Source organism: Ictalurus furcatus, chromosome 26 (assembly GCF_023375685.1).
Source record: "Ictalurus furcatus strain D&B chromosome 26, Billie_1.0, whole genome shotgun sequence".
NCBI classification, from domain to species: Eukaryota; Metazoa; Chordata; class Actinopteri; order Siluriformes; family Ictaluridae; genus Ictalurus; species Ictalurus furcatus.
The window spans coordinates 2,928,347-3,216,704 of NC_071280.1; the positions used below are offsets into that span (position 1 = coordinate 2,928,347).

The 288,358-nt window shown below is 39.8% G+C and overlaps 15 protein-coding genes, 4 long non-coding RNA genes and 3 pseudogenes across 35 annotated transcripts in view; 10 read left to right on the top strand and 12 right to left on the bottom strand.

Moving 5' to 3' along the window:
* The window catches only part of efnb2b (ephrin-B2b), a 14,394-nt gene extending 5,549 nt beyond the window's left edge, over positions 1-8,845 (bottom strand). Inside the window, exons 1-2 of the mRNA XM_053615637.1 lie at positions 7,453-8,845; positions 3,038-3,327 (exon numbers count right to left, since the gene is read on the bottom strand). Coding sequence (XP_053471612.1) covers positions 3,038-3,327; positions 7,453-7,562 — 400 coding nt within the window. The 5' untranslated portion in view covers positions 7,563-8,845. The remainder of the gene's footprint in view (positions 1-3,037; positions 3,328-7,452) is intronic.
* A 4,888-nt stretch (positions 8,846-13,733) lies between these two features.
* cpo (carboxypeptidase O) lies at positions 13,734-25,629 on the bottom strand. 2 transcript variants are annotated; one of them, XM_053615994.1, is made up of 10 exons: positions 25,561-25,629; positions 18,434-18,518; positions 18,180-18,240; positions 17,449-17,550; positions 17,124-17,228; positions 16,899-17,015; positions 15,995-16,088; positions 15,338-15,540; positions 15,130-15,214; positions 13,734-14,576 (listed from the first exon to the last, which is right to left on the bottom strand). In XM_053615994.1, exons 2-10 carry the CDS (start codon positions 18,487-18,489, stop codon positions 14,311-14,313), a joined length of 1,089 nt encoding a protein of 362 aa, XP_053471969.1. In that variant the 5' UTR covers positions 18,490-18,518; positions 25,561-25,629; the 3' UTR covers positions 13,734-14,310. The 2 variants fall into 2 exon arrangements, with proteins under 2 accessions (XP_053471969.1, XP_053471970.1); XM_053615995.1 differs by lacking the exon at positions 25,561-25,629 and having other exon boundaries at positions 18,434-18,548.
* A 20,585-nt stretch (positions 25,630-46,214) lies between these two features.
* On the top strand, positions 46,215-82,062 carry fn1b (fibronectin 1b). Of its 5 annotated transcripts, none has more exons than XM_053615133.1 (48): positions 46,215-46,511; positions 49,086-49,211; positions 49,747-49,884; positions 50,267-50,398; positions 51,315-51,452; positions 52,197-52,367; positions 53,288-53,485; positions 53,877-54,059; positions 55,518-55,694; positions 56,292-56,444; positions 57,748-57,876; positions 58,182-58,322; positions 60,909-61,021; positions 61,979-62,147; positions 62,990-63,166; positions 63,465-63,593; positions 63,943-64,032; positions 64,120-64,314; positions 67,046-67,327; positions 67,411-67,677; positions 67,871-67,965; positions 68,229-68,397; positions 68,492-68,578; positions 69,058-69,249; positions 69,961-70,239; positions 71,453-71,641; positions 71,847-71,936; positions 72,027-72,293; positions 72,462-72,578; positions 72,661-72,834; positions 73,635-73,790; positions 73,894-74,013; positions 74,808-74,963; positions 75,067-75,186; positions 75,415-75,684; positions 75,979-76,166; positions 76,329-76,419; positions 77,132-77,311; positions 77,410-77,499; positions 77,708-77,896; positions 78,086-78,175; positions 78,903-79,348; positions 79,553-79,691; positions 79,835-79,996; positions 80,274-80,399; positions 80,759-80,865; positions 81,012-81,104; positions 81,251-82,062. In XM_053615133.1, exons 1-48 carry the CDS (start codon positions 46,376-46,378, stop codon positions 81,326-81,328), a joined length of 7,704 nt encoding a protein of 2,567 aa, XP_053471108.1. In that variant the 5' UTR covers positions 46,215-46,375; the 3' UTR covers positions 81,329-82,062. The 5 variants fall into 5 exon arrangements, with proteins under 5 accessions (XP_053471108.1, XP_053471112.1, XP_053471109.1 ...); XM_053615137.1 differs by having other exon boundaries at positions 79,221-79,348; XM_053615134.1 differs by having other exon boundaries at positions 52,197-52,352.
* A 7,091-nt stretch (positions 82,063-89,153) lies between these two features.
* Positions 89,154-92,429, top strand: LOC128602264 (tripartite motif-containing protein 16-like; annotated as a pseudogene).
* Positions 92,430-101,210: 8,781 nt separating this feature from the next.
* On the top strand, positions 101,211-104,035 carry LOC128601727 (tripartite motif-containing protein 16). Of its 2 annotated transcripts, none has more exons than XM_053615054.1 (6): positions 101,211-101,866; positions 102,232-102,327; positions 102,464-102,697; positions 102,887-103,046; positions 103,210-103,305; positions 103,412-104,035. In XM_053615054.1, the coding sequence occupies exons 1-6, from the start codon at positions 101,270-101,272 to the stop codon at positions 103,933-103,935; spliced, it is 1,707 nt and encodes a 568-aa protein (XP_053471029.1). In that variant the 5' UTR covers positions 101,211-101,269; the 3' UTR covers positions 103,936-104,035. The 2 variants fall into 2 exon arrangements, with proteins under 2 accessions (XP_053471029.1, XP_053471030.1); XM_053615055.1 differs by having other exon boundaries at positions 101,212-101,866; positions 103,255-103,305.
* A 3,814-nt stretch (positions 104,036-107,849) lies between these two features.
* Positions 107,850-117,392, bottom strand: atic (5-aminoimidazole-4-carboxamide ribonucleotide formyltransferase/IMP cyclohydrolase). Its single transcript, XM_053615056.1, has 15 exons — positions 117,231-117,392; positions 115,295-115,421; positions 115,035-115,178; positions 114,596-114,684; positions 114,371-114,522; positions 112,375-112,531; positions 112,102-112,227; positions 111,624-111,731; positions 111,308-111,393; positions 111,025-111,114; positions 110,515-110,640; positions 110,344-110,436; positions 109,776-109,958; positions 108,816-108,971; positions 107,850-108,362 (listed from the first exon to the last, which is right to left on the bottom strand). Exons 1-15 carry the CDS (start codon positions 117,244-117,246, stop codon positions 108,243-108,245), a joined length of 1,773 nt encoding a protein of 590 aa, XP_053471031.1. The 5' UTR covers positions 117,247-117,392; the 3' UTR covers positions 107,850-108,242.
* Positions 117,393-129,080: 11,688 nt separating this feature from the next.
* mnx2b (motor neuron and pancreas homeobox 2b) lies at positions 129,081-133,022 on the top strand. Its single transcript, XM_053615073.1, has 3 exons — positions 129,081-129,680; positions 131,875-132,035; positions 132,125-133,022. The coding sequence occupies exons 1-3, from the start codon at positions 129,422-129,424 to the stop codon at positions 132,422-132,424; spliced, it is 720 nt and encodes a 239-aa protein (XP_053471048.1). The 5' UTR covers positions 129,081-129,421; the 3' UTR covers positions 132,425-133,022.
* Positions 133,023-140,059: 7,037 nt separating this feature from the next.
* Positions 140,060-150,467, bottom strand: stk16 (serine/threonine kinase 16). 3 transcript variants are annotated; one of them, XM_053615070.1, is made up of 9 exons: positions 149,360-150,467; positions 147,685-147,736; positions 147,299-147,418; positions 146,381-146,600; positions 145,467-145,600; positions 144,464-144,584; positions 144,272-144,367; positions 143,627-143,748; positions 140,060-142,043 (listed from the first exon to the last, which is right to left on the bottom strand). In XM_053615070.1, exons 3-9 carry the CDS (start codon positions 147,403-147,405, stop codon positions 141,902-141,904), a joined length of 942 nt encoding a protein of 313 aa, XP_053471045.1. In that variant the 5' UTR covers positions 147,406-147,418; positions 147,685-147,736; positions 149,360-150,467; the 3' UTR covers positions 140,060-141,901. The 3 variants fall into 3 exon arrangements, with proteins under 3 accessions (XP_053471045.1, XP_053471046.1, XP_053471047.1); XM_053615071.1 differs by lacking the exon at positions 147,685-147,736 and having other exon boundaries at positions 149,360-150,466; XM_053615072.1 differs by lacking the exon at positions 149,360-150,467 and having other exon boundaries at positions 147,299-149,178.
* A 491-nt stretch (positions 150,468-150,958) lies between these two features.
* On the bottom strand, positions 150,959-159,378 carry tuba8l2 (tubulin, alpha 8 like 2). Its single transcript, XM_053615066.1, has 4 exons — positions 159,227-159,378; positions 152,898-153,120; positions 152,459-152,607; positions 150,959-152,118 (listed from the first exon to the last, which is right to left on the bottom strand). The coding sequence occupies exons 1-4, from the start codon at positions 159,227-159,229 to the stop codon at positions 151,144-151,146; spliced, it is 1,350 nt and encodes a 449-aa protein (XP_053471041.1). The 5' UTR covers positions 159,230-159,378; the 3' UTR covers positions 150,959-151,143.
* A 2,732-nt stretch (positions 159,379-162,110) lies between these two features.
* On the bottom strand, positions 162,111-164,564 carry LOC128601744 (uncharacterized). Its single transcript, XR_008384750.1, has 2 exons — positions 162,832-164,564; positions 162,111-162,481 (listed from the first exon to the last, which is right to left on the bottom strand). It is a non-coding gene; the product is annotated as an uncharacterized LOC128601744 (long non-coding RNA).
* Positions 164,565-165,742: 1,178 nt separating this feature from the next.
* LOC128601743 (uncharacterized) lies at positions 165,743-171,898 on the bottom strand. The gene is made up of 3 exons (XR_008384749.1): positions 171,554-171,898; positions 170,530-170,698; positions 165,743-167,707 (listed from the first exon to the last, which is right to left on the bottom strand). It is a non-coding gene; the product is annotated as an uncharacterized LOC128601743 (long non-coding RNA).
* Positions 171,899-171,950: 52 nt separating this feature from the next.
* LOC128601731 (E3 ubiquitin/ISG15 ligase TRIM25) lies at positions 171,951-174,810 on the top strand. 3 transcript variants are annotated; one of them, XR_008384748.1, is made up of 6 exons: positions 171,951-172,600; positions 172,946-173,041; positions 173,152-173,385; positions 173,581-173,740; positions 173,904-174,008; positions 174,126-174,152. XR_008384748.1 is itself a non-coding variant. In XM_053615063.1 (6 exons), exons 1-6 carry the CDS (start codon positions 172,004-172,006, stop codon positions 174,650-174,652), a joined length of 1,674 nt encoding a protein of 557 aa, XP_053471038.1. In that variant the 5' UTR covers positions 171,954-172,003; the 3' UTR covers positions 174,653-174,810. The 3 variants fall into 3 exon arrangements, 2 of the variants coding, with proteins under 2 accessions (XP_053471038.1, XP_053471039.1); XM_053615063.1 differs by having other exon boundaries at positions 171,954-172,600; positions 173,949-174,008; positions 174,126-174,810; XM_053615064.1 differs by having other exon boundaries at positions 171,954-172,600; positions 173,590-173,740; positions 173,949-174,008; positions 174,126-174,810.
* A 20,543-nt stretch (positions 174,811-195,353) lies between these two features.
* LOC128601729 (tripartite motif-containing protein 16-like) lies at positions 195,354-200,907 on the top strand. Of its 4 annotated transcripts, none has more exons than XM_053615057.1 (6): positions 195,354-196,017; positions 196,383-196,478; positions 196,605-196,838; positions 197,028-197,187; positions 197,351-197,455; positions 197,532-200,907. In XM_053615057.1, exons 1-6 carry the CDS (start codon positions 195,421-195,423, stop codon positions 198,080-198,082), a joined length of 1,743 nt encoding a protein of 580 aa, XP_053471032.1. In that variant the 5' UTR covers positions 195,354-195,420; the 3' UTR covers positions 198,083-200,907. The 4 variants fall into 4 exon arrangements, with proteins under 4 accessions (XP_053471032.1, XP_053471034.1, XP_053471035.1 ...); XM_053615059.1 differs by having other exon boundaries at positions 195,355-196,017; positions 197,556-200,907; XM_053615060.1 differs by having other exon boundaries at positions 195,355-196,017; positions 197,396-197,455.
* A 6,803-nt stretch (positions 200,908-207,710) lies between these two features.
* LOC128601732 (tripartite motif-containing protein 16-like protein) lies at positions 207,711-212,338 on the top strand. The gene is made up of 6 exons (XM_053615065.1): positions 207,711-208,412; positions 209,168-209,263; positions 209,410-209,643; positions 209,912-210,071; positions 210,308-210,367; positions 210,916-212,338. The coding sequence occupies exons 1-6, from the start codon at positions 207,825-207,827 to the stop codon at positions 211,446-211,448; spliced, it is 1,671 nt and encodes a 556-aa protein (XP_053471040.1). The 5' UTR covers positions 207,711-207,824; the 3' UTR covers positions 211,449-212,338.
* Positions 212,339-213,659: 1,321 nt separating this feature from the next.
* Positions 213,660-222,655, bottom strand: LOC128601736 (leucine-rich repeat flightless-interacting protein 2-like). 2 transcript variants are annotated; one of them, XM_053615068.1, is made up of 12 exons: positions 222,397-222,655; positions 221,979-222,088; positions 221,770-221,862; positions 221,129-221,299; positions 220,812-220,904; positions 220,494-220,664; positions 220,212-220,286; positions 219,673-219,756; positions 219,110-219,280; positions 217,791-217,874; positions 217,369-217,471; positions 213,660-214,383 (listed from the first exon to the last, which is right to left on the bottom strand). In XM_053615068.1, the coding sequence occupies exons 1-11, from the start codon at positions 222,554-222,556 to the stop codon at positions 217,382-217,384; spliced, it is 1,302 nt and encodes a 433-aa protein (XP_053471043.1). In that variant the 5' UTR covers positions 222,557-222,655; the 3' UTR covers positions 213,660-214,383; positions 217,369-217,381. The 2 variants fall into 2 exon arrangements, with proteins under 2 accessions (XP_053471043.1, XP_053471042.1); XM_053615067.1 differs by lacking the exon at positions 213,660-214,383 and adding an exon at positions 215,450-217,197.
* Positions 222,656-223,090: 435 nt separating this feature from the next.
* Positions 223,091-248,941, bottom strand: LOC128601733 (tripartite motif-containing protein 16-like; annotated as a pseudogene).
* On the top strand, positions 230,140-237,126 carry LOC128601730 (E3 ubiquitin/ISG15 ligase TRIM25-like). The gene is made up of 6 exons (XM_053615062.1): positions 230,140-230,826; positions 231,192-231,287; positions 231,432-231,665; positions 231,967-232,138; positions 232,373-232,432; positions 235,712-237,126. Exons 1-6 carry the CDS (start codon positions 230,227-230,229, stop codon positions 236,236-236,238), a joined length of 1,689 nt encoding a protein of 562 aa, XP_053471037.1. The 5' UTR covers positions 230,140-230,226; the 3' UTR covers positions 236,239-237,126.
* Positions 239,657-244,280, bottom strand: LOC128601739 (tripartite motif-containing protein 16-like). The gene is made up of 6 exons (XM_053615074.1): positions 243,681-244,280; positions 243,461-243,556; positions 243,081-243,314; positions 241,052-241,211; positions 240,761-240,820; positions 239,657-240,638 (listed from the first exon to the last, which is right to left on the bottom strand). Exons 1-6 carry the CDS (start codon positions 244,278-244,280, stop codon positions 240,109-240,111), a joined length of 1,680 nt encoding a protein of 559 aa, XP_053471049.1. The 3' UTR covers positions 239,657-240,108.
* A 1,014-nt stretch (positions 248,942-249,955) lies between the features above and the next one.
* On the top strand, positions 249,956-255,424 carry LOC128601741 (E3 ubiquitin-protein ligase TRIM16-like). The gene is made up of 6 exons (XM_053615075.1): positions 249,956-250,898; positions 253,139-253,234; positions 253,405-253,650; positions 253,959-254,109; positions 254,355-254,405; positions 254,840-255,424. The coding sequence occupies exons 1-6, from the start codon at positions 250,113-250,115 to the stop codon at positions 255,379-255,381; spliced, it is 1,872 nt and encodes a 623-aa protein (XP_053471050.1). The 5' UTR covers positions 249,956-250,112; the 3' UTR covers positions 255,382-255,424.
* Positions 255,425-257,409: 1,985 nt separating this feature from the next.
* LOC128601740 (E3 ubiquitin/ISG15 ligase TRIM25-like) lies at positions 257,410-261,715 on the top strand (annotated as a pseudogene).
* Positions 261,716-276,447: 14,732 nt separating this feature from the next.
* On the bottom strand, positions 276,448-279,210 carry LOC128602017 (uncharacterized). Its single transcript, XR_008384789.1, has 4 exons — positions 279,120-279,210; positions 278,374-278,470; positions 278,190-278,288; positions 276,448-277,897 (listed from the first exon to the last, which is right to left on the bottom strand). It is a non-coding gene; the product is annotated as an uncharacterized LOC128602017 (long non-coding RNA).
* Positions 279,211-285,398: 6,188 nt separating this feature from the next.
* The window catches only part of LOC128601721 (uncharacterized), an 11,452-nt gene continuing 8,492 nt past the window's right edge, over positions 285,399-288,358 (bottom strand). For all 3 annotated transcript variants that reach the window (XR_008384742.1, XR_008384740.1, XR_008384741.1), the window contains exons 4-7: positions 288,357-288,358; positions 287,796-287,913; positions 286,438-286,551; positions 285,399-286,243 (exon numbers count right to left, since the gene is read on the bottom strand). The exon at positions 288,357-288,358 is cut by the window's right edge. This is a non-coding gene — a long non-coding RNA (uncharacterized LOC128601721). The remainder of the gene's footprint in view (positions 286,244-286,437; positions 286,552-287,795; positions 287,914-288,356) is intronic.

The following is a 288,358-nucleotide window of genomic DNA, read 5'->3' on the forward strand; positions in this document are numbered from 1 at the left end:
ACGGCAAACGTCGAATACCTACTAACGTAAATGTTAGCTTACGCCGAATCGAACTGAGATGAACTGAATTAAAAGGTGGTAAAATTGTTAGCATGCTTAGAGAAGACATACAAACCTTGCACATGTGCTAACGTAAATATTAGCGTGCTTGTCAACGGCTTTCCTTATACAGGAGTAGAAAGTAAGCCTGGGATTAATTTAAGTGCACTCAAAGCAAGAAACAGGATGAAGCCATTCTCAGATAAGTCTACAGGAAAAGAGCGGTGGCGTGTTATGATCTTGAAGACGCTCCTCAACCCGGTTGTTTATCAGTTGAGAACTGACACTCAAGTCAACAACTTACTACTACTGCAATTCAAGCTGAAACAGACCTACAGCAGTCTTGTATTTTGGCTCACAGACACAAGTGTAAGTTTGTAATCTACAGATTTGGGCAAATTAAATTTAAGCCTTTTTTTTGATACCCAGTTAATACAACTTGTAATGTAATTTAAGGCCATTAAGTAAGCAATCATTGCCTGGTGCTAATGTTGTTGCCTGTGAAAAAACCATGCTGTAATGCAGGGGATAATGGTGCACAAATGTTGTAATCACAGAATACTGGTGAAAATCTAAGAGTAAGCAATGGCAAGATAAGAACTGGGGTTTATATATATATATATATATATATATATATATATATATATATATATATATATATATGACAACAAATAAACATGGGGAGAAGATCTAACAAAGTGAATAAAGCTGAAGCTGAGGTAAAATATCTAACAAGGTGAGTAATGCTGAGGTAAAATACCTAACAAGGTGTGTAATGCTGAGGTAAAACATCTAACAAGGTGAGTAAAGCTGAGGTAAAAATCTAACAACGTGAATACAGCTGAGGTAAAACATCTAACAATGTGAGTAAAGCTGAGGTAAAACATCTAACAAACTAAGTAAAGCTGGGGTAAAACATCTAACAAACTATGTAAAGCTGGGGTAAAACATCTAACAAGGTGAGTAAAGCTGAGGTAAATCATCTAACAAACTAAGTAAAGCTGGGGTAAAACATTTAACACGGTGAGTAAAGCTGAGGTAAAACATCTAACAAGGTGAGTAAAGCTGGGGTAAAACATCTAACAAGGTGAGTAAAGCTGAGGTAAAACATCTAACAAGGTGAGTAAAGCTGAGGTAAAACATCTAACAAGGTGAGTAAAGCTGAGGTAAATAATCTAACAAACTAAGTAAAGCTGAGGTAAAACATCTAACAAGGTGAGTAAAGCTGGGGTAAAACATCTAACAAGGTGAGTAAAGCTGAGGTAAAACATCGAACAAGGTGAGTAAAGCTGAGGTAAAACATCTAACAAGGTGAGTAAAGCTGAGGTAAAACATCGAACAAGGTGAGTAAAGCTGAGGTAAAACATCTAACAAGGTGAGTAAAGCTGAGGTAAATAATCTAACAAACTAAGTAAAGCTGAGGTAAAACATCTAACAAGGTGAGTAAAGCTGAGGTAAAACATCTAACAAGGTGAGTAAAGCTGAGGTAAAAAAAAAAATCTAAGCTAAATATCTTAGCAGATAAAGCTAATAAAATTTAAGAAAAAAAAAAGGTTAAGAAAAAAACAAAAAAAAAACGTGAGGTGAAAATGTAACAAAGCAAGTAAAATTGATGATTAAAAATAAATAAATAAATAAATAAATAAAGGCATAATTAAATCAATCTAGAGAAGTGGGCATAGCTGAAAAGACCAATCCCAGAAAAACAGGCAAAGCTGAGGTGAAATAAGTGGGCAGGTGGACAAAACTGAGTTTTTTTTTTTAATTCCTCAACAAAAATTTATTTTTTTTGCATGTATGGTAACCTCTTCTCCAGGTGACATACAGGCATCACTATTTTTGTCAGTGAAACAATGTAAATGAATACCTCCGATACACACAGTATTACAGGGCTAACATATTTAAAACCTCAGGGTAGAAAACAAAAATGTAAGACTTTCTGGGGCCTTAAATTAATTCAATTAAATGTAAGACTTGTGTAAGAAGCCGTACATACCCTGTAATCAGATGCGTTTGGCTTGCTATGCACAGATGATGTGATAGTCTACGCCTTGTAGGAACTTGAGGCCCCACAGGGCTGAACAAAAATACCAGACTGAGCTGTGGATTATTTTGCTAAGTGTGCACAGAGCCAGAAACGCAGGATGAAGCCATCCTTCGAGAAAGAAACAGTCAAGACATCTAGTGAATCAACGTGACTTGTGTTATAACCTTGAAGATGCTTCTCCACTCATCCGAGGAGTTTCTGATGAACCTATGAATATCTGATGAATAGCAGATGGCCAGTGAAAGGTCTCCAAGATTAAAGAACACATCCAATCGTTTTGCCGTGTTGCTACTAGACATTTAAAATGACCCGGATGACTAAAAACCTGGTCATACAAAAGAAACGCTGATCGTAAATCAGCAGATTTGTTAGACGTAGGTCTAATCAGCCACGTTTGGCTCGCTACACACAGATGATGTGGTGGTCTTTGGCTTGGAGGAAATCAAGGCCCCACAGGTTGGGGCTCAACAGAATACCAGACTGAGCCTTGGATTATTTTGCTAAGTGTACTCAGAGCCAGAACCACAGGATGAAGCCATCTGGAGCATCATGCCCATTCAAACTGAAGGGGCACACACATGGTAGGCCCCCGTGAACAAGCTAACTCTGAGCTATCATTGTAATAAATAGACGTATAGCTTGCTCAGTTTTATCATAATAAACAGGCACAGATAATTTATCAATATTTGTTAAAACCATCATTTTCAATTGGTGCAAATTAGCATGTTAAACACTGAGCTAACCTGTATTCATTTAAGATACTGGGCTGCCTTTGTCAACCTCTACTTATAACAGCGCCTATATGGGAAAAAAAACATTGAATCCCTGATGTTTATGGAGTTTTAGGGGACAAAATACAATGTTTTGCCAATTAGCAGTCAACACCTTAAACTGGAATTGATGTTTTAGGCTAATCAGCAGATTTGATGATATATTTGGTACGGTACTTACAGATGATGTAGTAGTCTTTGCCTTTGAAGAACTCGAGGCCCCACAGGTTGGGGCTGAACTCCTGGAACTTGAAGGTGAACTTGACGTCTTGGTCGGGCTTGTCGCAGTTCAGCAGCGCCCCACTGCCCTTCGCCACCCTGCAGCTCTCGAGCTGTTCCTGTGTGACCTGGTACACACGGAAATATTCGATACGGGTGCTCGCGCTCTGGCCCGGCCTGAGTCGGGGGCACACAATGTCCATTTTGTCCCCAATCTGAGGGTACAGGGTGATGCCTTTCCCGGGCACGAACCTGGAAAATTACAATAATGTTGAATATTATATGTGTCATATGTAAATATGCAGTTGGTCATTGTTTCTAGAAGTGTTTCCACTCATGGTTAAAGTGTCTGAAGTTAACGCCCACCACCTGGTTAAACTGTTGGGTGAAATCATCAAGCAGTGCTTTCTGATGGCTATCTGAAAAGTGCAAGCGAAAAGCCCACTGGGGCAACAGTCACTTGTCTGGAACCTTCACTCTCTCTGGAATCGAAATTTAGTATCGGTCAATTAGCACTCCATTTTTTATTCAGACATCCCCACCATGTGTCAAGTTTCTCCTCCAAGGGCTAAACATCTGCCAGGGAAAAACCAAGACGACGACCTACAAGTGACGTTAGCTTGCGTATAATTTGTGTCAGCGCTAGCCACAATGTGTGTGGCGTTTTCCTGGACGGGAACTCCTAGAAACTAGACAAGATGATGTAGATATGGAGGCAATTTCCAAGAAGACTGGTGTAACTAAGGCAAAACTGATGCACATTGGACCAAAATGATGCAATGAGTGTCTGTTTACAATTTCATATGGAGGTATAAAAAAAAGTGTGGTGACCGAAGAAAAAAAAAGGTTTTTCTCCTTTCCATTTGCTTCTAATCCACCAAAGCCCTTGAGCTGAATCAGTTGTGTAGGACCAGCTGTAGGACTAAATGCAAGTTCTAGATAAACAAGAATACAGAAGTGAGTTCTAGAGTTGATTCTGACATGTGGCTTAAGAGATCTGAGTGTCTTCGTTAAATTTATTATCGGACGGCTGAAACACTCCGGAGAAATCCGACTCCAATTAGAATAGCCACGATCAATCAGATCAGTTAAGCAGGAATGTGAGCAAGTCTGAATTATGTAGTCCTGTCCAAACACAGGGCTTTAAAGAGGAGCTTTGGTACACGCTGATTAAAATGCTTAACCCAGATCCACTCAAGGCGCTGACCCTCGAGACTGTTACGAGCTAGTGGTTTCAAACAAAGCAAGACAGCTTTTGTTTTACACCAGCAGGAAGTCTTGTGCTGTAAACCAGCCGGCGAATGACGCCATGCAATTTCCCTCCTCTGATTCAGACTTTTTGTCCCAAACCGAATTAGAAAGTGGTCGTATAGCAAATTATAGGAGAGCTTCAGAAACCGGGTGATTTGCAATCCTATAAATCCTCCTTCGCTTTCTCGCGTTTTCTTATTAAAAAGCGTGCAAACCATTAACATTCCTTTCCTCTCGGATTCACAGGTGTGGATTGCACCCTAAACGTTTCCATGTAGCGAACGTGACACGAGAGTGCACCCATACGCCATACAGACATCTGTTTCCTTTTTGATGGCGTTTCCTAGACTAACGAGACCGATTAGCTGCGAGCTTAATTCAGCCAGGGCGATTCAGGCTCTTACTGCTAACACGATACGTTCAAACCAAACGGCCTGGTTTTGATTTCACGCAATTGGGTCACAAGATCTACTTCACTTGAGTGTGTTTGCTAATACAGTTCTGTGTTTTTTTTAACAAATTAGGTTGTTCTCTATACTCAACACATGGCCATAATAAATTATTGAATGCCTCATAATCAACACAATATTGTTTGCATGGGCATGTGAAAAATATTGACACCCACCTTGTGTTCATTTTAGGGGTAGTTTAAATTTAGAACCTTAAAGATTTTTTTTTAGTTTGTCCTCCTGGGGAACTCTAAATGTTTTGTCTAGAACCCTACAATCGAGTGTTTCAAATCAGAAAGCGTGCCAAACAGAACCCTCTTATAAAGCTAACTATTCAACGAACTCTTGAGGAACACTTCAGGAAAGACTTTTAGGTAGCATTTGTGCGATAATATAGTATCCATTTGGACAAAATGGATGGCACATGAGACGTGTCCAATCCCATAATTCCATCCATCAACAAAAAAGTTTAGAGTCCATTGATAAGACAATCCAATGATGGACTGAATTCTTTGAAATTTGGTAAAATACAAAAATATGAATTGAAATAATATAATTATTTTTTAATACTGGCTAGGAGTGAGAGATATGACAGAAATGTTCACATTATACTTAAATGCATTTTCTTAATACATGATATGTATAAAAATATTTCGTTTTGTTGAGATTTTCTAACAAAGAGTTAATAAAATAATGGCACCGTGTATAATATTGGAAAAAAAAATAATAATGGAAAAATAGCGTTTTGATTCTATTGGTACAAAACTGGTATTAACTAGTATAGTATTAGACTTAGACATAAAATCACTTGTGTCTATTACTGAGAAAAGTGTATTATGATGTCATTATATCGCAATATTGATGTTGTAACCTATCACCCGTGCCGGATGTATAGTTCTGTCCAGCTGTGTGTACTGTTTTGTCTTGTGTGTTGCACTGTATAACATGTGGTCGATATTTTAACCCACTGTACACGTGTAGAACAGATTCTGAACCTGTCGCAAGCAATTTTTTGCCCATTTTAAGAGCCCATAAAACAAACAAGCTGACAGGCTTCCACTTTTTAAGGCCCATGTGCATCATCGTAAAACCATCAGGAGCTGGAAACACACACAGACAGACACACACACACACACAAAAAAAAAAGCCTGGCTGGTTTTGCTCTCCTGAGGGTCCCTGGGAAGTCAGGAAGCGTTCGCGCCCCTCCTTCACCCCCCTGCGGCTTTAACTCTAACTGCGCTATACAGACCTGACCGTGTGGAGAAACGGGGGATGGAGGAGGGAAGTTGGTGGTGGAAGGATTGATCTCTGAACCTTGAGAGCCTTTTGTCTCCAAAGCCCCGTGACAAAAGAGTTCCTGGAGCTCATGAAAACAGAATGCAGGGATTTTCAGGGGGTTTGCTTTAATAACAAAAACTTATCCCGATCTTAAGCCGGGTTAGTCCTAAACCTTTCGTCCTCACTTTATTTGACAGCCTAATTACCGGAAAATAAATTAATCCAAAAAATCTACGCAGTAGGATCTCTCCGGCTAATAAAAAACGCTTATTTTAATCCTCAGATTTTAATGTCAGTCAAATCTAAATATGGATTTGGTTTAGGGGTCCAAATGGGCGGCTTGAAGCCACCTCCGAGGGTTTTATGGTGTGACCAAACTGTGCCAGAAGAATGGAGAAAGTAACCACTGAAGCCTTTATTTGGCCTCATAATAACGTGTCATAAAAGTGTCGTAAAATCGAAACAGTCCCCATATTTTTCTTCACTCGACACCTAGGGATATTTCACTTGATGGAGCAAACAGATGGTCAGAATTATTGGCCCGCCTTCTCCAACGAAGGACACATGCCATGCTACCTTCAGATTTGCCCAAAATAAGGAACCTGAGCAGACAGCTGTCCTTATGCGGCCTTCCGAATTCGACACTGCCGAATGGAAAGCATGGGGTGTCAATATTATGAAGTGGCCATCATAGGAATATCATATAACCAATTACTTTCCAACCCACTAAGTATTTAATTTTGCTCTTAAAGTCATTTATAATGTGTACGATTGATCAGTAATCAGTACTAAGCAATTTCACATACCAATTTTTGGATATTACATTGGCGTAAGTGAAAAAATAAATCCCAGAACATTTCATAAATTATTTGTACCATATATCTCACCTCATATGGGCTTCTGTCCAAAGAAATATTGCTAACTGTTGTCTATCAACTTGTTAGACACATTTGGGGGAGAAAAAATTCAAATACATTTTCAAACATCCATCACAACAATATCTTGCATGTTGTATATCAAAACTAATTATTGGCCTTCATACTAAGTGGCATTTTATTATATATATATATATATATATATATATATATATATATATATATATATATATGATTGATCTTAAGATATCTTAAATCCTTCATAATGCATGTACATTGGTACAAATATTGATATTGTGTTAAAGTTTGCATTTTATTTGTCTAAGAGCGGAAGAAAGTTCATCCAGGTGGATAAATGCATCTGATTTTGGCCATGCACTGAATTATTTATAATCTTTTCTTCTTCCTTTTTTTTTTTTTTTAAGAATAATCATATGTACAGACGGTATATTGGATGATATATGGTATACAGACGGTTGGATGATATTCCTATCAATAGCAATGGAAAACGGATCGAGACTCACTTTGTATTTGACGTGTTCCAGTAAATGGACTCCAAAATCGTGGACATGGAGAGTTTCAGTCTGCACGCGATGAGAAACAGCGCGAGCAGAGTTTTCCACATCGGATCCATGACGGTATGAAATGGGATTACAAGAGTCAATCCCGGGATTATCAAACCTGGCAAATCAATAAATAACGGGAATCTCCAGATCAGGAGCTGAAGTCGGATTATTTCAGATATTCGATATACAAAAAATAAATAAATACAAAAACAAATAACAAACTCCGCCCAATTCCGTCCTTGCTTCTTTATCCAGATTGCGTGCTCTTTATAAACAACTCTGTAAATAATCCAGGTCCGACTTTCTTTTCAGAGCATCGTTCTGATGCGTTAACAATAATTAAATAACTGTTTTTTTCTTCCTCGAACGCTGATATGATCCAAAAACAAATCACTGCAAATCAGTGACTGTGTCGGAAATGTAGGTTTCTTGGTAAAACAGAACACACTGCTGTAGTCGGGATCAGACCGCCGCCGGTGCGGTAACGCTTTTAACTCAACCGGAGTCTAATGTGCGCTGAGACCTGGGAATAACCACGCCCACTGGGTTGGCATAGGGAACAATGGGCGGGGCTTAGTCAGTTCTTACTTGTATATGACATGTAATATGATGTGATATCTATCTATCTATCTATCTATCTATCTATCCCGTCTTTATTTTGGTTCTGTCTTATTTTCTCTTTCTTTCTTACTTTGGTTTCATCTGTCTCCTTTGACTATCTATCTATCTATCTATCTATCTATCTATTTTCTTCCTTAATTCCTTGCTTCCTTGTCCTTTTTTCTTGTTTTCTCTTTCTTTCTTTCTCCTTTGACTATCTATCTATCTATCTATCTATCTATTTTCTTCCTTAATTCCTTGCTTCCTTGTCCTTTTTTCTTGTTTTCTCTTTCTTTCTTTCTCCTTTGACTATCTATCTATCTATCTATCTATCCTATTCTATTCTATTTATTTTCTTCCTTGCTTCATTTTCTTTCCTTTATTCTTGATTTCTCTTTCTTTCTTTCTTTCTTTCTTCCTTTCTTTCTTTCTCCTTTGACTATCTATCTATCTATCTATCTATCTATTTTCTTCCTTAATTTCTTGCTTCCTTCTCTGTCCTTTTTTCTTGTTTTCTCTTTCTTTCTTTCTTTCTTTCTTTCTTTCTTCTATTATGTATCTTTCTTCTATATCTATCCATTACTTATTTATTCATTCATTCATTCCCATAGCTGTAAATAGTCTTTTTCTATCTGTTCTTTCATAATTCCTTTTTTTCTCTTCTCTCTTCATTTCCTCCTTCTCTCTGTTTTGTTTTGTTTCTCCTTTCTTTTGTATTCCTTTCTTTTCTATTATTTCTTTCTTCCTTTGTTTATTTCTTTTTTTTCTGCTCAGTGTGTGCTCCATTTCTTCTATTTCTTTTATTTTTAGTTCAGTTCCTTGTCTTAATTTCATTTTTCTATCTTTCTTAGTTAATTTCTTTCTTTTGTTCTTATTTTTCCTTAACTTTTACTAATGTATGTACATATGTATGTATGTCCACTCAATGAGCACATTATTAGGAACGCTATACTAATACGGGTTAGGGCCTCCCTTTGCTCTCAAAATAATGTCAGTTCTTTGTGGCATGGATTCCACAAGAGGTTGGAAAAATCCCTTGACATGATTGCATCACATAATTCCTGCATATTTTTCAGGTGCACTTTCATGCTGTGAATCTCTCATTCTACCCAGGTGTAACATTGGATTCAGATCCGGTGACCGAGAAGGCCACTGAAGAGCACTGACCTCATTGCCATTTGCATGAATCCAGTTTGAGACAACTTTTGCTTTGTGACGTGGTGCATTATCATGCAGGAAGTAGCCATTAGAAGATGGGTAAATTGTGGCCTTGAAGTGATACACATGGTCAGCAGCAACACTCATATGGGCTGTGACATTCAAACCGTGATGGATTGGTATTAACAGGTCCAAAGTGTGCCAAGAAAACATTCCCCATGCCATTTCACCACCTCCATCAGCCTGGACTGGTGGCACAAGGCAGGTTTGGTCCATGGATTCATGCTGTTGGTGCCATATTCTGACCCTACCATCTGTGTGCCTCAGCAGAAATCAAGATTCTTCAGACCAGGCTACGTTTTTCCAGTTTTGGTGAGCCTGTGCCCACTGCAGCCTCAGCTTTCTGGTCTTGCCTGACAGAAGTCGAACCTGATGTTCGACGTGTTGTGCATTCTGAGATATTTTTCTGCTCACCACAATTGTACAGAGTGCTTATCTCAGTTACTGTAGCCTTTCCATCAGCTTGAACAAGTCTAGCCATTCTCAAGGTGTTTCCGTCCACATAACTGCCTCTCTCTTTTTTTCTTTATTGCACCGTTCTGAGTAAACTCTAGAGACTTTTGTGCAATAAATCCCAGGAAATCAGCATTTATACATATTATATCATGCCACAGTCAAAATCACTGAGATCACATTTTCCCCATTCTGATGGTTGATGTGAAAATGACCAGAAGCTGCTGCATGATTTTATGCATTGTACTGCATAAATCACTCGTTCAAATTTGCTCATGGAAAAATAAACTCTCTGCCTACTACCTAGTGCCTGGGTGATAGAAAAGCAACCGACTGCTAGAATGAGAAAGACTGTAATTAATTTAGTGCCCGCTTTATTTGCTTATGTGTTTCTTTCTATCTTTCTTTCTTCAGTGTAAACCTCCATCAGAGGCTCTGAGTGTGAGCATCCTGTCTGCTTCAAGATCAAACAGCTTCACACACACACACACACACACACACACACACACGGTGCGAACAAACGGCTAATTTTGTGTATTGGCAGCGCGTGCTGCAATCCCCGAGCTCTGATTGGCTAAGATGGTGAGCGAGTGCGCGCGCCGGTCTTTACCTCAGACTGCTAACACACGCGCGCGCGCAGTCGTGTATTTAAGTAAATCAGCTCATTAGCCGGTGCTTCATTAGCGCTGTGGAGCCGGTGATGTGGATTCCCTCCTCTTCTCCACATCCTCTCACTGTTCCCACTGTGTATTGTGGATAAAAATAAAGCTCTTCTGTTCTGGAACCAAAGCGGAAATGATGTAATATTTGGAAACGTCTGAGACTGTATGAAAACAGAAAACACGTCGTGACATAATAGGCAAAATGATTTCAAATGGTTTATTATGTAATGATCTCTACTATTACTGTATTTCTGTCTATCTTTCTCTTCTTCCTCACTGTTCTCTCTCTCTCTCTCTCTCTCTCTCTCTCACACTCTCTCTCTCTCTATATCTATCTATCTATATATCTAAGATAAAACAAAGGCAATATGAAACATAAAATGCAGTTTTTAAATAATAATGTTATTTACTGAAGCAAAAAAGTTATCCAATACCAGCTGGACCTATGTGAAAATGTATTTGCTCCCAGTAGTTACAAATTCCCCAAATCTATGAAACTGCATTCATAATGGGGTTCAGCTGGACTAGACACAACCAGGCCTGATTACAGCAAACCCTGTTCAATCAAATCAACACTTAAATAGAACATTTTCAACAGTATGAAGTTGGTTAAAAGGTCTTACCAGAAATGATGAGGATGAAGGTGATTGAAATACATCAGTCTGGGAAGGGTGACAAAGCTATTTCAAAGGCTCTGGGACTCCAAAGAACCACACTGAGAGTCATTATCTCCAAATGGAAAACTCGGCACAGTAGAGAGAACCTTACCAGAAGTGGCCAACCTTCCAAAATTCCTCCAAGAGCATAGCAAGTACTCATCCAGGAAGTCACAAAAGAGCCAAGGACAACATCAAAGGACCTACAGGCCTCTCTTGTATCAATACAGGTCACTGTTCATGACTACACTATCAGAAGAAAAAAATCTGGGCAAAAATGGCATCCATGGAAGAGTGGTGAGGTGAAAGCCACTGCTAACCCAGAACATTAAGGTTCATCTGAATTTTGCCAAAACACACCTTGATGATCCTCAAAACTTTTGGCAGAATATTCTGTGGATTGATCAGCAGAAAGTGGAACTGTTTGGAAGACTGTCTGGAAGACATTTGGTGTAAACCAAACACAGAAATCCACTAAAAGAACATCATACCTATGGTCAAGCATGGTGGTGGAAGTGTGATGGTGTGGGGATGCTTTACTGCTTCAGGGCCTGGGCAACTTGCAATAATTGAGGGAAACATGATTTCTGCATGAGAATATCCTGTCTTCAGTCCGGAAGTTGAATCTCAAGTGCAAATGGATTATGCAGCACGACAATATTCCAAAGTGTAGGAGTAAATCCTAGTCCTAGAAGTAAGCGAAAGACTGATCTCCAGTTATCAGAAGCGTTTGGTTACAGTTATTGCTGCTAAAATAAAAATAAAAAACTTTATTGTGTGTTTATTCAGGTTGCCTTTGTTTTATGTTATATTTTGTCTGAAGATCTAAAATTATTTAGTATGAATACACACAAAAACTGAGAAATCAGGATGGGGCAAATACTTAGAGAATGGCACCTTTTGTATCAGAGCACCCATTTTTTACGTGAGCAAAAGTAATAGAACAGGTAGTCTTAAATTTCAGTAAATAACACTTAATATTTGGTTGCATTGCTTGCAAAAATTGCATCAAGGTGGTGACCCACTGACCCAACCAACTATTGCATTTTTCTTTTGTGTTGTTGCTCCAGGCTTGTACTGCAGCTTTTTTCCATTATTGTCAGTTTTTTGGGGTTTTTTTTGGGGGGGGGGGGGGTTCTCCCTTCACTCTCCTCTTAAGGTGGTGAAATGCATTCTCACCAAGTTCCTCCTGATTATTTGGATGCATTTCTCTGTAAATTGTCAGACAGAATGTTTTGTAGACTTCTAAATTCATTCTGCTGCTACCATTATGAGTTACACCATCAATAAAGATTAATTTGAATTTGCTCCAGAAACAGCCACGCAAGCCCAAGCCATGACACCACCTCCACCATTTTTGGACCATGAACAGATCCTGTCTTTCTCCACAGTTCCATCACTTTGCTAGATGTTCCAGAATATTTGTTGCTCATCTCTGCATTTCTTTTTGCGAATTCCAATCTGGCTTTCTGATTTTTATTGCTGATGACTAGTTTGCATCTTGTGGTATGACCTCTTTATTTCTGCTCTCTAAGTCTTCTTCAAATGGTGGATTGTAATACCTTCACTCCTGCCCTGTGGAGGCTGTTGGTGATGTCCCCAACTGTTGTTTTTATGTTTTTCTTCACAATGTTTGTCATCAAAACCTTGTTAGATACCTGGTTGTTAGCACACCAGTGGTTTGTTTCTTTTACACGACATTCCAAATAGTTGTACTGGCTATGCCCAATGCTTGTGCAATGGCTCTGATAGATTTTTCCTCTTTTCACACATAGACAACAAATGCAGTCCTCACATGTGAAATGTAGGAAACCAAGAGTAGACATTCAGAGCTATTAATTTTTTTTTTTTTTTAAACATGGGCAGTAAGAAACATCTGTCTGTTTGATCACTTGAAAAAATGGGTGGGTTCAAAAAAAATGTGCCATGTTTTAAGTTGTTTAGCACGTCTAGATAAACATCTAGATAAATCGTCTCATATTCATCTTTTGATCTCAAACCCAAATGTCTTCAATGTATGTTTTATATATTATATATTCTTTCTTTCTGTCTTCATTTCTTTCTTTAGTTTATCTGGTTTAAATTATTTGTGTTCTTCCTTTTCTGATTATTTTGTTTTCTTTGTTTGTTTTTGTAGATTACATATTATATCTATTCTTTTAGATATTCTAGAACGTCAGGTCTTTGATTTTTGTCTAAATGCTGCCCACTTGAGGACGGCATGAAGTTTCCAGGGGACAAGTTTCATGTTACAGCCTTCAGCAAACCATCTGGGTATTGTTGTGGTGTATTTGTGGTGGTTAAGTTGTTGTTGTTGTTTTTTTTCCAGGCTAACAATCAGGACTCGTAAAGCTCATGACATTTTGAAAAATAGTTAAGATGCCTCCTTTAAAAAAAATACTGCATTGCCATAATAGGACTTGGCCTACGTATCCCATTAAACATGATTTCATCAATATCTAATTGTTTTAATGGTTCGAGGATGCACTTGCTTCAGTTACACTTCCGGGATATATTTTGTTGTGTTTAATTAAGTGAATTGTTGTACCTTAGTGCAATATTGGCCTGTCTAGATACCAACACTGCCAGATTCCAGGAGTATGCTTTAAATAATTTTAAACAAGCATGAAATTAGACTAAAATCAGTCACTGGTCATTTTTATGGAAGGTATAAATCATCATTAGAGAATATTACAAAACCCTGTAATGTTTACTGTGATCATTTTAACATAGAATATTATTACAAGAGCTTTAATTACTTTGTGATTATTATGGAAAATATTTTCCAAATGAGGCTGATTGGCGTGTCTAAAGTGTTCATAGTGTATGAATGGGTGTGTGAGTGTGTATGTGATTGTGCCCTGCGATGGACTGGCACCCTGTCCAGGGTGTACCCCGCCCTGTGCCCGATGTTCCCTGGGATAGGCTCCAGGTTCCCCCGCGACCCTGAAGAAGGAGTAAGCGGTAGAAGATGGATGGATGGATGGATGGATGGATATTTTCCAAATGTCATGTGTTAATATTATTATCAGAAAAAAAAGTCAAAATTCACACAGGTCTCTAAAAATTTTAATTTTTCAGACAAAATTGCACCATCAACACTGTATGTCCAGAGTGTTGTTTATAATATCTGAGTAATGACAGCCATTTTGGAGTAACTGGGGAGATAATAATAGAATAAACCAGGTTATTTAACCTATGTGATTGATTACAGTTCAGGTACGAGGTCAGACGGTGGCGCTAGAGAGCCACACAGCCATGACAACGCTCCACAGTGTAGCTGCAATGCTCGTAGCCGCCGCACGGACGTAGGATTTATCGTGGACGTACGTGATGATGGACAATGCACCCTGATACGCCTCCTCACACGTGGGCTGGATCTGGTCCTCCGGCAGCTTGAAGCCGTGCTCTCCCTTATCACGGAGCTCAAACGTGAAGGAGAACGGTATGCCGATGAGACGTGCAAAGTCACGGGACGAGCCCGAATTGGGGTCTGAGAAATATATGGAAAATATGCTGTCAAAAAAATCATGACTTTTATTTTCCCAACTGTTTAAACTATTTAATTTTTTTTAATTAAACATAAATCATAACATTAAAAAAAAACTTGTCAGAAAATAAGATAAGAATTGAAAATAAATAAATCATTTAAAATCTAAAAAGTTAAAACTTTTTATAAAAATAAAGCTAAATAAAATAAAAATAAAATTATAGGGGAGATTAAAAAAGAACTAAATACAGGAAAATAACTAATAACTAAAGAAAAATCTTCTTTTTTAAATAAAAAAAATTAAAAAATAATTCTAAACACATGTATCTAAAATAAAATAATAAAATACATTGGGGAAATAAATAAATAAATAAATAAATAAATAGATTAGAAAATAATAACAGTATAAATAATTCTTATCCCAACCAAAGTCTCGTTAAATGTTTGTAAGAATTCTAAGGATGCAAAAATATATATATATATCTCGTTGTATTGAATCCCTGGAGTTAAATCATGTTAATGTTGTGGGGGGAAAAGGAAAAGGTGTCAAACTCACACAGCACATCAGGAGGCGTTCCCACTGTGTAGCTCATACCGTGAACAGCTTTAATGGCCTCTGCTGCAGCCAGACCCACTTTCATCTACACACACACACAATTGCAGTTTAGTTGGTAAAATGCAAGACTTTTAGCAAACTCTGAGTCTTATCAGATTTCTTTAATGCTACCATGTGATATGGTGAGAAGGAAAATGGCGGCTCTCACCAGCTCGTCTTGATTGGGGGCGGTGATGTTGGGGTGCCCGTAAGGCAGCAGGATCAGCTGGCCGTACGAATGGATGGTGAGGAAGCATAGGATGTTGTCGCGATTGGTGCTTAGGAAGTCCGTCACTGCCTGGGCCTCAGGCTCCGAAAGAGGAGACTTTCCATTATAGATCTCCGAGCAGCAGTTTCTGGAAATTCCCACCACTGTGCAAATCACAATGACATGAAGATCTGATGAAGGAGGTGTGGCCTGTGTGTCTGTTAGTCATAGTGAAGGAGGCGTGGCCTGTATGTTTGTTATAGTGAAGGAGGGGTGGCCTGTGTGTCTGTTAGTCACACTGAAGGAGGTGTGGCTTGTGTGTCTGTTAGTCACAATGAAGGAGGCATGGCCTGTGTGTCTATTATAGTGAAGGAGGTGTGGCCTGTGTGTCTGTTAGCATGAAGGAGGTGTGGCCTGTGTGTCTGTTAGCGTGAAGGAGGTGTGGCCTGTGTGTCTGTTAGTCACAGTGAAGGAGGCGTGGCCTGGGTATGTATTAGTTTTTAGCTTTATTAATAAAAATTTTTTTATTCTAATGCAACTATAAGGTGAATAAGGCACTATAATAAAAATGAATTATTAGTAGTATTAAATATTTTTTTTATTTAAATAATGACTTACTTCCCCAGTTAGCATAGAAGTTGCGGTTGAGATCCGTGCCAAAACACGTGCAGTTTTCAGACCCAGGTGACCTTGTTTTCCTCCATAATCGCGTCTGAATAACACAGCACACGCAAAATAAGAAATAAGAATTGTTGATGATAATTAGAAACTATGGCTATGGGCTATGGTAAACATTTATTCTAATAATTATCTATAACATTTACTCCCATTATATATATATATATATATATATATATATATATATATATATATATATATATATGTGTGTGTGTGTGTGTGTGTGTGTGTATATATATATATATATATATATATATATATATATATATATATATATATATAAAATTTTACTCTAATAATGCTTAGCCTTTATTAAAGCTTTTAATAATATTTATTCATTCAATTTGGTCTGTGCTTATTGATGATTATGATTATGTCTGATAAAGCTCAAATAAGGTGCAATACCCCGACAAGAATTCTTGTTCATTTGTACTTTGTCATTTGAAGATATGAGTGTTTTAGATTATATACTGTTTAGATAAAACTTTATTGCTGCCTTTGAGAAAAGTAATAACAGCAGCCTTGATTAAAATGCTTGGTAATGCATTAGCCTGATTACTGCTTACTGTTTACTGCTCCAATTTGAAGATTAAAAAAAGAAAAAGAAAATATCATAATTTTGCATTTTATGATTATTTATTAGATATGTCTTTGTTTGTTTACTGTATTAGAAAATTCACTTTAAAAAGTAAAAAATGTAAATAGTAAAAAAAAATCTAACAATTATTTGTATTTGAATATTTTCTGATATTATATATTTATATGAATGATTCCTAACACTTATATATTTGAATGGTTATTTAAGTTTATAGATGTACTGTATTCTATGCGACTGTAAATTCACCGTGTTGTCTTTCCACGAGTACAAATATCCGTCCATGTTCAGCACTGGTGTGATGTAGAAGTCCAAATTTTTCAACATCTCGCTGATCTTTGAGTCTGTTTTGTAGGAGCCCAGGATCTGTTTCAATTTTTAAAAAATGAAGAAAACAAACCACTGTAATGTAAGAAACAGTTTTAGATGGTATGGTATGAACTAATAAGTTATGAACATGTAGTCATGCCCCACCTCCTTCACAAAGTGCTGGCAGAAAGCCGGAGCGATCCATTCTCGAGCGTGAATCCCACAGTCCATCCAGATTATCTTCTTCGGCTTGGTACTGTTCAGACCAATCTGCGTCACACACAAGCACACACTCATCAGCATATCAGAAATTCAGTACAAAAACAGACTTGCGACCATTTAGCCATATGATTTTACGCCAGGAATAACGTCTTTGCAACTTATCATAAGGTGTGATCTTATAATCAGATATCACAACATACCAAACCTGTCATTTCAGATGAGACGGTTATCACAGAGTAAATTTCTCACAGCTTCACACCGAAACTACCTTCAGCAGTGTGATGTTCCTCTTTTCATACGTGGTTCCGTAGATGACGCTGGTAACCACGTCAGGATGATCCTTCTCCATCGTCCACATCCACTGCAAGATCTGTGAGCAAACAAATAGGCCATTAATTTGAATAAACGCATGAACAAATCAACCGACCAGTACGCAGAAAGAAAGAAAAAAAATTGTGTAAACATGGGTGAACGAGCAAGGTAAATAATCCATTGACCAGCAATTTAAATAATTTAATTTGCTGTTTAATGGATGAAATACCTCAAATCAATCAATATCAACTGAATACTTAACCAATTATTGAAATAAATGATAGATAGATAGATAAACAGATTACTTATAACTAGAATAATTAACTCAATAAATAACTTAAATAAATAACCACATCAAATGTTCATTAAGAAAAGGAAAATGACATTTACAAATGAATTTGAAAAAAGGAAATATATATTTTAAAAAACATTATTATTTATGTAAATATTCAAATTATATTGAAACAATAAATAAATCAACAGAAATATCTCTCTATCTATTGTATATAATTTAATATGTTTATTTTAGTACAAATAAAACCAGACGAACAAATAAATGTTAATTATGGTATGCTGAGTAGATCAATTAAATAATAAAATTAGAAATTTAATGAATGTAGAAATGTTTAAAGGAATTAATAAATGTATGTATGTATGTATATATGTATGTATGTATGTATGTATGACCTCATCCATGGTGTGGTACTTGGTGTAGTCATACGCCCGCTGCTCCAGACCCTCCACTGACCTGGAACATTAAAATATATAAAGAATTAATATGTTCTTGATGAATTATGCTTGGACCAAATGAACAAAAATAAAGTGTACGCAAGTTCCCCATTCCCACAAATGTAGTCAATCAGGCAAAGGTATATTTAGTGGATTCAGCGCTATTACACATCTGTTTATTGTATTAGACCATGATAATGTTGAAAAATTACCTGTCATGGGTTTGCAGGGTTAAAACGAGCAGTACGGAGAAAACCGACCCCAACATGTTGAACCCTAGGAATCTGCACACAGTTACTGATAGAGCTGGCTGTAATAAGTGCCTCTTTAGTTGTTTCTCATCTGATAAAGACTCTATAGTCAATGATTAAGCTGAAGACCATAAAGTTGAATCATTTGCTTATACTTGTAAAGACAACGAGGAACAAGCAATTTAATCAGGAGTACAGTATCACATGGAAAATAATTAGCTTGTACACTCCTAGTCATTCCGTCACACACTGATAAACATTTGACGTACATGCAACATGGTATTTTATTGGTACTGAATGGAATTTTATTTATTTTTATTTTTTTTATGAGTTAATTAGTAGCTAGCTGGCTAGTGCTAGTAGACTTGAATATCCTTTCAGAAGACTTGTTATCCAAGCTGGGTAGCATTAGACGTATTAGAAGATTAACATTTAGGAATATAACTTTAAAATTCCTTTCAGAAATCCTGTCAGGTTATCTTTTGTTAGCTATCTGGAAAGTGAAGATGACTAATGAATAACATTTATTAAAATCCTCTGAGAAATCTAGCCACATTAGCTTATTGTAGCTAATTGTAACTGGTAAGCACTAGCACTGAGGAGTTTGAGTATCTACCTTGCATTAGCAGTCAGGATTATAAACATTAATAAATATAAGGATTGTGTGAGAAATCCTGACAGGTTAGCGCACATTAGCTCGATTGCTAGTGTTAGGAGTAGGAAATCCTGTCAGGTTCACTAGCTAGCATTAGCAGTGACAATGATGAATTTTCCATTCAGAAATCCTGTCCGGTTTGTTAAAGGTAGCCAGAAGGCTGACAAAAATGATTGAACATGTCTGTATTTATATACCAGTACATCTGAAATAATGTTTTAAGCTCGTTATCACTGAAATTTACACCTAATGAATATTTATTTTACACAAAATGGATCCGACATTCTTGCATTTCCTTTATTAACCAGCAGGTGGAGGCATTGTTCAGTTCCAACTCCAGAACCTGAGGAAAATATTCAAACAAGAGTACAGTTATGTATCGTTCGTGAAGAGTCGGTTCTTTGAGTAGACTCATTTAGCTGATCGCTAATAGAGCCGACTCGCTTATATGTGCCGTTTTTCTTCGTTTTTTATTATTTTTATTACTTTAGTAGATGTAGGAAATATATTCCCCACGTCATCATGTATTTGGCTTGATTTCATAGTTAAAAATATTACAAGTTTTTGTCCAGTTTAGGACAATATTGCAATGAGCCGAAAGAGTTGACTCTTATTGCTGAGCTGAGTGAAATGATCCGGCTCACTGAAAAGATCCGGAACTCCCGCCACTACTCTGGACTTATTTTCCTAAAGGTGTTTACATTTTTGAGTTTACAACGAGGCACAGAGCAAAAGAAAAATACTGGAACGTTTTTAACTCTTTATTTATGCCTTTTAAAGAAATGTATTGTTATTTTTCTATGTAATGTCAAAATAATACATGGTACTATTATAACTAATAAATTATTATTTCCATGACACTAGTAAATAAATTATTCTTTTCATCACAAGTAGCAAGAAAGATAATGTTAATTTGTTCCCAATGTTCTACACATACTCTACAAAATGTGTGTGGGGGTGGGGGGGGGGGGGGGTTGGGTGTGTTTCCTCGTTGGACTCCAGGTGCCGGATGTCAAATGTTTATGTCTTCACTTGTTGCTCTGAGTCATCAGGAAAGAGAGTGAGAGAGAGAGAGGGAGAAAGAGCGAGAAAGAGAGAGAGAGAGGGGGGGGGGATCTCTGGAACTGCGCTGACCTCTGACCTTGTGGCATTCTGAGCACGTACACACACACACACACACACAGTGTAGGTACGAACCTATATTCCAAATATTTAGTAAAATACTTTCATTTAATGTGAACTTAATTTAAACTGAATTAATCAAAATAGTGTAATTGAATGTTGTAATTCAACACAACTCCATATCTTATAATAATTTTCATCCCAGTTGCACAAACAGGAAACCGCAGCTCGCTCTCTCACTTGAGATAAAGTCACTCAGTTCAGAAGAGTTTGCAAGTTTGGTCATCAAGAATAAGGCAATAAAACATGTAGTACACAGACAGACAAACAAATGAACAAACAGAAAACCAGACAAATGGATGGACAAACAGTCAAAAATACAGACAGACAGACAAAAGGACAGGCAGACAGAAAGACAAATGGGCAGACAGACAAATGGGCTGACAGACAGACAAATTGACAGACAGACAGATAAAGGGGCAGACAGATGACCAGAAAAATGGACAGACAGACAGACAGACAAATGGACAGACAGACAGGCAGACAAAAGGACAGACAGACAGACAAATGGACAAACAGACAACAAGACAGACATACAAATGGACAGAGAGAGAAGCAAACAGACAGATGGTCTAAAAGAAAGACAAGGGAGAGACAGACATGTCGATGGGCAGACAGAGAAACGGACGACAGACAAACAAATGGACCAAGAGACAAATGGGAAAACAGACAAATGGACAGATGAATAGCAGATAGACAAAATAACAAACAGACAAATGGGTGGACAGACAGACACACAAACAAACAAAGGGACAGACTGGCAGACAAACGAATGGACAGACAGACTGACATCTGGAGATACAGGCAGTTTTGCTCCTCAAGAACAAGACAATAAAACAGTATAAGAAATAATATATTATGTGTGAGATGCTTTCTCAATATTGTGTTCAATAAATAATGATTAAAAATAATGAAAGGCTGTTCCTAATAAAATTACCCTGTTTTGTTTTTCACATTTTTATTAGCTTAAAAGTTGCAAAGATACTTTTACTAAATCACACACACACACACACACACACACACACACACAAACTGAGTAAAATGTTCCTTCCACGCTCATCTGCCAAGAGAAGCACTTAAGGTAATTTTTGCTTTGAGTCCTAGCATGTAACAGGATTTAAAGCCTTGGCCTGTGAATACCGAACATGTTACTCAACGCTGTAAATGCTGTAAACAAAACACGTCAGATGTGATGTAACACCACCGTGTTATCACTCCTCACAGCAATACTCATGCAACAGCTTTTACTGCAGGAACACTGACATGGGCTGTAAAGAACTATAATTAGTAACGTATGCTGTCTGATAATCCGTCTGGGTTCTAGACAGACAGATAATTGGACAGAGAGACTGACAGACCAATGGAACAGGTAAAACTGTACGAAGAAAGTTACAGACAGAGAGACAGATGGACAAACAGTAGTATAAACAAACAGATGGACAGACAGACAGATAGAGGAATAGACAGATGAACAGATTAACAGGACGAGGAACTGACTGTCAAACAAATGGACAGCTAAGTGGAAGAGGTAAACAAGTGATAGACAGATGGTCAGACAGACAGACCGAGGAACAGACTGTTGGACAAACAGGCAGACAGACAGATGGGCAGACAGGCTGAGGAACAGATGGATGCTCAGACAGACAGAGGAACGGGCTGTTGAATAGACAGACGGACAGGTGGACAGACGGGTGGAACAGGTAATTTCATTGGTGGAATGTTACAGACTGACAGAGGAACAGACAGATGGACAGAGGTGGAAAAGGTAACAGAATGATAGACAGATGGACAGACAGACAGATGGATAGACAGATGGACGGACAGACAGATGGATAGATAGATGGACAGACAGGCAGACGAAGGAACAGGCAAGATGACAGGAAGTCAGATGAATAGATTGGTGGAACAGGTCATTTCGTAGGTGGAATCTTACAGACAGACAGATAGATGAACAAACCGACAGTGGGACAGACAAATGGACAGCCAGGTGGAACAGGCTGACAGACAGACGGATAGACAGACAGACAGATAGACATAAAGACATATAGACAGCCTTCAATCTTTTCAGAAACCCTGTGTTTTAACTTTTTAAAGGTTCCCCCAGAAATACAAACCACAGAACTCATGAGGGTACCACACAGAACTGTCCGAACCAAGATTCTCGTATTCACTTACAGCACTAATTTAAAAATGTTAAATGCATACGTTCTAGCTCAGCAGTCGAGGGTCTCCTCCTCTCCTATTGGGTGCTTGAGAAAGTTTCCAAATGATATGATTGCAAAAGTATCATTCAGAATAAAAGCGTCTGATCCAAAAAAAAACAAAAAAAAAAAAAACAAATGTAAATAGCAGATTTTTTTTCTGGTCTTTATTTATGTTACAGCTACGTCTTTTTTTTGTAGGCTGCATGGATTCATACGGGTCATTGTTCTAAGGACTTCCTGCGGTTCCAGAGAGATTTTATCAGATTGTAGATGAATACAGAAAGCCTGGCGTGTTCAAGCAATGCATCTAAAAGTGCAGACATGCTATCAGAAGTTCTCCAAGCATGATACATATCTCCACAGGAGTAAACAATGGGTTCTGAACAAACATTCCAACATGACCTTAGAAAAATGTCGCCTAGTCAAATGTCGTCTAGCCACAATAAAGCTTGCTGCTAAAGTCAATGCAGTGTCCATAAAATCAGTCACTAATCTGGCTGTATCCCAAATGTTAGTGTTTGAAAGAAGAAATTACGGCTGATGTTGACCTAATTTTTGCCTTTTTGGAATCTCATGGAATTTGGTGGGTATCATCTAAAATGTAAAAGGTTGTTGAAAGAACTTTGGCATGCCAAAGGGTACAGATGCAAGAGACCAACTGCGAGAATTGTTACGGTGTCATTAGTGTGGGGCCCAGGAGCTGTCTGGGACCAAAAAGTGGCCCTGGACTTTTTGGCCCAGAGCGGCCCAGCCCACAACATACCACATCATAACACACCAGCTCATTGATGGTTAGACCAATTTTTAATACCGCTTACTAGCATAAAAAAATATAACACAATACAGAAATATAAATGCTATTTAAACAGATTTATTTGAAGTAGCACTGAACTGATATCAAGTCATATTTGTAAAACAGGCAAACAAAAACAGAAACATTATATAATATATTTCCATAGCAGCGGGCTGGCCCACTTTGTCCATTGGCCCACTGGGAAAACTTCCGGTGTTCAAGAACGCCAGTTTGCCCCTGGTGGAGCCTTGTGAATGACAATGTTACAGTAATTTTCATTAAATTTTTACTTGACTTGGGAAAAATCAATGAAAAAAATGCCCCCTAACAATGAAAACTCAGGAAGGGTTTCTCAATTCGAAGTTCAGCATATGACATCATAACAACATGGCTGCTTACAGCTTCAACAGTCAATAAAGTATGAGTTTTCTACTTTCTACAGCAAATTTACACTGTTATACCAGCTGTACACTCACTACTTTACATTGTAGCAAAGTGTCATTTCTTCAGTGTTGTCACATGAAAAGATATAATCAAATATTTACAAAAATTTGAAGGGTGTACTCACTTTTGTGAGATACTGTAAGTGCTATGAGAGCGATTATTGTGATTTTGTTCCAAACGGCCGGAAAAAGCGTTTAGCAGCAAACAGGATAATTCGCAGATGCAATTAGCTCTCCAGGGATCAGTGATCTTTTGAAATAAACTCACCATTTTTCACCTTTTCCTCTTTTCATTTGTCTAGTCATGTAACAGGAATTTGGTTCACCAAAGCACACGAATGCACTATGTTTATTTTGTACGAAAAATTATTTTCCACTAGAAATCCAGAGTTGCCTAGTTGTACAGCTTCAACATTAAAAAACAAAGAATGAAAAGCTTAATAATCCTTTTTTTTTTTTTTTTTTTTTTTACATCCAATAAGCTTGCCAAGACGCAGCAACATTGCACATCTGTATTATCTCTGTGAGGACAGATGTTATCAATGCTTCCAGTTTTCCTGTGATGACTCAGTGTGGCCATGTTAGAATGTCTGTCTTTTGTGCAAACTTCTACCTCACCACACTACCACACCCACAACATTAGCTAACATATATAAATGTCTTCTTGCAATGGCTTCTGGGTCCATTATGCACCTAAAGAGTGCGGTCAAGGTTGCCAGACTGTAATATTATTAATCATTTTGGCATGACAATAAAGAACCTTGTGCTAATTGATATTTAGTTGCTGTAATTCAGGCATAGTTAGAGATGGTTTGTAGTCAGTTGGGATATAGTTGGTACAATCTGGCAATCCTTTTTTACTGAAAAATGTAATTAAAAAAAAGCTAGTCTAATCATGTGCAGTAGCAAAGCATATGCTAGTTTTATGAATTTTATGGCTCTTGTTGAAATGACAGGCAGAGTATTTATCTTCCTCACACTGTTTCCTGAAGATTATCTTCCCAACGTTGTGTTTCCAGTGCCGGACAATAATAAGGCTAGGCTTGTGCTAAAAGTTTTCTTCATGGTTCTTTCACAATCATGAAAGAACATGTTGCACTGATGTTCCAGTATTAGCAAGTGTTGTGGGCGAACTCCCACTGGACATGAGGAGAATTAGCAAATGGTTAGAATTAGCAAGAGTTGTAGGAGTCATATTGGATATATTTGACTGGACATTAAAATATTCCATTACGTGCATGAATGCATGTACACACAAGACCACAGTCTCTAAGGAGTTTTTTATTTCATTATTTTGTTGTTCCCTGCAACAACATTCTATTTTTTCAGCAAAATATGTTTAGCTTAGCCAAAGTGAACTCACACCCTGTAGACTTTTCTAACATTCAGTCATGGCTAAAAAATAAAAAATAAACATTAAAAAAAAAAAAAAAAAAAAAACCTACTCATGCATGCTATTAGATTATCATCAACATGTTTATTTTCTGTCCTATGCTATTTTTTGCTAATTGGCAGATATTAACAAGCAACAGTGGGTGTGAAATGCTGCCAAATTGGACATTCGTCCTCCTACAGTGAGGTTTTTTTTTTCCACAACCACAAAAACACAGCATTGTAAATCAGGCCTTGTCTTTCATCACACGTGCAGTTTATGCCAACTCACTGTGAAATTATAGCACTCATACTAGAGTGAATCAAGATTAGTAGCTAATAACCTAGCTAGCGAAGAGACCATAATCTATCAAACTTCACATCAAATACTAAAGCCAATGAGCATATAATTCTGTTGCTAACATTGTTTATTAGCTTACCTGTTGTTGATGCTTCTTAAACCTTAGTATATGCCTGTACTTTTAGAACTGAAACATGGTAAATATGTGTGTCTTCAGTGTGTGTGTGTGTGTGTGTGTGTGTGTGTGTGTGTGTGTGTGTGTGTGTGTGTGTTCAAAGGTTTTCGTGAAAGATACTGAAGTAGCCTTTAAGAAAAACAGATTTTCCCCTCAGACAAACTTCAGCTGCTGAAAGACAGCAGATCTAAACAGAGATAATCAGAGATAGAGGCAGCTGGCACAGGTAGGTACAAGTACTGTAGCTACATACACATATTATATGTCTAAATTCCCAGGGCTCTACGTTTGCTCAATATGATACATTAAAGAAACTTATGAATGGGTTCCTAAATTGAGATCATGGAGTCATCAGAGGTCATACCACAAAAGACCATTTAAAATCTGTCTTCCAAGTGCTGTAACTAATCCATAACTTCAGAGATTTATTTATTTACTTGGCTGCAGTGGACATTTATGGCCCTGGAAACTGAGGCTTGTTTAAAAAAGATAAAAATGTATATAAGGTTCTGGGAAAATAGGACCCTGGATATATAAGGTCTGGGGAAAATGGGACCCTGGATATATAAGGTATGGGAAAAAGGAGACAGTGGATATATGAGGTCAGAGGAATAAGGGACCTTGTATATGTAAGGTCCTGAGAATATGTGGCACGTTGGGTATGTAATGGGAAAATGGGACCCTGGATATATGAGGTCCTGGGAATATGAGAACATTCAAATCCATAAAATTAGAATCAGGTGTTGAAGATTGGGTGCCAGTGATTAGAACCTGCTCATGGAGTGCAGGTGGAACCTGTCTTATTTATACCCCTCTCAAATTTAGTGTCTGGTTTTCCCTTTACTATTGAGGTGTGTGGTGTCATCATGCCAAGATCTAAAGAGTTCTATAAGGCCTTCAGAAAAAGGTTGTGGATGCCTATGGGTCTGGCAAGGGATTTAAAAAGATCTCCAAATTATTTAAAATACCTCATTCCACTGTAAGGAAAATCATCTACAAGTGGCGCAGATTTCAAACGACTGCCAATTTGTCCTGGACTGGCCGTCCCAGCAAATTCAGCCCAAGAGCAGACCGTCTGATGCAAAAAAAAGTCTCCATAAACCCCAAAATTTCAACACAGGATCTGCTACTAAGTCTTGCAACTGTTGGTGTCAAAGTGCATGCTTCTACAATCAGAAAGAGATTGCACAAATTTGACCTGCATGTGAGGCGTTCCAGGAAAAAGCCTTTGCTGTCTATTGTAAAAAGAACATTAGAGCAAGACTACAGTTTGCTACTAAAAACCAGGCCTTTTGGAATAATGTGCTCTGGACAGATGAATCAAAGATAGTTGTTTGACCAAAGTAACAGCAGACATGTTGGGCACTGATCAACGACAGCTTTTCAGGAGAAACACCTCATACCAACTGTGAAGCATCGTAGTGGAAATGTTATGGTTTGGGGTTGCTTCACTGCCTCAGGGACTGGACAGCTTGTATTCATTGATCCAACTATGAATTCTGCATCATATCAAAGAGCGCTTGAAGATAATGTGAGGGCATCTGTCCTAAAGCTGAAGTTGAACTGAACGTGAACCTTTCAACAGGATAATGATCCTAAGCACACGAGCAGATCCAGTAAGGAATGACTCAAAAAGAAGAAATGGAGGGTTATGGAATGGCCTAATCAAAGCCTGGATTTGATCCAAATGAAATGTGGGAGGATTTGAAACGGGCAGTACATGCAAGAAAACCCTCAAACATCTGGCAAATGAAAGAATATTGCATGGAAGAGTGGTCAAAAATTCCAGCAAGCCGATGTCAGAGACTGGTGGACAATTATGCAAAAATGCCTACAAGAAGTTATTTCTGCTAAAGGGGGCAATACTAGCTTTTGAGGCCAAGGGTGTACTTACTTTCTCCACAGAAGAATATCAAATCTATTGTTATTTCTGTTTTGCTGTTTTTCTCCGTGGTTTTGTTCAGGTACATCAACTTTATTAATAATCACCGTTTCAAAGATTTGCATTTTATTGGGATATTTTCACTAAGACTATTGTGCAGGTCCTGAGGCAGGACGAGATGAGAACTGCTGATCTAAGCAATTTCTGAACAAACACACTTTTTATCTTTAAAGCTCGTGTTAATGCTCCTCATCCGTCATTGTGTGCACAGTTTGTCTCATGTCCTTATAAGTACCGCTACACCCACACACACACACACACACACACACACACACCATCCATCATGATTAAAATGACTCACGGGGCAGTGTGTTCTTCTACCACAGACTAGTTAGGAGACGTTGTCACTGTGACTGAGTGTGTAATGTGGTGTGTGAGTGTGTGTGTGTGTGTGTGTGTGAGAGAGAGAGAGAGAGAGAGAGAGAGAGAGAGAGAGAGAGATACATTACCTCATAGCCTTTGTCATGTAGAAAACATTTTGTTTGGGATTTCTGATCATGTGCATACACACACACACACACACACACACACACACACACACACACACACTGATTAGACAAAATCTAACAATAGCTGGCTAATTAGTTAGTGTACCTAACACTTTCTTAACCCTTTTAGCTTTCTTTCTTTGTTTTTGTTTGTTTGCTTCATTTATTCGTTTGTCATTATTATTTTTCTTTCTTTCTTTCTTTCTTTCTTTCCAAACATTCTTGAATATTTATTTTTTCCTTTTTCCTTCTTGTTTACTCTTTCCGCTCTTTCTTTCTTTTTCTTTCTTTATTCTATTCCCTTTTTCTCATTCTATCTCATAGTTTTCCTTTTTCTTTTCCCCGCTCAACTCTCTTCATTTTCTCCTTCCTGCCTGCCTTCATTTTCTTTCCTTTCCTTTTCTTTCTTTCTTTTTTTTTCCTTTTTTCTTTCCTTCTTATTGATTTTTTTCCTTCCTTCTTATTGAATTTCCTTCCTATTGATTTTTTTTCTTTTCTTCCCTTATTACTGAAAATTTCCTTCCTTTTCCTTTCTTTTGGTTTTATAACAATATTTTTTAAATGCATTTTTATTCTTTCTTTTTTCTGTTCCCCTTCCATATCTCTCTCTCTCTCTTTCTTTCTATAACCATTTTTTCTACAATACATATTCTTTCATATTTATTCTCCCACTCATTTCTCATCTTTTCACGTTCTCCTCCCTTAGTGACTTTATTTTCTTTCTTTCTTTCTTTTTTATTTTTACCTCTCCATGAGGATCTGTAGATCTGGTGGCTATGACCATCAGTTCTATCTATCAGACCATGACACAATCAATCACCGATGTAGTTTATAAGCCTGTAGTTTAAACACACTCTCATGTGTGACTCAATAAAGTGTGTCTGGGTGTGTGTGTGTGTGTGTGTAGAGTTTGTATTTCCTAAATATTTATATAAAGATAAAGAGAGGTGATAAAAGTGAGGGTAGAAAGTTTCAGCTTGACTTTTACAAGACTGCAACTGTTCCTGCTGCGTGCTTTTACTGTAAATTCACATGCGGCATCTCAGGTGGATGATGTCACCGTTTCTGGACGTGTGGTGACAGGCGCGAGTGTGAACCCAGGAAATGACCTGTTGACACGTTCCCGCATTAGAGACATGCTGTGGTTTTCTGGTTGATGTTATTCCAGTCTGGAGCTTGAGTACTGTGAACACACACACACACACACACACACACACACACACACACACACACACACACACTGCTGTAAGTGCGACCATACAAAAAGAATTTGTTCCACTGGGGTTCACTCCCACAATCCAGTACTGAATCCATTCATTTCCAGAAAACATGGACGGGTGACTGATTTGACCAACAGATGTTTTACGTAGTGAGCTAAACACGTTTACCAGTAATTACTGGAATTATTCATCATTAAATACATGGGACTGAAACACTACTGGTCTTTTCACACAGACAGCTGTAGATGGGAGAAAATTACCCAAGGTGAGAAAAAATGGCATTATTGTCTCTCCCCTGTCAATCATAACAGGGACTTTAAACAACAGCTGCGAATGGAATGGCAATGAGGACCGGAAGTAAGCTGTTACACCGCCGTAGCCGAGAATGTAAAAATCACTAAGCAACCATAAACAAGACGGCGCAATGCAGCATTCAATCATTTATTGAAATACAAAAAAAAAGTCATTTAAAAAAGCAAGAGAATGATTGTTTTTGGAATTACATAATAATCTATTGTCATAAGAGTTTTTACTCTTGAATGATGCCAATAAGTCTAAAAACCTAGATTTACCGTATAAGCAATACAGTACTTGCCTTTTAATCTTGATTACAGGGAGGAAGACGAATGTCTAAATGAATTTCGTGTCAGAAACTTAAAATTAGCTTAAGTTTAAAACAGATCAACACACATTAAATAAAACACTAAAGGTAAAATCATATACTGATGCAATTACATTCATATCATAAAACGTAACATTTTCTTGCCTAATCTGTCACATTGTAATGACTACGGCAAACCAGCTGTTCTAACGTAGTAGACTGTTACAGTAGAATGTCACGAAGTAGCATTGAAAGTCGTGCATGCGCAATACGTCAGAATGCCGCCGCGTTCCATTCGCCGCGTTCCATTCGTTCATTAAAGTCTCTAATGACGCTAGGTGAACTGTGAGCTCATGTATGTGGAAGAGGGCAGGCAGATCTTTCCACTGAGTGTCTCAGAAGAAGCACGTGTTAGCTTTCACCCTCCCCGGTTGGTAGCTGTAGTACGATAGAAGAGAGCTGGGAAGAAAATGGGAAAAACAAACAAACATACAAACAAACAAACCAGTGTGACATTAAACAGTGTTGGATGGAAATTGCTATGTGGGCGTGGCTTCGGAGAAAATACAAACAAGGAGGCTGTTTGTTGACGTAGTTGAAGTGATTAAAGTCCGTGACGTTGTCTATCTACATTTCAAAACGGCCAACTTTAGCTAGCACGCACCATTAAATGCACTTTAAAGCTAAAAGTGACGTGTTTAGCATCTCTATGCACTCTGTCAGGTTTCAAAACAATGTGCTGGGAATTCACACCCGCTGTTTCCAGGAGAAACAGACACTACAAACACAGAAGCGTGGCGAGTCTTCATTAGCTTTGCGTAAACATGTTCACCACAAGGTAGGAGACAGATATTTTGCACATTTTTACCTCGACTTTCACTAGTATTCCCGCGTCCTTATTCGACCACATCACTGATTACGTTTCCATCGTTTCTTTTGGGATTGTTAGGTTACGTCCGGTAACATCAGGACCTCTTATCGTTATCATGGAACATAGGAATTGTTATGAAATTTATGTAGGGATTTAAAAATGATCTAAATAGCTACTGTTTAGCTATGATATAACAAATATTTCTTTAAAAACGAAGTATACTAAGAAAAAAATGCACAAAAAACACCCTAGTTGATTTTACATGCCTGATATGTATGTGTCGCGATTTAAACATTGATTTAAGGTAAGCTGCGACCTTAACGTAACATGATGGAAACATCTGTAATGAACTGCAAACCCAAACAAGTCTGTGCAGATGCTCCGAACTGTATAAAAAGGTACAGCTGCTGACAAAACAACTAATTAGCCATGACTCCATGAACAGACAGTGAGTCACACAGATGATTCCACTTCGATCTAGAAATCTATCCAAGTTGGTGACCTCAGTGTTTGTTCCACCTCGCCCTTTTGAAGCCTCCATATCAATGCTGACTCGGGTGTTTTTAAACATACCTACACTGACTTCGTGCTGCTGTTTACCCTGGGGCAGAACCCTTGCCGCTAATTTTCAGTCCTTTATCATCAGTGATGTTCGCTAGATGAACCCTTGGAGAACTGAGGGATAGAGTCAACATGACTGTGGACTTCAAAACTTAACCCAGATAAGCAGAACTCACACAGGAAGGCAGTAACTGTGATGTTATTTCCTTAAAAACAGCAGCAACGACGGGCTGTTTCTATGTAAATAGAAGTTTAATCCTGAAATTATTTTGTGAACTAGCAAGATAATTATCATGCTAGGTCAATATCTTTCAGGATACATTTTTTTTTTAACTCCTACATAAGTCCAACATATACATAAATTGATGCACATTCAGAGTATAATTTTGTTAAAAGCTAGCTAACTAGCTAGTTACACTTCCCCACTGTACTAGAGTTGTGACAATCTCTCAGCAGAGATCGTCCTCAAATTTGGATCTAAGAAGAAGACGTAAACACAAACTAAAGCTCCTTAGCTACTAGAAATTCCCAAGTAAGCTCTCAGTGTTCATCCATATATTCCTAAACATTTTGTTCCCCCTTATTGAATCCTGTAAATTGCAAATATTTTGAAACGTTCTACTACAACATACCTGTCTTCATACATATTACGGTTTTATATTTTGCAAATTCGTACGGCAAGTTCAATATTAATGACTATTTTTGAAGTTACAGAGGTTTAAAAGGTATATCCACCCTCAACGTATCTGAAGTGAAAATATCTTGAATTTAAGCAAATTTATAGAATATTTCTTATTATGAAATGCTGATTATATATATATATATATATATATATATATATATATTATATATATATTAGGCATATTTCTAGGTATTGCTGCACATTTCAAGTTTGAAATCACCTTAATGTATTGTTATAGAGTTTTTGCTAGGTATTTACTTTTACAGAAGCAAAATCATATGTCAAGTTCATGTTAGTCAAAATGTTAATCTTCATGTTAGTCAAAATGTTTAGAAATATGCTTAATAGTCTTGTTTTGATATTATCACAGTCTCATAATGAGAAAATATGAAATAAATTTGCCAATATTCAAGAAAGAGTGCTACAAGCGTACTGTACCGTGGATAGTTAATAGTTCTTGGCCTTTTGGTTCTCCTACGGTTCTCATTCTCATCCCACGTTCCTCAACCGGTGGTTCTCATACTCCTTTTACAGTGTATGAACAATAACTATATCAATAATAAATAAGTTAATTTTAAAAAATCAGGTTAGCAGTTTTTAAAAAAAAAATTATTACTCCATTAAATTTTTCTAGAAACTTTGTTTTAAGGTAAGGTTAAACCTTGAGTTAGACCATTCATTTCATTTAATATGTATGAAACAGTATGAAAAAACTTGAACTTGAGGTCAATTCTGCATGCGCCATTTCATCAGTAGTGGACGTTTGACACGCAAATCGCATGATTTATCAGAATAATTGAATAATTGAAATGAATGGGGGCAAATGGGACAGTTTCGACTGGCGTGTTTGGGTTGCTAGTGTGAGAATTTCATTCAGCCATATCCAAATTGTAGCTTTTGTTGGAGAAATACCAGAGGCCACTAATGCTATGAAAAAGTTTGCTTGCAGTAGTACCTTTTTCGCCACCTTTTCAAGCCTAATAAAGGAAGTAAAGAATTCAAGCCTATGAAGCTAAATGACCCCTGCTACTCAGTGCTCATTTCTGTGCTCCCATTTCCACTAAAGTCCTGCCGTCAGCACTGTGGGAAAATCTGCTATCTAAATTATCCGAGCGCTGACCGGTGAACTGAGCCTGGCTGCGGTCTATCCAGCCTCGCTCACTCGGTCGTTAACGGAGTGTGGTATTTCTCGTGGAAAAACTGCGGCGGCCATTTAAGGAGGCCTGATAAATACTGTGAGGCAGGCTCATATCCTTTTTCTACCTCCACGCCAGCAGACTGTTTTATTATGACTACGAGAAAGAGATCATACGAGGGAACAGACGTTCTTTTGGAGGGACCTGGGCTGAGCCATGGTATGGAGGAGAGTAAATTTAGAGCTCTCGTGAAAGAACAAGATGAAAACTTGTAGCAGGAGGAGGAGGGGATGAAAACATGGAATTGTCTCCGTTGGTGAATCACGTTGTTGCGGGTTGTGTGTGTGTGTGTGTGTGTGTGTGTGTGTGTGTTGACCTAGGAAAACCTTCTCAGACCCTTTTCAAAGTGAAAAAGGACGTTCCAGAGGATTTTATTTTTGAGTGAGCCTGAATTGCATTCACATTACTATCTTGGTAGACATTTCCTCATTTATTTATTTTTTTTAAGCTCCTTTACATCTGGATGTCTGTCTGTCTAGCTGAAAGAAACGCTGGGGTTTTAGTCATGCGGGAATCTGAGATCAGCATCACCTTGTACGGTACTCAAACGCACAAATATGTGAGAGAGACGTCCAAATGTGGTCGAGTCTGATTATAAACCAGGCTTTGGTATGCAAATGGGAAGTACGCTGCCGTCGCTCGGCTGGGTTTGTGGGTTCTTAACTGAGCAAACACAAGCTCCCTGATGCTGGCACTATCTACTCAGCCATCAGCTGTGATCGTAAAGCTAACGTTAATGTGGCTAATAACAGTGTAACAGTTACCATATTCAAATATTTGCCTCAAATGAGCCTGGTACATGGTAAATCTGCATTAAATAGGATTTATTTCCCTTAAAGTCGTAGTATATTTATTTTTTTACTTACAACATGTTGGGTATTTTCCTCTAGCAAGTCGTTCATCTGAACCGCTAACTGCTAGTTGTGTTGTTTTTAGCGAAATGGCTTACTCAGCTAGCTCTTAGTAAAGATGAAATAAACACACAATAGTTTTGTTTTGTTTTGTTTTTTTAACTAATAGCACCAAAAATAGATGAACAAGCAGAAAATGAAAACAAAATGAGCTTAGCTATAGCAATTAGACAGGGACTGTCCCTGCTAGACAGGTTGCTAGAAGCTTAATGGCTAGAAAAATAAGCTAGCATCATATTGCATAAAGTAGCGCTCTACGCAGGTAACCTAAATCACTTGTAAATGAATTTTTTTAATTAAAATTACAGGATTACAGTAGATAGCCGAATCATATTTACCTTTAAAAAAAAAAAAAGTTAATGAGACCTAGCATTCCACAATTATAGTATCTATTAGCATTTATTTTGAGTGAACTGTTTCTCTTTTCAATGCTAAAACATTTCTAAATGTTTCCTTGAACCTTTTGAAATGTCATTTTACTCAAAATAAGGAGTAAGTGCTCCTTTAAAATCGCAGACGTTGACCAGCTGCTGGTCTGAACAGCTGTGATGCAAAAAACTACAGCAGGTTTATTAAGTGTCCTGCGGTTAGCAAGGATGACTCAGGACATTCTGGTATTTGGCTAATTCTCAATGAACTAACAGCACCATCTTTGTCTTTGGAAAGCATGCTTTTGGAATTAACCTGTTTGTGTGTGTGTGTGTGTGTGTGTGTGTGTGTGTGTGTGTGTTCATGCTGGCCTGAGTATAGATTGTACACTTGGCCTGATTTGAACAGTTTTCAGTTGAGTTCCAGTTAATCCATGGGAGCTTCCTCGCCCGCTAAATCAACTCCAAGTGGGCACACACAGACACACACACACATACACACACACACTCAGCATAACGGTCCGGACGTCTGGACGTAGCCAAACACAGGAAGACCACAGCCGTCTGGGGCCCGTACAAGAGAAAACAGAGAGTGTTATGTTCAAGAAAAAAAACACAATGATTTCTTTAAGAAGGCTGTGGTCAGTTAGCCAGATAACAAGTTCTTGCTGACTCATCACCACACCATTCAAGTCTATAATGATGCTAGTCATAACGTTGCGTCTTTTCAGTTGATAGCTAATAGCTGCATACAAATATGCATATCAAAGTCAACAAAGTCAACAAAAGCTAGGTTTGTGGTTGATGCTAGCTGTAGTACTGGGTAATTCCAGTCAACCAGAATCTAGGAAAATCAGGTTGTCATTTGAAGTACTAGTAGTTTGTGGCAGTGTACATAGACACAGCTTTACAACAGAAGAGAAGGTCAATTTGGGGTTAAAAAGTAGTTAGCTCACAGCCTGATAGGAATTAGTCTATTACGTGTCTTGCTCTAGGAGTTACCTTGGTTGTTCAACCACTCCTGTGGAGGGTAATAATGGTCTTTAATGTCCTCTGTCTGTCTGACTGTGGATTGGAGGAGTCCAAACGCTTTAGAGATGGTTTTGTTCCCTTTTCCAGCCTGATGAGCTTCAACAACTCTTTTTTTCTGTGGCCCTCAGAAGTTCCTTTTGTTCTTGGCACAATACACTATCACAAGCATGAGTTGTGAAGATCAGACTTAGAGGTTCACATGCTTTTGCCACTCACTGATATGTAATATAGTCTAACTAGCGGTTACTATATGAAAATAGATAGACTCAACACACATCTGCAAAGCAAGCCTCATGGCCAGAAACTGGTATATTGTGTGTTCTTCTACATTTATTGACAGAATGGCAGATCGTAAACAGACTGTCTAGCCATATATGTTGGAAAAGACTATGTACCTCCACCAGTTTCCATAGCTTTGAACTAAAACATTTGGAAAACTGAAGTTTTACAGCGGCATATACCGTAACCAGAGGTTTACTAGGCTGTATTTTTGGATGTTTTGGGTGTGATGGTGCCTGACAAGAGCGTTTAAAAAAAGGAATAGGATATAGAAAGTTGTTGATGGCCCCTAACAACATGGTAAAATGTGCAGACACCTCAACAAACAGAGTCCTCAGGACAAACCCGCTCCATTGGTGGGGGGTGGGGAGGCGGGGGAGTGAGAGAGAGAGAGAGAGTGTGTGTGTGGTGTTTGGAAGGGGGTCGGGCAGGCAGTGAAAGTTTCCAGACGCTGTTTAGACTTTCCTCAGGTGTTGCCTACAATCCCTACAAACACGTTACACAGTAAAACAGGCTAACTGTGCTTTTTCTTTACTTGAAAACGATTCCTTCTTGTCGTGTTTAACCACACACCTACACACACATAAACACGCAATTACAGTAAGGATATGTGGCTTGCTAATTGCTCGGTTAACCCCGTTTCCCCAACATTCTAAAAAGTTTGTCACCGAAGACCAGGCACGTACTGATACGTGATGTTTCATATCGCACATTTAGTCATATTTTCTATGATAAACAATATAGGATAGTTGATCTTATTAACATATTTGGTTCTTGCAAGCTAGCTTGCTGATGCTAGCTATGTAGCAGTATACAGCAAAAAGCAGTACACGTAGCTTGGGCTGTCCTTAACTAGCTAGCTTTTTTTCTGCTAATTGGTTATACCTTCAATTTTTGGAGAATTAATGGTTGGAGTTTATTCATTAGGAAGAGGGCGGAGTTTGTGCGAGGTTGCATTTACATGCATATTGCACACTGCATTTCGTCATCTAGAACATCACCCTCGTTTAGAGGCCATTTCATGGGGACTTTAAATAGGTGATTGACTCTTTTTATTGAAGGGCGGGACTTACGCAGTTTTGCTGCCATTTTGAGAGTCTCCCTCTGCCATGTTTATATTTTAACGAGTGTACCGTCTCTACTCCATATAGTCTTTGCTTACATGTAGTTGAACACTGAGTAAAAATGGTGTGCCACCTCTAGATGGCGTTATAATCATTGTTGAATAATGCCATTTGTGGCTGTTAAATTGCTTATCCTTGTAACAGGTAGGTTTGAAGGTTTTTTTGGACTTACACTGAGTTTAGACGTTAGCCTTGTAGCTTGTAGCAAAACCGAAGAAGCAAGTCGGCTAATCGTGTACATGTTTGTGAGCAAGGAAAAGCTAGGTTGCTGCTTGAGGTGTCAACAGTGGGTCCCGTCACACCTGGAGGCCGAACTCGGCGTCTAGACAGAAATGCTTGAGTAATCCTTTCACCAAAATGGGTGATGTGACTCAGAAAGTAAACCACATGTTTCTTTATTCAGTTCAGCCAGCCATTCTTTTCATTCATTTAATTCATTAAAACTCGTTCCATAACGCATTTATCTGAAGGCCTGGCACATGAGTTTTATTTACGGTCAAAGTGCACAGTTTAACTGTCAACACACACACACACAGAAAAAGGAGTTGTTAAAAAAATGGATATTGGCGTATTAATCAGTCAGATAAGAAAATACACTCGAGGTCAAAGTTGAGCTCGAGAATGCAGAGATATTCCTTCAGTTAAAGTATTTAAACACATATCATGTGTGTGTTTAGGAGGTCTTTCCCAGAATTCATTCCGTAACACTAAGGAGCAGAACTTTGGTGGGGGAAACAAAATAAAAATATTTAGAATATATTATATTATATTAAGGCACACGGTGGCTTAGTGGTTAATGGCCTCACACCTCCAGGGTCGGGGGTTCGATTCCCACCGTGGTCTTGTGTGTGCATTTTCTCCCCGTGCAGCGGGGGTTTCCTCCGGGTACTCCGGTTTCCTCCCCCAGTCCAAAGACATGCATGGTAGGCTGATTGGCGTGTCTAAAGTGTCCGTAGTGTGTGAATGTGTATGTGATTGTGCCCTGCGATGGATTGGCACCCTGTCCAGGGTGTACCCCGCCTTGTGCCTGATGCTCCCTGGGATAGGCTCCAGGTTTCCCCGTCGCCCTGAAAAGGATTAAGCAGTATAGAAGATGGATAGATGGATGGATTATATTATAATAGTACAAGTAATTTTATGCAATTTCATAATTAACTGGAGCTATAGGAGTACAAAAAAATTAAATAACTGAAAATGTCTCTTACATGTACTATGCTAAAGTAAGTGTCTGTGTAGTATGTACTACTTTAAATATATATATATATATATATATATATTTTTTAAACTTATCCTAAAGTTCTGTCAAAATTTGATTAATGGCCACTTACTGGCCTTCAGTGTGTCATGGTGTGTCATGTGCCAATAAGAAAGAAAGCTTTTGTTCCTAAAACTCCAGGACAAATATAGCTAAGAAATGCCTCAGCGCTAGCAGACACAGACGTAGCATGGTCCGAATGCACGTCCCTGACACCGTCCAGTGATCAAAACAGACGTCACCGTCTTGCCTTGACCTCGCCGACACACACTGACACACAGACACACACACCATCACCCCGTCAGTTGATCCAGTGCTAGCAGGGGCAGCTAGCGCCACTGCTTGACACCTAGTTTAGCATCTGTGCTAACAGGAAGTAGGGCTTTGTGGGAAATGTAACACCTTGCCGAAAATCTGACTGTGAAGCGTCAAAGTGCTGGTCTTTCGAAATGATTAGCAAGTAGATTCGGGGACGGGGGGATGGGGCATAGACGAAGAATAAAATAAAACGCTTCTGTCAGGGTTTAGTGTTACAGAAGTTTAGCAAGAAATATTAGTAATAAAAGAGAAAATGAAAAATGAATAAAGAAACGGATGACTTGGTTGTTAAAATAATTCACTTTCCCATTAACTTCCTTGTTGTTGTATATTTAAAAAGGGTCAGAGGTATGCCTCCCCCCCAAAAAAAATCCTATATATATTATATAATAGGAGTAACTGCAGGATATTTTAGTAATGAATGAATGTAAGTTAAAATGACCAAAAAAAAGCGTAGATATGATACTATGGCCTCCCACTTACAAATTTGTAATAATGTGTACATTTTGTATGGAAAGCTACAAAAGTTAACATTGAAAACCCTTTTTGTCAAATTCAAAGAAATCCATCCAATTGGCCTTCAATTGTTTGAATTTTCTAAGGTTCCTACGAGATTAGGTACAGAAATGGTTCATTTAATAGCTTTAATAACTTTACTGTAATCTAACTAAAACTAACTAACTAACTGAAAAAGTTCTTTAATCTTCAATAAATAAATATATTCACTTTAGTTAACTTTCCTGTAGTTGTCCAATTGCAGGTGTCTTTATATATGTTTATACCACATTTCTCTTGAATTCTGGATTCTGATTGGTCAGAAGGTGTTTTGTCTGATTTGTCTGATTGGTCAGAAGGCATTGCACATCACAGGTTTAATAATAATGTGCTCTCTCTTATAGGTTATCGTTTCTATCGTAACAGCTCGTTCACAAGTACAGCGGATGCTCCGTATAACCTAAGAATCTAACAATAAACATGTTTATAATTTTGTTTAAACTTTGCTATGGTTAAGTTTTCTGTAAGGAGTTGTTTATTTAACATTTATGGAATTATGCACGGTGGCTTAGTGGTTAGCACGTTCGCCTCACATCTCCAGGGTCGGGGTTCGAGTCCCGCCGGGGCCATGTGTGTGTGGAGTTTGCATGTTCAACCCGTGCTGCAGGGGTTTCCTCTGAGTACTCCGGTTTCCTCCCCAGTCCAAAAGACAGGCATGGTAGGCTGATTGGCGTGTCTAAAGTGTCCGTAGGGTGTGAATGTGTATGTGATTGTGCCCTACGATGGACTGGCACCCTGTCCAGGTCGTACCCTGCCTTGTGCCCTTGCGGGGATTGCCCTTGGCTCCACGTTCCCCGCGACCCTGAAAAGGAGTAAGCGGTAGAAGATGGATAGATGGAAGGAGTCTCCAGTGTCAGCGCTTTGTATGCAGAGGTAAAAAGCTGTGTTTTCTGGCCTCATAGTTTCTCGGTAACATGACAAGCATGATACCTGTACTTAACGTGTTTCATGGATGTTCCACAACATTAAATGTAACAAGAAATTGATAAAATAAAATTTAGTAATAAATGAAAAATTTGAATTACTGACAAATATAATAGGAATAAAACCCTTCAGGTGGTGGTTTTTTTTGGAAAATGATGAACTTCTGGGTGGTAACAGTAACTCCGCTTCATTACACCACTCTGTCGTTGATTATTTTCCGATAACAGCATGACACCAAGAGTTTCATTCCTTACATATCATATACGTTTTATAACTATATTTTCACCACAGTATTACAGTTATCCTGTAAAAAAAAGTGGAAAAAACAAGATAGTAGTAACAAAGAAATCCATCACTTTCCCAAATGTTCTACAAATGACATGAGACCACAAAAGCAACATGATGTTGAGAAACAATGAACAGTACTGCCATGATAAGTCTGAGAGGTGCATTGTGGATTGACTGAGGATCTCAAATAGTCTTGCCAGGTCATGGCCTTGATACACCTAGCAAGAGTCACTCTGGGTCAGCAGGCAGACAGACAGAGAGAGAGAGTGAGAGAGAGAGAGAGGTGGGGGGGGGGTGTTAAGTGATTCACTGCTCCACTTGACGGTGGTTTTAACACTCGTACGTGAATTCAGCTTGGAAATGGAAATGAGAGTACACTTTTCCAGTGGTTTCTTCTGCAGGCTGTTTAAAATCATATGTCTATAAATGTACAATTGCATATTTGTTTACAGCAGCAGGGGTGAGAGAACTGAGCGACAAATCTTCTCATGCAGTTCACAGATATGCAATAAATCATTTAGATGTGCACCATGTGTTATCTCAGCAGTATGATGTGTGTGTGTGTGTGTGTGTGTGTGTGTGTGTGTGTGTGTGTGTGTGTGGGTGGGTGGGTGGGTGTGTGACTCAACTGTTACAGAAAACCTTATAGATACACATGTAATCATATAGTCAGATGGATGGAAGGACCAATCGATAGATACATAGATGGATGAAGGGGATAAATAGATGGATGGATGGAGGAATGGAAAGACATATAACAAAGAAACAAACAAACAGTTGGTCAAAAGGTCAAACAAATTGACATATGAGTAGACAGATGGATGGATGGATGGATGGCGGGAGTGAGGGAGGCATGGATGACTGGATAGACCAACAGATAGATGGATAGATATGTATGTAGACATGAATGGAAGGAATAATTGATCAGTGGATGGATGAATGTATGGACAGTTGGATGTACATATAGATAGTCAGAGAGATGAATGGAAGGAAGGGTAGATACATACAAACAGATAGAGGGATAGACCAAAGGATGAACGAACAGGATGAATGGACAGAAAGATGCTGTGGATAGGTTGGACAGATTGCAGGACAGACAGATGGAATAGATGGCAGGAGGGATAGCCCAACAGACAGATGGAGAAATATCTAAACAGACATGGAAGAAAGGAAAACTGATGGACAAAAACTGATAGATAGATAGATGGACAAAGAGATGTATAGATGGGTGGATGGATGGACAGATGGGCAGTTGGACAGACAGATGGACAGGCAGAGAGATGAATGGAAGGAAGGGCAGATGACATACAGAGAGATAGATGGATGGACCAGAGGATGAACAGACTGGATGGATGGACAGAAAGATGCTATGCATGGTATGCATGGACAGTTGGACAGACAGATGGTTAGACAGAGGGATGAACAGAAGTAAGGACAGATGGACATGCAAAGAGAAAAATGGATAGACCAGAGGATGAACAGATGGACAGAAAGATGTTATGCATGGTATGATTGGACAGATTGGTAGACAGACAGACGGGTGGATGGATGGCTGGATGCATAGACCAGCAGATAGATTGAGAAACACGTAAACAGGCATGGATGGAAGGAAAACTGATGGCTAGACAAGGGGATGAATGTATGGATGGGAGGATGGGATTGATGAAATCATGGATAGATAGAAGTTCTATGTAGAACCCTAAAACAGAGCGTTTATCAGAAAGGGAAGGCATTTTAGGTAGCTTCCTTTACAAAAGGTCTCTGATGCTACCACCACACAGTAGATTTCAGAGTCTCCCAGGTTCTTTACTTCTCTGGAGAATCACTCAAATCTCAGCTATGGAAGCTTCTAACTCCATCAGAGCTGTCACTAGAACTCCGTTTTGACACTCATGGTTTATGAGGATGGCCTGTGCCAGGCAGATTTACACCTGAACCCGTATGTATGTATGTGTCCAAGGAATATTCATCCATCCATCCATCCATCCATCTTCTATACCGCTTATCCCTCCTTCACATTCACAGGGAACCTGGAGCCTATCCAATGGAGGATCGGGCACAAGGCGGGGTACACCCTGGACAGGGTGCCAATCAAGGAATATTCAGTGACTTGTAAATTTTTGTCTATCCATCCTCTGAATGCTACATTTGTTTGGAGTGTTCTTCATATTCATTGTGTATTTGCCAGGAAACTGATTCATCAGCAGTCGGACCTTTCAGATACAGCTGCATTGTATACCTTGACTACACAAAGGCGACCTCATTTTGACAAATTAAATGACGTCTTATAAGTGTATATAAATATGAATCATTTTGTAGAGATTTGTTTTCACTTCACAACATTAAAGAGTCATTTTCTGTGCAATGAAGGTATTGTAAATAAAAATAAAACAAATCAAATTCTGGATGTATAATAAGTAAAGCAATGTGTTCGCTAATCTTTATTGTGAATCTTTTTGAAATCATTTGAGGTTTATGAGGAATTTTTTTTTTTATTATTATTATTTTTACATCTCTGTGTACATCATCCTGCCAGTATCTGATTTCACATATGTGGTGGTTTCTCACACGTGATTAGTTGGAAATAAATCAGAGGTGCAGCTCGCAGTTTCTGTAGCACCACATCTGTGTGTTTAACAAAACCAGACTCAACAATTACAGACAAAACCATTGTTTACTCATGTCACTATGGCAACAGACAGGTAGATAGAGAGCCAGATGGATGCTTTATTAATGCAGTAAGGGAATAACAGTCTCACAGCCAAACAGCGGTAAAAAGTAAAAAACCCAGTTCTACATGTACCAAATCGTACATAACATGTACCAAATCATCAAGTCAAATAAAGCTCTACAATTACAGAGCAAAAGCAGGTAAGAATTTCACATGTCCAGTAGACTGTACATTGGGTACACAATGAAAATATTGTATTTTGAACATAATGAAGCATTTTCCATTTACCTTCACAAAAAATACAACAACCGAAAAACAAGAGCATTGCATCAGTGCATCTTTCAAGCACCATAGTAGGAAGGGGCGGGGCTTCCAGGTGGTGTCAGTAAATATCAAATATGTTGCAAATGTTGACTGGTCATCAAAAAATCTGTCATTTTTATTCTAAAAAAAAGAAGACAAATCTTTTGGCGTATTTTTTTAAATTACGCTCCAGCATACTACAAAATGCAGAACTCCTACACAAAATGCTTAAATGTTGTCACATACGGTGTACAATTTGGGATTCGTTAAACACGTGTATCCAGGTTCTACGCGCACAAGTAAGGAAATTCCGAAGCTTATAAATACCAATTGTTCATATCCATCATGTGCATGCATGTTGCATCCTATTTAAATACAGACACGTCTACAACAAACCATATATGGTGTGTAAGCATCGCTTCATATGGGACCTTTCGAAATCTTATATAGCCATCAACCTCACGAATCTTAGAATTAGTTCCCACCATGAAGTTGAGTATTTTACTATAACAACTGGTCCTGAAGTGTATTTGCCAATGATTTGCAAATTTTTAAATAAATAAATGACTACATGTGGTACTTTTGTTTCTGTTTATAGTTAATTTAATGTTAGTTTAATGTTGTGGAATGTCTGCAAAACAAGTTAGTCTCTGTTACTGCTTACGTTATAGCAGCTATAAGACAGTCTCAGATTTTTCTCCTTTCTTGAAGTTATCAAGACAAAAAAAAACCCCATGAAGGTCATAGGTTCCTGTGTAAGTTGTCGGAGAATATGAAAACTCATAAATTGAATTTCCTTTTTAGGATTAGGAAAGGCAATTGTGTGCGCTTCTCACTTCTGGATCCACTTCAGTGTACCTAATGCCTCCGCCGCTTCATTTGCTTTATTGCTGGAAAATGTGGCACACCGTTGGCAGACCCTGCTTACCCCCCCACCCTCAGCCCACCCCACGCCCCGTTGGCCAGCAGACAACATGGTTAAGCATTAAAAAAAGAAAAAAAGAAAATGTCTTTACCATTCTAAAAAGAATTAGAGCAAGGCCCATCTTAAAGCTGTGTTCCTGGAACTTATGTCCACCTACATGAGTCAGAGAGACACTGGGGAAGACAGAAAGAGAAACAGACAAGACCTTGTTCATGACTTTGATTAGTAGTAGTTATTATAATTAATGTATATCCTTTTAAAGATAATTCAACTGTAAGTATGTAAGAATAGCATCTGTCGAGTTTTAGTTACAAATGAATGTAGATTGACCAGGTAGTTATACAGATTGTCTTTCAGAGTGCCTCTTATGGGTTTTAAAACCCATGGTCAGGAATGAGAATCTGGGACACTCATGTGATGTCGGCTAATTGTTAATCACTGTTAGCCAGCATTGTGTGTTAGAGTTTTGGACATACCCGTGACATACATAAAAAGCTCTATATGAGTGCACCATTTTACATAATTAAGAAAAAGACTTTGGTTAAAATGGTTGCCTACTAACACGCAATTCTAACTGCAAACCTGTCATTGGGAGTTTTACGCTTTGCATGCATTAGCATGTGCACTGTTAGCCCTGCCCCTTTCCCACTAACAACCAGCACAAATACAGTTAACTGAATAAACACACAGAGACACCTACATAGTCGTGACAGTAAGCTTCGAGTGGCCTTTGAACCAGTAAATATACAAGTGAGCAAGTCCATCATTCTCAGAGACATGAATCAGGGGCAAACACACACACACACACACACGCACACGACAGGCAGTGACTAACACATCCCTAGACAGGTGAACTCATCAAGATGGAAATCATATAATAAGACAAATTGCTTCTAGGAAAGGCACGTGTGTATTTTAGTGGCGCACACACACACTCACACTCACACACACACACACCGGCATAAAGAGATCTGCTCATACTCATGTTTCAGGGTGTTTTCTCATTCTCTATCCTCCTCTCTCTTTTACAATCCATCTCTTTTAAACATTTCGTAACCGGTTTTTGGACGCAAGGAGGTTAATAACCAAACAAAATGTCGCGCTAAGAGCTCTGCTCTTGTATAAAAGTGAATTTGTTTAAAGTTTGATATAAAGACGGCATGACAAGATGAATCCTCCTCTCAGGACGATGAACTTTTCCCCTCAACGTCTGATGGAGTGCAGGAGTTCCTTGACAGCCGCGACCTAATCCTTTCCAAAAACGTAATGTCCTCAGTGCGTATATGAGCTATGCTAATAGGCTCAGACACATCATTTATCATTTCAGTTAAGATAACTTTGAGTTCGGATTTGCTTGACTGGGCGTATTGACATCAGTACATGTCGCTTTGCGTCATGTAGACGTGAGACGAACAACTGAAACATGATATAATAGTTTTGAAACACGTGAAACATTTCTTTTCATATTAATCAATGCTACATATAACTAATTCCAGAAGAAAATCCGATACCTTTGCAATGCTGGACAAGCTGAAGCTAGTTAACTACACTACCTCAGCGAGTCATTTTTTGTTGTTGTCGTTGTTGAATGGTTTATTTATACTGGTTTAAAAACCGGTCTGGTGAAAAATGGGCTTAAGACGAGCTCAAGGAAGGATAATGAAATGTTAATAATACTAATTTGAGGGGTTTTAATGATTAATAAATATGACATAAGTCAAGTTTGTATGCATAGAACTGCATTATAAATAATGAATTTTTGTTGAGAACATTTTCCCCACCAAGAAAGCATAAAATGATTTTATACAGACAGACAGACAGACAGACAGACAGATAGACAGACAGACAGACAGATAGATATGATGTCACAACAGTTCAAAACAATATATTTATTCAAGACTGTGTTAATTATTTTTTCCATTTGGCTACAACAGTTAGCTGAGTCATTTCTAGTCATGGCGGTTAGAGAGGATGCTCTCGCGCTCGCCGAAAAAGCAAAATTCCTACCAATCAGAGAACGTGGTCTGGTAAACTCCGCCCCAACACCAGCGCGTGCGGGTCTGTGGGGTATATAAGTCAAAGCTGAGCCGCTTCAAAGCGCACGGTGCGGCTCAGACGCATCAGTAGCACAGCCTACCCCAAGAATACACATTAACACCAGCAAAGCCTTTTTTAAAAAAAAAAAGAAGAAGTTTTTTTTTTTGACGTTAAATAATAGTTTCTGTCATAAATTCGATTTTTAAATATTTTTTTCTGTGCGCGAGTATGAGGCGCTTGGTGCTGTTGGCGCTGTGCGCGTGCAGCGCGGTGGTGTGTGTGCCGAAGTCAGGCAGGAATAAGCGACAACAACAACAGGTGCTGCCGGGCATACCGGTGGAAGAGCGGGCATACACACGGCAAGGTGAGGCACAACACACACACACACACGTACGTTATGAAAAATGTCCTAATGGAGAGACTGGAGAGTGTTTCCCAGTAAAAGCTGTGCAAGTGCAATGCAACTTACAGTCTAAAAACCTAATGCAACGTTATAAATAACTGTTATACATCATCACATCATATTTTCCCCACAATAACAGCTACATTTGTTTGTTTGTTTGTTTTTTTAAAATACGTGTTGCATTGTAAAAACTGTTCAGATATATTATGAAGAACCAAAACTTGAGCTACAACACTTACAAGTTGCTTAAAGTTGTGTTTTCTTAAATAAATGTTAATACAAAGATTTCCTCATTACCCCAAATGTACAAACTCAACCTAGACATGTTTTATGTCTATTTTTTTAAATTTACTTTAGTATTGCAACTAATGCTCAAAAGTAATAAAAGTTTATTTCACCTAAAAATAAATTGTTGTATTTACTTTAAGCAACATTGCGTAGCTACAAAATCTCATATTATTGATTATCAATTGTGAAACTTAACAGAGTCCGTATTTGCACATCAAAGTTTAGTTCACCCCAAAAAAATCAATACAGGTACTTGTTTTAAACGACATTGTATAGCTACAAAATCTCATTTTATTGATAACTTTGCTACTTGCGGCATGACACAAAGTGATGTAGTGTGTGCCGCAGCATGCTTCATAACCTAGGACAATTAATTTCTAATGAATTTCGTAGCAAACTATTCAACTATCATTTCAGTCACTGCATAAATTGTTTTCTTGTAATGAATCTTTTTTTTGTAAATGCAGATGTTGCATTCAAATGTAAAAAGAAATGTATTGATTTGTTGAGATTTTTTTTTTAAAATTACATAGGCAAGATTTCATTTAACCAAATCATACACCCACAAATCTAAACATGTTAAAATTTCTTTCACAAGTCAACGTTCCTCTCTTCTAAACATCTTTAGAACTTCACTAGTCTATTCAATGATGGAAAAGGTACTGCTACTGATAAGTCACATGTGTACAAAAAACTTCTTAAGTAACACTAAATGTGTTGCTTGCTAGAATACTACTAAAGCTACAATACAATAGTAATACTACTATTTGCTACTTTATAAATAACCACTAATCGCCATAAACTGAGCTGGTGAAAAACACTTCACAAAGTAAACGTAAGTTAAAATGACTCATGTAAAAGTTTAAAAGTATGATTATATGTACTTAAGGTAGCATTTTGTTTAAAAACAATAATAATTATGCTAATTTTCCCCTTTAATACACACATATTTGATCATCCAAGACAGGTTTGGTGTCTGATATTTGTTACTTTACTTTTTCACAGGAGTTATGACTAATGTTGCTAAAAAAAAAAAAAAAACAACAAAAAAAGTTAATTCTTATACTTACTTCAAATATTATCATTAGCTGCATAGCTACAAAATCGTATTTTATTGATAAATGACTGTAGCAAATAACAGGAAGAGTCTGTATTGGCACATTAAGGTAAGACTAATGTCACTCAAAAGTAATAAAACTTATTTCAGCCAAAAATAAATTTCTGTTCATATTTTAAAAAAACATTGTGCAGCTACAAAACCCCCATTTTATTAATAAACAATTTTACAATTGTAAAATAATCTGAAGAGTCTGTATTTACCTGTTAAGTTATAACCAACGTTGCTAGAAAGTAATGGAAGTCTAGTAATGGAGTTCACCCCAAAATAAATTCCTATAATTACTTTAAAATAACATTTGTGTAGCTACAGAACCTCATTTTACTGCTAAGCAATTGTGTTAAAAGTGGAAATATGTTATTCCCAGCATATTATTGTAAAGTTTGAAAGCAGAATTACACTGAAAAGCTGGCAGTTAGATGGATGATAAAGTTCTAACTAAATTATGTTTGAGATTAATGGAAGCTGAAATTTGCAGAATAGACACTTATCTGTTAGATTGCTAATTCCTGTGATGGGAAATTGGTGACTAAAGTAAGAAGCAGTCATGAAATTAGCAGTATGGCATGAGTATACTGGTGTACGTTCATTTTTATATTAAGATCGATGTTTCAAGGTAAACTATCTGCCCAGTAATATAAATTGAGCCCTTGTTTTATTGTGTACTTCCCTGAAGTGAAGTTCTGGACGTTTCCATTTTTGCACTAGAAGTTAATATATACCTACTTAGAAAAACAAGGACTTAATTTAAAATGTGCAGCAACCTAAATAATAAATGCATTGATTTACAAGCTGTTATGGAAAAGCTTAGACTATAGTCACATGGCATAGTTTGTACAGTGTTCTGTTTGTTGATAACCTCTAAAATCACCTATTAGATCCAAAACTAATTTTCCTAAAATTGCATAAACTGATGTCACCACTTCTATGGCTTTAATGTAAATTTATTAATCAGTATTAAAAAGTATCAGTATCAATTTCGATGAAATTCCATAGCAACAAACAAATGTTAAAACTTGATTCAACTCATCAATATTGAGAGATTATATTTGCATTCTATTGTGGAGGAACTTCCGGTTGTTTGGGTTTCAACCTGCGGTGGTTTATGGGTAATATTCTTTCTCACACAGCTGTCTGTACGGAGAATGGGCGTTTTTACCAAGTCAATGATCAATGGGAACGACCGTACATGGGCAGCACGTTACTGTGCACGTGCAAAGGATCGGCCGGCATCCAGTGTGAATCCAAACCCGCAGGTGAGAATGAAAATGATGCACAACATGAGCTTTTATGTTGTTATGAAAATACAATTATATTGGAATAATACTGAATTTGAACTTGGACTTGAATGTGTACCAATCTCTCCACTTCAATTCTAAACAGGTTGAGTAGCATATAGTTAAATCTTTGTGCTCATATTTCCAAATAAAGACTTAAACAAAATCATAGATCAGTTCATTTGAATAAAAGTTTTTATCATCCCAGGGAAGAATACAAAAGTAAAATCAACAGTAATATTCCTCAGAACACACAGTCATTCCCGACCAATCGAGCCACACCCGCTCAGCAGCATGCCAGCTACATGACAAAATTATAGCACAATTGTTAAATCAACTCCGTGTCATTGTTGGTTTCTGACCCCTTTTTCACAACGTTATTTAAAGAAACGTATGTCATGTAGCTTTTGTGGTGGCCATTTTGTATATTTACAGCACTTTATTATGCTATGCTAGTCACTTTTTTCACAGCAAATAAAAATGTAAGCGCTAAAGTGTGCTCTGTTCCATTTAGGTGAAGAGATGTGCTTTGATAAAGTCAACGCGAGGTCGTACCGCGTGGGCGAGACGTACGAGCGGCCGAAGGACGGGATGATCTGGGACTGCACCTGCATCGGCTCGGGTCGAGGCAAAATCAGCTGCACCATCGCAAGTGAGTCAAGTTTGTGATGAATAACTGACAATTTTGTATTTCAAAAAAAGTGCGTTTGAAAATTTTGCCTTGCTGTAACGTAAAACACACTTGGAAAATGTACGAAAAGATTTTTTTTTAAATGCCCAAATAGAAAAGTTCCATTAATTAAATAATAATAATAGCAGACTTTTCTACAAACTAGCCTTAGAGTAAACAGGCTAACCTGAACTAGTATTATAGCAAACAAACCAACTTACTAACTAGCATTGTAATAAACAGATTAATCCGGAAATCATTATATCTTTATCATGACAGTAATCTTGTTGATATGAAAAGCTCACAGTTACGCATGGAAGAGGTTTGTGACCTGTCACGATGTCTTGTTTTGTCTTGGTGACAGATCGCTGCCACGAAGGAGGTCGCTCGTACCGGATCGGCGAGACCTGGACAAGACCTCACGACACAGGCGACTACATGCTCGAGTGCGTGTGCCTCGGAAACGGAAAGGGCGAGTGGACCTGCAAACCCATCGGTGAGCGCTCAAGAAATGGCCTGGGTCAAAGGTCAACGTGGTCTGACTGTTTCTGATAGTGCACAGATGATAAACATGCCGTGTGCTTGAATTCTTTAGTCATCACACTTTAATTATTATTCATTGTGATAATGTTAGAAACATCACCTGCAAGCGCAATATCTCTCTCTCTCTTTTTTTTTTCCTTTTTTTTTTTTTTTAAAGTACAGACGGGTAAATCGGGGATAATGTTTAAACTCCGTGCAAATACTGACAGGACAGCGGTCAATCTGAACAGTACAACAAACACAAACAAACCCAGTAACCTTGTGGTTGTAAAATTGATGCATTATATATTTGTCATTAGACATTTTAAAATACATAAATAAAACATGCAATAAAAAATGCACAATATACGTTAAACATAATGGAGAAAATAACACTGATAATAAAAACTAAAATGTTAAATATATCAATATTATCAAAATAAATATAATAAATACACATATAACACTATTTCAAATGAAAAATATATAAATCTAAATAAAGTATTTAGACATGTTTGTTTTTAGTTTTATCTTTAATTTTCTTGTTTCAACTAGTTCTTTTATTATTATTGTTTGAATTATTTATTTGTATTCAGTAGCATTTAGGCATTTATACTGTTTTATTTATTTATCCATTTGCATTTATTATTATTTATCTATTAACATTTTTCACTTATTTTATTTATTTAATACTTGTGTTTTTTAAAATGATTTTTTAGTTCATTTTTATTTGTCAATTTTTATCGTTTTAGGCATTTTAGGGGGGTTTAAACTTGTGAGCTCAGCAATATGGTTAAACTTTAGATTGCTATATTATCTCCACCTGTGTATCACAGCATTCATTATGTAACTATTTCTCAGTGTATCGTTATTGTGTGTTTATTTCACAGCTGAGCGCTGCTACGACACATCAGTCGGCGCATCGTACGTGGTTGGGCAGACGTGGGAGAAACCTTATCAGGGCTGGATGATCGTCGACTGCACATGTTTGGGTGAAGGGAATGGGCGCATCACCTGCACCTCTAGGAGTGAGTGACGCATCACGTTGTCGTTATTTTGTCATTTACATAATTTATGTCACTATTAATAAAGTTCCCTTGAGGACCATTTTCAAGTTAGAATTGTTTGCTACATTTGTTAGATCATTTGTTAGATATTTGTTGAATATATATGCCTAGCTACACATGACTAGCTATCTATATTTCATACTTCAATGACAGATTCTTACACAGTGTAGCTAGTTTTAGCTCATTTTTTCTTAAAGATTAAAACATATAGATATATAAATAAAGACATTTTGTTCAATTACTAGAGGTGTATATATATACGATACAAGGTACAGCTAGAAAATAACTAGGAAGCCTTTTTCTGCCACGAAGAAAAATTTTTAAAAAGGTAATTGTGACTTTATATCTCAATTTTTTTCACAATTTTTTTCACTTTTTTCTCACAATTTTGAGTTAACGTCTTACAACTCAGAATTTTTTTCTCACAATTTTTACTTAACGGCTCAAAATTCTGACTTTTTCCTCACAATTTTGAGTTAACGTCTCACAATTCTGAATTTTGAGTTTTTCTTTTAATTTCACGGAACTAGTCGCATTGGTAGCTATGATGGATGAGTAAATAGCATCAGTAATAAATCTATATAATTATTCTGTCCATATATAGCAGCACATATATACTGTAGATGCGTTATATGTGTTGCAATATTCCCTTAATTAAAAACATAATAATAATATTGGTCAGTAATAATATCGTTGCTGTTTCAGACCGCTGTAACGACCAGGACATGAGGAAGTCGTACCGTATCGGCGAGACGTGGACCAAAGTGGACTCCCAAGGCCGTGCGCAGCAGTGTGTGTGTACAGGAAATGGACGTGGCGAATGGAAGTGTGAGAGTCACACGTCTGCGCAAACGGCCCTCGGTGAGTGCGATACAGGTAACGGTATGATTTATCAAAATCTTTCTATCCCAATCATTTCCTCATTAATCCCTCAGATCAAACAGTGTGCTCAATGACTTAACATACACTATATTAACTATATATGACTGACCATGTCTTTTTATTCTAGCATAAGGAGTTTTAGCAAAAGGGTCTTATCCACATTTTGCTGTTTTTACAGCCCAAGAATTGTGGTTTGTAACTGTACTTTGGAATTTAAATTAAATAAACCCATCATTTTGGCTTCTATGCAAAGTAAGTGTGTATATTTGTATTTTAACTAAATTATAGGGACAAATATGGGTCACAAACTACTAATCTTTAAGCTTTTTAAGTTAACAATTTGTTTGTTTGTTTGTTTTTAGAAAATAATCAATATTGCTTGCATTTATTTAAAGATTTTTTTAATAAATAAAAAATATTGAATGCTTCAGTTTTTCTGGGGGTTTTTTTTTTGACTGGGCATTACTTGATTTAAAAAAAATGTATTTAATTCATTTATGATTTAATAATAATTTAATACTTTATTTAAAAAAGATTTTTATTATTGTTGTTGGTAATGTAGGTATGTGATTTTATATTTGTACAATTATTTATAAAACTGTAAAATAATTGTTAATTATTATTATTATACTTAAATAATAAAAAAAAATCATTTCAAATGTACTCCAGACACAAGTCTGAAACTCTGGTGAAAAATGTCTAAGGTGACTTAAATTGGTTAAGTGAATCAAATATATGTACAATTATAATTTTCTTTTTATAATTACATATATTTTAATTCTTTAACTGCTTTGATTTCTACCTAGGCTTTTCCTTTTTTGGTTAATTTGACTTTGTTTGAATGGTGTAGCTTCCCAATGCTATGCTTACATTTTTGCTGCTGTTTGTTCTTACCCTGGTATAATTGCTGATAGGTTCAGGCTCAGGCTTGTCCACTCAGGTCAAACCCGTCACTCACCAGCTGAACATCCTGCCCGAGCTGGCTGAGATCGGTACGTGTCAGACTGGATCTGGCACCATCTACTATGACGGCATGCGCTGGGTCCAAACTCAGGGCAGCCAGCAGATGATCTGCACCTGCGTTAACGGAGGCATCGGCTGCGAGGAATGGGGTACGCCCGAATTTTATCTTCACTTTAATCATCACAACACTTATGGTCAATGGAACAACAATTTTCCAACCCTTTTTTTTTTGGGTTCAGGATCACTAACAAACAAGACCCTTAACTATTACAGAGATGATGGTTAAGTCATTTTGAAGTGAGAACCGTGAGGTGAAATAAACGTGTTTGAGATATGGTGCAGTAAACACTACAAAACCTCTTTAAACCTCATCCAGAAACTTGCGTGCTGTTTTGATGGAGTGAACCGTACTGGAGTTTTATGACTTGCTGTCATGGAGGCTTCCACATTGGCTCAAATTTTGAATTCCCTTAATTCTGTGTGTGTTTGTGTGTGTGTATCTGTGTGTGTGTGTGTGTGTGTGTGTGTGTGTGTGCGCAGATGGTCAGTCTCATGTGTATGGTGGAAACTCTAACGGCCAGCCGTGTGTGTTCCCCTTCACGTTTGGTGGAAAAACACACTACTCGTGCATCTCTGAAGGCCGAACTGACGGCCAGCTTTGGTGCAGCACCACCTCCGACTACGACACGGATCGGCAGTACTCTTTCTGTACTCAGAGGAACTGTAAGTCAAACTTTGGTCAAACATTTCAACGTCTATTAAACCAGATTTAAGCTGAATTTATAGTTGTGGGTTTGAAACCAGACTTGAGTCAAGTCTGAAGGAATGGGATTTTAGACAGTACTGTAGGTTTGGGATTTAATTAAAACTTGTTGTCTCTTGGTTTTTAACCCAAGACTCATTTGGACTTATTTAAATAGATGCATAGTTTTAGCATTGGGATTTGAATCGCTAGTAACACATCGATTAGGACTGGCCATAAAATGACTGCTTTGGTGTTTTGCCAAAATTCTTAGCTTTGTAATTGAACCAGCAAGAACCCAAGCTTTGGGCCTTAAATCACAGCTTAGGGACTAGAACTAACATTTCCCATTTGGTATCGGACCTAATATCACAACTTTGGAATTGAAACTACAGATTGAGCTTTGAGATTGGTCCTAAACTCCCAGCTTTTGGGATTGGACCTAAAGTCCCAGCTTTGGAATACTACCCAAACTCTCATCTGTGGGATTGAAACCAAGGTCTTGGTTGGGTATAATCGGTAAAAAGATCCTAGTTTTGTAATTGGAGCTAAATCTTTTGGGTTTGGAATTGAACTAGGACTGTACATTCAATCCAAACCCAAAAGATGGGAATCTCAGATGGGATATTGGGATTGGACCTTAAGTAACAGCTTTAGGATTGGACCTTAGGTCTTAGCTCTGAGATTAGACCTAAATCCCCAGCTTTAGGATTGGAACTAAAGTCTCAACTCTGGGATTGGACCTAAAGCCCCAACTTTGGGATTAGAGCTAAAGTCCTATCATTGGGATTGGACAAAAAGTCTGAGATTTGGGATTGGACCTAAAAACCCAGCTCTGGAATTGGACCCAAAGTCCCAGCTTTGGGATTGGACCTGAAGTACCAGTTTTAGGATTGGACCTGAACTCGTAGCTTTAATGCAGAGTTTGAACTTTGGAAGTTGATACAAAAATCAAACCTTTGAGATTAAATGGAAGTGCTAATTTAGTTTGCTTATTTGTTTGTTTGGGTTTTTTTTATACTAGGACCTAAATATCAAATTCCTTATCTTTGAGATTCAGCCCAAAGTCCTATTTTGAAGATTCAGCCCAAAGTCCCAGCGTTAGGATTGATCCCAAGATCCCATCTTTAGGACTGAGCCCAAAGTCCCTGATTTTAAATTGAACCCAAAGTCCCAGCGTTGGGATTGAACTCAAAATTCCAGCTTTGGGATTAAATCTTTAGGATGCCACCCCAACTGGACCCACTTACAATTAGCATTTGATTTAATATAGACCCTTAATTTTGGGAACTGACTCGAACTCTTTTTTTAAAACCCAGATTGCTAGTTTTTGGATGAAATCCCATTTAATGTAATATAATCTGTAGGATTCTGATTACTAACAGGAGAGTACTTGCTTGAAGCTGCTGCTTATAGGAAGATTTATACTTTCATTGCAGTGATGGTGACGACTCGTGGTGGAAACTCTAATGGCGCGCTGTGCCAGTTTCCCTTCCTGTACAACGGCCGTAATTACACAGACTGCACAGCCGATGGCCGACGCGATGGGATGAAGTGGTGTGGCACTACAGCGAACTATGATGATGAGCGACGCTACGGATTCTGTCCCATGGCAGGTACGCCGAGTCCACAGTGAACTACGAGCAAGTATAGGGTACACGTGGATGCTAACAGCTGGCTGTACACAGTTTACCTGCGTAAAGGCAGTATATTTGATTTAGACTGGATACTAAATACACACTCTAACAGGCATGATGGGACACAGCTGGCCAGCCAGACTCTTGCACTGAATCATCCTTTTTGTCTGAATCTCTGCCATGAGGTTTGGTTTTATAGACGCAAATAGCTTTTTCATGAAGGCAGCCACGCCGGAGTCCAGGTCGTCAAAACCCGAGTGCAGGATTTAAGGGTCATTATGTAATTATGAGAGGGAATCTTTATGAGCGCATAATAATTGGCTATAACTAGTCGCTGATTTGTAGCTGTCTTGGCCAGAGCTACATGATTTTTTTCTTTCTTTTTTTTTTTTTTAAAGAGAACACGCTGAGATTTAGATGAGAACGAGATCAGAATCTAACACATGCACACACAAACACAAAGTACATAGCTGATATAGGACTTTGGTTTTAAAAAAAATTTAATAATAAATGATGGGATTAAAAAAGCATAACATACGGTACACTAATCTCACTGAAATTCCTTGTGTTCTCCAGCTCATGAGGAAATTTGCACAGTAAATGACGTCATGTACCGCCTGGGGGATGAGTGGGACAAGCGCCATGACACCATGGGTCACATGATGCGCTGCAAGTGTGTGGGTAACGGCCGGGGCGAGTGGAGTTGCGTCGCCCACTCACAGATTCGAGGTGCAAACCCAAACCTGATTCTGTATTTAAATTGATTCTATAGCTAACAAAAACAGCTCATTTAATATTTGTTTAGCATTTGTAGCTACCTTAACACAAATGTTATACATGATTCAATTCTGTAGCTAACTAAGTACTAAGTATTTTTTGTTTACCTTAACCCAAAATTATTTGTATATTATCGTATTTATTTCTATTGCTATCATAGCTTAAACTTTGTATATTATTATGTAGCCACAAAAATCCAAACTTTGTATTTATTTCTAGTGCTATCATAGATTAAACTTCAGGTATTATTTTTTAGCTACTTTAAGCATATTTATTTCTATAGCTACCATAAAACTAATTTAGTTCTTATTCCCATAGCTACCATAGCTTAAAGTTTGTATTGTTTCATTCCTACCAAAACCCAAACTTCTACAGCTAGACTGTAGCTACTACATCCATGTACATGCATTGAAGTCTATATCTACCTTTAACTTGAACTTTGCAAATTATTTTATAGCTTATATTCGTATATTTTTCTATAGCTACTGTAACTCAAACTTTGTATAGATACTGTAATACAAAATTCATGTATTATTTTATAGCTGCATCACAAACTTTGCATTTATTTTTACAGCTAACATAGCTTAAACTTTCTGTATATAATAGTATTAATTTTTATAGTTATAGATAACATAACCCAAATATTGTATTTATTTCTATAGCAACTGTTACCCAAGCTTTGTATTTATTCTCATAAATATAGATACCATATACTCAAACTGCATATTTTTATTTCGCTAACTATAGTTACTCCGAATTTATTTCTATCACTATAGCTACCGTAACCCAAATGTTGTATATATTTATTTAACTGTAGCTACTGCAACCCAAACTTTGTATTTATTTCTAATAACTATGGCTTCCATAACCCAAACTTTGCATTTCTTTGTATAACTGAACCTACCATAACCCAAACGTAGTAATCATTTTTATCACTATACCTTATGTAACCCAAACTTTGTAATTATTTCTATAACTGTAGCTTCCATAACTTAAACCTTGTATTTATTTATATAACTGTAGCTTTCATAACCCAAACTTTGTATTTATTTATATAACTGTAGCTACTGCAACCCAAACATCATATTTATTTCTATAGCTATAGCTTCTATAATACAAATTTTTATATTTATTTCTAGAACTATAGCTACTGTAGCCTAAATTTAGTAAAACTTCAAAATAACAACGATGAAGTTCACGCCACACCATTGTTTCGAATTCAAACAAAACGTAACACAGTGTTTTTGGCCATCAGATCAGTGTATTGTAGACGGACTCACATATGAAGTGGACCAGACGTTTGACAAGCGCCACAACGAGGGCTACATGATGAACTGCACGTGCTTCGGTCAGGGCCGTGGCCGCTGGAAATGCGACGCTATCGGTAAGATACACTCACTCCTCGTGTTCTTTATCATTTCCAGCGCCTGGAGACATTTTCACGCCAACCAGAGGTTTTCTTGCGCTGAGAAGTGCCTTGTTTAATTTTTTTTTTTCTTCTTCTTGCTTTTTACTAACATTCTAGAGAATAAAAGCTTACAGCTGTGTGGACTCAGACAGGAGGAGAAGTTTGAGAGCTTCTTTTGAAAATGTGCCAGTGCAAATGTTTCCCAGCCAGTTTGACAGCTCGAGGGGAAAAAAATAAGAGCATCTGCACTTTAGTAATATAAATATTTTCCAATCCTCCAGATCAGTGCCAAGAAGCCGAGACGAAAGTGTTCTATCAGATCGGTGAGACATGGGATAAAGTGAGCCACGGCGTCCGATACCGGTGTACCTGTTACGGAAACGGCATCGGAGAACATGCCTGCGAGCCTCTCCAGTCCAGGGGTGAGTTATAATGTGTACAATAATAGCGAAAATAATAACTAAATAACAGCTAAACAAAGGAAACTGTGGGAAAAGTGTTATGTTACAGAAGTTAAAATCTAGTGAGGGTTAATAGAACATAACCAGCATTCGTTTCTTCAGTTTCTGTGTAAAATGGGTGGAGCTAATCGTAGGTCGATGGCGCTCGTCTCTCCCACCAAGCTAATAGTCTCGTACAGATGGCTGTCAATCAAGCATGCACATTAGAATATTCAGCCACCCCCATTCTATAGCTACTACTGCATTAGTACATGTCTGATTTTTTATAATTTTTTTTAAAATAAAAAATCCGATACACACATTCATACTGTAGGGATGGGCATTTTTATTTCAGTGTAATGGAGTGTATTAGGTCAAGTAGCAGCTTGCCAGTTTTACTCCTCTTGCTTGATGGATGGAACTTGGTGTCTTAAATGATTAAAAGCGAAGGCCAAAGTTTGACACTCTCGAAACAAAAGATTCAGAGTTTCCTTCAGTATTTTTCAGGAAATATGCTTCACAGGAAGCTGGATTCAGAGAGGAGAGGGAGACTGGAAAACGTTACGTAAAACACGTTTGATCTACAGTTTGGACCCTATTCAGGTGTTGACGCTGTGAGTCCATATCCAATGGTTAATCAGAGTTTGTCTCGCATATAAAGGGTCAGCTGATCAATCATCTTCCCCTTTGATCACATCTTCAGAGTTTTGTTAAGGAGAACGTTTCCTCACATCTTCGTCGACCAAGCTGTTATAAAGAACTTTTGGGATTAGTTTATTCAACAAGTTAGACCTTGTCCAGACGTACATTGAAGCACAAGGTGCTGCCAAACTGTGCTCAAACTCAAAGGTCATTTTTTTTCTCTCTGTTTTTTTTTTTTCCTTTTAAATTCGTGTTAACTTCATTACATTGCCAGAGTACTGAGAAGTAACTATTCGTGAAAGGAGGTAGAAGGAGGGATGAAAGATGGAGAAAGAAAGAATAGAAAGAGGGAAAGGCAAAAGAAGGAAAAAAGGGTTATGGGTGAAAGAAAGAAAGAATGTGGGTTTAATAATAAAGTAAGAAAGAAAGGTTTTAAAAAGGAAAGAAAGAGAGAATGAGTAAATAAGGACTGTAGTAAACATGAGAGAAAGAACGAACGAAAGAAAGAAGGAGAATGGGGTTAAAGAAAGAAAGAGAGGTTTTAAGAAGGAAAGAAAGAGAAGAAGTAAATAAGGACTGTAGTAAATATGAGAGAAAGAAAGAACGAAAGAAAGGAGAATGGGGTTAAAGAAAGAAAGAGAAAGAAAGAATGAAAGATTTTAGGAATGAGAGAAAGGGGTTGAATTAAATTTTAAGAAAGAAAGAGAATGGGGCTAAAGAAAGAATGAAGATTTTAGGAATGAGAGGAAGATTTAAAGAAAGAAATGGGTGGTATTGAATGAATTAATGTTTTTTTTTTTAAATGGATGGTCTTAATTAAAAAAGAAAGAGAAACAAAGATTAAAGAAAGATTTTAAGAAAGAATGAACATAGGGAAGAAAGGGAGAGAGAAAGAATCAAATAAGGATTGAATAGCAACTAAGAAAGGATGAATATAAAAAGAAATAAAGAAATATGGAAAAGAATTGAGGCTAAGGAAAAGAAAGAAGGTTGGCATTAAGAAAGAAAGAAAGAGTTTAAATAAGGACGAAAGAAAAGAAGAAGTGTGGTGAAATAAAAGAAAGAAAAAATATAAGAGAGAATGTAAGAAGAGCCAGAGGGGTGTGGCGTTCTCCACGGAGTCAGAGGGAGTGACGTCCTCCACAAACCCAGAGGGGGACGCGATGTTGTACACGAAGCAAGAAGGGAGCGCGATGCAGACCGCAAAGCAAGGGGGAGGAGCGGCATCCTGAGTAGAGCTGAATGACATCCTCAAAGGTGCGAGGAGGCGGAGTGATGTCCGAGGCAGAGCAGGGAGATGGAGTGACTCCCAAGGCGAAGCTGCAATCTGTAGTGGCATCTTCTGCGGGGCAGAGGGGCAGGGGAACACCCCCAGTGAAGCAAGGAGGCAGAGTGACATCCAAAGTGGAGCAAGGAGGCAGAGTGACAGCCGAAGTGAAGCCAGGTGGCGTACTGGTGTCCGAGGCAGAGCAGGGAGACGGGCTGATGCCTATGTCGAGGCTGTGGCATCTTCTGCGGGACAGAGGGGCAAAAGAATTCCCCTAACAAAGCAAGGAGGAAGAGTGACTCCCTCAGCGGAGCAACGAAACAGAGCAACGTCCTCAGTGGGGCAGGGAGACCTGGAGCCCCCCTCCAAAAAGAATTCTCAGAAGAGGTGCATGACATCGGGCCTAGCCATAAGGTGGTCTAGAAGGGCCCCAATCTGTTCTGTTTATGCTGGAGTTGCTCACTCTGGGCCCTCACGCACTGAAACATATCTGCTGCATCCATTTTAGGTCAACCTTTCTGTCACGCAAAACCCGGCTTAAGACTTTATAACCAGCTAACTACAAATCTAGCTCCAGTTTGAATCCATAATAAAGATTTATGACTAGGTTTGTTGTAACCTAATACTAAATCTACGGTTCTTTATCTTTGTCCCACTAGTTCCAGTACGCGTGACCATCACGGAGACAGGAAACCAGCCCAACTCGCACCCCATCCAGTGGAACCCACCAGCATCAGCCCACATTACTCAGTACATCCTCAAGTGGAAAGTGGTAGGTTCACACTAACGTGGTTTAGTTTGATTGACATGCCATGTAACAACCCCATGTAACCAGGTCTCTAAATCCACAGAAAGTGCGGTATTTGTAGTTACACAGTTTTATTATGGGATCCCTCAGGGTTCGGCATTTGGACCGGCATTTTTAAAAATATATATATATTTATATATTTTCCATGTAGAATATACATACTGAAGCCTGATTTTTAAATCTGTACTATTGCTCAAATTGGACAGGGAAAATTTCGCTTCTGTACACAAACATGTGAAAGAGATATTTGCATAGAGGTACAGGAGTACAGGACGTTACGTGTTATCATGCGCAAACAAGCACACAGTCCTTGAACTTCACACACATGAGTTAGGAGAATTAAAGGCAGTTTGGATGTAAAGAGGACTTGGAGTGTTTTGTAAAAGTTTAGGAGAGGTGCATTATTTCAGCCAGTGTTTGAAGTTTTTGTTGGACAAAACGCTTTTTCCTCTTTTAAATTCGAGTTAGCTTCATCAGCTATTTGTAAGAGATTAAAAAGAAATGAGAAATGAAAGATGAAAAAAGAAGAAAAGAAAGGATTTGAGTTTAAAGAAAATGAAATGAAAGAAATAAAGGTAGGATGGGGTTAAGAAAGGAAGAAAGACATGAAGCAGAAAGAAAGGAATTGGGATAAATACATGAAAGAAAGAAAGAAGAGAAAGGTAGGATGGGGTTAAGAAAGAAAGACAGGAATTGGAATAAATGAGAGAAAGAAAGAAAGAAAAAGTTGGGGTGAAAGAAAGAAAGACAGGATTGGGTTAAGAAAGAAGGGAATTGGAATAAAGAACGAAAGTGGAAAAAGTAAGCAGGAATAGAAGGAATGGAAGAAGAAAAGTAAGGGATTCAACAGAGGGAAGAGTGTAAAAGTGAAAGAGAGAGAAGATTGAGTTCCCAATGCACTTGTGCTGTTGTTGTGAACAGAAGAACACGCGGACTCCGTGGAGAGAGGTCATCATCCCCAGCCACATCAACTCCTACACCATCTCCGGCCTGAAACCGGGCCTCACCTACGAGGGTCAGCTGATCAGCATCCTAAACTACGGTCACAGAGAGGTGACTCGCTTCGACTTCACCACTTCCTCCGGTTCGCGTAAGTCACGCCCCTTTCCTGTCCTCCTCACAGCACTTTGCCATGTTTCCTACACTAGCACTGTAGGAAACAACTTAACATTCAAACTAGCACTGTAGCAAACAAGCTAACACTCAAACTAGCACTGTAGCAAACAAGCTAACACTCAAACTAGCACTGTAGCAAACAAGCTAACACTCAAATTACCACTGTAGCAAACAAGCTAACCCTCAAACTAGCACTGTAGCAAACAAGCTAAACCTCAAACTAGCACTGTAGCAAACAAGCTAACCCTCAAACTAGCACTGTAGCAAACAAGCTAACGCTCAAACTAGCATTATAGCAAACAAGCTAACACTCAAACTAGCATTGTAGCAAACAAGCTAGTGCTCAAACTAGCATTATAGCAAACAAGCTAACACTCAAACTATCACTGTAGCAAACAAGCTAACGCTCAAACTAGCACTGTAGCAAACAAGCTAACGCTCAAACTAGCATTATAGCAAACAAGCTAATGCTCAAACTAGTACCTTAGCAAACAAGCTAATGCTCAAACTAGCACTGTAGCAAACAAGCTAACGCTCAAACTAGTACCTTAGCAATCAAGCTAACGCTCAAACTAGCACTGTAGCAAACAAGCTAACACTCAAACTAGCATTATAGAAAACAAGCTAACGCTCAAACTAGTACCTTAGCAAACAAGCTAACGCTCAAACTAGCACTGTAGCAAACAAGCTAACACTCAAACTAGCATTATAGGAAATAAGCTAATCCCAGAAGTACTATTATAGTCAACTAGCCATTCCAGTAAACTTGTTAACATGTGACGGCATGTTTAAGCCTTTTGCATTTTTCATTTCCAGTGGTTCCTACAGAAGGTGTGACGACTCAGCCCACTCGAGTGTTGGACACGTCTGAATCCATCACCGAGATCACGTCCAGCAGTTTCGTTGTTTCCTGGACGTCGGCGTCTGAGACCATCTCCGGGTTCAGAGTGCAGTACGAACTCTCTGAGGAGGGAGCTGAGCCCACGGTGATCGGTAATGATAACGCTTCATAGCATTATAGTAAACAGGCTAACACACAAACTAGCGTTATAGTAAACAGGCTAACACACAAACTAGCGTTATAGTAAACAGGCTAACACACAAACTAGCGTTATAATAAACAGGATAACACACAAGCTAGCGTTATAGGAAACAGGATAACACACAAGCTAGCGTTATAGTAAACAGGCTAACACACAAACTAGTGTTATAGTATCAAAAACAAAAAAATGCTACTCTGACAGCAGTTTATCGGCTTGTATTTTTCACCGGGTTTTGATGGTTTTTTCAGATCTCCCACGCACGAGCACATCGGTGAACATCGACAGACTCCTGCCAGGCCGAACGTATCACGTCCAGGTTTACGAAGTCGAGCCGGAAGGAGACACAAACCTCATCCTGACCACCACTCAGACCACTGGTACGGCTCAGTTATTTAGCTGTCGTTTAGACCTCCTTCCACTAGGGGGAGGTTTCAGTTTTAGATGCCAAAGCTAGCTACTAGCTAGAGCGTTACTATGCTACTTCGAATGTCCAAACCAATCAGTTTTGTTTGTGCTAGCTGTCAGTTAGGCAGCTGAACTGAAACCGGCGAACTGTCATGTTTGAAAGGAAGATAGTCAGTTAGCTTTCTGATGTAACGTTTTGGAATCGAGTTAGCGGTCGGTTAGCTCGTGAATTACAGTAGCTATGTGCGCTATGTCTGAGGAGAGCAGCTAACGTGAGAGAGGCTAACGTGTACTGTGTGGAATCGTGTTTGTGATTGTCAGCTCCCGATACGCCGAGCGATCACCGAGTTACGGAGGTTAGAGAAACGTCCATCGTGATCTCCTGGACCAAACCACATGCGCCGATCACCGGTACGTTCTGCGCTCACTTATTACAGAAGGGTTCTGTTTATCCGTAATTGTAGACTGGAATTTTATTGTGTGTGTGTGTGTGTGTAGGTTACCGTGTGGTGTACACCCCGTCCATTGAAGGCAGCAGCACTGAGCTGAACCTGCCTGAGACGGTGACCTCGGTGACCTTGGTTGACCTCCAGCCCGGACAGTCGTATAACGTCAGTATCTTCGCTGTGGAGGGAAACCTGGAGAGTGAAGCAGTGGTGCTGCAGGTCCATACGGCCGGAGAGTCACAGCCCGGTGAGAGAGAGACACACACATACACACACGCACACATACACATTCACACACACACACATACACATACACACGCACACACACATACACATACACACACCCACACATACACACACCCACACATACATATACACACACACACACACACACACACACACACATATACACCTACATACACACACACAGACATACAAACACATATACACTAAAGATGCACCGATACTAAATTTCTCAGCCGATACCGATAACCGATTATTCAGAGTGATATCGGCCGATACAGATAACCGATAGTTATGCCTTTTATATCTTATTTTAAATTAATAATAATTTATTCCACAATTCTGAAAGAAATGCATATAAAAACTTTATTCTCTCCATTTCAACAAGTTTTTTCACAGTAACTGGTCTCTTAAACAGAAAACATATACTCTAATTACCATTAACACATTAAATAAATTCTGAAGATTAAAGTGGGGAGGTATACACACATACACACTTCCTTTTCTTTCATCTGTATTCTTTCTTCATTTTGTCACTCGTTAACACTTTCTTTCTTTCTTTCTTCTTATATCCCTTTTTTCTTTTGTAATCTTTCTTAGAAGTTTTCATTCGTTTTATTTCTTTCTTTAATTGTTTCCCTCAATTTTTCTTTTTTCTTTCTTTCTTTCTGTTATTCATTGACTTTCTTATTTCTTTCATTTTTTTACTCTCCCCCTTTCTTTTTTATTACCATCTATTTTTCTTTTTTCTTTTGTTTTTACTCTCTTCTTTCTTTTGTTCCCTCTAATTTTTCCTTTTTCTTTCATTTTTACTCTCCCTTCTTTCTTTCTTTTTTATCCTCTATTTTTCTTTCTTTCTTTGGTTCTTTCTTTTTTTTATTAATTTACTTTCTTTTTCTTTTGTTTTTGCTCTCTCCTTTCTTTCTTTCCCTCTGATTTATTTGTCTTTCTTTTTTCTTTCATTTTGCTCCCCTCCCTTTTTTCTTTTGTATTCTTTCTTAATTTTTTTCATTCATTTTCTTTTTTTTTACTTTCTTCCTTGTTTTCCTCAATTTTCCTTTAACTTTCCTTCTTATTTCTGTCATTTTTTACTTTCTCCCTTTCTTTCCCTCTAATTTTTCCTTCCTCTTTCATTTTTATTCTCCCTTCTTTTCCTTCTTTGTTTCTTTCTTTTTCATTCATTTACTTTCTTTATTTCTTTCGTTCCCTCTAATTTTTCTTTTTTCTTACCTTTTTACTCTCCCTTCTTTCTATATTTCATTTTACTCCCCTCCCTTTTTTTTCCTTTCGAATCCTTTCTTCAGTTTTTCATTCATTAACTGTCTTTCTTTCTTTTTGTTCCTTTCCTGCACTCCTTTCTGGACTGTAACACAGTTCTGCGCATGGGTTCATGCTTTAATTTTTAATATTTTTGAGGTAATTCATACAAATAGGAAATAAAATAAATTGACTTTTGCAGCTTTAAAACTGGTTTCCTTCTTAAAAGCGGCGTTGTGCACCAGGACTCTGTTCCCGTGCTGTATTAAATAACAACAAGGCCAAATCCCAAAATCCTAAAATCCTAAATCCTATCCCAGGAGCAACAGTTAAACATTTTTACACATTGGAAAGCATGATGTAAGCTCGGCATGTGCCGATTTAAATGCTTACCGCAGTAACTACTAATTTCCTATAAGGCGTAACAGCTTTTTTCCCAGCATGCACTGGGCTCACACATACTCCTCTCTTACATGCCGGTGTGCGCCAGGTTTCCATGTGATTCACAGTGTCCTGAAAAAGGAGTGCATTATAGGGCCACAACAGGACGTGTGTGTATGTGTGTGTGTGTGTGTGTGTGTGTGTGTGTGTGAAATTATCAAGAAAAGGAACCAGAAAAAAAAGAACAACACACACACACACACACACACACACACACACACACACTTGCAGAGGAAACTCCAGAAAGGAAAGCAGCCTCCTTGATTTTTTTCTCCATCACTCGTTCTTCATCTCTTTTGTTCTGTTTTGTTTTTGATGGATCTGAGAGACTCTGTTCACATGAACCTTCTACAGCAGTGATGACGCGCTTCTCTGGAGGAAACGCGTTCATGTTGAGGAAAGCTACGTTGATGAACAGGGTGTTATTTGGACAGCATACACTAGGGGGCGCTGATTAGTCTTTTTGTGAGATTCAAACTTCTTATTAGATCAGCTGAGTGAGTGCGTGATGGTGTGCTATAAAGAAAAAGTATTTATTTATTTCTTTCATATTTTCTTCCATTCATTTCATTTCTTTCTTTTGTTTTTACTCTCCCTGTCATTTCTTTCTGTCTTTTGTTTGTTTGTTTGTTTATTCATTTTGTTTCTTCTGTATTTCTTTTTCTTTTTTACCCTGATCTCTTTTGGGGTTTTATATATTTTTAATTTATATATCTTTCTTTCTTTCTTTCTTTATTTCTTTTTTTTGCTTCATCTTCGTTTTAACTTTCTTTCTTTTCTCTTTTTTCTCATTTTCTTTCTTTTTTCTTTCATTTTTGCTCTCCATCATTTTCTTTCTTTTTTCTTTCTTTCTTTTCCATTCTCTTTCTTTCTTTCTTTCTTTTTTCATTAATTTTCTTTCTTTCTTTTTCTATTCATATATAAACAATAAAGCATGACCTGTAACACGCTGAATACCAGCATCACGTTGGGATTGCCCTTTAACGTTGATGTTCATCTGAATAATTTCATGTGACTTCATATGACTCCGCCCTCAGAGGAAGTCCAGGCACCGACCGAGCTGCAGTTCTACGAGGTCACTGACGTGAAGATCACTATCACCTGGACCGGACCGCCCAGCGAGGTGTCGGGCTACCGCGTGACCTACGAACCCGTGAGTTCGGACGGCCACTCGACACAGAGGCCGCTAGCGCTCCCCACCACGCCCAACGCCTACGCTGAGATCACACACCTGCAGCCCGGCACCTTGTACCGTTTCTACGTGTACGCCGTCTACGGTGGAGCTGAGAGCCAGCCGCTGGTGGGCGAGAAGTCTACCCGTGAGTCTGCACATGTTCTCGTATGGTACTTATTCGTTATTTAGACAGTCCCGTTGTTAACCTTTGACCTCTTGTTCCTTCAGGACCTGACGCTCCTACGGACCTGCGCTTCCCAGACGTGACAGAAGACACTGTTCTGGTGGTGTGGTCCGCCCCGCAGGCCCGTGTCACCGGTTACCGCCTCTACATAACCACAGAGGACTCCACCTCTCCGACGCTGCTCAGAATCCGACCCGAAGAGACCCAGTACACCGTCCCGAACCTGCAGCCTGACACGACGTACACCGTCACACTGCACTCAGAGCACGGCAGCACACTGAGCGAGGGCGTCTCCGGAACCGTCACTACCAGTGAGTTCTCAATGAACATCCAGGGGAGGCTATGCTAGCTACCAGAGAGTCTTCCGTTTCCAAACACCTTGAGAAAAGAACATTGTTACTTTCTTTTAGCCATGAGCAGTCTCTGTGGAATTAGCATGTAAACGTTTGTGTTGCGAGTCAGTTCGTGTCATGTCTTGTGGTTTGTTTTTTTCCCATTGCTCAGCTGTGCCAATTGGTAACGCTCCCCGTTTCTCCACGGACGTCACCGACAGCTCCATCATTATCTCCTGGACTCCTGTTCCTCGCTTCAGCTACAGGGTAAATACACAACATCACGTTCGAATTTTAGTTGCAGAGTCGTTTTTTTTTTTTTTATAAAGAATTAACCAACACATCTGAGGAAAACGTTGATCTTCTCTACACATTTGTCACATGGTCTTTGCCTGTATACAAGGTCTTACCTAGCTAAATGATTAGTGTTGTTCATTAGCTAGCATATATGCATTGTTATGTGCTGTTTCCCAGTTGCCGAGCAACAGTGTTGACACAACTCGAACCATGTTTTGATTTGTTTAAATCAGATGTCGGTGAAGCCCAGTCAGGGCGGCGAGGCTCCCAGGGTCGTGACCTCCGACTCGGGAAGCATCTACATCTCAGGCCTGACCCCCGGCGTGGAGTACACCTACAGCCTGCAGCCCATCATCAACGGCCGCAAGCAGGGCAACGCTATCACGCGCAACGTCGTGACACGTAAGAAACCCAGATGAGAAGAGCGTGTAGGACAAGCGCAGGTGCGTATGGTTCGAATGTTAACGCGTGTCTTGTGTCCTTGTTTGTTCTGTAGCGTTATCTCCACCGAGCGATCTGAATCTGGTCTCCAACCCCAACACGGGCGACCTCAGCGTACGCTGGCGTGAGAGCACGACGCCCGGTAAATACACACCTGTGTGTCTGCTGTTACTGTGGATGTTTAATCTTTTTTTTGTTACGTTTAGAAATGCAGTCAGAACTTTTTTGTTTGTTTGTTTTTATTTTTAGAATTTGTCATAGAAGCACAGTAAACTTTTTTAAATTTCTTTTTTTATTTTTAAAAATATTTCATAGTAACGTTTTGGCTTAAAAACATGATCCGATTAATTTTTTCATTTCTATTTTTCGGGCAATTTGTATTATTATTATTATTATTATTATCCCTTAAAAACAGTTTTTGGCAGAATTTTTCCCCCCTTTTACATTTTTTATTCATTTTTTTTCATGTTCAATTTTCCATTTTTTCCCCCTCTGTCTCTTGCTATTCTCATTCGCATTTAAAAAAGAAATATTTAGTTCACGCTTTATTTTTATCTTATATTTTTATTTATATCTTATATTTCTTACTCGTTTTTATCCCCACCCCCTCCCCATCCTCAGACATCACGGGTTACCGGGTGACGTGTACGCCCACCTCGGGGCAGCGTGCAAATTCCCTGGAGGAGTTTGTTCGAGGCCAGCAGACCTCGTGCACGCTGGAGAACCTAAGCCCTGGTGTTGAGTACAATGTCAGCGTCTACACCGTTAAAAACCACATCGAGAGCGAACCCATCTCCTCAGTTATCACGCAAGGTAGTCACCGATCGTCGTCATGCGGAGGCTCTGGTTATGCTAGCGTTATTCCTTACAGGAAATCGTAACATAACAGTGTTGCAGAAGCACAATGTTAACTACGTTTGTATTGCTAATAATTGCGGTGAATAGATTTTACTTACAATTAGCTAGAATTTTTGTTTATAATATAAATTTCCATCAGGGGGGTTAATTCCACATTTCTTAACCATGTTTCCAAAGCGTGAAAAAAAACAAAAACAAGATGGCGGAATGTGGTCTTCTCTCTGAGACTGAACGATGGTGCTAAAATATCCGGTCTATTATTGCGAGAACTTGACAGACGTCTTTCTCTAAACCTTAACGTTTCTATCTTTACTTATTATTATTATTATTATTATTATTATTACTGTAGCTATTGATTAGCTGTCAATCACTTCTGTATGAAGTCTGTAATTCTGGCTGCCTCTATATCTTAATTCATTTTCTGCACTAAATATGATCTTAATTAATTGCATAACATTTAATTGCCGGTCATCATTCTTGTAATTGTTCACACCGTGTGTATGTCGTATCTGTAGTTATTTACAATGTAAGCACTGTTTGTTTGTTGAATTCAGTTCAAATCTCACGCATGCAGTTTTAATTTCCTCTTTCAATCAAATCTCTAATCAGCGCATGATCATGATCTGTTCTCTCCTCTGCTCACGTTTCTGAACGAACTCGGTCCAGACGTGCCGAAGGTGAGCGACCTCGGCTACGTCAACGTCACCGACACCACCATCGGGATTCAGTGGACGCTTCTAAACCACGCCGCCGTTACGGGGTACCGCGTCACGGTACTGGCCGCCGGGGAGAGTTTGCCCATCCTGGAGGATTCGCTGGATTCGGGCACCGGTTTTTATACGGTTCGGGGGCTGGAGCCCGGGGTCGACTACCACATCAGCGTCATCACGCTCACGGAGGAGAGCGAGAGCGAGCCAACAACAATCACGCAGCAAACGCAAGCTGGTGAATTTTATTTAACGTGCTAAGCGGCGGTACAGCGGGGAAACCGGGTCGTTTGGTTAAAAAAAACAACTTTTAAAAAACGCAAACTCGGTGTTGGAATTTGATTTAAATCAGTGGTTTAGCTATTTAAAACAAAAAGAAATGATCAGAAGTCTATTTTACATACAATATAAAATGTTTTACAAACATAATTTTGTTTAAAATGCAAACTTTCATTAAAACACAAATGACTTGGGAATACAAATAATTCAAATTGGAATTCAAACAAATATGAAAATGTTAAGGATTTGAAATAGAAAACAATGTTTGGAATTTCATTGAAAATTTCAAATTTGGTCTTAATTACACAATGAAATATTCGGGTTTTAAATCGAATAAATTTAAAAAAACAACTCCATCAATACAATCAAAGAGTTAAAATTTGGTTTAAATGTAAAGATTTCGATTTTTAATTTAATTTGAGGCAAGTATTAGTTTAATTCTTTTTTTTAAAAATTTATTTATTTATTTATTTATTTATTTATTTATTTAAGTTTGCTTTCACATTGAACCCAAAATGTTTTCATATTGACATCAAACACAATCAGCGATATACATTTTAAATGTTTGGAAACGCAGACAAAAGGTTTTTGACGCTGACAAAACTGGAGTAAATAGCAAACCAGGAGGTTCACTGCGATGTCAAATGTGTTTGGTTTCAACAAAAGGTAAAAATGTTTCAAATCCAGATTAAAGAGTATAGATTAATATTAGATGTAAAATGCAGGGTTTTGATCGAAATTTTTGGGATGACCTTGGACTAAAGGAAACGAGGGTTCGGTTTTAGTTTAAGTTTTTATATAAATAGATACGTAATAAAGACAAGAAAGAAACGCTGGAACTTGATTACGCATGCAATCGAATGGTGTTTTGAAACATTTGAGTTTCTACTTAGCTAAAAAAAAAAGTTAATAAGTTAAAATTTATATGAACACGTTATGTATTTACTTCCCTATTACAGTAAGTAAAAGAAATGAACGTGTACACGTAAAAGTGATGTACATGGTAATTAATACACAGTTAACTAGTACACATCAGAACGTAATTACTACGTGGCTAGTTTTACATTTTATTTATCATTTATTTTCAGTGTGCAGGTATTTCAATTTCCTGGTTTATTCCTGGAGATGAAATTCGCTGAAATAAGGTTGCACTCCTGAACACTCTTTCTCAGGTGTTCCGGCTCCCACCAACCTGAAATTCGGTGAGGTTGGTCCAGACTCGATGCGCCTCTCCTGGACCCGCCCCTCGGTCCGCCAGTCAGAGATCAGCCGCTTTGTGATTCGCTATCACCCGAGCAACGACGACGACAACATTCAAGAAGTAAACGTGGGCGGAGCAACCAGCACCTACCTCCTCCAACGTACGGCCATTTTCGTATTCTAGAACAACAGCTATTATAATAATAATAATAACATTACTAATATGTAAATAAAATGCATTTAAAAGTTAATATATGTGGGATTTTATTTAGCGTATGTCACGCTATATACACCGTATTGTGTTGGATGTCCATCACAGTGTTCCTTGTTTGTTTTGGTTTTTTTGCCCTTTCTCGCTTTGTGTAGACCTGCTTCCCGTCACTGAGTACGTGGTGAGCGTGTCGTGTGTGTATGGCCAGAGAGAGAGCACCCCGGTCACGGGCAGACAGACCACCAGTGAGTCTCGTTTCTATATCTCGAACTGATTTTTTTTTTAGTCCTAATGGAGTTAACATATTGGAGTGCTGATCTTTATGCTTCACTCAGATCTCGACTCTCCCACCGGCCTGGTCTTCTCCGATGTGTTCACACACTCATTCACGGCAAACTGGCAGGCCCCGCGCGCCCCGATCACAGGCTACCGGCTGGCGTACGAGGCGACCAGCGGAGGGCGGCGTCAAGAGGAACGTCTGCCACCGAGCCGCACGCGTTACGCCCTGAACAACCTGCAGCCCAACACACTGTACACGCTGCGCATCTACGCCGTCAGCGGCCGCCAGGAGAGCCAACCTCTCACCGGCACGCAGGCTACCAGTGAGCACAACACACACACACTCATTTATTTATTTAATTTTATTTATTATTTTTATTTTATTTTATTTTATTATTGCCATATTATATTTTGGCCACTTGAATTGAGATATTATTTTTTTAGAACTTTTTAATGTTTTTATATAAATATAACATTTATAATGTTTCTAGTCTCGGATGCTCCCACTGACCTGGAGGTGACCTCATCCACCCCGAACAGCATCACCATCTCCTGGGACGCTCCTGCTATTCCAGTGCGCTACTACAGGATCAAACATGAACAGACCGGTGTGTGTGTGTGTGTGTGCGCGAAATAGGGATTTGAATTAATAAAAAAAAAAGTATGACATTTTGACGTTTGGATCCACAGGAGAGCACGGCTCTGGCCAGGAGTTCACCGTGCCGGGTACAGAGTCGACGGCCACTATCGGTGGCCTGCAGCCGGGCACCGATTACACCGTCACCATCTACGCAGTGACTGGCAGAGGAGACAGTCCAGCATCCAGCACACCGACCATCATCACACACCGCACCGGCAGCCACGGTGACTATTACTACAGAATAACGCGAACACCAAATGATACCCATCCGGGAACCGAGTAAACAGTGAATAATACAGTCTAATACAGAATAATACAGTTGAGGACAGTAAAGACAGAATAATACTAATACAGGAATAGAATATTAACACTGAATAAGGCAGCTCTAGAAACAGAGTTCAAACAGAACATTCAAAGATTCAGGAGCAATGTAAATGTCTAGAGAATAATACTGATCCAGGAACAGCGTTAATAAGAAATAATACAGATAATATAGTTAATACAGATTAAAACTGATCCAGGAACAGCGTTAATAAGGAATAATACAGATAATATAGTTAATACAGATTAAAACTGATCCAGGAACAGCGTTAATAAAGAATAATACTAATGCAGGAAAGCGTTGCTTCAGATGAAGTAAGTGAGCCTGGAACGACATTAATAAAGAATATTGGTCATTCAGGAACGTTAATACAGAATATAATACAAATCCGGGATAAAACAGAATTATTATTAAATAACATGGCTCCAGGAACAGAATAATGTTGAATAATACTGATCCAGAAACAGCTAATAAGCTAATAAGCTAAAAAGTTAATACAGCTTAATACTGATCCAAAAACGGAGATCAAACTGAGGAACAGAGTAAATACAGGATAAACAGTGGATACAGAGGTATTACTAAATAATCATGGGTTAATTCTGATCCAGAAATGGTGTTAATACAGAATAGTACTGGCTTAGCACGATGTTCTTAACTACAAGAGCCAGTTGCGATTTTGTCCACTTGTCTCTTTTCTCCCAGGCGTCCCATCTCCCTCAGATCTAGAAGTGACCGATATCCAGGACCAGGCCATCGTGGTGCGCTGGAGTCCTGCCAGAGGCCCAATCACCGGCTACAGGGTCACCGGGAGCCCCAGAAACGGAGTGGGACCCACTTTCTCCAAGGAGGTGGGACCAGGTGAGTCTCAGCGGATACAATACACACAAAAAATTACTAGTCTTCATGCTGAGTAACAGTCATCCAGGAAACTGAAAAGTACTTTCCTTCTCCACGTTGTCAGATCAGACAGAGTTGAGAATAACGGGTCTGGTGCCGACGGTGGAGTACGTAATCAGCGTGTATGCCATCAGCCGTGATGGAGAGAGCACACCGGTGGTGGAGAAAGCAACTACCATCAAGCGTGAGTAGACAAACCTGACCTTATTTGGACGAGAAGCGTCGTATTTGTGGGGTCAGATAAAGGAAGCCCGTAATTCTGGTCAATGGCCAATGGATTCAGAGTTTAAAAGAGAAGTATGGTGGACAGGGCTACGTTACTATAAATACGCTACATTAAATATGCCAAGTAAAAAAAAAAAGACAGATTAAAACTGATCCAGGAACAGCGTTAATAAGAAATAATACAGATAATATAGTTAATACAGATTAAAACTGATCCAGGAACAGTGTTAATAAGAAATAATACAGATAATATAGTTAATACAGATTAAAACTGATCCAGGAACAGCGTTAATAAGGAATAATACAGATAATATAGTTAATACAGATTAAAACTGATCCAGGAACAGCGTTAATAAAGAATAATACTAATGCAGGAAAGCGTTGCTTCAGATGAAGTAAGTGAGCCTGGAACGACATTAATAAAGAATATTGGTCATTCAGGAATGTTAATACAGAATATAATACAAATCCGGGATAAAACAGAATTATTATTAAATAACATGGCTCCAGGAACAGAATAATGTTGAATAATACTGATCCAGAAACAAAGTTAATACAGCTTAATACTGATCCAAAAACGGAGATCAAACTGAGGAACAGAGTAAATACAGGATAAACAGTGGATACAGAGGTATTACTAAATAATCATGGGTTAATTCTGATCCAGAAATGGTGTTAATACAGAATAGTACTGGCTTAGCACGACGTTCTAAGTGATTTTGTGATTTTGTCCTCTTGTCTCTTTTCTCCCAGGCGTCCCATCTCCCTCAGATCTAGACGTGACTGAAATCCAGGACCAGGCCATCGTGGTGCGCTGGAGTCCTGCCAGAGGCCCAATCACTGGCTACAGGGTCACTGGGAGCCCCAAAAATGGAGTGGGACCCACTTTCTCCAAGGAGGTGGGACCAGGTGAGTCTCAGCGGATACAACACACACAAAAAATTACTAGTCTTCATGCTGAGTAACAGTCATCCAGGAAACTGAAAAGTACTTTCCTTCTCCACGTTGTCAGATCAGACAGAGTTGAGAATAACGGGTCTGGTGCCGACGGTGGAGTACGTAATCAGCGTGTATGCCATCGGCCGTGATGGAAAGAGCACACCGGTGGTGGAGAGAGCAACTACCATCAAGCGTGAGTAGACAAACCTGACCTTATTTGGAAGAAGCGTCGTGTTTGTGGGGTCGGATAAAGGAAGCCCGTAATATTGGTCAACGGCCAATAGATTCAGAGTTTAAAAGAGAACCATGGTGGACAGGGCTACGTGACTATAAATACACTACATTAAATACGCCAAGTAAAAAAAATAAAAAACCCAGGTTTATCCCAGTTCAACACTTTTTCACCCTCTCTGATCTTTAGCAACGGACAGTCCCACAGATTTGACGTTCTCTGATGTGGACAGCTCCTCGGTGCGCGTGTCCTGGCGTCCCCCACAGGGTCGTGTCACCTCGTACCGCGTCTTCTACTCAAGCCCAGAGACCGGAGAACGCGAGTGGAGTCCAGCGCCGAGCAGGAATGACGACAACGTGCTTCTCCAACACCTGAGACCCGGAACCGAATACAGCGTCAGAGTGATCGCCACGACTGACCGGGGTGCCACCGCGGAGTTGGCGGGAACACACACCACCGGTGAGACACACCGTGTCAAAGAATATGCAAATTAGTCTCCTGGTAGTGTTGCACGGCAGGCATTTACATACTGGATCCTGATTGGCTTTTATATTTTATGACGCAGCAAACACTTACCTACAATAGTACCTCCAATAGTTTTTCTAGCAAATTATGATTCAAAACAGACATCATATAATAATTCACCAATGTGAAAAATAAAAAGTTATACACACCACTGTAAGTCTTCAACACTAGAGAAAAACAATCTGTCACTTAATAACCGTTTCTTTCTATATACTCCACCCCTCGCAGTTGTCCCCGCCCCCACCAACATCCAGTTTGGAGACGTGGGCCCCTCATCCTTTGTGGTGCTCTGGAGGGCACCAGGCATCAGGCTGAATGGATACCGTGTCCTCGTGAAGCCCAAAAACAACATCGCGCAACCGAAAGAGCTGAATGTAGCTCCCGATTCCATGCAGGTCACCGTCACTGGACTTCTGGTATGAAAAAAAATCAATAAATAATTTTTAAAAAGTGAAAGCTTTTACAATACCTGATCCAGTTGAACTCATTCGTTTGAACGCACAGACTGTTTCCAATCACGAAAGGTCGAAACTGTTTATATACGCAAGGTAGAACTGTTTACTGCTTTGTGTCTCCAGGTGTCCACGGTGTACGAGGTGTACGTGTACGCGTTGAAGGATTCGGTCAGCAGTCCACCGCTCGTTGGAGAGGTCACTACAGCCGGCGAAGGTGAAGAAGTTTATATAATAATGCTGTTCATGTCAATAACTATAATATTAGTAAACATTAATAAAATGGTAATCACCAGGGGCCAAGCACTGATTTTCAGATAGACCCCCTAATGATTTGCAGTGATTAGCTGATAAGTTCAAACATTTAACAAATGTGTTCGGTTGTTCGTTTAGAGTAGAAATAATTTGCTAATTTGATTGGCTGTTTGAAGCCAAGGTCATTTTCTGTTATTATTATTCGGTTTTTTGTTTTTTTTAGGATTTTTGGTGTAGAGAAAGCATACCAGATTGGGGAATTGTGACAGTTTTTTTTTTATTGTGTTGTAGCACCTCCTCGTGGACATAATTCACAAAATATATATTACTGACCTGTAGTAATGGAACATTTTGATAGGATCAAATCTCTGAGCGATTAATGATTTCAGTTTTTGGATTGAAATACTACACATCAGATTTCACACACAGAAACCTACATCACCGAAACACTGTGAGATGTGGACTTGAAGCATTTTACAGGGTTTGAAATGTTTGAAATGTTTTATAAGGTCTGATAAACAATATACCCGGTAATATCGGCTTCCTAACTAGCTAATACAACAGGCTTTAAGAAGGTGACAGAAGGGAAATGACTAGGGGAAGTGGACATGGGTAAACAGTGTGAAACATTTAACCTTAAGAGTCATTTAACCTGTCTCTGATTGGCTCGGCAGACATCAGCCCTCCACGGCGCCCTCGCATCAACGAAGTGAAGGACACGAGCATTACGCTCAACTGGCGCGCCAAGATCGAGCCGATAACAGGCTTCTTAATCGAGGCCACGCCTATATCAGGAAACTATCCAACCATCAGGAAGGAGATTCCAGGTGAACATCGCAGTGCCGTAATTACAGGTAAAGTTTTTTTTTCCTCATTTAAAGGGATAGTTTGCTTATGTTAATACTAAAGTAACTAAAAGTAAATAAGAACACACACACACACTGTGTTTCAGGTCTTCATCCTGGCACCGCTTACAAAATCAACATCTACACCTTGAACGGAGACAGACGCAGCGCACCCTTCACCCTCAGCACCAACACAAGTACCATACCACACACACACACACACACACACACACACAGCTTTCACATTTGATTCCTAATAAATACTCATTTGAAAAAAAATCTTAAAGCATAACTAGCTTCCTTATCAAAATTTCAAAACCAAAACATTATAAGCTTCAGTGCTAGAAATCTCATTTGGTTGTCCATGTTCTTGACTCAGCGTGTGTGTGTGTGTGTTTTCCCCAGTCGGTTCGTCCCTCCAGCCCCCCACTGACCTCAGGTTCCAGGCTCTATCTCCGACCTCCATCTCCTTTAACTGGCAGCCTCCCACCAGCCACATCACAGGATATTACATCACCTACGAGGAAGAAGGAAGCAGCCCACGTGAGCTCACGCCACGCCCACACGCCGGCACCAACTATGCCACCATCACAGGTACGTAAACTGGTTCTACATGGTTTTCCATTTCAATATATGAAACACCTAATACACGATATTATACCAATACTCTCTATATTCCCATACAGATGTGATATAGGGTGATGGAAGCAGATGTTTGGTGTAAAGTGTGTGTTGATGTTGTCTCGTGAGGATATTTAGTGCTCGGTGTCGATGTGATTGTAGGTCTGAAACCAGCTACTGTGTACATCATTAAGATCATCGCTCTGCAGAACACACTGAGAAGTCCACCACTGGTGGGCAAGGCCAGAACACGTAAGTACACACACACACACACACACACACACATTTGTAATAAAGGTGTACTCCTTTCCCTCTTTTTTGTTGCTCAGTGGTAAGAGCAGACAAAAAAAAGACGTTTTGAGCCGCTAGCACGATGACTGTTAGCCTCTGCATTACGGCCGGCTCTGTTATATTAAAGCTAGCAACAACGGCTACTGTAACGCTAACAGTTCTGTGTGTGCTACTACATGTGCGATGCTATTGATTTTTCTGCTTTAAATAAAATGTAATCTTACCTTTAAATGGAGGCAAACTGCGGTGAGCGACGCTTAAGATCCTAAAAGGAGAAACGCCTGGATCTCTGTTTCACAACTGAGAAAAATATTTTTTTTAATCTAATATATAAAATTATAACAGCCATTCACATTCTGATTTTGTCCCCATTGAAATTAATGTTCTGTAAGGTCTTAGCCACCGACTTCCTGTATGTAATTGTCATACATTGAAGATCATTTAAACTGCACTGGCCCCGCTCGCCTACACCCGAACAACCACTTTAAACACCATAGCAACCACCCTAGCAACCACCAGGAATAATTTGGTTCATATTACACTGTTTTTAACAATATATTTCCCATTATGTGGCATTTCCTGAACCATTCTTTTCTCCTCGGGTGGATCTCTGCTAACCGTTAGCCGCTGTTTTATCTCTTCATTCATCTTCCCGCTTTGCTACTAATGGCGGCTTTTCTGCTCTCAGAGGAATCGCTGCTGTTACCGCTGCCTATACCTCCGCGCCACAACACCCTCGGTCCGCTGGATGTGCCCGAGACCGACATCGTGGTGAACGTGGTGGGTCCGACTGTGCAGCCGAGACCAGGCGAGGGCGGCCAGGGCATGGAGTACACCGAATACAACAACCAACCCACTCTGCCTCACAGCGGGCACCGACCGAACCCCTACGTCCCCGGGACGGGCCAAACTCTCATCTACGTGCCCGCCCCGGGGCCGGACGGCTCGCGAGTGCCCAAGGTGGTGCAGCTGAGCGACCGAAACGCTCACGGTTTCACTTTTCCAGAAAATAAGACTGGGACGCCGCAGGAGGCTCAGACTCAGACAACCGTCAGCTGGCAACCTTTCAGGCAGAGCAAAGCCTACCTTGTGACCTGTCATCCAGTCACACAACGCAACGAGAAGATGTTCCAGGTGAGCAAGCCGATAAGAACACACTGTATCTGGACTTTTGGTTGTTTATGAGAAATACAGTTGGATGAAATGTGAGGTGCTGTTATAGAACCTCATTAGCTTTTGGGTGGTACTTCATGATGCATGCGATGGGTGAGTTTTTGGTTAAAAAAAAAAGCTACACATTATTATGAACTGTTTGTTGAACTTGCGGTTTGGTCGCAGTTGCAACTTCCCAGCACGTCCACCAGTGCCACGCTGATCGGCCTCACATCTGGTGCTTCGTACCGCGTCCTCGTAGAGGCTCTGAAGGACGCGCTCAAGTACAAAATCCTCGACGAGGTCATCACTGCCGGTAACACAGGTACAAGCTAAAACATGTCCGTTAGTAAATAGCTCGGTGTTTAAAATCCTTATCATTTTTTAGTCATTAAAATTCTTCAAATCACATTTTTCAATGTAAAAATCTCATCAGATTGTATTTCACACGTGAAATTTCTCCGTCAGATCCAGCAGGAGTTCCAGCCAGTGACGATTCATGCTACGACACCTTAACCGCTACTCATCACAACATAGGGGACGAGTGGGAGCGCATGTCCGAGACCGGCTTCAAGCTGTGGTGCAGGTGCCTAGGCCTGGGCAGCGGCCATTTCCGATGCGACTCCTCCAGTATGTACACGAATTAACTTCAAACTGAGATGAAATTACGCTACAAACAAATTCTAAATAGAAGTTCTAGATAGAGATCATCAAACATGATTGGCTCTTATATCTTACGATGCAGTAACATAATGTAAATAAAATGTGTTTTTATTAAAATGACCATAAAACCATTCCAGAAACATTAAAGATGTCCTACTGCACCCTGAACCCAGGTCCGAAACGTGAAGTGGACCCTGATAAAGTGTTCTGTGTGTTTTGCGTGATGTTGCGTTCTGTCACTCAGAGTGGTGCCATGACAACGGCCACAACTACCTCATCGGTGAGCGGTGGGAGAGACGAGCAGAAAACGGTCACATGATGAGCTGCACGTGCCTCGGCAACGGCAAGGGAGAGTTCAAGTGCGAGCCACGTGAGTGTTCCGACTTCCTCGGAAGAGAAATTACATTACGTTACTTTAAACATTTTTACGGTTTGACATTGAAACAAATCCCACCCACATTCACAAACGGATATCCTGTGGCCCTTAAAGGGTGTGCGAGTGTCTCTAAAACACAAACATGCATTTCAGACCGGGTTTTCTCAGCAACTTATTACACTTTTGCTAAGACCATTTATTGCTTATTGTGTTATTATTTAGCATGGTCTACATATCACAAATCCAGGTTATTTGTAAAGGATTTTGAAAAAAAAATTATTACTGCACCATTAATAATACAGTCACGTGAATCAAAAGAGAAGTTCAGGAACGCTTGTCCTTTGCATTTGCAGATGAGTCGACGTGTTATGATGAAGGAAAGACGTACCAGGTGGGAAACCAGTGGCAGAAGGAGTATCTCGGTGCGATCTGTACCTGCATCTGTTACGGAGGACAGCAGGTGTGAACATTCACCACTGTTTATGCATGACTATGATCATGTTTTTATGCTCTAAATAATACCAAGTGTTTGAGGCTTTTTTGGGGCAGTGTACATTAAGGTGTATGTTCTCATTAATGTCTGTGTTTGTGTGTGCTTGGCATCAGGGTTGGCGTTGTGAAAACTGCAAAAAGCCCGGGACCGAGATCAATACTCATCTGCTGAAGCCGGTTCGCTACGGAGATGGTATCGCCAAAGTGGTACGTTTTGGATTTTAAAAAATAATAAAAATTTAGCACACTGCTGTAAGCAACACCTGGAAAATAGCAGGTCATGTATATTGAAATGTTTACGCTCTGTAGTTCTGCTGCATTATATATGATGCCAGTCATCTTTTTCTTTCCAGAATATCCACTGCCCAATCGAGTGTCTCCGGCCGGATATCCTGGCCGACGCCGTGGCCAATCCCAACCCGTTAGAGTGAAGGGATTCCTGACTTTCACCTCCCCCTCCCCCTCCCCCAATCCTCCCTCCTGTTAACATGGCTCTGATCCAACACGTAACATCTGTGAGACTGTACTAACCCCCCTAGTGCCTTCAAGCCTTCCTATTGGTTACTGCAATCACCGCTACTGCTTCTCAGCCAATCAGAGAAGCCGACATTATGCCATAGTGATTTTCACTGCTTTTAATTGGTTGTGCTGTCGTTCAGGCATATGATGTGCTGTCGTTCAGGCATAAGATTGGCTTTCATCTGTTTATTTTTTTGTTTTTTTTAAATAAAGAACATAAAACATTAAGCTTTAAAACATACACAAATGTTGACAATTTCAGTACAAATGAATAAAATGAAAGAAATCTACTCTACCAGTATTATTTTTTTTAAAAACCTTAACTATAAATCTGCACAAATAATATAAGAAATAAAGCACTGATTTGTGAGAATGTTACATGAGCTTTTAGCACACTGAGCTTTTTTAATTCTTCAGTTAGTTTCTCCCATGGCACGAGTTCGCTCAGAGCCAGCACTGTTTTTAGATCGACACATGATTTTGCTGATCTGTCCTGATTTGTCGAACGTTTTGTGATTTATTTATCCGTTTGGACCCACAAGTGTTTTCATCACATGCAGTTAACAAAGTAATTGTCCTGCTGGTGCCAAAGTCTTCATTACTGTCAAATTCCTGTTTTTAAATAAAGTTTTACAAATAACGTTGATGCATTTGTGCTTTATGTCCTTGATAAATATGAGCAAAGAAGGCTATGAAAATTGTCTTTATTGTTTAAACTTTTGATCTTTTGTTAAAAAAAATGCACAACAATTCTCTGCTCTCATGGATATGAAACGATTACAAACAAAATACAGGTTTATCCCCCCAAAAAAATCTTCGTTAACTATAGGCTTGCCACAATTATTGGCACCCCTATTAATTCATATGAGAAAAATATATTTGAATTATATTCTCATTGATATTTTACATTTTTTAGTACTCCGGGGTGACGGGAACTTGCTCAACCATAACTTTCTGTTTCACAGGGGTATAAATATGAGGTAACACATAGGCCAAATTCCTTTAGTCATTCATAACAATGGGTAAGACCAAAGAATATATGAATGTAAAAATTCAATATAAATCTTAAATGTAAATATAATTGAACTTAAATGTTTAATTCATATGCTAACTGACCCCGCCCTCTCGGCATGTGCATCATGGAAAGACACTGTGTGGTAGGGTTGCCAGGTTTACACCATATTGTGCTACTCATGAAACAAAGTTTATGACATATAGCTGATTTAAAAACAGTCCCTGGATCTTGCATTAAAAAGCTAATAATGAGAATGAAATCAAATCAGTGTCCATTACTCGTGGTGGCGGGGCAATTAACATATGACCAAAACATTTCAATTCTACCTTTATATTTACACTTAAGATTTATCTTTAAGATTTAAGATTATCTTTAAGATTGACACTAAAACTTAAAAGTGTTAAATATAAATGTTAAAGCTTAAGTATAAATAATAAACATTAAATAAACCTTAAACTACATACCCAGTGTAGTTCCCTTTCAAAGAGAACTCCACGTTGTGTGAGCTCAACACTGTGGGAACCCCCTCACTAATGACCGGTATATGAAGCTTGTGTAATATCATGCCTATTTATAGGCCTGCTGTGATCAAATGATGTGGCAATTAAGTGCATTGCGCACCTGTGAACTGCACCGTCAGCCTTATTATTTTCAGCCAAACTGCATGTCGGCCGTTTGTGTAACGCCTGCAAAAAGACTTCATTTCCTCTCTATCTTTTCAACAACAAAAAAAAGAAGGAAAAATAAATCTCTTTACTTTTCTGTCCCTTTAAAAGAAAAAAGCAAAAAGGAGAAAAGTATGAGTGAGAGAGAATTCAGGAAGTGTGTTACGCCTTGCTCCCGATTCATCACGGGGGGACAGACACACTTTCTGTGTGAAGTGTCTAGGGATGGAGCATGCGACAGCAGCCCTCGAGAGGTCTGACTGTGTGCATTTTGAATGGCTTACAATTAGACTCCTTGGCCGAAGGGAGTTGGGTTTCAGAGCCTCGTGGATCTGGTCCAGTCGCTGTTGAGTCAGCCAGCTGGCTCAGGTCCTGGGGATCTTGTATGGATCTGGAAGAAGAGCCGGGGAGGAGCACGGCTCTATCTCTTGCTCTGTCTTCTGGGTCCGGCTCTCCGCTGGATGTTGTAGCTCACGTCGCAACTACTCCTTCCGCAATGGAAAGCCAAAAAAATATATAATAATTTCTCTCTTACTCCGAGGAGTCAGAAGGGTGTGCTAAAAACTGAGAGCAGCTCTCAAGCATATAAAGAGCTGCTTGAAGTGATTACTAAGGCTGGATGAACTTTTGTCTCCCCAGTGAAAATAAATCTTCCTCACACTGCAGAAAACTCCCCTTTTTTCCAGAAGTGCATGACAAAATATCATGACTTTGGGGGAAAGCCATGCATAAGCTGTATTTATAACCCATTGATTGTTTTTTTTTCGGCCGGGGGAAAGAAAGTCACGGCTATTTAGCTATGCTGAAGTTGGAGGAGGGGCTTGTGAGCTACCTCTCTCCATTGACAGCAGGTAATTTAGGGGGGCCAGCTTTGCCATCCAAGCCATGTAAGGCCACCGCGGCACTGGGTCTGCTTGTGGGTCACTGCAGACAATGGCAGTGTTGCAGGCCTACTAAGCAGACCTGCTGAGTGAGCTTGACATACAGTGCATTCAGTCAGTTCCTTCACTGTTGTGTCGAGTTCACCTGGGCCAGCGCTAATGTAAGGGAGGCACAGAAGGTGTGTGTGGCGGCCCACCTCCCACCACAGACAGTCAGGGAAACCGGGCAGCCTGAGAATGGTCATAAAGGCCAAGCAGACAAAGGAGGAGCGGTCCTGAAGGGCCGTGGAGGGATTGAGATTGTTAGGGCAGTTAGCCCCCTGTATTACTGTAGGGCGTCCCCTAGCCAAGGCTAAAGACCATCTGGCAGTGTGGAAACTATTGCCAAATGTGTCTCCATGGGTTCTGTCTACCGTAAAAAAGGGTTACCGGGTCCAGTTCAGAGCTCGACCCCCCCGGTTCAGAGGTATGCTCCCCACAGTAGTCAGCACAGGGCGGAGCCCGATGTTAGTGCAGGAAGTAAGATCCCTCTTGGACAAAGGGGCCATAGAACATGTACCCCATTCTCTGAGGGAGGGAGGTTTTTACAGCCGTTATTTCCTGATCCGCAAAAAAGATGGGAGTATGCGGCCAATTTTAGATCTGCATCATCTGATCTGTACTCTTTGGACACACAGATTCAAGATGCTGATGCCCAAACTTATCGTTTCACAGATTCAGTTTGAGGACGGGTTTGTGACAATAGATCTAAAAGATGCATATATCCATATAGAAATATTGCCCACTCACAGGAAGTTCCTGAGGTTTGTGTTTGGAGGCAACGCATACCAATATCGGGTTCTTCCCTTCGGGCTAGCTTGATCTTCTTGCACCTTCACAAAGTGCATGGATGTCATTCTGGCTCCATCGTGACTTCAGGGCATCTGTGTACTAAAGTACCTGGATGACTGGTTAATTCTAGCACGATCCAGGGAGCTGGCGATTCAACATCGAAATATTGTTCTCGTCCACATGAAGAGCTTGTGGCTCAGGTTGAACCTCAGAAAAGGGCTTATGGCAGTAGCAGCCAACATCATACTGTTGGGCCTATTGCACAGGAGACCATTTCAGTGGTGGCTGAAAAGTTGGGGAGACTAATCAATGTCACGCGGTCATGCTACGTGCTATGAGAATTTGGAGGTGTGCCTGGTTTCTAGCCTTGGGTCACACTCGAGGGGTGTCTCCTTATCGCAAGACAGTAATGACAGATACCTCCCTCATGGGCTGGGGCACAGCTCATGGTCTCTGGAGCAGCCCTCATCTGGAGTGGCATATAAATCACCTAGAAATGCGGGTCATAATTCTAGCACTGAAATTCTTTCTTCCTCAACTGAGAGGTCACCATGTGTTGTGACAGACATGAGTTGTGACAGACAACACAGCGACAGTCTCATATATTGACCACCAGGGAGGATTATGTTCATGCCTCCTGTTTAGGCAGATGCAACTAATTCTTCTCTAGGCAGAGCGAAGGTTTTTGACAGTGAGTGAAATGTACATTCTGGGCAACTGGAGTATAGGGGTAGACATCCTGTTGAGGCAGGGGCTGAGCCCCAAGGATTGGTGACTCCATCCACAAGTGGTTCTGGCATCTGAGGGGCAAGTGGGTCTGGGAAACTGTGGGTCTGGCATCTGAGGGACACCAGCTCATAGATTCTGGTCTCACAACTGAGGTTGTAGAGACCATGTTGAATGCTAGAGCACCATCCATGAGGAAATTGTATGCAACTTTTTGTCGCGTGGTGTGAGGAACATCAGCTAGACCCAGGGAACTGCACAATAGCTACAGTCCTGGAGTTCTTACAAGGACGTTTCTCAGCGGGGTTCATTCCTCCTACAATAAGGGTCTACATGGCCGCTATTTTGCCCAGCCATGCCCCTATTGATGGAGCCTCTGTGGGGCAACATCCTCTAACCTCGAAGTTAGAGGATGTTGCCCCACAGAGGCTCCAAAAATAGGGACCTTTCTGTGGTCCTGGAAAGTCAGGTGCCCCGTTTGAGCCCTTAGAATCAGCCTCTGAGAAGCTTCTGACTCTAAAGGTAGCTCTTTTGCTGGTCCTGACATCTCTCAAGCGAGTAGGAGATCTACAAGCTCTCTCTGTTGCTCCTTTCTGCCTTGACTTTACCCCTGGATTAGCCAAGGCCTTCCTGTATCCTAGGCTGGATCATATTCCTAAAGTGCCTACATCTGCTGCCCAGCCAGTAGTGTTGCAGACTTTCTGCCCTCATCCCTTCCTTACATCAGAACAAGAGAAACTGCACCTACTGTGTCCAGTAAGGGCTCTCTGTACTTACGTCCACCACTCTGGCCAGTGGCATAAGTCAGCGCAGCTGCTGATCAGCTTTGGTGGTGACAGTAGAGGTGGTGCTATGTCGAAGCAGCACATCTTTAATTGGATAGTGGAAGCAATCTCTATTGCTTATGAGACGTGTGGTCTCGCTATGCCTTTGAGCATAAGGGCTCTTTCCACTAGGGGGGTTGCCTCCTCAAAGTTTTTGTCCAAAGGGGTATCCTTACAGGATGTGTACGCTGCGGCGGGGTGGTCTATGCCGCACACATTCATTCGATATTACAGCCTGGATATACATTCAGGCCCGGGCTCAAGTGTCTTGCAGTGACCCTCGGGCTCGGATATTTTTTAACAGGCCATACCCTCAGTATGACGGAGTGGGTATTCTTGTTCCCACAGCGTTGAGCTCATGCAACGTGAAGTTTTCTTTGAAAGGGAATGTCTGGGTTACGAATGTAACCCCGTTCCCTGAGAAGGCAACGAGACATTGCATAGCTTTGTCATACTGAGGCATGCCAGTGAATTGTATCTTCGCTTCAGATAATAGAGGCTGATGGCGTGGTTCACAGGTGCCATTTATATATCAAGTGTTACGTCAGGAGACGTATTGTGTGTGCTCTCTCTCTCTCTCTCTCTCTCTCTCACTCTCTCTATCTCCCCCTGTTCCGCTCTCACAGGTCGCTCCGCCCTGATTCAATGTGCTGACGTGCTGCACAGAGATTGGACAGGAGAAGACTGTGCGTCGTTTGAAAAGGAGGAAGAACGATATGTCGGCAGGGATGTGGCTGTGTGGTGTGTCTATGAGTGCGTGAATACAATTGAGTAGCGAATGTTTTTCCTGGTGTTTGAGTGAAATCGCTTGCTTGTTATATTGTGTACGAGTGAAAGAAGTGAGTGGTAGGATATCGTGTTGTCTCATTCCCCTGTTTTGTCTTGTGTTGTGGCTAAGTGAACGCCTCTATTGTAAATATATCTTATATTGTAAATATTTCTTCTCTAATTATCACAAAAGCTGTAGGGGTTGGGTGCCGTTTATTTTTTGGTCTATCTTTTGTTCGCTGTTTTTGCCTCAGTTAGGGAGTCAGGTTAAACTCTGTATTTTCTTTTGAAATACCTTTTTTGTTAGGTTATTTAAATTGATACGGGACAAGATAGTGACTGTTCTGTTTATTATTTTGGCCTTGCCCAGCCCTGAAGAGATTTGCTTTCGGAGTGATTGTTATGGATTTTTTTTCTTTTCTTTCTTGTAATCATTAAATTTGTACGATATCAAAGATTTGAAAGACGTGTCAACTTCATTATTGTTTTTGTTTATACTTTCTTTTATGTTACACCTTGACCCTCGACCGGGGTCGTAACACAAGCGACATGCTTAATTGCCACGTCACCTGATCACGGCAAGCATATAAATAGGCATGATGTTACATAGACTTTAGATACCGGTCACGCACGAGGGTGCTTCCCACAGCGTTCAGCTAACACAACGTCTCCTTCCCTTCTCAGGGAGCAGGGTTATACGCGTAACCCAGACGTTTTCTGCTGTTGTAGCTCATACACCACAGAATTTCACATAATGTGCATTCAGCAATTTTCTGCTCACCACAGTGATAAGGAATGGTTATTTAAGTTATCATAGCCTTCCTGGTCATTTTCCTCTGACCTTTCTCTTCAACAAGGTATTTATGCCTGCTGAACTGCCTCACACTGGATGTTTTATGTTTTCTACACAATTCTGTGTGAACTCTTAAATACTGTTGTGCATGACCATACCAAGAGACTAGCAGTTTCTGAAATAGTTAATGGCCATCTGTATGTGGGTTTTAAACATACCATTCTAGAGTTAGTCTCCCCTTTGCTGTTATAATAGCCGCCATTCTTCTGGGAAAACTTTCCACTAGTTTTTAAAAGTCTGGCTGTGGGGATTTGTCCATTCAGCCACAAGACCATTAGTAAGGTCAGGCATGGATTGTTGAGCAAAAAGGCCTGGGGCACTGTTGGCATCCCAGTTCATCCCAAAGGTGTTCATTGGGGTTGAGGTCAAGATGTTGTGCAGGACACTCGAGTTCTTCCACTCTAACCCTGGCAAAAAATATCTTCATAGACCTCTCTTTGGGCACAGGGTCATTGTAAGGCTGGAACAGTTTCAGGCCTCTCAGTTCCAGTGAAGGAAACTGTACAAATTGTAATGCTACAGCATACAAACACATTCTATACATTCTTCCAACTTTGTGGCAACAGTTTGTAATAGGCCCACATATGGGTGTGGAGTATAATTTACAAGGGACTGGAAACTTTCCTTTGACATTCTGATTGATGTTGACATGACTGTTGCACATAATTGCTGCAGATCTGTCAGCTGCACACTCTTTCTACAACCTTCCTGTTCTACATACCAAAGGTGCTCGAAAGGTTTCAGATCTGTCGACACTGAGGCCATTAACGTACACTGAACTAATGGTTATGTTCATGGAACCAGTTTAAGATGGTTTGTTATTTGTGACAGGTGTTGGAATTAGACATTATAAAAATGGGTAAAACTGTGGCCATAAAGGGATTCATGTGGTCAGTAACAATACTCAAGCGGTGGCATTTAAATGATACTCAAATGTTAAGAGGTGCCAAGGAAATGTTCCCCACACCACCACCAGTCTGAAGATGACTTTATTGAAGGTGCACTTGCACAAAAAGGTATCCTCCAGGTGATTCTGACTGGCCCCTTTGCATTTATACTCATTCAAGGAAGCTACTTAAATAGTGTTCTGTAGCATTTAGGTATAATTAAATTGTAGTTGAGGATCTATATTTATCAACTCCAGGATGGCAAGTGCTTATTAAGTTACAGATCATTAGTTTCAAAAGCAATATTTCAACACTACCTACCATGATGACAGAGGATATCATTAAGCTTAAAAAGTATGATCTGAATGTAAAACATTTGGACTCCACCTTTCTATCTCCACCCCCTCTTTTACTAATTATTTTAGAGAAAAATAAACTAATCTCTGAGTGCCGCACTTTCTCTCTCAGTGTGAGGGCATGAAAATGGCAGAGGCTCGTATTTCAGTAGATCAATTTTCAGTGGATCAGTTCAGCTGTCCAGTGTGTCTGGATCTCCTGAAGGATCCGGTGGCTATCCACTGTGGTCACAGTTACTGTAAGGTGTGTATTAATGGTTTCTGGGATCAGGAGGATGAGAAGGGAGTCTACAGTTGTCCTCAGTGCAAGGACACTTTCACTCCGAGGCCTGTTCTACACAGAAACAACATGCTGGCTCAAGTGGTGGAGAAACTGAAGAAGACTGAAGTCCAAGCTGCTTCTCCTGCTCATTGTTATGCTGGACCTGGAGATGTAGAGTGTGATTTCTGCACCGGGAGAAAACACAAAGCCATCAAGTCCTGTCTGATGTGTCTGACCTCCTTTTGTGAAACTCATCTGAAACCTCATCTTGAACTTCCTACATTGAAGACGCACACCTTAATCGAAGCCTCCTCAAAACTCCAAGAGAAGATCTGCTCTCAACATGATGAAGTGCTTAGGATCTACTGTCGTACTGACAAAAGGTGTATTTGTTTTTAGTGCATGTTGGATAATCACAAAGGACACGACACTGTATCACTTTCAGCAGAGAGAACTGAGAAACAGGTGAGAACTAGAAATCTTTTCAGAACAAATTCATCTGAATTATTTTTCTTATCTAGAATCAGCTGCTTTAGAGAGTTATCAGATTTAAATTGTGATTGTAATGGTTCATTTCATCAGAATGATTTTAAAATGGTGTATTACATTTCAGTGTGTTGTGTTTACACAAGTGTTAAATGAATTTGTCCTCCTCACCCAGCGTTAGTCATAATCACATCAGAGCACTCAGTGAATTTTGGAGCAACTTAAAGAATTCCACACAAGACTGTAAACTTCAACCATTTAGCTTCCATTAAAATTCACCCACACATCATTTATAACCAGCTGAATATAAGTGATTTGTGCTCAGAGTGAGTTAAAGGAGGAGCAGATGAAATCCCAGCAGAGAATCCAGGAGAAGCAGAAGAAGGTGCAGGAGCTGAAACAGACTGTGAACACGATTAAGGTGAGCAGTGAGCAGAGACAGAGCTACTCCTAGAAACACACACAACATGAACAAACAGTCTTCCAGAGTCCCAGTAACAGAGGGAAGTGTGTGTGTGTGTGTGTGTGTGTGTGTGTGTGTGTGTGTGTGTGTGTGTGCGCGCCCTAATAGTCCCGTGCTCAGACAGCAGTGGAGGACAATGAAAGGATCTTTACTGAGATGATCAGCTCCATGGAGAAAAAGCGCTCGGAGGTGACGAAGCTGATCAGAGCTCAGGAGAAGGCTGAACTGAGTCGAGCTGAACGACTCCTGGAGCAACTGGAGCAGGAGATCACTGATCTTCAGAGGAGAGTCACTGAGCTGGAGCAGCTTTCACACACACAAGATCACATCCACTTCCTCCAGGTAACACTCGCTGTAGTGACGAATGATATTAGTCCTATAAATTAGTTGCCATTCAAAATGACTTAATGTACATCATGACAGCAATGTTTTTAAACCTTCACAACAGTTCCAGCTTTACCTCGGAGTGTAGATTATTAGTGTTAGATAATCCGGGTTTACAGTTCAGCAAACAAACGCTAACATTAAAAAACAGTATCATGTTTTAATATTACATAGTAATGCAGCTGACAATACCTTCTCCTCCTCTGTTCTGTTTTTCTCTCTGTAGAGTTTCCGGTCTCTCTGTGTCTCTTCTGGACGTGAGGATTCACCCAGCATCACCGTCCGTCAACATCTCTCATTTGATGGATTGAGGAATTCTCTCTCAGATCTTAAGAAGAGATTTGAGAAATTCTGTGAGGAGGAATTCAACAAAATCCCTCCACATGGTAAGAGGGGCTGTTCCTGCTGGAGAAACACCATGATGGACGTCTTTACTCACTCAGGAAATATTCACAAGATACACAGAAAGGACTTATACTTTTAACTAAAGACTGATTTAAAATGAATACATTCACTTTATCACTTTAAACTGTTTCCATCTTTTACAGAAGCTGATGATTAATTTTTGTCTTCATCTCTGTTTTGTCTCCAAGCTACAACAGTTTCACCATCAGAGCCAAAGAGCAGAGAAGATTTTCTGAAATGTACAAAACACACACACACACACACACACACACACACACACAAACAATATCCAGCATGCTTACATTTTTCAGCTTTTTTTCAATTTTATTTTAGGTTTCTGTTTTCTGACTCTGGATCCCAAAACAGCACATCATTACCTCTGTCTGTCTGAGCAGAACAGAGCGGTGGCAAGCAGTTGGAACCAGCAGCCGTTCTCTGATCATCCAGAGACATTCAACTTCTATAAGCAGGTGTTGTGTAAGGAGAGTGTGTGTGGACGCTGTTACTGGGAGGTGAAGTGGAGCGGTGTTGGTGTGTACATCTCAGTCTCATATAAAGACATCAGGAGGAAAGGACTGGGTAATGAGTGTGGGTTTGGACGCAACAATCAGTCCTGGAGTCTGCGGTGTTCTTCTTCTTCTCTCTCTTTCTATCACAGCAACATTAAAACTGATCTCAGAGTTCCATCATCCTCCAGAATAGGAGTGTATGTGGATCACAGTGCAGGAAGTCTGTCCTTCTACAGCATCTCTGACACGATGAAGCTCCTCCACAGAGTCCACACCACATTCACTCAGCCTTTATACGCTGGGTTTGGGGTTTATGGAGGAACTGTGAGGTTGTGTGACCCAAAATAACAGCAGATGCAATTAATTTGTCTTTGAAACTTTATGATTGAAACTTTGGTAAATTTGGTATAAACAATTTGATTCTCTAATAAACTCTAATAGAGCCTCACAAAGCTAAAATAATAACTCAGTAACTCGTGTAAATGTGGTAATAGATGAACTAGAAGGAAATATCCACGTTTTGAATAAATGTGTAAATCAGAAATGTTGAATATTTTACTAACTGCTTATTTTTGCTGAGTCAAGTAATTCAGTTCAGTTCACTGAATCAATGATTTGATTCATTACTTACTGATGAGACTCACTTTACCAAGACAACATGACACCAACTCAATGAATTATCCTAGCTAGCTCATTAGCAAGTCAATATGACAGAGTCAGCTAGTTATTACACTCATTATAATTATTATACAAAGTTATTACACTCATTACCAAGCCGTTGTGAGAATAAATCAGCTAATTATAATGTTAGGTAGTGACGGGTTTAGGATCAACCATTCCCTGGTGATTTTGAAGTTCATGACCTCTCATGCCCACTGAGTAAGCCCAAAGACCTTCGCTTCTATTGCCTCAAGTCTTTCTTCTCCAGCCCTCATGATGCAATTACACATGCCTTGCCAAACAATTTCATTGCTTCCTCCAGCCCTATGGCTTGCCCTGTCTGGGCAAATTTAGCCTTGGCTCCACCGCAGCGCCCTACCACTCCAGATCCATCTCCTGTACCCCCTCTTCCGTGTCCTTCACCACCAGCTACTTCAATGCTGGAACAGTCAGCTTACACCGGTTCCCCTTCCCTGGTTAGTCTGTCAGCAGTGTCACAAGTGCTGAGTGCCCATGCACTTTAAGGACGTTCATCTTTATTAAAGGACTTCTGTGATTAATTTGTACTGCTTAGAACACACATGGATCAGCCATAATATTAAAACCACCAGCCTACTTTTGTGTAGGTCCCCCTTGTGCCACCAAAACCGCTCTGACCTGTCGATGCATGGACTCCACAAGGTCTCTGAAGGTGAGTTGTGGTATCTGGCACCAAGACATTAGCTGCAGATCCTTTAATTCCTGCACGTTGAAAGGTGGGCCTTCTATGAATCAGACTTTTTTGTACATCCTATAGACACTCAATCAGATTGAGATCTGTGGAATTTGGAGGCCAAGTCAACAACTTGAACCCTCTATCATGTTCCTCAAAAATGTTTCAGCATGGCAGGGCGTATTATCCTGCTGAAAGATGTCACTGTCTAGGGAATACTGTTGCCATGAAGGGGTGTACTTAGTCTGCAACAATGTTTAGATAGATGTTACAGTACATATCAAATTAACCCACATAAGCCAGGATATAATTACTTACGGATTTCAGCTGGTTCCTTGCCTTCCCTTGCCTTGGAGAACTGCTTTTTCTTAGCGTGTTCAATACTTTTTTCCTGTGTCATTCCACTTAATTACTGTCATATCACAGCAAACCAGTGACTACATTTCCCATACTGCACGGCAGCCTACAAACATGGCCGCCATGGACTGCAATTCCCAGAATGCTCACACACACACACAGAACACTCATTCTAATCACACACACCTGCATCCAACCTCACACACACTCACAACTACAGTATAAAAGAGACTTTGTGAACATTTAGACTTTGCGAAGTATTACGTGTTTCATCCGTATACCAAGCCATTGATCATCGTGGTTTCTGTCCTAGTTTTGATCTTGTTCTAGTCCTTGTTTTGAATTCTTGTTTTGCCTCGTTTAGGCCCGTTTGCTGATCGCCTGATCTATTGCCTATTTATGACCACGTCTATGTTTCACGATTTGGATTTGTCTGCCTGTCTCTCATATAATAAAGCTCTTATCTGCATTTGCAGCTGTCCTCAACTCCATTACGTGACAATTGCACATAACTTTATTTCTGGACTTTAATGTTGTGAATTCTTTATATTTCCAGATTTCTTGAGTTAATACTGATATCTGGTAAAAATGTTATGTGAATAGCCTCATTGGAAATATATTTACCAGAGATGCACCGATGTATCGGCTGATAATCAGTATAGACCTATAAAGGCAATTTTATATTTTATATTTTTTATAAAGGCATGTAACTGTTTTTTTGACGTAGGCCGGGTGTAGTCCTTAACTGCCTCGATCTTCTTTGTTTGCGGTTTAGGAGGCTCTAGCCAATACAGTATCCTAGGTACTGTGCCTTGGTCAGCACCAGGTGACACTTTTTCGGGTTGGCTGTCAGCCCAGCCTTACAGAGCTCCTTCAGGACCTCCCCCAGGTGGAACAGGTGATCTGACTAAGTGGAGGAGTGTATAACCACATCGTCCAGGTAGGCGGCTGCGAATGTATGATGTGGATGTAGGATGATGTCCATCAGTCTCTGGAACGTTGCAGGCGCTCTGTGTAGGCCAAAGAGGAGAACCCGGTACTGCCAGTGGCCGTATGCAGTACTGAAGGCAGTCTTTGGTCTTGCTTCTGGGGCCAGTACTACTTGCCAGTAACCTTTTGTTAGGTCTAGTGTGGATATGAACCTGGCTCTCCCCAATCGCTCCACTTGATCATCCACTTGGGGAAGGGGATAGTTGTTAATTCTGAGACCTGGTTCAGCTTCCAGAAGGCATTGCAAAGGCGAATACTTCTGTCAGGCTTTGGCACAATCATGATGGAGCTGGACCAGTGTCTGGTGGACTCCTCTATGGTGTTGGCCTGAAGCATTCAGCCAACGTCCTGCTCAATAGCCTTGCGGCAGGCATCCGGGACCTGGTAGGGCCACTGTTTAACCACAACTCCCGGACGGGTCTTAATCTTGTAGTGGACCAGCTGAGTCACCCTGGAGTGGTTGAGAAGACATTGGCGAACTGGTCCACCAGTTCCATCAGCTCCTGTCTTTGTGTGGGGGTTAGGTCCTCTCCCTGCTGGACCAAGGCACGTTCGCTATGATCTGGGTCTAGGGTAGCAAAAGCAGACATCACTGGAGCAGGCTCAATCCATTTCTTTAACAGGTTTACATGGTATGTTTGTGTTTCTGCTCACTTACCGGGCTGCTACAGGTGGTAGTTCAAGGCGCCCACCCGCTCAAGGACTGTATATGGGCCTTGCCATCGGGGCCAGGACTTTACAGGTGGCGTTCGGCACTAGCAGGAGCACCCGATTGCCAGGCTGGAACTTCCATGTTTGTGTAATGCGGTTGTATGCTCTTTTTTGTTCCTCCTGACCAGCCTTCATGTGTGATTGTACAATCGGGGCCACTCGGTTGATCCGCTCCTGCATCTCTTGCGCGAACTTGATGATTGAGTGAAATGGTGAGGGCTGTTCCTCCCATGCTTCCCGGGCCATGTCCGGTAGTCCTCGAGGTCACCGTCCAAAAAGGAGCTTGAATGGTGTGAAGCCCGTGGATGCTTGAGGGCACTCCCGGACTGTGAAGAGGAAGTAGGGCAGGAGGAGGTCCCAGTTCCTCCCTTCCTCATCTACCACCCAGCGCAACATCCAATTCAGAGTCTGATTAAACCGTTTGACGAGCCCATCCATCTGTGGGTAGTAGATGGCCATACTCAGGTGTTTAACCTGCAACAGCCGACACAGATCAGACATCAGTTTAAATGTAAAAGGCGTACTTTGGTCTGTTAGTATGTCCTTCAGAATCCCCACATGGCTGAACAGGAGCACAAGTTCCTTATCAATGTTGCGGGAGGTGGCTTTACGTAGTGGCACTGCCTCGGGGTACCTGGTGGCATAGTCCATGATAGCCAGGATGTATTCTTGACCAAGGGTGGATTTCGGAAGTGGCCCTATGAGGTCCATGCCAATCCTCTCAAAGGGGATGCCTATAATGGGAAGGGTGATGAGGGGTGCCAGTGGGGGCTTCCTTGGGGCGGTGCATTGGCACTGGGGGCACTGGTGACAGAAGCCTCGGACCTCTGCAGCCAGATAAAGCGGTCCTTCAGTTTCTCTAGCGTGTTTCGCGCCCCCAAGTGACCCCCGAGTGAGTGGATGGGCATGGGCCAGGTGCATCAGTAACTGGGTCCTTGTCTTGGGGACCACCAGGAGGTCGCCAGTTTCTCCTCTGCAGTTGGTCCTGTAATAGAGTAGACGTCCCCTGACCAGAAAGTAGGTTGTGGGGAGTCCTTGGTTCATGGTTTTGGTCGACCGCTTCGATCTGTCACACCTGGGCCCAGCAATGTTTCAGACGGTCGTCTTCTTTCTGCCCCTGCTGGAGTACAGACAACATTGGGATAGTACATCTATGTAGCTCATCTTCTGCCATGGCATCTCCTTCGTACTCGGCCATGTAGGCCTGCCAGACCCATGAAGCCTTCCCTCGTCATGGTGCCCTCTTGGTCGTGGGAGCTGGGCTGGTCGGGAACCCTGTAGCGGCACTGGAAGTTCTGGAATGACGCCCACCAGGAGAGGCCAGGTGCCTGTTTTGCCTTGTATGTGTACCTCGGCCGCAAGGACTTCCCGTGTATGCATGTCATGGTGATGGTTCCTTTCCTGATGGTCTTTTTTGGCAGGATCATCGTTCTGGCCAGGGTCACCGTGCTACCTGAGTCAAACAAGGCTGTGACTGGGTGTCCCTCTTCCCTTACTGTCAGGGTGGGTGTTTTGGGTGGGTTAGGTGTGTGGAGGGCACACCCTGCCAGCCAGGGTTTCTGGGCTTTTTCCAGGGTTTCTGGGTCCGGCTCTGTTGGCATGGCCTCGTCCCAGGGTGTTCCATAGGCGGGGCGACTTTGGCCATTCCCTCTCTCCCTGGTGTAGTTCCAGCCCGGACGGTGAGGTGGGAACCTTCTAGGAGGGCTGAGTGCTCGTCGTGCTTCCCTGCCCAGTTCCAGGGTGGCCAAGGCTCATTCTAGGGTGGTTATCATTTCTTTGGGGTTGTTCGGAGCCTACATTCCCACGGCCTGGCGTTCTGTGGGTGTCAGAGTTCTTAGGAACTGGTCCATGGCTACCCTCTCTGCGACCTCAGTGGCGGTGTTTTGGTCTGCTAGAAGCTCTCTGGTTGCGACTTGTAATCTCTGGGCAAGCTGTTGAGTCACTGCTTGCTGTTGAATGTTCGTTTCCAACAAGTGCTGCATTATGGGATCCATTTATCTCTGGGTGGGTGGGTCTGTGCTCAAGCCCGCTTCCTCCACCAGTATAGTGAGTTTAGGCTGCGGCGGTTTGAGCACAGACACACAGGAGGCCACTTAAGTGCAAAACTTGGAGGATTTATTCAACAGAAAGTGTGTGTGGGTGAGAAAAAGGTGTGGTAGGATGTGGTGCTCGGGGGTTGGTGTCCTCCTTGGGATTGTAGAGAGCATGATGGAGTCTCACAAAGAGGTTGAGGCCTGGTTTGGAGGTCAGGGAGCTCCGGTGAGGCAGCCAGGGAGCAAAATCCTCTTCTGTGGCAATATCTTCTGTGAAAATAGAGAACAGAATGTTAACAGTATTTTGGAGATCATTCTCCCCTTTGTTAGAGGAGGAAGGCCCTTTTATATGCTCCCGCTGGATGGTGGAGAGCTGCCACACTGATCATTAGCTGCCAGCCGTGTGTCACCTTGTGGCCCTGCCTCGCAGCCACATGCTCTCCAGCTGTCCAAAACACTAGTGGTGCTGATGCGGAGCTGTCCTTTCAGCACCTGGCGGAGTTGCAGTAGGAGTGTTTTTTTTTCCTCTTTTGTGTGCTGGCTGCTGGCCTGTCGTCACAATCAAACACCTAGGCTTTTTGTTTTTAGAAAACTAGCTTTAAGGTGACCAGAGGTAAGTTTGCAGAACTTTTCTAATTAGCTAATCACTCTATTTAGCAAGACCATCTCATATTGTTTACAATAATTAGGAAATTTAAACTAACTTTCCTCAGATCAACCAAGAAAAACCAAACAAACAAACATGCAAGCACTTATATAAATGCATTTGCTTCACATCTGTGTGAAGAAGACTTTTCACAGTCTTATTGTAGCTAAGTTTTTGTTTTTTTATTGTTTTTTTGCCCAAGTGCAAAAAAAAAACATGCTAAAACTTAATAACTAGCCTAAATTGATTAATATGAGGAACATAAACCGACCTTGATAACCAGTGGTAAGATGGTAGCTTACTTTCTGCATAAAAATGCCTGTACTTTTAAAACACTCTAAGCAAAAGATATCAGCATTGGTTACCACTCTGACTAACGTGTTTGACTAACATTACCTGCTCACCTTTCCGATGGTGTTGGTGACATACTGGTCAATAGCGTTAGCAATCTCAGCATATTTAACGCTGGCACGGAATTTCATACCCAAAACCTTTCGATGACGATGCAGCCACCAGTTATCGGCCTTTTCACCTGCCAGACGAGTGCAGTGGATCCGAGACTGCTGACATGCACCAATGCCAATTGCCTGATATACACACATACACACATACATATCCACACACACACACAATATAACCAGAAAGACATGTCCATATCAGAGATGTGAAGCCTTAGAGCTGAGCAGTGGTGGTTATTTTACTATAAACGCTGCAACATGAATGTTAGCTGCACTGTCAATCAACATTCTTTTTTTTTAAACGAAAGTTGAAATATTTTATAAGCATAAAATTTAGCACTCGGATAATGCTAAAAATTCTCTCCTTGTTGAGAAAATTGTGTATCTTCACCTCAACTAAAGGGGCGTGACTGAGCAATGGCTCAACGGGGCCACAGAGTATGATGTTTTAGGTCATATTTATGCAGATATATAGAAAGGGTTTACAAACTTTCAAGTACCACTCTATGTGTGTATATACTGTGCAAAGGTCTTCGGCACCCTGTTTGCTTTTAGAATTATAGATTTTTATGTTATACCTTTATTATAGGTTTTAATGTTTTATGTAATGTTTAGATTTCCAAACATTAGTACATTAGTTTTCCAGCACAAAATTACATGTTACAGAAAAGTGTTTGTGTGCCAGTAAAGAAAGCAGCATATTATATAATAGACCGCTTAAAAAAACACGAGCAAGTGCGAAAGTCAAAGTCTCCATAAGAACAGTGGCTGGTTCTGTAAGATGCTCAGTAAAACTTACCAGCTCATTTCCTTATAAAACTGCACTAATTCTACCTGAGACTACTAATTCTCTTTTTTAAAGCAAAGGGTCGTCACACCAAATATTGACTTTGTCTTATTTATTACTGTTTACTGCTCTGTATAGTATTTTTTTTTAATGTAGAAACATTTGATTTCATTATTTTTGAAGGCACCTGTGCTGCTCTACAGCATTTCTTTATAGGTGCCTAAGAATTTTGTACAGTACTGTATATGCATATATATATATATATATATATATATATATATATATATATGAAGACTAGCCCATCTGGTCCGATCCCAATGAAGAGCTACTGTAAGACAAATAGCTATAAAAGGTCATTCTGGTTATGATAGAAAAGTGTCAGAACACAGTGCATCAAAGTTTACTGTGTACTGTATGGGGTTTTGTAGCTGCCGACCAGTCAGAGAGCCCATGCTGACCCTGTCAACCACTGAAAGCACCTACAATGGGCAGGTGAGCATCAAAACTCTACCATGGAGCAATGGAAGATGGTGGGCTGGTCTGATGTATCACATTTTCTTTTACACCATGTGGATGGCCGGGTGCGTGCGCATTACTTATCGGGGGAAGACATGGCACCAGGATGCAATATGGGGAGAAGCCAAGCCGGCTTAGGCAGCCTTATGTGCCGAGCAATGTTCTGCTAGAAAATTTTGGGTCCTGGCATTTATGTGGATGTTACTTTGACACGTAACACCTATCTAAACGTGACTTGTATGATCATAAAAGGCACTCATGTAGATAGAGGTGTACTCAGCTGGAGTGGTAGGAACCCCTGAGGGGAATGTGCTACAAGTGTCTAGGAGATTGTCCACTAGGACCCCAGGCTTCCTGACCATGGGCCAAGAAGTAAGGGCTAAAACCCATACGAGCATGGGTTGTAGTGTTGTATCCCAGTGCGACTTGAGGAAGGTGATCATCGCACTATTTACCCAACTTGAATAGGTACATAACCAATTCCTCCTTGACGGTACAATTGTGTCACTCAACTTTTGTTCAAACCACAACAAATGCCTATATAAGAGTTGGGAAAGCCTGTGTCATTAGTGGTAACAGAGATGGTGCCCACTATTTTGGAGAGGGGAGGGACTGTAACAGGAGATTCTGAAATAGCTGCACGCTGTATGGGGACTAGGTCTTGTGAAGAGAAGGGAACAGTGGTGTTGTATAACGGCAGAGAGGTACTGGGTACAGACAGGTTCACATTGTGCTGTGTAAGAAAGTCCCACCATAATTTCAGAGGGTGACTGATAGTACACACAATGTGAAGAATATGGGATAATGTTACATGAGCAATATGGATTTGGACATGTCTAGTAGTTTACCAAAGTAGGACTGGAATGTTCTTCCAACGTTCCTCAGTGATGAGGGAGAGACCAGAACCAGTGTCTAACAAGGTTTGATGTTCTGAGTTAGAGACATTGAGTCGAAGTGGGCATAGGGGGAAAGTCAGTGTCAGTATCCACAGTATCGCGGTGGACCAGCTGGGAAACTAAAGCTGATATTTGGTCTGAAATTCCAGCTTCTAGCCATTTCCCTACATTCATTACATTCTGCTGTGCTAATGCCAAACACCGCTGCCACCAGTGTAACATGCCCGTTTGGGTAACCGACAATGAGGAATATGAATTGGTCATTTGTGGCATTTGGAGGAAGGAAGAAAAAAACAAGATAAAATGAACAAAATGTGTACAGAATGTGGATTCCATCATCTGATGTGTCACCTGATATGACCGTCACTTCAGATAGGAAGCAGACCATTGACATGCTGTGTCATGAATTCCAAGACTCGTGAGGATGGACAAGAGAGTCTCATGGATGATGACAGTTTAGCTGATCTAGTAGTATGAAGCTTCTCAGTGACAGCCACAAGGGCAGCTTCTGTGGCGTGTGTGCGGCTTTCAAGCCAGACTGTTTAGGATCTTGGAGGATGTTCTGGGTGAGATAGAGAGACAGATGATGACTCTGGAGCAGGCTCTCTCTCTCTCTCTCTCTCGCTCTCTCTCTCTCTCTCTCACACACACACACAAAGCCACACCTACTGGTTTCAGGGAAAAAGAAACTTATCTCTGAATGCCTCCCTCCCTCTCTGTGTCTCTTCCTCTTTCTCTTTCGCACTCTCACTTAGCGTGTGAGTGCAGGAAAATGGCAGAATCCAGTATTTTAGATCACTTTTCAGTGGATCAGTTCAGTTGTCCAGTGTGTCTGGATCTCCTGAAGGATCCGGTGACTATCCCCTGTGGTCACAGTTACTGTAAAGTGTGTATTAATGGCTGCTGGGATCAGGAGGATCAGAAGGGAGTCTATAGCTGTCCTCAGTGCAGAGACACTTTCACTCCGAGGCCTGTTCTACGCAGAAACAACATGCTGGCTGAAGTGGTGGAGAAACTGAAGAAGACTGAAGTCCAAGCTGCTTCTCCTGCTCACTGTTACGCTGGACCTGGAGATGTGGAGTGTGATTTCTGCACCAGGAGGAAACACAAAGCCGTCAAGTCCTGTCTGATGTGTCTGGCTTCTTTTTGTGAAACTCATTTTAAACCTCATCTAGAAGTTTCTGCTTTGAAAAAGCACACCTTAATCGAAGCCTCCTCAAAGCTCCAAGAGAAGATCTGCTCTCACCATGATGAAGTGCTCAGGATCTACTGTCGTACTGACCAAAGGTGTATTTGTTCTTTGTGCATGTTGGATAATCACAAAGGACACGACGCTGTATCACTTTCAGCAGAGAGAACTGAGAAACAGGTGAGAACTAGAAATCTTTTCAGAACAAATTCATCTGAATTATTTTTCTTATCTAGAATCAGCTGCTTTAGTCAGTTATCAGATTTAAATTGTGATTGTAATGGTTCAGTTCATCGGAATGATTTTAAAATGGTGTATCACATTCCAGTGTGTTGTGTTTACACAAGTGTTAAATGAATTTGTCCTCCTCACCCAGCGTTAGTCATAATCACGTCAGAGCAGTCTGTGAACTTTGGAGAAGCTGAACATCAGTTTTACAACTTAAACAATTCCACACAACACTGTGAACTTTAACCATGTAGCTACCATTAATATTCACCCACACATCATTTATAACCAGCTGAATATAAGTGATTTGTGCTCAGAGTGAGTTAAAGGAGGAGCAGATGAAATCCCAACAGAGAATCCAGGAGAAGCAGAAGAAGGTGCAGGAGCTGAAACAGGCTGTGAACACGATTAAGGTGAGCAGTGAGCAGAGACAGAGCTGCTGCTAGAAACACACACAACATGAACAACCAGTCATCCCGAGTCCCAGTAACAGAGGGAAGTGTGTGTGTGTGTGTGTGTGTGTGTGTGTGTGTGTGTGTGTCCTAACAGTCACGTGCTCAGACAGCAGTGGAGGACAGTGAGATTATCTTTACTGAGATGATCAGTTCCATGGAGAAAAAGCGCTCTGAGGTGACGAAGCTGATCAGAGCTCAGGAGAAGGCTGAACTGAGTCGAGCTGAACGACTCCTGGAGCAACTGGAGCAGGAGATCACTGATCTTCAGAGGAGAGTCACTGAGCTGGAGCAGCTTTCACACACACACGATCACATCCAATTCCTCCAGGTAACACTCACTGTAGTGACAAGTCCTATTTACAGTTCTGCAAACAAACATATTACTTTAAATTATTTTTTAAATAGTATCTTGCTTTTGTAAGTAGCTTATTTCACCCACAGTGTGTCTTTGGTCTAATTTCTTCTGAGATCATTTGTTCCTCTCTCGTTCCTCGCCTTTCTCCTTCTCTCTCTCTAGAGTTTCCAGTCTCTCTGTGTCTCTTCTGCACGTGAGGATTCACCCAGCAGCACTGTCCATCAACATCTCTCATTTGATGGAGTGAGGAATTCTCTCTCAGATCTGAAGAAGAGACTCGAGGAATTCTGTGAGGAGGAATTCAACAAAATCTCTTCACATGGTAAGAGGAGCTGTTCCTGCTGGAGAAACACCATGATGGACGTCTTTACTCGCTCAGGAAATATTCACAAGATACACAGAAAGGACTAATACTTTTAACTAAAACACTGATTTAAAATTAATACATTCACTGTATCACTTTAAACTGTTTCCATCTTTTACAGAAGCTGATGATTCATTTTTATCTTCATCTCTGTTTTGTCTCCAAGCTACAGCAGTTTCACCATCAGAGCCAAAGAGCAGAGAAGATTTTCTGAAATGTACGTCTAAAACAGATACACACACTCACACACACACACACACAGACACACACACACTATGTCCAACATGATCACAATTTTTAGTTGTTTTTGTCTTTTATTTTAGATTTCTGTTATCTGACTCTGGATCCCAACACAGCAAATCATTTCCTCATTCTGTCTGAGAAGAACAGAGCGGTGACATTCAGTGTGAAAAATCAGCAGTACTCTTATCATCCAGAGAGATTTGACTCCTGTTGGCAGGTGTTGTGTAAGGAGAGTGTGTGTGGACGCTGTTACTGGGAGGTGAAGTGGAGCGGTGATGGTGTGTACATCTCAGTCTCATATAAAGACATCAGGAGGAAAGGATGGGGTAAACAGTGTGTGTTTGGACTCAACAATCAGTCCTGGAGTCTGTGCTGTTCTTCTTCTTCTCTCTCTTTCTATCACAGCAACATTAAAACTGATCTCAGAGTTCCATCATCCTCCAGAATAGGAGTGTATGTGGATCACAGTGCAGGAAGTCTGTCCTTCTACAGCATCTCTGACACGATGAAGCTCCTCCACAGAGTCCACACCACATTCACTCAACCTCTATACGCTGGGTTTTGGGTTTCTAAAGGAAATGTGAGGTTGTGTGACCCAAAATAACAGCAGATGCAATTAATCTGTCTTTGAAACTTTATGATTGAAACTTTGGTAAATTTGGTATAAACAATTTTATTCTCTAATAAACTCTAATAGAGCCTCACACAGCTAAAATAATAACTCAATATCTGGTGTAACTGTGTTATTTGATGAATTAGAAGTAAATATCCACATCTTTTGAATATATGTGTTAATCACTGCTTATTTTTGTCGAGTAATTCAGTTCGGTTCACTGAAATGATTTGATTCCTTACTTATTGACGAGACTCACTTTACCAAGACAACATGACACCAACCAGGACTCTCAAGTTTTATCAAAAGTTTGGAGTGAGGTTATCTGTTAGAGGAGGGGCCACTCAAATATTCACAGCAGCAGCCCCTCGGCTCCACCCAATTCTCTCAAGTTTTTGCTAGCAGTTCAATTTGACCTTTTGTTCATAACTGACCAGCACAAATAGAAATGATAACAATTGGTAAATCTGACAAAAGACAGACAAATTCATCCAAATTAAATAAATTGTTTCATGTATTTAAAAAAATACAAACGTACCAAAAATAAAATAAATTTGGCCCCAAATGAGCGAACTGAACAGCAGTGCTCAATGTACACATACAGTAGGATTACAGAACTTTCCCTGAGCATGTATGTCAAGCTGTGTGTGTGTGTGTGTGTGTGTGTGTGTGAGTACACATTTCAGCTTATGAATGCTGCTTTGTGTTGTAAGTGTTGCAGGGGTGCCATGAAGAGCTTTAAAGGGGGTATGCAAGACAGAATTTTGGTTCCCCTTCTTCCACGTGAATGTGTTTTTTCTTTTGACGTTTAATAAAAAATTTAAATAATTAATTAGTTTAACATTTATATTGTTTCAAGTAACATTTAAATATTTTATATAGTTAATTATATATTTAATATTTATATATTTAATATTATTAATCAGTGACATTGGGTGTGCTCGGTTTACTGGTGGTCTGTCCTGCTTCACTCTCACAGACAGTTGGTATAGCTTGTATATTGGTGCCATCAATGTGAAATGTTGCGGCCTTACTCTCGCTAACCCGTAGTCCTGTCTCTCTGAGGTCGTCATCGCTGGTGCTGCTGCTGACTTGAATACTGTCCTTTCATACTGTTTTGTCTCTGCAGATTGTTGCTTGTTTATTGCTAACCTGCCTGCATGTTTCACTGCTAGGGTCTGCATCGAGGCCATAACAATTAGCATCTCCAGTCTTTCCCGGTCTGTCTCTACTATCATCTCCATTATTTTGTTCATTCTGATTTGTGAGGACCCAATTCATAAGGAAAACTTTCCTCCTTTTAACGTCTTCATTCCTACTTTTTTTTTTAAAAAACGTTTTTCGCTTTTGTGCTCCTGAAACGTGCTTCTTTCCATCGTATTCTTTTGTGTGTTTAACATCATGCGCTGTGATTAGTGATGAGAGCATGCTTACTTTCACTTCTTACTTTCTATCATTTAAATTTTTTTATTTTATTTTACTACTATTAGTTGACGTGTTCATGTATGTAAGAAAAAAAAAAATCACCAAAAAAAAAAATAAAATAAAATAATTCAAAATCGTGATTTTGGAGCCCCCTAGCGTCCTGGGCCCATATACCTGGCATACTCTGCACACCCCGTAACGGCGCCCCTGGTGGTGGCTCACACTTACAGCACTGTGGCTCAAGGTCAGCTATTTTCACCGTCATGATGGATGATTGTGTTCAGTCCAGAGCCAAACTGTTCCTAGTTTTGGTTTTGTTCAAACCCACCATGGAGAACTCTCTCTGCATCTGCATTCGAGTGGGGAAGAACTAAAACCAGACTGGCAATCTTAGACAGCCTTCCATATCTGTTCAAATCGGTCACCTTAAAAAAAATAAAAAATGAACCAAGGAGGCCTAATTACTCTATTACTTTTTTATTATTATTTGTATTCATTAAGTTGATTAAGTAAATGTCAAAAGTTCTAGAATATCTCTTACCCTATTTTTCATTGATGACATAAAATAATAATTTAGCACGAATTTGTCTATATTCCCCAACATCAGTTCTCACTATCTTTGATCACAGGCAACTGATTTCGTCCAGGAATTGTGAAATAATGCTATAAAGAAAATAATAATAATAATAATAATAATAATAATGACGGGGTTACCCTACGGTGGCCGAGAAGTGCAAAACAAAACACAAATATGAAAACAAAATAACAAATTATAAACACAATGAGAAATCCGAAAACACTAACAAATCAGCCAAAATGGAAAAGCTAGGTATATTTGGCGAATGGAATACTTGCCGCTGTATGGACAACACGTCTGTCAATCAAAATATACAGGAAGTAAGAAATTGTAAACAACTTTGTTTCTTGTACATTAGTGGACTTTTGTGTTTATTTTAAACCATTTTTTGTCCATGGCGAAACTTTAAATGTTAGAAAATAAAAGTTTATATTGGAAATAAATGAGAAAATGGAATTTATTCAGCGCTACTTTGAGGAAGAACATTCACATGCTGTGATTTTAGATATGAAGTTAACATACCATGACAAAGATTAGCTTGCGCTCTCTGAAAACACACCTAAAGGACGCAGGTCTGTTTAGAGGATAAAACTCTTCCCCATTAAATCCAGTAAGGAATGCTATAAGGACAGAGTTGTGTGGACCAGGACGGTTCGGATACCAGATAATCCGTTTAGCGCTTCAGCAGGAACACAAGTTGCGTGTAAAACGTGATGATGATGTTACGCTGCTGCTGTAAGAACTTAATCCACAGAGGACACGCAGTAGATTTGTTATATTTTTATTTTAACCGCAGTACGGACAAAACATATTAACATATGCACACACGATTTAACTTTCCAGTACTGGCGCAGAGCCACACCCTGCTGTACTTCCTGTATATCTTGATTGACAGATGTGTCGTCCAATCAGCGGTAAGAAATTCATTCACAAAACCTTTTCCGTTTTGTCTGATTTGTTCATGTGTTTTCTGGATTTGTCATTGTGTTAATAATGTTGTTGTTTGGTTTTCGGATTTGTTATTTTGTTTTCATATTTGTGGGGTTTTTTTGTGCACTTCTCGGCTACCTTAGTTACCTACCACATTTATAGGAGCTTCCAACTTCCACTCCGTGTGCACGCGCATCCATGTTGCCTAGTAACGAACGTGCTCGTAGCGGGACCACGTAATTTACCTGGAAACAAGAAATCCTCATTTCTGATTGGCTGCTAAGTGGAATTTAACTGTGTATAGCTCGAGACAGCTATGAACCTGACAGAAAACTTCCCTCGTCCTTTAATTATATAAAGCGGGACAAGTTTTCCCTTACTTCTCAGCGTGAGAAACGCAAGGTGTGTCTCATGGTGAATGCGTGAGACTTGAGAGCCCTGACACCAACTCGATGAATTATCCTAGCTAGCTCATTAGCAAGTCAATACGACACAGAGTCAACTAGTTATTACACTCATTATAATCATTATACAAAGTTATTACACTCATTACCAAGTCGGTGTGAAAATAAATCGGCTAATTATAAAGTTAGGTAGCGACGGTCCAGATATCAACCAAGCTATTAAAGACAACAAACAGCTAAACATGACCATGTGCATCTAATAAACAACCTAATACACACAACAAACAAGCTACTCCCGAGAATGACCAGCTAATAAACAAGCTAATATAAAGAAGAAACCAGCTAATAAACAAGATAACCGCAACAAATCAGCTTTTGAGACTGGGTGTCTAATTACCAAGCTAACACAAACATAATCAAGCCAATTATATAAGAAGCTAGCTAATGACGGTGCTGGCTAGTTATTTGATTTTGTCATATTTGAATGAATATTCTCAGATTGTGACTACTTTATTACTGTTCTGTGCTAGTACAGCTAAGGAGCTAGGTAGCTAGCTAATTGGCAAGCCAAGTTCATCCAAGGATTTTTAGAGACTTGTTCAAGAAAACACAACACAAATCCTTTGAGAAAGTATTTTAATCTCTTCTATTTCAGTCAGGTCAGCTGCCACAGGAAGTGTAATGGGATGTGACGGAATTGTAGTGTTGAGTAACATGTTTAGTACCATTTACAAGTGTTTACAACAATATTAAACATTCACTCAAGGTGACTTAACACAACTGGACAGCTGTTATTAGTTACAGTAGAAAAAGGGAATGTTTTAAGCACAAAAGCAGGGAAAAGTGTAACATCATGCTAATCAGCGCAGCAAAGAAATAAGCGCTAAGAGCTGCTACGAGGTCTTAGTCTTTTCTCGGGCTCAGAAGTCAGGAAGTAGCGGAATGGAGACGTGGCGATGTGCTCAGTGGTGGAAGAGGCGCAGGTTGGTGTGCACCAGAGTGATTCCCAGCTCGTTGCAGGCATTGATGACCACCTCGTCGGCAGTGGAGCCTGACGGAGCGGCGATGTACTCAACACCACTCTGAAACACGTGTACAGAAAGCCGTGAATACTTTCAGTGAGCACCAGACAATATGACAACCACTTGGAGTAAAGCTAACCACCTAGCTCTACTTAATACATTTTACATAGCTAGCACACTTTCTAGCTTTCTGGCTATCTATAGTCACTTTAATGACAGCAAGCTTGCTAAACTTAATACCTTAGTTTATAGATATACAAGTTATTTATGTCTAGCAACGCTACACTAATGTAACGTTGGCCATTTTGTATACCCCATTAAATAATGCTATTAGCTAGCTAGACTTTTAGCCTCATGACAACACCTCAGTGTAATGCTAGCCTGCTAGATATTTCACTATTGTGTGGTTGTATTTAATCATGAAAATATTTTCTTACTCTTATTTTTGTACTTTTTGACTCATCCCTGTTAGAACTAGCTTAGTAACAGTGAAGTAGAAGTTCGACTCAGTACCCGTTTTGCTCGGTCGATGTTGTCTCTGAAAGGGAAGAAAGCATCAGAGCTGAGAGCCACGGCCTTCAGAGTGTCGAGCCACTGCTTCCTGTCCGACTCGCTCAGAGGTTCGGGAACCTCCTCAAACAGAGCCTTCCACACGGCTTGGTCAGGACCCTGACACAAACACACACACAAACAAATACCTGAGTGGGCAATGCTAGCCAACTAGCCTGAATCAAGCAAGTTACAGAACAAAATGAGAAAAAACAGGAGACAATAAAAGCTCTGGGCTTCTTGTTTTGTGCTTAACTAGAAAGCTAGCTTTAAGATGACCTGAGAAAGTAAGTTAGCATAACTTTTCTAATTAGCTAAACACTAGTCAGGAAGACCATCTCATATTGTTGATGATAATTAGGAAAGATATGCTTACCTCAGGTCATTTTAATAAAAATAAAAAAATAAAATTTTAAAAACACCACCACATATATAAAAGAATTTGATTAGCATCTGAGTGAAAAATACAGTCTTTTTACTAAATAAAAAACAAACCAACTACAAAAACACTGCATTCTCTCTAACTTAGCATAACTTTTATTAGCTAATCACTCTGTTTAACAAGAATGTCTTGTTTACGATAATTACCACAGTTATGCTAACTTGCCACAGGACAACCAAGAAAAAACAAACACACTTATATAAATGTATTTGATTAGCATCTGAGTGAAGAAGTCTTTTTAACTAACAAAATTAACTAGCTCCACACTAGCTTTTTAATTAGCCCAAGTGCCAAAAAAGGGGAAAAATGCTCAAATTTAATAACTAGCCTAAACTGATCAAGATGAGGAATATAAACAGACCTTGCTAAAGAATTGTGGATTACATTTTGTGTAAATAAATAAATAAACAAACAAACAAACAAACAAGCTAATGGTTGGTTACCACTCTGACTAACGTGTTTGACTAGCATTACCCGCTCACCTCTCCGATGGTGTTGCTGACGTACTGGTCGATAGCGTTAGCGATCTCGGCACGTTTAACGTTGGCGCGGAATTTCATGCCCAAAACCTTCGGATGACGACGCAGCCACCAGTTATCTGCCTTTTCACCTGCCAGACGTGTGCAGTGGATCCGAGACTGCTGACCTGCACCGATGCCAATCACCTGAGATACACACACACACACACACACACAATATAACCACAAAGACATGTCCATATCAGAGACGTGAAGCCTTATAGCTGAGCAGTGGTGGTTATGTTACTATAAACGCTGCAACATGAATGTTAGCTACACGGTCAATCAAAACTTGTATATCTTCACCTTAAATAGAGTGTGACAGAGCTAGCTAGCTAGCGAGAAAGAGAGAGCGCACACTTGCGCAGTTGGCTATTACATACAATTTGTGTTGTCATGGTGCTAAAAATATGGCCTTCAAAACAAGAAAATATAACCTATTCCAGTCTGCGTAAAACAGTCGCCTGGTAGTGTACACAGAATGTAAGAAGTTGTATTAGCCTTCGTTTTTACACTACATCTTTCTACACACCTGGCCGTCCTTGGCATAACACACAGAGTTGGACTGTGTGTACTTCACGGCGACACTGGCTACGATCAGGTCGCGCACGGCAGACTCGGACAGCTAACGAACGACAGAAGATAGTTTTAGAAAAGGTTATTACAGGACCAATCATGGTGACGAATTTAATTTTCAGCTCACGGTGCCGCTGGAGACGACGTTGCTGAAGAGCTGCTTGTCGATGACGCCGTTGTTCCTCTTCTGCTTCATGTGCAGCCCGAACAGAACTCTCACCTCCTGTTCATCGGGCTCGTAGCCAGGATCCATCTGACGAGAAATGCATTTAAAACATCATTAGCCCTCTACTGCATGAATTACTACATTTTTTTAAAAATAATGCTTTTTTATTACTTGGATTAGTTCAAGTAATTTAAAAATACATTTTTAATTAAATTTTTTTTTTTTTGGGTGGGATTGGGTAGAGTTGGTAAATTGTTGCCGTATGGCAACAATGTGCAATGGTGGAACGTATCAGTCAAAAATAACAAAATGTATGATTTGCGATTTCAAAATGTCTGAAAAAAATTTGCAAAAAATCTCTTTTTCCTTACATCTTTCAGGAAATGTAAACTTTGTTCAAATTCAAATGTACCCCCCCCACCCCTCTTAACCATTATTTTACCACAGTGCGCTGTGTCAAGTGTGTGTTACCTGCAGAACGCAATAATTTCCGTTCTTCTTTTTGCAGAGGATACGAAGAGCCTCAGGGTCATAACCGGGAGCGATAATTCCGTCTGAAACCTAGCAATACAATCAAAAGTATAAAAATAAACAAACAAATAAATAAAATGGCTTAAATGACACGATTACAAAGCAGCAATAAAACAAAAATTGATGTTTAAAAATAAAAAATAAAAACATTTTAATTAGTAGCTAAGTGATTAATAGCCATTATTCCAATTGTAAACATTAAAACATGTGAACACACACACACCTCTCTGGAGATGATCTTAGCAGTGGGAACGTCACAGAGGTCTGAAAGCGCGACGAAATCTCCGAACGAGGACATCCTGTCCGCTCCTGAGACACATCACTGACCCATTACACACTTTACTTCAACATTTACTACTACTACTACAACCACCACTACTACCACCACTATTATAATACAGCAGTTAATGAGAACGTTTTCAAGCGTCTGGGACAGAGCAGGAAAAAAAAACGGCTGACGTTAGCAAACGCCTAATTCTAATCCTAACCTACAGATGTAACTGATGCGATGTAAAGTGTCATGCAAGCATGTGATGTACCTCTGGCACGAGCATAGGCAGTAGCGAGCGGCGTGAGATCTTTCAGCATATCGTGCACCATACACACTTTAGCCTCCTCCTCGCTAAGCGCCACACCGACAGCCGCACCTGAAACACACACATGTGAAAAGAATCAATTTTATAAGGGAAAAAAATGCTTTGTCAATCACAGCAACACGATCATGGGCGTCTGTGGGCTTGTGTATGCGGAAGAGGGCAGACAGCGCTTTCCTCAGAGTGCGTTACGCTGCACTGCACATGAGCAGCAGAAGGAAGATGATGAGGTTGGCTTCACGTATCTTAATAACAACAACAACAACAACAACAAGAGGAGTAGATGAAGTAAAATAAATGGATATCTAGATGGGTGGATCAATAAATAAAAGTTAATGTCAAGAATTTGTGGATGAAAGGGCAACGTGTGTGTGTGTGTGTGTGTGTGTGTGTGTGTGTGTGTATGTAAGAGAGAAAGACTTACCAGCAGGACTGACGTGTTTAAACGATGCAGCAGCAGGCACTAGCAGTGCGCTCTTCAGCTCTTTAACCAGCTGCCATGCATTCAGAGCGTCACACAGGTTAATGAAGCCTGGAGCGCCATTCAGCACTGAAACACACACACAATCAACTTCTCACAGTACAGTCCATATCTAATTTATTTAAATAAATAAAAACTAATGAGGTGGTAGTATTGCATCTTTTTTTTTAATCACAAAGCTTGTATAAACGTGTGTGTATGTCTACGCGTATTAACCCTTTATTGGCAGCGCAGGCTTCAGTGTGTAAATCTGTGCAGGACTCTGGTGTGGGTTCATGCCGTAACGCAGCGACAGCTGAGAAACTCCGCTGCTGAACTCGCGCCGGAAATAATCAGCGATCGCGTCGTCGTACTGAGCGGTGTGTGTGAACGCCTGGAGGAGGGAGAGGGAGAACCAGAGAACCACACACACCATCACTAAAGCAAATATCTGAAATACCACAAACTTGTGCAAACTTAAGCACTGATTAGATTACGTTATACTACAATTTGTTGTCGATTACTTTTCTGTAACAGCAACTCAGACAGTAGTGCAGCTGCAAATCTCAGGCTTATATTTAGGGCGCTCGTTCTGACACATTATCGTCTCTATAGTAACTGCGAATGCTCCACACAAACAGTTTTTTTAAGGAATGTGCGTTACTGTTGTGAAGTTTATCCCCACGCTTGATTGAGATTCTTTGCTCGTCAGTGATTACACACACAAAAGGGTCAGAAAGGAGCGAGCAGCAAAGACACCGATGATGAACACTCCGATTTTCTCCACCTGGACTTTAACGCTGTAGAGATCGGAGAATTCCAAGCACGCCAGGGTCCAAAAGTCCATGTGCATGACCAACAAAGTGTTTCACCAGTTAACTAAAAACCAACAGAAATGCCACGTCTCAAACCACCACTACATTCCAACACGACGCCCCACATATCCGACTGCAAAGAACCCGAATTCCGCAGGTTAGTTTCACCTCACAAGCAACGCATTAACCAATAAAAACATCTCCACTTAGTGGAGACTTCACCTCACAAACATTAGGTAAACTATTTCATTTTGTTCACAACAAGTAGCAGGTGAACAGGAAATCCATACTTTCCAACGGATTCCAAATCAGTTCTGCATAGTGGACTTTTGGACTCTCCATTTTGTTACATCACCTTATTCAAGCAAAGTGAAGATTTCACTAACTCAAATCAATGCCTGTTAAGATAAGAAGTGGCCTCGATTTGCTCACTAGGCAGATTTCAGCACATGTTGCTTAAGAACTGCACATGAGGGAATCGCATGTTGCACAACAACCACGCAGAGCTGATGCACTGGTCAGTAGATACACCTGCAGAACAAGAGGTTTACATGTATCAAATATACAGCGTAGAAATGTTTAGTGTTACAAATGCCACTAAAAAGCAGTTATACTGATGTGCTGCCATATGCACTAGAAGATTCCTAGGAAAGTAGCATCTTCAGGGCCGTCTTGGACGTTTTGAAGGTGCAACTCTAACGGCAGTCACGTGGATCACTGGTGTAGCTTCTTTTAATTAGTGCTTGCTTAGTCAATTTAAGGTCAATTTAGCGAATGAACAGAGGGCCAAGGGGGCAGGGCCTAGTAAAAAGGGAAACGATAGGGGCAGGGCCTAGTGAGTGCTGAGGAAACAGTGCTTAGTGAACAGACCGCTGAAGGGGTGGAGCTTAGCGAACAGACCACAGCGAACAGACCACGAGGGGGTGGAGCCAATAAACTGCGGCAGGGGAAGAACCTAATGAACAGCACGCTGGAGAGCAGAGGTTCATAAACAGCACTGAGGGGGTGGAGCTTAGTAAACAGTGTGCTGAGAGGGTGGAGCTTCATAAACAGTGCACTGAGAGGGTGGAGCTTCATAAACAGTGCACTGAGAGGGTGGAGCTTCATAAACAGTGCACTGAGAGGGTGGAGCTTCATAAACAGTGCACTGAGAGGGTGGAGCTTCATAAACAGTGCACTGAGAGGGTGGAGCTTCATAAACAGTGCACTGAGAGGGTGGAGCTTCATAAACAGAGCACTGAGAGGGTGGAGATTCATAAACAGAGCACTGAGGGGACAGAACCTAGCGAACCAAGCGTGCTGAGAGAATGGTGCCTATTGAATGGAGTGCTGAGGGGCGTCGACTAGCAAACGGAGCACAAACTGGGCAGGGCCTATTGAACAATAATTATCCAGTGATGTTTATGGAGGTTTCTCACCTTAAGCGCGAGAGTTTTGCGTGTGTCGACTGACGTGTCGCTCTCGCTCGAAGCCGCCATCTCCTTCGCCACGAGCTCGTAGTCAGCTGGGTCACAGACCACCGTCACTCGGGCGTGATTCTTAGCCGCAGCACGGAGGAGAGTAACGCCACCTGCACAGGAAGTGATTAATCATCTCATGTGTTTTCCGTATATTCTGAGAACGTATCTCGTGGTCCAGCTCACCAATGTCAATCTGCTCCACTGCGTCAGCCACTGTCACAGTCGGGGACGTGACAGTCTTCACAAAAGGATAAAGGTTGCACACAACCACTCTAGAACAAACACAAACATATATGCCACAAAATGCATATGCCATAAACACAAAACATCCCACGTCTCAACCCACCCTGAGCTAATTCCGAGGAAGCCGATAATTTAATTCATGTGGCATGTGTCCTGTGGCATCACATGATGTTAATTCATGAAGCAAGCGGGGCTAAATTAATTATTTTTACCCACCAAATTTTGATGCACTACTCACATTTTAGTGCCTAAACATCACTTTTATATTTATATATATTATATACAAATAAAAATGATGTAGCTCTAAAAGGTTTTCTACTGAACTTGTATGTAGCTAGCAAATAACAGCTCAGCATAGTTATGCTAACCCTCATCTTACCTCACGAGATTAAAGCCGAGTTTTTCCATGTCGGCCTGGTCAGACGGAGTGTTTCTGGCCAGGATTCCTCCATGAACGGCGGGGTGGAGGGTTTTAACCCGACCGCCGAGCATCTCGGGGAAACCGGTGAGCTCAGACACGTCTCTGAAAACACGTGGCAGCGAAGTTCACGTCATTCACATTCATAGTGTTCAGTCATAGAATATATTAAATGGCAATAAAAATCAGTGTTCTACATAACATCCTGCACAGTTATTCACCTCACTGAGAGTCCTGCATCTCGCAGAGCTTTGGCCGTGCCACCCGACGCCACCAGCGACAACCCGACTGACACCAGCCGCTTCGCAAAGTCCAGCAGCCCAGTCTTATCAGACACGCTCAGGAGAGCTGAGACGTACAGATAGAACAGTGGAATGTTACCACGTCAAAGTCGATTATTTTGTTATAACATCACGTCGTGAAATGATTTATTCCTCTTCTAAAGTCACACAGAGTGAGAAAACTTCAGTAGCTGTACTTCGTTACTATACTTAAGTATTATTTTAGTGTATTAATACTTTTTACTTAATACTTCAAAAAGTAACCAGTCTGGACAGGATATCGCAGAGTCTTTTTGTGACAGTTGTGGCCAAAAAGGCTTGATTTTGCTACAGCTTTTTTTCAAAATTTGCGATGCAATTCGCAGTTTGTTTGTTTTTTTAGGAAAACTACTTGAATTGGCGAAACTGCAATTGCACGCTCTTTTGCAGTGATGTTTGTTGACAAATGAAGCTTTTCAGCTGTACTCATGTTCAAAGCACGTGAAGCGAAGAGGGCTTTGGTTGAATGCACGTTTTGCGCCTTGGATCAAACCTGCGGAGAATCTTAGGTCATTCTGAAAAATCGCAAGCTCCTTAGAATATTGCAGCGTTTGCTTGATTTTGCCCAAATTTCTCCGATTGCAAAATCCTGGAGGGACTGATCAAATTGAATTAAATGTAGCAAACGCGAACAGGAACCACGCATCAGTTAACACTGTAGCCATCATTGTGCGTCTGAAGATAAGGATTGTACACAGGACAACTTGAGTATGAGGGCTCCTGGCCCTACCTCACTACAGAGGATTCAATAAGCAAAATCTTGTTTAAAACTTGTTTAGGCACATCATCGTCTTCAACTCTCTAGAAGACATGGATGTGAAAGAGTATTTTGAGGTAAATTTAGCTAATTTTCTAACCAAGTTAGCCTAGCTACCATAACTGGTTTGGGAACAAGTCAAATTCTAACTAATTGTGAAAATTGCAACTACAGTCAGTTTTAAAGAACTAACTGCTACATATCATGTGAAAACCTGACTGAAGATAAGGATAATCCAATGGACAGTGCAGTGTGGAACTTGTAGTGAGGTAGGGCCAGGAACCTTCATCCTCAATGGGCTCAATAAGCAAAATCTTGTTTAAAACTTGTTTAGGCACATCATCGTGGTCATCTTCACCTTTCTAGGAGACATGGATGTGGAAAAGCATTTTGAGGTAAACGTAGATAATTATCTAACATTAACTATATTTAACTAAGTCAGTCTGTTTTCTTTGACTAGCAGAGTCCACTATAGCAACAATAATTGGTTTGGGAACAAGTCAAATTCTAGCTAATTGTGAAAATGGCAACTTCAGCCAGTTTTAGAGAAGTGCGTGCTACATTTCATGCGAAAACTTGACTAAATTTTAATCAGTTAAAAAACATTTACAAGTACTTGTACATTTAAAAGTAGCAACTCTCACTGTAACCGTTTTTTAAATTATTGTTGTTGTTGTTTTGGCCGGATACTTCCACTGTTAATTAAGATTTTGATACATTATATTTTCACTTAAGTTTAAATTTCTGGTTACAATCATAAATTCATTAGGTTTTATAACTTGTTGCAACAACATCAACAACAACCTTAAGCAACGACTGTCTCTGCACGCGCACAGTCACTCTCAGCTAATTCAATATGCAACTGTTTGTAAATAAACAATTAAAGAAAACACACCACACAGCCGATGCAGTCATTAACTCATGAATTTCCTGGTGGCCTGGTGAACACTAACCAGCAGCATGGTGGTGCATAGAAAACTATAACTAAACAAAAGTCACTAATCCCTAAAATCCGCCATTCCTGAACAACAGAAACGCTCGTGACACATAAATAAAGTACATTTAAAAGGTCGTTGTTACCCAGTTCAGTGGACATGGTGCTGAGATCCGGTACTAAACCTGCAGAAAGTGTGAAAATGGTGTTAACTTGGTGAGAGCTTGGCAGCACAAACCGCGCCAACTAAAAAACCACGTGGATGTACAAAGTAGATCCGCCGAAATGTGTTCTGGGAAAAGTAGTTTTTCAACTACTAGTCTTTCAAGATGGCGCCACTTAATGCAAGATGGTCACAAGATGGCGTCACTGAGTTGGAAAGGTGTAGTACACACCCCTGCAGGACAGCGGCACTTATTCAAGTGCCCTACAGATGGCACCCTTGCTATGATAAATCAGTAAATAGGTAAATACTTGAACACTAATAATAATAATAATAACAATAATAATAATAATAAGGAGAAGAAGAATGACAATGCAGTAGTTATCTTCTAATCACAAAACATTGCAAGTTAATAGTTTCTCACCTTACTCTTTGTTCTTAATATTCAAAGGTTGTTCAAAATGGGATTGTGTGATTACAAATAAATCATTTAATAAATCCATCCGTTTTCTACATCACTTTTTTTTTATCCTACACAGGGAGCCTGGAGCCTATCCCAGGGAACTCTGGGACACCCTGGACGGCGTGCCAACCCATCACAGGGCACAATCACACACACACACATTCATTCATTCATGCAAAATATGCTAATTACTAAACCACCGTGCCCTCTTACTAATTTATGAAAATAAATGCCTTGTTAAATTGATACGTTTCCTCCAGGGTTTCTCAGGGGTTCCTCAAGGTTTCCTCAGGTCGCCCACAAGCCGATTAGCACGCTTGTAAACTGCACAGAGAGCATAAACTTGCGGACGTCACAGAACTTTCTGCAGCTAAATAAAGACAAGACAGAGGTACTTATTGGAAATGATGCACAGAGAACGTTAATTATGCCATCTCTGGACTCCTTGTCTCTCAAGGCTAAAGACTGCGTTAAGAATTTAGGGATCGTGTTTGATAAAAAACATATTAGCAATGTTTGTAAAACTGCACACTATCACCTTCGTAACATCTCTAAAGTACGTGACGTTCACTCCTCCACAGATAGTGAGAAACTCACACATCCATTTGTTACATCTAGACTCGACTACTGCAACAATGCTTCTGTTGGCTTAACAAAAGCTCCATTAAACACTTACAAAGAGTTCAGAATGCAGCTGCAGGAATGCTGCCCCGTACTAGACTGAAGAATCATATCATTCCCGCACGTGAATCACTTCACTGGTGACCTGTGTCTCACAGAATTGATTTTACAATCCTGTTGCTAATTTTTTTCATTTGTCTTCATGGTGGTGCTCCTATATACCTTTGTAATATGATCATTAAATAAATATACTCCTGCTAGATCACCTAGTTCATCCAACAGCAACCTGCTGGTTTTACCCAAAACGCGGTAAAGACCCATAGGTACAAAGTACAAAACGAGCCCAGAATCAGTCCTGGGTGTGGACACAATTATATAAGCCAAAGTGTGAAAAACGCCCAAAATTAGACAGCCATGAGAAGTCTAAAGGAGAGTGTCATTCAAACATGGAGGCATGTTGGATGCGTCTGTGCACACTTTCTAATCCGTTGTGAATGGCCAAACTTGTGAATAACCTTCCTACCACTCACACAAACTCTTTACCCAATGCTGTCTGGCAGAAGAATTGTTTAAAATGACAAATTTGTATATTTTGCCTCAGATGCATAAATAGTTCATTAGGGAATATTACAGTAATCAAGCCGAATTGCTGCGCGAGTGCCAGGCCAGTGCTCTCATTCGTTCTTTTTTTTCCCTTTGGAAACCTGTTCCTTTTTGTTAATTTAATTAAAGTGCACAAGCAACCTGTGTAAACGAGGCTCTCAGGGACGATTAAGGCAAGGCAAGTTAGGAAGGTGAGTGCCGCTCCTGTCAGTTACAGCTGATTGCATCGATTTCATTGATTTGTAACAGCTTTTGGGCTAATTTCATCTCTCAAAGGTGAACCCATGGTAGCGGGGTGAGGACTGACCCCTTCACACCACCTCCCTCCCCTTTCCCTACCGTGAGTTTTAATTTTTTCCCATCCACCTATTTCTGTTTCGCCAAGTGATTAGATAAAAGTGCAGCAACAATAAGTCTTATTTGGAAGGGTAAGGTGGGAGTATCAATAACTTTTTATTTGCCTGCGGGTCGGCATAGGTGGGCCGTTACCGATGTTCTTAAATGCATCACGACTCTGTTTCGGTCGAGGACGAGAAAAAAAAACGCTGAGGTAGCGAAGACAGTCTGCGTAAAGCACAGCTCGCTCACACACAAACACGTCCGACGATCCATAAAAAAATCAAACGAATCGTAAGATTTGATGGATGAATTTCGAATTAATCTGTCAGGGAGCGTTAATCACGACTTAACAACCCCAAACTTCGAGACGGTCCAGGTGACTTTGGGAAAGACGCAAGAAACCAAAAAGAAAAAGAAGTTAAATATTTAACATTTCTACGTAAAATGTAGTAAACGTAAACATAAAGAGTCTAGTGTAGGTTTGTATCAATAATCAGTTCTGAAATTTATTGCGATATTCAACACACCGTATTGTTATCGTGGACATGGCATTTATGGCCCCGCTCTTTCCTAAGGCCCCATCCACACATATTGAAAAAAAATTAGCGCTCCATTTAAAAAAAGTTTACAAAAATTTGAAACGTTTTTGGAAATATCTCCATCTCTGTGAACACAAACAACTTTTTGAAAAATATGTCCGTCCACAGAAACATTTTCAAAAATATCTCCGTCCACAGAAACATTTTCAAAAATATCTCCATCCACAGGAACAACGTTTTCAAAAAAATACCTCCGTCCACAAGAAAGCTTTGTCGAAGGTATCTCCATCCACAATTGTTTTGAAAATATATCCATCCACGAGGAGAGTGTTTTTTAAAAGATCTCCATCCACACAAACAATGTTTTCGAAAATATCCCATGTATGCGAACATTTTTGCAGTGGTTCCAGAGGCTTTACTGAGAATACTTATGAGGTGGGAATGCATCCAGGATGGGACACCACCCTGCTGGAAACCCCCCGCCCCCCCAAAACAATAGAAACCATCACAGAAATTCTAATGGTTTCCACTACAAATGCCATTACAAACCATCATCTACATCTATTCATTAAAACCATTACCTTTACCATTACTGGTCACTAGACATGACATGTCACCAATAGAAGGCACCAAATTACCAGTAAAGACCCACAGGGACCATTAGAGTTTCCATTAAAACCAATACAATTCCCTTTATAACCATTACAAATTCTATGAAGGTTTCTATTTTCTTTCCCCAGCATGGCAGGCCAGCACAGGGCATCATCTACACACATATTCATTTATCTTAGCCAATCCACCTACAGAGAACCTTGAGGAAACCTATGCAAACAAGAGGTTAAGCTTCCACACAGCCAGTAACCAAGCTGAGGATCGATCCACGGACTCTGAACCCATGAGGCAGCACCACCAATGTGGAGCTTTAAAACTTCTGAGCTTTCAAAGATGCTCGGAGATGAAGTATATTGTGAATATGTTTAAGCTAATAGGAATATGTCTCCAATTCGCACCAATTAAAGACCTTCAGTACTATATATATGCCACCCAGTAGTATACCACAAATTAGGGCACCCACTAGTTGAAATTGAACTGAATTGAAATCAGTTTTGCTGTTTAAAAATTATAAGAGGTTTAAACAGCAAAATTTTAAGTCAAAATATCGCTGTTTTGAACTAAAATCCAACTATTACAGAGTGTGGTTGCTAAATGCTAACTGTTTAAACATTATTGTGAAAATGTTTTTCAATCAAACTTGAATCAACACTGAGTGAAATAGTTTGAAGCTCTTGTTAGCTAGCAGACATTACAAACTGTTTGGTAGATTGATTGTTTGTTTTTGTAGCATTTGCTGTCAAGAAAAAACACTGAAAGTGCTAGCTACAGGTACAGATGTACTTGCTGTTGTGGTATATTTCGAGATTACAGAAAGCAGCTTGTTAACTGATAGCTGTTTTGGTTGTAATCATTGATGGAAAATACACATAGCAAGAGCCAGCTAACTACTACAGATTTGGTTGTGAACATATGATATATGTTCATATGAACATATGTGATATATGTTCATATGAACATATGTGATATATGAAAAACTGAAAATACATGTTTGTAACTTTTTTAGTTTGTAAACATCCCTGGTAAAAAAATAATAATAATAAGTTAAAGTAATTGTGACGGAAAGAAAACACTAAGTGTAGCTGTTCGATTAACGAAGTTACCAGTCCTTGCTTCAACCTTAGATCTTATGTATTAGCATCAGGCTAATAACTCTGTGTGCTGGCAGTGACAGCCGCCATATTTATCCCCTGGCTTGAAGTGATTGGGTCTAATTTGGTGGATCAGGACTTCATTAGAGCAGATTAGGTGTGAGGATGGATAGGGGAGAAAAAGAATTAGCTGACTGCAATGTCTGTGTGTGAGGCAGAGAGAGAGGGAGAGAGAGGGAGAGAGAGGGAGAGAAAGGAGGAAGACAAAGATGGGAAATAAGAAACCAGTCCTTGTGGATGAGAGAGCTCCAAGGAGAATAAGTAAGCCCAAACTGTAAGGGTTCCCACTGTAGTCTCTGATTCCTGTTCTTGGCTGACAGGAGCGAAACCCCGATGTGGTTTTCTGCTGTTGTAGCTCATCCACCTCAAGGTTTGACATGTTGTGTGTTCTGCGATGCTTTTCTGTTCACCACGGTTGTAAAGTGTGTTTTTCTCAGTTACCATAGCCTTCTTGTCAGCTCAATAAAGTCTGACCTGTCTCATCCACAAGCTGTTTTCGCCTGCAGAACTGCCACTCACTGGATGTTTTTTGTTTTTCGCACCATTCTGTGTTAACTCTTGCGGCAAAACACAGATTGGTACATTGTGTGTGAAAATCCCAGGAGACCAGCATGTTCTGAAATACTCAAAGCAGCCCGTCTGGCACCAACAACCATGCCACCGTTAACACACTTTCTATGATGAACTGTTAACAAGAACAAAGTGTTTACAAGGATAAACTGTTTACAGGAACAAACTTTATGAGAACAAATTATTTACGAGAACAAATCGTTTACGAGAACAATTTGTTCATGAGTGTAATCTGTTTACAAGGATAAACTGCTTACAGAAGCAAACTGTTTGTGACAGCTCACTGTCACAATTGTTAACTTTTTCACAGAAATAAATTAAAGTGTTTATGAGGACAAACTGTTTACAGGAACAAAGTGTTTAAGAAGACAAATTGTTTACAGGAACAAAATGTTTACAAGGACAAATTGTTTACAGGAACAAAGTGTTTATGAGGACAAATTGTTTACAGCAACAAAGTGTTTATGAGGACAAATTGTTTACAGGAACAAAGTGTTTATGAGGACAAATTGTTTACAGGAACAAAGTGTTTACGAGGACATTGTTTACAGGAACAAATTTTTTACAGTAACAAAATTTTTGCGAGGACAAATCCTTTACAGGAACAAAGTGTTTACAAGAACAAATTCTTTATGAGGACAAATTGTTTACAGGAACAAACTTTATTAAAACAAACTGTTTAAGAGATGAATTGTTTAGGCGAACAAACTCTTTACGACCACAAACTTAACAAGAAGAAAATTCTTACGGGAACAAAGAGTTTACAGGAACAAACTGTTTACAAGAACAAACTTTTTTACATGAGAACAAATTGTTTATTAGATCAAACTGCTGATGAGAAGAATTGTTTACAAGAACAGTCTCTTTACAAGGACAAATTGTTTACAGGAACAAACTATTTACCACAACAGACTGCTTACAAGAAGAAACTTTTTACAGGAACAAACTGTTTACGTCAGATCAGTTATTTTTTAATGAGAAACTGTTTACAACAGCAAATAATTTACAAGAACTAACGGACAGGCAGCTTTTTTCAATTAGCTTTTATTTCTCGTGAGTGTAGCGTCAACGTAGTTATACTGTAGCTTTAGCTAACTGCAAATTTCGTTAGATAACTATTAACAGTGTAAGCGCTACTTTATTACCATGTCGCCAGACAATGGCCACGCCCCTGACTTTCAGCCAATAAGAACATGCTGTTTTGGACATTATATTAGTGAAGCATTTTATAATCTTGATGACAAAATTAAATAATAAAAAAATTGTGTTAATTCCAGGATTTCCCCCAAGATATTGGCACTGGACTCTGCCATAGAGGTCTGAATAAACCAGAGGCGGATGTTCGGTTCGACCGTTGGATGTGTGTTGTGCACATGACTGTGATAACTTCTCATTCACGCCGTGAACTGATAACAAGCCACACATCAAAGGTGTTCAAAGATACATTACACCGCTGATTGGAGGCGTAATGAGCGAACAGTGGGTGATAAATCTCTGTGCTACAGTAGTTTCATTGTATACTTATAATTACGTCGTGCACTCATAAAAACATTGTTCTGAATGAAAAGTATTAGCAAAGGTTGCCGTTCATGGGAAAATCAGCCGATAAGACGAAACACCGTAAACTTCCTGGCTGGGACTAAGCTTTAACTTGATTCGAGTCGCTAAATTTAACAAACAGCACTGGCGTCGTACTGCTTTTAAAAGAAGGTCGGACATTTTAAGAAATAGCGCCCAAAACACTTGAAGACTTTTAGATACAGTGTATATTATTTTACGATGTTGTTCGTAGTGTTTTTCTTGATGATTGTAGAATTCAAAATGCAATATTACCTTTCTTACACCGCAAAACACAACTGCATTGTATGAAGTAAATAAATATTCCAAATTGTCTAACAACACTAATACATGCTAACGTATTGATTTATTGATTGATTCATTCTTTTATTCCACATGGTAAGGTAAACATTCGATCCCCTGACTGTTAAAGCTGTGAGAACGCTCTTGCTGGGCAAGAGGAAAATATGGCCACAGAGCATTATGAAACTTAGGCTGATACTTTAGATAGCTTTTACTTAGCCATTAAGTCTTTTTATACAACACAGTGACAGTGGCAAACTTTACCCTCTTATTGTTCCGGGACCTGCATACTTACAAATTAAGGACTGGCTTAGCATCAACCGCTAACCCAACTTCAACAGATTCAGCCATATTGGTGAAGTACTTGTGACTAGCATAACAGTAAAGGGTTATATATGAAGTCATTTTCGCGAACATGGTGAGAACAAAAGCCCATTTAAGCACAGAGACAGAGCAACTCACTGTGCTAATACTACATGGCAGCTGTTCTCCATGCTACCATTGTTCTTACTTTTAAACTAGGGTGTGGTTTGTATAAACCTAAGCTGTAAACTCTGAGTGTAAATGCGATCATCTGCAACAATACCATTAAAACAACAATATTTTCCAAGATTAACGTAAAAGAGAAAGGTTTTTAGTCACAAAATACTTTACATAATATGTCAAGGAAATGAATATGTAATGGAGAAACCGTCTCCCATCCCAAATGACAACACAATTAAACAAGATAATAGCTAGCACTTCAAGACGAAAAGTAATTAGGCCTCATTCAGAGTGATAAAAACGATAAGCTCCATTCATCAGCCGACGCACAATGAAGCTGTTGTGTGAGGACTATAAAGTGTATCAGCTCATTATATGGCCGTAAAGTCTAACGAGCCTAACGACGCTCTGTTACCTGTTTGGAAAAACAAACAAGCCGAGAGAGACGTCAGAACAAAGAGGGCGGGAAAACGACCTAAAAATGTTACGCAAATAGAAAGAACGATTTTTTAAAATAATAAATAGAAAGTACTGTATTTATTTAATTATTTCTTTTTAAAAAGTTTTAAATAGTGACCTCAGATTTTTGTTTCTATCAGTGGCTAAAATGTATGAAAGCAAAGAAAATATAAACCATAGATCACAGAAAACATGTCATTATGCTTTGATTTAAAAAGCACCCGCCACCATGCTTTTATTTTTGCTTAAAGAATCATCAAATTCGGAAACTCGATATCAAGCGTGACTTCTTTGCTCGTCAGTCCAAGCGAATGAGATGTAGCTCATGCGTCTGTCACACTTCCTGCGACACCTTCTGTCACCTACTTATACATACAGTACCACACTAGACCTCATGAAGACATTAGTGTGATGCCACACGCTGTGTTTATGTTAGTTAGTGGTTAGCCTGTTTACTACAACACTTTTTTTTGCTTATTGGCCTATTTTAACATCATTCATTTTTCATTAAAGATAGTGTGCTAACCTGTTTACTATAATTCTCATTTGTGATAGCCTGATTGCTATAACTATATAATTCTCTGTCTCTATCTGTTTATGCTAAAGCTAGCTGGTGTTAAACTGTTTATTAAAAAATGCAAGTTTGTACTTTAAACTGGTACATAGATTAGCCTGTCTATTACAATGCTAGTTTGTGGATACTATGCTATCATAACCCAAGTATCAAATATCTACTAATTACAAAGACATTTCAACTGAATATCACAGAATTTGAAAAAATAAAATACATAAAAAACCAGAACATTTAGTTTATTTGCTGTAGAATTAGCAGAGGGCCATGATAATATTTCATAGTAATTGCTGAGAAGTTCTCTAATGTCTGTAACAGGCACTAAAGTTAACAGCCGTGCCATTTTCTGATAAAGTTTGACTTTGTAGTGCAGCGCTAGACTGTGTGTCTGTGTGTGTGTGTGTGTGTGTGAGAGAGAGAGTGAGTGAGTGAGAGAGAGAGTGAGAGAGAGAGAGAGTGAGTGAGAGAGAGAGAGAGAGAGAGAGAGAAGATTTTTACCATAAATAGAAACCAGATCCTCAGGACATTATGCTCATATAAAGTGGGTTATTTTATCGATGTGATTTTTTGGTTTTATTTTATAACGCAAACTAGAATTATAGCAAACAAACCTACAAACTAGCATTATAGCAAACAAATCTACAGACTAGCATTATACAAACAAACCTACAAACTAGCATTATAGCAGACAAACCTACATACTAGCATTATAGCAAACAAACCTACAGACTAGCATTATAGAAAACAAATCTACAGACTAGCATTATACAAACAAACCTACAGACTAGCATTATAGGAAACAAACCTACAGACTAGCATTATAGCAAACAAATCTACAGATTAGCATTATAGCAAACAAATATACAGACTAGCATTATACAAACCTACAAACTAGCATTATAGCAAACAAACCTACAAACTAGCATTATAGCAAACAAATCTACAGACTAGCATTATACAAACAAACCTACAAACTAGCATTATAGCAAACAAATCTACAGACTAGCATTATACAAACAAACCTACAAACTACCATTATAGCAAACAAACCTACAGACTAGCATTATAGCAAACAAATCTACAGACTAGCATTATACAAACAAACCTACAGACTAGCATTATAGCAAACAAACCTACAGACTAGCATTACAGCAAACAAATCTACAGACTAGCATTATACAAACAAACCTACATACTAGCATTATAGCAAACAAACCTACAGACTAGCATTATAGCAAACAAATCTACAGACTAGCATTATACAAACAAACCTACAGACTAGCATTATAGGAAACAAACCTACAGACTAGCATTATAGCAAACAAATCTACAGATTAGCATTATAGCAAACAAATATACAGACTAGCATTATACAAACCTACAGACTAGCATTATAGCAAACAAATCTACAGACTAGCATTATACAAACAAACCTACAAACTAGCATTATAGCAAACAAACCTACAGACTAGCATTATAGCAAACAAATCTACAGACTAGCATTATTCAAACAAACCTACAAACTAGCATTATAGCAAACAAACCTACAGACTAGCATTATAGCAAACAAATCTACAGACTAGCATTATAGCAATCAAACCTACAGACTAGCATTATAGCAAACAAACATACACACTAGCATTATTCACACACACAAAAAAAGCTAGCATAATAGTAAACTGTGGAAGCCCTAAGTGGCCTTGCATTATTCATTTTTTCTGTCTTGTCTTCTCATGATCGCGACTTTTCTCGTGATCTTGACATAGCAAAAGTCCCGAAGTCAGTGGGTTTTTTGAATGGGTTTTTGGTTAAATGCCTGAAATAAGGTCTGTGGTTAATACAATCTCAAGATATGTTCACGTTCTCTACTATGACATAAAATACACCAGTAATACCCCCCTCGTGGTTTTGTTAAGCTTTTACGTGTCTGACGCTTACTAGCGAGTGGCTAACAAGTTAACAAAAACTCGTCTACTACAGCCTTGTTGTGTTTATACTCGCGCTCTTGCAAACTATTCCAACTCAAATGTTCCATATTGTAGATTTATCAGTTTGTAGTATTTTCCAACTGTAGTGTTTTTTTAAATAAAGATTGAAAGAGTAGAGTCGTTGAGGTCATGCGACCGTGGTGTAATTCGTTTAGAGCCTAATATTAGCTTTTTACTTCTGCCGGTTGTATTTAGGCTTCAAAATTCATAAAAGTTGCATTGATTTGTGAAGATTCTATGAACAAAATATGTAAGAATCATAAAATTGTGTTGGTCACTGGGTTTATTTTCTGCAATAATCCAAAAGCCAATGGAAAAATCCTCTTGGCTTTTTGTTGAAGGAAACAGGGTGATGTTAACTTCTGGGGTGGCCTACAGAAATACGTCATCCCTGCAGGATTGAGGACTTCCACACTAGTGTCGGACACTTGAGAAGTTGTTACATTTATGATGGTGAAGATGCCGACGTGCATGAAACGCCAGTTCCATTTTCTCGCGATAAAATGATGTCATGAGAAAACAGCTTTTGTTTATGTCGAGATCACGAGAAAATGAAGTGGAAATTACGAGAAAACAACAACGGAAAAAAAAAATAACAATGCATGGCCACTTAGGGCTTCAATAGTAAACAGCAAAATGTCACACACTGGTCAGCCAATGAAAAATTGCAAATTTCCATGCCAATCACATCAATTATTGAGTTATTTTTCTTTACTGCGTTGTACTTCCTGCCAGTGATTTTGTGTGTGTGTGTTATCACTATTTTCATTCCCAGCTCTGACTCTGACTGATTTAATCTGACATGAAGTATGTGGAACCAAAACTGGTTTCTCTCTCTCTCTCTCTCTCACACACAAACACACATGCACACACACACACAGTCTCTCTGTCTCTCTCTCTTACACACACACAATCTCTCTCTCTCTCACTCTCTCTCTCTTACACTCTCTCTCTCTCTCTTACACTCTCTCTCTCTCACACACACACACACACACTCTCATTCTTAGTCTCTCTCTCACATGCACGCTCTCTCTCTCTCTCACACACACACACAGTCTCTCTGTCTCTCTCTCTTACACACACACAATCTCTCTCTCTCACTCTCATTCTCTCTCTCTCTCTCTCTCTCACACACACACTCTCATTCTCTGTCTCTCACATGCACTCTCTCTGTCTCTCTCTCACACACACACACTCTCTCTCACACACTCTCTCTGTCTGTCTCTCTCTCTCTCTCTCTCACACACACACACACACACACACACATACTGATTTCCCCAGATGGAGGAGTTCATCCTGCAATATACAGTTTTATGTAGTACTAAACAGTCTATTAATATTTGTTGTGGATAATTATTTCCCACTTTTGCTTTGCAGTTCTTCATTTTATATATTGCTTTTGTTTCTGCAGAAATCCAGAAATGAAGTCATTAAGTAAACCATTCCTGGGTCACGTGGTGTCCAGTCCCAAACATTAAACAACAACAACAACAACAAAAAAACCTTTATACTGTATATGTAGTCGCACACACGGCTGAGGCGCGCGCCCAGGTGCGAGGGTTTGATTGGTTAATTAGAAACCTGCTGCTGCTCTAAGCCAATCAGCGCTGTATGTACAGAGGTTGTGTAAATGAGCTGAGCAAAGCGGGACGGCAAAGTTTCTGACGCCTTCAGAGTGAAACAGCAGAGCTACAGAGACTCTTCATTACACCTCAGCGTGGAACCTGTCATCTGTTATTATCTTTTTTTTTTTAACGTTTCAGTGAGTTTATAAAACGGATATATATAAATGGAATAACGGAGTGAAGATTTGCTTTCTTTTCTTTTCGTGAAATAATAATAATTTAAAAAATCAGATTTTTTTTTAACGCGCTTCTTATGCGCGCGCTGCTCAGCTGTCTAAAATTCCGTCTCCATGGAGAAATCCACGAACTTCCGCATCGAGGCTCTGCTAGCAGAGCGCGTGCCGTGTGAGGCTCCGCCCTCAAGTGCTGTCCCGGGTCTGGGGGCGCGAGCGGGTCCGCTCCCGGTGCCGTCCCCCGGTGTGTACACGAGCGCGCCGCTGTTCTCCGCACTGCCCGGGCTTCACTACACCGGAATCCCGCACATCAGCCCCGCGTACGAGCAGTGGATCCGAGCGAGCCTGCTACTTCCACGACTCCACCCATACACCGGTCTGTTTCCTGTTCACTCCCCACACCTGTTCATTTACTCCAAGCGATTTATTCTGCTTTGTCCTGCTGTGTTTTATTTCATTTTTAAAATGTGTTTTTATTCAGTTTAGTTTTGCTTAATCAAGTTGTTTTGCTCGGTTTTTAATTATTTATTTATGTATTTATTTTCCTTGAAAAATCTCATTATTTACACTCCTTCCGAGTATAAATAATGCAGATATCATAAATTATAAATTGTTTAATTTTTTATTTTATTTGACATGTTTTGAGAAGTTAAGTTAAATCTAGACAGGCTGCTAATTTAAATTTTATGCTGTGTATATTTGTATAGATGAATATTTTGTGGTAGGGTCACGTTACAAAACTATTAAAAATATTTATTTGTTTGTTGTTTACAGTGTTTTTAACCTTGGTTTTGGCCAACGTGTGTAGGGCTAATTCAAGACAGCTGAATTATTTTATTTTATTGCATTTCATTTTGTTTTGTAGTTTGTTTATAGTACTATTCCTTTTGCCATTCTTTGAAATTCACTTCCGAATTCATTAACTTTAACATCACATTTCTTCTTTCTTCTTTATTATTTCAATCTCCAACACTTTATTCATTACGTTTCAGCTCAAAGTGGACGTAAATTGATTCACGTTTTATTTATATACAAAACAAACGCATTACAAGGCAAATTAATTCATTTAAATAAAATATACAAAACTACAATTAGGCAATAGGGGGAAAAACTAACAAAAACAAAACAAGATCCGTTATAGTGAGTAAGAGTTAGTTTTTTCAGGGAGTAGAAAAGATCAAGAAACGTAAATAAGTAAATAAATAATTTTTTAAATAATAATTCGAAACACAAAAAAGAAAGAAAAAAAGGAAAGAAAACCAAGTTCAAAAATGTACAAAAAGACATTTCTGTATTAATATTTTACAAAAATTATAAATACGTAATAGTATTAAAAATAAAGAAATCAATAAACATAATGAAGTAAACTCGGAAGCGATAACAGGGCTGGATTGTAGAATTATGTAAATAGAGCGATAATTTATTGACATGAATAAGTTGTGTTTTATGTATTAAAAAAATGCAAACAAACAGGACACCACCGGAAGATTAAAAAAAAGGAAATAAAAAATAAAGAATGACATATGCGTAAAATGAGGTAAACACTTTTAATCTTTTAAAATCAGATTTATTTATATGGCAATAAACGACTGTGTGTGTGTGTTCATGGAGTTTTCATTAAGGTAATGGTGTTCATAGCCGTCACGTCAACAATAAAGCCGAATAATTATAATAATAATAAAGAATAAGGCCTTCATCTTTATTGATGAGCTTGGAGTCTGTGTGTGTGTGTGTGTGTGTGAGCGAGAGTGTGAGAGAGGAGACAGAGAGAGAGTGAGATCCTCGATGTCTTTGACGTTATAATGATTATATGGAAATAATCTGGAGGTGAATTACAGCAGCCGTTTAATCTGTTATTACATTTTTCTGATTCAGCACTCCTTTAATCATCATCATCATCTTCATCATGTGACAGTGATTTTATTTATTATATAATGCCGAAATTTCTTCTTATTATAATCCTTTCATCATTATTATTATTCTCCAAATATTATTATTATTATTATTATTATTATTATTATTCCTCTTATTATTATTATTATTATTATTATTACATAATTTCAGTACTGTATGTACATGCTTGTTTTTGTGTCTAAACACATCTGCAGCTTTGCTCAACACAATCATTAGTAACATCATAAAAAGAAAATCATATTTAATAATTAGTAATAAACACTGCTGTTAAAAGAAAAGTATAGTTTAACGGAGCAGAGTTTCTCTTACCACCCCGAAGTTGATTATTTTCCTATAAACACACGTCCCGAGGTGTTTTATGCCTCTTATATCACCTTTTATACCACCAAGCACAACATGCCATCCTTTTTTAAAAAAATCCATTTCCAGCTTTACCTGACACTGGCGACTCCTTCGATAAACATTAAATACATTGTTACTATAGAAACGATAACGTGTTAGAATAAGCGTGCATGTGTTACAGATAATTAATGAACACTTTCTGACCGATCGGAATCCAGAATTCAGCAGCGCTGTGGTGTAAATAATGTTATTATGGTATACAGTATAATGTAATATTAATTTTGTGGTATAACTATCTATAAATCTGTCCACAGCGTCTCCTCAGTCGGTGTTGATGGGAAAATGTCGCAGGCCGCGCACAGCATTCACCAGCCAGCAGCTCCTCGAGCTGGAGAAACAGTTTAAACTCAACAAATATCTCTCACGGCCCAAACGCTTCGAAGTCGCCACGTCGCTAATGCTAACAGAGACGCAGGTGAGTGTATACACGTGTCTTAGTGCTTCAACCAGTACATTGTGAATATAAGAAGTTCTCAGATTTTCAACTTCTCTGTGTGTGTGTAGGTGAAGATCTGGTTCCAAAACCGCAGGATGAAGTGGAAACGAAGTCGTAAAGCCAAGGAACAAGTGGACGTGGACCGAGAGCACAAAATGACCAATGAGAATCCAGCGTCGGAGCCTGACGGGGCGGGGCTTGGGAAGCAGGACGTAGAGGAGGAAGAAGATGTGGACGACGAATACGGCTTCAACACAGACACGCATCATTCGGACTTTTTGCAGAAGGACGTCAATGTACGATACGCTTCCGAAGATGAGGTGGATGGAACGAAAGGCGGGGACAGAAAGATGGGCGCGGGGTTATAAGGAACCAGTCACAGACGAGGTTGAGCCTCGGAAACGTGGAGGTGACTTGACGAGAGGTGCATTTTAAGCATCCTGGCTAAAGATACTGTGAAATACTGAACGCTTCACGAACTGATTTTAATGTTACACCGGAGTACCTGAACACTCGCTAAACACTGAGCGCAGCCTTTAGATTTCCCAGTTCTTATACAGGCTTCACACTAAACACCAAACAACAACAACAACACCACCAAGGCCAGTTAGTGTAGCTTTAAGACCGTGTATGGTGTACAGTGGCCGGTAAATGCACAACACATTAACAATGCAAAAAATTGCAACAGTGAAACCAAAAAAACACAAAATATCTCATTCTGAAAGACGGAAACAAAACCACAAATACAACACAATAACAAAACAAAAACAGAAAAGCAAACAAAACCAGTGACACAACAGGGAATTTGGAGACAGCAACAACAGAAACACAAAAACAAAGAAGAAAACAACAACAAAACCATCCATTTTCTATAACGCTTATCCTACCAGGTCACAGGGAACTTGGAGCCTATCCCAGGGAGCATCAGGCACAAGGCGGGGTACACCCTGGACGGGGTGCCAATCCATTGCGTGGCACAATCACATACACTCTCATACACTACGGACACCTACCATGCATGTCTTTGGACTGGGGGAGGAAACCGGCGTACCCAGAGGAAACCCCTGCAGCATGTGGAGAACACACAACCCTGGACATGTGAGGCGAACGTGCTAACCACTAAGGCCTTGTTTACACTAGTTTTCGTTTTAAAACTCATAACTGTTGCTACGATTATGCCTGTCATCTACACTACTCCGGCATTGTCGACCCTCGATAGTGGAAACTTTCGGAAACGCCGAAGACCCTGTTTTAGTTTGAAAACTCCACGCTCGCGTTTCAGTGTAAACAGACCAAAACAAAGACTTTTGAAAACGAAGGCGTGGCTTTGCCCACATTCGCTTCCTGATTGAGTCTTCTGGATCATCGCGTATCCTTCCCTGATTCGTCAAGCCCCTACCGTATGACCGTTACGCTACCTCGATCGTATGCACAACACCACGTAGACTGAACTGCTGGCTTTGTCGTCATTCTCAGCAGCCGTTGTGCAGTTAAAATCTGTATTTTATAATACTGCAGCTGCCTACATGCTCAAGAGGCCAGCTATGATTAGAGCAATCGGCAACAAATCTCATTTCAGGCGGCGTAAGCCCTACACGGAACACCAACTTCCTGTTTACAATTGTATGTGCAATGCCCAGTGTGTGCGAATGGTCACGTGACACACGTATTCGGTCGGGTAGTGTGGACGGAGATCGTTTCTGAAACACAGCGGAAACGCCAGCGTGGACGAGGATCGTTCATTAGCACTAATGTAAACAGGGCCTAAGCCTCCGTTCGCCCAACAGCAAAACCACAACAACAATACCAAAAACACACAGCAGTGAATTTGAAAACACAACTATAAACAGCAAACCCTGCAATGGATTGGAACCCCATCCAGGGTGTACCCTGCCTTGTACCCCATGCTCCCTGTGGAAGGCTCCAGGTTCCCCATGACCCAGTAGGCTAAGCGGTATAGAAGATGGATGGATGGAACAATAAACAGCAAATAAATTTTTAAAAAAACCACACACACAACACCAAAGCTAAAAACACAAAAAGACACTTCGAAAGCAAAACCAAAAATCTAACAGTGAGTTTAGGAATAAACTAATAAATAACAACAACAAAAAAGAACCGCAGCACTGAAATCCAGAAACACAACAGCATTTTCAGAAACTGCTAAAGTCGCTAGGCTAAAACTAGATAACAGACTGAACTGTGTTTTGCATTTACGGGCCATCGGTCCTATAAGGTTCTGCTACAGGCCCACTTGTTCTCCCTAAACATAATGTAGGCTTTTACTTCTAACATTAATTTAAAAAATAATTAAATACAATTATACTTATAATACTTAAAATTACTTATGTAGTGCGGTGGGATTGAGCAGCACAGATACGGAAACAAAATCTTGACACAACAGAAATTTCCTTCTCGGAAATTCAGATCAATTTAAAATACCAATGTTGGGTGCTAACCTGTGAAACTAAAAGCTGCAGCTAAGAACCAGATGTTCCATCATTTCAGATTTTGTTAACCAGCTAGCTAGCTATTAATACGATGTAAAATAAATAAATAAATAAATCCTGTCAGGCTATGTTATGTTAGCTGGCTGGCAAATTTTTTTGTTGAATTCTCAAACAGATGTAGTACAACACGTAGTATTATATTTGGAAGTAGCGTCATTTATTTGTAAAGATTCCGATTTTTTTGCTTGTTGTTAATTTACAAAAGCAGAGCTTTATAAATGCTACATAATATGTGCTAATGCTACAGTTTATACAGTTAGCAGCAGGTCTATGAAAACATTTCAAATTCTGAAGCGAATTACGCAACATTTGAAATCGGGACAAAGAAGTGCAGTACACTCGCAAAGTTCATCATATTACATTGTTTCTTCAGCTCGACGTAGCACTTAACATAAAATTACACAATATAATAGTTTAGCGACATTTGCTAAGCTATGTTTATTCCAAACTCATAATCAACAGAAGATCCACAGCAACACGCAGCATGCTGCGCTAAAACGCAAGATAACACTGACTCTCTGTTTGGGTTTTTTAAATCAAATCTTTTTCGACCTGGATGTTATTTAAACATGTTAAGGTCTAATTTATTGAACTAGAGGCCAAAAGAAACAAAAGTTGTAAACAACGTAAAATAAAACGAATCATTTTTGTAAAACATTGTGTGGGGGTCTCATTTATGTAGTCACACACGAGTATGAATTAGTATTAGTATTAGCAAAGTGTTGTGGGTTAGCTAGCATGCTAGCAACCAAATTGGATGACGTGCAAAACGATGTGTGAAGGTAGGACTCGACTCTTGGGAAGCTAGCCGCAGATACGATGCTAAGCGTTTGTGTTCTAAGAGTCGATTCCTGAGGTGATTGAATAGTAACACCTTCCTGTACGTTTCAAGGTTGTTTCTCGAAGTGAGGATCGGATGTAAATTGAAGCCTTTAATGGAAAATGTTTCCATTTTCTCCCTCAGATGCTGCAACTCCATTTCTCTCCATGATCTGTCCTGTAAACGCCTAGCCCCATTAGCATGCTAAAGAACGGACGGAAAATGGCGGCGTGTAATAAACCCATTATTTTTACGTTGCTTACGAGCCGATGGTTAAGTTAATGAAGGGGAAATAAAGCTTGTCGGTCCTCGATGGTGGTGATGTCACAGAGTGCTTTTTCGTTTGCAGGACGAATAAAAAACAGTCTTTGTAAGAGGGCGATGAAGAAAATCCGGGACGTGACGAGACGCGGCATAACGTCTTTGGAGGGAAGGCCGTGGCGTTGCGTTTATATAGCGATTAAGTGCATTTTAACTGTGACTCATTAAATCTGACTCGTCATAGGCCAAGAGTTAAGTGATAAATAGCTTGCGTGTTAAGTAGCTGATTCGCCGACTTGCAGAAAATCGCTGTAGTACAACTGGAGGATTTTTTTTTTTTAAGTTGAAAAACTGTTGCTAATCGATTGGGAAATATGGATGCCAAGCATAAAGTAGCTACTAACTGAGGCTAATGATTTAGCTAGATATGATTATACACTGGTCAGCCATAACATTAAAGCCACTGACAGGTGAAGTGAAAAACATGGCTTATCTTGTTACAGTGGCACCTGTCGAGGGGTAGGATATATATATATATATATATATATATATATATATATATATATATATTAGGCAGCAGTCAGTTCTTGAAGTTGATGTGTTGGAAGCAGGAAAAATGGGCAAGCGTAACAATCTGAATGACTTTGACAAGGGCGAAATTGTGATGGCTAGACGACTGGGTCAGAGCATCTCCAAAATGGCAGGTCTTGTGGGGTGTTCCTAGTATACAGTGGTTAATACCTACCAAAAGTGGTCCAAGGAAGGACAATTGGTGAACCAGCAACAGGGTCATGTGCGCCCAAGGCACATTGATGTGCGTGGGGAGCGAAGGCTAGCCCGTCCGGTCTGATCCCACAGAAGAGCTCCTGTAGCACAAACTGCTGATAAAGATAATGCTGGTTATGATAGAAAGGAATCAGAACACACAGTGGATCCCAGTTTACTGCGTATGGGGTAGACCAGTCAGAGTGCCCATGCTGATCCCCTGTCCACCGCCAAAAGCGACTACAATTTGTAGATGAGCATCAGAACTGAACCATGGAGCGATGGAAGAAGGTGGGCTGGTCTGATGAATCACGTTTTCTTTTACATGATGTGGATGGCCGGGTGCGTGTGTGTGCATGTCGCTTACCTGGGGAAGACATGGCACCAGGATGCACTATGGGGGGGAAGAAGGCAAGCAGGTGGAGGAAGTGTGATGCTCTGGGCAATGTTCTGCTGGGAAACCTGTGTCCTGGCATTCATGTACACTCATAAGCAGACCAAGTACACATCTTCATGGTAGCAGGATTCCCTAATGACAGTGGCGTCTTTTAGCAGGATAACGCGTCCTGCCTCACTGACAAAGAGTTCAAGGTGTTGACTCGGCCTCTAAATTCCCCAGATCTCAATCCGATTGAGGATCTGTGGGATGTTCTGGACAAATCATGGAGGCCCGACCTCGCAACTTACAGGACTTAAAGGATCTGCTGCTAACGTCTTGGTGCCAGAAACCACAGCACACTTTCCGAGGTCTTGTGGAGTCCATGCCTCGACAACTCAGAGCTGTTCTGGTGGTGGTTTTAATGTTATGGCTAATACTTGTATTTATTTTATACCTATTATTTGTATTTTTTATGCTCATACTTTTTTCTTTTGCGTATCATGGCTTTGTTTTTATTCTGTAGATTAGTAGTAGACGGGCTATAATCGGCGTCAGGTCTACAAGAACGCTATATGTTCCTCATAGTTTGACGAACTCTTAATGTTCGCATGAAACACTACTGGAATTTTGTTCTGAAATTTCACAGCCATGCTAAAGTCAACGTGACTTTAAAACGCAATAACGTCGTCCGACTGTACATCGCTCACGCGTTTACCCAAACAAAGCCTCGTTTCTTAGTGAAAACGAATAAACACCTTTCTCAGCGCATAAATCTGGTGGCCTCGTGAAGCGTTTACACCCTGTAGTTTAATCAATCACCCGAAACCGTCCGCCTCGTTACGGGAATATGAACAGATTGCGGGATGTTTTAAAGTAATCGGCCATATTGCCTGAGATTTTGCCTCGGCCTTGTCGTGTCACTTAAGCTAATGGGGCGGTAAAAAAAAAAGAGTATTGCAGGCCATATTTCACACCAGTCTTGGAAAAAAAAAGGGCCAAGTTTTGAGGTAATAAAGTGTACTGAAAAGGCAGGGTATTTTCTCTGTCAGAGCTAGCAGGAGGTTTAGCATATAAATGTATGAATGATGGATCTCGAGCTAATGAAATGCATTCTCAAATCAGAAATGGTCTTTTAGGTTCGTCCAGGTGGCCAGTAACTTCTACATAGAAAGTGCATCAACAAATCTAATGTTCACATTAAATCACAGTATGAGATTGAAAAAAAGACTTAATTTAACAATATTTTGGTATTTTCTATGTCAACTGAAATATTTAAATATGATTTAAAAAAATAAACAAGTACTTGATTTAATTTTGTTTGCTTTTATACTTCATACCACACTACCTCTTACATTCAGTTTTACTTCATACCGTACATTTTTGTTTAATACGATCTCTTGTTTTGCCATAACATTAAAACCACCTGCTTAATATTGCGTAGGTCCTTAATATTGTGTAGGTCCCTCTTTGTGCCTCCAAAATAGTTCTGAGTCGTCGAGGCACAGACACCACAAGACCTCTGAAGGTGTGCTGTGGTATCTGGCATCAAGACGTCAGCAGCAGATCCTTGAAGTCGTGCAAGACATGAGGTTGGGCCTCCATGGATCGGACACGTTTGTCCAGGATGTCACACAGACGCCCGATCGGATCGAGATCTGGGGAATTTAGAGGCCGAGTCAAACACCTTGAACTCTTCGTGTTCCTCAAACTGTTCCTGAACAATTTTTTATCCTGCTGAATGAAGCCACTGCCGTTTGAGATTACTGTTAACATGAAGATGCATACTGGTCTGCAACAATGCTTATGAGTGTACATAATGCATGAGCCACATAGTGCATCCTGGTGCCATGTCTTCCCCAAGTAAGCAACTCACACATCATTCACATGATGTAAAAGAAAACGTGAATGATCAGACCAGCCCACCTTCTTCCATCGCTCCATGGTCCAGTTCTGATGCTCACGTGCCCATTATAGGAGCTTTCGGCGGTGGACAGGGGTCAGCATGGGTGCTCTGCAGCTATGGAGCAAGCTGTGATGTACGGTGCGTTTTTTATTTGATTTTATTTTCATCCTGCACATTACTATAATTACCATCAACACACTGCGCCTTTTACTTATCAAAACGGTGTGTGTTTCAGCCAGAATAATTGACTTGCTTCGACCTTGCTGCATGACATCACTCTGCCAATAAAGATTGTGTCTGCATAATGAACAATAACTGACAAGGCCTTCACTCTCAAATCACGGGGTGAAATGGTAATCAGTGTGTGTGTGTGTGTGTGTGTGTGTGTGTGTTTCTGTTACAGACATCATAAACTATAAGTATCTAAAGAGAGTATACAGTGTGTGTGTGACTGGATTTTACAGACTGAATGTCAATAGAAATGAGAAATAAGAACACTGCTATAGATCAATCCAGCACCAGAAAACTAGCTTCGTTGTTGGACATTATATAACTGTAGACAGTGATAACATTTAGTTAGCTAGGAGTGGGTGCAAGTGAAATAATTCTTCTTCTTATTATTCATTTTAGAACACCACATCATAGTTTTATCTCTTAACACTTGCGTGCAATGTTGCGGAACTTCCAGTTTCAAACGTTTTCCCTAATCCATCCGCAAAACCTGTCCACGTTCTAATACGTTACCAGAGAGAGAGAGAGAGAGAGAGAGAGAGAGAGAGAGAGAGAGAGAGAGAGAGAGAGAGAGCGCAGAGTTTAATTCTGTGTGTCACTAGCACAATTTGGGTAAATAACTGCGTGGCTAATATTTCAAACTGGCAGATGCAACAATTCTGAACCGTCAATTTAATGTCACGGAGATGTTCTTCGACACGCTTGAACGTTTATATCTACAATTTCTTTAGCGAACGTCGTTGCCAAACGTTTTTTTTTGGATACATTTTAGTTTGTATGAATGAGAAATATAAACTAGACTTCGTTAAAACACACACTACGTTGAGTGTTACAGACGACGCATATACATTTAGGACCACGTAGCCAAGTAAATCGATTGTATACTTAAATGATAAATGTGCTTCACAATGATTCAACTAAATCGTAAACCATGTCGCATTTAAAAGAAGAAGTGGAAACTGTACATTTTAGGTCAGTTCAGCTCCGTGTAGAGGCGCTCGGTGGAGGTGTAGAAGCAGATTTGCCAAGTGCTCGGCGCTATCTGCTGGTCAGAAATCAGTACTGATTAATCCCACAATGAAAGCTTTATCAAATCGGTTACATGAAGATCTCCAGAGATTTAAAAAAAATGTATTGAATTTAATTACTTATTTTTAATCAGTGTGAAATAAAAACAAGAGACATTTACAGACATGAGTCTCTGTTAAAATACATACAAATAAAATAAAAATACAATACAACCTTGTAAAATTTACTTCCTCAAATTAACATCAAGCTTTGAGAACTGCTGGAAAAAAACAAAAAACAAACCCAAAACAATAAAATGACATAAATTAAAACACAGGTCCCAAATATAAGTGTGCATATGCCGATATACGGTTATACACAGCAAGTTGTGTACCACGAAATTGTCATCCTGGTCTCCAGAGGTAATTCTCTGACTGAGGAATAATTTATTACTAACTAGAACAGATGTGATTTTAACATCAGAAAACACCCTTTTAAAAGGATCTGTGTAAAAAAAAGAAAAGAAAAACGCAGCCAATATGTAACCGTAGCTTACTTTTGTTTCTGTAAGTAAGTAACCACAGCCCCGCCTTCTTATTTCCTATTGGCTACTACTTCCAAGTTAGTACTTCCTGCGTCCTTTCGCAGTCAAGTGATTCCGTTACAGTTTACAAATTAATACTGTACTGTGGCCGTACCGTCGATCGACGCTCGCTAGGGCTGGGACGATGTACCGAAGGCATCACGGGATCGAACCAGACAACTCCGAAGCAGAATAATGCGGAAAGGGGATGGGAGTTAAAAAGGACACAATTTTTTGGTGCATATCTAATAAATAAAGCTAACTGAAGTTAACTAAAGACGTGTTTATTGTTCGTGAAGTCCAACAGTACCGTGTCAGAAAGCAAGGAATGTCAAGTTGAGACTAACACACTGGCTAAGAGATGGGGGACGGGAAGGGGGCGGGACTTCCAGGGATGTCAGTTAACATCAGTGAGTTCAAACCTACGCAACACGTCATTTCCTTCCAGTCTGAGATGCAACAATTGTTGCCTTTTTTTTTTTTTTTTAACCACTGGCCTTATTAAATGCAAATTTTCACTCATAAGCCAGGTTCGTCTTCCACACGTACACACTAACTACTAGTGTTTACATATGTACTTCAACTTTAATTTTTTTTCCTACAGATATTATTAAAAAAAAAAAAAAAAAATATTGAAGTTATAATTTTCAGAATAAGATACTTATTTTATCTTAATTATCATAAATGTCGCTCGATGTACAGTTTAGCATAAAATACTGCTCGTAGTCATCCAATATCAAAACTAGCTTACTTTTAATAAGCTTGCTAGCAATAGATTATAATATATTAAGCGTAACATTAGCCAGCTTGTTAACGAAACTGTCTAGCTACATAATTCTCAACCTCTAGTTATGCTTAATTGTTATCAAGAGAATGTTAAAAATAATGCTGTAATACTCATCATACAGTATACCATAGTTAATTAATTTAATGTTATCTAGCTATTAATCTTAACCACAAAATATATAATTAGCCTAGTTTAAACGAGCTTCTAGCAAATTAGTTCAGACTCTGGGTAATTACACAGTTTCTCTAACAGTAGTGGCAGAAGTAAGGTTAATGTCATGTAGTTGAATTGAAATAAGATGGCTAGCGTTGCTCAATGTGCTGAACCGTTATTTTATGCTAAGCAGTACATTGAGTCAAAGAAACGATGAAAAAGGCTAGTGGTGATTGGCTGATCAAATTTAACTTAAACTCCGCCCTTGCTGCCAGCACGACACACCAGCAGGTGCAGAAAAGTTGTTAGCTTTAGTGCTAAGGCTGATGCAGTTGTGTGTGTGTGAGAGGGAATGTGTGTTTGAAGAATGCATTTTCAATGCGTTTAATGAGGTAAAAGTAAGAAAAAACAGTCTAGATTGAACGTAAAAAGCATGCTCCCTTCGTCATACTCTGTCAGTTTCGATCGTGCCGCCATCTGAGCTCTGCAGGTTTCTGACCCGTTCGAGCACCCAGTCGATGTTGGGCCGCTCCTGAGGGTTCGTCACCATGATGGAGCTCAGGAGCGTCTGTAGTCCTTCAGAGTAACTGTTACAGAGCAAACAGAGCTAAATGAGGCTGATTAGCACAATGGCAGCAAAGCTAATTTTACTTACTGGGTTTCCACTACACTGGGCCTATATAAATGTTTCCTTAGGAACCTATTTGTAAATTAGTATAAGGATTGAATCATTTTCACTGCTAACGCTAGCTAACATGATTTAACCTGACAGGATTATTACATAATTCATTAAAATGTTCATAATCTTCACTGCTAACACTAGCTAGCTAAGAGAAATGTTTTATGTAAAATAAAATAAAATAAATAACCTTTTATAATACTAGTAACTAGACTGGATTTCTGAGAGGATTTATACATATAAATTGAATAAACATTCATTTTCACTGATAATGCGAACATGCCGTGAGGTATCCTGACAGGATTCGTCATTCATAAATGTTAATAATATTCACCGATAATGCTAGCTAATATACATGAGTTATTGAAAATGACAGGAAAATTTTTTATTTTATTTATTTTTTTAAATCACTCAAAAGTGTGCATAATAGTGGGGTCATTTCTACGTTCCCACGGAACTATGCTCCGCAGTTTAATATTCACATTAAGTAAACTTTTCAAAAGGGTTTTATGTAGTCGGGACTACGTTTTCCCAGAGCCATATTAACTGTTAAGACACGTTTAAAAATGAATAGCAGCATACGTTAGTTTAAAAATCCATCCTTCACCCAAGCTTGGAATCTGTGAAAGTTATTAAACTTGGACAATGAACTAGGTTGCACTAAAAGTAGCTGTTAGTCCACATTCATACAGTTTGACTCCATGAATGAACAACAGTGAAATGTTTTCATTAAACTGAAGAAATGCCATACTGTTTCCCATTCAGGTTCCCAGTATATGCTATGTAAATCTGGGGAACATAGGACCCTGGGAACATAGACACACTCCCATAATAGCCACTGATAATGCTAGAGCACTAGGTAACCTGACAGGATTCATGAGAGGATTCGTAATGTAAAATTTAAAGCTGAATCATAAATCATGATTGCTGATGAAACCTGACAGGATTTCTGGGATTTTATGATTATTATTTTTAAAAATGCAATTGTTTTACATGATTAACTACTAAAACTAGCCATCTGTTTAGCTCGAGTTAACCTGACCTGGATTTGAAATTATTTAAAAAATGTTCACTGCTAGCAGCAGCTAGTTAGAACATGACAGGATTTCTGATTGGATTGAGAATGTAAAATTTAAACCTTTAAACAATCCTTTCAGAATCTCGACTGCTGATGCTAGCTTGTTAAAATGAGCTAAACTGACAGGATTTTCAAGTAAATTGTCATACTAGCTAGTTGGCTAACACCTGGCAGGATTTTAAAAAATCATTCACAAAATGTTGTTAATCTTCTCTGCTGTAGTTAGCATTCCTGTGCTAATCTGAGAGGGTTTCTACATATACAATTAATAAAACACTCGTAATATCGACTCCTGATGCTAGCTAGCTAACGTGACAGGATTTCTGAGACAATTTGTAAAATGAATAAAGATTCTTTGTCTTGACTGATGGCACTGGCTAGCTAACCCAAGCTAACCTGACAGGATTTCTGACCTGCACGGTTGTGGAATGGCGACCGGGTTTTGGACGGCCAGAGCGACGCTGTCTCCTTTCTGAAACACCAGATCGTACGGTCCTTCCAGCATCATCATACAGTACAGCACACACCCTAATGACTGACAGCACACACACACAGTCAACAAGAGTCAGTAAGAGACAGAAATTTCACACCTGATACTCACTCAGTTACTATAGTTCTTAAAGTCCACTTTAGACACCTTTTGCAACAAGGCTAATGTCACCAACAGGAAACAGAAGCTTATGGCTAACAGTTTAGCATCACTGTGCAAACCACACATTTACATCATCTGTTAGTATCTAATGTTTGTGCAGTAGTGTGCCTGAAATCACATTAGCAGTGTGGAAAGGCATGGCACGGTTACAAATTTTAATCCAGAACTATCAGTACCTTGGTTAAGTACCCATGTCCATGCCCTGTGTTCCTTGACATAACAGCAGCACCTATAAACGTACGATGAGTTCTCTGAAGAAATACTGGACCTAGCCAGTATCTCCTCCACTCATGGTTTATGAATTGAAGTCCACGCTTAACTGGTCGCTATTCGCTTCCATTACTTGTTACCTACATTAGCCTCATAGCTCCAGGAAAGAATCTTGCTTCATACGTAGGTTTCTCACCCAAATATCCGTCTTTTCATCAATGATACAGTGGCTCTCCACGTTAAAAAGCTCAGGTGCTCTGTAAGAGATGGTGCATCTCTGAGCTGCCCAGTCCTGAGCGAGGAGGGAAAAAAACAAAACCGAACAAGAATGAATATGAGAACAAAAACAACCATGTTATCAGTTAGCAGGACGGCAGATTCCTCCTACCTGCACAGTCATGGCCTCTCTGGAGCCCTTCACTTCGATCCGGGCTTTGTTCATAGACCCGAGGTCCATCAGCACCGGCTTGTCGTTCTCCTCTAGCAGCACATTCGTGGGCTTCAAGTCCCTGATGATCACAATCAATCAGGTATAGCAAGTGAATTGGCTTTCACACACTGAAATTAGCATAAATCATCAATTTTGTATGAACAAACAAACGCCAAGCAGTTTATATTTACTAATTCAAGTTTAAATTCCAGCTTTCTTTTGCAATTCCCTTCATTTGCGTTCGGGCGGGGACAAAAAAAAAAAAACCCCAACACAACAGCAAACAGCGCGACTGCTCTGGCTGCGTCGACTTCTTAAGTAGAAGCGTTTATGGTTGGCGAGTTAGCTAGCTAGCTACCCTGCTAGCAATCACCTGGGTCCGGTTAGCAAGCTACCGACAAACTCCCAACGTAGGACTTGTTTCATAGCCTAAATTCGTTCAGAAAACTTTTAACGGAATTTATAAAGCTAGTAAAACAAGGTAAAATGCAGAGCAAGTGCTGAATTGCTAGCACAATTAGCAACAGATCGCATGCTGGATTACGTAGTACAACCGTCTTTTTACTTTTTTTATACATTCATGTTTGGCAGGTTAGCAAGCTAGGAACCGATTTAGCACCTGAGAAATTACTTCAGAAAACTTGAATGGCATTCATATAGCTTGCGAAACAAGCACACAATTTCTGGAACAGGCTTAAATGCAGAGTCACTGCTAAACTGCTAGCAAACAAAATGGCAGAACTTTTTTCCCCCCCTCATATACAAACTTCTGTTGCAAGGCGGCTACAGCTTAACCGGGGTCATTCCTATGTTTCCTGGGTCCTATTATGTGACATATAAATCTGGGGACCCTTTTACGCTCCCGCTTAAATCACACATATTTACAGAAAAAGATGTTGGGTGAGTAGACTCTCATTACTTGGTGGCTACATTAGCCTTGTAGCCAACAGTGAAAAACTACCTGTGTGCATATCCCTTGTCATGGATGGCTTTTAGACCTTCACAAATGCCACAGAAAACGTGCAGGATCCGTCTCTCGGGCATGGAGCTACCTTTTCCTCTCAGCTTTTCCAGGACGGACCACAGACTTCCTTTCTGCAACAGGACACAAAAACACACAGGTTAAAGCTCAACTAGTCTGAAGTAAACATGCTAGATGATAAAACTTTTCCTCCTCAGAGAAAACCACTATTAGCAATTGAACTATCCAAGGAATATCTAGCTTAGGGGAAATGCTAAGCACAGCAACATGTGCTAACTTTAAAAAACTGAACATGCGCAAATTAAAGGCTAGTTTTCTGCCCTGTCATTATTATTTTTTTTTTATAATTCAATATTCTTTAAACTAATCATCTTCACAGAACACTGACTGACCATGTGGCGGTTTACTTGGATTGCAATGAGTCACCTTTAGCCCTTTATGCTAACATTAAAAATAAACTTCCTGCTGTATTGTTTCTCTGCAAAAAATTATATATTTAGCCTTTTTTTAATTGTTGTTTAAGAAGGTCTTTTTTCCCCCTCTTATTTAAATAATTTTCTGTCATGACTACCTTTATTTCTTTAGCTAGCTGTATGCTAGTCACCCTGACTACCTTTACATCTCCAGATATCATTATGCTAATTATGCAGTTTTTTTTATTGTAGTTATGGTTACAGTAATTCTCCAGTTAGCTTTCATTGTTCATTTTTCGGTTTCTACCTGGATTAACATCAATGCTAACTGCTAACACTAGCTTTATTTTTTATAATTAGCATTATGCCATTAGTGCACTTGGTTAGATAATGAGAATTTAGCGATAAAATATTCTTGTTTTTGATGCATTTGGATATCTCTGGATCGCTGGTACAAGCTTTCAGGTGAAGGTGGCATACACTGATGTAGGGCAGGAGGAGCCAGGCCTCGCACTTTCCTCCACGCTCCGTGAAGGCGTGGCCCGTCAGACTCAGGATATTGGGGTGGTTGAACAGTCGGTGCATCTCCACCTCCGTCTGTGCCTCCTTTCGTCCCTCCCGGTCATGACAAAGGATTCGCTTCAGAGCGTAGAAACGGCCGTCCTGAGCTCCTTCTACCAGATCGACGTAGCTAAAACCGCTAAAGGAGGAACGCCGTGGAGAAACATGAGAAACCAGACCACTCAGACTTTATACATGTAACCAGAATCTATGATTGTGCACAATATTAAAAAAAAATGAAAGAAAAAAAAAAAAACCCTCTATTATGCATCACTAGCATTAGCAAACTTACCTAACTGGCTAGTTAAAAGCTAATAAACTAGCTTGCGTCGTAGGGATTTTGGAATCAATTTGCATCTTCATTTTCGTCAGCAGTTTACTTAAAAGTAGCTAAATAGTCAAACTATAATGTTACCATAGTTCTTCGTGAACATTAGGCAACTTAGCTAGCTGGCTAGTTCATTGTAGGTCAAAACAACAATCACAATCTCTTCATTGTTAAGCTGGCTAACTGGCTAGCTTAGCATACTGGTTCTTCGGCTACGGGTTTTTGAGTACCACTTTTATACGCAAGTTTTAAATTTGAAAACTTTTACGTTTGGTGGGAAAAACCCCACATCAACTTTATGTAAACATAATTTAACACGATTTCACATATTACTATTTAGCAATATAAATCAGCTGTTTTGAAACTTAAAATACAAATAATTTTTAGAGGCGGGATGCCTCTACTTTGAGCGATCCTTCAAAGCCATGCCACAACAACGAACACGCCCTCATGCTGCCTGGTTAATAATTCATTCAAGAAATGAAGCACCTTAATTAATTTTGTCTCACCCCTCGTCGAGTTTCTGGATGAAGTAGTATCTCTTGTTGTCGATGGTGATGGAACTGCGAGAGCAGATACACAGTGCATGTCCCATCTTCGACCTAGCATCGCTCATTCATCGAGCAGAACTGCCCCACACACACACACAAACAACAAACCGTTCAGTTCATGAGGAATTACATACGACAATTACATACGAAACACTTCTGCGCTTCAGGAGCTCTGTGAAGAAGGACATGTTACAATTAACAATGTTCATGGATTCGTCCAACCCACACAAATCGGTCTTTCCACCATTTTAACTAGCAAGCTAGCCGTTTGATTCAGGCTCACTTGCTAATGCTGACGGAAGCCATGATGTGACATTTGTGTAACGGACGAGTATTATACGGACCTTGGGTATTTCCCTGACATCATCCTTGAGGACTCCGGTTACGCTACATGAACTGTAGAAAATGTAAAAAGACACCAGATTACCACTTCTTAGAAAAGCTACCATGCTAATTTTCACACTGGGGATGCAATTAGTAGTTTCTATCAGAAGTTAGTTCAACACTTTCAGTACAGTTTGCTTCAAATGACCATTTTCTAGCTGTCCATAATTACTTGTCTGCCCTCAAACAGTGTTGAGAAAGCTGAGCTTTAAGCGACCAGAATTTTCCAGTCAGGTAAAGAAACAACAACAACAGCTAAATTATTTAAGAGTGTACACACACCAGCTTCAAATGGCAGCGGGTGAATGGCTAAATAAATAAGAGCCCGTACTACCTCAGGTTGACATTCAAGCAAACAAAGTTAGCATATTTTTTGTTACATCACCAGCTATTGCATTCAACTATATTAACCTGTGACCATGTAAACACTTGATTCGAGACAAAAGCACTTTTGTTTAAAGTCACCGCAACAGAAGCAAGGCTAGCAAGTAGGTAGCTTTATGTCCATTAGGTAGCTAATATAAACCTTTATTGATGCCGCATGAAAGAAATACACCATTAGATGATTCAAAAGCTAATCGTAATTAGTGTTTTTTTAGTTTAGGTTTTTTTTTTTAAATCTCAGGAGGTCTAAATAACAGTTAACAAAATTCTGGAAAATTCCCACCACACACTTGTAGCTAGCATAGAGTTAACTAAAGTCGGCCATTTTACCCCCCCCTCGCAGTTTCATTGACGTAGGAGATCAAGCTTCAGTTGGACTTTTTAATAAAAAAAAATAAATAATAACACAGACAAATATATTTATGATATTCAACAGCGGTTCACTTTTACACGTCAAAGACAAACCATACGTGGTGCTAGCATTATCGTTAATCTCAGGCTTGACGATTCAACTCCATAAACAACCACTATAAATAGGGTTTTCATTTTATATTGGACTGCTAAAAATAAACAACAGTAAACAAATATTAAAAACAACAGCTTACACATAACCTCACAAATCAAAGAATATTAGCAAAGGATGTAAGAGGCTTAAACCACATTACATCTGATCTAGTGCACACAAAAAAAAAATCACACCACGTGTTTTTATCTTTGACATATCCTATATATTAAATAAATACATATTATAACTAGTTTTCTGGATATGTGTCAAATACCGTCTAAACACCTTAATAACAGAATTATCTTTTCCACGCAGAAGCCTTAATAACCGCAGTAAGCATTCTGCACGTGGGTAAGAGCACTAGCTAGTAAAGATATGCAGATTTAAACGCAGCCTAGGGTTGAAGTCGATTTGGGACGCACCCTTTAAATGTATCTGCGATGCACAAAATCCCATATAGCGCATTATCTGCGTCTTAAACAGAATATAATACATCATACAAGATATTACTGAGGTACTGATGATATTTATGATTTCCATTCTTATTGGAATGTTTGGCTCCGGTCCATAACGTGGCACTAATGACTAAATATCGACAGAAAACCTCTATTACTGTAAATTTCCCTTTTAAAAATTTAACACGTTTATTTAGCATTAAAAAAAGGACAAGATTCATGGTTGCCGTCTTTAATCGGAAATTAAGATGTCGTACATTTTCAAACGCAAAAGCAACCACGGCAATTTACCTTTTATTTAAGGATTCCGACCTCCTCCGCCATTTTGCTACTTCCGCGTACACTACAAGGACGCACTTCCGGGTACTTTATGACGTGGCGCCGACGTTCAGGGCGCGCGCGCGCTTTTGCGTTAACCCCTTCACTGCTTACAGCGTCGTGTGATTTTATCATGGAAGGAAAGTAAACCATTATAAAATATAAAGGTTTAAGCACAAGTCTGTTATGTGGTTGAGAAAACCCATTTGGAAAACGGTCCAGAATGCTTGTTTGTGTTTAGCTGCGCTTCCTGTCAGTCATTTTATAAAGCCTTCTCTACAGGATTATGTAGATTTTAGGGCCAGAGATGTGTAAACATGGGTGGGGAATTTTGTATATTTTTTTTAAATGCATATTTGTGTTCGTTTCTTGGAAAGTTCCGTTCAGTGCTTTTGTCACAAATCTAATCTCATACATAACTCAATTCCCAACCTCCGAGTAAGAAAACCGCAAAAAAGCACAACCCTCAGTTTGGCATTCCTACTCAGGAACTGAGGAAGGTCTCCTCAACTTCCTCAGAATTCAGCAAGTGACATCAAATTAACCTGTCTAGACTGCATACGTCACTCAACATGGTTAGCTGGCTAGCTTGCTGCTAACAAAAGAACAAACACAGAGGCATCCATGTCTCCCTCCCCACTTTGTAGCTTGAATAAGTACATAATTCCAGGCTCAAACTTCCCACTTCCTACGTAAGGCAAATGCAGCATTTGTCCTGGTCAGGGTGGTGGCGGATTTGGGCAGTTTCTATCCTGGGAACACCGTGAATGAGGTGGGAATACACCCAGTCCATCACAGGGCACCGTGCGTACACGCAAACTCATTCACACACTTGTTCAAACCAGGAAACTGGAGAACCTGGAGGAAACCCATGCAACCACCCACACACACAGTAACCCCCCCATCAAATCAGAGATCATGGAACTATGAGGCAGCAATGCTACCCACCATGCCAACAATTAAGCAATACAATTATAATCAAATAAATGTATCATACCAATAATTAATTAATGATTGGCTCTGTACGCACTCAGAAAAGTCACATTCATCCAACTTCATTGATTTATCTATAATTTCTTTAGAGATGAAGCACATTTTGTTCCAATACTTTTGTGCACCTTGTGCAGTATTTATAATTTTTTATATATATATATATATAAAATTATTAATATAGTTAAAAATTGTGTAAAAATACTCAGTACTTAGTCACTTTTTGATGATGCTGAGTAATAGGACATTTAGCACCCGTAACCATACACGTAAAGCAGGTTTTGATATTGCCATCACCCATGGTGAGGAAGATTTTGTTGAATACCTTTGTATATAGTTTGCACAGTTAGTCATGTCATGTCAGTAAATTGTCTTGCAAACATTATCAGCTCTAGCAAATAATAATTGGATTGTTAGCAAAATGTTATGGAGAACAGATATTTAAATGCAATTTGAGTATGTTAAGTACATTGAGTATATATTAACTATTTGCACATAGTGCACATTATCATGCCTAACTAGAATGATGATTGAAGATGTCATGGACTTAAGAGTTTATGAAATAAAAACAGGCAATGAAAATTAGTTTACAGCTTTATTTTAATTTCATAGTTATTTGGACACTTATGGTTGAAACAGAATTGACCAAATGACAACATTTACTAGCTGTATTTTCATATTTTATGACAATATCACAAGATTGCGCATCGTGCTTTCTTTAGCATTGACAGCAGGGAGCTGGTGGCTTTCTAGAGGTCGATTCCGTCTTAGTATTCTTCTCCCTCTTCCTCTTCATCAAAAGAGTCGAGCCCGACCTCTTCGTAGTCCTTCTCCAGGGCAGCCATGTCTTCTCTGGCCTCAGAGAACTCACCCTCTTCCATGCCTTCACCAACGTACCAGTGCACAAAGGCCCGCTTGGCATACATCAAATCGAACTTGTGGTCCAGACGAGCCCAGGCCTCGGCAATGGCTGTAGTGTTGCTCAGCATGCACACCGCTCTTTGGACCTTGGCCAAGTCGCCTCCAGGCACCACAGTGGGTGGCTGGTAGTTGATTCCCACCTTGAAACCAGTTGGACACCAGTCCACGAACTGGATGCTTCTCTTCGTCTTAATGGCTGCAATGGCCACGTTGACATCCTTGGGCACCACATCACCACGGTACAGAAGGCAACAGGCCATGTATTTGCCATGTCTTGGGTCACACTTGACCATTTGGTTGCTTGGCTCGAAGCAGGAATTGGTGATCTCGGCCACAGACAGCTGCTCGTGGTAAGCTTTCTCAGCAGAAATCACCGGTGCATAGGTAGCAAGAGGAAAGTGGATTCTGGGATATGGGACCAGGTTGGTCTGGAACTCTGTCAAGTCGACATTCAAGGCACCATCGAAGCGCAGAGAAGCGGTGATTGAGGACACAATCTGACTTATGAGCCGGTTGAGATTGGTGTAAGACGGACGCTCGATATCCAGGTTCCTGCGGCAGATGTCGTAGATGGCCTCGTTGTCTACCATGAAGGCACAGTCGGAGTGCTCAAGTGTGGTGTGGGTGGTCAGGATGGAATTGTATGGCTCCACCACAGCCGTGGACACCTGTGGCGCCGGGTAGATGGCGAACTCCAGCTTGGATTTTTTGCCAAAATCTACAGAGAGACGCTCCATTAGGAGGGAAGTGAAGCCAGAACCAGTGCCTCCTCCAAAGCTGTGGAAGACCAGGAAGCCCTGAAGACCAGTGCACTGGTCAGCCTGTACAGAAGAAAATAAATAAATAAATAAATAAATAGACAAAATTTTGACGTCTATTTTCAGAAATGATCAGTAAGAATTTCATCTATTAACTTAATTTTTAAGGTTAAGTGGATTTGTCAAGATAGACTAATGAGGATGTCTTGCTACTTATTTAAACTTTCAGGAAAATGATCAAAGCCACTTGGATAAAAGAAGACAGTCCACTTGCCTTGACTTATCTTTAGAGCTTCTCACATTTGGAGATGAGGAAACGTTAATCCAAAATGACAACACAAGTACTGATGACTATAAACAAAAAAGGTTCAGTCTTGTGCAATCAAACTCTTGACCGTCTTACCAGTTTGCGGATGCGATCAAGGACAGAGTCGATGATCTCCTTTCCAATGGTGTAGTGACCACGAGCGTAGTTATTAGCCGCATCCTCTTTGCCAGAGATCATCTGCTCTGGGTGGAACAGTTGGCGGTAGGTACCAGTACGGATCTCATCTGAAACAAGATGTTCCCATAAAGCAAATTGAGTTTCCTCACACAAATATGAATAAATAAATATAAATATGACCTGAATATATAAGATATTGACTGTCAGACATGCAGAGTTATTATATGAGCATTATCTTATTCCACAATTATTGTTTGGATGCACTATTAAAGATCAACATTAAGTATTAACAGCCCCATCTGATAGATAGAGAGATGTGCTATATTAATCCCTGGGGCAAATCCAGGGTAAAAACATGGTCTACTGTGTTTCCAGTCCAAGATAAGAACCAATTTACCTATGACAGTGGGCTCCAGATCCACGAAGATAGCACGAGGTACATATTTGCCAGCTCTAGTATCACTGAAGAAGGTGGTGAAGGAGTCATCATGTCCACCAATAGCCTTCTTGTTTGGCATTTGTCCATCAGGCTGGATGCCATGCTCCAGACAGTATAGTTCCCAGCAGGTGTTTCCCATTTGAACACCAGCCTGGCCAACGTGGACTGAGATGCACTCACGCTAAAGGGCAAGAAAAAGGTAACAAGTGCGATTAGCATGATATTGGTAAGAAATGAACAACTTTTTTGCTTTTATGATGGATGAAGGGTGCCTGTCTGAAACGTCCTCCTTCTGGGAAAGAGGCATTGCCTCAGTACTATATCTGTCCATCTAGGTAAAGGAGACTCAAAACATGTTTCCTACTTAATCCTGGGCCAAAAGGGTTGCTTATTGCAGGTGTACAAGGCACTTGAAAAGGTTGATCCTACTTCGAATTCTTATGTCCTGTTTATCGCCAGGATTTTACAAGAAAGAATGAAAAACTATCTAGTAGAGTGCAACAGTAGAGTTTCCCTGAAATTTTATTTTATTTTTTTAAACCCAAAGGACTTTTAAGTGTTAATTCTACCTCTGAAAATCTACTGTATTGCACACCGGTTAGTGAAAGACATGGTATGCTGTATTTGCTTTTGCATTGTTTGCGGACACATTTGACATCGACACCATCCACATAGATCCAAGTACAACAGCATGGTTTCTTTATGCAAATTTGCACTGCATGCTTGACACATGCGCACGCACACACACACACACAGATCTTTCCTGATTGGCATTTGACATTCATGCTTTGTTTTTATTTTAACTTTACCAGCAGGTGGCCGAGACAAGCAATTCTAATCTGTCAGAGTTTCACGACATGACATGACTGACATTCGCAGGTGACAGTTTAAGAGTGGGTGGTGCGAACAGGGACATTTTCCCAGCCGGGTTGCAAAACCACCAGCCACCATTTTAAAGCCTCCGAATTCCACATAAGCTTCGAGCCACGGATTGTTTTCAAAACAGTGACCTCTGAAAGGTTATTGCTCTGTGAGGTTTTGTTAACCATGTTTACACATAAAGAGAAGGAGGCGTTCCAGTTCGGTTCCTCTGACAAGCCCGCAAGGCCCAAACGGTCAACGTCTGTCTCAGCAGGTTTGGGTGAGAAGCGACACACTTTTAGCCTACGCCCTTACATGGAATCTTCAGCATGCACTTGCAAGAGGGGTGAGAGGAAAAAAAAAAGAAAAAAAGAAAAAAAAAAAAAAAAGAGAGCAAATTGGCGCGAAGTGCAAACAACAACCAGTTCCCCATTTCTAAAACATCTTACTTTGGAAAAACAGATAGGCTTCGAATTAATATAACGAGATAAAATGATATATATATTGTGACATTAGCATCATAAGAAAAAATATGTATAATCTTTGGACAAATGGGTTTCTTAAAAGGTTCTGTGTAATGGTGTTACACATAGAACCGTTGAGGGTTTTCCCAGAAGGACAAACCCAGAACAAAACAATGAAAAAAAAAAAAAGTAAGAAATATGCTTGTTATGACTGGAAAGAGTAAACAAAACATTTAAATCCAGCATAACTATAATGTTACCTACAGACATTGTAGTATTGTGTTGTAAAAGTGAAGAAAAAAAGAAACAAAATGCCTATGTTGGGTTTTTAATGGGTCTTTCCAACATATAAATGCCTCAACGATTCAAGTCAGCATTTTTTAGAAACTTTAAGTCGACGTGTGCTTCGAATTTTGAAGCTATGCTAGCACATTATCACACACACATACATACAAACCTTAAAATCGAACGCGTCAGACATAACATCATGTTTTATGATTTAAAGAAGTAAAGAAAAAAAAAAGAACTCTAAATGCCTAGTAATGATTTGGGAATCTGGGACGGTGCTCCAGAGAGTCGTTCCATTTTAGCGACTTTCCCAAAACAGCGCCTGCATTCAACTCTGAGTCAGCTTCTCATCTCGTCCGGGTCATCCTCTATTTTTACCCCCCTGCCCCCTGCAGCGGTGTGTTACTGGGTAAGATTATTAGCCGGGCACATTGGAACGGCCTACTTTGGTCAGGAAGCTATTTATGGCGTGCTATAACTATCTCCTTTTCTCACATACAGCACCTTCTCCACCTTCATTACTGCTAAGCCATTTGTTAGCATCAAACGTTTACCCAGTAACGATCCTGAACCGCTTTTGTAGTGCGTAACCATTCATTCAACACACCCGATATTGTGATCACGGATACTTCATAATACTGTCACGAAGAGCATTAAATTCTCTCCCTTGTACTGTGCATAGATCATTTGCATTATGTCTTGACTTTGATTTGCCCACAGCAGCTTGTTTGCATGAGTTTATGAGCTGTGGATTGTACTTTTGATTTTGAAAAGGTGTTTTCCTCAAAAATAAAGACTCCAGATCACAAGACCGTTCTAGATTTTTCGGTGTTTAATGATATAAAATGTTTCTCCTACTGGATCATAAGGAGTTTGATTATTGGTTAAAAAAATTTCCAGGGCAACGGTCGCACAGCTAGCCTACTACAATAATAATAATAAAAAAAATTATAATGGAAGCATTCTTGGGTTTGTTCCTCTTTGGAAATCCTTATGGAATGAGTCATAGGATTCTTGACGCAGAATCCTACAACTGCGTGATTCACATATTAGGAAAGATCCCAAACAGAACCAGTTCAAAATGTTAAGAACCCTTAACTTTATCAAAAGAACCTTTGAGTTGAACCCATTTCCAGTTTGGACCTTTAACCAAACATACTGCAAAAGTTTTTTTTTTTTTTAATAACACATGGCAGTACTTAAGAATGAGGTTTCTTGGTAGACATGTTTAACAATTGTTGTAGAAACCTTTAGGAAACAATTGTAGAGCCACATTTGTGCCCCAAATCTTCTGTCTTTAAGATGATATTTTCCCATCCATAGTCAAACCCTTCAGTATCTCCACACGTAACAAATGACGAATCATAGCTTGTATTCGGTTTAATTGCTCGTAAAATGGTTGTTTCATTCCCCATACCATTGATTCAAGATGACAAACGTTTATTTAATTTGTTTTGTCATCTAAATAATGTTCTTGGTGATGACACTGCCCCCAACCCTTCGACGTAACTCATTTTCTTTTCGAGACCTATGGCACAAGCTGGTGCTAGAACCGAAAAAGAACGGTCTCCAGATCCAAAGTAGGCACCGGCACCATATCAGTTCCTGAGCAAGACCATTAAGACGTCACCATATGATTTGCAGAGATGTTTGGCCAGCTTCCACAAATAATGACACTTTTTTTTTTAGAGTCATAAAATGTCAGATCCAATGTCCAAGGACTATCTGCTAGTTAAATGTGTTACACTAGCTCACACTCTTTATAATGGTCAATATGGGCAGACATTGTCAGACTTTATTGACACAGTAAACAGCAGATTTAGTCAATGATTAACTTCCTGCTGATACTAGAAATATGCATTCTCTTCCCCAAAAACCCCACACAAGTGCACTACATAAGGGGAGGAAATACTGACTCCAACACCCTATACATAGGCTACAGTTTATTTTTTATTTTTTTACATCCTACTACCACAGTTATTGCTTTTGATAGTACTCAGTGACATGGGTGTAACCATTTACATCTCCACTTGTCAAATCCAATATGAAAACAGTCCTGATAATGTGGTGTCAGAATGTAGTCATACCAGCTTGCAAGATAGCTGATCAGATTAGGATCCAAGCTCCAGAAGGCCTCAGAATACTTAACACTCAGACCAGGTCTGCAAGGGTTGCACAAAGACCATTGTATTAGCCGTTGTGTACAAGTGCTCCAGTACCGCAGGTGGCTCTTAAAATCTCACGACAATTTCCACAACTACATTTAAGAGATTGCCGCTCCTCAAGGGCAGCCATCTTGGAATGAATTGGCTTGAGCACGCCTCACTTGTCATGACTGGTCACTGGCTTGGTCATGTAGCATGTTCGTCTGTGGAATTCGTCCAGCTGCCATGCGCATGACATGGTGGCCGAAGCCTCCACACAAGTTCCTTTTGTTCTGTTTGCTACAGAATTATTTGTGGAAACCAGCCAAACGCCTAGTATTTAAACACTAGGGTGGCTGCTGACCAAAATTGAGCTCAGTAAAATTTAAATGTCTGACCTAAGTCAGAGCAGTTTAAGAAAGAATGGAAGGATAATACAAAGATTAGAAAATAGGAATTGATGTAGTAAACATTTGTCATTATTGTATAATCTGACATATTTCTGCAATGTGGACCTCAAATAGATTTTTTTAAAATCCTGGTTATGGCCCTGCCTGCCAAGAAATTGTCTAACAAATGAAGGTGGTGCTATTTCGCAATGCAGTTATTAAAGATGAATGAATGTAGTGCGTGTATGCTCATCAATGGTTATTTGCAGAGTCATTGGTTTAACAGGCAAAGTAAAGAAACAGCTGTTTGAGACATTAAACACACTCACAAATTACTTCCAAATGACTACCTTCGCTATGTGATGGTGGGGGGAATGAAAAATGACATCTGGCATTCAGAAAGCTGTGAGAAATGTTTGTCTTTTACATTGTGTAACCACACAAGGCTCCACGTGTCACCTCTCAGGATTACAGACGACAAACGCTACTTAGAAATAATCTAGTGTGTGTTTTGTGTGTGTGTGTGTGTGTGTTACAGCTTTTATAGGTCACCCTTCTAAAGCTGGATGTCTGAGAGCATTTGAATGAGACTTCTTTTTACACACACACACACACACACACACACACACACACACAGTAACAACTAAAGCTGTAAAAATGACTGGAAGAACGACTGGTCATGAAGCGGTTAAACGGGAAGCTGCAAAGCTAACAGACACACCCGCTAATCACATGGACCTGAATGAGGGTAAACAGACAGTAGCCTTAAGACTAAATCATTTCTGACTAACAATAAGCTGTCGAATATCATTTTTTTCAGTTTTATTGCAGGGATTGCACAACAAGTCTAAAGGCAGACATTTTGGTTTCCTTATTTTAGCGCACCAGTACACTACATTGCGAAATAATGCTTTCAACATGGCGTGTCAAATAGGAAGCAATCTGGGGCTCACTCTTAGAATTTGTCACGTTGGAATGAACGGATGAGAGCCATGCAGTTAAAAAAAATGCCAAAAAAACAACAACAAAATCAACGATTACATCTAAAAACACCCAAATAGTGGTCACCCCTGCAAAACAACCAACTCCTGAAAATGAGTCATCATTGACCACCATTGAAAAAGGTCCAACCGGTGACTCACTATGGCAAACCAACCAATCTATGGATCACTGCTGAACAACCAACTACCTATCAGTGAAAAACAACCAAACACATAACCACTGGAGATAAACCTATCACTGAGCACCACTAAAAACAGCCAACCACCAACGGATCTCTACTGAAAAACAACCAATCCCTGTTCACTACTGAAAAATGGCAAATCATTTGCTACCACAAAAAAACAGCCAACTAAGCAGTCAGTGATCACCATTAAAAACACCCCAGAGCAAACCATTCTGAAAAACAACCAATCACTGTTCAGTACTGAAAATGACCAATCATTTCTCAAACAGCCAAAAAACAAATCCAAAACCACCACACACACACACACACACACACACACACACACACACACACACACACAAAAAAAAATCCTAACCAGTTACCCTCCCCCACCTTTTACGTAACTCGTCTGATGCTCAAACATGGTGATTCATGAAATTACAAGTATAGGTCTCGTAATGGGCGTTTCCCAATCGATAGGCGTGTTCAGACCATATAGGCGTTCTTCAAATATCCAATCAGCTACGGTTATTTTTTAAACAAATCATGTAAAGCCTATCCCGGTTTGAAAACGCCCAATAATTTTGAAACGCATTTTTTTTGTTATTTTGGTCTGCCGAGACACCATACTCCGCAGAGCTTAGCCGCCCTTTTCCGCGCATGCGCAAACCGCTCCTCGAAGTACGCAGTAGTATATCCGGCGCGAGGGCTGCGGAACAAGTAATTATCGTTTGAAATAAAGCTATATAAATCAAGAAAACTATCATTTCTCTATGTAGACGCTAAATATAGCGTATATGTCTATAGTCGATTTAAAAAAAAAAAAAAAAAAAAAGAAGAAGAAAAAAAAAATATATCGTTAGCTTAAAATAGCGCGCGCGCGCTAAATTTACATTTCCTGCCCATCACTGAGAAATTATTGTTTATCATTTAGGAATATTTTTCACGAACGCATATATGTAAAGTTTGTACTCACCATTTTTGCTCTTGTGTCTTCTCTCACTGTGTACCTGCAATGGGGTAATAGAGTGAGACACGAACATGTGCTGCTGACGCACGCTGCCTTTTATACACACACACACACACACACACACACACACACACACACACGAAAGGAGGAGGAGCGAGCAACCGTTACGAAACAAAAACAAATGACTATGAGTAAGGCCAAAATAAATAGGCTATGTGCTCAAATAAAGAAAAGTTCACATAAATATATAACCAAAAATTAAACATTCAAAAATATATATTGATGAGCATTTTGGTAATAATAACAACTATATAATAATTATATTATTATTATATTTGTAATAATAATATTATAATAATGTTATTATTATTATTTATAATTACAGTTTTGTATTTTTACTTTTTTTTAATGATTTTATTTCTTTTACATTTTTTTCTTTCTTTATCCCCACCATACACAGTTCTGAACTAACACACAATAATCCTGGAAGGCATGGACTCAGTACGTGTGAGGGAAATTATTCATTTTTACTTTGTAATAATTTTGTTTCTGTTCATGTTCATCAGTGGATAACGCCTAAGAAGGCCATGTCATGTCACTGAGATCAGTACAGAATGTTTATCTGCTTACAGACACACAAACATGTTCTTTTGTTCAAGGTTCGTCTGCACATCTTCTAAGACCCTAAAACAAAGCCAGTTTGAATTGTCTCAAACTGCTTCTTATTGGTACACAGAAGTGTGTCATGCTCTGCACTTCATATACAGTATATAGTAGTGGTTCAGCACAAGCACTTCAAAGCGCTCTCATCATTTTATCCTGCTTTATTCTATCCTGTATTAACCATCTTTCTGTAATAAACTTTTTTTTTTTTACCTTCAGAGGACGAGTCTGTGAGTGTTCTCTAATTTCCACGACAAGCGTTTGAAACCTTTTTCGTGAACTCCATCACGCCTTAGCCGGCCAAACTAACTGCAACGAATTTACCTCGCCTGTTAACCCCGCCCACATTATATCACTAATTCAGTTCACTTTCCCGATGAGCATTTTGCTGTGAGTGCAGTTGCTTTAAGATATTTGTGTTTATGATGACATTGAAGGTCACATGACAATGCCAATATGGCAGATGTAGTATGTCCGGGATTGTATTCATATACACATGCATACTGATTAGTACATACAGTCACAGTACGCAATTTCAGACACAGCCAAAGTGTTTTGGCTATTAAAGTGCACTGGGTATGCATAGGGTACAAATGAATAATTTTTCCACCCTACAGTATATAGTGCACTGTATATTCAGCTAGTGTATGAATGAAAGGCTCTCTATTGCTAATAGACAGCAATTTGTGCCTCCATAGTCTATAGAGGGTATTAAAAACTGTATCTAGTGCTTTGTATGTGCAATGCAATATGAAACAGTTTAGGACTATTATATGGAGAGCACTTTATGAAACAGGGAAATGATTTGGCATTCTGGCCATGCACAATTTTACTGTCCTCTAGAGGCAGTCGTTTTCTATTACAATCCCTAAAAATATATACAGTATTACAGTATGCTTTATGCAGAAACACTATCTGACAATTTGATCATTAATCATATCATCAATTTAAAGTTCAAGAATGAATAAAACGTTACAAAATGCCGCCGTGACTGATTTACATTTATTTCAAAAACTACAAACAGGATTCGGTCAGGGCAATGCTCAGTCAAATAGCAGAGTTGAGGAACAATGAGGAAATGAGGTTCCATCCAGACTTATTTTGCCTCACACAAACTCAGAGTCCCATAATCCTTAAACCCCGTAATTCCTATGCTGGAGGATGATGGAAGTCCGAGCTCGGTTTTAATTTTGTTGTGATAGATAGAGAGAGAGGAAGAAGAACACCGCAGACTCCAGGACTGATTGTTGTGTCCAATCCCACACTCTTTACCCCATCCTTTCCTCCTGATCTTTTTGTACGAGACTGAGATGGACACCACTCCACCTCCCCGTAACAGCGTCTACACCCACTCTCCTTACACAACACCTGAATATAAGAGTCAACTCTCTCAAGATGATCGGAGTATGGTTGCTGTCTCACATTGCTTCATTTTTTGTGTGGAAAACTACTTGAATTGGCAAAATTGCAGTGATGTTTGGTGGCAAATTAGACTTTTTAGCTGTACTCATGTTCAACGTACATGAATCAAAGGGTGCTTTGGCTGAAGGCGCATTGTGATGACATCATATGACGTGTCTTCATATTCGCTGCATTGGCTCGTTGCTACGATACGTCGATGCGTCCGCCATATTGATCTGGACAAAGCTGCCCCATAAACGCATACAAGTAAACAAGCGAGCTGCGTTTTTGTCTGTTTAAAAAGTACAATAACGTTTACATTCCTCAAGCGATTTCAATGGTTTATGATCTACGTGGAGAACAAACAAGCTTTCTCTCCAGTTACTTAGAATCTCCATAGTTAGACTTGGAAAATGATTCACTGTCATAATGAATTGTGAAAAGTCATGCTTGTCAAGCATAGAGTTGGCTTATTTTTCTTGGACAATAATTGTGTGGACATTCCTGATGTAATATAATAACGCATTTCATCTACACTGAAAGTTTTTTCATTGTGTAAATGGCCTTTTCTGTCTTCTAGCCCATCATTGTAGCATTTTCTCTTGCTCCAGGTCAGAACACCACTCGTTCACTTTGAAATACTGAAGGAGAAGGAAAAAAAAATCGAAATAGTGCATCTTTAAGTAGTAATAATTGACCATCATTGAGAAAATGGAACAAAATCGGCAAATACGAATCAAATAGTGAGACATTTACATTTATTCTTTTAGCAGACGCTTTTATCCAAAGCGACTTACAAATGAGAATGAGACACTGGCAGTCAGTCTGCTTTCTATATTTTTTATTAGCAATAAAAGCATACAGATGTACTCCAAAACAGACAATAACAATGACTAACCTGTGTGGATCCGGTAAAACATTGACAGATAAAGTTACAGTGGTAAAACATTTCTGTGGTAATAATAATAATAATAATATAATAATAATAATAATAATAATCAATTGATAATAGCAAATTGTATATGTAGTATAAACAGTAGCATAATGTAGTCAATAATAAAATCAAAATAATTAAATAATAGAATCTGAAGGCATGAAGTGCTCTCAGGACAGTACGGAAGACTCGCTTGCGGAAACACCTTCCCTTCTTACAGCTCCTTCCCACTGCCTCCTCAACAGTTTCTCTTTGGGGGAAACCTTCGAAGTGTAAGAAAAGTTAGCCAGCCAACTAACTACAGTTAGATTCACAATATATCAGTCGCTCAGCCGAAACGAGGAGCTTGTCATAAAAGTCAGTTTGGAGAAAAACTGCAATATAGATGAAAATTTCAATTATGGGCAATTTAGTTTAGAATATAAAATATAATATAGCCTGATACTTGCTAAGAGAATTGCTATTACATTTTTGATGATTTTTGATGAAGTCTTAGATTTCAAGGCTAACTAGCGGTATTGCTAGCTATTGACTTGGACTCTGGTGGCCAACTAGTTAGCTGTCAACATAATGTTGTAATGACCAAATGCAACCAGAAACTGTTCAGTCTTACCTGTGAAGTCTGGTTTTGGAATGTGTGATGGTTTGTATTGTCCCAAGCTGAGTCAAGTATCTGTTCACCTGTTCACTTATGAGATTTATGGCAAGTTGCCCAGATTGATATGGTGGCAACGTTGATGTACAATCCAGCGGCCATGGGGAGGTTTTAAAACGTTCTTTTTCACAGTAAACATCTGTCACGTTTGGAGAAGACTGCTGCACAACAGCGCTGTTCTTTTCTAAAGAAGAATAATAAGCATGATGTATCCAGTCAGAGTTCAGGAAGCAGAATCAGCACTAGAGGAAGTGGTCACTGATCTGCTGCTGACTTCAGATTGTGGTTCTCTTTCGGTTTTGTTGGACTTTCCTGGCAGCATTTGACACTTTCAGCCATGATATTTACTCAATAGGCTTAAAAACATGGTTGGTTTAGATGATTATGTTTTTGCCCGGTTTAGACTGAAAGTTTTAAGAATCAATAGAGATCTTTCATAACTTAAAACATTCAATATGGCATCCACGAGGGTTCTCCTCTCGACCCTTTTCACTCTATATAGAGCATCTGAGACATTTCATCTATAAATATAATGTTAATTTCTACTTCTAAACTTACAATACACAGATCTACTTATCAGTCCAGCCAGATTCAGCAGCACAGTTACACAAAATGGATGCATGGATGACTAGAAACTTCCTGCTGCTAAATCCTGATAAAACTGCACCATTAGATTGGATCATTGTAATGTGTTGCTAGCTGGCTCTAGGTTTAAATAAGCTTTAACTAATCCAGAATACTGCAGCTTGTGTTCTTTCCAGTAAAATAACGTCCGATTACTCCAATTTTATTCAGCTTACCCTGGCTGCCTATTAAAGTTTGACATCAACTACAAGATTTTGATAAAGAAACAAATCTCGAAATAGATTAGCTCTGGCATATCTTACTCATCTTCTGAAACAGTATAATCCATCTTTTTAAAGCTGTAGACATCCATAAAACAAATTGTTGCTTTATTCTGTCGATACAATTGCTAAGTTCAACAACAAAAAAAAATGTATTAGGCATTATGTTAATAAACACATTTTTTAATGTGTCTAATCTATAAGTCCCATGAGGTAAACATCACTCCCTACGTAAGTGCACTACATTTAATGTGCATTTAATAATCTCTTCCAAAGTCGATGTAATGTATTATAGGGAGCCATTTTGGGATTCCGCATTTAGTTCAGTGTCCAGCTATTTACATATCCAGATTTAAGCAACTTATTTACCATCATATGTAAGTTTTATTGCATAGAGCCCAAGTGCTGTGGTATTTCTCATAATTCAGCCTCTGAACAAATTCCAAGATGTTAATGTTTAGTCTTAAATAACACCATGGCTGTCCCATCCAACATCACATTCATATAGATCAATTCTAACCTATATAACGATATAAATCAATCATATTACTCATTAAATATACTCTACTATTGTGGTACCACTGGTAATGTTGGACAAAAATATGTCCTATTGCCCCTTTCCTACTTTTTCTATTGGGGCTTCTGTCCTGGGGAGTTTGCTCTTTTGATAATAATAAATTGGCAGAAATACTGACATTAAAGTTGGCCTTGAAGCCTCTGATAGTGCAAAAAAAAACTGAACTAACTTACCTTTCTGTACCCATGCAATCGATACTGATATACAAGCGTGTGAGTAAACTATGCTCTGGCTTGCTAGAAAAAAAAATGAGGCATGTGGCAGTTACATTGTTTCAAAATCTCAATCAGATTCTGCTTGAATTTTGACACCAACTTAAAGAGGATAAGGCAAAAATTCTAGGACTATTTCACAGAAGAAGGTTTAGCTTCTTGCAGAAGTTACCTCAAAATCTAAGCAGGCAGCCTTAGTGTTATTGAGGCTTTTTTATTTCAGTTAAAATATTTCATAGTATGAATAAAGATTCATGAGATACATTTAGGTCCGCAAATATTTGGGCAGTGACACTATTTTCATAATTTTGGCTCTGTACGACACCACAAAAGGTTTGAAATTAAACAACTGATGTTAATTTTTAATACTTTGTCGAGAATCCTTTGCAGGCAGTGACTGCTTGAAGTTTGAAACCCAAGGACATCACCAAACGCCGGGTTTCCTCCTTTGTGATGCTTTGACAGGTGTTTACTGCAGCTGTCTTCAGTTGTTCATGGGTCTTTCTGCTTTAAGTTTTGTCTTCAGTAAGTGAAATGCATGCTTGATTGGGTTGAGATCAGGTGACTGACTCGGTCAATGCAGAATATTCCATTTCTTTGCTTTAACAAACTCCTGGGTTGCTTTCGCAGTGTGTTTTGGGTCATTGTCCATCTGTAAAGTGAAGCGCCGTTCAATTAACGTCACTGAATTTGGCTGAATCTGAGCAGATAATATATTCCTATACACTTCATAATTCATCCGGCCGCTTCTATCTTCTGTCACATCATCAATAAACACTAGTGACCCAGTGCCATTGGAAGCCATGCATGTTCATGCCATCACACTTCCTCCACAGTGTTTTACAGATGATGTGGTATGCTTCGGCTCATGAGCAGTTTCAAACCTTCTCCATACTTTTTTCTTCCCATCAGGTTGATCTTAGTTTCATCTGTCCAAATAATGCTTTTCCAGAACTGGGATGGATTTTTTCTAAGTTTTTTTTTGGCAAAGTCTAATCTGGCCTTTCTATTCTTGAGGCTTATGAATGGTTTACACTTTGTGGTGAACCCTCTGTATTTGCTCTCGTGAAGTCTTCTCTTTATGGCAGACTTGGATAATGATATGCCTGGATCTGGATCTCCTGGAGAGTGTTCTTCACTTGGCTGGAGGTTGTGAAGGGGTTTTCCTTTACCATGGAAAGGATCCTACGATCATTCACCAATGTTGTCTTCCGTGGACGTCCAGGCCTTTTTGTGTTCCAGAGCTCACCAGTGCGTTCTTTTTTCCTCAGAATGTACCAAACTGTTCATCTGGCTACTCTTAATGTTCCTGCTATCTCTCTGATGGATTATTTATTTTTTTTTTGCAGCTTAAGGATAGCCTGTTTCACTTGCATTGAGAGCTCTTTTGAGCGCATGCTGTGGGTTCACAGCAACAGTTTCCAAATGCGAATGCCACACCTGGAATCATCTCCACACGTTTTACCTGCTTAATTGATGAAATAACGAAGGAAAAGCCCACACCTGTCCATAAAACAGCTTTTGAGTCAAATGTCCAATTACTTTTGGTTTGTTGATAAAGAAGGGGCTACATATTAAAGAGCTGTAATTCCTAAACTCTTCCTCCAATGTGGATGTTAATACATTTAAATTAAAGACGAGAGACTGCATTTTAAGCCCATGTTCATTATTTAACTGTAGCTTGAATATGTTTTGGTAAACAGCCGAAATAACTACACTTGTGTCAATGTCCAAATATACATGGACCTAAGTGTATGGGCTAAAATGCAACACACTGTGCTATAGTGCCACCATCAGGCCCACCTTATCCTATCTGTGAAACATGGTGGTGGTAGTAGTATCAGGGTTTGGTCCTGTTTTCCTGGGCCAGGACGACCTGCCATCATTGATGGAACAACGACTGTAAGGATATCTGTCTGTGAACTAAATCTCAAGAGAAAGTGGGTCATGCAGCAAGACAACAACCCTAATCACACGAGTCGTTCTACCAAAGAATGGTTAAAGAAGAATAAAGTTAATGCTTTGGAACGGCCAAATCAAAGTCCTGACCTTAATCCAATAGAAATGTTGTGGAAGGACTTAAAGCAAGCAGTTCATGTGAGGAAACCCACCAACATCCCAGAGTTGAAGCTGTTCTGTACTGAGGAATGGGGTAAACTTCCTCCAAACCGATGTGCAGGACTGATCAACAGTTACCACAACTGTTTATCTACAATTATTGCTGCACAAGGAAGTCACACCAGATACTGAAATCAAAGGTTCACATACTTTTGCCACTCACAGATATGTAATATTGGATCATTTTCCTCAATAAATAAATAAATGACAAAGTATAATATTATGAGATAAAATGAATATCTCATTTGTTTAATTGGGCTCTCATCATCTGAAAATCTGTTTTAGGTCATATTTATGCAGAAATTCTAAAGGGTTCACAAACTTTCGAGCACCACTGTATGAATAGATAAAAAGTATGAGGTAAATAAAAATTGTAATCGTCGACAAATTGCTGTGGTTTTCGAGGCATGTTATTGGAAAGTTGTTATGTAATATCATTAAGTATCAATGAAAAATTTATGAAGACACTGAAATAGAGTTTATGAACACTTTATTGGATTTTAACGGATTTTCGTTAGATTCAGTAATGTTCCTGTATGACTGTTTCAACTCAGACAGTGTGATACCTTCATCAGCGGCTTTAATAACTTAAATTGAGTCACGAACAAACCCTCACTGTGTGTTTTTAATCTTCAGAGGAACCACAAAGTCACATAAACGTCAAATGTGAAATTTATCATTAGACACTTCCCATGTATTTTTATTTTCGTGTGTTTTTTTGTTTTGTTTTTTTAATTAAAAATAACTAATAAAAATAGTTATTCTCCCTACAAAAGATTGTAAAAGATTCCGCCTACAGGGACAGCTGCAGTCCTCCTTCGATGGTCCCAGGAATGGGATCCACACTGCCTCACTCTCCCCATCCCACCGGCATGGACCAGAGACCGTGCAGTGAGAAAAAGGAGGAGCACAGCAAACGTCGCCAAATAATATCTCCCTTGCAGTAAATCAAAGACAACTTAGCTTAACACCACATGCAGAAAGTCCCTCAAGCCCACAACACCATGGCAGAGACAGCAGCACAGCGGGTCGTTCTCAGACCTCCAAGAATGCACCAGCGCCCAAATCCCCAAGGGAGAATCCTATAATAAAAAAAACAACAACACAATTTAAAAACAGCTAATAGCTTCCAATCCCCTCAGATTCACAATCTTAGACAGGAAGTTCCAAGCAGTACACATTAGCACACTATTCAACAACGAACTTCCCCCTATTTACAAGGAGACATCAACTGACAAGGCCCCCCAAAAAACAAACAAACTAGGAAAGAGTGTCCAAAATAAAGAAGAAAACCATCCTTTTAAGAGCAATTCATATTTTAAAAAAAAATAAAAATACAATAACAAAAACAATTTACATACAGAGCGATGGGAAACGGGCAGTGGTGGCTCAACAGTTAAAGCTCTTGGTTACTGAACACAAGGTTGGGGTTGCTTAAGCGCCAGCACTACCAAGCTGCCACTGTTGGGCCCTTGAGCAAGGCCCTTAACCCTCTCTGCTCCAGGGGTGCCGTAACATGGCTGACCCTGCACTCTGACCCCAACTTCCTAACAAGCTGGGATATGTGAAGTATTTATGTAAAAGTATTTAACTGTGCTGTAATGTATATATGACAAATAAAGGCCTCTTCTTCTTCTTCTTCAAAACCTCATGTGCTGAGGTCCTGATGTCAAACCTAAAAATGCACATAGATGACAAAAATAATAATAAGCAAAATATACACAAAAATATACTTTTCAGTCTTTAAATGCAGCCAAGCTCCCTGCAACACCACATGTTTAAATAACAATAATAACAGCAAGTCAGACCAAATTCATACTCTACATAAGATTCAAAACCATTTAAAACAGATTACCCTCAACAGCGTTCCTTATGAAGCTATGCATTCAGTGGCATTCTTGAGCTTCTTGGAAAAGAGCACAATAATCTAATCAACGAGTGAAACAGAAAACACGGACACATACATCACTCAAACTACAAAAAGCACCTACCTAAAGGAATTAAAACCAATCCAGATTCGCACCAGTGGCAGCACGCACCCTTACCTAGAGACATTTAACTAACATTCACATCCTCTTCCGGAATCCCATGCACGCCAAACTGGTAGCGAATTCCTGGTTAAACAATAAACCGGGAAAATAAAAAAAAATTAAGGAAAATAAAATCCAAAGTTTGCACAAACAACTTCATGCACGAAATTCCTTTCCCAACAGTGCTTCAAACTAACAATTTATAACCTTTTCTGGACTTCCATGCCGACACATCGTAAACGAATTCCTAACATACCTAAAGACTTACATAAAAAACATCTAATGGTTTTATAAAAGCATAGAACAATTCATGTTTACAAAAAAATGTCATGCAATATTTAAATATCGGAATAATAACTTCTTGTTTTTATGTGCGTTTTTTAACCTCTCAGTAAAGCAACAGCTGCTATAATGCTCCAGTCACCACACAGATACAACAGAACACGGGGTGAGACTACATGAATTGAAAGTCATTTAATTCTGTCCTCCTTCAAGGGATTTGTCAGGAGTGTTGGACTGGGACAGATGCAGTTGAGCGTTTTAATGTGAGCAATGCAAACAAATCCAAAACTTAAGGCAGAGTAAAAAAAACAACAAAAAAACAGGTGGACTAGGCAAAGGCAAAAATGAATCAAGAAACAGGCAGATTGTGATAACCAAGGGAGTTTATGACCCAGAAGCAGAACACAGGCTGAAAGTAAACAGGTTTTATTCAAGGATAGTGAAGGTCAGACTCATGGTTACTGCTAATTTGTCCATGAAACTGACCAACATCATGAAGGTGAACTGGGGCCCTCGGAAGTGGCCGATGTCCTCCGGGATCCTAAAGTACCGGAATACAATAAATAAAAAGTTAAATAAAAAGTTCTGCTGTTTCAAAGGCAGTGGGAAGACTGGGTAATGGGACGAGGCGCAGGGACTCAGAGAACCGGTCAACAATGTCCAGGATTGCCGTATGACCACGGGATTCCAGCAGGTCATTAATAAAGTCGACAAGGATGTGAGACCAAGGCCTTTGGGTTTGTGATGTAATTTGCTCAGTTTTTTTTGCAGAAAACTTTTTGAATTGGTGAAATTGCAATTGCACAAAATTGTTTTGCACAGAGTTTTGCAGTGAGGTTTGTTGGTAAATAAGACCTTTTTAGCTGTATTCATCAAAGAGGACTTTGTCTGAATGCGCACTGCGACGATGTCACATGGCATGCCTTAGCCCAAATCTGTGGAAAATCTGCGGTAATTTTCAAAAATTGCTGCGTTTCCTTGATTTTGCATTAATTTCTACTATCACAAAATCCTGGAGGAACTGGCTGAGAGCCTCCAGCTGTGAAGTAGATGGTCCAGGCGGATAGCGAGGTCGATCAGGGAGTCTAGTGTAAGCGGTTCATCGCAGCATGCCATATCTGTGAGGACTTCTGGGTTCAGTCCTCGAAGAACACGGCTTTCAAGGCTGCGTTGTTCCAACCACTACCAGCCGCAATGGTATGGAACTCAAGAGCATATTCTGCTACACGACCGGAACGTTGGAATATGTTCAAAAGCAATTCTTCCACCTCCTTCCCCTCATGTGAATGATCAAACACACGGTGAAACAGCTCTGTGACTCGCTCTTATGAGGATGTAGGCTGGCCCCCTTGCTCCCACACCACCGTGGCCCACTTCAGCACCTTGCCGGTGAGAAGATTCATGAAGCGTGATATCTTATGCGGTTCAGACATCCCTCCTTAGCTAGCAAAATACAGGGAACATTGCAGAAGTATCCCTTACAGATTGATGCGCCACCTGAGAAGTTATCTGGCGCTCATTGGGGTCGTGGGTGCCAGAGCTGGAGTGCGGAGTGAGGCAGTGGAGACGAGAGCTTGTGAGAGGAGGCTTACCTTTGCGTCAAGGTCAGCGAGACGCTGATGCTGCTCTCCTGTCAGCTGTCCATGAGCCGTAATGGCGTACCGCCAATCCGGATGTCCTGCTGCATCCATAGATGGACAAAATAATCTGTCAGGAGTGTTGGACTGAGACAGATGCAGTTGCAGTTCAGCGTTTTTAACGCTGAGGCAGAGACAAGATTAAAAAAATTGGTGTAGGTCAAGCGATCAACAAACAGAGTGGACTAGGCAAAGGCAAACACATGAATCAAGAAATAGGCAGATAATAAAGAAACCAGAATAATCTACACAGTAAAGAAGGCTTTGTAAAGTCAGATGTGCGTGACAAACTCTTAACAGCTAACATTAGTTATATGAGTAACAGCGGCAACTTTTATAATAACCTTCTCGAAACAGTGATTAGTACGCTCATTGTCATAGAATTACCCAAATACTTTGATTAAACCAATTTAGATACAACTATAAAAGACTTACATAATAATAATAATAATAATAATAATAATAATAATAATTTAAAAAGTAGACAAGGTGTACTTTACACTGTCCACAGTGAGCACAGCCATGTTGACTTGATGTCACTCTTGGTAAACAGGCAAGGAACTGGTAGTTGAGAAGACTACCCCAAATATAAATGATAGATAAATTAAAAGCAAAATAAAGAGAAAATAGAGTGGACCTGAATTATTAAGTACAATCATTAAGGACGCTGTAGTCTACTACATTACTGAAGACGAAAGATTCAGTTCCCAATCTGGCAATGTTCGCTTTATTCTTCCACCATCTGCTGGTCAAACAGCGCTACGACACCCTAACACACTACAGTCCGGAAATAAAAGAGCTCAGTGAGCTTTAAAAACAAATGCAGGCTGTTTTCCCTCTAATTACCGTTTGCATTTTCGTTTACATGACGTACAGTGTCTACCAAATGTCAAATGAAAAAGCAACGTCCAATTTCAATTACATTTCCCATGTCATACGCGTTATGACCCTGTCATATTGAAATAATAATAGCAATTACCCCGTTCCACTTCCTCAGTGTGGCGTATGGAGCCTGCAAACATTCAAATAGAATCGCAAATCGCTTTGTATCTGCTTTTCCCATGCCTTGCACAGAAACCTGTCAATCAGTGATGGGGTGGGAGGATATTATGGGTCGTGTTTGTATTTGGAAGTGACGTCACTCACAGACGACCGGAAATTCACTGTGCATTCGAGATTCTAATTTATGCAATTGCAAATACAAAATACTTCCACATATTTATGATACTGTGGGATATTTCTATCATATTTACGTTAACTGTGACTGAAAGCGCTCTCTCTCTCTCTCTCTCTCACACACACACACACACACACACACACACACAGAAACATTAAGCCACGCCCACTGTTTCCATAGAAAACGAAACTGATCTCTCTCTCTCTCTCTCTCTCTCTCTCTCTCTCTCTCTCAGCGTGTGAGTGCAGGAAAATGGCCGAATCCAGTATTTTAGATCACTTTTCAGTGGATCAGTTCAGCTGTCCAGTGTGTCTGGATCTCCTGAAAGATCCGGTGGCTATCCCCTGTGGTCACAGTTTCTGTAAGGTGTGTATTAATGGCTGCTGGGATCAGGAGGATGAGAAGGAAGTCTACAGCTGTCCTCAGTGCAGAGACACTTTCACTCCGAGGCCTGTTCTACACAGAAACAACATGCTGGCTGAAGTGGTGGAGAAACTGAAGAAGACTGAAGTCCAAGCTGCTTCTCCTGCTCACTGTTATGCTGGACCTGGAGATGTGGAGTGTGATTTCTGCACTGGGAGGAAACACAAAGCCATCAAGTCCTGTCTGATGTGTCTGACCTCCTTTTGTGAAACTCATCTTAAACCTCATGCCGAACTTCCTGGTTTGAAAAAGCACACATTAATTGAAGCCTCCTCAAAGCTCCAAGAGAAGATCTGCTCTCAACATGACAAACTGATCGAGATCTACTGTCGCACTGACCAAAGGTGTATTTGTTCTTTGTGCATGTTGGATAATCACAAAGGACATGACGCTGTATCACTTTCAGCAGAGAGAACTGAGAAACAGGTGAGAACTAGAAATCTTTTCAGAATGAATTCATCTGAATTATTTTTCTTACCTAGAATCAGCTGCTTTAGTCAGTTATCAGATTTAAATTGTGATTGTAATGGTTCAGTTCATCGGAATGATTTTAAAATGGTGTATCACATTCCAGTGTGTTGTGTTTACACAAGTGTTAAATGAATTTGTCCTCCTCACCCAGTGTTAGTCATAATCACGACAGAGCAGTCAGTGAATTTTGGAGCAGCTAGACTGTGAACTTTAACCGTTTAGCTACCATTAATATTCACCCACACATCATTTATAACCAGCTGAATATAATTGTGATTTTTAAATGTGATTTGTGCTCAGAGTGAGTTAAAGGAGGAGCTGATGAAATCCCAGCAGAGAATCCAGGAGAAGCAGAAGAAGGTGCAGGAGCTGAAACAGGCTGTGAACATGATTAAGGTGAGCAGTGAGCAGAGACAGAGCTGCTCCTAGAAACACACACAACATGAACAAACAGTCATCCAGAGTCCCAGTAACAGAGGGAAATGTGTGTGTGTGTTTCCTAACAGTCACGTGCTCAGACAGCAGTGGAGGACAGTGAGAGGATCTTTACTGAGATGATCAGCTTCATGGAGAAAAAGTGCTTGGAGATGACGGACCTGATCAAAGCTCAGGAGGAGGCTGAACTGAGTCAAGCTGAACGATTCCTGGAGCAAATGGAGCAGGAGATCACTGATCTTCAGAGGAGAGTCACTGAGCTGGAGCAGCTTTCACACACACATGATCACATCCACTTCCTCCAGGTAACACTCGCTGTAGTGACGAGTCCTATTTACAGTTCAGCAAACGAAAATATTACTCTAAACTTTAATTTTTAAATAGTATCTTGCTTTTGTAAGTAGCTTATTTCACCCACAGTGTTTCTTTGGTCTAATTTCTTCTGAGATCATTTGTTCCTCTCTCGTTCTGTAGTCGTTCTATTTGTTCACTCTCTGTAGTGTTTCCAGTCTCTCTGTGTCTCTTCTGGATGTGAGGATTCACCCAGCAGTACTGTCCATCAACATCTCTCATTTGATAGTGTGAGGAATTTTCTCGCAGATCTGAAAAAGCAATTGGAGGAATTCTGTGAGGAGGAATTCAACAAAATCCCTCCACCTGGTAAGAGAGGCTGGTCCTGCTGGAGAAACACCATGATGGACATCTTTACTCGCTCAAGAAATATTCAAAAGATACACAGAAATGACCAACAATTTTAACTAAAACACTGATTTAAAATGAACACATTCACTGTATCACTTTAAACTGTTTCCATCTTTTACAGAAGCTGATGATTAATTTTTGTCTTCATCTCTGTTTTGTCTGCAAGCTGCAGCAGTTCAGAAGATTTCACCCTCAGAGCCAAATAGCAGAGAAGATTTTCTGAAATGTATGTCTAACAAACACACACATACACACAGAAACAGGAATGCACACCCACTAATTCAGACCCATTGATACATACAGCAATCACATTTTTCGGTTTTGTTTTTGTCTTTTATTTTAGATTTCTGTTATCTGACTCTGGATCCCAACACAGCAAATCGTTCCCTCTGTCTGTCTGAGAAGAACAGAGTGGTGAAAGACAGTGGGATACAGCCATACTCTGATCATCATGAGAGATTTGACTCCTATATTCAGGTGTTGTGTAAGGAGAGTGTGTGTGGATGCTGTTACTGGGAGGTGGAGTGGAGTGGTGTTGGAGGTGTATCCATCTCAGTCTCATATAAAGACATCAGGAGGAAAGGAGAGGGTAAAGAGTGTGGGTTTGGACACAATAATCAGTCCTGGAGTCTGTGGTGTTCTTCATCCTCTCTCTCTTTCTATCACAACAACATTGAGACTAAGCTCGGAGTTCCATCATCCTCCAGAATAGGAGTGTATGTGGATCACAGTGCAGGAAGTCTGTCCTTCTACAGCGTCTCTGACACGATGAAGCTCCTCCACAGAGTCCACACCAAATTCACTCAGCCTCTGTGCCCTGGGTTTGGGGTTTATGAAGGAACTGTGAGATTGTGTGACCCAAAAAAATAGTAGAGGAAAAATTCAGGCTCATTTCCTTATTGTTTGTCAATTGTGAATTGTGGTAAAACTTTAACATTAAAACAGTAAATGTTAAAACACTGGGTTTAGACTCAGTCTGGGATCATCAGCTACACTGTTGTACACAATAAAACTATTAAAAAGGTGAACACTTTCTTTAACTCTGCTTTAACTCGTGTTAAAAGTAACAAAAGAAGTGATCATATACAAAAGTTTGAATAATTCCAGTGTCACGTGAGGGTAAGTAGAGACAGACACAAATTGCATATAAAGCTTTATTAAAAGAGGCAGGCAGACAAATCCACAAAAATTAAAGGCAGGGTCAAGGTCAAAAACAGGCGTCAGCAAACAGAGTACACTAGACAAAGGCAGAACATGAAAACCGGGAAACTAAATGACGTTATGAAACTAGGATAAGGAAACACAGAACAAAGGCTTGGTATGAATAGACGTGTAGACACTGACTGATACTTTGCACAGGACAAAGACACACGGCGGTTTAATTATGCAAACTAATCAAAGGGAAACTGAAAGCAGGTGTGACACATGAGGGAGACAGCCAATGACAAGACATGGGTGGAGACAGGACAAATAAAAACAAAAACACAGGTGTCAAAGTAAACAAAGTCATGTCAACCTGGAAGCACTTGTTGTCGTGTTACAGCTTTTCCGAGGTCAGGGGGTGGAGCTGGGACAGGCAGGGTACACTAGTCTTCAGGCTTGGGCATGACATGGGAGGTTGCATCATCGGCCTCATGCAGGAACAAGGCTTGGGAGACTGCGTCCTGAGAGTCAGGCGTGAATGAGCCATGGAGGGCTGCGCATGAGAGGCAAGCTGGAGTAGAACCTGGAAAGCTGTGCTGTTGGCCTCTGGCTTAAGCAGGATGTGGGAGGCCGCACCATTGGCATCTGGCTTAAGCAGGATGCGGGAGGTTGTGCCGTCGGCCTCTGGCTTAAGCAGTACGTGGGAGGCCGCGCCGTTGGCCTCTGGTAGGAACACAACTTGGGAGACCACGCCGTCTGCCTCTAGCATGAACAGGTCATGGGAGACCGCACCGTCAGCCCCGGGCAGGAACAGGTCATGGGAGACCGCGCCATTGGCCCCGGGCAGAAACAGGACTTGGGAGACCACGCTGTTGGCCCCGGGCAGGAGCAGGACTTGGGAGGCCACGCCTACGGCCCTGGGCAGGAGCAGTACGTGGTAGGCTGCACTGTCGGCCCCTTGCAGGAGCAGGATTTGGGAGTCTGTGCCGTCGGCCCCGGGCAGGAGCAGGACTTCGGAGGCCGCGCCGTCGGCCTCGGGCAGGAACATGGTGTGGGAGGCCACAATGTCGGCTTTGCAGGGGAGGATGCCCTGTTAACCTCTGGAGGGAGCTCAGCAGGGAAGGCCACTTAGTCTCCAGACTGTATTTTTCTAACTTCTGCAGTTTGAACAATAGAACACTCACAAGTCTTGGCAATAACAGATACAAAAAAGATCAGAAACATACAGAGGACAGGCTCAATTGTATTTAAAAAGATACAAACTAGAATTGAGAAATGTGTGGTCACATTTCTCTAGAGTTACATCAATTTTTCCTAGTTTCCTTGATTAACATACATGAATACTCTCTCATATCTTGTACATTGTTTATACAGTCATGTGAAAAAAAATAAGTACACCCCATGGAAATAGTTGGCTTTTTTAAAAATTTATTTACATATTTGGACAAGCAAACATTTGATCCTCTTTGAAACAGTCCATCCATCCATCCATCCATCTTCTATACCGCTTATCCTTTTCAGGGTCATGGGGAAACCTGGTACCTATCCCAGGAAGCATGGGGCACAAGGCAGGGTACACCCTGGTCAGGGTGCCAATCCATCGCAGGGCACACACCCATTCATACACTACAGACACTTTGTACATGCCAATCAGCCTACCATGCATGTCTTTGGACTGGGGGAGGAAACTGGAGTACCTGGAGGAAACCCCCACAGCATGGGGAGAACATGAAAACTCTGCACACACAGGGCCACAGTGGGAATCGGACCCCCAACCCTGGCGGTGTGAGGCGAACGTGCTAACCACTAAGCCACCGTGCGCCCCTCTTTGAAACGGTGCCTATTAATAAAGTTGATTCACTATCAAATGATACATAAAATTGACATTCTCTAGTACTTTTCACAATTTAAATAAAAAAAAAAAGATCAGTCACATGGAAAAAGTAAGTACACCCCTACATTTATCACACCTTCAAATTCATAAAATTAGAACCAGGTGTTCAAGATTGGGTGCCAGTGATTAGAACCTGCTTAGGGAGTGTAGGGCTGGTGTTCTCATTTTCTATTGAGGTGTGTGGTGTCATCATGCCAAGATCTAAAGAGTCCTGTAAGGCCTTCAGAAAAAAAGGTTGTGGATACATAGGAGTCTGACAAGGGATTTAAAAAGATCTCCAAATGATTTGAAATACATAATTTCTGTGTACGGAGAATAATCTTCAAATGGAGCAGATTTCAAATGACTGCCAATTTGTCCAGGACTGGCCGTCCCAGCAAATTCAGCCCAAGTGTAGACTGTCTGATGCAAAAAGAAGTCTCCAAGAACCCCAAAATTTCTTCACAGGATCTGCTAATAAGTCTTGCAACTGTTGGTGTCACAGTGCATGCATCTACAATCAGAAAGAGATTGCACAAATTTGACCTGCATGTGAGGTGTGCCAGGACAAAGCCTTTGCAAGACTACTGTTTGCCAGTGAGCATATAGGCAAAGACCAGGCCTTTTGGAATAATGTGCTCTGGAGAGATGAATCAAAGATAGAGTTTTTTGGCCACATTAACAGCAGACATGTTTGGCACAGGCCAAATACAGTTTTTCAGGAGAAGCACCTCCTGCCATCTGTGAAGCAAATGTGGTGCAAATGTTATGGTTTGGGGTTGCTTTGCTGCCTCAGCGACTGGACAGCTTGCATTCATTTATACAACTATGAATTCTGCATCATGTCAAAGAGTGGTTGAAGATAATGTGAGGCCATCTGTCCAATAGTTGAAGTTGAACTGAAAGTGGACCTTTCAACAGGATTCTATGCACACTAGCAAATCCAGCAAGGAATGTCTCAAAAAGAAGAAATTGAGGGTTATGGAATGGCCTAGGCAAAGCTTGGATTTGAATCCCATTGAAATGTTGTGGGGTAATTTGAAACGGGTAGTACATGCAAGAACCCCCTTAAACATCTTGCAACTGAAAGAATATGAAGAGTGGAAGAGTGGAAGAGTGGTAAAAAAAATTCCAGCAAGCCTGGTGGACAATTATGCAAAACACCTAAAATAACTTATTTATGCTAAAGGAGGCAATGCTAACTTCTGAGGCCAAGGGTGTACTTACTAGAATATCAACATCTATTGATATTTCTGTGAAATAAATGATTGAAAAAGATAATTTTCTTTGTGGTTTTGTTCAAGTATATCAACTTCATTAATAGGTATTGTTTCAAAGATGATCAAATGTTTGCTTGTCCAAATATGTCAAAAAAGCCATCAATTTCCATGGGATGTACTTATTTTTTCCACCTACACCAAGAGAGCAATCTCACAATTCAGTCCCTTCAATTTATACTAGCTAGCAATCAATCCTGATGACTGAGTCATTGATAACAATGACCAAATCCTGAAACCACTTTCTTGTGGAGTATAGGACCAGACATCTCCCTCCACACTTGACTAGGAAGGAGTAAAATATTCTGTCTCCCTAATCCCTACATAAAAGATCAAACATTGTGTTACAAGCGTGTGTGTGCGTTTAGTTCAGCACTTGCTTGTGGTTGTCACGGTTGTGTAGAGTACAACAATATTCAAACAGAATCAAACTTATATATAATAGTAATAAAAACATAGAGTCTATAGAAAAACATAGAAGAAAGATCCTAAGAAAGCAATGTTGTTCTTCAACCCAGATACTTTGTGTATCATAGAGGGTCACCCTTGGGGAGATGTTAGGCTAGCACTTACACCCAGGGCATGGCTCATCACTCTTCTTCTTCATCCTCACTTGAGAAACCGTATCCTCTCCATCTAATGGATCAGAGGCCACGTTGAGCCAAATGTCCTTTGGATCCTCCTTGGGCACATCGTGCTTCATCTGATAATCATCTGATCTCCAGGAACAACTGGTCAGGGTGCTTCTGCTTCCTCTCGTAGTTCCTTACTTTATTCCTGTAAATAGATAGCTTTATGTATAGCAGTTATTTGCTGCATATAAGCCTTAAGTTCCATTTGCAGTTGCTCTAAGGACCCCTCCAATATGGCACTGTCATGGGTCGACCCATAAGCATTTCATGCAGTGTTTGATGCGTATTTCTGTTAGTCTGCATGCAATACCTCATTAGTGCAAGAGGTAGAGCAAAGTCTTTGCTTTTTTCTTAGTTGTTGTAACGCTGTTTTCACTGTTCTCTGAACAAACGCTGAACCATTGTCAGAACTAATCTGAGATGGTATACCAAATCTAGGAATTACTTCTCTTGTCAAAAGTTTAATCACTTCCGCCTCTCTGGAAGGCTCCTTCTTAATATACACCCAGATGGAGTACGTCATGTCGAGCCTTCCCGATTAGCCTTGATCATGGAGAATCTCCCTTCCTTCTACCACTGCAGTTTTTCCCTTTTGTCAGAAAGCCTGTCCTAGGAACTAATATTTGATGACTAATCATTTCCTGCACGTTCTGTTATTAGCGACGCACATCGGAATAAGATGACTGCTAATTCTTACATGATGCTGGTTATGTTCTGTGTAATACGTTCATGCAATATGTGTAAGAAAGTATATATGTTTATATCTTGTTTGTGTGTGTCGGGCAGGTGATTTTTTAATTTTCAATGTTTATATTGTTCAGTTTTACCATTTATTTCAGTTGTAATTGCCGAACTAATCTGCTAAGTAATCACTAGACATGCTGGTGTTTTGTTCTGATATGGCGGGAGAGTTTGTTTATACATTTGTTTACAGCAGTGTATTATTCAGTGTACTACTGTATATTCATTAACTCCATTGTGATTATTAATACTGAGATTTATGTTGAATATATTTCTTGTACTATGTTTACTGATTTGAGTGTAATTGATGCAACGAGACATACATGTCAGATGAATATTTATTGTAAATTATTTTTCTCTATTTCCCTTTGTAGAACATACAATATCACAGCTGCATACCTTGGATGTATATTTAAGACTGTAAATAAATGCTTCATTATCAAGAATCTCTTCTCCACTCCTGATTCTCTAATCGGAATCTGATCCATATTTGGCTGTCTCGACCAGCTGCAATCTTGATTGTAGTGAGACTTTGCTACATTATTATGGTCCTTCAAGCCGGATTGAGAGCAAGATCAAACCAATATGGATCCAGCAGTAAGGTGACACACTAGAGACAATGGACAGATCTCGCCGCAGGAATAATCTGCCTTCTCACCTCGAGGATTACGTGGTTGGCTACCGACCAACTAAGGGCCCTCCTCCTACAACTTCTTCCCACTGTCCCAGTCAACCAAGAAGAAACTAGTGGAAAATGTCTTGTAGTGGCGCAAGCTCTCACTCCATGACAAGTAGGTGCTCTATCACTCCCACTGGCGTTAACCTTCCTTCTCTAGCGTCCAGACCATTATGTTGGAGGAGAAAATCAAACAGAGACAGTTAGATACTCTCCGCCAGCAGGTCGAGGAGGACTCAGTGGCTGATGTGGAATACCAGCGGCTACAGACACAAGCTAAAGAAGCCCAGCGTATTCAAGAGGAAGTTCTCGCAGCAAAGGAGACCTTATCCAAGCATCTAGAAAGACAGCTTAAGCTGCAACAAGCAGAGACTGAGCTCGATGTAGCAAAGCTCATATCCTCCATGCTTCTTAAAGACCCTGGTTCCATGACACCAGTGCCTCCAGGCTCACCTGACCGCCTTTCACCTCCATCTCAGCTCATACATTTCAGTCCAGTCATTAGTCCACCTCATCTAGCATCCACCCCCCAGCGGCCCTTTACTCAGTCACCAGCTCTCTGCCACAGCAGTCCACCACATCAACACAGCCATATGTGCTACTGCAGACAGCAATTCCTCCTGAGATCACATGTGCACGTCTGCTACAGCCTTCAGTTACCCGCTCTAGCCATGCTTAACCACCTGCATTCATGCCCTTTCCGCATGATGGTCATACCGCATATCCTGGTACAGCGCTAATGTTTGCATCAGCCTATGGCATCCCACAACCCAAGTTGCTGGTGTTCGAAAGTGGTAACGAGAGTGACTTTGCCTTGTTAAAGTTGGCACTGGACAATTTGCTGAGTAATCATAGCCACCTCAGTAAACAGTACAAATATCATGTCTTGCTAATCCATTTGAAACTTCCCAGTGCTCAGCAGTTGGCTAAAGCCTATATGTACCATCCACGTCCTTACTCCGCTGCATTGCAGGATCTTCAATAAGTATGGTCAGCCAAGACAGCTTGTTCAGTCGGAGTTGGGTGCCATCATGAGCACTCCACCACTCAAGATGGGTGATGCTAACGCCTTTGACTCCTTTGCATTATCCATCCAATCACTGGTGGGCATGCTGAGGACTCTCCAGGGCCAGAACGGTTACGAACTCAGTGATGGCTTAGTTGAATACTGCCTAAGCATTGGTATTCTCCAGACAGGCACTGACAAGGCCTTTACACTTCCTGATCTGGCTGCCTGGTTGGAGATTAAGTCTCAAGTGAAACGCATCTCTAGCCGAGCTGCAACTTGTTCCACAGTGAACTTGTTCCATTCACTACCAGGGTCAAGGTTTTTATCCAAGACCCTTGGAAACACAACCTCAGTTGTGACAATCCCATTGAACAGCCACATTTGAAAGAACAGTGGCTTGCCTGGGTAGGAGAACTCCTGACTCTCCTTCAGGTGCAGTTCCCTCGAGCATACACATCAGCATCAAATGACAACACTTCTGTCATCCGAGAGCTTCATGTCTTTAGTGATTCATCAGAAAGAGCTTATGATTTGGTAGCCTACTTGCGTGCCACAGATAGCCAAGAAGAGGTCACCGTAACCTTTGTCTTGGCCAGGTCTAGAGTAGCACCTAGGAAATGCCTGTCCATGCCTCGCTTGGAGCTGAGTGCAGCGCTGACTGGCGCCCAGATGGCCAAGGTGATCCAAAGAGAATTGACCATTCCTATCCACAAGGTCACTTTCGTTTTGTACTGGCTGACATCGTAGTGCTGTCACTACAAGGTGTTCATAGGAACACATGTGGCAGGAATACAGAACCTCACCGATATGGCTGAACGGAGGTATGTTGAGTCGGCTCACAACCCTGCTGACTACCTCACCAGAGGTCTTACACTAACCGAGTTAGCAGGCCCCCATCAGTGGAGCTCAGGACCAGCCTTCCTGAACCAGCCAGTTGACCAGTGGCCATCAACACCTAAAACTGTTTTTTGTGCTTAGTAGTTCCCTTCCTGATCCAAGCCAGTTCTACACATGGCAAGAGCTTATCCAGGCCACTGTTAGATCACTGCATGGGGCGGCTGTCACAGACAGTGACTCTTTTGTCAGAGCTTCTGATTATATTGAAACAGAGAAGCTCCTCCTGGCACAGGCTCAAAGTGACTCATTCCTGCTTGACATCTGGCATTAAAGGCTGGGCAGTCAATTCCAACTGACAGTCGTTTGGGCTCTCTCGCACCTGAGTATGATGGGGCCACTGGTCTCATTAGAGTGGGCAGACACTTATGTCGTGCCAGTGACCTTGACCTGGAGACTGTACATCCAATTGTGTTAGACCCTGGCCATCCCATCACCAAGCTGATAATTAAGGAGACATACAGTTCAGTGACTCCTTCACCCCAGCTCAGAAAGGGTCCTAGCTGAACTGTGTCGCCAGTATTGGGTACTTCGAGGCAGAGAAGCTATTCGTAAGCGGCAGCGCACCTGTCAAGACTGTCAGTGGTGGCGTACCAAGACTCAAACCCCACGACTGGTGGATCTACCACCCTGCAGGCTGAACCTATATAGACCACTTTGAGGATGATGACACAGACACTTCAGACCGACTTTCTTAGATTGTTCAATCATCCTGAAAGATAACTAGGGGCGGCTGTGTCAGAAAGCCTGTCCTAGTGAACACATGAAAGTGGGGGGGGGGGGGGGGGGGGGGGGGGCATGACAGCATCCAAACATCCCAAATCACCACAACACACTATGCCTGTGAGCCCTCTAGCTCTGCTCCTTTACCTAAGAAAAAAAACTATTCACAAAAAGCTTGACTAAACAAATATGTTTTCAGCTTGGACTTAAACACTAAGACTGTGTCTAAGTCCCGAACATTAATTGGAAGGCTGTTCCATAACTGTGGGGCTTTGTAAGAGAAAGCGCTTCCCCATGCTTTAGCCTTCACTATTCGAGGTATTCGCTGCCAGAATTTTCATTTATGCTTTCAAAGTTTTTGTTTATGCTCTGCAAGTTTACGTTCACCATTCTGGCACAAACCTCTTGTGTGGGCGGGCTTAACAGTGATTTACTCTCATTGTCTAGTGAGATTTGGATTGACAACTCCCTGACCAGGAAGTAGAGACTTCAGTGGTGCGAATTTTGGAGGGCATTCTGGATGTGGTTCTCTGTATAGTTATAGTGTTTAGTTCAATTACTTAGTCAGCATATTAGTTCATAAATAATATTTGAGGTTTGGGTAGTCTCATACAATATTTCTTTTTTAGATGAGCTCTCAGGACTGGCACAGAGCATTGTCGTCATCATCATGCTTCTCCTCAGCTGGACACTTGAGCTGTCAATCCAAATGTTACTAGCCAATCAGAGTAAATCACTGTTAAGCATGCCCACATGAGAGGTTTGTGCTACAATGGTGAACATAAACTCATGGGGCATAAACAAAAACCCTGGCAAGAAGGGATTATTCAAGAATTTGTTGGTTTTGCAACACTGGACTATGACTGGAGCAATTGATGGAAGGAAGTGATCTGGACATTGAGGATGAAATGTTTGGCCAGGATAATGAGGATACTAGAAATAGTAATTAGACATGGGTAAAAAATAGAAAATGGAAAAAACATTAGAGTCCGGCTTCGGGCATTGTGAGAGAAAAAAACGTATGACCAGGAGAAACAATTAGGAGTATAAAATATAGTTAAAATTTACTTCTGAAACGACGAGTGCAATAAACCCTTTAAAATGAACTAAAGCATTGAAGGAAGAAACAGGAAAGACTGACAGTGCTAGGATGTTGAGAGATGGAAGGCTGTTAATGCTTTGTAATGATAGTAAACAACAAAAAGCAGCTTTAGGATTAGAATGCTTGATTGGTCATAAGATTGCTTGCTCAGTAGTGGAAGAAAAGAAGTGGCGCTGCAACATCCCCATAGATTCTGTACAGGAAACAGAAATGATTAGTTTACCTTTCGAGTCTTCGGGTTCAAGTCATTCATTCATCCCGTAACCACCCAATAAGATGAATGCAGTGGGGCTGTGATGTGGCCAACAAATGGCCGATAAAACCCAGGGCATGTGCCCTGACACCGTTCGCACTCTTGGCACCAGTGGGCCACATCGGCTGGACCTGATGTCCATGTTGCTGATGCAACTGCCTCAATAAGTGTGACTTCAAATCAGCTGGTAACAACAGCAAATTCTACAATACACTAACCCATCCCACTCCACTAATCAGTGAAACTGATGGAACAATGTCAGCACCAGCTTAGACAATTGGCAATGCTCCTCAGGCCCTAAATGAATCCCTTGCCTCCAGAACCCCAGAACTTCCTGAATAACCAGGTAGCTGCCTTCAACGAACCCAGCTCAATGAATAACCCAGCAGTTTAATGACTGCACATTGGGTCCATCCCTGCTATCTGCCGTAATGACCCAGGAACTGCAGTATCTGGAATCAACCCACCCAACTCACCAGGGTCTGGTAAATCCCGTCATGAAAGGGCATTTTTATTTATTTTATTTGATCTCGAAATCAAAGGCAGCTAACTGGGAAGCTCAACACTGCTCAGTGGCACCCAGTTTAGCAGAAGTCAGGTGACTAAGGGGATTATTATTAGTAAATACCACACACTTATTACCCAACAAGTACTCACGGAACTTCTCTGTCATGGCTTACTTGAGTGCCACAAACTCCAACTTCATGGAGCTGTAGTTAGACATATTTTGTGGGTCTCAGACTATGGCTAGCATACGCAATTGGCCTCACCTTCCCTTCCTGTTCTTGGGAAAGGACCGCCCCCAACCCTTGGTAGCTAGTATCCACCTCCAAAATGAACAGTTTAGAGACTGCATAAGCGAGAATTGGGGAAGTGGTAAGTTTTTCTTTTAACCCCTCAAAGCTCCTGACATTGCTCATTCCAGGTGCTAGCAACACTCCTCCAAATCTGCTTACCCTTAGCCCGAGCACACTCCCCTACCAACCTATGTAGTGGGGAAGCCAACCTGTCAAACCCCTTTACAAACTGCTGGTAGTAGCTGGCAAAGCCAAGGAAAGACCATAACTCTATAACACTTGAAGGGCGATGCCACTGCACCACCATCTTGATCTTACTGGGATCAGTTGCCACACCCCCAGATGAAATGATGGCCCTAGTACCTCACCTTCCGCTGAAAGAAAGCACACTTCTACAGCTTGGCTTTCAATCCCTCCTGCTCTAGACGACCTAACACCACCTGCAACCTCTCCAAGTGCTGCTCAACAGAGGTGGAGAACACCACAATATCATCCAAATTCAACAAATAAGGATCGACACTGCTAGTCTCCAAACAACCTCTCCATCAGTCACTGAAAAGTAGAGGGAGCGTTGCAGAGCCCAAACGGCATCCAATTCCATTCGAAAAGAATGGTGGGCAAGAGGTGGTCTTAGGTTTATCTCCCTCTGTGACAGGGACATGGTTATACCATTGGCTAAATCCTAGTAGGAAACCAACCAGCCCCAGACAAAGTGTCCAGCGACTCCTCAATCTGTGGTAAGGGAAATGCATGCTGTCTTGTCCTGGCATTCACCTGATTGTAGTCCACACACAGCTGTAGGCCACCATCTTTCTTTTTAACCAGAACAATTGGGGAACCGTAGGGACTACAACTCTCCATAATTACCTGAGACTCCAGCAGCTGATTAATGTGGACTCTCACAACCTCATACTTAGAAGGAGGAATTCGATGATGTTGCTGTCACACTGGAACATCGTCTAGAAGTGGAATGTCGTGCGAACTAAGATTTGTGCATCCCAAATCACCATCATTCATAGAGAATACGGCCTGGTACTTCATAAGTAATGCCTTGACCATACAGTTCTAGTTCTGTCAAGGATCACAAATCTACTGCTATAATCTGTCCGGGAACAGTGAAGCCAGCTACCTGCATAGCCTGAGAACAAGCCCCTATAGTTGCTGGCCTGACTTCAGTAGCCCCTGTGGGTAAGTTAATTATGTGCACCCTAGCAAGAACACCCTGCGTGGAAAAAAACAGACCATCAGAGGTGCCTACATTGACCATCAGCATGTACACAGTGCCTCCAGACACATGCACCAATGCAGAAGAAACTAGCAAGTCCTCCAGTAACCCTAGCTCTGGAGGCTCAAGAAGCATTGTATTGCCAGCCAACAGCTCTGCACAGGTGGCTGCAGCCAATTTCATGGTATCACCTGGAATGCGACATGCCCGAAGACTGTGCACCCTTACCTTAGTCATGGGGTCCCAGAAGGATTGAACGCTACTTCGCACAATGTTGCAAAGCTTGGAAAACTGAAGGAGGAACACTAGATACCGGGGGATTCAAAGCAGAGCCATGCTGTCCAAAGAATGCTCCTGGTAGCATTGTCCAAGTACTTTCGTCCCCAAAACACCCGATACTTGAGCATGCAACATACCAAGAGGATCCCGGACCACTAGCATCCTGCACCGCTGCATGACCTTACCACAGAGCTGAATATCCAACTCAAGGTATCCTATATATGGAATTTAAAGCCCATTCACAGTTCTAAGTTGCAACGACGAACATTACTGTAAACGATCTTGTCTCCACGGTGTCGTGGAAATTAGACAACACTTGCAACTCATCATCTGAAGGTAAAAAGATTTATTACAGAAAGATGGTTAATACAGGATAGAATAAAGCAGGATAGAATAATGAGAGCACTCTGAAGCCCTTGTAATAGACCACTACTATATATGAAACACAGAGCATGACATAATTCTGTACCAATAAGAAGCGGTTTGAAGCATTTCAAACAGTCTTTGTTTTAGGATCTTGGAAGATGTTTAGACGAACCTTGAGCAGAAGAACATGTTTGTGTCTCTGTAAGCAGATAAACATTCTGTACTGATTTCAGTGACATGACATGGCCTTCTTAGGCTTTATCCTCAGATGAACATGAACAAGAACAAACTTATTACAAAATAAATATGAGTAATTTCCCTCACATTTCCCCCATTTTATCATTACAAAATATGATAACTAAAATCCATCCATCCATCTTCTACCACTTACTCCTTTTCAGGGTCACAGGGAACCCGGAGCCTATCCCAGGGAGCATCAGGCACAAGGCAGGGTACACTCTGGACAGGGTGCCAGTCCATCGCAGGGCACAATCGGAGTACCGAGAGGAAACCCCCACAGCACAGGGAGAACATGCAAACTCCACACACACATGGCCCCTCGAGTCCCCGGCAGGACTCGAACCCCAGACCCTGGAGGTGTAAGGCGAATGTGATAACCACTAAACCACCGTGCACCCTTGATAACTAAAATTAACAGAGAAATTACAATGCTGTGAGTACATCAGAACTTCAGAATCCTTTCACGGTTCAACTGAATTCAACATAAAACAGACATACAGCACTAAGGCTGTTTTTGCGGATATAAAGTACCCTGTCATAAAGCAAGCTTATTTTAGAGTGAAATGAGAATCGTCATGGTCAAAGGAATATTTATAATAGGTGTGAAATGGATATCAATGGGTCTTCATCGTCAGTGTCGCTGGCAGAATCTGGTTCCCAGTCAGGTTTAAGACACAACTCGGGTTGGTCTTCATCGGTATCGTAATCAGTCTTTGTCAACATCAGCGTTTGGTTATTAGTAATTTCAATGAGCGTGAGAGACTTCTCCGAACAAGAGAAACAATACAAGGCAAAATGAGCAAGACAAGAAGAATCATTGCACCTATTGGTAGACAGACGGTTAATATCCATGAGCCCCATCCCCCGAGTACTGAGTTCAGCCAATCAAACCCCATCTCGCTAGTCTGTGGTGGGTTGCGTATAGCAGACCGCATGTGTATAATGATAGAATGACCATTATGTGTCTGTGTGACGAGGGGTCATGTGACGCTGTGTGGGTAGCACTGTTGGCAATGATTCTTATGACGAAAGGCAATACAGAACGGTTTACAGAGGCGGCCAATATCTTGGCATACGGGCTTTTAACTAGTAATTGTCATCCAATCTGCAGCAATAGTCTACTGAAGAACTTTGTGGGCTTATGTGGGACCTATAGAAATCAGGCACTTAGTCCTGTCACCATGATCAGCTAAATACCAAATTTGGGTAAAAGTGTGTGTGTCATGCACTCTTTCTGCTGCAACGATGTGATTGGCGTGATTGATCTTTAAGTCTTCCACCCAATAAACTTCAATATCGTGCTTTGATTTATCTTTCCAACTTAAGGGTCTACCCCCGGACCCCCCAGTGTTGTCGGGAACGGTCCCAGTGATTTGTGAGTTCATTTCTATGACAGGCTTACTAACAGATACCACTTATACCAGGAGAAGGGTGCACGATTAGGAATAGGTTTGTATGTATGAGTGGATGTGCAGGTCGACATCTAATGATTTGTGTCTAGTCTGCAACAGTAGTCTGTGGTCAGGGGGCTTTGGGGCATAAGAGGTGCGGTAGCAAAGTCACGTCGTGTAACCTTTGTCCTGGTCACGTGGCTATATAGTACGCACTAATGAAGTTCAGTCCTCCTAAGAGTACAGTTTCCGTGTCATCAACATTTTCTCCAAAAACTACATGTTCGTGATTTCGCAGGCTACTGGTTACCACTTGGTGTCTTGTATTGTAACCACAAGGAACTGGTGTGAGAATGTGTGTTTGAGTGCAGTGTGTCATGTGTGTGGGTGTGTATATGCAGATCGTCGCTTGTGAGCGTCGGTCCTCCTAGAGGCCTCTTGATAGAGAATCACTTTCTAGTCCTCCTGTCGAAGTCCTGTCTTCTCCAGCTCAATGCTTGGTTCTGGAATCCTCCTGCAGTGGCTTGCACGCATCCATGTGGCTCTCTGGTTGACTTTCACTGCTGAATGAGTGACAAAGAGAACCTGGAATGGCCCAGACCACCATGGCTTGTTCCACCTGGCCCTGCGGAAGTCCTTGATCACGATCCGCTCTCTGGGCTTCAGATCATGCAATGGAACCATGGCTAGAGCTGGAAATGCCACTTTTACCTGATTGTGGATAGAGTGCAGAGCAGAGGACAGGGTTGCACAGTAATTTAACATTACATCATCACATGCTGCAGCGTCGGGAAGAGGAGCTGTCACAGGTCCAATTCCTGTGTGTGGAGGTCTCCTAAACAGTATCCCAAAGGGGCTAAGCCCATCCTAAGCCTGTTTCAGAACAGCATTTGTCAGTCTGTTTTTTAGTGTCCCATTTTCTCTGTCTACCACCCCACCACTGGCTGGAGGATATGCACAGTGCTGCTTTAATTCAATACCCAAATATTAACCCACCTACTTAAGGCCATGGCTCACAAAAGGTGTGCCATTATCACTGGACATTATCATTATCACTACCACGTCTGAGTCCTGTTTGGACGTAGGGACGTGGCCTTCTCTACCTTCAAACCTCAACCCATGTTATGAGTTGCACAAACAGTGTAAACAATTTTTTTTTTTTTTTTTTTAGAATAATTAGAGAAACCAATGCTTCCCACAGCCCACAGTGATTATTTTCTTTTGAGTTTTGGGAACATAGATGCAACTGCTTGCTTTGCTGCATTGTCCGCTCAAGCATTTCCTAGGAAAACATGGTTTAATTTGTTAGTGTGTGCATCACATTTGCATACTGCAATAGTTTTGTGGACTAGGACTGCGTCTAGCAGCTCAAAGACTAGTTTATGGTGGGCTATGTGTGTTCCTGAACTCATCAGGAAGTTCCTGTGTTTCCAGATTGTCCCCAAATCATGTACTACCTCAAAGGAGTATCTACTGTCTGTGTAGACATTTACTGACTGTCCCTCAGCATGTCTTCATGCCTGTATGAGGGCATATAGTTCAGCTGCTTGTGCTGAAAGGTTTGAGGGGAGACTTCCTTACAGACCTTCTCGTGTGTGTTTACTGTCTCTGGGTCAAGTGACACAGACCCGTCCACAAAAGGATCAGATCTGGGTTTTCCAATGGAACATCCTTCAGGTCGACTCTCGGCGAGCAGAGTTCGTAAGTCAGTACAACACAGTCATGTGGTTCCCCGTCTCCCTCTGTTGGAAGAAGAGTAGCAGGGTTAAGGACAGTACATCGTTTTATAGTGACATTCAGCATGTCTAATAGTTTAGTGTTATGGTGCAGCCACCACTGGGTGGACAGGTGTGAGGTTTTCTGTTCAAGTAGGAGTAACAACACCTCATGTGGAACCAAGAGGTTAAATTCTGTGTAACCTACCACGTCTCTGGATGCCATCACAACTTTCTCAGCTGCTGCTACTGCACGTACCCATGGGGGAAACTCTGCAGCAACTGGATCCAACTTACCTGAGAATGAGCTGTCCAACCTGTCACATATGCCATCTCTCTGAGCGGTGCTTCTAGAATGGTATAGTTTATAATGAAAGTTCTGCGATACGAACACATACCAAGGATAGATAGAACCTGTTTCTTTGTCTGAGGCTTGGGAATCTTCTGGATTGCAGATATTCTTTCAACTGAGAGTTTCTTTCCCTTTGCAGAAATGTCATGACCCAAGAAATCTCACTTCTTGTTGTATATACTGTAATTTGGAGAATCTGGCTTTGTGTCCCTCTTTGCTGCAACATTTTAATGGTGTCAGTTTCACACTGTGCCCTGGAGAAAGTGGTAGAGGTGCTAAGCTGTCCTTTAGCATTTGGTTGTATATCGTTAGTGACTCCCAATACCCTTAACACAAGCGAGTGAAAGTGTAAGGATGTCCGTCAAATATGAATGCAAACTGAAACTGATTGTCTTTATCAAGAGATATATTGAAAAAATGCATTAGCTAAATCTACAACTGAAAACCATTCGCTATTTGCTGGAACCTGGCTTAATATAGTGTAAGAATTTGGCATGTTTGGAGCTCTCTGTTTGACTGCTGCATTAACTGCTTGCAAAACTTGTACAAATCAACATTCATCAGGTTTCAAGTTTTTTTTTTGCTTCTCTCACTGGAAATATTGGAGTGAGCACTGACGAATCAGGACAGGGAACAATGACCCTGCCTTCAATAATGAACTGAAATCTGGTCTAATGCCCTCAATAGTTTCTGATTTAAGAGGGTAATTGAGATTGTCTGGGCCTAAAGTCAGATTTGGACATGATCACGACTGGTGGTGCACTTCTAATCAGGCCTACATCATGTTTCCCTTGGGCCCATAGCCCGAGAGGCACCTTCTTCAACTATGGGTGTATCTCTAGGGGTGTGGGGCTTGTCCCAAGGTTCAGAAACATTCCCTTGTAATGACATATTACATCCTGGTTAACCTTGCACTTTCCCAGAAAGATTTTTAAAAAAAAAATAAATTCCCAGCGTCGGGCTGTACCATATGTTGGAGGTGGGTTTCTGTTCCTAATCTGTAATTTTCCCACTCTCTCATAATCTGACCCACAGTCCCACATCTTTCTACTGTTTGTTCTTTATTTTGGCTAATGAGACGTGAGGCGCTGATTCTGGGACGAAAAATGCACGCAACTGCGTGTTACTCAATTTGACTGAACATGCACAAAATTTGTCACACCAATATAGGTACTACTCTTCATTTTCTGGGATATCCATAAACCATTCTTTCTCAAAATTAAAGTCTTTTCCTTCATGCACTTGCGCTGTGCAATGGATGACAGAGGACAGAGTACAGCATAAAATCAACATAGTTGTCCTTCATCTTATCATGTGCCAACGTCAACAAACGAACACAGCCTTTAGGCTTGTTATGCATGGACCATTGATAAACACAGAGCTCTATTTCTCTAACAAATGGAGTTCCCAAAGATGAGTCACCAGTTATTGTTACTCGCTGAGGTGAGAAAATCAAATTTAAGTGTAAAACACACATTACAGAATCTCACAAAAGAGTAAAAAAGAGTACACCCCTCACATTTTTGTAAATATTTGATTATATCTTTTCATGTGACAACAGTGAAGAAATGACACTTTGCTACAATGTAAAGTAGGGAGTGTACAGCTTGTCTAACAGTGTAAATTTGCTGTCCCCTCAAAATAACTCAACATACAGCCATTAATGTCTAAACTGCTGGCATTAAAAGTGAGTACACCCCTAAGTGAAAATGTCCAAATTGGGCCCAAAGTGTCAATATTTTGTGTGGTCACCATTATTTTCCAGCACTGCCTTAACCCTCTTGGGCATGGAGTTCACCAGCGCTTCACAGGTTGCCACTGGAGTCCTCTTCCACTCCTCCATGACGACATCACAGAGCTGGTGGATGTTAGAGACCTTTTGCTCCTCCACCTTACGTTTGAGGATACCCCACAGATGCTCAATAGGGTTTAGGTCTGGAGACATGCTTGGCCAGTCCTTCACCTTCACCCTCAGCTTCTTTAGCAAGGCAGTGGTCGTCTTGGAGGTGTGTTTAGGGTCATTATCATGCTGGAATACTGCCCTGCGGCCCAGTCCCCGAAGGGAGGGGATCATGCTCTGCTTCAGTATGTCACAGTGCATCTTGGCATTCATGGTTTCCTCAATGAACTGTAACTCCCAAGTGCCGGCAGCACTCATGCAGCCCCAGACCATGACACTCACACCACCATGCTTGACTGTAGGCAAGACACACTTGTCTTTGTACTCCTCACCTGGTTGCCGCTACACACGCTTGACACCATCTGAACCAAATAAGTTTATCTTGGTCTCATCAGACCACAGGACATGGTAATCCATGTCCTTAGTCTGCTTGTCGTCAACAAACTGTTTGCGGGCTTTCTTGTACATCATCTTTAGAAGAGGCTTCCTTCTGGGATGACAGCCGTGCAGACCAATTTGATGCAGTGTGCGGCGTGAGCATGAAGAAGAACAAACTTATTACAAAGTAAAAATGAGTAATTTCCCTCACAACGGTTTGAAATACTGAAAAAAACAACTTTCCGTAATAGTATCAATAGATCATCGATACAGTATCTATTATATAGGGAACTAGAACACTACCGATTAAAACATCAAGATGCGGACAAGATGACATCAAATTTCAAATTAAATCAATCAAATTAAATTAATTAAGGGCTTCAGAGACAGTTTCTTCCCCAGCCGAGCTGTGGCTCTCCAGTGTGGCGGGAGCTAGTTTTACACCAAGTGGTCAGATGGTGGCTGCCTAACCCCAGTAACAGCTTGATCAACATGGGGGTGCAAAGACAACCAGGAGACAACACAATCTACATCACACTCCCTTGTGAGGTGACCCGGCTTTTGACATTGCCTACAAATATCAGGTCCACTATGGGAAGACTGAATTAGAGGGTTGGGGGTGGGAACCCTGCAACCCTGCAACACACAAAATAAGCTGATTTCAACTACTCCTGCTTTAACAATTCTCTCAACTCCCCCATCTCAGACTGCTGGGGCAAACTAAGACCCTCCCAACGGTGTACCCCCTTGCACCCCATACATGCACCCATGCGTGAAGGGGACTGACAAACTCTGACCCCTCGCTCCTCCAGGCATCCCCTCCTGCTCCCAACAAATAGCTTCAGTACGCACCTCCATTAACGTGGAATTAGGTTGACACCAAACTAATTGTTTCAGTTTGCTATTAGCCACATATTCAACAAATTGGTCCCTCAATAACACTCTAGCTTTAGGCTTAGCATTAGGAGAACTCTGTCTTACTTTCTCCACGAGACCCAGGAGAGTCAGAGAAAAATGATGCCATAAATAATAAACTTGATCTGGGAGTGATATCTTTGGATCAAGAGAAAGCATTTGATAGAGTGGACCTCTTTTATATTTTTGAATTGTTAAAGGCTTATGGTTTTCGGGATGGCTTGATTTCATGGGTCAGTCTATTATATAACGGGGATGAATGTATGGTGAAGGTTTCTGGGGGTCTAAATGGTCTCATTAATGTTCAAAGGGGAATAAGGCAGGGCTGCCTTCTCTCTGGACAGCTATATACTGTGGTTTGGTCATTGTACCTCTACTTTGTAAGCTAAGAGTTGGGTTGGAAGGAGTACATATTGATGGTTTAGATTATGCAAGCTGTGGTAAACTGTCTGCTTATGCTGGTGATGTCACTGTCATAATCAGAAATAATGAGGACGAAAAGTTTAAACTAGTCTTCAATGTTATCAAAAGGCTTCATCAGCTAAAATAAATTTGACAAAAAATTAGGTTATATGGTGTGGCTCAAGAAGGGGAGATGAAAAGATAAAAATACCACATTTACCTAGTTATGTGTGGTAGAGATGGATTTAAATTTTTAGGAGTGTTTTTAGGATCAGAGCTATATAAGGAAAAGAACTGGGAGGGGTTAGTGGAGAAGGTGTGTGTCCGGTTGTTTAACTGGAAATGATTCCTTAGCTATCCTATAGGGGAAGAGTCCTGATAGCTAACAATATTATTGTTTCAGCATTGTGGCATAAAATGGCAAATACTGAATCCTTAAACAGGTGTCATTAAGGATATTCAAAAGCATCTGTTTGATTTTTTTTTGGTTAGTACAGCATTAGATCAGGGCACCAGTGCTGTATTTGCATGTCCATGAAGGCATCCAATGATTAATAGATGTAGGATGCAGAGATGGAAACTCGAGTCTGTGAGTTGGACTCATGAACAACTGATTCAAGACTTGACTTGGACTTGAAGACAGAGACTCGTGAAAAACACTAGTCATTTTGGTTTCATTCCCGATTATGTTCTCTCTTTACTACCCCACTAGACAGCATCAAACACCACATTTTTCTATTCATTCCTCATTCATTCGTTCCCTATTGTACACTTGTATTGTACAATTGTACACTTGTATTGCCAAACCAGAAGGTAAAGGGAAGGATAGTAAAAACAGGAAAAAAAGGACAAAACTAGATGAAATAAAAATACTAATAAATAAATTAAAAAATAGAGCAAACGATGTACATAAATTAAGGACAATATAAATGCATTATATATGGAATAATTGAAAAAATAGGGATAAAATGAATAAAATGACAAAATAAAAATGAATTTACTAACAAAGGTAAGAAAAATATAAATCAAGGCTGAAAGTTTTGTTTGCGGTGTCAGGAGGCAAAAAAGACCAGAAATTTAAAACCCATTCTGTGTGTATTTCATGAAATGAATCCTAATAAGTGTAGCTACATGGGTTATATTTATGCACTGAAGGGAGAGGAAATGGTTAACAGAGGAGTATTCATAACCTCTCTGTGTTTGTGCTCCTCCTCTTTCTCTCTCTCTCTCTCTCTCTCTCTCTCTCTCTCTCTCTCTCACACACACACACAGAAACTGGAAGCCACACCCACTGTTTCCAGAGAAAACGAAACTGATCTCTGAGTGACTCTCTCTCAGCGTGTGAGTGCAGGAAAATGGCAGAATCCAGTATTTTAGATCACTTTTCAGTGGATCAGTTCAGTTGTCCAGTGTGTCTGGATCTCCTGAAGGATCCGGTGGCTATCCCCTGTGGTCACAGTTACTGTAAGGTGTGTATTAATGGCTGCTGGAATCAGGAGGATCAGAAGGGGGTCTACAGCTGTCCTCAGTGCAGAGACACTTTCACTCCGAGGCCTGTTCTACGCAGAAACAACATGCTGGCTGAAGTGGTGGAGAAACTGAAGAAGACTGAAGTCCAAGCTGCTTCTCCTGCTCACTGTTACGCTGGACCTGGAGATGTGGAGTGTGATTTCTGCACTGGGAGGAAACACAAAGCCGTCAAGTCCTGTCTGATGTGTCTGACCTCCTTTTGTGAAACTCATCTGAAACCTCATGCTGAACTTCCTGGTTTGAAAAAGCACACCTTAATCAAAGCCTCCTCAAAGCTCCAAGAGAAGATCTGCTCTCAACATGACAAACTGATCGAGATCTACTGTCGCACTGACCAAATGTGTATTTGTTCTTTGTGCATGTTGGATAATCACAAAGGACACGACGCTGTATCACTTTCAGCAGAGAGAACTGAGAAACAGGTGAGAACTATAAATCTTTTCAGAATGAATTCATCTGAATTTTTTTTCTTATCTAAAATCAGCTGCTTTAGTCAGTTATCAGATTTAAATTGTGATTGTAATGGTTCAGTTCATCAGAATGATTTTAAAATTGTGTATTACATTTCAGTGTGTTGTGTTTACACAAGTGTTAAATGAATTTGTCCTCCTCACCCAGCGTTAGTCATAATCACGACAGAGCAGTCAGTGAACTTTGGAGCAGCTGAACACCAGTTTTACAACTTAAACAATTCCACACAAGACTGTGAACTTTAACCATTTAGCTACCATTAATATTCACCCACACATCATTTATAACCAGCTGAATATAAGTGATTTGTCCTCAGAGTGAGTTAAAGGAGGAGCAGATGAAATCCCAGCAGAGAATCCAGGAGAAGCAGAAGAAGGTGCAGGAGCTGAAATGGACTGTGAACACGATTAAGGTGAGCAGTGATCAGAGACAGAGCTGCTCCTAGAAACACACACAACAGGAACAACCAGTCATCCCGAGTCCCAGTAACAGAGGGAAGTGTGTGTGTATGTGTGTGTGTATGTGTGTGTCCTAACAGTCCCGTGCTCAGACAGCAGTGGAGGACAGTGAGATTATCTTTACTGAGATGATCAGCTCCATGGAGAAAAAGCGCTCTGAGGTGACGGAGCTGATCAGAGCTCAGGAGAAGGCTGAACTGAGTCAAGCTGAACGACTCCTGGAGCAACTGGAGCAGGAGCTCACTGATCTTCAGAGGAGAGTCACTGAGCTGGAGCAGCTTTCACACACACACGATCACATCCACTTCCTCCAGGTAACACTCGCTATAGTGACAAGTCCTATTTACAGTTCTGCAAACAAACATATTACTTTAAATTATTTTTTAAATAGTATCTTGCTTTTGTAAGTAGCTTATTTCACCCACAGTGTGTCTTTGGTCTAATTTCTTCTGAGATCATTTGTTCCTCTCTCATTCCTCACCTTTCTCCTTCTCTCTCTGTAGAGTTTCCAGTCTCTCTGTGACACTTCTGGACGTGAGGATTCACCCAGCAGCACTGTCCATCAACATCTCCCATTTGATGGAGTGAGGTATTCTCTCTCAGATCTGAAGAAGAGACTCGAGGAATTCTGTGAGGAGGAATTCAACAAAATCCCTCCACATGGTAAGAGGAGCTGTTCCTGCTGAAGAAACACCATGATGGACGTCTTTACTCGCTCAGGAAATATTCACAAGATAGACAAAAATGACTAATACTTTTAACTAAAACACTGATTTAAAATGAATACATTCACTATATCACTTTAAACTGTTTCCATCTTTTACAGAAGCTGATGATTCATTTTTATCTTCATCTCTGTTTTGTCTCCAAGCTGCAGCAGTTCAGAAGATTTCACCCTCAGAACCAAAGAGCAGAGAAGATTTTCTGAAATGTACAAAACACACACACACACACACACACACACACACACACACACACACATGACATCCAACAATCACATTTTTTAGTTTTGTTTTTGTCTTTTATTTTAGATTTCTGTTGTCTGACTCTGGATCCCAACACGGCACATCGTAACCTCATTCTGTCTGAGAAGAACAGAGTGGTGAAAGACAGTGGGATACAGCCATACTCTGATCATCCTGAGAGATTTGACAACTATTTCCAGGTGTTGTGTAAGGAGAGTGTGTGTGGACGCTGTTACTGGGAGGTGGAGTGGAGCAGTGTTGGAGGTGTGTCTATCTCAGTCTCATATAAAGACATCAGGAGGAAAGGATTGGGTAATGAGTGTGGGTTTGGACACAACAGTCAGTCCTGGAGTCTGTGGTGTTCTTCATCCTCCCTCTCTTTCTATCACAAGTACATTAAAACTGAGCTCAGAGTTCCATCATCCTCCAGAATAGGAGTGTATGTGGATCACAGTGGAGGAAGTCTGTCCTTCTACAGTGTCTCTGACACGATGAAGCTCTTCCACAGAGTCCACACCACATTCACTCAGCCTCTATATGCTGGGTTTGGGGTTTATGAAGGAACTATGAGATTGTGTGACCCAAAAAAATAGCAGATGAAACATATCTGCTCATATCCTCATTGTTTCTGTATTTGAAACTGTGACTGTAAATAGAAATACAGCCACAGAGATAACTAACGTGAATTTTTAGCCAAGTACAAGCCATGGACCCTAACAAAATTTCATCTCTGAAACATTCAAGAAGAGGAAAGAAGAAAGAAAATAACAATCAATCTGGTATTGATAAGTATACTTTTTATTTTATTTTATTGTATCCACTAACATAAATCAAATGAGTGAAGCATACATAAGTCTAGAGAGGCCTTCTGAAAACAAAGCCAGCTCTCTCTGCAGCCAAGAATTGCATTTATTTCTTGTTTCATCAATAATCAATTCAAAGCTGGAAACACATTTTCCCCTTCCATCTTATATTATATGAATTCCTAAATGTTACTGGATCCTTATGGGAAATGTTACATATGGAGGAGATTGGTTTCTTTAAGAGACATCAATTCAGATATCGGGCTGCCTTGCCTTATTCCTCAAGAAAGCCAAATTGTGGGGAAATACCATATTTCATTTAATTGCCATTTTTATATAAAGCTTGAATCATTTTATAAAAGAACGAGGAAAAGGCAGTTTTTTAAAGTGCTTTCAGAATGAATTTATATTCAACTGAATCAAAAGCCTTACAAAAATCAAGGAGAATTAAACGTTCACTATCGAAACTATCACTATAGTCCAGTCTAGTACAGTCTAATATCATTTCCTATGTTTCTTTGTTCCATAAAGCTAGATTGTGTTTGTCCAGTTAGTCGTGATCAAATCATTAACTCTTTTTAACTTTCCATACTAAAGCTTTTCTGAGGAAAAAACCATCATCTGCAGACAATGCGTTTCTTCTCCAGTGTAAAAATTGTGCATGAAATTCTGTGTTTAAATGACCCCTACTAAGAGGCTCTTAAGTTTTATTAATATCATTAAAATAACTGAAGAAAGTTCTTGTACTTCTGCATCAATTTATTGAATATTTTAACATACAAAAGCACAGAGATCATCTGACACTTCAGTGTAAAAAGCCGCGCTGACAGCGCTCATTGAAGCGGTCAGCAAGAATCACTTCAAGTAGCGCTGGCCACTGAGACTAAATCCTTCATTCCACTGCGCGAGTAACGGCTTTATCTACAGGCCTGAGACTCCAAACGGCTCCAACATGCAGATTCACCTCAAAGAATCGTTTAAGAGAATCGACTCTTTCAAGAACAGTACATCGGCAGTGTCTACACTGGGATTGTGTGCAGTTATAGCTTTAGCACGTTGTCTTTGGTTCTTTTGTGCTTTCTATTTTTTTATTAAAATATTATTTGAGAATGATTTTCTGCTCTTCAACTTGAGAGAACCATGTAAAGAGCAAAGCATTGAACTAAGAGACATGTATATAAGAGACGTGTACTTCCATAATACATCTCGGCAAAAACACAAACAAAATGTTAAAAAAATGTCATTTCAAATTAGCGTTTGCAGTAAATGATTAGAAACTCATTTCCCGCATCTTCTTTAGCCTGTATAACTGTTTAAAGGATTTTTTGTTTCATCTACCATGATCAGGATGTGTTTTCAGCATACATGACTTCTGTTTTCATTTTCCCCTCGGTGCTTGGTTAAGGCAGTGCAGGGCATTCCACCGATAGAGCACAGGCAGGCAGCACAGCCCACCAAGCACCCATGCCAGGTGGGGAACATTAGATTGGCTGAGAACATAGGCATGTCTTTTCCCCCTTTTTTCTTTCGTTGTTTGTTTTTTCACGTTAACTTTGCACTGTATTTTTTCTCAGAAACTAAACAGATTATTTTCCATTTCTATCGCACTTTTGTAAACTTTTGTTACAGCATGCCTCATAAACCACAATCCTTCACATGACTTACAACTTTAGACATGAGTTAAAAATTTGAGAAGGAAAAAATGGCTACTGGAATTATTTACATCTATTTATTATTTCTACCTACTACAGTAACTAGATTTTGAAAGTAATCACTTCATTAAATTTGCATTGAATTATTCCAGTAATTTAAACAACCTGAAACAGTGATTATTGTCGTGGAAAACAAGCTTTTCAGCCTAAGTCAAAAAAAAAAAGAGACGGAGGGTTTGTAGATGTCAAAACCTAAATAAACTTTATTGAAACAATGAAGTGAGACAGGCTGCAGAAGGTCCGAATTATAAATACACAAACATGTCTTTATATATCTCTCTGAAGCAGTAAAATTATCCCTAGGTGGGGCATTCACCTTTCCTTTCTTGAAACAAACCAATCTCCATTGCCTTAACTAATTATTGATATCCATATGATACCTTATATATGTTGCACATGCGTCGTCAGTTGTATTTTCTTTAAAAGTTTTACCAGACCAGGGTTTTTTTGACTTTGTCCCATAATTCACCCTGTAGTCTCAGCCTGGTACTCTTCCTCCTGGAAGTCTTATCTTTTCTTCTGACACTGATTTGCAAGCTTAGAGGGCTTTGTTTGGAAACCCAGTTCTGATATGTGTCTAATTGCTTTTTTATTGCCATATAGTGGAGCTGCTTTAAACAAACACAAGGTTCTTAATTTACTGCCATAGAGTGGAGCTGCTTTAGACAAACACGAGGTTCTTAATTTACACACTTAGAATGTCACTTGTTAGAAAGTGTTTTATAGTTTTAGATTATGCTTGCTGTGTACAGAGGTATGGACTGACACAGAAAACAATTAGGCCTACTGATCAATAAGACACAGAATTCATCTAACTCAATACACACTTAGAATATAACTTGATCAACAAGTGTACTATGGATTTAGATTTTGCCACAAATTATTCTAACTGTTGGCTATACACACCAGATTATAGCTTATTAACATATCCAAACATTTAGTAATCTTTGTAGTTACACACATTGATTACACCTCATACTCGATGCTATATATTTAAATATAATAAACATTGAGTTACTTGAGCTTCTGTTTGTATTTTATATGAAACTTTAAACATACACAACAATTGAAACTGATATCCAGTGTGTAAAGTTTTAAAAGACTGAAAATGTGTTAATCAGTTAATCACCTTCCAGCGCCTGAGATATCACCTGCAGCATGATGGCATCTCTCCAGGTGAGCAGCAACACCGTTGGAATTTTTCTTCTTCTTCAGTGTTGACACAGGTGTACTGTGAAACAGTGCCATATAGTGATATGGTGCTGGGAAAAGTCTCGTTATCAACGACTGTAGTTATACTCTTCAGCCATAACATTAAAACAACCTGCCTAATATTGTGTAAGTCCCCCTTGTGCCGCCAAAGCATCTCTGACCCATCGAGGCATGGACTCCACAAAACCTTTGAAGGTGTGCTGTGGTATTTGGCACCAGGAGTGTAACCTGGCCTGGGCATTCAGGGCTTCAGCCCCGAAGATTTTTTCTTCAGCCCCGAATAATTCTCCACTTGGAGTGGTTTGTCACTACGTAACTGAACGTCAAAGTAAAAGAAGACCTCCTATAATTTATCTTCAAGTGAACAGAGACGAGACTAATCAGACAGGGTTTACAGGAAAATACGTGGAAATACTCATGTCTTATTGGCTCACAGTCAGTGTGAGGAAAAATGTAAACATTTATATATGCCGATTTTTATTTTAGTTGTAAACCTGTAAAGGGGTTGAAACTGAAACAATAAAATCCTCTCGTGCTGAGCAGGAAAACAAGCTGTGTAAATGTCTATATAAGTTATATTATTGAATATGTATAACTTACTTGAACATGACATGAGCAGAGCATAAGGAAAGATAATGTACTCTGCATGGCACTGTAGCAGCTAAACCCATACAATGAGAGGTTAGTTGTGCCTCCCCTTGGTTAGCAATACCAGACTAGCCTAGTCTCGTGTGAGATAACCAAAACGTTTTATATTTTATCGACCTGGTAGTCCTGCAAACAGTAATTACACCCAAGGCAAGTTTGATGATAAACGTTTTGTACAATTTTCAATTAGCCCTTACAAGCAAGAAAAAAAATGCATGCAAACAGTCTATTTAGAAGTTTTTTTGATGGAGAAGAATCTGGGCTCAGTCCCGGATGATTAACAGTTCAGCTACCTCCCCTGTCTGGCACCAAAACATTGACAGCAGATCCTTTAAGTCCTGTAAGTCGTGAGGTGGGCCTCCATGGATCAGATGTATTTCTCCAGCACATCCCACAGATGCTCGATTGGATTGAGATTTGGGGAATTTAGAGGCCAAGTCAACACTGTGAACTCTTTGTCATGTTCCTCAAACCATTCCAGAACAATTTTTGCAGTGTGGCAGGACACATTATCCTGCTGAAAGAGGCCACTGCCATTAGGGAATACCGTTGCCATGAAGTGGTGGAATTGGTCTGCAAAAATGTTTAGGTAGGTGGTGACATCCACTTGAACGTCAGGACCCAAGGTTTCCCCAGCAGAACATTGCCCAGAGCATCACACTGCCTTTGCCAGCTTGCCTTCTTACCATAGTGCATCCTGATGCCATCTCTTCCCCAGGTAAGCGACACACACATCATCCACATGATATAAAAGAAAATGTGATTCATCAGACCAGGCCACCTTCTTCCATGGCTCCTTGGTCCAGTTCTGATGCTCACGTGCCAATTGTAGGCACTTGCACCCGAATTTACCAATTACTTACCATAATAAAAATAAGTTTCGATTCTGTTGCGTTACTTTGCATTAACATCAGTTTTCAGAACGAAAAAAAGTCTAAAAGTCTAAAGCTAACACTTATGTACAGTAATTATTACACTTATTAAATGAACACAGTTATTATTATTCTCATTTAATTCACAGAGGTTTTAGTAGTGCTCACAATCAGTACATTTATTATATTTCTATTTAATTTCTAACTAAAAATCCCAAAGGATTAAGGTGCGATTTGCAATTGATTTTTATTAGAAGTGCTTCTTCCTTCTCCTCTTCTTATTCTTGTATTATATATATATATATATATATATATATATATATATATATATATATATATATATAAAAATATAATGATAATTGCCAACTTGTTTATCCCAGGTTATGATATTATTACAATGTTGTACTATTTATTGCACTAGTCTAAGTGGAGACTAGAGGTGTGCATCAGGACTGGTAGTTGAAGGTTTTTACTTTAATGCAGTAGCGAGAAAGCGGTCAGATATGAAGCTAGCAGAAAACCAAGTACGTTAATATGAACGTTTGTTTAAATTTTTCAAAATAGTAAAGTAAAGTAAATTTGCTAGAAAATAAATTGAAAAGTGTGTATAATTACTGCAGACTATATCTGTGTAACACATGTGTAAGTATTATGGTGTATCATGTACTCACCACGGGCTGACCAGCTTCCCTTGCCCGAAGCAAAGCAACAATCTGTTTGACCTACGCAAACATACACACACACACAAACATACACCCATATACACATATGCACACACATACACACACACTCTCACATGGAGAGAAGCCATTAACGTTTTGTTTGTGTTTTTGTTTGCCGAGATGCATTATGGAAGTACACGTCTCTTATATACGTGTCTCTTAGTTCAATGCTTTGTTCTTTACATGGTTCTCTCAAGTTGAAGAGCAGAAAATCATTTTCAAATAATATTTTAATAAAAAAATAGAAAGCGCAAAAGAACCAAAGACAACATGCTAAAGCTATAACTGCACACAATCCCAGTGTAGACACTGCCGATGTACCGTTCTTGAAAGAGTCGATTCTCTTAAACGATTCTTTGAGGTGAATCTGCATGTTGGAGCTGTTTGGAGTCTCAGGCATGTAGATAAAGCCGTTACTCATACAGTGGAATGAAGGATTCGGCATTTAGTCTCAGTGGCCACCGCGACTTGAAGTGATTCTTGCTGACCGATTCAATGAGCGCTGTCAGTGCTGCTTTTTACACTTGCTGCTTGCAAGGTCTTCCACGGATTACTGTTAAAGATGTCAGTCACATTGTGAGGTTGGCATCTATCACTCCGTCTAGTAAGAAGGAGAACGGCTTTCAATGCTATGTTTCGATTTATATCGACAACTTTGAGGGGAAGAATAAATTACATACAGATTTCATACAAACATATACATCTCACAACAAACATGAAAGAAAACAAAAACTAAACAGAAACATATGTGTATATATGTGAGGTAGGCTATACAATTTAAGCCAGGGGTAAGTTACAACATTTAAGTAAACAAATTATAGTAACTTAATGCCTCATAAGTCTTTTTTGCTTTTTTGTTTTGTTTTGTTCTAAACTATTGGCGTATTGTATAATTTCTATTATACATTGTGCACAAATTGGCTTAGCTTTAGCCCATTTATTGACATGAATGTGATATTTTCCAAGTCAAATAAAAAGCTGTATAAGAAAAAAGACCTTTTGGAATTACATCAAACATTACAATTTGTTTTAATGGTCCAAATAACCTAGAAATGAAGTTAGATACATCTGTCCAATATATTCTTGAATATATGAAAGAAAAGATGAGTTACAGATTCTTTAGCAACACCACAAAATTCACAAGAGTTTTCCATATCCAGGTTAAAATGTTCAGATAACTCCTTGGCAGGGTAAATTATGTGTAATATTTAAAATTAAACCTCTGTAATTTTATTATTCATAACATATTTCTTTGTTATTGACCATACTTTTTTCTACTTAATGTTTTTCAAATTTAGATCACCAGAACATTGTTGAGCACGGCGTGTAATTCTTCTTTCATATATTTTTAATATATCTATTGCTGCATTTATCTTTTACAATATTAATATCACCAAATAAATATCGTATTACTACAAGTGGGAGGTTGTTGGTCTACATTAACAGAGGAATATTCATAATTTCATAGCAATGAAACTTGGGATCGCATCAAAGATAATTGCATAATCTTTTGGTTTCACAGGAATCGTCTGGGTTACGCATGAAACCCTGTTCCCTGAGAAGGGAACGAGATGTTGCGTTTAGCATAACACTATGGGAGTGCCCTTTATTTATTATTTTGGGCGTGAATGAGGAGGAGTGAGGGCGTTCCCTTTGAAAGGGAACATCTGGGTTACGCATGTAACCCTGTTCCCTGAGAAGGAAACGAGACGTTGCGTAGCTTTGTCATACTGGGATAGGCCTGTGAATTGCATCTCGCTGAAGATAATAGAGGCTGACGACGCAGTTCACAGGTGCCATATATATATATCACGCGACACACTTAATTGCCAAGTCACCTGATCACGGCAGGCCTATAAATAGGTATGATTTTACACAAGCTTCAGATGCCGGTTGCGCGCAAGGGAGCTCCCATAGTGTTATGCTAAACGCAACGTGGAATTCCCTTTTGAAAGGAAAGTACATTTTTTTTAAAGAATTCTGAGTATGATAAAAGCTGACCTTGTTTATTGCATAACTGACTAACAGTGAGTTCTACCATGTCTGATTGAAGATTGATCTTTTTTTTAATCCACGATATCTCTATTATCCCATACAAAATACCAATGTGGTGAAAAGTTGTGTTTATATAAAGTTGCAATCAAATTTTTTCAACCCCCATTGCAAATCAGGTTTATTGTCCAAATGTACAGACTTTCAGCTGATTGCAATGAACAAATCAAACAAAAGCAATTGAAATAGTTCAACACAACGAATGCTTCAAATGGTTTCCCCAAATTTAACTGAAAATGCAACTTATAATGAATTCTCCAGTTTCAAAATGATTCAATCTCTTCATGGCAAGCATCTTTAGTACTTAGTAGAGCATGCTTTTGCTGTTATGACCTTTTGCGAACGAGATGCATAGCCAGACACCAGCTTCTAGCAGCGTTCCTGAAGAATCTTAGCCCATTCCTCATGAGCAAGTTCAGTAATATTCTTAGGTTTGTGTGCTGCATCCACAGTTTTCAAATACCACCAGAGATTGTCTATGGGGTTCAAGTCAGGTGACTGTGATGGCCCTGTAGAATCTTCCAGGACTTCTTCTGCAAGCAAACCTTGGTGGAATTTGAAGTATGCTTGGGATCATTGTCCTGTACAGGACAGTACAGTAAAGATAAATTATACACTTATACTTATGGTTCTGAGATCCTACAGCACAGCACAATACTGTTCATAAAACATACATCTAAATACGGGCAGTGGTAGCTCAGTGGTTAAGGTGTTTGTCTACTGCTCAGAAGGTCAGGAGTTCAAAACCCCAGCACCACCAAGCTACCACTGTTGGGCCCTTGAGCAAGGCCCTTAACCTTCAGTTGCTCAGATGTATGAATGAGATAAATATAAGTCGCTCTGGATAAGTGTGTCTGACAAATACCATAAATGTAAAATATCTGTTATTTCTTACTGATGCTCCATTTCCTCCTCCTTTTTTTTGCAGTCAGTTTGCTCGCCTGACACTTTTAACTAAAATACTGATAACAACCTGATGATTTTTCTCTCCCCAGTTCAGATCATTTCACTACCAGAGCCACAGAGCAGAGAAGATTTTCTGAAATGTATGTCTAACACACACACACACACACACACACACACACACACACGCACAGCTTCATTTCAATAAGTAATATTTTCTTCAAAAACAGCTTATAGAATCAGAATCAGTATAATTTTATTCACCATATACATTTACATTTACATGTAAATTTACATTCACTACACTTATGCTTAAAAATGTGAATGAAATAAGGTTTATTTTTGTAAGAAATTCACACATTTAATTACTGCCTGGCCACCTCTTCTCTATTTAATTCGGAGGCATTTCCCCCTCAGATATCAGTGCACACACTCACTCTTCGCATGAATATACAGTCAGAAAGAAGAAAGTCTTGGCTTCCAAATAAATAATAAATGGCGCACTTATATAGCACTTTTATCCAAAGCGCTTTACACCGTGTCTCATTCACCCATTCACACACACACACACACCAACGGTAGCAGAGCTGTCATGCAAGGCACTAGCTTGTCATCAGGAGCAACTTGGGGTTCAGTGTCTTGCCCAAGCACACTTTGGCTTGTGGGGTCACGTGGGCCGGGAATCGAACCGCCAACCCTACGATTAATGGACAACCCGCTCTACCACCTGATCCACAGCCGCCCAGCTTCCAAATGATGTCTTTTTTTAATCACGAAATTCCAACATTAAATGTTGTTTTGATGCTTTTTTTGTGGTGCATGAGTGTCGTAGTACACGTGCTGACTCAAAAATTGGCCACAAGAAGCGCGAGTAAATAGATCATCTCCTTGTCTTAAATACACATTTTATCGAAAAATAAACATGAATGAACATCAGACTGTGTGTTAAAAAATAGAGTACCGCTTGCTGAAATTCATCATCCCTCATGTAATGACCCGATCCATGTTTTAACTGCAGGAATAGCTTGCAACATTCTTTCAGGTTGAATATAATTTTAACGTCACTAGGAATAAGTTGTTAAGTTATAACAATTGTGTTTTATTAACAGGGCTGAAAGTTTTGTTTGAGGTGTCAGGAGGCAAAAAAGACCAGAAATTTAAAACCCATTCTGTGTGTATTTCATTAAATGAATCATAATAAGTGTAGCTACATGGGTTATATTTATGCACTGAAGGGAGATGAAATGGTTAACAGAGGAGTATTCTTAACCTCTCTGTGTTTGTGCTCCTCCTTCTCTCTCTCTCTCTCTCTCTCTCTCTCTCACACACACACACACACACACAGTGACTCCTCATTTCAGAGAAAACGAAACTGATCTCTCTCTCTCTTGCAGTGTGTGAGTTCAGGAAAATGGCCGAATCCAGTATTTTAGATCACTTTTCAGTGGATCAGTTCAGCTGTCCAGTGTGTCTGGATCTCCTGAAGGTTCCGGTGACTATCCCTTGTGGTCACAGTTACTGTAAGGTGTGTATTAATGGCTGCTGGAATCAGGAGGATCAGAAGGGGGTCTACAGCTGTCCTCAGTGCAGAGACACTTTCACTCCGAGGCCTGTTCTACACAGAAACAACATGCTGGCTGAAGTGGTGGAGAAACTGAAGAAGACTGAAGTCCAAGCTGCTTCTCCTGCTCACTGTTACGCTGGACCTGGAGATGTGGAGTGTGATTTCTGCACCGGGAGGAAACACAAAGCCATCAAGTCCTGTCTGATGTGTCTGGCTTCCTTTTGTGAAACTCATCTGAAACCTCACTATGAAGTCTCTTCGTGGAAAAAGCACACGTTGGTCAAAGCCTCAAAACAGCTACAAGAGAAGATCTGCTCTGAACATAAGCTGATTGAGATCTACTGTCGTACTGATCAAACCTTCATCTGTTATTTGTGTACGATGGATAATCACAAAGGACACGTCACAGTCGCAGCAGAAAGAGCTGAGAAACAGGTGAGAATGAGAAAGCGTTCCAAAATTAAATAATCATAATTATATTTTCCCATCTCTAATCAGGTGCTTTAGTCAGTTATATGATTTAAACTTTAATTTCAATTTGTGTATCAATCAGAAGGATTCTGTAAAGGATTATTAAAATTGTATGTGTTCTGGTTAACAGAGTGTTAAATTTATCCTCAGTGATAGTCGTAATCTGGTCAGACCAGTTAGTGAACATTTCAACCAACACCCAACTTTGACAGGGTGAGGAAGTTAAACAAACACACACACACACACACACACACACTCTCTCTCTCTCTCTACACACACACATTCTCTTCTGTTCTGTTCAATAGTCTGTTCTTTTGTTCTCTGTTGTCTTGTTTAAATGCAGATGCTGACAAGTTTGTCTTCTTAACATGTTTATATTTTGAGGTGTGTGAGATTTTGTGTTGAAAATGGCAGGTTGTGTGTTATTGCACCCATCACAGGACTGGGATATGCTGCTTCATTTTCAACCCAGGTTTTATATCATATAAACAGAACAGACAGACTTTCAAGGAGAGATGTGACTTACAGTTCTCCATGTAGTCTGAGATTCAGGATTTTTCCTTTGTTTTAATCAGATCCCAAGTAACTAGTAACTTACACTACTTGAGTCGTCTTCTCATTGGCTTCTTTATTACTCTTACTCAAGTCATTATTAACATCATTACTTTTACTGTTACTTGAGTTATTAAAAAGCTGAATGTTAGTGATTTTGTCCTCAGAGTGAGTTAAAGGAGGAGCTGATGAAAGCCCAGCAGAGAATCCAGGAAAAGCAGAAAAAGGTGCAGGAGCTGAAACAGACTGTGAACATGATTAAGGTGAGCAGTGAGCAGAGACAGAGCTGCTGCTAGAAACACACACAACATGAACAACCAGTCATCCAGAGTCCCAGTAACAGAGGGAAGTGTGTGTGTGTGTGTGTGTGTGTGTGTGTGTGTGTGTGTGTGTGTGTGTGTCCTAACAGTCCCGTGCTCAGACAGCAGTGGAGGACAGTGAGATTATCTTTACTGAGATGATCAGCTCCATGGAGAAAAAGCGCTCGGAGGTGACGGAGCTGATCAGAGCTCAGGAGAAGGCTGAACTGAGTCGAGCTGAACGACTCCTGGAGCAACTGGAGCAGGAGATCACTGATCTTCAGAGGAGAGTCACTGAGCTGGAGCAGCTTTCACACACACAAGATCACATCCACTTCCTCCAGGTAACACTCGCTGTAGTGACGAATCCTATTAGTCCTATAAATTAGTTGCCATTCAAAATGACTTAATGTACATCATGACAGCAATGTTTTGAAACCTTCACAACAGTTCCAGCTTTACCTCGGAGTGTAGATTATTAGTGTTAGATAATCCGGGTTTACAGTTCAGCAAACAAACGCTAACATTAAAAAACAGTATCATGTTTTAATATTACATAGTAATGCAGCTGACAATACCTTCTCCTCCTCTGTTCTGTTTTTCTCTCTGTAGAGTTTCCGGTCTCTCTGTGTCTCTTCTGGACATGAGGATTCACCCAGCATCACCGTCCATCAACATCTCTCATTTGATGGATTGAGGAATTCTCTCTCAGATCTGAAGAAGAGACTCGAGGAATTCTGTGAGGAGGAATTCAACAAAATCCCTCCACATGGTAAGAGGAGCTGTTCCTGCGGGAGAAACACCATGATGGACGTCTTTACTCGCTCTGTGAAGTGTTATTTCTTAGCACTGCTCCTGCTTTCTGTTCTGCAGACAGTTTACTCACCTGACACGTTTAACTAAAATACTGATTTAAAATGAATAAACTGACTGTATCACTTTCAACTGTTTCCATCTTTTACAACCTGATGATGCTTTTTGTCTTCATTTCCATTTTTCTCTCCACAGCTGCAGCAGTTCAGATCATTTCACCATCAGAGCCACAGAGCAGAGAAGATTTTCTGACATGTACGTCTTACACACACACACACACACACACACACACACAGACACACACCACACACCACATACATACAGACACACACACCACACACACCAAATACACACCTCACACACACACCACATACATACACACACCACACACACCACATTCACACACCACACAAACACACCCCTCACCCCCCCACACACACACCAACATACACCCGCCCAACATACCGCACACACACACACACCAACATACCACACACATGCACACACACAGATGCAGACACGCACATACACACACCACACACACATACACACACCAACACCAACATACCACAGACACGCGCGCGCGCACGCACACACATACATACACACATACACACACCAACACCAACATACCACAGACATGCGCGCGCACACACACACACATACATACACACATACACACACCAACATACCACACTACATACACACACACAGACACATGTCTCACTCTTCACATAAATATATTCTGTGAATGAAACCCAACATGTTCACATTGTTCAGTTTGTTTTTCTCTTTTCTTTTAGATTTCTGTTATCTGACTCTGGATCCCGACACGGCACATCGTAACCTCATTCTGTCTGAGAAGAACAGAGCGGTGACATTCAGTGAGAGAGAGCAGCAGTACTCTGATCATCCAGAGAGATTTGACACCTGGCCTCAGGTGTTGTGTAAGGAGAGTGTATGTGGACGCTGTTACTGGGAGGTGGAGTGGAGCGGTGATGGTGTGTACATCTCAGTCTCATATAAAGACATCAGGAGGAAAGCATGGAGTAATGAGTGTGGGTTAGGACTCAACAATCAGTCCTGGAGTCTGCGGTGTTCTTCTTCTTCTTCTCTCTCTTTCTGTCACAACAACATTAAGACTGATCTCAGAGTTCCATCATCCTCCAGAATAGGAGTGTATGTGGATCACAGTGCAGGAAGCCTGTCCTTCTACAGCATCTCTGACACGATGAGACTCCTCCACAGAGTCCACACCACATTCACTCAGCCTCTATATGCTGGGTTTAGGCTCTACTGGTTTGGTTCTCCTGTGAGATTGTGTGATCCAAAATAAAGTGTGTAGTGTTTTATGTAAAATTCCTGCACGTTGACACATTGTTGCAGTCATCTGTCTTACTAGCACACAATTCAGCTGCACAAAAACAGCCATTTTAATGTATTAATTAAAACAGATTTTACAATAATTAAAAAGGAAATGTTAAAAATTAACTGTCAGAAAAGAAACTTTCAAAAAATTGAAGAAGAAAATGATCAAATGATATCTCGTGACCTTAGGATTATAAATTTATATCTGTTTGTTTCATAGTAAGCAACCTCCCATTAAATAACTAATAAACAGTAATAAAGCCAGTACAGAACATTTTAAACCTGTTAAGGTCACACTATATAAAAATAAAATATAATCTTTTGAAGGAATTTTATTTTTCTGGTTGTATTCGAAGATGTAAAGTATACATTCATTCTGATTAAAATCTGAAGTTGTTTCTAAACCCTGAAATTTCATTGTAAAACATTTAACACTATTTAAAATCCATTAGAACATACAGTACATGCTTGGTTAAGGCTGCCTATGTTGTGTTCATCCCATATTCAGCCTGGATGATGACTGGCCGGCAGATAGAACCTCATAAATCCAAGTTTATCTCTGGGTTTGGAATTTGTATTAAAATATTACAATTAAAGCTCAAAAATAATTTTTGGCTCAATTTTTTAAGCCAAATCACTTTCAATGTATATTTTCAAATTATTTCATCTATTATTTCAACTACAGTGTCTTCAGTGTGGTGTTTGAGACATATCTTTTACTGTTCTAATATATTGTGTGTGTGTGTGGATAATGATGATAAATATGTCTCTGTTAACTGTATCTGTCTGTGGTCTGACTCCTGATTTGGAATTTTGAACATGATTGTTCATTTTCAATAAAATAAAGCAATAAATCCATTACAGTTCTCTATTCTGATTGGTCAGAAGGTGTTGATTAGTTTTCTCTAACAGCAGCTCTGACAATAGTGCATGATTATATTAATGCGCGCGTTCTAATACGTTATCGTTTCTATAGTAACAGCTCATTCACAGGGACTTTGGACGTTCCACATAAACAGATTAAAAAACGTGTTTAATCTCTGATGTGGTGACGTATTCTTAATTTAAGGAGACGTTTATTAAACATTTATGGAAGGAGTCTCCAGTGTCAGCGCTTTGTAACAGTCAGAGGTAAAACTGTAACTTTAAGTTCTCTGACATCTTCATGACAAAGGAGTTTACACTTCATGGATTCTCAGCAACATGGCAAGCTGTATAAAGAGAGGCAGGTGAGGGAACGACTGTTTATAGCTGCTATAACATAAGTGAAAACAGGAACTAACTTGTTTGCAAACATTCATCAACATTATATATAACTATAAATGGATAAAAGCATGATGTTATAGAATAAATTGCAACACTGCTAAATTGCTGTGGTAAAGAGACACAAAAATATTTTTGGCACTGTAATGAACACTGTATAGTAATTGAAGAGGATTTTTTTTTTTTTCCCCTCTGAAATCAGCTGCATTAAGAATATTGCTCTATTTTGTAATTCTGGTGATGGAAGTGAAATTATTTTAGACCTGTGTGTTAACAAATAAAAATGAAAGAGACATGTTTATGAACACTGTAACATCTAACCTGGACATTTCCCCTCCAGACTGTCAGAGGGCGCCCTTACACACATTTTGAATCACTTCTTTGCTTACTCCACTCAGTTCCTGTTTGTTCTCATAAAATGCACAATAACTATTCAGTAATTGTGAACCTTCCAGTTTGTTAGTAAATCTCAGTTCTGAGCCGTGTTTATTCTGGATAGATATCCTGTTTATCATCTTGTCTCGTTCTCTGTCTCATCCTTCGATTTTAATGATAATATTTCTGATCTATGGGGTTGTAACCCTGCACTGTCTAGTATTCGATAAAGTCTTGTGTTAGCATTACTACCAGATTTCTTTCTTCTGCCTTTCAGGAGATTAATTTCAGTATGTTAACAATGTTAAAATTACACAAGGGTAAAATGACACGTGTCAGTGTGGGTTTCCTCCTGGTTCTCCAGTGTTCTCCTACATCTCAAAGGCACATCTAAAGACTGATTGAGGCGACTCATTAGGGCTTTCATATAAGAGCTCTTATCTCAAACATATTAATCTACCAATTTCATTTCCATCTAAACAATCTGTTTATGAGCAAGAATTCTCATCTACCCATAATAATATGTTATTGATAATACATCATGTGAGGAATAAAACAGGATGAGGCATGCTGTTCCAGGAAAATAATCTGCGATGAGGTGGTTTCATTCAAACTTGTTCAATAAAATTTTTAAATACCCAGTGATACAAGAAATATGATACATATAATACATATAATACAAATAATTTCAGGTAAAATACTTGCCATATGCAACTCTGTTAGTCATATATGTGTACATTATTCTTCCATTACATCATATTCAATTATATTAGTTCATTCTGCCATTTATTGCCACACTTTAATGGGTAATTTATCAGAGGGAGAAATTCAACACACACACACACACACACACACACACACACACACACACACACGCACACACACACAAACACGTGTTAGGCTTTTATTTGTACACATAACACTGGAACTATCTATGGAGTGTATGGTGGCTGCTTCATCCAACGGAGCTTCTTCCACAAGCTTTTTGTTGCTTTAATTTTAACTAACCACCAGACGGTGCTGTTTGCGACTCTCTCGAAGCTTTAAATCTTTTCCCGGGACAGTCAGGGGAAAGCCTTAGTTCAGTGCTTTATGACGCTTCATTTCCCATCCCTCCTATATATAAAACACTCAGAACAACTTAATTTACTAATTTGTGAACTTAGAACTGATGGACACCTCAAATTGGTGGGAGTGAGCGAAGAGGAAAAAAGCTTAAACCGCCTCGTCAGTATCTAGCAGTGGTCTGAGGCTGACGCAACTTCCTGCACCAGATAAAAACACAGTGTGCATCACTGATAAGTGTCCCACCTGAGTTCAACACCTTGCATTGTAGTTCCCATCAAAAATAGTGTAATATAACCCACACAGAATTTTCGAATGCATTTTTGAGTTAAACACCAAGGTTTTGGGAAGTTAATAACAGAGGCACACAGCAGCAGAATAAAATAAGTAATACATATAATTAGTTTTATGAACCAGTTACACTATCACCTTTTACTAACCCTGAATTTAGCACTCAGACACAGCGGTTAGCATAACGTTGTCTAGCATACTAGCAAACATGGCTGATTTTAGTATGTACACACAGCGGATAGCAAAATGTTAGGTCACTTTGTAGCTAACAGGAACTCTTTAAATATTAAGGTAAAGAATTTAGGTTAAATAAGTGTCACTATTATTTGTATCCTGCAAAAGCAGTGAGATGTGTTGTTTTACCAACAATAGTATTACCTACTGCACATACAACATTACATACGGTACTACCGATTTGATGATATTACCGATTAAAATATACAGCGGCATCGGTGGTATTTTGAAGCTTTAGTATCGTGATACTACCGTTGTACTGTTATACCGTGTAACCCTAATTATATTTTATTTTCACCAATTTAGAGAATACATCCATGAGTATATGTAAATATTTTTGTGTGTATTTTTAGATGATAAAGTACAGTGTTCAACCTCACAAATGAGGGTTTAGAATATGGAGATGTGCTGGGCAATATGGCTTCCTTTATGATTTTGACATTTGTCAAGGGGCAGAAAATCCAAACAAATAGAAATCTGATGCTGGTGTTAGTGGAGACATTGTCCTAAAAATGACCGCAACTCTTCCAGTACGAAAAAAAAAAAAAAAAAAATCACAAGGTTTTTGCAGATAACTATTTGTTGTTTTTTTTTTTTTTTTTTTTACATCAGTTCCACTAGAGGAACACCTGAAAGAAAGAGTCCATGTATATGTGAGTCAATGTAGTACTGTACTACATTGGAACAGTAAGAATGAACAGGATAAAAGATTGCACCATGATCTATAAAGCCTGCAGATCAGCACAGTTCCTGTTATGGGTGGTTTTTATCAGTGGCAGTGGAAACAAGTTTGTGTGTGTTTGTGTGTGTGTGTGTGTGTGTGTGTGTGTGTATGATACAATGAACAACTGGCATTTGTGATGACATTACTATGTGTTGTGAATTGAACTGAATTTGACCACACAAAACCCTTTCCCACCCAGGTTTACTCAGCAAATTGGCAGTGACAAGGCCAGAAATTGAACAGTGCATACATTTATTTATTTAAACTATTTTTTTTCATCTGTTATTGTGATAATATACACTCCAAGTCCTACATGTGTTTAGAAACCATAAAGGTGTCCCGTATCTGCTGCCATTTTTCTTTCACTGCCACTCTGAACTTCCCTTTTACTTTTGTGCTAATTATTGAGGTCTTCATTTTAATACATTTCTTAAAAAAGTATGAATAATTTGATTAAACAGATTTGATTATAAAATGTCTGTAAACTAAAAATCAAGATGACTAAAATTAATATAATAAATATGATCACAGATGACTGATGATTATTGATGTGATCGAATACAGATTTTATAAAAAAAATTGTGTTTATTATGTCCACCCTTCATCATGGTCATTCAGTTTCACCTCTCTTAACCACCAGGAGCAGTGATTAACACCTGGATATTCTCTTGTGTGCATATGCCGAGACCTTAATCACAGTCAGATGACATCAGTGATGTAGTACTTACTGTAAGTACCCAATGTAAACATCACTACGTGCTGAGAACACTGTTCTAACACTGGATATTAATAACTTTTTCTGTCTGAGCTTTCCCTGAGAACTGCTACCTAGAATTGCTACTCCTAGCATAGATTGTTAGCTTCACTTCACTGTGTCTGAGATAGCGAAGTTGTTGTTTGCTATTTTTCAACTGACTTGCTCCATCTCGTACTCTGAGCTATCGGGGCTACAGGGCCGGAGTCTGTGCTTCGCTCCCTTCCCCTCCTTCCCAATAACATCCATTGATCCACCCATTCGGCTATACCAGTGCTAACAGTTTGGAGTGGTGCGCCACTCCATTTTCCTTCACAGAACCTGAACCAACAATGCTAATAGGCCAGAACGTACTTCCTTCATTGCCTAACAGTGGCTTAGACTCCAGCACAAACCCCTCCTGATAGCCTGCGGTCAAAGGCAGCATGTCGGTTGCTGGGCTATGAAATTTTTTTTACAAAAAAAACAAATCAACAGCAGAGCCGCACACTTGTCATAACTGTCTCTGGCAGCTTATGCTAAGAGTTCGGCATCTAACAGCACACAGACACCACTGCCAAATTTGAAGCAGCCATAACAGGAGCTCCATGGTGAGATTCTTGGCTGATATGTCAGGGGCTAGAGGTCCTAGAAAGGAGAGCTAGGCTTCAGAATTGCATAGCCAACAGAGTAACAGATGGACCAAGTGTTCCTGCTAGATATGAGTCAATGCTCCAGTGGCCCCTGAAGTTCCACTGTCCACCCCAGAAATACTGGCACCTAGAGCCAAGCTCCCAGGGCCACAATATCACCAGGCCACCAGTAAAGAGCAGGTGAACGCTAACAGGAACTTGACAAGTACGTTCCAGAAACCATAGTGACATTTACATTATATTAACTGCACATTAAATAATTACATTACGTTGCATTGCAATAAACAGTATAACAATGCATTGAATTTGTGTGTCCAGGTGTTAAACACCACCCCTGGCAGTTATCTGGGGTTCATAAATCTACAGGCTCCTCGGATTTCTATGAAAATAAAATACAGATTTAATGTAGTAAGATGCAGTAATGTATTAATATTTGATTTTAAATATCCATGTGTGAAATGGGTTACTGTAGAGTTACTGTATATACTTTTGACACAACTTAAACACAATGTGCTTTAGCAGTCATGACTCAGTGAGAGGAAAAACTTACATTTAGTAACTCATCACACTGCATTACAGTTTCGGTCATCTTGTTGTACTTTGTGTTCAGGACAGTGTGAGCCTCCTGCTCTCTCTCTTTCTCTCTCTCTCTCCTAAAACACAGCCACGAAGCAGAAGAGGTTTAAACTTCAGTGGTTAATTTTAACATCTACAATCAGCCTCTGAAGAAATCCAGAACTAAAACTAACAATACATTTGTTCATGTACTGTACATACAGCCTGTGGCGTAACCCATCATGCAGCTCAAACCTTACAAGTCCTCACATTTCTATTTCTATATTCCTAAATTAAGGATTTTTACACTAACCATTGTTATCTCTTCACACTTTCTGCGTGTCTCAGAGAGCTCTTCCTCCAAACTTTAAATAGCAGTATTATAACATTTATAGCTTAATAAGAGGAGAAGCTTACCATTAGTAATTCATCACGCTGTTTTAATGCCTCTTCGTACTGTGACTTCAGTATGTTGTAAGCCTCTCCTTCTTGCTCACGATCCTAAAACACAGCCATGGAGAAAATACAAATGTTTACATAATGTTACGTTTACTTGTTGAAAATGTGAACTAATCAAATGATGTGTAACCGTGTAACAATCCACCAAACTGAGACACAATATTTAATAAAAAAAGCACAGTATTTTATGACGAATATACTTTATTATGCAGTATACTTTATCATGCCATATTGTTACTAGGGTTCATAATGATAATGATTCTTTATTGGTCACATACACAATAGAACACAGTGAAATTGTTTTCTTCGCATACCCCAGCCTGTCAGGAAGCCTGGGATCAGAGCACAGGGTCAGCCATGATACAGCACCCCTGGAGCAGAGAGGGTTAAGGGCCTTGCTCAAGGGCCCAATAGTGGCAGCTTGGCAGTGCTGGGGCTTGAACCCCCAACTTTCTGATCAGTAACCCAGAGCCTTAACCGCTAAACCACCACTGCCCCCTTACACTCTCATCAACTTACTGTAAACTCTGGGACTTTTAATGACTCATACAATCCCAAAGACAATAAAATACAGGACCAAAAATAAAGTATTCCAGTACTGAATATCCAAAACATATGATCACAAAGATGTGCATGCAAAATTATAAATCAGTCCTTACGCCTGCGTCTCAAATACTTAATCTCCCCAAGCTAACTGGGGTGCAACAGACTTTGTGCTGTGTCATTTGGTTTTCATTATAACAGGGCAAAAAGTGGTGCAGCACGAAAAAATAGTGCATGAAATACAGCTTCTTGTATCCTTACTATTACATAAAGTGCACTTTGAAGAATTGGCATTCACGTTCTTATCTTTTAGTGAGCAATAAACAGCTCCAAACGCCTCCTCTTTGACATTTAAAGCATCATTTCCGTAGGCATAATAGTCATTTAGTAATAGTCATTTCTATAGGCTCACTGATGAGGTAAGATCACAGATCTACCGTAGCTCTGTCAGACTTACTGTGACTTTAATGGGGTGGGGCAAACTTCTGTGTTAGCTTCTTAAACCAGTATGTTCCTCACCATTAGACAATGAGAAATTTCCAGAAATGTTGTAGTGGGGGTTCTGTTATTATTCAAACTTGTCTATCACAATGAGATTTATCAGGTCTTTCGGTTTCTCATCATACGACATTGATAACAGTACTGGCCAATAATAATAACTCATCAGTAACTCGTCATGCAGCACAAACATTATTTTTAAAGAAACGGCTTAATGCAAGGATTTTCTCACTTACTTGCTTTATCATATCACACGATATCTCTACCTCATCCAGAAGTTTCTCCAGCTTCTGCACTGCACCTTCCATTTTGTGCACATGGTACATCAAGTCTGACTTCTCACTCTCCAGCTGAGTGTTGGACTCCATCGCCTGCTCGTACTTTGCCACAGCTTCAGCCAAAGTGACCTGGAAGTTCAACAACCAAAGCTTGTTGGCTTTATTGAGTTCTCCACACACATTGAAACACTTCTAACAAGTCTTAGCATTATGATTAACCTGCTACAGTAAAATGGGAGACAGTATTTTTTTCTCTATGATTATAAAAAACACTTATTTTATTATGTGCACCCCCTAGTTTATTATTAGGGCTGGTCAGTCTGTAGTGCAAGTCATCATGCAGCATGAACATGAAGTGTCTTCACACACAGTTCACAATAGCAGTCCTGGTTTGAAGCTTGAATATTCACTTCTAAATGTCCCTCTCTGAAATGGCCAGAAGTACTACATTTACTTTTCTGACCTACAACTGACACACAGTGTACTACAGCAGTCATGACTTAGTGAGAAGAAAAACTTACGGTTAGTAGCTGGTTGTGCTGCTCCGTCAGCTCATTGTACTGCAGCTTCAGGGCGCAGTGAGCTACACGCTCTGTCTCATAATCCTAAAATACAACGGAGCAGAAGTGGTTAAATCTTCGGTGATAAAAGGGTTGCTTCACTTTAATTTAACTTCAAAGTATTTTGGTCAAGTAGAAACCGAGGACTTGGAATCGAGACTGGTCCTTTGAAGAGGGCATCTGGATCTGTGTATACTTTAGAAAAGTCTATGCAGTGACCAGATTTGATGCACATCCAATGCAACACCATCAGCTCCGTCAGTTAAGTGTGGTTCGCTTTTATTCAACATTGGATTTACTTTTTCTAATGAAATGAATAGTGAGTTCATTTCCCTCACATCCCACTTTGTCTGGGTGAACAATGATGTGTGAATTCATGAGCGTCTGTCTTCCAAAAACAGTGGCTCAAATATGGTGTTAAAGATTGGAGGGATTGTTCATCATTAAGTAGCACTCAGACTAGATTTTTTCTTATTGTTTTCATAAAAAGTAAAGCTTACCTTTAGCACAGTTTCATTCAACAATTCCCACCTGGAACGTAAAGCCCTCAACTCCCGAGTTTTTCTTTCCATCTCCTAAAACAAAGCCATGAGGCAAAAGAGGTCCAAACTTATATGCTTAATGTTAACATCTACAACGCACCACTTAATGAACATATTTAATAAAAAATTACCATTTTATACTAGAAATGCAACTTAAATTTGTTCAAGTACATATAGCATGTGGTGTAACTCATCATGCAGCACAAAGAAACAGTTTAATGCAAGGATTTTCTCACTTACCGTCGTTGCCTCATTATACCTTGTCTCAGTCTGAGAGAGCTGTTCCTCCAAATCATCCACTGTTTCTTGCAGTGTGTTCGTGTCAACTACCAGGTCATAGTTCCCGTTCTCCAGTTGAGTAATGGACTCCAATGACGCCGCGTATTTCGTCTCAGCTTCAGCCAGAGAGACCTGGAGTGTTCAACAAGCAAAGCTTATTGGCTTTATTCACTTCTACATACACATTCAGAGCCTTTTGAAGACACGACTCATCATTTGTTAGAACAGCCTGAAATGTTTTGGGGACAAATAACAATAACAGATTTAATGAGAGCTTACCTCCAGTGAACTGATTTTCTGCTTTAAATCTTTCACCTGCTCTTCAGCCTTGGACTTCTCAAATCTGAGAATGCCCTGCTGTATGGCAAGCTCCTAAAACACAACCATGGAGCAAAAGAAGTTCAGGCTTTGTGTTTAATGTTCACGTCTACAATCCACCAATTCTATTCAATAAAAAACATCTTTAATGACAAATACAATTGTTATTTTATTCAAGTACATATCACCTATGGTGTAACTCATCATGCAGCATGAACATCATGAGTCCTCATATTATTTCTAAAGGAATTGGTTAATTTAAATATTTTCTCACTTACCCTCGTTATCTCATCATTCCTCCTGCGTGCCTGAGCAAACTGTTCCTCCAACTGCTTCATTGAGCCACGCAGTGTGTTGACCTCAGACATCAAGTCCATCTTCTCATTTTCCAGCTGAGCTTTGGACTCCATCGCCCGCTTGTATTTCTCCTCAGCTTTAGCCAGATTCACCTGGAAGTTCAAAAACCAAAGTTTGTTGGCTTTATTTACTACACACACATTCAGACACAGTGAACGTTACCACTATGTGATTAAACAGCAATGAACACACACACACACACACACACACACACACACATAGAGTTCACAATAGCAGTAGTGGTTACACAAAAAGAAAACTAATAGAAGGTTAAAAATGAAACATTCTACACTTAAACAGATGCTATGCTGTAATTAAACACAAATGCTATACATTTTTCATTCAGGTCCAATTTTACACATCAGGTGGAGTGAAGATATAGCAATGTGGGGGTGATGTATAATTGGCCCTAACGGTAGAGTGAAGATCAAACGCAGCATTAAAACAATCTTCTAAATATCCATGTTTAAAATACTGAGACGTACTGCATTTATTTTTCTGGCCCACAACTAACACACAGTTTACTGCAACAGTCATGACTTAGTGAGAGGTCATGACTTACCTTTATTAACCCCTCAATGTGTGTTAAAGTTTCCTTAATCTCGGTGTACTGAGAGTTCAGGGCTGTGTGAGCCTGACACCCTGCCTCATAGTCCTAAAACACAGCCATGGTGCAGAAGAGGTTTAAATTAATAAATGTTCAAAACTTGAAACATGTAAAACTGTCTGGCCAAAGTTTGTTTTATCTGTCTTGTAAAGTTTTCTGAGTACCTGAAGAACAGCGCTGTCAGTCTGTATGACACTGACTCCATCCACCTCAGAGATCAAGCCTGGATCCAGCAAAGAATCATCTACTGCAGGGAGCTGGGTCTGTACTGGGCCTAAATACAAACCAGTACAAAAACATCACATCACCCTGCAGTCAGCACAGTCTCTATTACACACACTCATTACTTCTGCTACACTTTTCATTTCACACCATCACAAGTTTCTAGCTCTGATCCTGCTGGAGCTCTTTTTTAATTTTTTTTATTTTTTTATTTTTTTTTTACACAGAAAATCAAACTTTGGTTAAATGCACTCTGATCATGAAGGACTGAAAAACTCTACTAAAGTGAGTTATGGTTTATATAAAAACGTAGAGAGAGAGAGAGAGAGAGAGAGAGAGAGAGAGAGAGAAATCCTGTACCCTCGGTGAGAGTTGTGTCGGTCTCCGCTGTTCTCTCCCAAGTGCCACGCTTCTTATAATAATAATAATAACAATAATAAACTCCTGCGGCTGCAGCTCCAGCCGCACACAGCAGGGGGCGCAGTGGAAGCTCTGCCGCCCGAGAGCGAGCTAAACTCATTAAATGCTGCACTGAACTTGGTTAAACAGCCTGTCAGTTAGAAAGTTCAAGTAGACACTGAAACTCCGCCTTTCTGTTTCATACTGGAATAAAGTTGGTCTTGACGTTGGACGTTCGATATTCGCGGATATGCGGAAATTAAGGGACCGTCTCTAAAGTTACATACGACAGTGTTAAACACGATTCTAACTTCAATAGCATTTGAAGGGAATGACTTACAGTCATATGACCAACTGGAAAGTGTTCAAGTAGGTGTCTGCTATAATGATTTAGATTTTTGATATTTATCAAAATAAACTATTAAATCATATGTAAAGATTGCCATGTAGTTCACTACAGAAAGGGCTCATACATAAAATATACCATTATTTAAAGCCCAATAGCAGTTGAAGGGAGTGATGTACAGTCATGAAGCCAACTGTAAAGTGTTCATCTAGGTGTCAGGTATGATGCACACCTTTTAGATTTTTGATATTTATTAAAATGAGCTATTAAATCACATTTAAATTAGACATGAATTTCACTGCAGAAAGGGCTCATACACAAAATATAGCATAATTTAAAGCTCAATAGCATTTGAAGGGAATGACAACCAACTGTAAAGTGTTCATCTAGGTGTCAGGTATGACGCACACCTTTTAGATTTTTGATATTTAACAAAATAAGCTATTAAATCATATGTAAATTAGATATGAATTTCACTACAGAATGGGGTCATACACAAAACAGCCATATTTAAATGTGTCCTGTCTCCACCGTTGTATTGCTATTGGTTGTTTCCATCATGTGTCCTTATTGCTCGCACCTGTTTTCAGTTTAACCTTTGATTAGGTTGTATATTTAAACCCCTGTGTGTCTTTGTCCTGTGCAAAGTAAAGTTCAGCATTTATCCGTCTCTATGTACCAAGCTGTTCTTGTCCGTGTTGTTATATCCTGGTTCCCGATCCCATTCTGTTCACTGGTGGTGTATTTTGGATTACACCTGTTATTGCTATTCGCTGATTGCCGGACCTGTGCCTGTGTACTGTTTGCTGAATTTGATTCATATTTTGGATTTGTCTGCCTGCCCTTTAATACAATGCCAGTAAATGTTAAAACACTGGGTTTAGACATGTGGTTTTATTCTTATGTACTATTCATAATGTAATTGATGTGTTTACTTGAGATTACATGTAATCCCATAGTGGGTACTCAGATAATGTGAAATGTGTGTGATGAATGTGTAAAGGCGAGTTGCAAGGTCCAGATAAATAATGTTGCTGTATGATGAAATGCAAAGATGTTGCTAGTTAATTTTATTTATGAATTCTGTCAGCAGTAATTAGATTAAAATGCTGAAATTCAATTGCCTAATATTTTATTGGTGGTCAGATTCATAGTATTAACATAGTTAGCTAGCATAAATGCTACATAAAGCACCCTGACACATTCCCCTTCTTTATTACGATTTTATATGTTCATTAATTATTACGACTGTAACCAGAACTGTGATGTTGGACAGATATCGGAGAACTGGAGCTATCTCAGGATAGAGAGGTGTCACCTGAATAGAAAGATAAGCAGAGTGATGTCTCTTCTCATTGATTTTTAAAAAAAAATATAATTATTCTTATTGTGAATCAAATACATTGTAGATTAAAAAAAAATTCAAAAAGGAGATCTTTTAATAATCTGGTGTCATTAACTCATTTTCCCTTTAATATTGTACAATAATAATATACAGTAGCTACAGTATTATCTCTGGTAAACCCTAGATTTTCTCAGCACACAGCGGGGAAACTATACTAGTAGGAACGCACTAACTGCATATAGAATAAAATTAGTTCATACATTAACATATTTGTGTACTACTCTTCTTGAATATATTTCACCTATTCTACAATTTAACACTTTGACCAGTACAAGATGAGCGAGTGATCTGATTAATAGTTTTATTATTGAGCATCAGACAGATGATGGTTTTGATTTCAGGTGAAGAACACCAGCCTCACAATCAGATGTTTTAGATTAAACAAATCAAATAAATCCACTTTATTGGCCTCCACTCCACAAACTGCTTGTGTTAAAGAAAGATCACATGGAAGTGGATCACAAAAAGCCTGAGTATATACATAAGTACTGTTGTAGGGTCATTATCATCATTCACTAACATTAGTTGTTATTAGATGGAGTCTCTGTATCAGGAGGTTAAAATAGTTACACTCAGTGGAGTTAGTTGTGCTCAGGACTAAACACATCCTTGGGTCATATAATTTTTATAACAGAACATTTTACATGTTCACACCTTGTCAAGTCTAATTCTTTCTAAATTAGTGAATTCACTTCCACAATCTACCATCAAACAGTCTTCCCATAATAATAACATTGCTATTAAAATCCTTTGTGACAGTTCCACTAAAAATGATTAAAATTGCATGTTAATAAAAGGAGAGAAAAAAATACACCTTACATCTTATTAATCCTGATTCACTTTTCTTTTCCTTCTTTTTCTTCACTGCCCTAAAACAATTATTCAGTAAAGGCATTGGGATCATTTCCCTAATTTAGATCACTGTAATTTAACTTCATGGTGTTTTTACTTCATTAAGCTGATGTGGTGCTCGATCTGGAGTAGAGTCTCTCCTCTGTTTAAAGGTTTAAAGGTTTCATTTCAAATCATTTCATTTAGAACTTGAAACACATGAAATACCAGTCGGCTGATGTTTTCATTATTTCAAATCAAGTTTATGGATCATTTAAACAATTTGTTGGGACATATGAACAAAATGGAATAAGAATTACAATAACAATACAATATACATGAGTGGGGAGAGACAGAGAGAGAGAAAATGTGGACATACACAAGACAAAGTATTTTACTGTGCTGATATTTTTAAGATTTGAAGCCAAGGGTGCAATTTGGACTGGAGAACTGGGTTACTACTAGTGTTTTAACATTTACTGTTTTAATGTTAAAGCTTTATCACAATGAAGGAACACAGGAAATGAGCAGGAATTTTTCACCTACTGTTATTTTGGGTCACACAACCTCACAATTCCATAAAGCCCAAACCCAGCATATAGAGGCTGAGTGAATGTGGTTTGGAGTCTGTGGAGGAGTTTCATCGTGTCAGAGATGCTGTAGAAGGACAGACTTCCTGCACTGTGATCCACATACACTCCTATTCTGGACGATGATGAAACTCCGAGATCAGTCTCAATGTTGTGATAGAAAGAGAGAGAAGAAGAAGAAGAACACCGCAGACTCCAGGACTGATTGTTGCGTCCAAACCAACACTCATTACCCCGTCCTTTCCTCCTGATGTCTTTATATGAGACTGAAATTTCCACATCAGCACCGCTCCACTCCACCTCCCAGTAACAGCGTCCACACACACTCTCCCTACACAACACCTGCCACAAGGAGTCAAATCTCTCTGGATGTTCAGAGTACTGTTGCTCTCTCTCACTGAATGTCACCGTTCTACTCATCTCAGACAGAATGAGGTTACGATGTGCCGTGTTGGGATCCAGAGTCAGATAACAGAAATCTAAAATAAAAGAGAAAAACAAACTGAACAATGTGAACATGTTGGGTTTAATTCTCAGAATATATTTAGGTGTGTCTCTGTGGTGTGTGCGTATGTGGTGTGAGTGTATTGTGTTTGTGGTTGCATGTGTGCGTGTGTGTGCATGTGCCTGTGTATGCTGTGCGTGTGTGCCGTGTGCGTGTGTGGTGTGTGTGTGGGGTGTGTGTGACGTATGTGTGGCATGTGTTTGTGTGTGTGATGTGTGTGTGTGTGGTGTGTGTGTGCTGTGTGTGTGGCATATGTGATGTGGTGAGTGTGGCTGCGTGTGTATGGGTATGTGTGCGCTGTGCGTGTGCGTGTGTGTGTGCGTGCGTGTGGTGTGCGTGTGTATGAGTGTGTGTGTGTGTGTGTGTGTGTGTGTGTGTGTTAGACGTACATGTCAGAAAGTCCTCTGCTCTGTGGCTCTGATGGTGAAATGATCTGAACTGCTGCAGCTGTGGAGAGAAAAATGGAAATGAAGACAAAAAGCATCATCAGGTTGTAAAAGATGGAAACAGTTGAAAGTGATACAGTCAGTTTATTCATTTTAAATCAGTATTTTAGTTAAACGTGTCAGGTGAGTAAACTGTCTGCAGAAAAGAAAGAGGAGCAGTGCTAAGAAAGAACACTTCACAGAGCGAGTAAAGACGTCCATCATGGCGTTTCTCCAGCAGGAACAGCTCCTCTTACCATGTGGAGGGATTTTGTTGAATTCCTCCTCACAGAATTCCTCGAGTCTCTTCTTCAGATCTGAGAGAGAATTCCTCACTCCATCAAATGAGAGATTTTGATGGACAGTGATGCTGGATGTGTGGAACTCTGGTCTGTCTAATGGAGGAAACCGACGTCCAGAAGCTAAAACCTACAGAAAGCAAATGAAACTTCAAACAAAGATAAACAGCACGCACAAACAAAGTGTTTTGGAAAGTAAAAGAAAAGAAGAAGGATTTTGTAGCACAGTGTTGCATCTCTCAGTTCGTCTTTTTGCAGAATTCATGATTTTTTAAAGTGGTCATATTTACATCCATCAGTGTTCTGTCACTACATTACCCAGCATGCATTACACAAACACACCATATATTTTATTGTTGCTTTAACGAGAGGTGTTTTAGAGAGTGTGTGAGGAACAACTGGCTCTGTAGATCAGACAGTGAGTGTTACCTGGAGGAAGTGGATGTGATCGTGTGTGTGTGAATGCTGCTCCAGCTCAGTGACTCTCCTCTGAAGATCAGTGATTTCCTGCTCCAGTTGCTCCAGGAGTCGTTCAGCTCGACTCAGTTCAGCCTTCTCCTGAGCTCTGATCAGCTCCGTCACCTCCGAGCGCTTTTTCTCCATGGAGCTGATCATCTCAGTAAAGATAATCTCACTGTCCTCCACTGCTGTCTGAGCACGGGACTGTTAGGACACACACACACACACACACACACACACACACACACACACACTTCCCTCTGTTACTGGGACTCTGGATGACTGGTTGTTCATGTTGTGTGTGTAAATATATATATATATATATATATATATACATGTGTGTGTGTGTGTGTGTGTGTGTGTGTGTGTGTGTGTGTTTTGTCAGCCTTTAAACCTCTGGCAAATATGTCCTCCAAAAAGGTAAGTTCAGTACCAAATCAAGTTATATGGTTGACAGTGGTAGTTTGAGAAAAAACAGGTAAAATCTGGAAATGTACTGAAAAACGTAATTTATTAAATTATTTGCAGAAACACCAGTACAGTAGCTTGATGACATCCAAAGACCGTAAGAGCAGTACAATACAATTTGGGCCAGAGTGTAAAGGGGACAAAAGAAGGTAGCAAACAAAGAAATGATCAGTTCAAATGAGATGGTCAGCATTGCTGATAGTGACAGCCTTAATCACAACCAGCACTTTGAGGAGGAAAAAATGCATCTTGGCATGTTTTCAGATCCAGCCCTGTCAGGTTCTGAGAGCGAACAAGATATTACACCCACTTGAGCACTTGTGTATATAGCCACAATTTGCACTGCACTCTTTGTCTCACGTTTGTCTTTCTTTACCTTTGTCTCTGTTGCCATGTTTTGGTTCTTTGGTTTTTGTTTAGTCTCTGCCACAGTGTTTTGCCTCTATGTCATAGTGTCTTTGTGTATTTTGTTTTGTTGTTTATTAAACTTTAAAAATCTGTGCTTGCATCCAACTCAACCTCCATTTCGTGAAAGAATGTAAGACCATGAACCTTGATGCAGCAGAATTTTTCAGGGTCCAAGAGGCCCTGTACGTAAGGGAAAAGTCGAAGATGGAGCCTTCCAACCAGGTGGGAACCATCTCCCACCCTCCCTCACCCACTGTGGATCTCGTCCAGCATGCCAGGTTTTATGGAGATACTAGAGATCCTGATCCTCTCTGCTCTCCGGACCTGCCTGATCCGTTTCGGATGTCCTACCTCTGGATGGAGCTCTCATCTACTTCAATTCCAGATTGCTGGGACTATGGCTGCTTCTAAGGCCAAACAGACTTCATATAAATCCATAATGAACTTTTTCACACTATCTGTTGTTACCCAGATGAGGATGGGTTCCCTTCTGAGTCTGGTTCCTCTCAAGGTTTCTTCCTCTTAACACCTTAGGGAGTTTTTCCTTGCCACCGTCTTCACGCAGTGACTTGCTCAGTTGGGATAAATTCACACCTTTAATATCTATATACTGTGTTGATATTTCTGTAAAGCTGCTTTGGGACAATGTCTATTGTAAAAATCGCTATAAAAGAAACTGAATTCAAGAATTCAAAATTCCTCCTTCCTGTTCCACGAAGGGCATCGTTCCCCCCTCGTGCTTTGTGGAGAGCATTGTTCCTCCCTCTGGCCTTGCGGAGAACCTCGCTCCCCTCTCTGGCCTTGCGGAAATCTTGGAGCTTCCCGCTGACCTCGCTCCCCCCGTGGAGAGTGGCACTCGCCCCTCTAGTGTAATGGGGAATGTTGCTTCCTCCTCAGGCTCCGCCGTGAGCTTTGTTCCTCCCGCTGGCTGTGCAGTAGCCATCACTCCATATTCAAGCCAGGCCGGGGATATCATGTCATCTCTTTATGGTGCAGAAGAGACAGCTCTACACCTGAACCTCAGAGAGCATGGCCAGTTCATGCCTGAAACCGACGTCACGACCAAACAAGTTCTGCCTTCCTGTCTTGCTGAGGACGTCGCTCTGATTTCCTGTCCTGCTGAGGACATTTTGCCCAGAGGGCCAGGACCGCCAGAATGAGGGAGTGTATTTTGGCACTCTGGGAGGTGCGCCCTTGGGGGGGTGGGGGGGTGGGGTGGGGTTCTGTCATGAAATCAGAGAAGGAGTTCTGAACTACAGTTCCCAGCAGCCACTGCATCACAGTCACATAACCACCTGCACCTGAATCACGTTCTTGTTAATTGAGCACTTGTGTATATAGCCACAGTTTTCACTGCACTCTTTGTCTCATGTTTGTCTTTCTTTACTTTTGTCTCTGTTGCTATGTATTGTTTGTAGGTGTATGTTTAGTCTTTGCCACAGTGTTTTTCCTCTATGCTATTTTGTATTTTGCTTAGTTCTTGATTAAACTTTAATAATCTGCACTTGCATCCGATTCAGTGAGTGACAATCACAAATCTCTGAGGAAAAAAACACACTGGTGTAGGCGAGCAGTGGAGCAGCAGCAGAGAAAGATAAAGTAGTTCAGCACTTACGGATGTTCACGGGTGAGAAGTCGAGTAAAAGCAATGTTAGGGTTTAGTTTCGTACCTGTGTGTTCTCACATATAAAGAACTGAGTTATGGATATGAGTTTGATCCCAGTGGGAATTAGTGTATAGGTGTGAGTGTGTCTCTGCAGGGTGGTGGGGTGTCAGTGCAGGGGGTCTGAGTTAAATAATCCTAATAAGTCTAGCTACATGGGTTATATTTATGCACGGATGCGAGAAGAAATGTTTCACAGAGAAATATTCATAACCTCTCTGTGTTTGGGCTCCTCCTCTGTCTCTCTCTCTCTCACACACACACACACACACACACACACACACACACACACACACACACACACACACACACACAGAGAACCAGGAAGTAACTCCTCATTTCAGAGAAAACAAAATTCATCTCTCTTTCTCTCAGCGTGTGAGTTCAGGAAAATGGCTGAGGCCAGTATTTCAGCAGATCACTTTTCAGTAGATCAGTTCAGCTGTCCAGTGTGTCTGGATCTCCTGAAGGATCCGGTGGCTATCCCCTGTGGTCACAGTTACTGTAAAGTGTGTATTAATGGCTGCTGGGATCAGGAGGATCAGAAGGGAGTCTACAGCTGTCCTCAGTGCAGAGACACTTTCACTCCGAGGCCTGTTCTACGCAGAAACAACATGCTGGCTGAAGTGGTGGAGAAACTGAAGAAGACTGAAGTCCAAGCTGCTTCTCCTGCTCACTGTTATGCTGGACCTGGAGATGTGGAGTGTGATTTCTGCACCGGGAGGAAACGCAAAGCCGTCAAGTCCTGTCTGATGTGTCTGGCTTCTTTTTGTGAAACTCATCTTAAACCTCATCTAGAAGTTTCTGCTTTGAAAAAGCACACATTAATCAAAGCCTCCTCAAAACTCCAAGAGAAGATCTGCTCTCAACATGACAAACTGATTGAGATCTACTGTCGTACTGACCAAAGGTGTATTTGTTCTTTGTGCATGTTGGAGAATCACAAAGGACACGATGCTGTATCACTTTCAGCAGAGAGAACTAAGAAACTGGTGAGAACTAGAAATCTTTTCAGAATGAATTCATCTGAATTATTTTTCTTATCTAGAATCAGCTGCTTTAGTCAGTTATCAGATTTAAATTGTGATTGTAATGGTTCAGTTCATCAGAATGATTTTAAAATGGTGTATTACATTTCAATGTGTTGTGTTTACACAAGTGTTAAATGAATTTGTTCTCCTCACCCAGCGTTAGTCATAATCACGACAGAGCAGTCAGTGAACTTTGGAGCAGCTGAACACCAGTTTTACAACTTAAACAATTCCACACAAGACTGTGAACTTTAACCATGTAGCTGCCGTTAATATTCACCCACACATCATTTATAACCAGCTGAATATAAGTGATTTGTGCTCAGAGTGAGTTAAAGGAGCAGCAGATGAAATCCCAGCAGAGAATCCAGGAGAAGCAGAAGAAGGTGCAAGAGCTGAAACAGACTGTGAACACGATTAAGGTGAGCAGTGAGCAGAGACTGAGCTGCTCCTAGAAACACACACAACATGAACAACCAGTCATCCAGAGTCCCAGTAACAGAGGGAAATGTGTGTGTGTGTGTGTGTGTGTGTGTGTGTGTGTGTGTGTGTGTGTGTCCTAACAGTCCCGTGCTCAGACAACAGTGGAGGACAGTGAGATTATCTTTACTGAGATGATCAGCTCCATGGAGAAAAAACGCTCGGAGGTGACGGAGCTGATCAGAGCTCAGGAGAAGGCTGAACTGAGTCGAGCTGAACGACTCCTGGAGCAACTGGAGCAGGAGATCACTGATCTTCAGAGGAGAGTCACTGAGCTGGAGCAGCTTTCACACACACACGATCACATCCACTTCCTCCAGGTAACACTCACTGTGTGATCTACAGAGCCAGTTGTTCCTCACACACTCTCTAAAACACCTCTCGTTAAAGCAACAATAAAATATATGGTGTATTTCTGTAATGCATGCTGGGTAAAGTAGTGACAGAACACTGATGGATGTAAATATGACCACTTCATGAAAAATCATGAATTCTGCACAAAGACAAATTGAGAGATGCAACACTGTGCTACAAAATCCTTCTTCTTTTCTTTTACTTTCCAAATCACTTTGTTTGTGCGTGCTGTTTATCTTTGTTTGAAGTTTAATTTGCTTTCTGTAGACTTTAGCTTCTGGACGTCGGTCTCCTCCATTAGACAGACCAGAGTTTGACACATCCAGCATCACTGTCCATCAAAATCTCTCATTTGATGGATTGAGGAATTCTCTCTCAGATCTGAAGAAGAGACTCGAGGAATTCTTTGAGGAGGAATTCAACAAAATCCCTCCACATGGTAAGAGGAGCTGTTCCTGCTGGAGAAACACCACGATGGACGTCTTTACTCGCTCTGTGAAGTGTTATTTATTAGCACTGCTCCTGCTTTCTTTTCTGCAGACAGTTTACTCACCTGACACGTTTAACTAAAATACTGATTTAAAATGAATAAACTGACTATCACTTTCAACTGTTTCCATCTTTTACAACCTGATGGTGCTTTTTGTCTTCCTTTCCATTTTTCTCTACACAGCTACAGCAGTTCAGATCATTTCACCATCAGAGCCACAGAGCAGAGAAGACTTTCTGAAATGTACGTCTAACACACACAGACACACACACACACACACACACACACACACACACACACACACCAGATACAGAGACACACACATAAACACACACAAACCCACACACAGACACACACACCACATAGGCACACCACCACACACACACGCCACACACACCACATACAACACACACACACACACACACACACACCACATACCAGAAAAGTAACTGGTTTTCATGTTGTAATGGGGACATCACTAGATAGCTAATTTGCATACACACAGATCAGTTTATATAACAACAAGGGGACATGGCTTTAAAAAAAACAAAGTTGTGAACTTAACTTTATAATAATTTATACAAAATTACATACAAATTCTGTCCTATTTACAAGGCTGTCTGTAATGTAGATATGATGTGAATTTTCTCTATTTGAAGGTTTATGCTTCTCATGAAATTCTAATGAAGAATTGTTCTTAATTGTTTATACCAAGAACTCTTAATGTTACTTTCACTTATTGCATATTTCACAAATAAGGCTATCAAAAAATGAAAAAACCCTGTCTATTCAACATTATAAAGACAACTTGAGTCTTGAGCTTCTTTACTGTAAAAGTCAACAATTTTTTGCCCATTAAAGCGCACAACTACTAAGCTCACATGTGCCATGAATGAACATTGATGCATTTAGAGTACTGCAAAGCTGTTAAGCACACTTCTTATTTGTACGTGTTAGTTGAAAGTACAAACTAAAAATTACATCAACAGCCAAAAGTAAATAAATATGCTCAGTAACAATGAACACTGTGAACATTCTATAATTAAGCAATCTTGACTAGCTTTTACTTCATAATTAACCACTTACAAACAAATTGCTTTAAAGTATTAGAAGCATCAATAATAATTTCAACAACCTAAATACCATCAGTCTGCTGATGAAGTTTGACTCTTACAATCACCTTACATGTTTTACACTGCACATTAATTAGCACAGATAATGTTTCCAGAAACAGTATGCTGTGGAAATAGACATAGAATTTGACACTTTGCCAGTCTCTATCTTTAAGAGCTAAAGGCTCAGATCTAATGCAGTTTTCACAGTCCAACTTCCATGGGACACGACATGACACGATGAAGGTCTTCATATATGTCTCGCCACTGCATGGACCTCATTTACTTCCCAAGCCTTCCTCATTTTCAGAGTGGATGTTTTACCGAAATATAAGAATAAACATTAGTTACATAGCAAACACACACCCTTACACCCAACAGTAATTATTTTCTGGCATCTTACAGACTGGAACTTACATTTCAAGTCTCAAGAATTAAAACTCTGACTGCTATTTGTGCATATGTACCAAATAGTAACTAAGAGTACTCAGTCTTCTTGTAGAAGATGCAGTAGGGAACCTACTCAGTCTCAGCTGATGCTTATGTTTTAAATTATGGAGGGGTGTGATTGAAAGGCAGGATTAAAAGTGGCAGCAAACTACACAATTCTGATATTTATGATCCAGAAAAGGTGTAGACTGTGATGGTTGTGGTTTCTCCTGGCCATTGCTCTCAGCAGTGTCCTGCTCCCTAATATGAAAATTTAATAGACATTTGCAAAATTTTGTGCAATCTAAAAGAGGAATATGCAACAGAAAGCAAATATGCTGTTCAATACAACAAAAACATTTATTATTTCACTATAGAAATTAAGTTTATGATTTCATGGTTAGATATGGGATACTTTGGTAAACTTTGGGATAATTACGATGCATTCAGACACACACATTGTTTTGTAGTTAATGCTTAAACATGGCAGTAAAATAGCTGAAGCAGACTAGATAAACAATAATTTGGGTAATTTTACTGTCAATACACAAGCACAACATTTGTGCAACAAAAATGAATAACAAACTAATAACTGGAACTAATGAGCTGGGCTTGGTCCAGACTACTGTCCACCCTGTCTTTGATTTCACAGGCTTTAAACTCAAGTCGCTCAGATCGATATTTATTTAGGAAGCCCGACACCGCTATTTATAACCTAACTATCTGTTATGTGGTGAAGCTAGTTAAAGAAGTCGGTATAACACCAAACATTCACATGACATGCCAACTACTGAAGCCGATTTAATATATTAGCTTTATTTTATTAACTTTTTGTACTTACTAATGTGCTAGATTGGTTAAGGTGTGTGCTAACGCTGGCTAGTAAAGTCCGCTAGCATAACAATTACTTTAGTATTGCAATTAAATTATAAATAAGGTCTTAAAGCACAGAAATAAAATTACAAACTTATAAACTGCAAAAAAAAAAAAAACAAAACCCCAAAACTTACCTTTCCTTGTATTTGGTCTTGTTGCAGCAGTAGAATTCCTCATTAGGGCAATGGAAAGCAGCTAGTGCTATTAGCCTGTGGCAGCCAGGGCAGATGGGAATTGTAGTTCTATTCCTACTTCCTGTGTGTTGTTTACGAACTATTAGTGCAGTCAAAAAACTACACTCCACCATAACCCGACTTAGGGATTTCGTTTTCCTATTTAGAGATTTTAAAAAAGCGTAATTTGACACACAAGCTGTGCGAAAATTTAAAGATTGAAACTTTAATTACTATTAGGACATTATAACTATTTGGAATACATGATAACTATCTAACTGTCTGACTAATGTTTAGCTTATGCTAACAATATAGCCTTCTAACAGTCTTATTAGGCTTTTAACTTACCAGTCATTTTCTGTTTATTTTAACTTATAATCAAATATCAATATTAATGCCTAATTGAACAAAACTTTAAACATCTTATCTCTTTGTTTTAAGGCTTTTTAATCCGCTAATAGGTAATAAAGGTAATGCGCATGTGCAGATTACCCACAGTCCTTTACTAAGTAGGTGGTACCATAATTTGCATAAATTAGACTTGCAGAGTGTGTGAAGCAGTTGACCAAGCCCAGCCCCAAAGAAATACTGGTTCCAGACTAAAGGGGGTAACATAGAGCAAACTGTTCACACACACAAACTGTCCAGTTATAGGGCAAAGTTAAAACTTCGTTTCAATGCATCACCCTTGTCAGGACATGGATTTTTGTCATAATGTTTTTGGTCCCCACGAGGTTGCTGTGTAAACATGATGATGTCCCCATAAAGTGATAATTACAAACAGACACGCGCACACACACACAAACACACACACACACACACACACACACACACACACACACACAGCTGTCTCACTCTTCACATAAATATATTCTGTGAATGAAACCCAACATTGTTCACATTGTTCAGTTAGTTTTTCTCTTTTATTTTAGATTTTTGTTATCTGACTCTGGATCCCAACACGGCACATCATAACCTCATTCTCTCTGAGATGAACAGAACGGTGACAAACAGTGGGAGAGAGCAGCAGTACTCTGATCATCCAGAGAGATTTGACTCCTTGTGTCAGGTGTTGTGTAAGGAGAGTGTGTGTGGACGCTGTTACTGGGAGGTGGAGTGGAGCGGTGCTGATGTGTCCATCTCGGTCTCATATAAAGAGATCAGGAGGAAAGGACGGGGTAAAGAGTGTGGGTTAGGACGCAACAATCAGTCCTGGAGTCTGCGGTGTTCTTCATCTCTCTATTTCTATCACAACAACATTAAAACTGAGCTCAGAGTTCCATCACCCTCCAGAATAGGAGTGTATGTGGATCACAGTGCAGGAAGCCTGTCCTTCTACAGCGTCTCTGACACGATGAGACTCCTCCACAGAGTCCACACCACATTCACTCAGCCTCTATATGCTGGGTTTAGGCTCTACTGGTTTGGTTCTACTGTGAGATTGTGTGATCCAAAATAAAGTGTGTAGTGTTTTATGTAAAATTCCTGCACGTTGACACATTGTTGCAGTCATCTGTCTTACTAGCACACAATCCAGCTGCACAAAAACAGCCATTTTAATGTATTAATTAAAACAGATTTTACAATAATTAAAAAGGAGATGTTAAAAATTAACTGTCAGAAAAGAAACTAGTAAAATTGAAGAAGAAAATGATCAAATGATATCTCGTGACCTTAGGATTATAAATTTATATCTGTTTGTTTCATAGTAAGCAACCTCCCATTAAATAACTAATAAACAGTAATAAAGCCAGTACAGAACATTTTAAACCTGTTAAGGTCACACTATATAAAAATAAAATATAATCTTTTGAAGGAATTTTATTTTTCTGGTTGTATTCGAAGATGTAAAGTATACATTCATTCTGATTAAAATCTGAAGTTGTTTCTAAACCCTGAAATTTCATTGTAAAACATTTAACACTATTTAAAATCCATTAGAACATACAGTACATGCTTGGTTAAGGCTGCCTATGTTGTGTTCATCCCATATTCAGCCTGGATGATGACTGGCCGGCAGATAGAACCTCATAAATCCAAGTTTATCTGTGGGTTTGGAATTTGTATTTAAATATTACAATTAAAGCTCAAAAATAATTTTTGGCTTCATTTTTTAAGCCAAATCACTTTCAACGTATATTTTCAAATTATTTCATCTATTATTTCAACTACAGTGTCTTAAATGTGGTGTTTGAGACATATCTTTTACTGTTCTAATATATTGTGTGTGTGTGTGGATAATGATGATAAATATGTCTCTGTTAACTGTATCTGTCTGTGGTCTGACTCCTGATTTGGAATTTTGAACATGATTGTTCATTTTCAATAAAATAAAGCAATAAATCCATTACAGTTCTCTATTCTGATTGGTCAGAAGGTGTTGATTAGTTTTCTATAACAGCAGCTCTGACAGTAGTGCAGGATTATATTAATGAGCTCGTTCTAATACGTTATCATTTCTATAGTAACAGCTCATTCACAGGGACTTGTACGTTCCACATAAACAGATTAAAAATGTGTTTAATTGTTGATATGGTGACGTTTTCTTAACTTAAGGAGATGTTTAACGTTTATGGAAGGAGTCTCCACTGTCAGCGGTTTGTAACAGTCAGAGGTAAAGCTGTAACTTTAAGTTTTCTGACATCTTCAGGACAGAGGAGTTTAAGATTTGTGGTTTCTCAGTAAACTGACAAGCCATGTTTATTCTGTATTGATATCCTGTTTATCATCTTGCCTTTTGTGTTAGCATTACTACCAGATTTCTTTCTTCTGCCTTTCAGGAGATTCATTTCAGGATGTTAACAATGTTAAAATTACACAAAGGTAAAATGTCACGTGTCAGTGTGGGTTTCCTCCTGGTTCTCCAGTGTTCTCCTACTTCTCAAAGTTTCATCTAAAGACTGATTGAGGCGACTCATTAGGGCTTTCATATAAGATCTCTTATCTTAAACATATTAATCTACCAATTTCATTTCCATCTAAACAATCTGTTAATGAGCAAGAATTCTTCATCTACCCATAATAATGTTATTGATAATACATCATGTGAGGAATAAAACAAGATGAGGCATGCTGTTCCAGGAAAATAATCTGTGATGAGGTGGTGTGATGTGGCCCAACACAAAGCGGATTAGTTTCCACTAACAGCACATCATGAAGTGTTCAGGCAGTCATTAAGCGCTGGAACACTCATACTGAATGAAATGGAGATAAACAATGCAAAATAAATAAAATTAGGTTTTCATTCGACTCAGCCTTGTATAATAAAAATGTATTTATTTAGATTCATATTCACACTCATCACTAAATTCCAAATGGACAGAATTAGGAAAATATTTCAGCAGTACAATGAAGTGCAGATTCCAGTTAAATATTTCTGCGTTATTTACATCATTAATGATCACAATGTGGTAGTTTTTAGTGTTTGTAGTAAGACACAGTCCTGCTGTAAATCCTCTTGTGTGTCTTTTAGTGAAGATACAGAATTGATGTTAAAAGGCTACAACTCGATTATATTCGCCTATTATACAATTCTATCTGGCGTTCCGATTTTAAAATATGATTTAACTACACACACTTCATGGAAAGAAAGAAAACAGGGAAAACGGAAAGCAAAGGAAATAGAAAAAGAAAAGAAACAAAATGAAACCCTTCAAATGGCACTTGTGACCGACAAGTGACTTGTGAACGACACGTCACTAACGAACAGCGTTATATATTCTATTAAAATACAGAAATCTATCTCTGCCCACATTTATCATTTAAAGTTCACGTCTAGGCTGCACTAAAACCTAATTCACTTTAAACAATTTCTTTATTTCACACTGACCATTTACTTCTAAATTTAAGGGAAATAAAAATAATATAACATTAAATATAAATACATATATATATATTCTATATTTTGTTGGTGGTTTGTGCCATCTGGACAAGTTCTATTTGTCTAATAAGCAAGTGAGCAGATAAAAAAAATTACAGTGGGCCATGAAAACTTTGAGAAGGACATTCAAGAGGTATGTACTGTTCATATCACTCATATCACACCTATTACAGCAGTCCGATGTCAGGATTTTTCACTATTATGAACACTCAAAACCTTACCTGCTTGATCATCCATATCCACATTACTAATGACTGTTTAAACAAATATAATTGTGCAAATATCTTATGAAAGCACCAACTGTATACCTAACAAGGTATTCAGTCAGACCTTCAATTCAATTTGGTTTTATTTGTATAGCTCATTTAACAATGGACATTGTCACAAAGCAGCTTCACAGAAATATATAAATTCAGGATATAGATTTTAAATGTATAAATTTATCCCTAATGAGCAAGCCAGAGGTGATGGTGGTGAGGAAAAACTCCCTGAGATGATATGAGGAAGAAACCTTGAGAGGTACCAGACTCAAAAGGGAACCCGTCCTCATCTGGGTAACACCGGATAGTGCGATTGTAAGTCATTCCACTTCTATAACTGTGTACTTCATGGTCAAATAATGCAGTTGTGCAACCAGGAACATTCATTACAGTTTTCACATGAAAACTTCTCCACTGTTCACTGATGGAGACTCAAATCCAAAACTGGTCATGGTAATTGCCGCCCTAAAGCTATCATAGCAATTGCAGTCCTAAGTCATCATAGCATAACTGTTCATATGAACTGAGGTCCAAAGACATCTTCATGGATTTTAAGTGGTACCATCCTCAGTCAGCTCAATGATCTTCAGGCTGTCCGTGTGGGGTCATCCTCAGCAGACATATTCTGATACTTAATTTTGTCCATATTGCCCAGGCCTAGCATTATCTCTTATTACAACAGTAATAATATTATTTTGTTCTGTACTATACAATATGTTCCCTTTCAAAGGGAACTCAACGTTGCGTTTAGCATAACAGTATGGGAGCGTCCTTGTGCGTGCGACCGGTATCTGAAGCTTAGGTAAAATCATGCCTCTATTTATAGGCCTGCCATGATCAGGTGATGTGGCATTTAAGCACGTCGCGTGATATAAATATGACACCTGTGAACCGCGCCATCAGCCTTATTATCTTCAGTGAGACTGCATGTAGTTGTTTGTGTAAAGAAACAAAAGACACTTAATTTCCTCTCTATCTTTTCTCAAATTATCAGAACTTTTCTATCCCTTTAAAAAAAAGAGAAGAAATAAATGGAATGAGCGAGAGAGAAAAATATGAGTGAAAGAATTCAGGAAGTGTGTTAGAGTTAGCGTTGTTGACTGAGCACCTCTGCTTGCACTGCAAGGGTGCGAGGGGGAAATCCATGACAGGAACAAAGAGGAAATGAGCAGGAATTTATCATCTACTGTTATTTTGGGTCACACAACCTCACAGCTGAGTATGAACCAAGCCTAAACCCAGCATATAGAGGCTGAGTGAATGTGGTGTGGACTCTGTGGAGGAGCTTCATCGTGTCAGAGACGCTGTAGAAGGACAGACTTCCTGCACTGTGATCCACATACACTCCTATTCTGGAGGATGATGGACCTCTGATCTCAGTCTCAATGTCATTGTGATAGAAAGAGAGAGAAGAAGAAGAACAGCACAGACTCCAGGACTGACTGTTGCATCCAAACTCACACTCTTTACCCCGTCCTTTCCTCCTGATCTCTTTATATGAGACTGAAATATAGACACCTCTATCACCACTCCACTCCGCCTCCCAGTAACAGCATCCACACACACTCTCCTTACACAACACCTGCCTAATGATGCTGAATCTCTCTGGATGATCAAAGTATAACTGCTCTCTCTCACTGCGTGTCACTGCTCTGTTCTTCTCAGACAGATGGAGGAAATGATTTGCTGTGTTGGGATCCAGAGTCAAATAACAGAAATCTAACATAAAAGATAAAAACAAAACAGAAAAAAGTGATCAGGTTTGTTATATGTTTGCTGTGTGTGTGTGTGTGTGTGTGTGTCTGTGTATGTCTGTGTATGTCTGTGTGTGTGTACTGTACATTTCAGAAAATCTTCTCTGCTCTTTGGCTCTGAGGGTGAAATCTTCTGAACTGCTGCAGCTTGGAGACAAAATGGAAATTAAGACAAAAATGAATCATCAGCTTCTGTAAAAGATGGAAACAGTTTAAAGTGATACAGTGGATGTGTTCATTTTAAATCAGTGTTTAAGTTAAAAGTATTAGTCATTTCTGTGCATCTTATGAATATTTCCTGAGCAAGTAAAGACTTCATGGTGTTTCTCCATCAGGAACAGCTCTTCCTGCACTGTGATCCACGTACACTTCTCTTACCATGTGGAGGGATTTTGTTGAATTCCTCCTCGCAGAATTCCTTGAATTGCTTTTTCAGATCTGATAGAGAATTCCTCATGCCATCAAATGAGAGATGTTGATGGACAGTTATGCTGGGTGAATCCTCAAGTCCAGAAGAGACACAGAGAGACCAGAAACTCTACAGAGAAAAAAACCCCCACAAGCTTACATTGACAATATTTTGATCTACTCTCCCTCCCCTGAAACCCATGTTTGCCATGTCCTCCAAGTCCTGAAACGTCTACTACAGAATCAAAAATGTGAATTCAGTGTTGAGGGGTAATCATGGACCAAGCCAAGGTGTTTGCTATTACTGAGAGGCCCACATCCAAAACAGTGAAGAAACTACAAAGATTTCCAAGTTTCACAATTTTTTGCAGACAGTTCATCTGGTGCTTCAGCTCAATAGCCCACCCGTGACCATTTCTCCTCAGGAAACGGGCCAAACATTTGGTATGGAACGATGCAGCCACGTAAGCATTTGCCAAACTTAAGAACACCTTCCCCACAGCCCCAATCCTGAAACATTCAGATGTATTACAACCCTTCATGGTTAAGGTAGATGCCTCTGAGACAAGTGTGGGAGCAGTGTTCTCACAGAGATCTGATGACAAGCACAAATGCCACACTATGGCATTCTTTACCAGGAAGTTTCCCCCTGCAGAATGGAACTATGACATAGAGAACAGAGAATAGGCATTAAGCTGGCACTAGAAAAGTGGTGTCATTGGTTTTATCATTGCTATAAACCTCAGGTTACCACCCACAGAGCAACAGGTGGGTGGAGAGGGCCAATCAGGACATTGGACATTTCTAACGACTTTCTGTGCACAGAACCAGGAGGATTGGGCTCAGTTCCTGCCTTGGGCTGAGTATGCCCAGAACTCTTTCAGGCATTCAGCAAACACAATTAAGACTATTCTAATGTGTGCTTGGTTACCAACCTCCCCATTCCCCTGGAATGCTTACACACCAATGCCCCAGCTGTTGATAGATGGTTCAAACGGAGCGAACAGGTGTGGGAAAGCACACATCTCCAATGGCTAGAATGAGCAGCAATCACCAACAAGGAACATGCAGACCATCATTGAGGCAAATTGTCATACTACCAACCCAGAGATCAAGTCTGGTTAGCCACAAAGGACCTCAGGAACACTCAAGGATGCAAGAAATTGAACCCTAGATACATTTGCTGTTACAAGATCTTGAAACAGGTCAATGAGGTCACATACAAACTCGACCTACCACACCACCCCAGACTAGCAACTTTCTTCCTCGTTTCATGTTGAAGCCCCTTGTACAAGAGTTCAACCTCTCCAGACTAGTACTCAGTAGAAGCACATTTTGCTGCAATAACAGCTTTAAGTCTGTTGGGAGTTCCGACCAGCATGGCACAATGTTCAGTAGTGATTCACACCCATAATTCCTGGTAAATTTGCTACAGGAGATTCAGGATGGTTGTTTGTTTGTTGACTACAATGGTCAAACAGTGCCACAGATTCCAGTGGAATTGAGATCTGGACTTTTTACTGAAGTTTTGAGTTTTTTATACAAGTAGCATTTTTCAGTTGCTGTTTTATTCTTACTGAGCAGTAGTTAATTTTGACTTGAATATTTACGAGTTCATGTGAATATTCTCATGAGAACAAGAGATTGCAATAAAAATACGGACTAGGGAGAATATAGGGAGAATATATGAATTTATCGTTTGTTATTCAGCAATATTTTATAAATTCCAGGGGAGTTGAATACACTTGCAAGCCACTGTATGAATGAAGAATATGGAGAGCATTGAAATAAATCTAACAGGAGTCTACCATATTGCCAATATACTGTTGCATGAATAGTGCATTTACAGCCAAAACACAAAATTCAGTCTGACATATTGTGGTTACATTAAACTGTCAGACAGTGGTGCTGGACCTAATACTGCTCCTGGCTCAAACTGATATCATAAAGAAAAAATGTGAGAAAAAGCAACCTTTGTAAATCTGACAGTGAGTGTTACCTGGAGGAAGTGGATGTGATCGTGCGTGTGTGAAAGCTGCTCTAGCTCAGTGACTCTCCTCTGAAGATCAGTGATCTCCTGCTCCAGTTGCTCCAGGAGTCGTTCAGCTCGACTCAGTTCAGCCTTCTCCTGAGCTCTGATCAGCTCCGTCACCTCCGAGCGCTTTTTCTCCATGGAGCTGATCATCTCAGTAAAGATCCTTTCATTGTCCTCCACTGCTGTCTGAGCACGGGACTGTTAGGACACACACACACACACACACACACACACACACACACATACACACACACACACTTCCCTCTGTTACTGTGACTCTGGATGACTGGTTGTTCATGTTGTGTGTGTTTCTAGGAGCAGCTCTGTCTCTGCTCACTGCTCACCTTAATCGTGTTCACAGTCTGTTTCAGCTCCTGCACCTTCTTCTGCTTCTCCTGGATTCTCTGCTGGGATTTCATCTGCTCCTCCTTTAACTCACTCTGAGGACAAATCACTTATATTCAGCTGTTTATGATTTAAATCTGATAACTGACCAAAGCAGCTGATTCTAGATAAGAAAAATAATTCAGATGAATTCATTCTGAAAAGATTTCTAGTTCTCACCTGTTTCTCAGTTCTCTCTGCTGAAAGTGATACAGCGTCATGTCCTTTGTGATTATCCAACATGCACAAAGAACAAATACACCTTTGGTCAGTGCGACAGTAGATCTCGATCGGTTTGTCATGTTGAGAGCAGATCTTCTCTTGGAGCTTTGAGGAGGCTTCAATTAATGTGTGTTTTTTTAAAGCAGAAACTTCTAGATGAGGTTTCAGATGAGTTTCACAAAAGGAGGTCAGACACATCAGACAGGACTTGACGGCTTTACGTTTCCTTCCGGTGCAGAAATCACACTCCACATCTCCAGGTCCAGCGTAACAGTGAGCAGGAGAAGCAGCTTGGACTTCAGTCTTTTTCAGTTTCTCCACCACTTTAACCAGCATGTTGTTTCTGCGTATAACGGGCCTTGGAGTGAAAGTGTCTCTGCACTGAGGACAGCTGTAGACCCCCTTCTGATCCTCCTGATCCCAGCAGCCACTAATACACACCTTACAGAAACTGTGACCACAGGGGATAGTCACCGGATCCTTCAGGAGATCCAGACACACTGGACAACTGAACTGATCTACTGAAAAGTGATCTACTGAAATACTGGCCTCAGCCATTTTCATCCACTCACACACTGAGAAAGAGTGAGAGAGTGGTACTCAGAGATCAGACTTGTTTTCTCTGAAATCAATAGATGTGGTTTCCTGTTTGTGTGTGTGCTTGTGTGAGACAGAGAGCATGGAGAGCAAGTCTGAGAGTGAGTGAGAGAGAAAAAGAGAACAGGAAGCCCTGTTCTATATTCATGTCAAATATGTTCTATAGAAAGCTGCTGTTGTTAACATGTCCGTCATCATCGTTGTAAATTTATAAAAAACTTACACATTTATTTTCAGTACTTAAGATCACACACTCAAGCAAAGCAAATAACTCAAAACTTGCAAGCTGAAAACATTATTGCAGTGTATGTTTTACATACTTCTAGGGCTGTTGCTTTTATAGAGAGAAACAAAAAAATATGGAAAAACTGCAGAATAGTGTAAGGAGACGTTTCTTTGCAACAGTCAGATGTAATGTGAAGTTTTCCGACACAGGAAAGTCTTCAATTCGGTGGTGTTTATGCTTCACGTGACTACAAATCTTTAAATCTTTTCTTAAAATGCAGTAAGTGGAAAGAGGAAAAGTGAAGAGATATAATGAATGTGGTATCCAACCACCTGCAGTGTAAGTCATTCCCACTTGCTGGTCTCCGATCTGAAGATATATGCTGTACATAACTACAAAACTACATATACAAAAAATCCGTACGTTTACATGGACAGCAATAATCCGATATTAACCCGATTAAGACGATACTCTGATTAAGAAACTAGTATGTAAACAGCGATTACTAATTACCTTAATCCGACTACAATCATACTCGAAGTAAGCACAAATCGAATAAGATATTTGGAGTATTCCTATTTTAGTCCCATTATCAACTTGCATTACAGACATGTACACACCTTAATCACACTATTAATGTCGTGTTGGAGTTTTCACCGCATTTTGCGACAGGACAGGTACACACGGCAGTGCTCAACCATTTGACAGCAAACAATACACGAAATACATGTATTTCGGCTGCTATATAGTAGGTAAGTATGTGGTTTCGGATACATCCCACGGCTTCAAGCAGTCATCTATTTGCAAGCATGACAAATAATTAACTGTAATTGAAGCTTTCGTAAAATTAAAAATTAAACAGCGTGGCGTGGGAAAGTAACGACGTGTGCCATTAATCAATTTACAGTATCTCACAAAAGTGAGTACACCCCTCACATTTTTGTAAATATTTGATTATATCTTTTCATGTGACAACACTGAAGAAATGATACTTTGCTGAAATGTAAAGTAGTGAGTGTACAGCTTGTGTAACAGTGTAAATTTGCTGTCCCCTCAAAATAACTCAACACACAGCCATTAATGTCTAAACCGCTGGCAACAAAAGTGAGTACACCCCTAAGTGAAAATGTCCAAATTGGGCCCAGTTAGCCATTTTCCCTCCCCGGTGTCATGTGACTTGTTAGTTTTACAAGGTCTCAGGTGTGAATGGGGAGCAGGTGTGTTAAATTTGGTATCATCGCTCTCACACTCCCTCATACTGGTCACTGGAACTTCAACATGGCACCTCATGGCAAAGATCTCTCTGAGGATCTGAAAAAAAGAATTGTTGCTCTACATAAAGATGGCCTAGGCTATAAGAAGATTGCCAAGACACTGACACTGAGCTGCAGCACGGTGGCCAAGACCATACAGCGGTTTAACTGGACAGGTTCCGCTCAGAACAGGCATCGCCATGGTCCACCAAAGAAGTCGAGTGCACGTGCTCAGCGTCATATCCAGAGGTTGTCTTTGGGAGATAGACGTATGAGTGCTGCCAGCATTGCTGCAGAGGTTGAATGGGTGGGGGGTCAGCCAGTCAGTGTTCAGACCATATGCTGTACAATGCATAACTGCATCTTGTGAATATTTCCTTAGTGAGTAAAGACATCCATCATGGTGTTTCTCCAGCAGGAACAGCTCGTCTTACCATTTTACATACACACATACACACATACACACACACACACACACACACACACACAGATATTTACATGAATGTATATAATTTGCTTATTCAATAATTATATGCATATCACATACATGTAACACATACATTTGTGTATATGTGGGTATATGTGTGTAAATGTGTGTGTGTGTGTATGTGTGTGTGTGTCTGTGTGTGTATTTGTGTGTATGTGTCTGTGTGTGTGTGTGTGTGTGTGTGTGTGTGTGTGTGTATTAGACGTACATGTCAGAAAGTCTTCTCTGCTCTGTGGCTCTGATGGTGAAATGATCTGAACTGCTGCAGCTGTGGAGAGAAAAATGGAAATGAAGACAAAAAGCATCATCAGGTTGTAAAAGATGGAAACAGTTGAAAGTGATACAGTCAGTTTATTCATTTTAAATCAGTATTTTAGTTAAACGTGTCAGGTGAGTAAACTGTCTGCAGAAAAGAAAGCAGGAGCAGTGCTAAGAAATAACACTTCACAGAGCGAGTAAAGACGTCCATCATGGTGTTTCTCCAGCAGGAACAGCTCCTCTTACCATGTGGAGGGATTTTGTTGAATTCCTCGTCACAGAATTCCTCGAGTCTCTTCTTCAGATCTGAGAGCGAATTCCTCACTCCATCAAATGAGAGATTTTGATGGACAGTGATGCTGGATGTGTGAAACTCTGGTCTGTCTAATGGAGCAAACTGACGTCCAGAAGCTAAAGCCTACAGAAAGCAAATGAAACTTCAAACAAAGATAAACAGCACGCACAAACAAAGTGTTTTGGAAAGTAAAAGAAAAGAAAGAAGGATTTTGTAGCACAGTGTTGCATCTCTCAGTTCGTCTTTTTGCAGAATTTATGATTTTTTAAAGTGGTCATATTTACATCCATCAGTGTTCTGTCACTACTTTACCCAGCATGCATTACACAAACACACCATATATTTTACTGTTGCTTTAATGAGAGGTATTTTAGAGAGTGTGTGAGGAACAACTGGCTCTGTAGATCAGACAGTGAGTGTTACCTGGAGGAAGTGGATGTGATCTTGTGTGTGTGAAAGCTGCTCGAGCTCAGTGACTCTCCTCTGAAGATCAGTGATCTCCTGCTCCAGTTGCTCCAGGAGTCATTCAGCTCGACTCAGTTCAGCCTTCTCCTGAGCTCTGATCAGCTCCTTCACCTCCGAGCGCTTTTTCTCCATGAAGCTGATCATCTCAGTAAAGATAATCTCACTGTCCTCCACTGCTGTCTGAGCTGTTAGGACACACACACACACACACACACACACACACACACACAAACTGCTGTCTGAGCACGGGATTGTTAGGATGCACACACACACATACACACCTCTGTTACTGTGACTCTGGAAGACTGTTTGTTCATGTTGTGTGTGTTTCTAGGAGCAGCTCTGTCTCTGCTCACTGCTCACCTTAATCGTGTTCACAGTCTGTTTCAACTCCTGCACCTTCTTCTGCTTCTCCTGGATTCTCTGCTGGGATTTCATCTGCTCCTCCTTTACTCACTCTGAGCACAAATCACTTATATTCAGCTGGTTATAAATGATGTGTGGGTGAATATTAATGGCATCTAAACGGTTAAAGTTTACAGTCTTGTGTGGAATTCTTTAAGTTGCTCCAAAGTTCACTGACTGCTCTGATGTGATTATGACTAACGCTGGGTGAGGAGGACAAATTCATTTAACACTTGTGTAAACACAACACACTGAAATGTAATACACCATTTTAAAATCATTCTGATGAACTGAACCATTACAATCACAATTTAAATCTGATAACTGACTAAAGCAGCTGATTCTAGATAAGAAAAATAATTCAGATGAATTTGTTCTGAAAAGATTTCTAGTTCTCACCTGGTTCTCAGTTCTCTCTGCTGAAAGTGATACAGCGTCGTGACCTTTGTGATTATCCAACATGCACAAAGAACAAATACACATTTGGTCAGTGCGACAGTAGATCTCGATCAGTTTGTCATGTTGAGAGCAGATCTTCTCTTGGAGCTTTGAGGAGGCTTTGATTAAGGTGTGCTTTTTCAGACCAGGAAGTTCAGCATGAGGTTTCAGATGAGTTTCACAAAAGGAGGTCAGACACATCAGACAGGACTTGATGGCTTTGTGTTTCCTCCCAGTGCAGAAATCACACTCCACATCTCCAGGTCCAGCGTAACAGTGAGCAGGAGAAGCAGCTTGGACTTCAGTCTTCTTCAGTTTCTCCACCACTTCAGCCAGCATGTTGTTTCTGCGTAGAACAGGCCTCGGAGTGAAAGTGTCTCTGCACTGAGGACAGCTGTAGACTCCCTTCTCATCCTCCTGATCCCAGAAGCCATTAATACACACCTTACAGAAACTGTGACCACAGGGGATAGCCACCGGATCCTTCAGGAGATCCAGACACACTGGACAACTGAACTGATCCTGATCTACTGAAATGTTGGCCTCTGCCATTTCCTGAACTCACAGAGAGAGAGATAGAGAGAGAGAGAGAGAGAGAGAGAGAGAGAGAGAGAGAGAGCCTTCTTTGCTGATATTTACCAAGAGTGCCAATAATAGTGCATGGAACTGTATATATCTATGGCTATACCTGATTTCAAATGAAAACATGAAAACTTAGATGGCCATGTAACAATTTGAAACTAACAAATCAGTAGTATAGAATATAGTATAGAATATAAAGTGCAATCAATGTGTAACTACAAGGTTTACTAATGTTTGGATATGTTAATAAAGTATAATCTAACATGTATAACCAACAGTTAGAATTATTACTTAGAAGCATAATCTAAATCCATAGTGCACTTGTTGATGAAGTTATATTCTAAGTGTGTATTGAGTTATATGAATTCTGTGTCTTACTGAACAGTAGGCCTAATTGTTTTTCTGTATCAGCACAGAAGGCATAATCTAAAACTATAAAACACTTTCTAACAAGTGGCATTCTAAGTGTGTAAATTTGGAACCTTGTGTTTGTCTAAAGCAGCTCCATTCTATGGCAGTAAATTAAGAACTTTGTGTTTGTCTAAAGCAGCATCACTCTATGGCAGTAAATTAGCAATTAGACACTCACCAGGACTTGGTTTCCAACCAAAGCCCTTTAAGCTTGCAAATCAGTGTCAAAAGAAAGGATAAGACTTCCAGGAGGCAGGTTACCAGGCTGGGACTGTAGGGTGAATTATGGGGCAGAGTAAAAACCCTGGTCTGGTACAACTTTTAAAGAAAAACACAACTGAAAACACATGTGCCACAAATTTAAGATGACATATTGACATGACTAAGTAAATGTGGCAAAGAAGATTGTTCTGTTTTTAATGAAAAAAGGCAAAAACCCTGCCTAAGCTAAGTATGCTGTGGAGAAAGGTATAAAAAGTACTGTATGTGGTTGCATCATTTAGACTTTCTGCAGCTTGTTTCACTTTATTGTTTCAATAAAATTTATTTATTTTTGACATCTACTAACCCGCTGTCTCTGAAGTTTTAGGCTGAAAAGATTGTTCGCCACGACAGTAGTTGCCTGCAGGATATGCTGCAACAAGCAGTTCTTTTCCAATGCTGACATGAAATTTATTTCTCCACCAATCCGCAGCCCACTGGGAATCCTTCTGATTCTAATGATTAACCACTCCAGTATTGGAGACTGGAGACTCTGTCTATTTAATGCTTTTTAAAAAGTCTCCCAAAAGAAAACTGCAGGTTTTCCTAATTTGCGTCTTTCTGTGAGAGCCATGCCCTAGAAATATGTAAAGAGCAGTGTGTTTGTCTTGCAAATTCTGACCTTTTTACATTGTTGTGGTAAAATCTGAAGTGACAGATCTTTAGTATAAAAATTGGCTTTAACGTTAAGCTGACAGGCTTTTTAAAAATTATGATCAGATTTAGAGCAGGTTTCTCATTCCTCTCGCTCTCTCTCAATCTCTCTCTATCTCTGTCTCTCTCTTTCTTCACAACTAAAGTCTTGCAAACACACAGGAGCAGGGAGCCACACCTCCTGATTCCAGAGAAAACTAAACAGATCTCTGAGTCTCTCTCTCTCTCTCTCTCAGTGTGTGAGTTCATGAAAATGGCAGAAGCCAGTATTTTAGTTGATCAGGACCAGGTCATTTGTCCAGTGTGTCAGGATCTCCTGAAGGATCCGGTGACTATCCCCTGTGGTCACAGTTTCTGTAAGGTGTGTATTAATGGCTGCTGGGATCAGGAGGATCAGAAGGGGGTCTACAGCTGTCCTCAGTGCAGAGACACTTTCACTCCGAGGCCTGTTCTACACAGAAACAACATGCTGGCTGAAGTGGTGGAGAAACTGAAGAAGACTAAAATCCAAGCTGCTTCTCCTGCTCACTGTTACGCTGGACCTGGAGATGTGGAGTGTGATTTCTGCACCAGGAGAAAATACAAAGCCATCAAGTCCTGTCTGATGTGTCTGGCTTCCTTTTGTGAAACTCATCTGAAACCTCATCTAGAAGTTTCTGCTTTGAAAAAACACACCTTAATTGAAGCCTCAGCAAAACTCCAAGAGAAGATCTGCTCTGAACATAACAAGCTGATTGAGATCTACTGTCGTACTGACCAAACCTGCATCTGTTATTTGTGTACGATGGATAATCACAAAGGACACGACACCATCACAGTCACAGCAGAAAGAGCTGAGAAACAGGTGAGAATGAGAAACCTTTCCAAAATTACAGTATCTCACAAAAGTGAGTACACCCCTCACATTTTTGTAAATATTTGATTATATCTTTTAATGTGACAACACTGAAGAAATGACACTTTGCTACAATGTAAAGTAGTGAGTGTACAGCTTGTGTAACAGTGTAAATTTACTGTCCCCTCAAAATAACTCAACACACAGCCATTAATGTCTAAAACGCTGGCAACAAAAGTGAGTACACCCCTGTGAAAATGTCCAAATTGGGCCCAAAGTGTCAATAGTTTGTGTGGCCACCATTATTTTCCAGCACTGCCTTAACCTTCTTGGGCATGGAGTTCACCAGAGCTTAACAGGTTGCCACTGGAGTCCTCTTCCACTCCTCCATGATGACATCACGGAGCTGGTGGATGTTAAAGACCTTGTGCTCCTCCACCATCCGTTTGAGGATGCCCCACAGATGCTCAATAGGGTTTAGGTCTGGAGACATGCTTGACCAGTCCATCACCTTCACCCTCAGCTTCTTTAGCAAGGCAGTGGTCATCTTGGAGGTGTGTTTGGGGTCGTTATCATGCTATAATACTGCATACTGATCATGCTCTGCTTCAGTATGTCACAGTACATGTTGGCATTCATGGTTCCCTCAATGAATAGCCGTATGAGTGCTGCCAGCATTGCTGCAGAGGTTGAAGGGATGGGGGGTCAGACCATATGCCGCACACTGCATCAAACTGGTCTGCATGGCTGTCGTCCCAGAAGGAAGTATCTCACTTTTGTGAGATACTGTATATCATCTTAACTATATTTTCCCATCTACAAAAAGGTTCCTTATTCAGTTAAATGATTTAACTTTAATTTCAATTTGTGTATCAATCAGAAGAATTCTGTAAAGGATTATTAAAATTGTATGTGTTCTGGTTAAGAGTGTTAAATTTATCCTCAGTGATAGTCGTAATCTGGTCAGATCAGTTAATGAACATTTCAACCAACACAGAGTTTTGACAGGGTGAGGAAGTTGAACACCCCCCCCCCCCCCATACTCGCACACACACACACACACACACACACACACACACACTCGCTCTCTCTCTACACACACTTTCTCTTCCGTTCTGTTCAATAGTCTGTTCTTTTGTTCTCTGTTGTCTTGTTTAAATGCAGATGCTGACAAGTTTGTCTTCTTAACATGTTTATATTTTGAGGTGTGTGAGATTTTGTGTTGAAAATGGCAGGTTGTGTGTTATTGTACCCATCACAGGACTGGGATATGCTGCTTCATTTTCAACCCAGGTTTTATATCATATAAACAGAATAGACTTTCAAGGAGAGGTGTGACTTACAGTTCATCATGTTCTCTGAGATTCAGGATTTTCCCTTCATTTTAATCAGATCCCAAGTAACTAGTAACTTGCGACTTGAGTCGTCTTCTCAGTGGCTGCTTTAATAATTATAATTATATATTATTGTATTATTAATTATTAATTATATTATATTTTATTATATTAATTAAATATAATTATTAATTAGATTATTATATATCATTATATTATATTATACTATATTATTATTATTATTAAATTATATAAATATTTTAATAATAATTTAATTTAGTGGCTGCTTTTTTTTTACTCAAGTCATTATTAACATTATTACTTTTACTGTTACTTGAGTTATTATTTTTATTATTAGTTTTAATTGTAAATGAGGAACATTTTTGGCTACTCTACCCACCTCTGAGTGTAGAAAAAAAAACCCAAAATGAAATAAATGAAGCAAAAAGAAAAATGAAATTAGTGAGTTACTTCATATAAGATGTGTCCATGACTCTGCACTGAAACATACTCAAACCAGCACTTAAACACGTCCTAAACATGAGTCAGGTGCAGATCATTGAGGAGACTGAAGACTAGAGCTGAACTTGTCTACATCAATTTTATTGTCTTCATTAGTATCATTCAGAGAGTTGAGATCCTTTCTGACTACATGCATTGTTAAAAACACTTTATAAATAACTTTGAATAATCACTCAATTTTATTTTATGTTTGGACTCGTTATTTTACCCTCACCATAAACAGCCTGGTAGAGATTTCTAGCTAGAAACACTACAAAATGCAGTAACCACATAGAAATTCTACAACACTGAGCTACCAGCTGAGTGGATATTGTGATGTGGGAGCTAATAAACTAACAGCTCAGTGTAGCTCATACTTTATAAAAAGCTGAATGTTAGTGATGTTGTCCTCAGAATGAGTTAAAGGAGGAGCAGATGAAATCCCAGCAGAGAATCCAGAAGAAGCAGAAGAAGGTGCAGGAGCTGAAACAGACTGTGAACACGATTAAGGTGAGCAGTGAGCAGAGACAGAACTGCTCCTAGAAACACACACAACATGAACAAACAGTCATCCAGAGTCCCGGTAACAGAGGGAAATGTGTGTGTGTGTGTGTGCATCCTAAGAGTCCCGTGCTCAGACAGCAGTTTGTGTGTGTGTGTGTGTGTGTGTGTCCTAACAGTCCCGTGCTCAGACAGCAGTGGAGGACAGTGAGATTATCTTTACTGAGATGATCAGCTCCATGGAGAAAATGCGCTCGGAGGTGACGGAGCTGATCAGAGCTCAGGAGAAGGCTGAACTGAGTCAAGCTAAACGACTCCTGGAGCAACTGGAGCAGGAGATCACTGATCTTCAGAGGAGAGTCACTGAGCTGGAGCAGCTTTCACACACACACGATCACATCCAATTCCTCCAGGTAACACTCACTGTCTGATCTACAGAGCCAGTTGTTTCTCACACACTCTCTAAAACACCTCTCGTTAAAGCAACAGTAAAATATATGGTGTATTTCTGTAATGCATGCTGGGTAATGTAGTGACAGAACTCTGATGGATGTAAATATGACCACTTTAAAAAAATATGAATTCTGCAAAAAGACGAACTGAGAGATGCAACACTGTGCTACAAAATCCTTCTTCTTTTCTTTTACTTTCCAAAACACTTTGTTTGTGCGTGCTGTTTATCTTTGTTTGAAGTTTCATTTGCTTTCTGTAGGTTTTAGCTTCTGGACGTCAGTTTCCTCCATTAGACAGACCAGAGTTTCACACATCCAGCATCACTGTCCATCAAAATCTCTCATTTGATGGAGTGAGGAATTCTCTCTCAGATCTGAAGAAGAGACTCGAGGAATTCTTTGAGGAGGAATTCAACAAAATCCCTCCACATGGTAAGAGGAGCTGTTCCTGCTGGAGAAACACCATGATGGACGTCTTTACTCGCTCTGTGAAGTGTTATTTCTTAGCACTGCTCCTGCTTTCTTTTCTGCAGACAGTTTACTCACCTGACACGTTTAACTAAAATACTGATTTAAAATGAATAAACTGACTGTATCACTTTCAACTGTTTCCATCTTTTACAACCTGATGATGCTTTTTGTCTTCATTTCCATTTTTCTCTCCACAGCTGCAGCAGTTCAGATCATTTCACCATCAGAGCCACAGAGCAGAGAAGACTTTCTGACATGTACGTCTAACACACACACACACACACACACACCACACACACACACACATCCATACACCACACACACACACATACACACACACACCACATACACACACGCACACACTCACCACATACACACACACGCACACACACACCACATACATACACACACACACACTACACCACACACACACACACAACAAACACACACACACACACACCCCATACACACACACACACACATATACCACACAGACACACAGCACATACACACACCACGTACACATATGCACAAACACACACACCTCTCACTCTTCATATATATATATATATATATATATATATATATATATATATATATATATATATATATATATATATATATATATATTCTGTGAATGAAATCCAACATGTTCAGATTGTTCAGTTTGTTTTTTTTTCTTTTATTTTAGATTTTTGGTATCTGACTCTGGATCCCAGCACGGCACATCATTACGTCATTCTGTCTGAGAAGAACAGAGCGGTGACAGCCAGTGAGAGAGAACAGCAGTACTCTGATCATCCAGAGAGATTTGACTCCTATAAACAGGTGTTGTGTAAGGAGAGTCTGTGTGGACGCTGTTACTGGGAGGTGGAGTGGAGTGGTTTTGGTGTGTACATCTCAGTCTCATATAAAGACATCAGGAGGAAAGGAGAGGGTAGTGAATGTGGGTTTGGATGCAACAATCAGTCCTGGAGTCTGTGGTGTTCTTCTTCTTCTTTCTGTTTCTATCACAACGACAATAAAACTGATCTCGGAGTTCCATCATCCTCCAGAATAGGAGTGTATGTGGATCACAGTGCAGGAAGTCTGTCCTTCTACAGCGTCTCTGACACGATGAAGCTCCTCCACAGAGTCCACACCACATTCACTCAGCCTCTATATGCTGGGTTTGGGCTCTACTGGCTGTTTGGTTCTACTGTGAGATTGTGTGATCCAAAATTAAGTGTGTAGTGTTTTATGTAAAATTCCTGCACGTTGCCACATTGTTGCTCAGTCATCTGTCTTACTAGCACACAATTCAGCTGCCCAAAAAAACAGCCACTTTAATGTATTAATTAAAACACATTTTGTAAAATAATTAAAAAGGAAATATTAAAAATTAACTGTCAGACAAGAAACTAGTAAAATTGAAAAAGAAAATAATCAAATATCTCGTGACCTTAGCATTATAAAAGTTCTATCTGTTTGTTTCATATTAAGCAACCTCTCATTCAATAACTAATAAACAGTAATAAAGCCAGTACAGAACAACATTTTAAATCTGTTAAGGTCACACTATATAAAAATAAAATATAATATTATGAAGGAATTTTATTTTTCTGGTTGTATTCGAAGATGTAAAGTATACATTCATTCTGATTAAAATCTGAAGTTGTTTCTAAACTCTGAAATTTCATTGTAAAACATTTAACACTATTTAAAATCCATTAGAACAGGGGTTCCCAAACTTTTCCAGGGCAAGGCCCCCCAAATGGCATTAACATTTGACCGAGGCCCCCCTTTTGCAAGATGTCTTTAAAACACATTAAAAATACAAACTTCTGAATATATCCCCCTTTTTTTTCTTTTCTTTTTTTATTAATAATTACATCTTACACCTTTACATTACATTACATTAGGAATTGATTGTGTGTGTGTGTGTGTGTGTGTGTGTGTGTGTGTGTGGTTGTCTGAGAGTGAGAAAGAGGAAATCATGTATTTATTTATTTTTCACACCAAATTGTTGAGGCCCCCCAGGCGCCCCCTGGTGGCCCCCACTTTGAAAAAGACTGCATTAGAACATACAGTACATGATTGGTTAAGGCTGCCTATGTTGTGTTCATCACATCTAACAAGTGGCATTCTAAGTGTGTAAATTTGGAACCTTGTGTTTGTCTAAAGCAGCTCCATTCTATGGCAGTAAATTAAGAACTTTGTGTTTGTCTAAAGCAGCATCACTCTATGGCAGTAAATTAGCAATTAGACACTCACCAGAACTGGGTTTCCAACCAAAGCCCTTTAAGCTTGCAAATCAGTGTCAAAAGAAAGGATAAGACTTCCAGGAGACAGGTTACCAGGCTGGGACTGTAGGGTGAATTATGGGGCAGAGTAAAAACCCTGGTCTGGTACAACTTTTAAAGAAAAACACAACTGAAAACACATGTGCCACAAATTTAAGATGACATATTGACATGACTAAGTAAATGTGGCAAAGAAGATTGTTCTGTTTTTAATGAAAAAAGGCAAAAACCCTGCCTAAGCTAAGTATGCTGTGGAGAAAGGTATAAAAAGTGTTGTATGTGGTTGCATCATTTAGACTTTCTGCAGCTTGTTTCACTTTATTGTTTCAATAAAGTTTATTTACTTTTTGACATCTACTAACCCGCTGTCTCTGAAGTTTTTTGTTAGGCTGAAAAGATTGTTCGCCACGACAGTAGTTGCCTGCAGGATATGCTGCAACAAGCAGTTCTTTTCCAATGCTGACATGAAATTTATTTCTCCACCAATCCGCGGCACACTGGGAATCCTTCTGATTCTAATGATTAACCACTCCAGCATTGGACACTGGAGACTCTGTCTATTTAATGCTTTTTAAAAAGTCTCCCAAAAGAAAACTGCCGTTTTTCCCAATTTGCGTCTTTCTGGGAGAGCCATGCCCTAGAAATATGTAAAGAGCAGTGTGTTTGTCTTGCAAATTCTGACCTTTTTACATTGTTGTGGTAAAATCTGAAGTGACAGATCTTTAGTATAAAAGTTGGCTTTAATGTTAAGCTGACAGGCTTTTTAAAAATTATGATCAGAATTAGAGCAGGTTTCTCGTTCCTCTCGCTCTCTCGCTCTCTCTCAATCTCTCTCTATCTCTGTCTCTCTCTTTCTTCACAACTAAAGTCTTGCAAACACACAGAAGCAGGGCGCCACACCTCCTGATTCCAGAGAAAACAAAATAGATCTCTGAGTCTCTCTCTCTCTCTCTCTCTCTCAGTGTGTGAGTACAGGAAAATGGCAGAAGCCAGTATTTCAGTTGATCAGGACCAGGTCATTTGTCCAGTGTGTCAGGATCTCCTGAAGGATCCGGTGACTATCCCCTGTGGTCACAGTTTCTGTAAGGTGTGTAGTAATGGCTGCTGGGATCAGGAGGATGAGAAGGGGCTCTACAGCTGTCCTCAGTGCAGAGACACTTTCACTCCGAGGCCTGTTCTACACAGAAACAACATGCTGGCTGAAGTGGTGGAGAAACTGAAGAAGACTGAAGTCCAAGCTGCTTCTCCTGCTCACTGTTACGCTGGACCTGGAGATGTGGAGTGTGATTTCTGCACCAGGAGAAAATACAAAGCCATCAAGTCCTGTCTGATGTGTCTGGCTTCCTTTTGTGAAACTCATCTGAAACCTCATCTAGAAGTTTCTGCTTTGAAAAAACACACCTTAATTGAAGCCTCAGCAAAGCTACAAGAGAAGATCTGCTCTGAACATAACAAGCTGATTGAGATCTACTGTCGTACTGATCAGACCTGCATCTGTTATTTGTGTACGATGGATAATCACAAAGGACACTTCACCGTCACAGTTGCAGCAGAAAGAGCTGAGAAACAGGTGAGAATGAGAAACCTTTCCAAAATTAAATCATCTTAATTATATTTGCCCATCTACAATCAGGTGCTTTAGTCAGTTATATGATTTAAACTTTAATTTCAATTTGTGTATCAATCAGAAGGATTCTGTAAAAGATTATTAAAATTATTTTATTATTTATTTATTATTAAAACACACTTTCTCTTCTGTTCTGTTCAATAATCTGTTCTTCTGTACCCTGTTGTCTTGTTTAAATGCAGATGCTGACATGTTTGTGGTGTTAACATGCTTGTTTTTTGGGGTGTGTGTGAGATTTTTTGTTAAAAATGTCAGGTTGTGTGTTATTGTACCCATCACAGGACTGGGATATGCTGCTTCATCTTCAACCCAGGTTTTATATCATATAAACAGAACAGACAGACTTTCAAGGAGAGGTGTGACTTACAGTTCATCATGTTGTCTCAGATTCAGGATTTTCCCTTCATTTTAATCAGATCCCAAGTAACTAGTAACTTACAACTTGAGTCGTCTTCTCATTGGCTTCTTTATTACTCTTACTCAAGTCATTATTAACATCATTACTTTTACTGTTACTTGAGTTATTATTTTTATTAGTAGTTTTACTCCTACTTGAGAAACTTTTTGGCTACTCTACCCACCTCTGAGTGTAGAAAAAAAACGTAAAAAAAAAAAAACGTAAAAAAAAAACCGAAATGAAATTAGTGAGTTACTTCATATAAGATGTGTCCATGACTCTGCACTTTAACATACTCAAACCGGCACTTAAACACGTCCTAAACATGAGTCAGGTGCAGATCATTGAGGAGACTGAAGACTAGAGCTGAACTTGTCTGCATCAATTTTATTGTCTTCATTAGTATCAATCAGAGAGTTAAAATCCTTTCTGACTACATGCATTGTTAAAAACACTTTATAAATAACTTTGAATAATCACTCAATTTTATTTTATGTTTGGACTCGTTATTTTACCCTCACCATAAACAGCCTGGTAGAGATTTCTAGCTAGAAACACTACAAAATGCAGTAACCACATAGAAATTCTACAACACTGAGCTACCAGCTGAGTGGATATTGTGATGTGGGAGCTAATAAACTAACAGCTCAGTGTAGCTCATACTTTATAAAAAGCTGAATGTTAGTGATGTTGTCCTCAGAATGAGTTAAAGGAGGAGCAGATGAAATCCCAGCAGAGAATCCAGGAGAAGCTGGAGAAGGTGCAGGAGCTGAAACAGACTGTGAACACGATTAAGGTGAGCAGTGAGCAGAGACTGAGCTGCTCCTAGAAACACACACAACATGAACAACCAGTCATCCAGAGTCCCGGTAACAGAGGGAAATGTGTGTGTGTGTGTGTGTGTGTGTGTGTGTGTGTGTGTGTGTGTGTGTGTGTGTGTGTGTGTGTGTTTCCTAACAGTCCCATGCTCAGATAGCAGTGGAGGACAGTGAGATTATCTTTACTGAGATGATCAGCTCCATGGAGAAAAAGCGCTCGGAGGTGACGGAGCTGATCAGAGCTCAGGAGAAGGCTGAACTGAGTCGAGCTGAACGACTCCTGGAGCAACTGGAGCAGGAGATCACTGATCTTCAGAGGAGAGTCACTGAGCTGGAGCAGCTTTCACACACACACGATCACATCCACTTCCTCCAGGTAACACTCACTGTCTGATCTACAGAGCCAGCTGTTCCTCACACACTCTCTAAAATACCTCTCGTTAAAGCAACAATAAAATATATGGTGTATTTGTGTAATGCATGCTGGGTAATGTAGTGACAGAACACTGATGGATGTAAATATGTCCACTTCATGAAAAATCATGAATTCTGCACAAAGACAAATTGAGAGATGCAACACTGTGCTACAAAATCCTTCTTCTTTTCTTTTACTTTCCAAAACACTTTGTTTGTGCGTGCTGTTTATCTTTGTTTGAAGTTTCATTTGCTTTCTGTAGGCTTTAGCTTCTGGACGTCGGTTTCCTCCATTAGACAGACCAGAGTTTGACACATCCAGCATCACTGTCCATCAACATCTCTCATTTGATGGATTGAGGAATTCTCTCTCAGATCTGAAGAAGAGACTCGAGGAATTCTGTGAGGAGGAATTCAACAAAATCCCTCCACATGGTAAGAGGAGCTGTTCCTGCTGGAGAAACACCATGATGGACGTCTTTACTCGCTCTGTGAAGTGTTATTTCTTAGCACTGCTCCTGCTTTCTTTTCTGCAGACAGTTTACTCACCTGACACGTTTAACTAAAATACTGATTTAAAATGAATAAACTGACTGTATCACTTTCAACTGTTTCCATCTTTTACAACCTGATGATGCTTTTTGTCTTCATTTCCATTTTTCTCTCCACAGCTGCAGCAGTTCAGATCATTTCACCATCAGAGCCACAGAGCAGAGAAGACTTTCTGACATGTACGTCTAACACACACACACACACACACACACACATACACACACCACATACACACAGGTCTCACTCTTCACATAAATATATTCTGTGAATGAAACCCAACATGTTCACATTGTTCAGTCTGTTTTTCTCTTTTATTTTAGATTTCTGTTATCTGACTCTGGATCCCAACACGGCACATCGTAACCTCATTCTGTCTGAGATGAACAGAGCGGTGAAAGCCAGTGAGAGAGAGCAGCAGAACTCTGATCATCCAGAGAGATTTGACACCTATAGTCAGGTGTTGTCTAAGGAGAGTGTGTGTGGACGCTGTTACTGGGAGGTGGAGTGGAGCGGTACTGATGTGGAAATTTCAGTCTCATATAAAGACATCAGGAGGAAAGGACTGGGTAATGAGTGTGGGTTTGGACGCAACAATCAGTCCTGGAGTCTGCGGTGTTCTTCTTCTTCTCTCTCTTTCTATCACAATGCCATTGAGACTAAGCTCAGCGGTCATTCATCCTCCAGAATAGGAGTGTATGTCGATCACAGTGCAGGGAGTCTGTCCTTCTACAGCATCTTTGACACGATGAAGCTCGTCCACAGAGTCCACACCACATTCACTCAGCCTCTATACGCTGGGTTTTGGTTCAACTGTTGTGGTTCTACATCTGTGAGATTGTGTGATCCAGAATAAAGTGTGTAGTGTTTTATTTAAAATTCCTGCACGTTGCCATATTGTTGCTCAGTCATCTGTCTTACTAGCACACAATCCAGCTGCACAAAAACAGCCATTTTAATGTATTAATTAAAACAGATTTTACAATAATTAAAAATGAAATGTTAAAAATTAACTGTCAGAAAAGAAACTAGTAAAATTGAAGAAGAAAATGATCAAATGATATCTTGTGACCTTAGCATTATAAAGTTCTATCTGTTTGTTTCATATTAAGCAACCTCTCATTAAATAACTAATAAACAGTAATAAAGCCAGTACAGAACAACATTTTAAACCTGTTAAGGTCACACTATATAAAAATAAAATATAAACTTTTGAAGGAAAATACTCATTCACTCTTTAAAATCTGAAGTTTTTTCTAAATCCTGAAATTTCATTGTAATTTAACACTATTTAAAATCCATTAGAACATACAGTACATGACTGGTTGAGGCTGCCAATGATATGTTCATCCCATATTCAGCCTGGAAGATGACTAGCCAGCAGATAGAACACCTTATAAATCCAAGTTATCTGTGGGTTTGGAATTTGTATTAAAATTTACACAAAGGTTTTTTAAAAAAAAAACAAAAGCCAAATCACATTTAATGTATATTTTCAGATTATTTAATCAATTGGCAATAACTACAGTATCTTAAACATGATGTTTGTGAAAATCACTGACTTTTTTCCCACCAAAAATCACATCTTTTAATGTTCTAATATATTGTCTGTGTGGATAATGATGATAAATATGTCTCTGTTAACTGTATCTGTCTGTGCTCTGACTCCATGATTGTTCATTTTCAATAAAATAAAGCAAGAAATCCATTACAGTTCTCTATTCTGATTGGTCAGAAGGTGTTGATTAGTTTTCTATAACAGCAGCTCTGACAGTAGTGCAGGATTATATTAATGTGCTCGTTCTAATACGTTATCGTTTCTATAGTAACAGCTCATTCACAGGGACTTTGGACGTTCCACATAAACAGATTAAAAAACTTGTTTAATCGCTGATATGGTGACGTTTTCTTAACTTAAGGAGACATTTGTTTAACATTTATGGAAGGAGTCTCCAGTGTCAGCGCTTTGTAACAGTCAGAGGTAAAGCTGTAACTTTAAGTTTTCTGACATCTTCAGGACAGAGGAGTTTATGCTTCGTGGATTCTCAGTAACATGACAAACTGTATAAAGAGAAGCAGGTGAGGGAACGACTGTTTATAGCTGCTATAACATAAGTGAAAACAGGAACTAACCTGTTTACAAAACATTAATCAACATTAAATATAACTATAAACTGATAAAAGCATGATGTTATAGAATAAACTGCAATCACTGCTAAATTACTGTGGTAAAGACACATTGAATGTTTGCCTCCTAAAATTCTGCAAAGTCAAAAAATATTTCTTGGCACCATAATGAACACTGTATAGTAATTGAAGATGATCCCCCCCCCCCCCCCCCCCCCCACTCCCTCTGAAATCAGCTGCATTAAGAATATTGCTCTATTTTGTAATTCTGGTGATGGAAGTGAAATTATTTTATACCTGTGTGTTAACAAATAAAAATGAAAGAGACGTGTTTATGAACACTGTAACATCTAACCTGGACATTTCCCCTCCAGACTGCCAGAGGGCGCCCTTACACACATTTTGAATCACCTCTTCACTTACTCCACTCATTTCCCATTTGTTCTCATAAAATGCACATGGACCATTCAGAAATTGTGAACCTTCCAGTTTGCTAATAAATCTCCTCAGTTCTAAGCCGTGTTTATTCTGAATTGATATCCTGTTTATGATCTTACCTCTGCCTCTGTCTCTGCCTCGCGGTTCGATTTTAATGATATTTCTGATCTATGGTGTTTTAACCCTGAACTGTCTAGTATTTATGGGCAGATGAATCCTCATAAAGCACTGAGGGTTTCCCCTGACAGTTCCAGGAGAAGATTGAAAGCTTCTAGAGTGTTGAAAACAGTGCCATCTGATGGTTAGTTAAAAATAAAGCAGCCAAAAGCCTGTGGAAGAAGCTCCATCGGATGAAGCAGCCATGACACACTCCATAGATATTTTCAATGTTATGTGCACAAATAAAAGCCCAACACATGTGTGTGTTAGTGTGTGTGTGTGTGTGTGTGTGTGTGTGTGTGTGTGTGTGTGTGTGTGTGTTGAATTTCTCCCTCTGATCAATTCATTTACCCATTAAAGTGTGGCAATAAATGCCAGTATGAACTAATATAAATGAATATGATGTAACAGAAGAATAATGTACACATATATGACTAACAGAGTTGCATATGGCAAGTATTTTACCTGAAATTATTTGTATTCTTCATATTTCTTGTATCACTGGTTATTAAAAAAAAATTGAACAAATTTGAAGGAAAATTATTCATTGTGACATGAACAAAATGATCCATTCATATAAAGAGTGGGACTGAAATGTGAATAAGGACACTGTGTGATGGGATCATTTGGGTATTAAATGTGTTTATAAGGCAGTGGTACTGCTTGTTTAACTGTAGGAATGACAGAAAGGTGACAAAGAAGTTTTTAATTATTTTTATTGAGAAATAAGAGCTGTTTGACAGGGTTGAGTCTATTTCCCCTCTTTGACAGTACTCCCCCTACCTTAGAGAACACTCTTTCATATGGTACAGAGATGTACAAAGAAACTGCAATGCCAAAGTGTATTAATTACCAAAACAAAACCAACAGTGCAAAAATTCACCAAGAAAAAAACAACAACAAATAATTAATGACATAATTAGTGATGATTTAAATGTAACATATTGATTATCCAACTTTCAAAGTACAGTACTCCTTACAAACCAACCAACCAAACTGAGCCAACGGACTAAAGTAAGATCTGGGGTTCAAACATTCCGGCATGCAAAGCAAATCTTGAAGTACATTATAACATCTATAAAGACAGCCTTCATACTTTCAATGCAGAACTATGCATAGCTAGACAGACTTACTTCTCAAACATCATAAACAGTAACATCAACAACACACATACTCTTTTTGCTACAGTAGAGAAATTAACAAACCCACCAACTCAGATTCCACGTGAAATGCGCTCTGATTGCAAATGCAACGAGTTTGCGTCTTTTTTCAAGAAAAAAAAAAATGATAGAATGGTGATCAGCTCGTCCTCATGTTGCACTGAAGTTAGAGAGCACCCACCACAACAACTTCACAACTATGTTACTGTGTCTTACTTTTGAGGAAATTGAGGCCAAAACTCTAGAAGAAACAATACAACAGCTTAAAACATCAACCTGCTTTCTCGACACACTCCCTACATCCTTTTTCAAAATTGTTTTTAAATGTTTAGAAAAAGATCTCTTAGACTTAGTAAATGCTTCACTCCTCTCAGGCACTTTTCCAAAATCCCTGAAAACCACAATTGTTAAGCCCCTTCTGAAAAAGAACAATCTGGATGACACTGTTTAAACAACTATAGACCTATATCAAATCTTACTTTTATAGCCAAAATCATGTAAAAGTTGTTTTGAATCAGCTGAACTAATTTCTATCCTCAAATAGCTGTTTGGACAATTTCCAATCTGGTTTATGGCAGCATCACAGCACAGAGACGGCACTCATAAAGATAATTAATGATATTCAGTTAAATACTAATTCAGGCAAAATAGCCGTGCTGGTATTGTTGGATTTCAGTGCTGCTTTTGACACTGTCGACCTCAGTATACTCCTAGACAGACTGGATAGGGCTCTCTGGGACGGTCCTTGGCTGGTTCACGTCATATCTAGAAGGGAGGGGTTTCTGTGTGAACGTAGGCAGCTATGAATCTGAGTGGACGTCCATGATGTATGGAGTCCCACAAGACTCAATCCTCGGACTGCTGCTGTTCAACCTGTATATGTCCCACTAGGCCAAATTATAAGGAGGAACCAAATTGCATACCACAGCTATGCAGATGACACCCAGATCTACCTAGCCCTGTCGCTTAATGATTACCACTCCATAGACTCCCTGTGCCAGTGCCTTGATAAAGTTAACAGTTGGATGTGCCAAAACGTACTTCAGTTAAACAAAGACAAGACAGAAGTCATTGTATTTGGAAACAAAGATGAAAGTCTCAAGATGAACACGTACCTTGATTTCAGGGGTCTAAAGACAAAAAAATCAAGTCAGGAATCTTGGTGTAATTTTGGAGTCTGATCTAAGTTTCAGTAGTCAAGTAAAAGCAATTACCAAATCATCTTAATATCACCTCAAAAATATAGCAAGATGTAGGTGTTTCATTTCCAGTCAAGACTTCGAGAAACTTGTTCATGCATTCATTAGCAGCAGGGTGGATTACTGCAATGGTCTTCTCACTGGTCTTCCCATTAGACAGCTCATTCAGAATGCTGCTGCCAGGATTCTCACCCGAACCAAAAAATCGGAGCATATTACTCCAGTTCTCAGTTCTTTACACTGGCTTCCAATTACATTCAGAATCGATTTTAAAGTACTATTACTAGTTTATAAATCAGTACATGACCTAGGAGCTAAATACATTACAGATATGTTTACTGAATATAAACCGAACAGGCCTCTCAGATCATTAGTATCAGGTCAGTTAGAAATACCAAGGGTTCACTCAAAACAAGGTGAGATTATTATGCCACCTGTGACTGGAACCAGCTTCCAGAAGAATTCCTAAATAATTAGTCACATTTAAAGCCAGACTGAAAACACATCTATTTAGCCTCGCATTTACTGACTGAACACTATGCTGCACTCTATTGATTGATCTATATCATTTTAACTCTGTAACTTTTCCATTTTTTAAAATTCTTTTTTTAATCTACTGCTCATTTTAATGCATTTTTCTAAATTTTATTTCTTGTTCTTCTATTTTATTGTATTTTCTTCATCATTTTATGCAAAGCACTTTGAATTATCATTGTGTATGAAATGCGCTATATAAATAAACTTGCCTTCCCTAGTTTTCCACAAAAAAAGCACAAAAAACTTGTAAAGCTTGAAAAAAGTCTCAGCAACAGTCACAAAAATATTTCGCCAAATCCTATATGGACTGATTAATATTTAATCACACATCATTTGCAACCAGCTGAACATATATGTGATTTGTGCTCAGTGTGAGAGAAAAGAGAAGCAGATGAAATCCCCGCAGAGAATCCAGGAGAAGCAGAAGAAGGTGCAGGAGCTGAAACAGGCTATGAACATGATTAAGGTGAGCAGTGAGCAGAGAAACCACTCCAAACCACTCCAAGAAACACACTGTAACACTTTCCCAGTTTCAGGTATGTAATGACAAATTTGGAGGTAGGCTTGGAACAACTCAAAAGGTGCTTTATTCATTATCTTTCACTTTTGATTTTCAGCTGTTTTATTATGCAAGCACACACACACACACACACACACACACGCACAGAATGGTGCTGGTTGACTCTTTCTCTTTTGAGGCTCTATTTTTTATCCTTGCCTCGGCTCACTGCAACAGAACACACTCATTAGTACAATTCCCTGCAGATGTGCATTCCTTACCACTCACTTTCTCTCCCACCACTGTGGAGACACTGGAGTGGGACATGGTCTGAACATGGGTGAAACCTAATCGAACAGTTTGTCAATACGAGGCATTGGTTATACATCAAATTTAGACATTGCATTAACTTTTCTAAAGTCCATACAAAAATGGACCATCCCTTCGGTTTTGGGCACCAAAACCACCAGACTACTCCAGTCATTGTCGGAGTTCTTGATTACTCTCATGCCAAGCATAGCCTTGAGTTCATCCCGAACCACTTTTTTTGTGTTTGGGCAGACAATAGGGGTGGCTGCATACCACCACCCCTGGGGTTATCTCTATGTGATGCTCTATGAAATTATTGTGACCAAGAAGAGGCGAGAACAAACTCTGTTTGCAATTTAGCATCTGTGATTTTGGATGGAGAGAGGTGGAATCCATAAAAGACCAGGGTGGATTGAGCTACCATTTTTAGATACACCTCCGGTCCTTGCTCCTCCCTCTGTGAAACAGCTATTGCCAAAGCCACAGGAACCACCTCACTTCAATGTTCAAAGAGGATAAGGTGATAAACCTGCCGTGTCCCACCTCTATCCATTCGCCTTACCTCATAGTAAGGCATCCCCAACCCACCATGTGACCTCAAAGGATCCATGCCACTTGGTGGGTAATTAAGAGTTTGATGTGGACAGCAAAACTTGCTCTCAAGTCAAGAATATATTAAATTTTGTTTTTGCTGTTAGATGCTCCCTCCTCCCAATTTTCCCAAATTACATTGAGCAGACCACAAGGCTTTTGCCTGTACAATAATTCGAAGAGGGAAAACTCACTGCAGGCTTGTGGGACCTTTCATACTGCAAATAACAGAGGCTCTAACACTTATCCCAATTCCACACATCACCATGAATGAACTTACAAATCACTTTTAAGTGTTTCATTACACCAGTCGATTAGCCCATCCATCTGCAGATGTTAAACACTGGTATGAATCAATTTAATCCCCAGTAATCTGTAAAGTTTGTGTAGTGTTCATGATATGAAAGACATGCCCTGTTCATTCAGGATCTCTTTTAGGACAGAAGAGTGCCTCTGCAACATTACATGTGGAAATATTGTGGAGAGGCACTGCTTCTGGGTATCACATTGCATAGTTCACTAGAACTAACACAAAGCAGTGCCCTTGTACAGTTTGATCTAATGGCCCAACAAGGTCCATGCCAATCCTTTCAAAAGGGACCATTATTAATGGAAGTGGGTGCAATGTGGCTTTTTGGGTGGCTGGTGGATTCACTAGATGACATTCGTGACATGCCAGGCACCACCTGCAAACATTGCCACAAATGCTCAGCTAATAAAAATGAGCCATGAGACAGTTCAGTGTTTTATTCTGTCCTAAGTGCCCCACCAGTGGATTATCGTGAGTTGCCTGGAATAACAATTCCTGACGGCTCTTTGGGGCCAACAATTGGGTTATTTTTTCCTGCGAGTTTGAGTGTCCTGCGTCACTCAATATAACCCATCCTTAATAATATAAAAATAGGGGTGGGTTAGTGCAACATTAGGCTGAATTTGTTGACCATCAATTACGCCCACCTGGTTGAAGGCATGCCTCAGGGTTTCGTCACGCATTAGGGATTTTCCGAGGGGAAATTCCTAAGGGGAATTCCAGCCAAAAGGGGAGGAGTAGAGCTCTCCACACTTTCTGTGTCCCCCTGACATGAAGCTGATTTCGACGACCCCAGCACCGCCTCCCCAGCCAATGCTGTGCAAACTCCACACCGTTTCTCACTACTGCAAAACCCATCAACAAACATTTATTTTGCTGGAAGCCCTGACCAATTTGATTAGTGGATCGGTGAGGTGAGGACTACCACACTTGCTATATGTTTTTGCCCCGAAATGTAATGATAACTGACACTAGTGGATTTTCATGAACATTCTCATGCACACACCTCACCTTCACCAACTGTGCATTTCCCAATGCCTTACCTTGAACCAAGCATTGGTGAAGCATGGTATGTACCCCGTTGAACACTCACTGGTATGTGGTACGTGCGGTTCGTTCAGGGGGCAGCCTGCGGCGCGTTGGGGATCTGGACCAATGCCCTCACCTCCATCACTTGGCATTGGTTCTGGAAATGCCTAGGCTTCCGGCAATGCAAGCATACTGGCCCAGGCTTTACTCCCACACCTGCAGCTAAAGATTCACCCACCTGGGGGAGAAGAGAGACAGACACAGAGGGAAGGGGAGGGAACTCACGGGTTTGGGGAACTGGTTTTGGGAGATTGGCCCTCATTTTCATGATGCAGCGGTTGGCAACATAGGAGAAGAAGGGGAGGAATGAAAGTGAGAGAGTGAAAGAGAGAAGAAAGGGGCTCGCTTGCAACTACTGACACCATCAGGTGGTCCTCTGCCAACTGAACGGCCTCGTGACGTCTGAGTGATGCCAGTTAGTGGCACTGGACCCACTCTGCCATCCCTTCCAGAAGTCGGGTGACAAACTGCTACAGCACCACAAGGTCGATCACTTCTTCGGCACCATCCTCCTTTGGCAGGTGTCCCTGAGCTTTTGGGTGAATGCAAATGGGTAGGAAAGCTCATGGAGTGTCAATGAGCAGAAGCATTGATAGTGCTGTTAAGGGGTGCAGCTTCCCTCCATTAAGAAACTGGCGCTCAAGCACACGTTGCTTCCACACACATTCATCCTGAACAACCAGTCATCCAAAGTCACTATAAGAGAGGGAAGTGTGTGAATGTGCATGTGTGTTTTCTAACAGTCCCATAGTCAGACAGCAGTGGATGACAGTGAGAGGATCTTTATTTGGATCTGGTCAGGGAGCTGATCAGAGCTCAGCAGAAGGCTGAACTGAGTTTAGCTGAACAAGTCCTGAAGCAACTGGAGCAGGAAAACGTCTGGGTTATGTAACCCTGTTCCCTTAGAAGGGAACGAGACGTTGAGTTTAGTATAACACTTTGGGAGCACATCTCGCATGCGACTGGCATCTGAAGCTTGTGTAAAATCATGCCTATTTATAGACCTGCCATGATCAGGTGACGTGGCAATTAAGCGCGTCGCGTGATATATATATATGGCACCTGTGAACCGTGCCATCAGCCTGTATTATCTGAAGCGAGATGCAATTCACAGGCCTACCCCGGTATGACAAAGGTACGCAATGTCTCGTTCCCTTCTCAGGGAAGAGGGTTACATGTGTAACCCAGATGTTCCCTTTCAAAGGGAACTTCATGTTGCGTTTAGCATAACACTATGGGAACGAAAATACCCACTCTGTCATATGGAGGGTATGGCCTGTTTACAAAGACCCAAGCCCAAGGGTCACTGCAAGACACTTGAGCCCGGGGCGGAATGAATATCCAGGCTGTAATATCGAATTAGTGTGTGGCGTAGGCCACCTTGCAGCAGCACACATATCCTGTAAGGACACTCCGTTGGACAAAGCCTTCGAGGAGCCGACCCCCCCTAGTGGAATGAGCCCTTATGCCCAGAGGTATAGCGAGACCACGTGCCTCATAAGCGATAGATATTGCTTCCACTATCCAATTTGAGATGTGCTGCTTTGACACAGCATCAACTCTACAGTCGCCACCAAAGCAGACCAGCAGCTGCTCCGACTTACGCCACTGGCCGGAGCAGTGGACATAAGTACAGAGAGTCCTTACTGGACACAGCAGATGCATTCTCTTTTGTTCTGGTGTGAGGAACAGAGGAGGGCAGAAAACCTGCAACACCACAGGCTAGGCAGCAGATGCCGGAACTTTAGGAATATAATCTGGCCTAGGATACAGGAAGGCCTTGGCTAATCCAGGGGTAAAGTCAAGGCAGAAAGGGGCAACAGAGAGAGCTTGTAGATCTCCACCTCGTTTGAGAGATGTCAGGGCCAGCAGAAGAGCTACCTTTAGAGTCAGAAGCTTCTTAGAGGCTGACTCTAAGGGCTCAAATGTGGCCCCTGACAAAGACAAAAAGCCGCCATTTGAGTGCATACAATTTCCTTGTGGATGATGCTCTAGCATTTAACATGGTCTTTACAACCTCAGTTGTGAGACCAGAATCTATGAGCTGGTGCCCCTCAGGGGACAGACCCACCGTTTCCATAGTTCTGGCCGAGGGTGATAAATGAGCCCTCCGGCTTGAGACAGTAGATCCACTCTAAGGGCTCAAATGGGTCACCTGACAGAACTTCCAGGACCACAGAATGGTCCCAGGAAGGTATGCGCAGCCTGCAGATGGGCCTCATTCACCTGTCACCATGTATAAACTTTGAAGTTAGAGGATGGCTGAAATGGTGGCCACGTAAACCAAGGACTGTAGCTATTACGCAGTTCACTGGGTCTACAGTGGATCCCTGCGGATGGGAATCTGCCAAGGAGTGCCATCTAGCAGGGATATTATCTCTGGGAACCATATTCGAGCTGGCCAATAAGGTGCTACTAGCAGCAGACATAGACTGTCTTGGCGAACTCTCGCTAGAACTTGTGGGAGCAGAGAAATTGGGGGAAAAGCGTACAGATGTGACCTCAGTCACATGTGCACCATGTTGTCAACCACTAATTTTGTGGGAGGAGTGAGGGTGAACCACAGCGGGCCATGTGTTGTCTCTTCGGAGGCGAACACATGCAGTCCCGCTTGGCCAAACCTCACCATATGGACTCTACCACGTGTGGATGGTGCCACTAATTCTTGGGCCTCAGCCCCTGCCTCAACAGGATGTCTGCCCCCATATTCCCTGAATGTAAATTGCACTTACTGACAAATTTTCCTTCTGCCCAGAAAAGAATTAGTTGCGCCCAATTGGGCCCAATTTGGACATTTTCACTTAGGGGTGTACTCACTTTTGTTGCCAGCAGTTTAGACATTCATGGCTGTGTGTTGAGTTATTTTGAGGGGACAGCAAATTTACACTGTTACACAAGCTGTACACTCACTACTTTACATTGTAGCAAAGTGTCATTTCTTCAGTGTTGTCACATGAAAAGATATAATCAACTATTTATAAAAATGTGAGGGGTGTACTCACTTTTGTGAGATACTGTAATTGAGTACCTGCACCAAGCCCAGTACACCAAAGTGCTTGGGGACAACAGTCAGTGCTTTCAAGCCTTTTTCATAATCAGTGGTGAATTAGATTGGAATTAGAATTAGTAGATGTTTTCTTTAAAATTATTAGTTTCACATTGATTACTCTAAACAGTGTGCAGCAAAATGGCAATTCTTGCAAACTGTCATTTAAGAACTGCTTGGAAACTAGTCTCTCACTATTGCTTGCACACATTTATGCTCCTGAGCATTAGCATAAACTGCCAGATTTGTTTGCATGTGGTACTGGTCCCCTGCTAGGTACTACATAGTGAATTAGTTCACTGAAATCACAGGGGAAAAAAAAAAACATTAAGGAAGTGTGTCATATGCTCCCTGACAACAAACAGTGGCTCCTGGCACTTCCTGATAAGTCACTGTATCCCTTTTTAACGTAATTCATATATCCAACATCCAACAAACAAGCATATGCCCAGTGCACAACAAAATGACTCAACTGTGGTATGTATGCTGAGGACTGATGACCACACTCCTTGGTCCCTTACACCCATTCAGTAACAGGGGACAGAGTAGGGGTATGGTTACAATGACAGTGGTGCAGTGAAGGTGTACTGAGGTGCTTGTAAGTGAGGCACAGGACAGCACTGAGTGGGGTATGTGTGCTGTATTCCAGTGGTATGTACCCCAGTGTGGGGCTGGTAAGTGGGATGAAAGCAAGGGATAAGTTATTTTTTGGTGGGTTCATCTTTCCCTGACATACTGTCACAATTCTGTTTCACTCCCAACTGATGGAATGGCTCCAACACATTCAATCAAGTGCTTTTCTCTGGGTAACTCTCCCTGAGGCCCATTGTTTATACCTGGATCGTGGTACATTTCAGCAGGCTCTTCCCATTCCCTCACTGCCTCAGTAGATTCCACTGGATACATCTCTCTGAGATAAGTGATCCTCAGTGCCCCTTGTGCATCCCCGCTTTACCTTGCTGATCCAGCATTTCTCTTGCACAGTTTTGTGACTTGACCAGCAGCTGCAACCAAGGGCGTAGGTTTGGTCTTGATATCGGTAGGGACCACCCCCCCCCCGGAAAAAAAAGGACTGTTTAATGTTGACAACCAACTGGTTTATAAAAATATAACATCTATATTTACATTAAGATCTGTATTTACACATAAATAGGGGGCACACGGTGGCTTAGTGCGTAGCACGTTTGCCTCACACCTCCAGGGTTGGGGGTTTGATTCCCACCGTGGTCCTGTGTGCGGAGTTTGCATGTTCTTCCCGTGCTTCCGGGGTTTCCTCTGGGTACTCCGGTTTCTTCCCCCAGTCCAAAGACATGCATTGTAGGCTGATTGGCATGTCAAAGTGTCCGTAGTGTATGAATGGGTGTGTGAATGTGTATGTGATTATGCCCTGCGATGGATTGGCACCCTGTCCAGGGTGTACCCCGCCTTGTGCCTGATGCTCCCTGGGATAGGCTCCAGGTTTCCCCGTGACCCTGAAAAGGATAAGCGGTATAGAAGATGGATGGATGTATGGATGGATTTTTTAAATTGTGCATTCCAGGTTATACAAATCAAGCTGCAATTGGGTTGTTTTGATTACATTTATTTTCACTTAATTAAAACAACCCAACTGCAGTTTGATTGATATTAAATGGAATGCGCAATAAAAAAACATGATTTTTAAATATTCATAAGAATGGAGATATCCGTTTTTGCAAATGAACTCTTGATATAGGCCTATGTTTAATCGCAGTATCATTTTAAGACCTCACCTGAAGCCCTGAAGGTCCAGCTGCTTCTCCCTCAACCTGCCCTACGGCACCTTAGGCCTACTTGGTTTCTGAGTTTCCTATGTGTAATAAATTATGCACTGATGAAGACACAAACATATAGTTAAACTTTGTATCCCATTTATTTTTGAGGGAAATGTTAATATTGAGTGAATAGGATCTTATGTTGTTTTGATGTAAGATTTTTTTCAAAACAAACTTATGACCAATATGTTGATTTTCAAAGGTTATACTGTGTATTTGCTGAACATCCTAAAGACTGACTTTAATGCTGATGCCTCCCTACAATTCCAAAATATAATTCATAATTAGGACCTCACCTGAAATGTTGAAGACGCAGCTGTTTCATCCTGCTCTACTTCGGCCTGCTGCTGCGTTTCCTGCATACAAACTAATTCATTAAATGATGACATTTTCATGGGATTTCTTGATTAAAATTCAACTCAACATAATTTCATATATACACCTATTTTATGTTCCAGCTAGCAACCTGACTGCTAGCCTGCAGATGACAGAAGCCAGGGTTAGCTTGCTAGTTAATACTAGCGAACACGGTTAACTAACATCAGTTGACATTACTTTCCACAGTGCAAGGCTGGTCACGTTTGGCTGCTAACAGGTTTTCATTTTAAATCAATGTGGTTACTGGACAGTTAGTTTACTACCTATTACTTACGCTTTGGGTGGGGAAAAAGCTCTTGATGTCTTGTAATTTTTTTGGTGGCATGATATCTGCAAAGTACAAAACGTGTTGGCATGGGAAAAAATACTTATGTATGCTGTGCCATGCAGGCAATAGAGGAAAGGGAGTAAAGTCATCTGAAAGACTAAATTTTTCGCCCATGCTTGAGGTATGGATTGACAGCCTTGGTAACTTAGTTACCATTGTCAGCCGATCAGCAATCACCTCCGTGTCTGTACTCTACACTGGCAGTTCGATATTTGCATGTCAGGTGAGCCTTCAGATAGCCCCTCCCTTTCAGCTAGCATGCTAGCGTGCCTACATCCTTCAGCTTCTGGGAGAGTATGCTATGGAATTTACATGACTTCACTCCAAAGATAATGCAAACGAGTTCACGCAAATATTGGTAGGGACAATTCTGCCCTCCCAAAATACTGGTAGGGACATGTCCCTACCGTCCATATACAAACCTACGCCCTTGGCTGCAACTACAGAAGGGTTTGCCAATAAGTCACTTACTTGAAGGAACAGGTTCTGATAGAGAATATGAATGGAGTGCCCTCCTACCTCTGGACACACTCTATAGATCAAGTTATGAACAAATTTGCTCTCTCAGACAATGTTTTGTTGAATGTTTTCACAGTAGGATTTCAGTTTGTTTGAACCACCCCTTTCACTAAGATTACCGACTAGGACCCTGTCATCAGGCTGGTGGGTGATGTACCTGTTCCTTCTGTCATAATAATGCGTTTCCTTTGCACCCAAAATTTATACAGTGCATCCAGAAATTATTCACAGCGCTTCACTTTTTCCACATTTTGTTATGTTACAGCCTTATTCCAAAATGGAGTAAATAATTTTTTTCCCCTCAAAATTCTACAAACAATACCCCATAATGACAACATGAAAGAAGTTTGTTTGAAATCTTTGCAAATTTATTAAAAATAAAAAACAAAAAAAAGCACATGTACATAAGTATTCACAGCCTTAAGTATTCACAGCCTTCTATTGTTTGTAGAATTTTGAGGAAAATAATTAATTTAATCTATTTTGGAATAAGGCTGTAACATAACAAAATGTGGAAAAAGTGAAATGCTGTGAATACTTTCCAGATGCACTGTATGCCCATATTCGTCTGTGGTTTGTAAAATTATCCCACCTAGTCTTAAATCCAGAGTTGGTGTAGCATTTGAATGTCATAACTTTCACCTTGTAAAGTTATTTATATAATTACCAAAACAGTTAATTCCATTTCATTGATTGTATTTACAGTCTAACAGGTCACTGATTTAATTTGTTTTATTTAAATTCATTTTTTTATTAATAAATCCTGTGGTTGTTCATTTTAAGGTGTCACTAAGTTTATTATTTGTTTACCAGAGTTACCACACAAAAAATTAGTAAACAGTTAAGTTGACCACTTAGTGTGTTGACTTACATTCATACAGGAAGCACTGTTGTAGCAAACAACATAAGAGAGGTCCCCTATAATTAGTCGAGATTCCATAGTACCTGAACCCTAGTGCCTGCCCTAGAAGAGCTCAGGTCCGTCACACCTGGGAGGGAAGAGGGTGCTACAGGTGATATGGGCTTTTCCTTGAATGACTTGTCCCAGACAGCTGCCTTAGCATTTGGAAAAGCTTGTTTTCAAATTCTCTTCCTTGATCATGGTGCAACTTAGAAGGGTATCTGAACATGGGTATGAAATCCTTATATTATATTATAATCGGTTATATTAGATTTTATTATGTGGTTTTATATATTTCTTTGTAATTTTTTGTTTTGCTGGCCAACTTGGCCAGGACTCCTTGGTAGAAGAGATACTGTATCCCAACAGGACTTTCCAGGTTAAATAAATTATAAATAAATAAAAACGGAGCCTCGAAAAAAGGCCTAGTCCTTCAACAGCATGGATGGGTCTGCCAGCAGATGCATCAGCGAATAATCCAACACTTTGAAAACAACATTCCCCAAAGACAAATCGTTAGGATTTAAAGTTAAAGTAACTTGTGCAGTGGAGCTTTAATAATGAGTGAAGGTGCGTAATTGGATTGTAATTATCTTTTGTGGTAAAGCTTGAAAGGTAGACTACCTGCACCTTTGTTTGTAAAAGATACAAATAAAAGTCAGGTGCATGACTAAAACACTTCACATGCAATTCTTATTTATAATCATATGTGGGTAAACTTGTGTGTATGTAATTTTTCCATAAAGGAATCCGTTGTCACCGGCTGCAACCCAGACATTTGTCCAATTATGTTATGTTTATTTAAAAAAAAAAAACTTTTTAAAAAGGGTCCAAGATGCTGAAAGGATTTATTGACAGATTTCAAAAATATTGTCTGAAAGGAAATTATTCTAAAACAATTACAATGTAATTCACATTAAGTACATTTCTCCCAATAATTATGCAAAACAGAAAATGTTTCACATCATGAGGAAAGTGCAGAGTTATCAGTAATGCTTACATTTACAGTCATAGACATGTATAAAAAATAAATAAATAAAAATATAATTATAAAAGAGAAAAGATCAGACCTTTCTGCTGTATTTGAAGGCACGTTCATCAAAAGAACACCAAGTATGTAAAACGGTTTTCATTTTATGACTGATCTACTAATCTCTCTCTCTTAACAACAGATTTATTTATTTGACAGGTTGAGATACAATTCACATACCTGAACAGTTCAGAGCAGCTAAGTTTTTTTGCTCAAGGATTCATAAATGGCTCTCTGGCCATCGTTTAAAGGAAACCTCCACCCTGAAACACACACACTCTCTTGTACACAAGAAAGACAGCTAGACAGACAAAAGGACGAAAGAGCTGCTGCATCGCTCTCTTCAGCTAGAGATGACATGAGGGCTAAATCTCACTGCACCACTATCACCAGGGAGTGAGACAGTATTGTGGGTAATGTAGGAAAATGTCAATCAAAGTGAAAATACGGCATGTCACTGAAAAAAATTGAAATAATAATAACAACAACAAAAAAAAAACTCACAAATTTTCACTATAAAAAATCTTAGACTGAGATCTTCATTCATGGTGTATGTTCAGTCCATACAGGATTTTTATGTGAAGTTTTTTTGTGTTGCGTTACAGCCAAAAATGCTTAATTTTGCTGCGAGTTTTTTGTGTTTTTTTTTGTTTGCAGAAAACTACTTGCATTGGTAAACTTGTGATTGCACAAAATTGTTTTGTACGGTCTTTCACAGCGATGTTTGTTGGTAAACGAGACATTTTAGCTGTATTCATGTTCGATGCATGTAAATCAAAGAGGCCTTTGTCTGAATGTGTGTTGTGATGATGTCACATGATGCGTCCTAGCCCAAATCGGCGGAAATTTTGAAAAATTGCAAGCTCCTCCGAATGTTGCGTGGTTTGCTTGATTTTGCGTTCACTTCTATGATCGCAAAATCCTGGAGGGACTGGGATGTTCCCAATGTAAACAGAAACATAAAAGAGGATAAATAATGATGCAGAATAAATAATGATGTAGCAAGTGCAATTCATGATTCCTTCATGACTGTGTGCTTTGTTGAGCTTCTTGTCTTGAAATAATCATGTTGCTCATCTTTAGAATACTGAGGTCATGTAAACACAACAGATTGAAAGACAAGATTGAAAGATAAGAAAAGCTTGTTTTGTTAACAAGTTGCTCTGCTGGGTGCTAAAATTCTTCTAATCTTTGGATACTCCACTGGTTACAGTCAGGGTGTTGAAATTCTGTGATCAGGGCCTGCAGTCTGAAAACAATTAGGTCAATTAAAAAACATTGAATTTTATTTCATTGTTTTTTTAAAATATAAAATCTAACTTTGATAAGTTTTTGGATTACTTAAATTCCTAAACAAAAATAGTTAAAAAAAATTATGAAGTCTCAGATTGTTAAAATAATTTCAGTAAGTAAAATAATCCCAGGTGAAAATAACATGCACTACATTACAGTACATGGTGGAGAAGCTGAATGCGTGACTATGTCCATACAGCATTGTGTCTCTTCATGAAGCTATGAAGGTATGTATGAGTCAGACTCACCTTTTATTAGTTAAGATGTTGAAGTAAGCAGGATGATCCGAGTTCAGATCAGTTCCTGTGCACGTAAAGCTCAGTACTGCACCTGCTGCTGTCTCTGACCTGTGTGCAGTTATTACAGCTTTATATTTTAGTCTTCATTATTAAAGTCATAACAACTGTGATGTGTTTATGGAAAGTTACTCACACTGGGTTTGGCATTTCTTGCCCATGTCCTGACATGTTATTTCCCATCATGTAGTTCTCAATCCTCACACATGCACAGCAGGAGATGTGACGTAGTGCTGATAAATACAAAGAATAATTTGATCACATGTGAAAGACATACGTAGGTTTATCGCACCATGTAATCACCTCCTGCAGTCAGCCCTTAATAGTGTATCTGATTAAAGACTAATGAAACGACTGGTTTCTCCTGCTTTCTTCTCGGCTTTTCAGGCGTCTAACTTGTTATTTTTGCACCATCTCTACAGTTAAATTCTAAAGAGTTTAAAACAAGAATCCAGAAATCATCAACAATAAAAAGAGAGTCTCAAATCCACCAACCAGTTCTAAGCCATTAAAAAAGTACTTTAAAACACAATCTGGCAACCCTTCCTGCTTGTACATGGAGGAACACTTGTAAATTTCCACATGCGAAGAGAGAATAAGAGAACTATGCTCTTAAAGCGAGGTTATAATACAAGAATTTTCTATTTATAATACAAGAACTTTCTTTTAAATAAAATAAAAATCAATATTCGTTCCCCCCCGAATCGTTTAACTTGTTTTAATCGTTTAAACAGTCAGGATTATTTACACAAGTTTCACGATCATTTATTCCGCCATTTTAAAGTAACAGAGTAAAGTTTTCAAACTGTGAACACTTAACAGCACACTTGAGCAGCAGGTTAATATTTAATTTACAGTATTTAGAGTGATTTATGTTCTTACCGACTGATTCAGAGCTCGTCTTTCTATCTGTAATGACAAACACGAACTGAACTGAGCTGAAAAACTGGTTACTGTTGCTGTGCTCCGTCACGTGACTTCTGCGTTCTGATCACCAGAGCGTGACGTAGCATGGTGAATGGATCTGAATGGATCACACGCACACGCACACACACACACACACACACACACACACCTTCCTTACATGGCATTTATACAAGCTCACATATCTTAAAAACTAAAAATCATTTGTATTTTGCTGAAAATGACTTCCTTATAGAATAATCACATGAAATGTACACTTTCCCCCCTTAGTTTACATGTTTCTACATTTTCACACATAGAGCATGTCTTTTTATTTTCACCTGTGATTATTTACCTACATGAAATGTACATTTTTTTATGTGATCCCCTACACACACACACACACACAGACACACACACACACACACTTCATTTACTTTATTTTAATGCGTTTGAATCATATTTAGGGTGTTTGACTGTATCTGTTTATCACATAATATTCATAAGACATGCGCATAAGAAATATGAGGAGTTTAACATGTTGAAATGCAGCTTTACATGTTTCACGTCACTCATATATCACGCACATAACCACACATGAATCACAGTTTATTTATGTAGGCCTATTTAAGTAATAACAATAAGACATAGTAATTCACCTGATAGATTTCTGTTGCAAGAATATATATATATATATATATATATATATATATATATATATATATATATATATATATAAAATCATTCACAGTACAAATAGAGATATACAGTCTCAGGTTACAATTCATCTTAAAGCATATTATACAGTAGTTTCTATAAATGTCATTAAATATTTGTAATGTAATGTGTTTAGTAACAGCAGTCCATTTTTCATACACAGAAACCAGAATAGCTGTAAAGTACAGAGTTCACTTCTGACACATAAAACTTGGTCTGTCCCTTATGTCACTGTTGACAGATAATACTTTCACTTCTATTGTTGTGTCCTATTGTTCAGCTTGCACACATTATAGACTATAAAACTGGTAAAGCAAGTATTCCAGGTTGCCAGATCAGATTTTAATAAAAATTTGGCTGTCTCTTGGGCTGATTTGTCCTGTTAAAAATATGTAAACATGATAAAAGATGATAAAGCATTACATGATTCACATGCAAAATGAAATGTTGATTGTAAAAAATAAACTAATCGTGTATGAAAATAAATGAATCACTTGTGCAAATGAGTTGTGTGTGAAAATTAAATGGATCATGTGTGAAAACAAATGAATCAGGTGTAAAAAAAAAAAAAAAAAAAACTTGAAATGTGTTTAAGAAGGAGTGAATCAACTATGAAAATAAATTAAACATGTGTAACAATGACTGAACCATGAGTAAAAATAAATTAATTGTGCATAAATATAATGATGTTGTGATGAACAGGCCATGGAGACAGTATTAGGATCCATGTGCAGGAAGTTTTATTGAAAACACACAAACAAACAACCCAAATCGGCAGGTAGTGAGACATAGTCAGGTGCAGGCAGATAAAGTTCTGTAACCAAAAGATAGTCCAACCAGGCAAACAAAACAAAGGGTAATCCAAAGAATCGGTAATTCCAAAAAACAGGTTGTTAGGGATCTTCAAATCTCAGACTATGTCTTTCAGACCTCTGTCAGCCCTTTCAGCCTTATATTTCTCTTAACTCTTAGTTCTGTGCTGCTATGAGCTAGAAAGTGTGGTTAACCACAGAGTTCAGGCACCTGGAGAGTCTGAATGAACACATACACTGAAACTGTTCATAATATGAGTACATGATATAAGAGAATTTCCTTTCACAGGTAAAGGTCATAACATGAAGCTAATACAGCAGGCAATGGAAAACAGCTCAGTAATGCAGATGAACTAACAATACTTTGCAAAGGTGAGGTGGAAATGGCATGTTTATATATGCAGCAAACAGGAAGTGAGTGTGAGGCACATGTCCATGTTTAGTATTCAGGTGAGGGCTCCCTCTGGTGGGTGGATGAATGTGGGGCAGCCTCATTCATTACAGATGTGTGAAAAATACTGTGTGAATATATAAGATTCAGGTATGAAAATAAATGGGAAAAAAATCCCATTCATATGACTCTTCAGTTAGGTATGTTTCAGTTATATACACATTTGACTCACTTTAAAAGCTTTCTGTTTTGTATTAATTCCACCCAGTGATGTGTGAAACCAGTATTCACCCACTTTGTCCATCCATCCATCCATCTTCTATACCGCTTATTCCTTTTCAGGGTCATGGGGAAACCTGGAGCCTATCCCAGGGAGCATCGGGCACAAGGCCACCCCCTTTGTACTTTTCATAATGTTATTACCTGGAAATGAAATTTACATCATTCGGGATTGTATGTCATGAATCTACACAAATCCACCATTACAGTATAACCCCTAAATTATTTATGACATAACCAGTTTACGATCAGGATGTGTGCTTGAAAAAATACCTTACCTTGATCCTGCTTGCACTGGCTAGCTAATGTTAGCAAAGTTAAATCCTTTTCCCTATTTGTTTTGCTTGTAACAAAAATAATATAATTGCTATATAACAGTGGGTTTTTTGTTACTATGCATATGTATTTTAGGAGAAATTATTTGCTATATTGTTTACTGGGGCACATGCTCCAGGTAACTTTTTTAAAATTAATCATACTCAGAAGGAAGGTTGTCCTTCCTTGGACCACTTTTGGTAGGTACTAACTACTGCATACTGGGAACACCCTACAAGACCTGCCATGTTGGAGATATTCTGACCCAGTTGTCTAGCCATCACAATTTGGCCCTTGTCAAAGTCACTCAGATCTATATACTTGCCCATTTCTCCTGCTTCCAACACATGAGCTTAAAGGACTGCTCACTTGCTGCCTAATATATCCCACCCCTTGCAAGGTGCCATTGTAACGAAATACACAATGTTATTCATTCACCTGTCAGTGTTGGAACAGGTTCCAGCTGGCCCACTCAGTTCCAGTGAATGAAAACCTTAATGCTACAGCATACAAAGACAGTCTAGACAATTGCTTGTTTCAATCTTCGTGGCAACATTTTGGTGAACAACCACATATGGGTCTTATATTATAATAGAATCTTATTATTTGTGTATAATCAAGTTCAGCATATCTGATCAGTCAGTGCACACGCTCTCTCTCTCTCTCTCTCTCTCACACACACACACACACACACACACACACGTGCGGTTTATAATGTTTATAAAGATAGTGCATCCACATGTCTTTGAATTTCTATGAATAACTAAACAGACTGGATGAAAGCATTGCATAAATTAAATTGAGAATGTAATTCCTGTATTAACCAGTAGAGGCCGGTAAACGCCTGCAGAATATCAAGAATATCAGTGAAATAACTAAATGCATTTCACCTGTGTGTGTGTGTGTGTGTGTGTGTGTGTGTGTGTGTGTGTGTGAGAGAGAGAGAGAGAGAGAGAGAGAGAGAGTGAGAACTGAATGAGAATTAAAACAACTGTTGTTGAAAAAATGTGTGTTGATTTATAGCATGAAATTAATACATGTAGTGAAAGATCAGAGAAAAGTGCCTACCTATCAAGCCATAGATCTATTTACATATTTGTCATAAAATTCCATGCATCCATCCATCCATTTCACCGTCCAACCAACCATTCATCTTCCATTCATCCATCCATCCCTCTTTTGTCTATCTGTCCATGCATCCAATAATCCATCTATCAATCCACCCATATACCCCTCCTACAGTCCATCAATCAGCCCCTCCATCCATCCATCCATCCATCAATCCATTCATCCAGCCATCAATACTTCCATCAATTCACTTGATTCCAATCAACTGCCTATACATCATCCTATACACCAAGCTAGGTCCATCCATTATTCTATACATTCATCTATTATTCAATTAATTTATCCATTCAGTCATCCAACCATCAATCATTCATTAACACATTCATACACCCATCTACTTATTCATCTACTAATTCATCTCAAAATGTATCCATCCATCTAGCCATCCATGAATCAATGCCTCCCTTCTTTAGTCCATCAAACCATTCACCCTACCATACATCCAGGTTTGGGGAGTAACAGAAAACATGTAACGACATTACGTAATCAGGATACAAAAACTGGTAACTGTAATTCGTTACAGTTACATTAAAAAAAAAAAAAGTAATCAGATTACAGGTACAAATTTATTAAAAAAAAACTGGGCATACTATCAGGATTACACCTTTTTTCATTTAAAATGAAAGAAATTAATCTTCTGACATAACACAATATAGATAGCTGCTTGATTATAGTTCTGGTTCTCTCTTGCCAGTCGTGACTCACATAAGCAACCTCCTGGTGCGTGCACAAATAAATTAACACAAATTGTTCTCTGAAATACTTTTGTTAGGGTGACCATACGTCCTCTTTTTCGGACCTTAAAAAAGCATTGAAATTTGAGAAAATGTCCGGGATTCCACTTTATTTACATTATGATGTGTTTATGGACTAATACTGCAAATGTGTGTGCATATTTGCATTGTTTTAACCCCTCTGTAATTCCCGCTTTCTCGCACACGAATTGGCAGATTATAAAAGGCTTGCAGCAACTATTGGCCAAATTCCAGCCTCTCGAATATTAGCCTACTCTCAGTAAAGAAAGTGTGAAGTTGTGTACAGCATCAAAAAGTTGCTTGACAGTAGCAGCAAATGACAGCTGTCCTGAGTGGAAACAATGCCCATGGCCATATAAGGTCACGTTTAATTTCATGTTACCAAATTGCTTCATATTACATGGCCATTCAAATGTGTAAATGATGGCAGACGGTACACTCATGGCATCTAATATTTTATTTTATTCTATTGGCATTCAAAATAATGTAGGAAAAAAATGTCAAAGGTGGGCAGAGTGAAACCAATTATATATATATATATATATATAATTGGTTTCACTCTGCCCACCTTTGACATTTTTTTCCTACATTATTTTGAATGCCAAAAACACTGTTTTGAATGCTATTAAGTCATCGTCCCCACCAAAAAAAAGGTGTCCTCTTTTTGGAAAACCAGAATATGGTCACCCTAACTTTTGTGATGTAATGTTACCTGCATAAGGGACAGTGATCTCTTATGTATTTCTTTATTTATTTTATTAAAACAAATACAAACTTTGAACACAGTTAAGCTTAAAATAAGCTCTGAATAAAAGTATTTTAGATCATCTTACTTTTCTCTTGACTTTATTTACATATGTGTCCTTGAAGTAATCCAAAAGTAATCAGATTACATTACTTTCATATTGTGATACTTGTATTACGTTACTGATTACTCATGAAGTATTTTGTAACTGTAACACAATACATTCAAAGTAACCCTCCCAACCCTGCATACATCCATCTTTAAACTCATCTGTCCATCCATCTTTAAATCCATTTATCCACTCCTCCATTCACCTCTATGCTATGCTGTAAGGGAAGAAGAACACTTTCATCAGAATTGACCTACTTGTCATTTTTATCAAAATAGAATTGAATATTTGACATAAAATGTATCATGTATAGTATATGTAATTAAATTTCATAATTAGAGTAACAGTGATCTGAGAACCATGTTAACTCTGAAGATTAATTCTCCTTAACAGAAGGTCTTTACACCAAATAAAATATGTACTTTCATACTTGAATGGCTATAATATAAACCAACAAACTGGCATAATCACAGGAGAAATGTGTGTGGTTTTTCTGCAGTGCAGATGTGTGTGCAGTCTAAAGAGAAATGTTCTGTGGAGAATATTTAAGTGACGGTGTAAAGTCAGTCCCACACCGAGATTAATGTGAGGAGTGTGAACGCATATCCTGTCACAATATTCACTAATAAACACTTGTCACAGGGCTTTTACAGGGGTTGTACATTTCCACCCCACTGATCTTAGACAGAAATAATCCACAGCTACACACTCAATAAGAAGGAGACCACCAGAGACTTGACAATCATCTGTTATTATGTCAGGATGATTAGGAAAAATGAGTCACTGACACTGAAATGCTCTTATTTAATCATTTATTTTTGACTGATTTGTTTATATTTAAAATTTAGCTGTCTCACAGATACAGCTGTTAGAATATTGAGTACAGTTCATTAATGATTTATTTTATATATATATATATATATATATATATATATATATATATATATATATATATATATATATATATATATATATATATATAGATAGATATATATTTGGGATAAACATAATAACCGAGGGCCGTTATTCACAGTTGGTGACTTAAGTCCAAAGGTATTTATGTGGGAAAGTTCCTCATGTTATGTAGGTTTTCTTTATTAAACTTGTTGAATAGTCTCTTTAAACACAAACAATTTAATAAAATTAATTTAAACAGGGCTAGAAAATGTGGACTGAATAAGGAAACAGTGAATTTTCTTCACTGTCAAATGTAACATGGCCCATAATAATTAATGCATATATAGTTTGATTCAAAACAAAATGATCTGCTTAAAGATAAGATTAAAATAAACAATCCTCTCTTTCTTTATAGGGCAGATATTTCACACCTGTTCAAGATGATAACCTAAGTACAAAGTTAACGTTTCTGGTGAGAAAAATAATAATAATAATCATAATTGCACATAAATATCTGGTTACATTATACAAAGAGAAAGTGTCCTTTGAAAGTGCATCATCCAACAGCAGATCATATGCTACTGAAAAAGTAAAAAAGTATTGCAAGTTTTCTTTTTAATAGTGCAAATGTTCTTTTTAATATATGAGTATGTATGAAGTGCAATATGTACAGTATACACTGCTTTGATTAATGATGGATGAAATATTAATGATTTGGGAAACAGGCGTTCAGAGAAAATAGTTTAGCAGGTTCATCTTTGTTTTGTGGATTCTAAATTGATTAAATGTTATAATACCCAACCCAACATTAAAATGAAAACTGTTTTAGCTATTGCTGAGAAAAAAAAAGAGAGAAAAGGGAATTTCTTTCTAATGAAGTTATTGTTTCCTCTTCCTGAACTGACAGATCAACCTCAACACCTATGTATGATGGTGCAGTTGATGAGTGTTGGTTCTGGAAGAAGAGAGAATATATTATGAGTAATTTGTGCAATATATACAGAGAGAGTAATATAATATATATAATATATAACTCTCTCTCTCTCTCTCTCTCTCTCTCTCTCTCTCTCTCTCTCTCTTTCTTTATATATATACGGCACAGTGAAATTATTTTTTTTATTAATGTAACACTGAAGGTTAATCTCTTACTTTGTGCAAAATCACTCTGCTCCTATTAGGCTGAAATCACAGTTTCAGAAGAAACATGCTTGAGGCTGCTTCGAATTCCAGGGTTCTGAGGGCAAAGATATTATTCCAGGCAACCTGAAAGCATCATAGACACATCATTGGGGGGTGGGGTGTGTGTGTGTGGGGGGGGATGCACTTTAGCAACTTTTAGTTCACATTCCACATTCACATTTCATTTGAAGGAAAAATTCTTCATACCTATTTTTTTTTTTTTAATTATGTATGTTCCTTGGAGATATGCACACTCTACTCACAAAATAGGTAGATAAAATAAGTGCTACTTCAGCTGTCATCAATCAGTGAGTAATTTATTAAATGCCAAAAAACAAGACTACTTCATCCACTATTTAACCTTATTTTGAAAATGAAATTCTTTTCAAAAGGTCTACAGTGACAACAGTATCCTTTGAGAATACGTATTAGCTATGAAGCACTCTGAACTCTTGCTTGTATGTATTATTTCAGCCCAGTCTCCTACAACAGGCATGTACAGTACATCTGAATGAGTCTGCAATCAGATGTGTGCTTGTACATGTATTTCATAACAACCTAGTGCCTGATTCTAGGTCATCCTGCTTGATCTCTTCAGTTAATGACCCCTTAAATGGCATTTCAGAAAATTCTTGAATATTTTAAAGCATTGAACTAAAGCAAACAGCTAAGAGATGACATGACATTGATCCATTTGAATATATTGTGTTTCCACAAAACATTTTTTTTTCTCCAGTGTAAGTGCGTTTGTATATCTTTTTTGTTTAGTATATTAGCATATTGTGTGTATTGTAGTTTATGTATATAAAATGTTGATTGTGTGGATTGCAGAGTGTTGATTTTTAATAAGACTTTAAAATATAATGCTAGTTCCTGGTTTAGAATCTTTAACTATAATGGTAGATCTTGGATTAGCCTATTTTACTATAATGTTAGCATCTCAGTTGTCCCCTTCACTTTCACTTATGCTGATGACACTGAACTTTACCTTAATACTTCATCATCATTAGCGTCTGTTGTTTTTTTGCTTGAAGCCATCTCACAAATATCACATCTCCATCCCTTTAACCCTGACTATTCTCCAAATAGGCAATATATTTAAAACTCTTCTGTCAGGATGCTCACTCTCACTAAACCTTGGCAGCTTATATAACTTCCACCCTGCAATAGCTTTACTAGCTACACTTTTAAATACAGAGTCATTTTCAAGATTCTCCTTAACCTAAAATTCCTTGCTCAAATTGCTCAAGCTTTCTTGGCTAACGTCTCATGCATATACACAATGTTTAGTTTCACTAGATATTAATGATAATCTAAAGGGAAATAACTTGCTGTGTCATCCAGGGTTTGACTCCACTTAGAGGCAAGGTAGAGGGTAAAGGAGTGAAATGGCTCTTGAAGTTCAGATGCATGGCCAGTGGAGGTGCTACTATCAATTTGTCAAATCTGAAAACATAATATCGAGTCACTACTGAAAATAAGAACATGTAATATAGTACATTAAAGTCACTAAACTATATTTAATTTCAATAGTGTTTGCTTTTTCCAGTTCTGTTTTCATTTTTCCAATAATTTAAACGTTATAAATATAAACTAACGGTATGCTAATACTCTTCCGGACTGTAAATGAATAAACTTTAAAACTGCATGCTAAAAAAACCTCAGAACTGTAGGCTAATAAATGTCAGGACTGGGACAGTAGGCTAATAAAGCTCAGAACTGTAGGTTAACAAACCTTAAAACTGTAGACTAATAAACGTCTCTTGAAGTGATAAAAGAACCACCCTTAAATGCCAGTGGGGATTTAACCAAAAGGAGATTTACTCCTTAAGAAGGTTGGATGGAAACAAAACCTATCATTAATGATCTATTGAAGGATAATAACCCACCT

Coding starts and splice junctions, on each gene's coding strand:
- cpo (XM_053615994.1), bottom strand. CDS start 18,489: ATGTTGGGGTCGGTTTTCTCCGTACTGCTCGTTTTAACCCTGCAAACC. Junction 17,551..18,179: donor AGTACCACACCATGGATGAG/GTCATACATACA, acceptor GTTTGCTCACAG/ATCTTGCAGTGGATGTGGAC. Junction 16,089..16,898: donor ACTCGTGGAAAGACAACACG/GTGAATTTACAG, acceptor TGTGTTATTCAG/ACGCGATTATGGAGGAAAAC.
- fn1b (XM_053615133.1), top strand. CDS start 46,376: ATGAGGCGCTTGGTGCTGTTGGCGCTGTGCGCGTGCAGCGCGGTGGTG. Junction 49,885..50,266: donor AATCAGCTGCACCATCGCAA/GTGAGTCAAGTT, acceptor TCTTGGTGACAG/ATCGCTGCCACGAAGGAGGT. Junction 78,176..78,902: donor GGTGGGCAAGGCCAGAACAC/GTAAGTACACAC, acceptor TTCTGCTCTCAG/AGGAATCGCTGCTGTTACCG.
- LOC128601727 (XM_053615054.1), top strand. CDS start 101,270: ATGGCAGAATCCAGTATTTTAGATCACTTTTCAGTGGATCAGTTCAGT. Junction 101,867..102,231: donor CAGAGAGAACTGAGAAACAG/GTGAGAACTAGA, acceptor ATTTGTGCTCAG/AGTGAGTTAAAGGAGGAGCA. Junction 103,047..103,209: donor CAACAAAATCTCTTCACATG/GTAAGAGGAGCT, acceptor CATCTTTTACAG/AAGCTGATGATTCATTTTTA.
- atic (XM_053615056.1), bottom strand. Junction 115,179..115,294: donor GATGCAGGACTCTCAGTGAG/GTGAATAACTGT, acceptor ACGTGTTTTCAG/AGACGTGTCTGAGCTCACCG. Junction 109,959..110,343: donor GTTATGCCAAGGACGGCCAG/GTGTGTAGAAAG, acceptor TGTGTATCTCAG/GTGATTGGCATCGGTGCAGG.
- mnx2b (XM_053615073.1), top strand. CDS start 129,422: ATGGAGAAATCCACGAACTTCCGCATCGAGGCTCTGCTAGCAGAGCGC. Junction 129,681..131,874: donor ACGACTCCACCCATACACCG/GTCTGTTTCCTG, acceptor ATCTGTCCACAG/CGTCTCCTCAGTCGGTGTTG. Junction 132,036..132,124: donor TAATGCTAACAGAGACGCAG/GTGAGTGTATAC, acceptor GTGTGTGTGTAG/GTGAAGATCTGGTTCCAAAA.
- stk16 (XM_053615070.1), bottom strand. CDS start 147,405: ATGAGCGATGCTAGGTCGAAGATGGGACATGCACTGTGTATCTGCTCT. Junction 144,585..145,466: donor GACAAGGGATATGCACACAG/GTAGTTTTTCAC, acceptor TGTGATCATCAG/GGACTTGAAGCCCACGAATG. Junction 143,749..144,271: donor ATGAAAAGACGGATATTTGG/GTGAGAAACCTA, acceptor GTGTGCTGTCAG/TCATTAGGGTGTGTGCTGTA.
- tuba8l2 (XM_053615066.1), bottom strand. Junction 152,608..152,897: donor TCTGGAGCCCACTGTCATAG/GTAAATTGGTTC, acceptor ATCTTGTTTCAG/ATGAGATCCGTACTGGTACC. Junction 152,119..152,458: donor TTGATCGCATCCGCAAACTG/GTAAGACGGTCA, acceptor TCTTCTGTACAG/GCTGACCAGTGCACTGGTCT.
- LOC128601731 (XM_053615063.1), top strand. CDS start 172,004: ATGGCCGAATCCAGTATTTTAGATCACTTTTCAGTGGATCAGTTCAGC. Junction 172,601..172,945: donor CAGAGAGAACTGAGAAACAG/GTGAGAACTAGA, acceptor ATTTGTGCTCAG/AGTGAGTTAAAGGAGGAGCT. Junction 174,009..174,125: donor CAGAGAAGATTTTCTGAAAT/GTATGTCTAACA, acceptor CTTTTATTTTAG/ATTTCTGTTATCTGACTCTG.
- LOC128601729 (XM_053615057.1), top strand. CDS start 195,421: ATGGCAGAATCCAGTATTTTAGATCACTTTTCAGTGGATCAGTTCAGT. Junction 196,018..196,382: donor CAGAGAGAACTGAGAAACAG/GTGAGAACTATA, acceptor ATTTGTCCTCAG/AGTGAGTTAAAGGAGGAGCA. Junction 197,188..197,350: donor CAACAAAATCCCTCCACATG/GTAAGAGGAGCT, acceptor CATCTTTTACAG/AAGCTGATGATTCATTTTTA.
- LOC128601732 (XM_053615065.1), top strand. CDS start 207,825: ATGGCCGAATCCAGTATTTTAGATCACTTTTCAGTGGATCAGTTCAGC. Junction 209,264..209,409: donor AGACTGTGAACATGATTAAG/GTGAGCAGTGAG, acceptor GTGTCCTAACAG/TCCCGTGCTCAGACAGCAGT. Junction 210,072..210,307: donor CAACAAAATCCCTCCACATG/GTAAGAGGAGCT, acceptor TTCTCTCCACAG/CTGCAGCAGTTCAGATCATT.
- LOC128601736 (XM_053615068.1), bottom strand. CDS start 222,556: ATGAGTTTAGCTCGCTCTCGGGCGGCAGAGCTTCCACTGCGCCCCCTG. Junction 219,757..220,211: donor TGAATGAAACTGTGCTAAAG/GTAAGCTTTACT, acceptor GTTGTATTTTAG/GATTATGAGACAGAGCGTGT. Junction 217,875..219,109: donor CGTGTGATATGATAAAGCAA/GTAAGTGAGAAA, acceptor GCTGTGTTTTAG/GATCGTGAGCAAGAAGGAGA.
- LOC128601730 (XM_053615062.1), top strand. CDS start 230,227: ATGGCTGAGGCCAGTATTTCAGCAGATCACTTTTCAGTAGATCAGTTC. Junction 230,827..231,191: donor CAGAGAGAACTAAGAAACTG/GTGAGAACTAGA, acceptor ATTTGTGCTCAG/AGTGAGTTAAAGGAGCAGCA. Junction 232,433..235,711: donor CAGAGAAGACTTTCTGAAAT/GTACGTCTAACA, acceptor CTTTTATTTTAG/ATTTTTGTTATCTGACTCTG.
- LOC128601739 (XM_053615074.1), bottom strand. CDS start 244,280: ATGGCTGAGGCCAGTATTTCAGTAGATCACTTTTCAGTAGATCAGTTC. Junction 241,212..243,080: donor ATCACATCCACTTCCTCCAG/GTAACACTCACT, acceptor TTTTCTCTGTAG/AGTTTCTGGTCTCTCTGTGT. Junction 240,639..240,760: donor CAGAGAAGATTTTCTGAAAT/GTACAGTACACA, acceptor CTTTTATGTTAG/ATTTCTGTTATTTGACTCTG.
- LOC128601741 (XM_053615075.1), top strand. CDS start 250,113: ATGATCAGATTTAGAGCAGGTTTCTCATTCCTCTCGCTCTCTCTCAAT. Junction 250,899..253,138: donor CAGAAAGAGCTGAGAAACAG/GTGAGAATGAGA, acceptor TGTTGTCCTCAG/AATGAGTTAAAGGAGGAGCA. Junction 254,110..254,354: donor CAACAAAATCCCTCCACATG/GTAAGAGGAGCT, acceptor CAGCTGCAGCAG/TTCAGATCATTTCACCATCA.